Source organism: Phyllobates terribilis, unplaced genomic scaffold (assembly GCF_046119375.1).
Source record: "Phyllobates terribilis strain yellow unplaced genomic scaffold, ASM4611937v1 Scaffold_4__5_contigs__length_816908805, whole genome shotgun sequence".
Taxonomy (NCBI): domain Eukaryota; kingdom Metazoa; phylum Chordata; class Amphibia; order Anura; family Dendrobatidae; genus Phyllobates; species Phyllobates terribilis.
Window position 1 is genome coordinate 112,340,642 of NW_027362764.1, and position 288,358 is coordinate 112,628,999.

Here is a 288,358-nt window from a genome sequence, read left to right on the forward strand (position 1 = left end):
TATCCCCAAAAATACCTTTTATAAGTCTCCCACGCCATATGCTAATCAGCATGGTCCAATGGGTGTCGGTGGTTTTGAGTCTGCTCCTCCTTTATTGGCAGAATTGCCGTGCTCTTGCCTTGATTGATATGGATGACACCTCCTGCGTTATCCACGGATTCCTGTGAATCTTGCACCTGTGCAATTGAAGAGTAGACGCACTTGGTTCTGCCAAATTAAAAGCCAGCATCGGCACAGTTTAACCAGAAGCTAAGTTGGCGCATGCGGGCACAAGAGTCACAGGGATTCGTGGATGATGCAGGATGCATCATCCACATCAATCAGGGACTGTAATTCTGCCATTAATAGAGGCGCAGATCCCAGACCACACATGCCCATTGGACTGGACAGTTCTGATTGGTATACGGCGCAGGAGACGTATAGAAGGGATATTTTTTGCAATATGCAGAGGGAGTTGGCGACTTGTATACAGGTTGATGGACTGCAGTAATAAACCAGTTAAAGGTGGTGGCTCTAATTTTATATTGGGAAAACCTGGTGGCAGATTCCCTTTAATATTAAATTTTTCAATGTTATTTTAATGCACCTGAAAAGTGAAATAACCCTCTGGTATTCCTTCTGGAAATATATGACTAAATTGATAACTTGGTGCTACCATATCCTGTTGGCACTGGGACATCAAAAAACTGGAGAAAGTTCAGAGAAGAGCTACCAGGATGGTGAGCAGACTGCAAACTATGTCCTACGAAGAACGGTTAAAGGATCCGGGAATGTTTAGCTTGCAAAAAAGAAGGATAATAGAAGACTTAATAGCTGTCTACAAATATCTGAAGGGCTGTTACACTGTAGAGGGATCATCCTTATTCTCATTAGCACATAGAAACACGAGAAGCAATGGAGTGAAACTGAAAGGGAGAAGATACAGATTAGATATTAGAAAAAAAAATTGACAGTGATGATGATCAATGAGTGGAACAGGCGGCCACAAGAGGTGGTGAGTTCTCCTTCATTGGAAGTCTTCAAACAGAAGCTGGACAGATATCTGTCTGAGATGGTTTAATGAATCCTGCATTGAGCAGGGGGTTGAACACGACGACCCTGGGGGTCCCCTCCAACTCTAACATTCTATGATTCTATGTATTCCCACACACTCTCACATTAATTGATACTGACAGCATCCAACTGTCTAATAATCATATTGACAAAGTAAATGGTAAAACACAATAAATTTGTCAGTTTATTCATAGATTTCTAGGAGGATTAATAGAAAAACAACACAAAACAGTTGAAAAAATTAAGTAATGCAGCATCAGATGGAGAATATTAAGAATGACTGGATCCCGTAGAGAGGATAAAACTCTCCTTTTTATTCGTTGCAAGCCTCCGAGATTTTCTTTCAAGAAATTCACATTTAAATTACGACATGTAAACCGAGCCCAAAATCCATCATCCGCCAAATGTTTCCTAAAAGGATTTCAGCTGTGATGTGGAATAATGAGGGCAGTATTTTCTGTCCATCCACTTCATTGTCATAACACTTGCATTGCCAAAATGTACTTAGAAAATGTTTTAGCATACATTTGGTTTGACCATTCACACCTCCTTAATGAATAGAAGGCGTCCGAGATGTTTTATTACAGTTTACTTCTGCTCTTGGGAAAAAATGACTCCTTGATTATGACTTAAGGTGGAAACATGTTGATAAGTTATAACATTTTGTGTACAGTGCACCTCTGGAGTCTGTATATTACTTCTAGTTTTGCCTTCTCCCCGTGTTTATGACAGCGCTTAACACTTTGAACTATGGGATATTTTATCTGCAGTAATGGATGATAATGTACTTCCAACAACGCAACCATCCTCTCGGAATACATTACACTTCTTGCTTGCAATGAATTCTGATACTTTAGGTGACTGGGAAGGTTTAATGGATTTATTGTGGTATGAACTGAATTAGTAAGTGCGTGAATAGAGAGGAGGGTGGGTAATTACTTGTGTAGCCTGTTGACGGAAGATGATATATAGAAATGCCGGAATCACATAACTACTAAAATGGTCATAAAATACAGGTATAAAACAGACAAAACTTTTGGCTTAAAATCTTAAAATATTTGCAGTCAAGCAATTAAAAGACTACTCATTTAAAGGGGCTGTCCATGGCTTAGATATTGATGTCCTATCCATAGTTCCAGTAGTGGGAGTCCAACATCTAGCACCTGAAAGGGGGAGGCACAGGGCCAATATCAACACGTTGTGGCTGTAACGGGTCTGGGAGGCGGAACCTCTGAGCTACTATACAAGGGGGCGGTCCTTGTAAGGGAGCGGGTGGCGACCAGGCAGGCAGTCACAGCAGGTGACCGGGACAGTCTCTAGAAGAACGGGCAGGAGGTCACGGCAAGTGACCGGGGCAGTCTCTGGGTGAATGGGCAGATGGTCACGGCAAGTGACCGGGGCAGTCTCTGGGTGAACGGGCAGATGGTCACGGCAAGTGACCGGGGCAGTCTCTGGGTAAAGGGTTGGTACGACCTGTGGCGGCTGATGGTAGACGTGAGCTCCCAGGTGAGCAGGCGAGAGTCTCTGGATAAACGGGTGGTCACAGCATGTGACGGCGGAGCCTCCAGGAAGACCAACAGACAGGCGGCAGATGAGCGCTCCCAGGTGAGCGGGCAGAAGTCTCTGGACAGGCGGGTGGTCACAGCACGTGACGGCAGAGCCTCCAGGTAGGCTAGCAGACAGGCAGCAGATGAGCGCTCCCAGGTGAGCGGGCAGGAGTCACTGGACAGGTAGGTGGTCACAGCACGTGACGGCAGAGCCTCCAGGTAGGCTAGCAGGCAGGTAGCAGATGTGCGCTCCCAGGTGAGCGGGCAAGCTGGTCCATAGACAGACTGACAAGAGTTGGAAGGCAGACCGTCGGACCTCAGGCAAGCAGGCAGGTAGTTGATGTGCGCTCCCAGGTGAGCGGGCAAGCTGGTCCTTAGACAGACTGACAGGAGTAGTAAGGCAGACCGTCGGACCTCAGGCTAGCAGGCAGGTAGCAGAATATCAGGCAGGAATAAGACAGCAAGCTGGCAGGAATCTGGCAGGTATCTGGCAGGTAACTGGCAACGGGACCTGAGGGCTGAAGCAGAGTAGTGAACAGTGCAACAACATTGCTCGGGCACCTCCATTTTGGAGGAGGTGCCTTATATATGGTGAAGTCCTCCGGCCATTGGCCGGGGACTCCTTAGGACGGCGCGCGCGGCCCCTTTAAGAGGGAGGGAGCGCGCGCGCGCCCTAAGCACAGTGGCCGGGAAGGAGCGCGCGCTGCCAGCAGAGCGGGAGGAGGACGCCGGGCTCGGAGCAGAGGGGTGAGGGGAACAGCGTCCCTGCCTAGCAGAGGGCAGGGACGCCGGCGCTACAGTACCCCCCCCCCCTTTAGGCCCCCCCTTTTTTAGGCCAGAGAGAAATTTAGCTAGGATGAGAGGGGCATGGATGTTCTCCCGGGGCTCCCACGTTCTCTCTTCAGGACCAAACCCCTTCCAATCTACTAGAAAAAAGGTCTTCCCTCTTACCCTTCTGGTGGCCAGAATGTTCTCTACCTCAAATTCGTTTTCAGCGGAAACCGGAGCAGGAGGCGTACCTGTAGACTTGGAAAAAGAGTTAAGTACCACAGGTTTGAGGAGAGATACATGGAAGGAGTTAGGGATCCGCAAGTTGGCCGGGAGTTTCAATTTATAGGCCACCGGGTTGAACTGACTGATGACCTCCAGAGGACCGATGAACCGAGGCCCTAACTTATAGGAAGGAATCTTGAGCCGGACATACTTGGACGAGAGCCAGACCTTATCCCCTGGACGGAATTGAGGAGGATCCAGACGTTTTTTTGTCAGCATGTCTTTTCATACGCTCGGATGACAGAAGGAGTGCGGATCGGGTACTCTCCCATATGGAGGAAAATTTGTTAACAAGAGATTCCGCAGCCGGATTGTCCACCGAGGTGGAGACGGGAAATGGGATCCGAGGATGCTGACCGAAAACAACAAAAAACGGGGATTTGGAGGAAGATTCGCTCTCGTGATTGTTGTAAGAAAATTCGGCCCATGGCAGGAGATCCACCCAGTCTGAATGGTGGGCATTAACGAAGTGCCGGAGGTAACTGGTCAGGTTCTGATTGATCCGCTCCACTTGACCATTAGACTGTGGGTGGTAAGCGGAGGAGAAGTCCAGGGTGACGTCTAGCAGTTTACAAGTGGCTCTCCAGAAGCGTGAGGTGAACTGTACCCCACGATCCGACACGATGTGGAGGGGCAGGCCATGAAGACGGAAGATGTGGCGGATAAAGTCTTTAGCCAGCTCGGGTGCAGACGGGAGGCCTGGCAGGGGAACGAAATGAGCCATCTTGGAAAAGCGGTCAGCGACCACCCAAATGACCGTACAACCGGCAGAGACGGGGAGATCAGTTATAAAGTCCATTGCTATATGCTGCCAGGGGGCAGCAGGTACTGGGAGCGGAAGGAGGCGACCGGCTGGCAGATGTCTCGGAACCTTGTTGCGGGCGCAGGACACACAGGCAGAAACAAAGTCTATTACGTCCTTGTGCAGGGTAGGCCACCAGTAGTGCCGGGTAATAAGCTGGAGGGTCTTTTTCTGACCGGCGTGGCCAGCTAGTTTAGACGAGTGACCCCAGTGTTGGATCTTCTCCCGATCAGGTACTGATACGAACGTCTTACCGGGAGGGAGACGATTTAGACTCACGGGAGCCACCTGCATTACTCTGGCGGGATCGATGATGTGTTTCGGTTCCTCCTCGAGATCAGACACCAGAAAGGATCGGGACAAGGCGTCCGCCTTGATGTTTTTGTCAGCCGGGCGAAAATGAAGAATAAAATCAAAGCGAGCAAAAAACAAGGACCACCGAGCTTGGCGCGGGTTAAGTCTCTGGGCATGCTGGAGGTAAGCCAAGTTCTTGTGGTCAGTGTAAATTATTACCGGGTGAAGAGCCCCTTCGAGCAGGTAACGCCACTCCTCCAATGCCAGCTTGATGGCCAATAACTCTCGATCTCCTATGGAATAGTTGCGCTCAGAAGAGGAGAAGAGTTTGGAGAAGAAGCCACAAGTTACCATTCTCCCGGAAGATGATTTTTGGGTAAGTACCGCTCCGGCTCCAGAGGAGGAGGCGTCAACCTCCAGGAAGAACTGCTTGTTGCCATCTGGGCGATGCAGCACCGGGGCGGAAGAGAAGGCCTGTTTTAAGGAAAGAAAGGCCTCCTCTGCTTCGGGCGGCCACTCTCTGGGATTAGTGCCCTTACGGGTGCGCGCGGAAATTGGGGCAGTCCGGGAAGAGAAGTGCGGAATGAAGAGGCGGTAGTAGTTGCCCAGGAACCGCTGAATGGCCTTCAACCCCTCCGGTCGGGGCCATTTCTCGATGGCAGACAGTTTCTCTGGATCCATTCGAAGGCCGGTCTGAGAAATAATGTAGCCCAAAAACGGAAGCGAGGTCTGCTCAAAGAGGCACTTCTCATATTTAGCGAAGAGGTGATTCTGCCTGAGCCTGAGCAGGACCTGACGAACGTCTCTCCGGTGAGTCTGGAGATCCGGAGAGAAGACCAAGATGTCGTCCAGGTACACCACTACGCAGGAGTAGAGAAGGTCCCGGAAGATGTCATTGACCAACTCTTGAAAGACGGCAGGAGCGTTACAGAGACCAAAGGGCATTACCAGATATTCATAGTGGCCGTCCCGGGTGTTGAATGCAGTCTTCCATTCATCCCCTTGACGGATACGGACCAGGTTGTACGCCCCACGGAGGTCCAGTTTGGTGAAGATTCTAGCCCCCCTCAGACGATCAAATAATTCTGGAATGAGCGGAAGGGGGTACTTATTCTTCACCGTGATCTGGTTAAGGCCTCTATAGTCTATACAGGGACGGAGAGAGACGTCCTTTTTTACGAAAAAGAAGCCTGCTCCCGCCGGGGAGGTAGATTTCCGGATGAATCCCCTGGCCAAATTCTCCTCAATATATTCGGACATCGACCGGGTCTCAGCAGCGGACAATGGGTAAATACGCCCACGGGGAGGCGTAGTACCGGGTAACAGGTCGATAGGACAGTCGTATGGTCTATGAGGGGGTAATGTCTCTGCCTCCTTTTTATTAAAGACATCAGCAAATGACCAATAGGGAATCGGAAGTCCAGGTAGATTAGTTGGGGTAGGAGAAGGACGGGCGGGATGAACAGGAACCAAACAAGTCTTATGACAGTCCTGTCCCCAGCGAAGGACTTCTCCGGTCTGCCAGTCAAGCACGGGTGCATGTCTCTGGAGCCAAGGTAAACCTAGTAAGAGGGCGTGAGAGAGTCCAGGCAGAACATGAAAAGAGATGCTCTCAGAATGCAGCATTCCCACCTGCAGAGTTACGGATTCGGTGATGAGTTGGATGGGACGTGGTAAGAGGCCCCCATCCACAGCAGCGACAGATAATGGTATAGCCAGAGGTTTGGTGGGAATGCAGTATTTTTCTACCAGGGCCTGTGAAATAAGATTCCCGGCCGCTCCAGAGTCAAGTTGAGCCAGTTCGAAATAACGATTCTCCCCGCAGATAATTGCGACTGACAGCAGCAGAGATGGAGAGGATTTATTCTTGTCTAGGTCGACCTCTCTGAGCGAACCTAGACACAGGCGTTTCCCAACCTCTCCGGGCAGGTACGGATCCGGTGCTCCTTACTGCCACAGTAGAAGCAGCTCCCCTCGGCACGGCGTAAGTCCTGACGGGTTTTGACCATCTTGGTCTGGTCGACCTGCATAGGCTCAGGAGAGTGTACCTGGGGAGAAACGGAGGGAGTGACGGATTTCTGAAAAGTAGGAGCTAGACGTGGAAACCTCCTCTCACGGGTGACTTCTTTGGCACGCTCCTGGAACCGTAGGTCAATCCGGGTGGCAAGAGTTATTAGGTCATCGAGAGTGGTAGGAATGTCTCGACCGGCAAGTTCATCTTTAATACGGCCGGACAGACCTTCCCAGAAGACAGATACCAGAGCGTCGTTATCCCAGGCCAGCTCCGAGGCAAGGGTACGGAACCGTATGGCATATTGGCCCACGGTGAGACTTCCCTGACGGAGGCGTAGCAGAGATGACGCGGATGAGGTCTTCCGTCCAGGTTCGTCGAAGACTTTCCGGAAAGCCGTGAGAAAGGCAGGCAAGTCGGACACCAGGGGGTCTCCTCTCTCCCATAGAGGATTTAGCCAGCCAGGGCCTCCCCGGTGAGATGGGACATGATGAAGGCAATTTTGGCCCGGTCGGAGTTAAACTGGTGGGACAGGAGTTCAAAGTGCAGGGTGCACTGATTTATAAAGCCCCGAGCCTGAGCGGAGTCGCCTCCGAAGCGAGGAGGTGCGGAAAGCCGGGGTCCGGGGTAGGATACCATAGTATTGGTGGGCAGCGGAGCTGCCGGATTGCGAGTCATGGCTCTGGCGGTGGTTGCTGGTGGAGCAGTCAGAGTGTCCAGGCGAGTATTGACATTCCGCAGGTGACCCAGGATGGACTCCTGTTGGGACCTCTGACGGGACAGTTCATGACACAGGTCCGAGAGTGAGGGAGCTTGGGTGCCACCGGGTTCCATGGCCCGAGCAAACTGTAACGGGTCTGGGAGGCGGAACCTCTGAGCTACTATACAAGGGGGCGGTCCTTGTAAGGGAGCGGGTGGCGACCAGGCAGGCAGTCACAGCAGGTGACCGGGACAGTCTCTAGAAGAACGGGCAGGAGGTCACGGCAAGTGACCGGGGCAGTCTCTGGATGAACGGGCAGATGGTCACGGCAAGTGACCGGGGCAGTCTCTGGGTGAACGGGCAGATGGTCACGGCAAGTGACCGGGGCAGTCTCTGGGTAAAGGGTTGGTACGACCTGTGGCGGCTGATGGTAGACGTGAGCTCCCAGGTGAGCAGGCGAGAGTCTCTGGATAAACGGGTGGTCACAGCATGTGACGGCGGAGCCTCCAGGAAGACCAACAGACAGGCGGCAGATGAGCGCTCCCAGGTGAGCGGGCAGAAGTCTCTGGACAGGCGGGTGGTCACAGCACGTGACGGCAGAGCCTCTAGGTAGGCTAGCAGACAGGCAGCAGATGAGCGCTCCCAGGTGAGCGGGCAGGAGTCACTGGACAGGCAGGTGGTCACAGCGCGTGACGGCAGAGCCTCCAGGTAGGCTAGCAGGCAGGTAGCAGATGTGCGCTCCCAGGTGAGCGGGCAAGCTGGTCCATAGACAGACTGACAAGAGTTGGAAGGCAGACCGTCGGACCTCAGGCAAGCAGGCAGGTAGTTGATGTGCGCTCCCAGGTGAGCGGGCAAGCTGGTCCTTAGACAGACTGACAGGAGTAGTAAGGCAGACCGTCGGACCTCAGGCTAGCAGGCAGGTAGCAGAATATCAGGCAGGAATAAGACAGCAAGCTGGCAGGAATCTGGCAGGTATCTGGCAGGTAACTGGCAACGGGACCTGAGGGCTGAAGCAGAGTAGTGAACAGTGCAACAACATTGCTCGGGCACCTCCATTTTGGAGGAGGTGCCTTATATATGGTGAAGTCCTCCGGCCATTGGCCGGGGACTCCTTAGGACGGCGCGCGCGGCCCCTTTAAGAGGGAGGGAGCGCGCGCGCGCCCTAAGCACAGTGGCCGGGAAGGAGCGCGCGCGCGCCCTAAGCACAGTGGCCGGGAAGGAGCGCGCGCTGCCAGCAGAGCGGGAGGAGGACGCCGGGCTCGGAGCAGAGGGGTGAGGGGAACAGCGTCCCTGCCTAGCAGAGGGCAGGGACGCCGGCGCTACAGTGGCCCTGAACTGAGTTTTCTTCGCCCTGTGTCCCCTCTTCTATAAAGGAGTGATGGATGATTCTCTTTACTCACTGTTACATTGTCCATGGGACCAGAACCGGCTTCAAACAAGACAGGACATCTTAGATCCGGATTAACAGAATCACTTTTACTGTGCAATTCTTCTATACAGGACTGCAGCATACAGATTAAGACATAGTCCTTTGTTAGTGAAGTACCCTTGGTTATGTGTCTTTTCATTGTTCGTCCTTGTACTGTCCTAAGACCCTACATCTCCCACTTCCTCTGCGACCCAGATAAAATTCTCCCCATGAGGGATATAGAGGCCTGCTTCTCAGTACCTATTGTAGGCTGTAAGCCGGCGTCTAGATTGAGCATCAAATGTGTCCTCATTCTGTCAGAAAACTTGCGCTGATAAAACACTCTCTTCTCCACTGTATCTGCTTGCTGGAACCTGTCTCCCTGTCTGTTCAGCCTTCCTTCTCCACTCCACTCTCTCTTGTACAGTTTCTGCACCGGTCCTGTGCTGTAAGGGTCATGGACCCAGAACTCCCAGAACTGGGGTGTCCGTGTCATGGACTACACCCTGACTAACTGCCTGCAACCCGGAAATTGTTTTTTACTTATACTCAACCTCTGGTGCCGGCGCTGTTCCAGCGGCCGCTTCACTCTCCCTGTGTTTGGACAAATTGTGTACATCTGGAGGAAATGAATTCTGTTTTCTCTCTTCCTCCAGATGTGATATGTCCAAAGGCAGGGAGAGTGAAGTGGCCACTGAATGGCCACAGGGTTCGCGTGACATCACACTGTTACGCGATTGCCGGGTGAGACAGTGCTGACACCGCTGGAACAGCGCCAGAACCAGAGGTGAGTATAAGTGTTTTTATTTTAAAAGGGGAAAACAAACAGATTGAGAAGGGGATTATCTCAATAATGGACATTCCATTTTTAAGAAAACAAAGTTATTTGTTGAAAAGTCAATTCCTATCAAAAATACCCCTTCTGGTGATTGGCATTTTGAGCATATTGGAAGAAAACGATCAGCGAGTTATCCAGCAGTCAGAGGACATCATGCCAAATGCTTCCTCTGGAATAGTCTACAACTAAGCATTATAATATAATAATAATAATAATAATAATTTTATAGATAACACAAGCATTGCATTGAAAAGAAGGAATGGCAATTTACAAATGTTTCCTACCTCCCCATTTAAAAATAGATGCCAGAGAGAAGCTCAAAATATGCATTATTGTGGCAGTTTTAAAGGGAATATGTCAACAAGTTTTTGCTATTTAATCTGAGAGGTAGGAACAGAGAGCCTAATTCCAGGGATTTGTCACTTACTAGGCTATGTGCTGTAGTTTCAATACAATCAGTGTTTTATCAGCAGGAGAGTATCCCTGCCTGACTAGGTCTCACATGCTGGCCGGTCCAGCTAATCTGTGTAACCCCTCCCCCACCACTGATTAACATTTTGCTGACAATTCACAGTGTACACAGGAAGCTGCCTATCAGGGTTTAACATTATGACCATTGCTACATCTACAATAGAGAAACACCAAGGTTACTTACTGGTAGCCGGTTTTTCCGGAACCCATGACAGCACACCTGAGAGAGGGATCCGCCCACTAAGGACAGGAAACCTTCTGAAAAAAAAGGGCGATACCTCTCCCTCGCTTCAGTTGGGTTACAGAGCATGAGAGGACCTCCATAAAAAAATTATATACATAGTCGACACCAATCACACATATCACCCAATGTATAGTGCACACCCATATGGTTTACTATTTATTCTTTCCTTGGGTAGAAAACACGTCTGAAGTTCAGAATTTAGGACCAGGCCTAGGAAAGACTGTATCCTCACTGGTATTAGTCTTGACTTGAGAGTATTCACCATCCAGCCAAGATCTTCTAGGACGTCTCTCACATCTGTCAGTTGTGATGCACAGTGTTCTTCTGATCTTCCCACTATGAGCAAGTCATCAAGGTAAGGGACGATAAAGGTGTTCCGAGTGCTAAGATAAGCCGTCATCTCCGATATCACCTTGGTGAAGATCCTCGGAGCCACCGACAACCCCAATAGAAGGGCTCTGAATTGAACGTACAGGCCTACTCTCAGCTATCTTTGATGGTGTGGATGAATTGGGATGTGGTAATAAGCATTGTTTAAATCGTTGACTGACATGAAGCAGTTGTAGTATAGCAGTTTTATGGCAGTGTTCACCGATTCCATCTTGAAGGAGCGATTTTTTTATTTATCGGTTGAGTTTTTTTAGATTGATTATGGTTCGGACCATCCATTTTTTTTTATCAGAAAAAGGGGGGAATAAAATCCCCTTCCCTTTTCTTCCTCCGGGATCTTGCACAGGACCAGCGTTTTTTTTTTATCAGTCCCAAGATTTCTGCCTCTAGGGCTAGTTGTTCCTCTGATGACTTCATGTGGAGGGTTATTATGAAGGTTTGACACGGTGGCTTGTAAAATTTTATTTTTATACCTTCCCTTACTATATCCAGAACACAGTGACTGGGGGAGATGTTCTCCCATGCCTGGATAAAGAGGGAAAGCCTCCCCCCTACAGGTAGCCCCGCGTCATTGTGAGGACTTTTTGGAAGTTGAAGAGGGACCGCTGAACATAAGTCCTGCCTCCTTTCTATCTTTGAACTCCCATTTCCTTCTTTACCTCGGAGGACGACCCTATTAAATTTTTTCCTCTGAAAGGAAGTCTTCCTCGTGTCACTTGTGAACCCGGGAAAATCTTTCTTTTTGCTTTTTCCAAGATGTCATCCAATTTCTTCCCAAATAGAAATTGGCCATCACATGGTATAGTCCATAGTCTGTTCTTTGACTGCAAATCTCCCGGACAGTCCTTATACCACAGGGCTCGTCTTGCTGCATTAGATAACCCCGCAGGCCTGGCCGCTAGCCTCACTGAGTCTGTGGATGTGTCCGCCAGGAATGCTGTAGCTCCATGTAACAGGGGCATGTTGGGTAAAATTGTATCCCTTGGGATTTTGTCCTTGAGCTGGTCCTCCATTTGTTGTAGCCAGATCATAAGAGAGCGGGCGGTACAAGTTCCAGTGATCGCTGGCTTCAGCCCCCCTGCTGCTGCTTTCCAGGTGTGTTTTAGATAACCATCCGCTTTGTTGTCTAACGGATCTCTGAGCACCCCGGAATTCTCCAAGGGTAGGGCCGACCTCTTTGATGCCCCATCAATTCTAGGGACCTTGTCCCATATTTCCGAGTCCTTTTCCTCAACATGATATCTCCTTTTAGAGTATGAGGGCAAGGCACCAGTTTTTTCCACTCCTGGTTAATGAGTGCTTGGTTTAACTGTTCACCGGAAAGGTTAGTTTTTCCCTTTCCTCCAACCCGCCGAACATTACATCCTCAAGGGACCTTGATGCTTTTTCATGCTTTTGGCCCATTGTCCACCTTACGGCTTTCACCAACCTGTCTGTTTCGTTCGCCGGAAAGCATGGTCTGCCCCCCATGTCACTGTCCGAGGATGATGAGGACTCACTATGGTATTCTTCCTCTGATAGTGGGGAATCGTCAGAATCAGTGGAGACTTCCCTAGGTTTTTTTATTCCTTTTTTTTAATAGGGTTTTTAGGGAGCCTTCTACCTCAGCCCTGATAGTGGATCTAAGGGATGCAGTAAAGTCTGGGGTCTCTTCACTGATTGTTCTATAGATGCAGTCTGAGCAGAGATTTTTCTGCCAGTCCACTGCTAGTGAGGTCTTACATAGGGCACACTCTCTATTCCTCTTCTTAGCGCTAGCCTTTTTAGGCTCCTAGTAACATAAACACAGAAGAGGGGCCCTATTAAAAAAATGGTGACATTCACGAAGATCACTCACCACCCGTTGTCACTTTAAGGGTACCGGATTTGGAGGCTGTTCTGGGATCCGTTTGGAAAACCCTCTAGACACCAAGGAGTCCTGCGACCTTCCACTCCTCTGACTGGGATGGCTTCCGCTCCTGCCACTTGAACGGCTGTCCCCTTTACCATGAGCACGCTGCTGGAGAGCTGGAAGTGATTGCTGGTCCTCCATATCAGAGGTGAGCTCAGAGCATAAGCGCTGACACTGTGGATTAATCCCTTTTTAAGGGAATCCACTGCGCTACTCCCCAGTTCCGCCTCCTCCGGTCCTATAATTACTCCCTCCCCCTGCCCTAAGCCAGGACGCTCTATGCACGTGCGTCCGTCCCGGCTGGCGTTTTCGCCTAAGGCGCTGCCATCTTCTTCCGGCCGCAGCCACTCTGACATCACTCAGGCACGCCCATTCCCAGCATACCCTGCCCGTGACATCAGCGGAGTGCACCGATACCGGAAATGCAGCCCCGCCGGCCCGGCACACCGCATGTGGGGCTACAGCAGAAAATGGGGAGAATCACTAGAGGGGGAGGGCGGCGTGGCGAATCGAGACATGCAGAGCATCTCTGTCTCCTACGCTCGCACATTCATCAGAGCCCCCACTGCACCTGAGAACGGCACTACCAATACCCTGAAGGCCAGGCAACAGGCACGCAGCCTCCTCTTCTGGACACCGGGACAGGGCTGGGTAAGAAAATCACTTTTTCTCTTCACCGCCTATTCCAGCACAGGGTTCCCATCAAGGACAGGAAACCAACTGAAGCGGGGGAGAGGTGCCACCCTTTTATCTCAGTAGATTTCCTGTCCTTGGTGGGCGGATCCCTCCCTCAGGTATGCTGTCATGGGTGAAGGGAAAAACAGGGATTCTATCAAAACTGCACCAAGCAGTCCAGTGACACATCTCTGGAATCAGGCTCCCTGCCCCTACATCATGCTACTTTCAGATAACATAGCAAAATCCTGCTGACAAATTCCTTTTAAGACATAATTACTGTTTAAATGACTGCTCAATATACTCTACCAACAGGGTAGGGGATTGGCTCCTGCAGAGTTAGTGACTCTCAAACTACTAGGTTTCCTTTTCTGTCTCTAAAGACGCATTCAGATATTGACACATTTTAACATCCCTCTTATGACCACAAGATTCTGCATCCCCGTCCTAATGTATTTAGATCTAATAGAATACCATCTAAATAGTGGGTAGCCCCAGAGTGGTGATTTTTTAAATATTATGCAGTTAAAAAAAAAAATGCTCAGAAGAGTCCAAAATGTCTCCTGAAAGGGCCAACTTTTGCTAAAAACACCCATGTTGTGGGATCCTGACAATCAGAGCAGTATTCTCCAACCATGCGCAGCTGTTCTTATAGTGAAAGAACATCTGGCTCTTTGCATCAACTGAGCGCTGCTGCATTCTCTGCTACACTGTTAATGAATGATAGCCCCCAACAATGTTACCAGTTCATTGTACTGTCTAAACTCCTGGTCTTCTACTACCCCATGAAAAATATTGTGCAGTTTGTATAATAATAATGATCGAAGAAATAGGACTATACTATAGATATGAGTCCACTGTATTCATTAGTGGAGCTTTCCACTTGCCAACTAACAGTGCGTGATGTCTATTGTATATTTACGTCAGTCAACAGTCACTGGTGAAAGGAACCAGGAAAATTCCACAGATACAGTGGAATTATAACCTTTTAGCACTTTAATTAGCAAAATTGCACAATACATAGTGTAATAGTTTTAAGGTTGAAAGAAGACACATGTCCAACCTATAAATGTTGATCCAGAGAAAGGAAAACCCATGAGGCAGACTCTAATAGCCCCATATTTGGGGAAAATTTCCTTCCCGACTCCACATATGACAATCAGACCTATGGAACATCCTCCTACCACAGAATCTACTGCCCATAGCCTGTAATATTATATTTTTTCAAGAAAGGCATCCAGGAGCTTCTTGAACTTTTTAAATCAACAATTACAAGATCATGAGGAAGAGCGTTCCATAGTCTCACTGCTCTCATAGTAAAGAATTATCATCTGTGATGAAGGCTAAACCTCCAAACGATACGGGATGTCCCCCTGTGATCGTTACAGGTCTAGGTGTAAAAAGATCAATAGATAGGTCTCTGTACTGCCCCTTCATATATTTGTGCATTGTGAGAATATCTCCCCTAAACCTTTGTGTTTCCAATACGGAATAACCCCAGGTTGGACAACCTGTCTTCTTGATGTTGCAGTCAACTCTTTCCCTTAATAACCTTGGTCGCTCTTCTCTGTACAAGCTCTCGTTCATTGGAGTTCTTCTTATACACTGGAGACCAAAATTGTACACAGTATTCAGAGCGGCCTCAATAGTTGTAAAAAGGCAAAATTATGTTCTTGTCATGAACATGTTAACATCTATGCTTCCTTTAATGCATTCCATGATTTTATTTGACTTGGTAGCAGCAGCCTGGCACTGATAACTTGAGTTTGGTGTCCACTAATACACCCAAGACTAATTCAATGACAGTTTTACCATTAGTACATAATCAAAGTAATGAGCTGAAACATATGCTGATATAAGTGCAAGATAGGTTAAATTGGCCACATTCACACTGTGGCCAATTTAACAGACAAAACTTAACATAAAAACAAAATGAGCAAATACCCGTTGTAAGTAAATAAATAGTAATAGTACATGTAAATTACATAGGGTACTTAGTTGTCACTATTTTGATCAAAAAAAGTGTAAAAGCCATCCCACCGCGACAGGGTGTTCCCAATCGGGATGGACTCTAACTCTTTTTTTTCCCTACAGTGGGTACGGAAAGTATTCAGACCCCTTTAAATTTTTCACTCTTTGTTACATTGCAGCCATTTGGTAAATTCTAAAAAGTTCATTTTTTTCTCATTAAAGTACACTCTGCACCCCATCTTGACTGAAAAAAAAACAGAAATGTAGAATTTTTTGCAAATTTATTAAAAAAGAAAAACTGAAATATCACATGGTCATAAGTATTCAGACCCTTTGCTCAATATTGAGTAGAAGCACCCTTTTGAGCTAGTACAGCCATGAGTCTTCTTGGGAATGATGCAACTAATTTTTCACACCTGGATTTGGGGATCCTCTGCCATTCTTCCTTGCAGATCCTCTCCAGTTCCATCAGGCTGGATGGTGAACGTTGCTGGACAGCCATTTTCAGGTCTCTCTAGAGATGCTCAATTGGGTTTAGGTCAGGGCTCTGGCTGGGCCAGTCAGGAATGGTCACAGAGTTGTTTTGAAGCCACGCCTTTGTTATTTTAGCTTTGTGCTTTGGGTCATTGTCTTGTTGGAAGGTCTAAGATCCAGAGCACTCTGGAAGAGGTTTTCATCCAGGATATCTCTGTACTTGGCCGCATTCATGTTTCCTTCAATTGCAACCAGTCGTCCTGTATCTGCAGCTGAAAAACACCCCCATAGCACGATGCTGCCACCACCATGTTTCACTGTTGGGATTGTATTGGGCAGGTGATGAGCAGTGCCTGGTTTTCTCCACACATACCGCTTAGAATTATCACCAAAAAGTTTCATCTTCGTCTCATCAGACCAAAGAATCTTATTTCTCATAGTCTGGGTGTCCTTCATGTGTTTTTTAGCAAACTCTATGCAGGCTTTCATATGCCTTGCACTGAAGAGAGACTTCCGTTGGGCCACTCTGCATAAAGGACCGACTGGTGGAAGGCTGCAGTGATAGTTGACTTTGTGGAACTTTCTCCCATCTCCCTACTTCATCTCTGGAGCTCAGCCACAGTGATCTTGGGGTTCTTCTTTACCTCGCTCACCAAGGCTCTTCTCCCACGATTGCGCAGTTTCGCTGGACGGCCAGGTCTAGGAAGACTTCTGGTGATCCCAAACTTCTTCCATTTAAGGATTATGGAGGCCACTGTGCTCTTAGGAACTTGAGTAATGCAGAAATTCTATCGTAACCTTGGCCAGATTTGTGCCTGCCACAATTCTGTCTCTGAGCTCCTTGGGCAGTTCCTTTGAGCTCACGATTCTCATTTGGTCTGACATGCACTGTGAGCTGTGAGGTCTTATATAGACAGGTGTGTGCCTTTCCAAATCAAGTCCTATCAGTTTAATTAAACACAGCTGGACACCAATGAAGGAGTAGAACCATCTCAAGGAGGATCACAAAGAAATGGACAGCATGTGACTTAAATATGAGTGTCTGAGCAAAAGGTCTGAATATTTATGACCATGTGATATTTCAGTTTTTATTTTTTAATAAATTTTCAAAAATTTCTACGTTTCTGTTTTTTTTCAGTCAAGATGGCGTGCAGAGTGTACTTTAATGAGAAAAAAAAATTAACTTTTTAGAATTAACCAAATGGCTGCAATGAAACAAAGTGAAAAATTTTAAGGGGTCTGAATACATTCCGTACCCACTGTATGTATCACTATTATGTATTGTTTTATTTTATTCTGGATTTTGTACCATGTGACCTTATTTATTGTATATACCAATCAGCACACTCATTGTATTGTACAGTTATATGAAAAAGTTTGGGCACCCCTATTAATCTTAAGCTTAATGTTTTATAAAAATTGGTGTTTTTGCAACAGCTATTTCAGTTTGATATATGTAATAACTGTTGGACACAGTAATGTTTCTGCCTTGAAATGAGGTTGATTGTACTAACAGAAAATGTGCAATTTGCATTCAAACAAAATTTGACAGGTGCATAAGTATGGGCACCTCACCAGAAAAGGGACATTAATATTTAGTAGATCCTCCTTTTGCAAAAATAACAGCCTCTAGTCGCTTCCTGTAGCTTTTAATGAGTTCCTGGATCCTGGATGAAGGTATTTTTGACCATTCCTCTTTGCAAAACAATTCCAGTTCAGTTAAGTTTGATGGTCGCCGAGCATGGACAGCCCTCTTCAAATGATCCCACAGATGTTCAATGATATTCAGGTCTGGGGACTGGGATGGCCATTCCAGAACATTGTAATTGTTCCTCTGCATGAATGCCTGAGTAGATTTGGAGCGGTGTTTTGGATCATTGTCTTGCTGAAAGATCCATCCCCTGCGTAACTTCAACTTTATCACTGATTCTTGAACATTATTGTCAAGAATCTGCTGATACTGAGTGGAATCCATGCGTCCCTCAACCTTAACAAGATTCCCGGTGCCGGCATTGGCCACACAGCCCCAAAGCATGATGGAACCTCCACCAAATTTTACTGTGGGTAGCAAGTGTTTTTCTTGGAATGCTGTGTTTTTTTGCCACCATGCATAACGCCTTTTTGTATGACCAAACAACTCAATCTTGGTTTCATCAGTCCACAGGACCTTCTTCCAAAAAGAAATTGACTTCTCCAAATGTGCTTTTGCATACTTCAGCCGACTCTGTTTGTGGCGTGCTTGCAGAAATGGCTTCTTTTGCATCACTCTCCCATACAGCTTCTCCTTGTGCAAAGTGCGTTGTATAGTTGACCGATGCACAGTGACACCATCCGCAGCAAGTTGATGCTGCAGCTCTCTGGAGGTGGTCTGAGGATTGTCCTTGACTGATCTCATCATTCTTCTTCTCTGCCTTTCTGATGTTTTTCTTGGCCTGCCACTTCTGGCCTTAACAAGAACTGTCCCTGTGTTCTTCCATTTCCTTACTATGTTCCTCACAGTGGAAACTGACAGGTTAAATCTCTGAGACAGCTTTTTGTATCCTTCCCCTGAACAACTATGTTGAATAATCTTTGTTTTCAGATCATTTGACAGTTGTTTTGAGGAGCCCATGATGCCACTCTTCAGAGGAGATTCAAACAGGAGAACAACTTGCAAGTGGCCACTTTAAGTAGCTTTTCTCATGATTGCATACACCTGGCTATGAAGTTCAAAGCTCAATGAGGTTACAAAACCCAAAAAAGTGCTTTAGTACGTCAGTAAAAAGTAGCTAGGAGTATTTAAAACAAGAAAATAATAAGGGTGCCCATACTTATGCACCTGTCAAATTTTGTTTGAATGCAGATTGCACATTTTATGTTAGTACAATAAACCTCATTTCAAGGCAGAAACATTACTGTATCCAACAGTTATTACAAATATCAAACTGAAATAGCTGTTGCAAAAACACCAATTTTTATAAAACATTAAGCTTAAGATTAATAGGGGTGCCCAAACTTTTTCATATAACTGTATTTCCACTTTCCTCATAGCAACAACTTGAAAAAGACCCGGTACGGGTTGAAACGTCAAACACTGCCTGTCGCTTTCTGTCCCACTTCCCAGCACCAGTGTGAATTATTTTGCATCAATAAAAACCAGCATTAAAATTTCAAGTTCTTTGTGTAAGTGCGGTTGAGTCTTCACAGTTTATTGCTCTGGCTATCCAGTTGAACCTGCACCTCTATATACGCCAAGTGCACACCAAATCTCTCTACATATAGATAACATCCACGGCATTACCCAGGTCCATTCTGAAACTTACCTCGTCATAGAAGCTGATCAGATTAGTCTTACAGGACCGATCCCTAATAAACTCATGTTGATGTTGGGTTATGAGGTTATTTTTATTCATATACTCCAGGATAGCATCTCTTAGAAAACCCTGATAGATTTTGCCTACACTAGAGGTTTAATTTACTGGCCTATAAATTCAATCCTTTTTGAATATTAGCACTAGATTTGCTTTGCACTGGTCCTCTACAACAGGCCCTATTATTATTAAATCCTTGAATATCAGAAATAATAGTCTATTATGGCACATAAAAGGGTATTCCTATTTACAAGATCCTATCCCAATATGGTGTTTGTGTAATATTATTAGCAAATACCTCCAATTAGATATATAGTTCTTCTGATAAGCTATATCGCTTAACCCATGTGCAGGGCATTGCAGTAGCTTAGATAACCACGGTTACGACCACTAATAACTAACGGTCACTATAGGAGTGGTTGTAACCATGGATACCTAAGCTACTGCAATGCCTGCACATGGGGAAAGCGACATCGCTTATCAGAAGAACTATACTATATTTCTAATTGAAGGTATTTGCTAATATTATTATTATACCTACTACATATTGGGACAGGATCTTGGAGCTGGGAATACCCCTTTGATTCCTGCAGTATTCGGGAGTGTATGCCATCATGGCCTGGTGATTTGTCTATTTTAGTGTTTTTGAGTCGGCACCATACTTTCTGCTATGTTAATTTAATGGAGAATTCATGGACCTTGTCATCTGTGGTGGGATGTTCCTGTGTAAATACTGTAGAGATGAAGGCGTTTATTATATCGGCTTTTCCCTAATGCTCTGCCACCAGTTCTCTGAGATTATTTTTGAGGGGACCAACCCTATCATTTTTGAGGCTCTCAGTGTTTATATAGCTGAGGAATATTTTTTTGATTCTTCTTATAATCTTTGGTAAGAAGCCTCTCTGTCTCAATTTTCGCGACCTTGAATTTAGGTAGGGTTTTATTCCTAAAATCACAATGTAGTCTTATAATAATGTACACATATATTTACTTATTTGTGCCAATACGACTAATTGTTAAATCTGACTTATTTTATACATACAGCCTCCCCAAGAATCTAGCTTTAGCAGATAAGAATAGGACCACCTATTCAGCCACGTAAAACTGGATGCACCGAGAGGTACACAAAGGTACAAGAAACTGATAGATTGTAAAATTATGTATTTACTGTGTAATTTATCGTATTGTCTGTACATGTCCCTCTGAATTGTAAAGTGCTGCAGTATATCTTGGCGCTATCTAAAATTTATTATTAAATACATTTTATGATGGGCTTAATCTATATATTAACAATAAGCATGCATCTGCTGTGCTTTGTGAAAAATAATGCAACTGTGGGAATAACCCTTTCATGCCTCATCAATACCCTTTTGCCTTAGTCTTCTGTTTGTCATTTCTTGTGCCAATCACAGCTTTATTTAGCCATAGTGTTATTTTTTATTCTATATTGGGCACAGAATCTATTCAGGATGCTGTCACAGGTCTCCCCAATATAAACTAAAGCCACCATCTTTAATGCCTCTCTTACAGCGGCCTAGAAGGCTGTGCATAAGTTTTTAAAACACTCTGTATGTATGTATATACTGTATATATGTGTGTGTGTGTGTGTGTAATGCACACGCCCGGGCTGAGCAGCGTGTGCGTGTATATGTAGTGATTCCACCGGACCGTGCCGGAGAGTGAATGCCTGGAGGGGCGTAACTAAGTATTCACCCGATCCGACCAGGGTCGCACGACGGCATACGACGCCAGTGCACCAAGGAGGAACCGAGCAGAGGGACCAGGTGCTACTCCAGGACAGACCCCGGACACGGCTGTTGACCCACACAGGGGAATACAGGAACAGACAGGTTAGGCTGGCACACAGACTGGTGGGTATAGGCAGGCACGACTGGTATGCAGGCAGGCGGGAATGCAGGCAGGGGGGTACAGGCAAGCACGGCTAGAGTGCAGACAGGGAGGCACTAGCAGGTTGGAACTCAGGAACAGAACCACAGATGTGGCGGACAAACACAGCAGAGTGAGGCCGCCCAGAGTGGTGAGCGAGAGCAGGGCAAGACGAGGCCGCCTGGAGCGGTGAGCGAGAGTAGAGCAGGACGATGCCGCCTGGAGCGGTGAGCAAGAGTAGAGCAGGACGAGACCGCCTGCAGCGGTGAGCAAGAGTAGAGCAGGACGAGGCCGCCTGGAGCGGTGAGCAAGAGTAGAGCAGGACGAGGCCGCCGGAGCGGCGAGCAAAGGGTCAGAGCAGAGCGAGACTGCCGGAGCAGCGAGCAAAGGGTCAGAGCAGAGCGAGACTGCCGGAGCAGCGAGCAAGGGGTCAGAGCAGAGCGAGACTGCCGGAGCAGCGAGCAAAGGGTCAGAGCAGAGCGAGACTGCCGGAGCAGCGAGCAAAGGGTCAGAGCAGAGCGAGACTGCCGGAGCAGCGAGCAAAGGGTCAGAGCAGAGCGAGACTGCCGGAGCAGTGAGCAAAGGGTCAGAGCAGAGCGAGACTGCCGGAGCAGCGAGCAAAGGGTCAGAGCAGAGCGAGACTGCCGGAGCAGCGTGCAAAGGGTCAGAGCAGAGCGAGAACCGCAGGAGCGGAGAGCGAGGCAGGGCAGAGGGGACAGGGCTCTGTTCACACGGAACAGACAGGAAGGGAAAGGCAGAACCAGATACCCACAGGGTACTTGCAGTGAAGTAGCGAGTGGACCACAAACTCACAAACGGAAGTACAGTGACAACGAACAGGAGTTAGGTACGAGTTCAGACTATGCAGAAAAAGGAAAGGTACTGACATAGAGAAAAACAGGAAACAGGCTAGAAGAGTATTCAGACAAGAACAGACACAGTAGCAAGATACAGGAGCGGGTCTAGGTATGCTGCCCCTAGAAGGCGGAAGGAACAGGCTAGGAGCAGACTGGACTGGAGATCAAGTGCGCGCTCTTGCACAGTGGGAGATGGACCACTATGCAAGGACGCCGCAAGGTATGTTACAGTGTGTGTGTGTGTGTGTGTATAGATATAAATATACATACCGGTATATATAGTACAGACCAAAAGTTTGGACACACCTTCTCATTTAAAGATTTTTCTGTATTTTCATGACTATGAAAATTGTACATTCACACCGAAGGCATCAAAACTATGAATTAACACATGTGGAATTATATGCTTAACAAAAAAGTGTGAAACAACTGAAAATATGTCTTATATTCTAGGTTCTTCAAAGTAGCCACCTTTTGCTTTGATGACTGCTTTGCACACTCTTGGCATTCTCTTGAAACCAACTACAGGCGCTCGGTGCTTCATGGCGGGGCCAATCTTTTAAATACATCTTCCCAGCTGATTGGTTTCCATTAGTGATGAGTGCAAGGGTTTGTTACTCGAGTTTGCCTAGGGTGCTCGGTTATGCACCGAGTATCGCGGGAGATCGAGTGACATGTTCGAGTCCCCGCGGCCGCATGTTTCACGGCTATTCGACCCGTGCTCGTCAGGCAATCCCCGCATGTTTTGTGGCTGTCTAACAACCGCGAAACATGCGGCCGTTGGGACTTGAACATGTCACTCGAGCACCCGCGATACTCAGTGCATACCGGAGCACACTAGGCAAACTTAAGTAATGAGCACTTGCGCTCATCACTAGTTTCCATCTATCTCTTTCCTTCTCTCTCTATGAAGGTAGAGCTGTCAATCAAAAAAGAAGAGGGGAGTGGAGATTGAGGGAAAGCAAGTAGGTGGGAAGGTGTATATAAATGATTGGTCCCGCCATGAAGCACCGAGCGGCGGGACTTGGTTTGAGCAGTCATTCTGTGCTGACAGAGTCCCTTTAAATGTTGCCCTGAATAACAAATATTTATAAAAACAAACAAAAAAAAAAAAAACCCCTCCACATCCGAGGACAATTTATAGGGGTTTTGATCTACAATTATATTAATGAGCTACCAGTCACAAGCTCATTGGTCATACCTGGAAGTGGCCACTGAACGCTGTGATGATGCTGCGGTGTTCTTCTTCGTATATTGATGACATCTGGACACTGCTGGAGCTGGTAACAGTTGATCACTGCGGATCTCACATTGATAACTTATACTAAAGGTCAGACCTCAACATAATAGTAGTGGTAATTCCCTTTAAGGATTTAAGCTTGGGTTACATGATGACTTGAGACTAAGGAAGATAAAATCACTATGTCCCGTCGCCATAATCACAAGTAATGATAATAAATGGGGGTTGCAACACGTCTGCGTGACACTGCCATCTTTCCAAGTGATATCGTGGAGGAGGATAAAATTAACAAAAGGCTGACAGAGCAGATTTTGAGTCTGAAATAATATTTAATAGACGTTACCATATACTCTCCTCCATAGCTATGACAGTGGACGGTACTACATGACAAAAAAAAAATCTGATAAAAAAAAAAAATCTGTACAGTAATGAGAACGAAGCAAAGAAATTTTTGTATATTCACAACTTTATCTTAGTCATCGTGATGTACCTTGTACAGAATCACTTAAAATCCATAGTCCAACCTCTCCATAGGGGTCTTTTTAAAAGAAAGAAAAAAAAATACTAGAAACGACACTTGATGATTACCAACCAAAGGAGCAGGCAGCGAAGGAAACACAGTGGGGACAGTTCATATTCTTGTCCTGATTCTGATGCAGGTAGGATTGGCTGACCGCGCTTCTCTCCGGTGTATCGATGGCAGAGGCGTCTTTATTCTGGATGATCCGGACCGTTTTATGCCATTGTGGTTCCAGTCTGCTGGATGTATAGACGTACCACCAGCTTCTGGAGTTTTTTTTTTTAATCCAAAACAGCACTAAGCCAAGTGATCATCTTTGGTTAATTTTTGCAGACTGGTCACATTATTAAATAGTGCTTTTATTTCTGGAAAATTGTTCTCAATCAAACAGCCATTATTTTTTTTTATTTTTACTTAATGAAAGTCAATGGCAAATTCCAAATCTACTATTGATGTAATAAAGCCAGGATTCCTGAAACATCTCCATTTCATGGGGAATTATTTATTTAGGCACCAGTTTTTTAATCCTGCGTTGGAAGTTTAGGCTCAACTCAGCTGAGCTCAAAGCCAGCAGCACATTCGATAGCGTAAAGCAGTTTGCTCCTCATAAGGTTCTCATCATAAAACTCAGGAAGCTTGAGAAGGTTCATGCAGGTGCTTGCAGTGGGAAGTCGCTCCAGATCCAACCCTCCGTTATGGATGCAGAAGGCAGGATACAGCTCCTAGAAATGAGAAGAGAGGATGGTGAGCTCAACACCTACAACACTTGCAATTCCCACTACTTGGTAAATGGCGGATAAAATAGTGTCTAGTCCTAATGGTTAGCAGTCATCATATTTTGTCCCAATGACGACAAGCAACGGTACCTTCAAGATTGATCGATATGGATGAGCACGGCCAGTCTGTGCACTGCGTTTCGATCTCACTCCGATTTATACGGCCGTCTTACTGCGCCCTAAGAGTATAGGCATCACTAACAGGCTATAAGCCATCATGCACTACACTTATCTGTGTGATTGGTGCCCTATAAAAGCCTTACACGTGTGCATTTATAATATTAGGCAACCACCCCTTCTATAAATGGCGGACATGTGAGTGGTTATTTCATCAGTATTTTGTGTCTTTGTAATCGGGGCTGCTGCATCCTGCAGTGCATTAATATTATGACTTGGTGTTGGTAAGTATGTCTGCCTTTTTTTCTGTGATGATTTTTCAATTTTATGTCCTTTTCGGTGAGTCATTCATGAAAAAATACTGGTCCCAGACGATATGTCTCACATGATTAAGCCAAACGTGGACGATGTGTCTCACATGATTAAGCCGGTCGTGGCCAATGTCCCTCACATAATTAAGCCGGTCGTGGCCAATGTCCCTCACATAATTAAGCCAGTCGTGGCCAATGTCCCTCACATGACTAAGCCAGTCATGGCTGATGTGTCTCCCATGATTAAGCCGGTCGTGGCCAATGTGTCTCACATGACTAAGCCAGTCATGGCTGATGTGTCTCCCATGATTAAGCCGGTCGTGGCCAATGTGTCTCACATGACTAAGCCAGTCGTGGACGATGTGTCTCACATGACTAAGCCAGTCATGGACAATGTGTCTCACATGGTTAAGCCGGTCGTGGACGAGGTGTCTCACATGGTTAAGCCGGTCGTGGACAATGTGTCTCACATGGTTAAGCCGGTCGTGGACAATGTGTCTCACATGGTTAAGCCGGTCGTGGACAATGTGTCTCACATGGTTAAGCCAGTCGTGGACAATGTGTCTCACATGGTTAAGCCGGTCGTGGACAATGTGTCTCACATGGTTAAGCCGGTCGTGGACAATGTGTCTCACATGGTTAAGCAGGTCGTGGACAATGTGTCTCACATGGTTAAGCCGGTCGTGGACAATGTGTCTCACGAGGTTAAGCCGGTCGTGGACGATGTGTCTCACATGGTTAAACTGGTCGTGGACGATGTGTCTCACATGGTTAAGCCGGTCTTGGACAATGTGTCTCACATGATTAAGCCGGTCGTGGACGATGTGTCTCACATGGTTAAGCCGGTCGTGGACGATGTGTCTCACATGGTTAAGCCAGTCGTGGACGATGTGTCTCACATGATTAAGCTGGTCGTGGACGATGTGTCTCACATGATTAAGCTGGTCGTGGACGATGTGTCTCACAAGGTTAAGCCGGTCGTGGACGATGTGTCTCACATGGTTAAGCTGGTCGTGGACGATGTGTCTCATGGTTAAGCCGGTCGTGGACGATGTGTCTCACATGGTTAAGCTGGTCATGGACGATGTGTCTCACATGGTTAAGCCGGTCGTGGACGATGTGTCTCACATGGTTAAGCCGGTCATGGACGATGTGTCTCACATGATTAAGCTGGTCGTGGACGATGTGTCCCACATGGTGAAGCCAGTCGTGGCCGATGTGTTTCACATGATTAAGCCGGTCGTGGACAATGTGTCTCACATGATTAAGCCGGTTGTGGATAATGTGTCTCACATACTTAAGCTGGTCATGGGCGATGTGTCTCACATGATTAAGCCGGTCGTAGCCGATGTGTCTCACATGATTAACCCGGTCGTGGACGATGTATCTCACATGATTAAGCTGGTTGTGGATAATGTGTCTCACATAGTTAAGCTGGTCATGGGCGATGTGTCTCACATGATTAAGCCGGTCATGGCCGATGTGTCTCACATGATTAAGCCGGTCATGGCCGATGTGTCTCACATGGTTAAGCCGGTCGTGGATAATGTGTCTCAAATAACGGCTTTTTAAAGTATGCTTTCTCTGTAGCACGGCAGCGCTTCAGCGTAAAACATACGCGACTGCAATAACGCAACCAGGGTCTCAAACGCGTTGTCTGTAGTTGGGGCAACATGAATATACTACCAGGTTCCCTTCATACTATGAGAATGGAGGGGTGCCTTTCAAGATGGGGAGTGGATGAGAAATCGTAGGACTATGCTTCCATATCTGCCCTTCCTAGACATCAAGTATTCAGAGTTATTTATAAGTACTAGATAATTTCAATACTTTACAATGATTTTCAGTTACCGGCAGTCCAATCTCCCCGTTATAAAATGTTATTTAGTATAATATTAAACCTTTGTAACTTTGACATAAAGACAATGTTTCCATGAAGTTATTAACACAGAAGAAGGCAACCATTTTAATACATCCCACTGCCAAATTGCTGCGTTTCGGGACCATCTCTACATAGGTTATTGGCTTTTTCCACTTCCAAGGTTCAGTAATGTAACAGGATGGAGTGCTACCGTAAAACGAGTGGCTGGCCACAGTGAGAACTGCATAATGAAACGCATTACAAGCGGGAGACAACAGTTCACCAGTGGAGAGAAACCATTTATTATTTTGACCTGACTGGGAACTTCGCGATCTTACTCACTCGAATACAAATGTAGGTTTTTTCACTGTATCTACGGCAACCTAATTTATTAAAGTTATTAAGCTTTAATTAGTTTTAGAAAATGCTATCTTGTAACATTTAATCTGGCTCCAAATGGGCTCTTAATTTGTTAATGGTGTAACCTTGTGATATCCAGAGTCTACAAACATTAAATAATGTCGGAGATTTGTCAGGGATGCGGCTCGCTTTAGCCTTAAAGTAGTGACTACTGCCAGCAGAGTAATACTTAATATTCATTTACCGAAGGGTTGAACATAAGTGCCTTACTGTAAGGGGGAATTTTTTTTAACAATAACGCTCATGATTGAGAACATTTGGTGAAAATTTAAGACGTTATAATTTTAATATCTTTTAATGCCATTTACATGTTCGATCACATATACCCACCTTCCACTTTATAAGGGGTCTCAGTAGCCAGACTCTCTGCAATCAAACTGGTTTAATGGGCGTAAACCTCATTTTTAGGAGAACTGTAGTCATTTTTAGGAGAACTGTAGTCATTTTTAGGATAACTGTAGTCATTTTTAGGAGAACTGTAGTCATTTTTAGGAGAACTGTAGTCCTTTTCACTGCAGTTGTCATGAATTTTAATCAGGAATGGTTGGCGACATGATCAAATCCTCGCTGGTGATGCTCCATGGAATGGTACACTGAGCTGGTGTCTGCTGACTGGTAGCAGAGACCAGCTTGGTAGCAGACACCAGTTTGGCAGCAGACACCAGCTTGGCAGCAGGACACACAATGTAGCACTACACAGAGCATCACCAGTGAGAAGATGTCCATGCTAACAACTATTCCTATATACCAGGGGTGCATAACCTGCGGCCCGCAATGCCATTTTGTGTGGTCCCAACCTCATGGATAAAATAATGCTTGTCTGACAGGTTAAAGGGGTGGTTCAACGTCCAAAGTAATTTTTTTCTCTTCGTTTCAGGGAGGAGGCAGGAACTGTGTCAGTGACCACAGCCTTTGCCCCATTTGATGCTTCGTTTGAACATCTCTGCATGCACTGGGATTCTCAAATAAAGCATCATCAAAAAGGAAATAAAAAAAAATTAGAAAAGCTGTTAGGTAGTGTAGTTAGGGAAGAATAGGGAATTTTTAATTCAAGTATATTAGAAAATAGTTTAGATTATGGCACTAGAGATTTAGGAGGAAAATTATGCAGGACTTCGGACCACCCCTTTAACTGTTTGTGAGCAGCCACACACAAATAGAACGGACTGGTAAGTACTAGTGGTGCACTGTGGATGCCTATTACATCAGGAGGAAGTCATAAAGGAGTAAGCAATTTGGACCCTGTAGATTGGAAGTTGTGAAACATATGGCAGTGAGCACAAATCCCATGAGCTCTTGTGGAAAGCCATGTGCATAAATGCCCTCTTCCTCATTAGGGTACGTTCCCGTAGTTTCCTGAGAAGTATTTAGGAGCGGATTTTACTCTAAATCCATATTCAAAGAAGAAATTGCTTCAAATACTCTTATTGATTTGAATAGGAAATGTGCAAAATAATATGAAAAACTAAATGTGTGCACTATAGGACCTTTTTCTCATCTAAATTAATTGGGAATATTTGAAGCAGTTTTTTATGTGGATTTTGGAGCAGAATCTATTTTTAAATTTGTCTAAAAACTCTGTGAATGTGTGCTGACTGGTGGAGGTAGGAGAGCTGTAAGTAGAATATGCAGATAATAGACATTTATAGCATACAGTTTCCATATGCCATAAATATCAGGGAAGGTAATGCCCCTTTAATTTTTATTGCAGCCCTGTGATTGGTTCAGTATGACAATATGGCCTTTGGACTAAAAAAGGTTGTGCTTCCCTGCTATATACAGACTGAAGACCACGTAAGATGTTTTTTTTCTGGCAGACAACTGCGACTGCTCGTCTTATGTACAACTGCTGAAGGTGGAGCACAGTCTCACTACCTGGGGGTTTAACAATTGTATTAGAATTTTATTTGACTTTCAAGTACCACTTTTTCTCTCTTGCAGAAGTCTCCTGGTTCTAAGTGCACGTCCAATGAATTGTAACCATGTTTTCTAATGGGATTTTCTAGGAATCTATCACAGGATTTCACAAGTCAAATTGTATACATCATTAACCTTCATCAGGCTGCATAATTTTACAACGTTAACAGGCTGCAGAGGTACAATTGTACCTTCATATATACCTACACTGTGGGAAGACTTTCTCCTTTACTTGGTTTCAGAAACTAAAGTTCATTCAGCTACAAATGTTATGCTGATATCTATTGGCCAGTGTTGTTACTGCTCACTTATATTGCTGTCAATTAAGTTGATTCAAACTGGGAGTGGCTTCTACTTCTCTTCTTGCCTCCCTCCTCTCAGTAGCCATTTTGCTGTTCATCTCATTGCTGTGAGCACACACATTTCTAGGCTTGTGAAGTCTTCAATTTATTGGATACGAAGGTAGGAAAGTCTCACAGCATCTAACAGCCAGTTATACCTTCATTCGCCTTATGTGGGGACAGAACAGTCAGAAATTGTCTTTGAGCCTGGACTTGGCTTACATATATTTTGTATGAAACTTATCACTATAGGTATGATTTTTATACGAAAAATGGATAATAATTAGTATCTACATATTGTTTTACGATGTTTTACTTATATTCAGCACAAAATAAAGATGGTGGCTCTGTTACAATTTTCCTATTGGTCGAAAAAACAGTCGAAGATGGAATGAAAATTCTGAAACCGTATACGGTTTACATAATATATAAATGACATTTATAAATAATTATCACTAGAAATAATTTACTTTTTTATCTGCACTTTAGAATCGAGTTTCAATCTACTTGCCACGTGTTACTGAACTAAATTACGAAGCCAAAATTCATCTACAAAGTCATCATGAGTGATAGTGATGCTGGATCTAGTTTCCGCCATAATCCAAGAAAACGTGTTTGCAGGTTAGTATAATTTTGTGAAAAGCCAATGTAGTATTGTGTAGTATTTCGGAAAATTATTTATTTTTCATTTTTTCATATTTACGTCTGACGAAATAATGCGAATGATAGAAGAATCTGATTCTGAGCATGAGGAAGAACCATATGTTGCATCTGATGATGAAAACTATGTACCACAAGTGGATGTTACTGAAGAAGATTCAGACATTGAACAAGAAATGGTCATAGAGCAGGAAAAAGAATACGACTCAGACGAAAGTGTTGAGGATGAGTCTGTGCCTCAAAGTGCAGGCGACATTTGGACTGCCAAGGATAAAACTCAATGGTGTAGTGATCAACTGCCAAATGCACAAACAAAATCTCGTAATGTCCTACAACAAAGAGGTGGCCCTGCAGCAATCAGCAACCTGTATACAGCAAAAGAGCTATTCAAGTCAATCATGACTCCCGAGATGTGTGACATCATATTACGAGAAACTAATCGAAAGGCCAAGAGAGTTTGTGATGCTTACAACAACGAACTGGTACAACGAACTGGTACAACGTTTTCCTGATTCTTCTGAACGGCCACCACAAAAAACATTCAAGCAATTTACTGAAACTGAACTCCATGCATTTTTGGGCATACTAATTGCTGCTGGTTTGCACAGAGACAACAAAGAGAATCTGGAGGAAATGTGGAATGTTGCTGCTCTGCCTCTTATACGTGCAGCCATGTCTCGTGACCGCTTCAAGATGATACTCAGATTTATCAAATTTGACAACGAAAATACACGTGCAGAACGTGTGCAAATAGATAAAGCTGCACCAATACGGGACATCTGGACAATGCTGAACAGAAATCTGGAGAGAGCCTACAAGCCATATAATTGTATCACCGTCGACGAGCAATTATTTCCATTTAGAGGCCATACTAAATTTACCCAGTATATACCTTCAAAACCAGCTAAATATGGCATAAAGATTTTCTGGGCTTGTGACTCGTCAAACGCCTACCCATTACAAGGTCAGCTCTACACTGGGAAACCAACTGATGGTCCTCGACAAGTAAACATTGGTGAACGAACAGTATTGGACCTAGTGAGCTCGTATAAAGGCTCTGGAAGAAATGTCACCACCGATAACTTCTTTACAACCATGGAACTAGCTAAGGTATTGAACTCCTGGAACATGACACTAGTTGGTACAGTGAGAAAAAACAAAAGGTTCTTACCTAGCAACATGCAGCCTGCCAAAGAAAGGCCTGTAAACTCGACAAATTTTGCCTACAATCATGATGCAACAGTCTGTTCATATGTACCAAAGAAGAACAAATCAGTCGTGCTTCTATCATCTATGCACATGACGGGAGAAGTTGAAGAGACACTAGCAGCCAAGCCAGAGATAATAAAATACTACAACAACACAAAAGGCGGAGTTGATTTTATGGATAAAATGTTGGGAGAGTACACTGTGAAACGACAAACATTACGTTGGCCTCTGGCATTTTTCTACAATGTTATTGACGTCACTGGGTTAGCATCCTACATCATCTACAGAGAACACAATCCAAGCTTCAGGACAAAGGATCAACGAAGAAAGTTCCTGAAAGATCTCGCAAATCAGCTGTGTATGCCTGCAATTGAAGATCGTAGTACAAACCGAATGATGATGAGAAACCATTTTCTTCGAGGTGCAGTAGAAATGGTGCTTGGACGATGCATTCTGGTAGCATCGCAAGCAGCAGCTGGCCCTCAAATACCTCATGGTAGTCGTGGACCCTCCCCTGTTGTTGGTAGTTGCTATGTCTGCCGAGACCTGAGGCGAAAACAACGTAAGACTAGAAAGTCTGGTGTGGTTTGTGTGAAACCCATTTGCGATGAACACTCGGTAGCAAAGACAACATGCATTACTTGCGAAGAAAATCAATAAAAAAAAGTTTCTTACATTTTCTTTTATAATGTAAATGAACAGTTTTTTTACTTGTTTATAATAATAAAATAGCATTATCATTAAAAAAATATTATTCTTTTTTCCTTGCATTATCTTCATTCAAAATATATGAGGGTACATTTGTACCTATGCAGCTTGTTATGGATGCAAAAATATCTCGACCCCTTATCTCGGAAGGGGGTGGAGATATTTTATTGAAATTTGGCCAATATATTCTGGACCAAAACTGCAGAGATGTCACGAAATTTCAGCCCTCTACGGCTTTTCGAAAAAAAGTTATTGCAATTTTAAAACGGAATAGTTACAATTGTACCTACTCAGCCGGACGAAGGTTAAAGGGGTTTTCCCATTAACAAAATTCATTTTAATCAATAGAGCTTGGAATAATAATAACTTCCACAATTGGATGTGTTTAAATAAAATGTTCCTGTGGTGAGATAATCTTATAAATGTGCCCCTGCTGTGTACTGTGTAATGGCTGTGTCTTACCGTACAGGAACATGGTCTGATCATACCACATCTCCTGGGCAGGTGGGGGGGGGGAAATAGAGTATGCAGACATTACAGTATGGGATCTCAGCTGATTCTTTCTTTGAATTAAAACATTGCTTAAAAAGGGCAGGGAAATGTTTTACCTCACAAAAAGAATCAGCATTTGCGATCCCATGCTGTAATGTCTGTATACTCTTTTGCTTCCTCCCCTGCCCAGGAGCTGTGGTATGATCAGACCATGTTCCTGCACAGTCAGACACGGCCATTACACAGTACACAGCAGGGGCACATTTATAAGATTATCTCAGCACAGGAACATTTTATTTAAACACATCCAATTGTGGAAATTATTATTATTACATAATGTATTTATTAAAATCAACTTTAAAATTAACTTTGTTTGCGGGAAAACCCCTTTAAATAGATATCTTATATTTGATGTACTTTGAAAATCCATGTCAGAATGGCCCTACAATCCTCTATGAAAATATAAACTCAATTTCCATCCATGTAGCCTGATTGACAGCTCTTCAGTCTTCATTCTCCCGGCTGAATCTCCACCCATCTAGCCTAACTGACAGCTCTTCATTGCCCTCTTCCTCCCTGGTACTGCCTAAATCTCCCACTGCTCAGTACAAGCTGTAGCTGTCAGTCAGTCAGGCTGGGTGGGGAGCGAAGGCAAAATTACAATTGCACTCATGAGTTCTCTCACTCGTTTGCTGAACTCATTTTATGATCAGGATTATTGAGCCAATTATAGAGCCATTCAGATGTAGATTTTAAAGTATGCAGTTTGTATTGTGTAATCTGGCAACAGGCTAGATCATCAATATCAGATCGGAGAGGGCCAGACTCTTGGCACTCACACGAGTGGTTATGAATTGTAAAAGTGAATAAGAAAGAGACTTCAGTACCATTCGCAACGCACAAAGCTGTACCACCTGTGGGGACCACAAGATCTTGCATCAGTTAATTGGAGGGGGGCTGGGAGTCAAACCCCCACCTATCTAAACTGATGAACCATCATAAAAATCGGCCATGAATATTAAAGTCCTTAAAAATTTTCTTAACTATATGGATGCTGGTAAATACTTATTGTAGATTTAGCCACTACCCAAACCCCTTAGAAACAGTTGACTGGTCAACCATGTGCTGAGCTAAACTGAATCTGAAACTCAATGCAGCCCCAGCCTATATACTTCATCAGACTGATTCCCAGAAATTCTTTAAAGGCCCCGTCACACTTAGCGAGGCTACAGCGATCCCGACAACGATACGACCTGGCAGGGATCGTTGCTGCGTCGCTATGTGGTCGCTGGTGAGATGTCAAACAGTCAGATCTTCCCAACGACGCAGCAACGATACGGCGACCCGTAGCGACCTGTATAACGATGTCGGCGGTCGTTGGGACCCTGTCACATAGCAGCTACTCTGACGATTCAGACCTCGATGAGGGACGACTTCTCAGTTCTGAGTCATCAGCAAGGTCGTTCGTAAGGTGTCAAACACACCGATGCATGCTACCCAGCGGGGCCTCAAAGATCAAAAAATGGTCCACGCCATTTCGACACGACCAGCGATCTCACAGCAGGGGCCTGGTCGCTGCTACGTGTCAAACGTAGCGAGATCGCTACTGAGGTCACTGTTGCGTCACAAAACTTGTGACTCAGCAGCGATCTCGCTAGTGATCTCGCTTAGTGTGACGGGGGCTTAAAACTGACCATAAATATGAGACGGATATGAAAGGTAGATGGGAGATTGGTAGAGTTGAGCTGAAAGATTTGCAGGACCTTGGTTAAGAGGCTACGTCGGTAGTCCATGGCCACCTTACCAGAGTTCTGCGAACCTCCTCCTAATTGCGAGGAACCTTGGTGCTTCTTTTGATTAGTGTACCCATTGTGCATGTGTCACACCGGGCTTATTAATCAAAAAAGGTGCTGGGTATGCCAGGAGGTAGAAGGAGGTTTGCAGGGCTCTGGTCCGACAGCCATGGACTACCACCATGACTGTTGGACCAAGGTCCTACTATTATTTTTTTTTGCTACACTATAGAGATTAGTTACTCATGAGTACTTTTGGCTGATAGTTTTGCAAGCCTATTCAATCATAAACAGACAAAGGTCATCAGAGCCAAAAATTAACCATCCCTAAGGGTTTAATGATCAGAAAACGATCAGAACAAGGACTATCAGAACAAATCTGCAGTTTGGAAGCAAACGTTCATAATCATGTAATGTGTGTTGATTTCTGTTTCTGGAAGGACATGGTAAAAACTCATCCATCATTGCATTCCACAAGCCCAAACGTATTTCCACACCTTCAAGGAATATTTGTAAATGGCGAACAATGGATATTGAAAAATAATGACCAATGCCGACAATAGGCATTAAGAGGTCCCTTGTGTACGCTACAGTACCCATTCATGTGCTATAGATAAACTGTGTCAATCTTTGCACTTGTGCTATATATTGTGGACTATATTTGGCCTGGTTATTATTTATAGGGGCGGCGGGTTATTCACAGATAACGTTGGGACATTACTCAGAACTCATTTAAAACCGTTTAGACAAATAAAACATCCATAAAGGATTAGGGCAGAACAAACATTCTCACTTCTCTATTTATCCAGCACATAAATAGCCTGATCCTATCCACACCCCGCTCTGAAAGGGAACGTCTAATTATTCACTAATCACTGTCTAGTGGGCGCTTTCATGTTCAATTTCAATGCTTCCTACAGATCTAATGTGTTCATTCTGGCCAATACACATTTATTTATTTGGGGTTGGAGCCAAGATCTTTCCCTTTCAGTAGTGCGGCTAAGTCTGAAATTTAATTTTAATAAAGGAGGTCATGAACTATAAGGAGCATCGGTGGATAAAAGAACCTGTCATGTTGAAAATGGTGTCTGATTTGCAGGCAGGATGCTATAGAGCAGGATTAGCTGATTAGATTGATAGAAATTTTTGATGGAAAAGTTTAATTAAAACTTGCATTTTATTCATTCATTCAAATCCCTGTTGTTTGTATGAATGAGTCCAGTGGGCGGTTCTATTCAGTGATTGACAGTCTTACCTGCATGCCTGTACATGCAAAAGTAGCAGAGTAGGATCGCCCACTGGACTCATATACACACAAACCCCACGGATTTCAATGAATAAAATACAGATCATACTGAATCTTTTCCAACAAACTTATATATCATTCTGCTCAGCTCCTTGTCTATACCATGTTGTCCACAAATAAGTCTGCATGTACAATGTGACAGGTTCCCTTTAAGGTGCATATAATGCAGATAATCTTGTTACATTTGTAGGAATGTTCCTTTACTGATTATCTGGCCCTGTAAACATGCCAGTGATCACTCCACAATGGAGAAACATTTTTGCTCTTCAAGTGATCAGTTATCAGTAGCTCACCCCCCCCATGTAAAAAGTGGATGGTCTGCAGATAACATGATGGTGGTAAACAAGCGCCAAACGACTTGTGTATACTGTAGTCGATCAGCGGGATTTACATGCTACAAATATCGTTTATTTTCAGAATTAACATAATTAATATTTAAGAATTCCTAATTTTTTCACATTAGGAAGGTTTTTATAAAATAAGTCAGGTCATCAGTATTCTGGCCACGAAGAGTCCATAAAATGTGAGCTCAGCCTTGAAGGTTAGTAAATGGCCTGAGTAATATTCTGAAGTTGCAAAGCCTCAAAGCTTTAGGCTAGCCTAACTTCTGATATATTAAATGGGGTCAGTCCTATATGGACTGCAATCCCAGGACTGAAAGGGGCTCCCGACCCGAACATACAGCCTCACAAACACGTATGAAGCTAAAAGTTTTGATTTCAGCCTCATTTGCGTACTGATTGAAATGATGATTTCTTGCTAATGGAGAAGCGGACTGGTTAGCTGAAGGTATGGATGGACTGCAAGCCCATATAAACAGCTTATGGGGTGAAATCAAGCTGACAGACGCCCTTTATTTGCATGAAACATGACAGTTTCCAGTTCATGCATCCTTTAATCTACACAATTAAAGAGGAATCTACGGTTTCACAAAAGTGAACAATACTGCAACTCTTACTTTAAAACCTAGTAATGGAGGCCGAGAACAGCTTGTCACAAATTTCAGTAGTTTTCTCTTCTCTTCATCAGTAAAATTTTCCACGACTCTCCAGAAGATTTTGATCACTTGATGATCTGCAGAATATCCTCCTGAAATGGAAACACAGAATGGGACAATGAAATGAGTATAGATTGTTAATGTGGACTCTTGATTTTAGAGGCCGATTATGGGGCACGTTTCCACTTCTCTACCCACATTTCACCAGGATGCCTACATGCATGTAATCCCTTGGTTGTACTTACAGTGGTTGATTGTTACTAATGTTCCTCTTTTGTTTTTTTTATCCCTTTCCCTTCCTTTTTAGGTCCGCTAGTGCTCCATCAGGTATCATTCTTTATCTTTCCTTTTCTCTTTTCTTCTCCTTCTTTTTCTTTGCCTATTTCTTTTTTCATTTTCCTCGGTTTTCTTCTTTCCTTTTTTTCTCCTCCTTTTCTCCTCCCCTTCTTCTCTCCCCTTTTTGTTTGTTTCCTATTCTATTTCTCCACTTTCCTTTTTGCTTTTTTCCCCTTTCTCCCTGTTTTTCCTCTTTTGCCTTTAGCTCATGTATTCCCTTAGACATTCACTAGGGGGTGCACTATTCACTAAGCCTAACACATCTGCTGTTTACAAAGAAGTCACCCCATTATTCTTGTTTTCCTTTCGGCTTTCATCTGCTTTTTCCGGCCGACGATCCATTAGCGACCCTCACAATCACGGGAGATAAGCGGGGCTTTGGTGTCCTTTCGGCAGATTCTGGCTGACAGTTCACTCGTGCATGCGCACTGATTTCATTTCGGCACGGCTGCGGCGGATCACCGCTGATTACAGCATACCTCCACTATTTAAACCTAGTCAAGGCATAGTTACAGCCCACACCGCCATGAGACATCATGCTGCACCTTCCTGCATCCACTCTTTGAAGATAAAGGTAATATCTTTGCTCACAACTTTTGGTCTTTTTCTCTTATTTTCTTTTTTGAGGTTCTCTGGTATCTCATTTATTCTGTATATATACTTTTACAGCTCACTTGCAGACCAGCACACCTGACAGGTAAAATAAGTTTTTTTCCTGTCTTTCCCATATGTCTTTTCTTTACAAATTTTCTCCTCATATACTTTTATTTCTGATTCTCATATTTCTATATTTTTCTGAGTTTACCCCACGTTATTCCATTGATACCTATGGCTCGCTAGTCCAGATCTTTATGATTACATATCTTAACATATTTTTGATGCCATCATATTGATTGAAAGTTACTCTAAACTTATGTTTCCTTTTATATTATAGAATTCTTTCAGTTATCTTGCAGTGAAGACTCACTTGTATAATGAATACTGCCTTACTACACCGATTTACCCTTAACTGCTCATTTTGTCGTTTGTATTAGTTGTTTTTTGCATTCTGTCCCTTTGATGTTATGAGACATGTTGTATTTTATTTTATTACATTAGAAAATCCTTTTGTTTTATTCTATATTCCATGCAGATAAACCTTGATAAAGACCGAATGGGTTGAAACGTTGGTGAATATATATATATATCTGTCTCAGGCTAATCAAATAAACTCCATTTCAATTACTGATATATGTCCCTAAGATTTCTTAGTTATAAACTAGTGATCTGTGAAATAAATGCATCTCTTCTTAAGATCAGTCATAACCCAGTATTGATAGAAAAAAGCCCTGACACCTTATAAACAGGGTTTAAGAGACAATGCTGAGTTAAATTACAGAAAATATCCCAAATGGCATCTCCTCCCTATATACTATGCTGTGGAAAAGGGTCACCAAGTCAGTGGCATATACCATGGATCCTGTAAAAATGGAAAACATGACGCCAGTGTGAACAGAGCCTATCATCAGTTAATATTCTCCCACTGACCCGTTTTTACCCTCAAGTGTACAACTTTTTTTTCTTAAGGTCACTGATGTGTCTAACTGTATTTCACATTTTAAGGTTATGGCTACCAATCTATATATTCTAGTTCCTCCGTAAAATAAATACCTGAATAGTTTGTGAAGGATTTCAGATCATCAAGACAGATTGGAACCTGTGCCCCTGAAATCAAGACCTAGAAAAAGAAACATATCAAAAGCATATAAGCAAATAGGTTTCATCTCACAGCAGTCAGTGTGAGAAAGGTGGAGTTGAGCTGAGCTGTCACTGCAAACACTTCTGCAGCTCTCCTCTCACAGCAATATCAGCGCTGTCCCTCCCCCCCTCACTGTCTACTGTGAGATAGGAGCTAGAAGTGTTTGTAATCACACTCAGCTATGCTGTACTATACATTGTAGCTGCAGAGATCAGGGCTATCTATCATTACATGTCACAGGAAAAAGCATGTTCTTTTGACCTTCTGGGGGCGTGTCCTTTTTTCCTCTTCATGACGCCTCATGCTTCCGATTGGTCAAGTCATGAGGGGGAAAAAGTACACGCCCCTAGAGAAAAATCTCTGGTAACACCTTCTTGGACTTATAAATTGTTACCTGAATTTTACAAACTAATAACAAACTAATATCCCTGCAATATAAAGGAGAAATAAAAAATAAATACTAAAGTTTTATGCAACTCTGCAGCCACTATTCCATGATATGGCCAAGTTATTCCATGATATGGCCAATTTAACATCCCCAACCGGTGTAAGATCTTTCTTATAAAAGAAATACAGCTGCTTTGATATTGGAGCTGCAGTGGTGATCTGCCTGTATTTCTTTTATAAGAAAGATCTTACACCAGTTGGGGATGTTAAATTGGCCATATCATGGGATAGTGGCAGCAGAGCTGCATAAAACTTAGTATTTATTTTTTATTTCTCCTCTTTATTGCAGGGAGAAATTCAGGTAATAGTTTCCTCCCACACTCCAAAGACATACTGATACTGATAGATTTTAAGCCCCAATGGGGACAGTGCCCGTAATGTCAGTAAAGGGCTGTGGAATTAATGGCATTATATAAGTGAGTAAAATAAAGAAATAAATACATTTTATTCCCACAATGCTACTCTCATCCATAGTAGGTCCACAGGTAAAAACTTTGTACTTTTCAAACGCAATGAAGAAGTAATAAAACAGGGCAGTGGCAAAGAATGATGGAAAATCACAGTGTAAGACTATGAAGCTACATGATGCAAGACTGTAGCCCAAGCCTGGCTGAAAAGGCTTCTGATCTCAAGAGGACTCGTAAAAAAGGACTAGTGGTAACTTACAGTACATGAAGAAAAAAACTAGGTCTTATTAAAATACAATTAATTCCCTCAGACATTAGATAAGATTACAGAAACCAGTGTACTGGCCTAGAATTTTTATCCCCATGCTGCCATTTAGGTGGAATAGCGCATATTAGTGGCGGACTTAAGACTCAAAAACCACTCCATGGGCTGCCGAAACTTACTTTGTGGGCAAGTTTTATTAAAGTACTGTGAAGCTAAATGGTTCCAGATTGCAGTACAAAGACAGATGAAGAAAGCAGACGCATTCGATCGCCATCAGCCTTACCAAAAGCGGATCCAATCCGGATTCGGATTCTATTGCAGCCGTCTTCCATCATCTAACTTCACATTATTACAGTTCATATTTGCTTTTGCCTTAATGTTACTTTCCAATGAGATACGTAAATAACCTCACTTTTTTTTTCACAAAACTTTGACCATCATTTTCAGAAGTGTCTTGTACTTAAAATCCCAGAGGAAGATGTAAACTACATTTGAACAGCAAGGTTTTGGAAAATTTCCTCTTGACCCAATCTATAATATACTTACCTTGTAATGTCTTCACATCCTGTTCCGCCCAGATGTGTCCGGATCCCAGAATTCCAAGCGGCGGAAATTCGTCGACCGCCATATTGGGACACTCAAGTGATGGGTGTCTCAATATAGAAACCGCTGGTGGTATGCAGCCTCTTGCGCGGTACCACCAGCGGAACACCGTCGCGAACACGCCGCCGCCGGGATCAGCCGAATGATTCACTGACCGCCGCCATCTTTGTACAGGAGGAGCGCATGCGCAGTTTTAATGTGACTGCCGCTATCTGCCTGCACGAAGATGGCGGCAGTCTGATTTACTGCGCGGGGAGACAGCTCAAACAAGAGAAGGGTGGAGAGAGAGAGCAGACAAGGGGGAGAGCACATGGGGTACACAGGTCAAAGAAGAGATCACATGAGAGGAGAAGACAGCAGATGGGGGAGAGAGAGACAGAGCACAGGGGGGAGAGAGAAAGCGCATAGGCACCGGGGGGGAGAGAGACAGAGCACAGGGGGGAGAGAGACAGAGCACAGGGGGGAGAGAGACAGAGCACAGGGGGGAGAGAGACAGAACACAGGGGGGAGAGAGACAGAACACAGGGGGGAGAGAGACAGAACACAGGGGGGAGAGAGATAGAGCACAGGGGGGAGAGAGACAGAACACAGGGGGGAGAGAGATAGAGCACAGGGGGGAGAGAGACAGAACACAGGGGGGAGAGAGACAGAACACAGGGGGGAGAGAGACAGAGCACAGGGGGGAGAGAGACAGAACACAGGGGGGAGAGAGACAGAACACAGGGGGGAGAGAGACAGAGCACAGGGGGGAGAGAGACAGAACACAGGGGGGAGAGAGATAGAGCACAGGGGGGAGAGAGACAGAACACAGGGGGGAGAGAGACAGAACACAGGGGGGAGAGAGACAGAACACAGGGGGGAGAGAGACAGAGCACAGGGGGGAGAGAGACAGAACACAGGGGGGAGAGAGACAGAACACAGGGGGGAGAGAGACAGAACACAGGGGGGAGAGAGACAGAACACGGGGGGGAGAGAGACAGAACACGGGGGGGAGAGAGACAGAACACGGGGGGGAGAGAGACAGAGCACGGGGGGGAGAGAGACAGAGCACGGGGGGGAGAGAGACAGAGCACGGGGGGGAGAGAGACAGAGCACGGGGGGGAGAGAGACAGAGCACAGGGGGGAGAGAGATAGAGCACAGGGGGGAGAGAGATAGAGCACAGGGGGGAGAGAGACAGAGCACAGGGGGGTGAGAGACAGAACACAGGGGGGAGAGAGACAGAACACAGGGGGGAGAGAGACAGAGCACAGGGGGGAGAGAGACAGAGCACAGGGGGGAGAGAGACAGAGCACAGGGGGGAGAGAGACAGAGCACAGGGGGGAGAGAGACAGAACACAGGGGGGAGAGAGACAGAACACAGGGGGGAGAGAGACAGAACACAGGGGGGAGAGAGACAGAGCACGGGGGGGAGAGAGACAGAGCACGGGGGGAGAGAGACAGAGCACGGGGGGGAGAGAGACAGAGCACGGGGGGGAGAGAGACAGAGCACAGGGGGGGAGAGAGACAGAGCACAGGGGGGGAGAGAGACAGAGCACAGGGGGGAGAGAGACAGAGCACAGGGGGGAGAGAGACAGAGCACAGGGGGGAGAGAGACAGAGCACAGGGGGGAGAGAGACAGAGCATAGGGGAGGTGAGAGACAGAACACAGGGGGGAGAGAGACAGAACACAGGGGGGAGAGAGACAGAGCACAGGGGGGAGAGAGACAGAGCACAGGGGGGAGAGAGACAGAGCACAGGGGGGAGAGAGACAGAGCACAGGGGGGAGAGAGACAGAGCACAGGGGGAAGAGAGACAGAGCACAGGAGGGAGAGAGACAGAGCACAGGGGGGAGAGAGACAGAGCACAGGGGGGAGAGAGACAGAGCACAGGGGGGACACAGCTCAAACGGGACAGCACATGAGGGGAGAACACAGCACAGGAAGGAGAGAGACAGCAGACAAGGGGGATAACACATGGGGTAGACAGGTCAAAGAAGAGAGCGCAGACGGGAGAAGTGAGCACATGGGGGAAAAAGAGTGTGGATAGGTGGGTGAGCACATGAGGGGGGGGAGAGATTCTCAGCGCTGCAAAGCCTGCCCCCATCGTGACATTACCGCCCTCCATCTAGTGTGCTATAATAATCCAACACCCCTGGTCTCACTGACAAGTAACTGCAGACACTACTATATACGTTTTAATGTACCTGGATGTTTGCTTTATGCTTGGAGAAAGATTTTGTCATAAACCTACTTCCGATAATTGGGATTTACCTGTATTATATTCTTACTTCTTGCCGGGAAGTCAGGTGTGTGCTTGGCTAGACATAGTCAATTACATTGGCACCCACCATATGCAAACAGCGCAGCGCTGATACAATACCTGGATTTCCTGCTGATCAAACATCCGGAGCCATTCCAAGTTCACCACGTTGGCAAGACCTTGCCTGAATGCCAGACAATGCTGGCGGATCTGCTTGTTCAGTCTATAGTCAGCTACGAGGTGGATGTAAGCAATTCGATTGGCACTCGTTACAGGGATATCTTTGCCTCCGAGCTTGAGCTCTACCACCTGATAGGAACAAACGCGCCATATAGATCACTGTAGGTCTCTATTGCACTGCAGATATTAAATGAGAAGCTAATGGCGCTGTCATTACTCCGATATGTTATCTCTTTCTCGTCCTTCTAATTTGTGGGCGATATATGTCTTATCACAATGAGCGAGAAAAGATTCATCCTTTAGTGTTGCATGGCTTCTGTCACTAGATGGCGCACTCTGCTACCTACATTAGGCATATATAGAGATGTAACCTCGAAGACAATGCTCTAGACCTCTTTGCTTTTTTTTGTTATTTTTTAAGCTGCACCCTTATATGACCGCGGCCACTTATAGAGGACGTTGAGCGTAAGGTGTTTATGTAAAAAAAAAAAAAAAAATGGCTCCATGTTTTCAATTTCCAATAATCATCTGTAACCAACTAATCACTACATATCCATATCCGTACATTGCAACATGGTGTATGATGTTTAAAAAAAATAAGTAGAAAAGTAGTATTAAAATAATAATAAAAAAACATTTTACACATTTTATATATTACAGAGGATATCCCCATTTATTCCCGATCAGCGGGGGTTTGACCACCTTACCAGCGGAGTGGCTAAGCGCTCGCAGGAGTTGTGTGGCCCCTTCACATCCACTATCATTAGCTATGAGTAGTAGCCAGACATTGCAATCCTATTGTGATCCATAGCCCTAAGGGGGCACACAGACGGCCATATTTCTCATGCGAGGATCGCTTCGCAATCCTTGGACTGACTGTTGGCTCTCCTGACCTGAGTGTGACAGCTACATAGAAATACATGACGCTGTCATGCTCCGGTCAGGAGAGCCAATGGTCAGTTCATGCACTGCGATGTGATCCTCGCACGAGAAATATGGCCGTCTGTCTGCGCCCTAAAGGTCTATCTCTTATTGTTGACATCCTGGAGGTCAGAAGGATAGGCTGGAAAATAAAAGTCCCATTAATGCGTCTTCTATGTAACAATTCTGGTAAATCAAATTCAACAAACAAAAAAAAAGAAATATGTCAATGGGTAAAACGTTTGAAATCTCCACTTGGACCAATTATATTTGATAAGGAAAGCAGATAAGGTGGTAAATATTGGCTGCTATGGGAAGTTCAGGTACATAATCAGTGGGTAATGTTACTGTAAGACTTGGAGTTGCATTTGGATTTGGGGTTCATAATGTAAAATACTTTTGTTTTCAATGTTGGAATAGAAATATTGGGACTTTTCAAGGCTGACTTGAATTGAAAAAAATAATAATCATGAGTGATCTTAGTATGAAATTGAATAAATATAAGTGGAGGTGGTAATTTGAAAAACTCCACTTCCCATTCGGGATTTTTGGCAACTAACCGAGAAAATTTTTGAAAAGGCACATAAAGGTGTCAATTGCTGTATATAAGCAAGTTCGTAACTTTTAAGGTCCTTTTACACAGGCAGATGTCTGCTTGTAACGAGTGCTGATCAACAATATAACAAGTCTATTGATGCTCATTTAAGGACCCTTTTACAGTGCCGTTGAAAGATGTATAAGGGCGAAAGATCATACACAATTGTTCAGTTCTCGTACAGTTCCCACATTTAGTGTGTTGAAGGGCCTTTAGATCTGCTCGGTCACAGCATATGCTTCTCTCATTCTATGCTGCTTTACATTAGCAAGTCATGGTTCAGTTAGTAATATACCAAATTACAGTGGGGAAAAAAAGTATTTAGTCAGCCACCAATTGTGCAAGTTCTCTCACTTAAAAAGATGAGCGAGGCCTGTAATTGACATCATAGGTAGACCTCAACTATGAGAGACAAAATGAGAAAACAAATCCTGAAAATCACATTGTCTGATTTAGAAAGAATTTTTTTCAAATTTTGGTGGAAAGTAAGTATTTGGTCAATTACAAAAGTTCATCTCAATACTTTGTTATATATCCTTTGTTGGCAATGACAGAGGTCAAACGTTTTCTGTAAGTCTTCACAAGGTTGGCACATACTGTTGCTGCTATGTTGGCCCATTCCTCCATGCAGATCTCCTCTAGAGCAGTGATGTTTTGAGGCTGTCGCTGGGCAACACGGACTTTCAACTCCCTCCAAAGGTTTTCTATAGGGTTTAGATCCTGGCTAGGCCACTCCAGGACCTTGAAATGCTTCTTACGAAGCCACTCCTTCGTTGCCCTGGCGGTGTGCTTGGGATCATTGTCATGCTGAAAGACCCAGCCACATTTCATCTTCAATGCCCTTGCTGATGGAAGGAGGTTTGCGCTCAAAATCTCATGATACATGGCCCCATTCATTCTTTCATGTCCACGGATCAGTCATCCTGGTCCCTTGGCAGAAAAACAGCCCCAAAACATGATGTTGCCACCCCCATGCTTCATAGTAGGTATGGTGTTCTTTGGATGCAACTCAGCATTCTTTTTCCTCCAAACACAACAAGTTGTATTTCTACCAAACAGTTCTACTTTGGTTTCATCTGACCATATGATATTCTCCCAATACTCTTCTGGATCATCCAAATGCTCTCTAGCAAACTTCAGACGGGCTCGGACATGTAATGGCTTAAGCAGGGGGACATGTCTGGCACTGCAGGATCTGAGTTCCTGTCGGCGTAGTGTGTTACTGATGGTAGCCTGTGTAACGTTGGTCCCAGCTCTCTGCAGGTCATTCACTAGGTCCTCCCGTGTGGTTCTGGGATTTTTGCTCACCGTTCTTGAGATCATTTTGATCCCACGGGGTGAGATCTTGTGTGGAGCACTAGATCGAGGGAGATTATCAGTGGTCTTGTATGTCTTCCATTTTCTAATTATTGCTCATACAGTTGATTTCTTCACACCAAGCTGCTTGCCTGTTGCAGATTCAGTCTTCTCAGCCTGGTGCAGAGCTACAATTTTGTTTCTGGTGTCCTTCGACAGCTCTTTGGTCTTCACCATAGTGGAGTTTGGAGTGTGACTGTTTGAGGTTGCAGACAGGTGTCTTTTATACTCATAACAAGTTCAAACAGGTGCCAGTACCACAGGTAATGAGTGGAGGACAGAGGAGCCTCTTAAAGAAGAAGTTACAGGTCTGAAAGAGCCAGATATCTTGCTTGTTTGTAGGTGACCAAATACTTATTTTCCACCAAAATTTGAAAAAAAATTCTTTCCAAATCAGACAATGTGATTTTCAGGATTTGTTTCCTCATTTCTTCTCTCATAGCTGAGGTCTACCTATGATGTCATTTACATGCCTCTCTCATTTTTTTACGTGGGAGAACTTGCACAATTGGTGGCGGACTAAATACTTTTTTTCCCCACTGTAATTCACAGTCTAATTTGTATTGAGGCCTCCTGACAGATGATGTTGGAGAAGAGGTGGATCCGTCATGTTGGAAATCCAACGACTGCTCCTTTTGGTCAATGCGAGATAAGCCGCTGCTCATACACAACACAAGAGCGCTCGGCCGAGCTGAGCATTGCTGTGTGTTGGGGGAGGTTGCTGTCAGCCAAATGATTCTCCAGTCGACAGCTATCTAATGCGTTTGGGCCTTAAATAAATGCTACCGTGTTGCATCATATTGTCTTCCCTGCTATACCTTAATACCATACAGTAGTAATGACATTCATATAGACGTCTTAAATGCAATGATCTTCGTCTGCTTGGCTGCAACAGAGCTTGGAGTCCTTTGCTGTGACTGCGGCCATATAAAAATATGGCTGATATCATCCAAAATAGCTTTAATCTATTTTGGCTGCAGAACAATTACAAATTAACGACTTCTGCATTAGAATTTCACTCGTCATCTCAGAAAAGTTTTAAGCGCCCGTTAATGCCCTCGACATCCGGGATTATTGCTTTATTATTACCTAGCTAAATACAAATTGAATACAAAAAGGGCTACTTAATGCCAGAAGCAATTTTAGGATAATGGCTAATCTTTACGGTATCTTCTAACTGTAATTATTGTAAGCTTTAGGTCACCCAGGCAGAAAATCTGATAGTTACAAATGCTCAAGAAAGGGACACTTGAGGCAACAAAAAATAGATAAGAGTCCGGGAACATCTGGCTTTATATATGGCCTCTCCAATCAAACAATCCATCAAAATCTGCATGACGATTGTCTAACTGGTAATTACAGCTTTCTGCAGTCCAAGCTTATATAGTATGACGCATATAATAAAAGAAAAAATACCATGGCCACATGTACTCTTATCTGCATACCCAAATAATAGGCATGTGACAGTGTAATTAATCATTAGCAGCCACCCTGGGAACATACCTGCGCTTCCCCGAGATCATTGTTAACCACAGTAAAGTTTAACCCAAGTTCTTCCACATCTCCTTCGTAGCTCTTCAGAAACAGTAAGTTCTTGTACATTTCTGGATCCAGAGAAGCCAGGTGGTGGATGTCCACATCAGCACTGGTACCCAACAACTTGGATAAGAAGAAGCTGGCAAAAGGCAGCTCCACCAACATGTTCTCATACAGCGCCTGCAGAAATACGGAGACAAAGATCATTTCCATCAGACTTTATGAATATTGGATCTTTTCCACGTTTGTACTTTTCAGATTCTATTCTGTGAATATAAGATGTTGCATATATTATATGCAGTAGGGTTTAAATTAGTGCTACACTTACTGAAGATTACACATTAGATCAAGATCTAGCAATATGTAACTAATCGATGATAGGAATGAGCAAAAAGATTCAAAACTACCCTCAGCCGCAGCCAAACCGAGGCATCCTAGGCCTGGTATCCTGGACGCCTTGGCCGATTACTAGGCCCACGCGATGTAATGATGTCATGCGAGGCCTAGTGATGTCATGACATTGTCAATGCATTGTATGGGACAGAGGCATCCAATATTCTCAGCAATAGATTGCCGGAGCGCAAGTGAACACTGCCTTGGTTAAGCTGCTATAGAGGACAGATTTAGATGGTGGACCAGTGTAGGTCAAATCTTTTTGCCCAACTTGAATATTCGATCATATGAGTGATCCAACCTTCATTATTCCAGACTGATCCAGCATATTGGAGACTATGGCACCAATTCATCAAGACGATTTTCGCGCCAGTCTTGATGAGTGAGCTAGATGCTCCTGAGTCATTAAAAGGCGCACACCCCTTAATGAATCAGGTAAGTGGCATGCACCTCGCCACAAATCTTACTCCAGTCAGCGGCGTAAAGAATGCCACAGGTCGTCATGAATTAGACGAACTGTGGTGTGACCAGGGCTGTGGAGTCGGAGTCGGTATAAAATGGACCGACTCCTAAAATTGGGTACAGTAATTCAATGCAATTTGTCGGGAATATTTTCTCAGAAGAATTTGGGAAAGTTATGAAATGTCCTATAAATGTCTGTCCTATTCCTGATCTAAGGGTCTAGACTATTAGCTGAGATTAATCTGTGCTACAGTAAATGACTTATCAAATATGAGTTATGTATGAGAGAGTCGGAGTCATGGAAATGAAGGAGTCTAAGTCGGAGATTTGGCTTACCGACTCCACAACCTTGGGTGTGATGCCTCCGCCGCGCCCCCATCCCTCCGTAGCTCCCCCCATTCTGACATGAAAACTCCAAAAGTCGCAAAATTTTTGCCAACTGCACACTAAGAAAAATGTTGCCATTTTTCTAAGCGAATTATGCTGACGTAATTGCTTTCATGAATCGGAGCCATAGCATACGAAAATGTGTAAAAAAACAAAAAGTAAAATGTAATTTTGTAAAGTCTTGGCCGATCACGTCATACACACATGGTATCGGTTTTGATCCGATCTGTCAGTTGTTGACCAGTGCAAAAAAAAAAGTGAACAATAAATGGTCAAAGGCCTAACTGAATGGACAGATTAAAGTGTAATTTCCAAAAATGTTTCATATCATAGGGAATTGGGAGTCTAAGTACTTAGACCCCCAAAAGAATGCTAAAACAAAGGAGTAGGAGCATTTAGCCGGGCATTGCTCTCCTTCAACATTGTTTTCTCTTTCTATCTCTTGGTAGATGTAGAAGATAAGCTGCTGCCGGCCTAATCTTGTGCATCTGTACAGGAGCGTCAGTAAGAAGAGTTGTGATCCCCAAATTATTAAGTGTGTGGGCAACTTCAGAGGCAGCTCTGTTCTCATACATTTGACTGGTGAGGATGCCAAAGAGAGCAAACATGGTAGACATCAAACATGTCACCATTGGTGGTCAGCGATACCACATTCTGCTGTAACTGCATTTGGCAAGACAGGATTATCCCCCCTTAGCCAATTGGTATACAACATGAATGGGTCCGACAAAATGTATTGTTGGTATGTGCCATCTTGTTGTCTATTTGGGTGGTATAGATCAGAGTAATTAGTGTTGTCCATAACAGGGCTTTGCTGTGACCACAGATATAATAGCTAATACAGTAGTAATGGGCAATCCACTTACATATGACTCCCATAGCTGGGCACACATTTATCTCATCAGATAACCTTGACAAGGGAACCATTTTTCCAACTTTCACTTGCAACTGGTGTATAACTGAGACTTCAATAATATCTAAATGAGCTTAGTGGTTGTTCAGCTATCATTAACCCTGGTGAGATGTCAAGGTCTACAAACTTCAGATGACCCCAACATGTTTGCACAACTGCAGCCTTGTAGGAAACAAAGCTAATAAGGACTCATTTATGACCACTGAGTTGTTTGGCAATGAGGGGCAGTCATTATTTCAATCTATATATGATCTGCAGAACTGGACCAACTAACATTTTTTGCAAAAAAAAAATGCATGCTTGCAGAGGTCTAGTCATAGCCTATGATTGTTAAGTCCAATCATCCTGAGCACATTAGTATTACATATAAACACACATTTTCTACAAACATTACTATAATGAGTACCGTATATCATGTGAAACAATATTATCCATGGAAAAAGCGGAAAGCAGGTTGTTAGGCGAGTAGATAAAAGAAAGTAAGGCAGGGAGAAGACGAAAGCAAATTCCTATGAGCGTGTTGTAACATTGGGCCACCATATGGTAAGGGCAGGGGAGGACCCTAATAGTAGAGTATAGCCTGCGTTCTGCTCACCGATTATAAAATATTTTATTCCTATTCCAACTTTCCAAAAGGATGCAAATGTTATAAAATTATATTAGAAGGTATAGCCAACAGCCATAACCACACAGACTCTAGTGAAGACTATCCTGGAGATCTCCAGGACAAGAAGCGATGATGTCCCATTCTTCATTCCTTGCCTGTTGGAAAAAAAATGGTAACCGAAAACAACTCCCTTCATATAATTAGGGCTTTTTTTCCATATCATCCATAAATAAAGGACACACATTTTTCACAACCTGGAGATAACCTATCTCACAACCAGTATGACTTAGCATAGAAGAACTATTTTTTTTAGAAACTGAACCCAGGAAAATGAAAACGGAGAAAAGTTAAAGGGGTTTTCAAATTCGGCCAAACCAGGATAAAAGTAATAAAATCTGCTGGTATTCACCCTCCCTGAGTCCAGTGCTGCATTTCTGGTGACTGTACAGGCTGCAGTGGTAACGTCAATAGCGCTGCAGCCAATCACTTGGCTCAGCGGTTCGGGTCGTCAACTGGTAATACCAGTGACTGGCTGCAGTGCTGTTGATGTGACGCCACATTGTACACAATCACTGGAAATGCAGGATTGGACCCGGGAGGGTGAATACCAGCTGATTTTATTACTTCTATTATGGCCTTGTCGATTTTGAAAACCTTTGTAACCTTTCACCTTTTTTTTTTTTTTTTTTTTTTTTTTAAGTCAGTTAAACATATGGGAAAGACTCATAGCCACATGTCTACACGTAGCCTCTTCCCCTGGTCCACTTACTCCCCTTTTGTTGTCACAGTTAGGTACTCCTTCCTTCTGTCCTTACTAGAGGATCCTATACACCAAATAGGATATGTGGTGGCCACTGAGGACTTGGTAGGCATGCAGGTTGGGTGCCCATCTGATTTTATTACTTTTATCACAGTATCAACAAATTTCTAAACAAAAAAAAAAGTTGAAAGGGGACTTTTACAATTTTTATATGCGTCAGAGGCTGTCCCCAAACAATCACTGTATCTGGAGTGAAGCCACATCCTGTCCCACCTCCATCTAAAGAACACATGTCAAACTCCGGCCCGCGGACCAAATATGGCCCACAGGGAGATTATATTTGGCCTGCGACGCCGCCACCGCCCCCCATTATACTGTCTGGAGGACTAAGTGAAGGCCATTATTCTGTATGGAGGACTACATGGGGCCCATTATACAATATGGAGGACTATGTGAGGCCCAATATTCTGTATGGAGGACTATGTGGGGCCCATCATTCTGTATGGAGGACTATGTGGGGCCCATCATTCTGTATGGAGGACTATGTGGGGCCCATTATACGGTCTGGAGGACTCTGTGGGGTCCATTATACTGTGTGGGGATCACAGTTTGGGCATCATACTGTGTTGCGGTCATCATACTTTGCTGGGGGGCTAAAGTAGGGTCATCATATCGTGCGTGTGCGGGGTACTGTGTAGGAATTCACTGTGGGGGGTATCATACTGTGTTTGGGGGGCACTTTTGTTGGCATCATACTTTATTATCTGTATTATTTATTAATTCAAGGTTTTTTATCCCTTGTTATTACATATTTAAATTAGGCCATTAGGCGATATGCTTTTTACTGCTCTTACATAACATATTATATTATTCCAGTATGCCCCATTTGTGATTATGTGTTTATTTTTTTCCTAAGATCTATCAATTAAAATGTACTTTGTTCGTAGGACAAGTTTGTTAAGTTTGTTTCCATATGAAAAAAATTTGTTGTTATATTTGATGATAAGGAAAAACGTCCTCAATTGCAGACATTTTTTTGATAGATATCAAGGTTGGCCCACGACTATGTCCAAATTTTTTATTTGAGCCCTCTGTGTATTTCAGTTTGACATCCCTGATCTAAAGCTTTGAAAAACGGTGGTGCAGAAGGTCTAGGACTAACTGTATGGTATAAAATCTGGTAGGCCAGTTGTCCCTGGGGTTTTAGATAGAGTGGATATGCCATAAATATATGAGATGAGAATCCTCTTTTAACAGAATGTTTTAGGTGAAGTCTAGCACATTTCCAAAAAAAGAAAGCAGCAACTTTGTATGAATTATGTGGCATTGTAAAATGGATGCAGTAAAAAAAAATAGCAGGACCCCAATAAGGAATAGACAATGCAAAAAATATATATATTGTAAGATAGCTGAAATTTGACAGAAACAATATGCATCTGTGTATATACACTAATGAACCATTGCATATAGGGTAGCAGTCAGTAGTTTCAATTAACATAAGACATAGATTGAAAAAATTAAATTCTACTGTTATCCACTGAACTGAATAACATAGAATGACTGAGTTCTCTCCGGTGGTGACCGCAGGCAGCCAGAATTTCATATTTTGCATTTATATCCAGGGAATATGAAGCCATGTTGTTGATCGTGGGGGTCTGATTGCTGGGACATGCACTGATGGGCAGAACGGGGTCTTTCCTCTATTTGGAATGGCACGGCTGTGTCATGTTCAACTGCCAGTACATTCATTCCCTATGGGACTGCCAAACACTGTGCTAAGATTGCTGGCAGACCCGTGGAGAATAAATGCAATGGCATCTTGGCATCCGACTTGCTTCTAGATTTTGTAACAAGGATAAAAGTGCCCTGTTGGGAATATAAATTCCCCTTTTTTTGTCGACTGATGCTAGTCCCAGCAGTCAGACCCCACCGATCAGCAAGTCATCCTCTGGAAAGGTGAGAACTTGCTTTCATTGCACCTTTAAAAATGAATTAGTAAAAAATGATTGCACATACGCTAAGGAAACAGAGCCTGGCAAAGTAGACTCCTTCTTAGGGTATGTGCACACAATGTCTTTTTCAGACCGGCAACCCGCCGAGTTCTTCAAGAGGAAGACTTCAGGAAACCAGGGCTGTGGAGACTGTAAGACAAACCTCCGACTCCTCAATTTCCCTGACTCAGACTCCACAGCGCTGCCTCACTACTGAGCGTATACATAAAGTGCAGCACAGATTCATCTGAACTAAAAGCCGAGATCCTTAGATCAGGAACAGAACAGACATTTATAGGACATTTCATAACTTTCCCAAAATGGGCATAGGCCCAACATCAAAAATAGAATCATATGTCATAGCCTTTCAAGACACTTTTTAACTGAACACAAGATCCCGCTAATTTGAAACTAACTGTATTAGAACAGATATCTGAAAACACACCCAACAGAATACAAAGACTCATCAATAGGGAGTCCTATTGCATTTTCAAACTTTCAACGCTCAAACCAGATGGATTAAATCAATGCATAGATAACACTGGATAATGTCTTTGAAATTATTAGGAATATTATAAGGATGTGCCCCTCCCCCTCCTCCATATTTTCCTCTCAGAGGTTTTAAACATACAATGAGGTTCATTAGTCTCTCAATTTTATTTTTATTGCAGTGATTTGATTTGATTTCATCTATGTTGCTGTACATCAACATTATTGTAAAACTGTTTGTATGATATTTGCTGTTGCTCAGCGATAAGTATATTCTTGTAATGTGCATATCTATACCTTTAAGAGTTCCTGGCTCCCAGTGAGATATACATCACAGCTGATAATTAATGTGAGCACCTGATTTGTCAGAAAACACAGGTACTGTGTATATAATAGTCTGCGAGTATAGTGGTTTTATATTTTGCCTGATGAAGAGACTTGAACAGCTTCGAAACACGTAGCAAATAAACAACTTTTAAATATCATCTTTTTCGTGACATTGGTATACCTTGGCAGCGCTACTGACCACCCATCCCCACTAGACAGAACCCAGTGGGTGATGCAGCAGCCATAGAGAACACTAACCTTCCATCTTGCTCATTATTGTGCCAAAATAGTATAACCTCACCAGGTGAGTAACATCACCGCTCAGTGATTCATCCACCCTGTATGATCTGCGCTAGGGGCGCTTCCTTTTCTCTTTATTTCACAGATCAACATATCTCAGCCCCTGTACACAGAGCCCCATGCTGCAATATATCTCTCCTCTTAGCTCTCTGTATACACCCATCCTGCAGTGTATCTCTTCTTTCAGTCCCCTCTATATTCATCCCATTCTACAGTATATCTCCATTATATATATATATATATATATATATATATATATATATATATATATAGTCCCCTCTATAAATAGCCCATCTTGCAGTATATCTCTTCTTTCCGTTCCCTCTATATACAGACCTTCCTGCAGCATTTATCTCCTTTCTCTCCCTTCTATAATCAGCCCATTCTACAGTATATTTTCTTTCTTTCCCATCTGTATTCAGTCCATCTTGCAGTATAGCTCTTCTTTCTGTACTCTCTATATACAACCCATCGTGCAGCATTTCTCTAATTTATATCCCCTCTATATACAGCAAATCCTGCAGTATATCTCCCCTTTCTATCTCCTCTATATACAGTACACATCTCCTTTCTGTCCCCTATATATACAGTCCATCCTGCAGCATATTTCTCCTGTCTCCTCTACACACAGCCCATTGTGCACTGAATCTCTCCTTTCTGTCTCCTCTATATGCAGCCCATTCTGCAGTACATTTCTCCTTTCCATGTCCTCTATATACACCTCATCCTGCAGTATACATCATCTCTCCATTGTGTCTCCTCTATGTACAGCTCATTCTGCAGTATATCACTACTCTTAGTTAGCAGCACACAGCCGCATCCAAGTATGAGCTCCACACTGTAATGAAGGAGCTTCCGCCCTTACCATGACATCCCTCATGGTAGAAGCTCCCTGCTAGACACAGCACAGCTATGCTGCCAAAATGCCAGCTGAGAGCGACTGAATGGGCATTTATCGACCAGGGCACCAGGAACAACAGAACGAGTGTAAGATCAACTTGAAGGGTAAATAGAGCATGGAGGGTCATCCTTGTTGGGAAGATAAGTGTAATACGGGCAGATTTAAAAATGGGTTATATTGGCACAAATGACTAAACGTGTGTACATTATTATAAGATACCCTGATAATGTACAAAAAGTTAAATTTAACTTTTATGAGGTAGTTACTACAGACTCTACTGTCTTATAAAAACACAAAACCATTCAAAGCATAGCTCAAGACAAACACAGCTCCATGTAGGAAATCACGGTTTATCCAAGGTGTGTGTGCGAAATTCCTGTGTGTGCAAAAACAAATGGCAGTGTGACGAAAAGCCTCATTCTCCAGCCATTGCAAGGTCATTGGGTGCTATACTGAGAACAAAGCCTTCATTGTAACCAAATGTATGTGTATAGGAAAGCTACCTGGAGAAAAAAAGCTACAAAATTACCTTCATGACTCAGACTCTAAAAGTGAAAAAAATAACCCACGTTGCCCTTCCCTTTCTACCTTTAAAAAAAAAAAAAAAAAAACGGGTTTAAAGATTCAATATTGAAGCCTAAATAAATGATGGTGTTAAGCAGCATGACCGCATCAGCAAAGTGGATTATAAATGAAATTTCCATAATGTATGCAACACAAATATCAGCGTGGGCATAAATCAAGGTATTTTCTAAACACAGGTTAATTGTACAACTCCGCAAACTGTCTATTTTTTATGCAAAATAATCCACTTAACATTTGTCATATAGGGCTTAATCCGCAGACACTTGCATCAGATGCCCTTACGGGGCCATCAATAACTCAGCTGCTGTGCAGAGAGCCGCCTAGGTAGATTGCAGAAACTTGTATGTTATTTTTCAAGTGTCCGTCTCCAGCGAGTGTTTATTGCCAGGGATTGTGCCAAAATGATTTGAAATAAAACGGATTAATTATGGTAGAAGCCTTTTAATATAAGAGAGTGAGCTGCGAATGTGATTAATGCAAATTGTGTTGCTATCATGAGAATGGATGGGGACAACATCACAGGCCATCGCTGCCGGCTGCCAAATAACTTTGGTAATTTACTGCATTAAGAATCAATAAAAAAATAATGCTTTTCAAATGCATCACTATCAATCTGGAGGTAGTTACCCAGCAAACATTTATATTTCCATCTAATAACTATATAAACTCTCCAATCCTATTTCACACTGACTTTTCTGGAGATTAAGTAGGAATATAGTCACTACATTTCCACTTTCAGTCAATTTTATCGGTTTTGGGATAAAATCTAAAAGCCACACCAATTAAAAAATGGTGCTATTAAATCGGCACAGACCACAAAATGAATATACGTATAAATGAAATGAGCTTAAAGAGAACCCGACTAATCAAGGGGGCAACATCCAATAGTAAAGGGAATCTAGTGTAGAGCACCATCATTTTGTTGCACATGCCAATGTAAGAAATGTACCAGGAGCACTAACTGACTATTAAGGGCAAATAAGTCATGTTTTCCTCTTTAACAAGAGTACATATCACTATGTAACTAGCATTGTGGTTTATACAGTGTGGGAAATAAGTATTTGATACACTGACGATTTTGGAAATTCTCCCACCTACAAAGAATGATGAGATCTGTACTTTTTATCGTAGGTACACTTCAAATGTGAAAGGCCGACTTTAAAAATAAAAAGCAGAAAATCACATTGTATGATTTTTACATAATTAAATTGCATTTTTTTGCATAAAATAAATATTTGATCACCTACCAACCAGCAAGAATTCTGGCTCTCACAGACCTATTCGTTTTTCTTTAAGAAGCCCTGCTAATCTGCACTCATTACCTGGATTAATTGCACCTGTTTGAACTCGTTACTTTTATAAAAGACACCTGTCCACACACTGAATGAATCACACTCGTACCTCTCTACCATGGCCAAGACTAAAGAGCTGTCTAAGGACACCAGGGACAAAATTGTTGACCGGCACAAGGCTGGGATGGGCTACAGGACAATAGGCAAGCAGTTTGGTGAGAAGGCAACAACGGTTGACACAACTATTAGAAAATGGAAGAAACACAAGATGAATGTCAATCTTCCTCGGTCTGGGGATCCATGCAAGATCTCGCCTCGTGGGGTAAGGATGATTCTGAGAAAGCTCAGGAATCAGCCCAGAACTACATGAGAGAATCTGGTCAATGACCTGAAGAGAGCTGGAACCACAGTCTCAAACATTAATGTTAGTAGTAACAGACTACGCCGTCATGGATTAAAATCCTGCAGGGCACACAAGGTCCCCCTGCTCAACCAGCACATGTCCAGGCCGTGTGAAGTTTGCCAATGATCATCTGGATGATCCAGGGAAGCACGGGAGAAGGTCATGTGGTCAGATGAGACGAAAATATAACCTTTTGGTGTCAACTCCACTCATCGTGTTTGGAGGAAGAAGGGAGTTGAGTACAGCCTCAAGAACACCGTCCCAACCATGAAGCATGGTGGGGGAAACATCATACCTTCGGGGTGCTTTTCTGCAAAGAGGACAGGATGACTGCACCGTATTGAAGATTTTGGCCAACAACCTCCTTCCCTCAGTAAGAGTATTGAAGATGGGTCATGGTTGGGTCTTCCAGCAGGACAATGACCCGAAACACACAGCCAGGGCAATTAAGAAGTGGCTCCGTAAAAAGTAATTCAAGGTTCTGGAGTGGCATAGCCAGTATCCAGACCTGAACTCAATAGAAAATCTTTGGATGAAGCTGAAACTCAATGTTGCCCAGAAACAGCCCCGAAACTTGAATGATCTGAAGATGATCTGTAGTAGGAGGGCTTCTTAAAGAAAAACTAACAGGTCTGTGATAGAAAGAATTCTTACTGGTTGGTAGGTGACCAAATACTTATTTCATGTAATAAAATGCAATTTAATTATTTAAAAATCATACAATGTGATTTTCTGGTTTTTATTTTTAGATTCTCTCTCTCTCACAGTTGAAATGTACCTACAAAAAAAATTACAGACCTCTCCATTCTTAGTAGGTGGGAAAACTTGCAAAATTGGCAGTGTATCAAATACTTATTTTCCCTACTGTATATAAACTACAATCTTTTTCAGACCCAAAATCAATGGCAGCACTATTACTCCAAAACTTATCCAATACATGTGTGCTATGTTCAAGAGTAAAAGGAATTTGTCAGCAGAAAACGACTGTTCAAACCAAGCACAGGAGCTTGGTGCATAATTGGCTGTGTAGTCCTGTGCACCTTCCTACACCTATGTGTTCTCCATCTATCGTTCATCTTCGACTGATATCTCTGGCTTTACAGGAGCGAGAAGAGGGCGAAGAGAGGTGCAAAACAAGTAAGTGGACAGGTGCAGTGAAGTGCTGGGCCATTCCAAGGGTGCACAGAGCTCTTGTGCTTAGTATGAATAGTCCTTTTATGCTGACAGAATCGGTTTAAAAGGGTTTTCCACTACTGAGCACATCAGACTGCCGAGTGTGTGCACACGCACACGAATATTGGCTATGCCTGCCACACGCACACAGTGCCTGCGCAAGTTCTCCTCCTTGGTGATGCCGCTCATACCCCTGGAAGTGTAGAAAGTGAGAGCTAGTTAGAAGTACACACCCAGCCACTGTGTGTATGTGCGCGCGCCCAGCACAGCCAGTATCAGTACGTATGCCTAGTACAGCCAGTATCAGTGCGCATGCCCAGCACAGCGGGCATCAGTGCGCATGCCCAGCAAGCGGGCATCAGTGCGCATGCCCAGCACAGCGGGCATCAGTGCGCATGCCCAGCACAGCCGGCATCAGTGCGCATGCCCAGCACAGCCGGCATCAGTGCGCATGCCCAGCACAGCCGGCATCAGTGCGCATGCCCAGCACAGCCGGCATCAGTGCGCATGCCCAGCACAGCCGGCATCAGTGCGCATGCCCAGCACAGCCGGCATCAGTGCGCATGCCCAGCACAGCCGGCATCAGTGCGCATGCCCAGCACAGCCGGCATCAGTGCGCATGCCCAGCACAGCCGGCATCAGTGCGCATGCCCAGCACAGCCGGCATCAGTGCGCATGCCCAGCACAGCCGGCATCAGTGCGCATGCCCAGCACAGCCGGCATCAGTGCGCATGCCCAGCACAGCCGGCATCAGTGCGCATGCCCAGCACAGCCGGCATCAGTGCGCATGCCCAGCACAGCCGGCATCAGTGCGCATGCCCAGCACAACCGGCATCAGTGCGCATGCCCAGCACAACCGGCATCAGTGCGCATGCCCAGCACAACCGGCATCAGTGCGCATGCCCAGCACGGCCAGCATCAGTGCGCATGCCCAGCACGGCCGGCATTAGTGCGCATGCCCAGCACGGCCAGCATCAGTGCGCATGCCCAGCACGGCCAGCATCAGTGCGCATGCACAGCACGGCCAGCATCAGTGCGCATGCCCAGCACGGCCAGCATCAGTGCGCATGCCCAGCACGGTCAGCATCAGTGCGCATGCCCATCACGGCCGGCATCAGTGCGCATGCCCATCACGGCCGGCATCAGTGCGCATGCCCAGCACAGCCAGTATCAGTGCGCATGCGCACACATGTGAGGCAGCATTTCTTTTAGGAGCATGCGCTGTCCATCACTAGCTAAAACAGTCTCAAAATGAAGGTGCGTAATGGTGCACCTAGCTCATGGCCATGCCATGGGAGGACCAAAGCCCCTAATTTGCATACAAATTAAAAGTTATTTATTTTCACAAGCACTGTACCAGTAACAGGTACAGTGATAGTATGATTTTTATAAGTGTGAAGTCCCCTATATCACTGAATAGTTAATCTAAAAGGCATTGTGGGTGTGACAAACTATTTAAGAATAGTTCCTTCTTGCAGTTTGTGGGCACGGAGGCTGTTCGTGACCATGAGTGCCCATGAGTCTTGGTTCTGATTCATTGGATGTTAGGACAGAGAATCGGGAATGCCGCATTGATTCTGCTGACACGCGATTTTTTGGTGTTCAGCCTATAGTAACAGCACCATAAGGTGTTCCGTTTTAAATCTTGGGACCACCACCCATGGGACCACACCAAGAAGAGCTTTCCCTTGCTTTTATGTTGCACTACACATATTCTTGCACATGACAAGTCTATGGTCGTAGGCTTCGTGTGGAAATAGTTCTAAGGCTCCACCTTCCACGTTACAGAATATGTCCACCCTCAAACATACAAATCATTCCATTTTAATTGCATTGCTAATATTTGTTAACATCATTAAAACACACAAGACATCATTAATAAGGTTGAAAAGGTAATTTGTGAATCATCTCAAAAGAAATAGATCCCAAGGCTGCGTTTACAGGTCGGGGTCATTTTGCAGAATTTAGCTGCAGTAGCCCTCTTTTCACTGTCATTTTGCGGCATTTAGCTGCAGTAGCCCTCTTTTCACTGTCATTTTGCGGCATTTAGCTGCAGTAGCCCTCTTTTCACTGTCATTTAGCCGCAGTAGCCCTCTTTTCACTGTCATTTTGAGGCATTTATCAGCAGTAGCCCTCTTTTCACTATTCCTCTGTCTAATCACTTAATCCTACAGGGAATCAGCTGTTTCAGGCTTTTCAGATGATAGGGTTTATAAGATTATACTGTTTCCCTGAACAATCAGTTTAACAATTGGGCAGTACAGGGCTGATGTGGCTTAGGATCTTTGGGGTCAAAAAATAAGTCAGAGCCTGGGCCTAGCAGTGAATCCTTGAATGCTCTTACAGGCCAGTCCTACTCTGACGGGGAGAGTAAAACACAAATAAGTGGATATCGTTGTACAAGCAGCATGCTAACTTCATATAAAACTTATAATTCTATATAAATATCTGTATTCACCCATATGAATTAAGACTTGTATCAGTTCAGGAGAAAGGCCAACAGACCTCTTAACCACTTCGCGCCAGAGCCTGTTTTTGCCTTCGTGACCAGGCCAATTTTTTCAATTCTGACCACTGTCACTTTACTCTGGAACGCTTCAACAGATTCCCCTGATTCACATCTTATTTGAAGTGACTTTGAAGGGCCTTTATGATAGAAAATACGCAAAAGTGACACCATTCTAAAAACTGCACCCCTCAAGGTGCTCAAAACCACATTCAAGAAGTTTATTAACCCTTCAGGTGTTTCACAGGAATTTTTGGAATGTGGAAGAAAACAATGAACATTTAACTTTTTTTCACAAAAATGTTACTTTAGACACAATTTTTTCATTTTCACAAGGGTAACAGGAAAAAATGGACTAAACAATTTGTAGTGCGATTTCTCCTGAGCACGCTGATACCCCATATGTGAGGGAAAAACACTGTTTGGGCGCACTGCAGGGTTCGGAAGGGAAGGAGCGCCATTAGACTTTTTGAATGTAAAATTTGTTTGAATAATTAGCGGACGCCATGTTGCGTTTGGAGAGCTCCTGATATGCCTAAACAGTGGAAACCCTCCACAAGTGACACGATTTTGGTAACTAGACCCCTTAGGGAACTTATCTAGATGTGTGGTGAGCACCTTGAACCCCCAGGTGCTTCACAGAAGTTTATAATATTGAGCTGTAAAAATAAAATTTTCACATTTTTCCCACAAAAAATGTTTTTCATCCCCAAATTTTGCATTATCATAAGGGTAACAGGAGAAATTGCACCATGAAATTTGTTGTGCAATTTCTCATTACAGGGAATCTTCCGTCATGGGTTCCGTCTGAATCACGTATTTCAGAGATTTACACGGAAAGTCTGGTGTAAGTGCTCAGCGCAGAGCGCAGGATAAATGTGAGCAGAGCCTTACTGCGATCTTTGGGAGACATAATAAACAAATCAGTAGCAGGTGAAGAATTGGTTTTATTTATTTTTTACGTCGTTCCTCGTGCGGTATAAGTGATGAGATTACTTTATTCTTCGGATCGGTGCGATTACAGCGATACCAGATTTATATCGGGTTTTTATGACTGACAGCTGTCACACACTAAGAGACGCTTTTTTTTGCAAAATCTAGTTTTTGCATCGCCATATTTTAAGAGCTATAATTTTTCCATATTTCGGCCAACAGAGTCATGTGACGGCTTGTTTTTTGCGGGACGAGTTGACGTTTTTATTGGTATCATTTTTGGGTGCGTGACATTTTTTGATCGCTTTCTATTCCGTTTTTTGGGAGGTAAAATGAACAAAAAACAACAATTCAGGAATTGTTTTTTGAGGTTTTTTTTATGCCGTTCTGCGTGTGGTAAAAGTGATCAGGCAGCATTATTCTTCGGGTCAGTACGTTTACAGCAATACTACACTTACTGTATATTTTTTTATGTTTTGGCGCTTTTACACAAAACAATTTTATAGAAAAAATATTTTTTTTACATTGCTTTATTCTGAGAGCTATAACTTTTTTATTTTTTGGCTGATGGAGCTGTATGGCGGCTTTTTTTTTGCAGAACAAGATGACGTTTTCAGCGGTACCATTTTTATTTCCATTTTGCTTTTTGATCGCTTTTTATTCCACTTTTTGTTTGGCGATATGATGAAAAAGCATAGTTTTTTGATCTGTTTTTTTTTTTTTTACTGTGTGTACAGAAGGAGTTAATTAGTGCGACAGTTTTATAGATCGGGTTGTTTCGGACGCAGCGATACCAAATATGTGTACTTTTTTTGTTTTTGCATAAATATACGGCAGTCATCAAAGCAAAAGGTGGCTACTTTGAAAAACCTACAATATAAGACGTATTTTCAGTTGTTTCACACTTTTTTGTTAAGTATATAATTCCACATGTGTTAATTCATAGTTTTGATGCCTTCAGTGTGAATGTACAATTTTCATAGTCTTGAAAATACAGAAAAATCTTTAAATGAGAAGGTGTGTCCAAACTTTTGGTCTGTACTGTAGAAGATAGCAAAGGGTTAACATCATTGGGACCTGATCCAATCAGGTCCCGATGATGTCCCCTGTCAGAGCTGTTGCTCTGCACCGCACCCGCAGCGCTTGCAGGACCCTGGGGGTCCTGAGGGCTGCGGGACCACCGACCGTTTATAAACGTCGGCGCTGCACAGAGCCCAGCAAGCGCCGACGTTTATGTACAGTGGGCGGTCGGGAAGCGGTTAACCTAAGGGTCCCATGGGCCATCAGACCCTAATTTTTTAGAAATCTGGATTTAGCTCCAAGGAACCAGAATTGCGTGGGATTTAGTAGATCTGAGTATGCACATTTGAAAAGTACGATTTCCAAGAGCTCGAACTGTTGACAGAGCTGCTAGGTAATAAAATCTTTCTCTGGGGTGCATGACTGGCAAATTTCCAGTTACGAAATTATCTACAGGTTGGGTCATTTATATATGGATACACCTAAATTAAATGGGAATGGTCGGTGATATCAACTTCACCACCAAGGTCTCCCCATCTGACCCCCTTAGACTTTTACCTTTGGAGTCATCTGAAGGCAATTGTCTATGCTGTGAAGATACGAGATGTGCAGCATCTGAAACAACGGATATTGGAAGCCTGTGCTAGCATTTCTTCTGCGGTGTTGCTATCAGTGTGTCAAGAGTGGGTGAAGAGGGTTGCATTGACAATCCAACACAATGGGCAGCACTTTGAACACATTTTATAAGTGGTCATAAACTTGTAAAAAACTCATGAAAGAATAAAGTTACATTAAAACCAAGCACACCATTGTTTTTCTTATGAAATTCTCAATAAGTTTGATGTGTCAAATGACCCTCTTCCCATTGAAAAAAATAAAGTTGGATCCAAAATGTCTGACTTCAAAATGGCTGCCATGGTCACCACCCATCTGGAAAAGTTTTCCCTCTCCCATATACTAATGTGCCACAAACAGGAAGTTGATATCACCAACCATTCCCATTTAATTTAGGTGTATCCATATAAATGGCCCACCCTGTACTTTTCCCAATATTCACATACTGTCTTATTCTTCAACAACATTTGAAAGGTCAAGTACAATTTCTGTTATATACGGGTTGATGCTGCAAGAGACTGTTGATTCCCCCTTGGCATTTGTCTCGGGATGGGAGAGAGAACTTTGGAAAACAATCCTACAAGACGATTGGGATAAAACTTTTATTCTATCTCACATACTGTCAATCTCATCCAGGCAAATCGCTATAAAATTATGACTTTTGGGCCAAAAGGCTGATTTGGCTCCAGCACATTTCCCCATCCCAGTCTGACTTAAGTTGGAGGTGCCAGACAGTGAGTGGTCCTGTGAATGAGGGGTTGTCCCCTCATTCGACCATTAGGGGAGGATATAACATCCATCTCTTAACTTGTGATATGTCACAAGGGTTAAAGGGCTATTCCCATCTCCAAGATCCTATTCCAAAATGTAGTAGGTGTAATAATAATATTAGCAAATACCTCCAATTAGAAATGTAGTATAGTTTTCCTGATTCGCTATGTCTCTTTCCTCATGTACAGGCATTGCAGGACCTTAGGTATCCATGGTTACGACCACTAGCAACTAGCTGTCACTAGTGGACATAACCATGGATACCTAAGGTCCTGCAATGCCTGCACATGAAGAAAGAGACATAGAGAATCAGAAAAACTATACTACATTTTTAATTGGAGGTATTTGCTAATATTATTACACCTACTACATATTGGGATAGGATCTTGGAAATGGGAATACTCCTTTAAGCTTGCATAAGAAATTGCTTTGTGGTCTATTCTTCCTGGGCCTATTACAGTGATAAGAAAAAGAATGATTTCAAATGGATCTTTTTAGCCACCAGGACGGTTAATCCTAAAGAATGGAAATCACCTTCCCCCTCCCAGCCAGGTCAAATGGGCTTCAGTCAGAACTACATATTATGCATATGCAAGATCGGATAACAGCTAAAAAGATACCTTGTCCTGACTTCTATTCCTAGTCTGTGGTCACTCTTTAGTGTCCCCTATTGTCTCTCCTGGCTTTCTGGGGTCCCTCCCCATAAAATTACCTAGATAATCTATCACATTTTATAGTTAGCCTTGGCAACTACATCCAGTAAAAGCTAGAACTTCATTGTATCGAGCTTATTAAGAGTATAACCACCTAAGCTTACCCTATACCCTCTCCCCCACCCCTTTTACTTCTCAGTTTTTTTATTACATCAGAAGGAGATTCCCTCTCTGATGTCTTTTGGTATTATTGCTTAAGGAATGACAAAGACCCACACCACTTCCTGTAGTCAGTCTCCGGATCTCTGCTAAAAGAAGTGGATTACACGTATCAGCAGGCAGTAAAACAGTAAGTTAGAAGAAGGGAAGACACCAAGTTGCCAGGACTTTGGAGGGATATTTTTGCAATAAGACATTTTTAAAGGGAATCAGTCATTAGATTTTTGCTATGTAATCTGAGAGCAGCATGATGTAGGGGCTGAGAGACTGTGTTTTGCTGCTTCAATAAAATCTGTGTTTTATCAGAAGATTATCACTACAGGACTAGTTGTAGTCCTCCTACTCGGTGTAACCCCACCCCCAACACTGATAGCAGAAAATCAGTGGTGTGGGGGCGGGGTTATACAGAGATCAGCATTCAGAGCACTACTAGATCTGCAGCAGAGAAAACAGTGATTGTATTAAAATGACAGCAAGCAGCCCAGTAAGTGACACATCGCTGGAACCAGGGTCTCAGCCGCTACATCATGCTGCTCTCAGATTACATAGCAAAAACCTAATAACAGATTCCCTTTAAATAAAGTAATTTACAAATTGTTGATTTATCACATTATCTAGCAAATTAGATCCGAATGTCTGAAAGTTGAGGGACCATTTAAATTGTACTCACTATTTTTTATCCAGATCACAACAGGTCATTTGCAGCATGTAACTCCACTGTGTTCTTATTCTATGTAGACCTCAGATATAAGACTTCCAGGAACTCCAGGGCAGGCCGTTCCGGATTAATAGAGTATTACAGTTCATACAGTGGTAACAAGCCAAGCACAATGTATCAGCGGTGATTAACAAGCGGCATCATTGCTGTAAAATTACACAGATTTTACTCTCCTTTATAGGCGGCACAAACAACCCGGCATAATGGTCTGATAGATCTGCCCATAAATGTTTCCATAAACATAAAAAAAAACGAACAAATAAGAAATTACTATTGAATTTCAAGGAGAAAAAAAAAGAAGAAAAGAAGAAAGAACTATGTTTACTGATATTATATGTTAATATTAAATCACAGAAGTCACAGCAAAGCAAAAAGTTCAGATGGTGCAATTATGGAGGAGAATTAATTCTGATAATACTCTTAAGTTAAGTAGGGAAAGCTTTCTCCAGAAGATCACGATGTTATTACCGTATACTGTACTTTAACTGTTTATTTATTCGCTGTCCGCAGGGCCTGATTTACAGGCAATAAAATGCAATCACTTCACAAGCCTAAAGGAGGAATCATTTGCTAATGGAACTTTTAGCAGATATGGGACCACTGACATGAGGTAATTCTTCTCAGGAACGGCCCGCGTCCTACTTTATCACGGTAAACATTCGCTAACGTATACATTAAGGAAAAGTTAAATACATTATGACCTCATAAATATTCCCATCAGTCAATAGGCTACTTAATGTTAAAAGACCAGACTCTATCAGTCATTTAATACTTAGGTAATTATTATATAAATTTAGACTGCAGGACCATAGGGACAATCATAGGTGTCCGGCACAGCACTCGTTACAACTCTTTACCAAGCGGCGGTCCGCTTCACATGCCGCCTTCTCCAAGACTGCAAGCCCACCAACCCTGAAAACAGGCTGCCCATAATTGTAGGGCATAACGACAATACTATAGGCCATAATTATGCCAGTCATACAGTAGCAATGCCCTTTAAAGGGATTGACTGCTACTTGTAAAGCCATTATAATGGGCCTAGATTAAAAAAAAGAGCCAACACACGACCAGTGCCGCTTCTCAAAAAACGCTTGACAGAATGTCAACGGGATCAGACGCTTATTGAAAATGGAGGCATGGCACAGATTCGATGGCTGATTTTTTCTTTTTTTTTTTTTAACCACCCCGGGACTATAAAAAAAAAAAAGTTTACAAGTAGTGGACAAGAAGACCTTTATTGCCCATATACAGCTGTATATTGTTATACAGATCACAAAAGAAATATATACAATTTTAGATTTACTTTAGGTTAAAATCACCATTCAACACATTATGGCTGCATTGTTTCTGCATCATCAGAAGAACACCTAAAGGGAACCTGTCCGGCTGATTTTACTTCTGAAACCAACGGTATGGCTGTATGGGTCCTAGTGCAACAATAAAAAATGACATCTGGATTGTGGTGATCTGATGGGCCAGTGCTGAGAAATAAAGCTTTGTAAATTTGCCTGGAAGAGCTTTGTGGGCGTCAATGTACCTCAGAGTGCATGGACACACCCAAATGCACTTCCAAGCTAATTTGCATGATATATTACTTCCACTCTATATGGCCAAATACGTCCATTTACCTGTCCAAGGAAAAAAAGGTGTTGTTTTGTCCTCAGTCAGGATGACGTGTCTGCTCTGCGGCTACAGCTACCATTTTTTTTTCCTTTAACCCTTTGGCCAATGACTGATGTATACCTATAAAGTGCATACTTCAGTTACATGCTCGAGAATAATCCTGATGTATACTTCCAATATACAAATGTGAACAGAGTCTAAAGCTGGCCATACACATTAGGTAGCTGATGGCCGAATGATGCTTCAGGCAATGGTTCGGCTGACAACCAACTCGGCCAGCTCTCCCATACACAGCAGCGCTCCTGTGTTCTCCAGGGAGAAGAAAGCGATCGGCAAACTGAAATCGGACATGCCGATCCACCATCTCCACTGATGATCAGTTGACAAGGCCACCATACAAAGACTGTTGGCCGATCCCATAGATAACAGTGGGTTTGCCTGATATTAGGGGGGCTTAAGGGACCTGTTTACATTACAAACTTGGCACCCACATTCAGAGGTTTCACCCAGCAGAGCCATAACTGTTACGACATTGTAGAATTATGCTTTCACTTGGCTTTTAGGGTCTGTCCATACAAAGTCTTTTGTCGTGAATTTCGAAGCAGATCTGCTTCACAAAAAACATCAAAATCCGCTTCAAATATTCTTTGAATAAGCTTCATACTTAATAAGAATCCAGCTCGTATAACTAATTTTTCTGATGAGGTATTGAAAACTTCATTGCAGAAATCCAATGCAGATCCCTTGTGGAATCCACATCAAACCTGACACTGTTAAATCAAAAAGCTTAAAAAAAACCCCGCCTCATATCTGAAAACCTCATAAAAAAATACATGGTTTACAGATGTGGATTTCTTTTGAAAATTATGTCGAATTTTCCACCATGAAAAAAACTGAGTGTGAACACCCCTTAATTTACAGTCAATCACACCAAAAATGAACAGGTATGGACAATTGTGAGCTAATCTGTATGGCCTGTTTCCTATCTTGAAATCACTACATTTAATTCCTATTATATTTAAGGAAGTAGTTAAGAGATTCATTGAGAAGAGATGAAAATCGGCAAATAATCGTTTGTAAGAATGCTCAGTATTATCGGACTATGACAATATGCTAGCCATCACCCGACAAACTAGCAAAACGCTTGTAAGGTGGGGGATTAGACTGTTTTACAGGTCCAATCAGACCGGTCAATTTTGTTTAATTAATGAGCGGTGATCCACTATATACAAGTCGATCAGTGTGCGCTTAGGCGCCTGTTTACACAGGACCAAGTAGAACGACGAGGAACAGAAGAATTGCGAATGCTATTGCTCTGTCCCTATACAGTATCATATTACCAACAGCACATCCCGTTTACATGGGGCGATGTGCAGCCGACAACAATCAATTTTATGCATGATCTAATCGTCCACTAAACATGGCAAAAAATCTGGAACTAGCATTTTCACCAATTATTGGCTTGTCTAAATGGGCCTTATGTCAGCATAACGGCATCATCATGAGCAGCACATTGTCCCATATAAACAGAGTGTGTGCTGCCGCTATCATGATGCTTCATGTGGACAGGACAATCATATTAACGATTGTTCTGTTTCCATCGGTCTGTGTAAACAGGCCAGTTAACGCTAGACGATCGAGCGCTACGATCCATCAACGCTCGTTAAGGGGTCAAAATCGTCTAAAATAAGATCTTACCGGTCTAGACAACCAACACTGGAATAATGTTCCGCTTCCTTTCACAGAACTCTTCATCTTCTGTGTGTTTTGTAAGTTTGGGGTTACTGATATTGGATACAAAGGCCATGATTCATCATGTGCGTTCTTTTCTTGTCTTGTGGTATTCGTTGTTGTGGTTTTTTTTGCACCAAATGATTCAAAAATGGCAAAGGCAGTTCATGAATTTTGGCAAAGTCAAAAATGCTCTTTACTTGCATATTCAACCAAAAATGTTTGTGACTTTTTAGCGCAAAAAGTTGTGCATTTTGCAAAATGGTGCCAAAAATGGAGTACAGTTGCGCCAATGTTGCCAATAGTGAATCAGGTGAAAACATCTGGAAACCCTAAACTTAAGCGTACACATAAAAGAGGCTTAAAACAGGCACAAATGGATAGACTATCAAAAAAAAAGAAGAAGCAAAACACTAAAAACTCAAACAAAACAGGGGAAGGCTCTTATGGAGAGCTGGAGATTGCTAATATTCCTCTTGTGAGAAGGCTGCAACCTTGAAGGTCTTAAAACCTGACCAAATATAAAACTTCCAATAGTTTGGAAAAAGCACATCGAGCTGTCGTATCAATTGACTACAAATTTCTGGTGTCGTCGCTGACGGTGTCCTTCGGAGAAATATACAGCGTCTTTATCTCATTCTCTGTCAGGGTGAATTGGGAGATTAAGATGAAAGAGGGACATTATGTAGTTCATTGTGATCATTATTATGCAACAAATTCTCTTCCACTTTTGAAGAAAAAGAATTTAATTGTTGAGTTGGAAACAGAAGGAAGCAGGAAATTTATACTCCTTCATAAGAAATCTCGGCAATATATCCCAAGCTCCAGTGACGGCCATTAGCTTTGCACTATATCAAACATGACTGTATCTGGCTGCAGAGAAATTCATATTTCTGAACTCACTTTAATTATCTCGGGTTGTACTGTTTGAATCTCTTTCCCATATACATTTGGCAGAAATTTACTTAAACTCATATATAATGGCTTGTAGTCCAGATATGGATTAGATGTAGATCCTAAAATCAAATCAATTCAGACACAATTCTTTTCACTATTAAATCTTACAAAACGATGAATCATCCCAGGAACATTAAAATTATGACCTTATCTGAAAGCGTCCAGATTATTTTTTTGGTTTTCAACAGCATCTCAAGCAACGGCACGGAAAACACATAGTTATATAGGGTGAAGAAAGATCTGGTGTTTCATTTTTATCCCTTGATCAAATGCGGTTGTCAGACTGGCATCCATCAGTGCACACAAAGGGAGCATCAAAGGGGTTGTCCACTTCTTGCCCAACCCCTTCGTAAAGCGCACCTGTCAGCAGGATTGTGCTTAGTAAACCACATACACTGTCAGGTGGGCGCCGTTACACTGAGTAAAATGATACCTTTGATGATGAAATCCGTCCAGTGATTCCTTTATAATCTTTATTTTTAGTTCTGCCATAATGAGATGTATGTGCTCTGGTGCTCTCATTATGTATTCCTATCTGTGCCTTGTGACAGGTCACTGTGCTTTCAGTGACCAGCCTACTGTTTTAAATATTGAATGTGTAATTTCTGTTCAAAAGTGAAAATTTACATTTCCCAATATGGCCGTCGCAGCGCGCGCGTGCATAGTAGCATCTCGGCAACCAAAAGATGCTACTGCGCATGCGCGGGCAGCCGCAACCATATTGGGCGGAAAATGTAAGTATAATCGCGCTATTGCATGGGGCAGGTGCGGGATTCTGGGGCCACAACTGCACCTCAGATGGCACTGTGACGCCTATGGGAGGGGGGGGGTGGTACGCAAATGAAGACTGGAGGAGAGTTTTCTTCCAGGCACCACACGTCCCAGAGCCTGGAAGACCTCGTTAACACAAAGGATTAAAAGATGATTTCTCAACAACAAGACAGCAGCTAGGAGGCATATAGGGAGGGCTATTTGAACAATCCTATTACCTGACAGATTCCCTTTAAATATCTGATGGTCACAAGTTAAAAATCACCAAAAGAAGTCCAAACCTGCCTTGTTCTGTATATGATTAGTTTTCTTTAAATATCAATATTCTGTACAGTCCTATAATCACTAATGTCAATTAAAGTCAATGGACATTTTCAGGTTTTTACAGTAATTAACTTTTTCCATTCAATATCATGTGACAAGTGAGTGACATACCATGATTGCCATTTACTCAAGAAACTTCTACTTTTTAGATTGTTTCTCCTTTGTCAATATTCTGCTGTCAGTAGATTAAAGGCGTATTCCCATCTCTGCACATCATCTCCTGGCCACAGCATAAGTGACATATTGCTGATTGCAGGGGATCTGACCACTGGGCCCACAATGACCCTGAGAACAGACCTTTAAATACTCCATTCTCATGTTCTTGTTCACAATCAGGACCCCCCTTTACCTTATATACTTTACATTTTTCAACATATGTCAATTTTTAACGAACTCTACAATCACTATTTGTGGTGCTGGGCTAAGCATCTCACAGATATCCTTTATTCAAATACTTAAAGCCTTTCTGGTTTAGATCATGTTCCCAGCTGTGTTGTGGTTTCTGTTTGTGGTGTACACCACAAAGGAGTGCCAGACCCATTATATACCTGATACCACTAGCAACTGACAGACCCCACTAACTTACAATGGGGTCTTTAGAGTTCGGTCATGGTGTCCATCATTTTGATAGGAAGAATAGTAAGGAATTATGTAAAAATAGCCTTAAAGGAAATCTTTCTGCAGAATTGCACACCAGAAACTATTTATACGGTCATAGAGCTCTTTCAAAGACAAGTCCGGCAATACCTTAACATGGCCAGTTTATTCCTCCATTACTAAGAAATCAGAGTCTAAATTGATTTGTAAATGAGGCTAAAGAGCTATGGCAGATCTGAAAACTCTGTCACTCCAGCTCTATTCCCTGCCCAGTGCCACCGCCTCCTGCTTGACTGATGACTCCTTTGCCTGAAGTCACACAGCACAGAGGCTGTCAGACAAGCAGGAGGAGGCGGGGAATAGAGCTGGAGTGACAGAGGCTTCAGAACTACAAATAGCTCTTCAGCCTCATTTACATATCAATTCAAATACTGATTTCTCAGTAGTAAAGGAACGGACTGGCCAAGTGAAGATAATGCTGGACTTTTCTATGAGGTTTTACTGAGATGTTATTCCTTATAGGGCTACATGTACATTTAATTGTAATGATATTGGTTACCTTTCCCAACATCCTGCCCAAGAAGTAGTAGTGTCTGGCGAAGGAATCTCCAACGAGCATCTGTGCAGCAGGATTGGGGTACAGCAAACCCTCATTGGTGGTCTTAAAAAAACCCTGGTTAGGGTTAAAGCCAGATTTCAGCAGCTCATTTAAAAATTCCCTAAATATTCCTCCACCATCAATCCCGGCCTCATCCAGACCATGTGTGTTTAGTAAATGGACGCGGATTCGCTTCTTGAGATCGGGCTCTGCAAAGACAGATAAGGGAATTGTGATAAATATATCTAATATCTATATAAATATATAATATCTACAACATGTCTACAAAGAACACCAAAATATCTGGAGCCGGACAGTGAAATTCTTTTAATCCAGTATCTCATTAGGTTACGGTCACATCTGCGCTATGAATAGTATTTTACTGCTCTGTCATAGGAACAGGAAACAAATTCATCGCGGTAAAAAATCCATCACATGATGGAAAAAATGACCAGCAGTTTTGCTAATATCTACGACAAAGATATGAAAGAAGCCTTATCCACCATGAGTCTCCTACAAAATTGCAGAATAATGTGGAATTTGGCAAGTCAGAAGCTGACTAATTGGAAAGAAATGTATAGAAAATCTAAAACTAAAAACAATAATTGCACTAGTACTGCTACTTAATAGCAATTTTCCCCATCTGCATGTAATTGCTAAATATATATCTACACAAGATTTGTAAAACCACTACAATATATAGTCATACCTGCATAGTGGCTGCAGAGCTGAATAAAATTTGTTTTTTATTTTTTAATTTCTCCTCTGCATTGTGGAGATATTAGCTTGTAAAGTTTAGGATATAATTTATGATAAGCCCAACAGGACTTTACCAGGGATTTGTCTCCAGAAGAGTGTTGTTCTTACTCTGCTCGAGGTAGACCAATCATAAGCAAATAGCAACATACAAGGGGAAAAAAGGACACGCCCCCACAATAGCTTAGAACAGGCTTTCTCCAGTGTGAGACATGTCATGACAGACAGTCTGCTCTCCTCACTGATCTCACTGCAGAGCAATTACAAGTGCTGGGCGTAGAGCAGAGATGAGTGTGATTACATGCACCTTTCATTTCACAGCAATCAGTGTGAGGGAGTGGAAGTACAGCAGAGCTGAGCTTTGTTTCATTACAAGCACCTCTGCAGCTCTTCTCTCTCAGCATTGTTAGCTCTGCTGTATCACCTCCCCACCCTGAAGGCGGTAAGGTGAAAGTTCAAAAAGTGTCTCCTCAGCTCTACTTCAAGCACTTGTAATCACTCTGCAGTGAGAACAGTGAGGTGAGCAGACTGTCTGTCATTACATGTCTCTCACAGGAAAAAAGCCTGTTCTAAGCTATTGTGGGGGCATGTTTTTTTTTTCCCTGTACGTTGCTGCTTGCTTATGATTGGTCAACCTCATGTATGGGAAAAAGTGCACTCCACCAGTAAAAAATCTTCGGTAACGCCCAGTTGGGCTTATGAATTATAATCTTTACTTTACAAGCTAATGTCACCGCAATGGAGAGAAGAAATTAAAATATAAAAACTATGTTTTATTTAACTCTGCAATCACTATTCCATCTTGAAGATATTTAAGATGCACAAACTCTAAGTCTGTGGGGATGAACACAGCTAAGATCGCTGCTCTGGTTTGCTATAAGAAGAACCATGGCAAGAACTGAAGGTATTCTTGATGCAGAAAAATGCTGGTTTACAAAAAGCAAGTTTCAGTCCTGGCAGGCTTCCATACTAGCAGGTGACATCACAGGAGTAGTGCTAGTTGTAAACTATATAGAGATGACATCAATCAGGGAGATCACATCATTACCGCCACATTCACTGGAGTTACAAGTATCCAAAAACAAATGGACAATCAGATATACACTGTGTGCAGAATTATTAGGCAAATGAGTATTTTGATCACTTTGATACTTTTTATACATGTTGTTCTACTCCAAGCTGCATAGGCTTGAGAGCCAACTACCAATTAAGTAAATCTGGTGATGTGCATCTCTGTAATGAGGAGGGGTGTTTACTAATGACATCAACACCCTATATAAGGTGTGCTTAATTATTAGGCAACTTCCTTTTCTTTGGCAAAATGGGTCAGAAGAGAGATTTGACGGGCTCTGAAAAGTCCAAAATTGTGAGATGTCTTGCAGAGGGATGCAGCAGTCTTGAAATTTCCAAACTTTTGAAGCGTGATCACCGAATAATCAAGCGTTTCATGGCAAATAGCCAACAGGGTCGCAAGAAGCGTGATGGCCAAAAAAAGGCACAAAATAACTGCCCATGAATTAAGGAAAATCAAGTGTAAAGCTGCCAAGATGCCATTCGCCACCAGTTTTGCCATATTTCAGAGCGTCAACGTTACTGGAGTATCAAAAAGCAAAAGGTGTGCGATACTCAGGGACATGGCCAAGGTAAGGAAGGCTGAAAAACGACCACCTTTGAACAAGAACCATAAGATAAAACGTCAAGAATGGGCCAAGAAATATCTTAAGACTGATTTTTCAAAGGTTTTATGGACTGATGAAATGAGAGTGACTCTTGATGGGCCAGATGGATGGGTCAGAGGCTGGATCAGTAAAGGGCAGAGAGCTCCACTCCGACTCAGACGCCAGCAAGGTGGAGGTGGGGTACTGGTATGGGCTGCTATCATCAAAGATGAACTTGTGGGACCTTTTCGGGTTGAGGATGGAGTGAAGCTCAACTCCCAGACCTACTGCCAGTTTCTGGAAGACAACTTCTTCAAGCAGTGGTACAGGAAGAAGTCGGTATCGTTCAAGAAAAACATGATTTTCATGCAGGACAATGCTCCATCACATGCATCCAACTACTCCACAGCGTGGCTGGCCAATAAAGGTCTAAAAGAAGAAAAAATAATGACATGGCCCCCTTGGTCACCTGATCTGAACCCCATAGAGAACCTGTGGTCCATCATAAAATGTGAGATCTACAGGGAGGGAAAACAGTACACCTCTCGGAACAGTGTCTGGGAGACTGTGGTGGCTGCTGCACGCAATGTTGATCGAAAACAGATCAAGCAACTGACAGAATCTATGGATGGAAGGCTGTTGAGTGTCATCATAAAGAAAGATGACTATATTCATCACTAATTTTTTTGGTTTTTGTTTTTGCATGTCAGAAATGTTTATTTCTAAATTTTGTGCACCGATATTGGTTTACCTGGTGAAAATAAACAAGTGAGATGGGATTATATTTGGTTTTTATTAAGTTGCCTAATAATTCTGCACAGTAATAGTTACCTGCACAAACAGATATCCTCCTAAGATAGCCAAATCTAAAAAAAAAAACACTCCAACTTCCTAAAATATTAAGCTTGGATATTTATGAGTCTTTTGGGTTGATTGAGAACATAGTTGTTGATCAATAATAAAAATAATCCTCTAAAATACAACTTGTCTAATAATTCTGCACACAGTGTATACAAAAACAAGGGACGTACATGGGTTCATACTCTTGAAATAAAAATGATTATTATAAATATTACTATTATAGTAAGGTATGTATGGGTCAGATCTTTACACCTGGCCACTCGTCCACTAAAGGTACCTTGATCCAGAGTTAGCAAGAAAGCATTGATTTTTTTTTATAGATTTTTATTTAACCCTAGATATTTTTGGCTATGTAGATAAATCTATATCTAGACAAAAATATAATTTTTTTTCACAAGAGAGTCATCAAGAGTTGAAGCCCTCCAAACGGTACATAGTTAGGGCAGTACTTCCAGCAACACCAATTATCAGAGGCGTTGGAGTTACATAGACGACACTGTTCTAAAAGAATCCGTTCCTCTGCTTGCCAAAATCCTTAAAAGAACCATCGACTCTGGCAATAAAAAGGAACTTTGTCATGTTTAGTCACCCCACCTGAAAACCTATGTTTGCTTCTCGTTGTCTTCTCCACAGTGACAAACGCGTTTCAGACTTCTGCTTCAAAGATGGCAGCTGCAGTGGTATAAAGAGCAGTGCTAAATCTGCACCTCCACAGCACAGGAAAGGCAGGGATGGTGTGGTTCATACTCATCAGCACGCTCCTCATGCCATTGTGGCAGTCATCGTGAATGCAGGAGGATCAGAACGCCAGTCTTGGTGAAGGATGCAGTAAGGAAATTGTAGGGCACCAGGTAGGGTGACTGCACATATTTACATATTTAGCCACTTTTCATTCCCAGTATGGAGGGTCGCTTTAATGGCTGTAGGTTTTGCTGATGTATTGACTGCAATTACATAGACATTTGTGACAATCTTACTTGCTTTAACAAGGTTTACAAGAGCAGCAATGAGTAATGTCTTATAAATCAGAAATAACCCTAATACTGACCATTCTCAGGAGATAGTTTATCATACGCATCCTCGTATATGTAGTTCCTCCTAATGGTGACATTAATGCCATCTAAAAATGGCCCATCTCCTTGTACTTCTTGCTTGTCCGCATAGATGAGTCTTTGGAAGATCTAGAAATGATGAACAACATATGGATAATTTGTGACGTCCAGTCTTGACAGATTATAATGAGTAGAGCGAAAAACTGACATTTTCTATGAAGAGCAATAGATTCACATCTTCTATGAAGAGCCTGCATACAAACTGCTGGAAACGTATTGCTCCTTTACTACAGATATAACTTCATTCTCCTTCAATGACTGTTTTTCCTTGGAACATTACAACATTTCTTTAGCGCTATATAAGGCGTTGTTCACACAGGTGTTTTTGTCTAAGTTTCGGACTGCCAAAACATTGGAATCTGCAGAGCTAGTCCAGAACTCTTGCGTACCATCAGGACTCAATGATATGGGTCCAGCATTTCGGTTATAGCTCAGTTATAAATGGTAGCCCTCATGCTAATGTTAACTTAGCCTTAAGGTGCCCATACAAACTCAATACCTCTTAGTCACCCCACAGTTTTTCCTCCTAGCCCATTAAACATATGCACACTCCATTCATCAAAGCGTGCATGTGTTTTCACTGCAGCAAGGGTAGGAAGCGACTGGAAACACCTCTGGACATATCTTATCTTCCCAGATTACAAAGTGATTGGGTGATGACATACAACATTGCCTAAAGGTCCACTTACACTATGTGGTGCACAGCGTTAAATAACCGCCAGCACACAACGTGTTTGCAGGTCAGCGGTTGTTTAATAGCAGTCTGCACGTCTGATGTGCAGTGAACAATCCAACAATCCATAATAGAAGGTTTGGTGCGCACAGGCTTCCATTGTTGTCGGCAGCACGGGTCATGTCTACACAGGACAATGTGCTGTCGAGAACGATCATCTTTTGTGCAAACCAAAAATAGTTTCTCCCAACAAACGAGTGTTGATCGCTCCTTGCCAAACTCCTTCATGAAAGTCGTGCAGTGTAAATGCACGTTAATCCTTCTTTCCCTCCCCTGACATCATATTCTTATGTTTTGTAACAGTGGTCCCAACTGTGTTGTTTAGCCAAAATTCGACAGGTTTTTCAGACTTCTCTCCAATATATATGGACACAATTAGCACTGCAGTTCTGAAATATAGGAATAAGACAGCACATTGCACAGTGTGGACCCTAAATGGGAGAAGCATAACATGGTATTTCCCAATACCATGGTCTGTACTGTACACATATGATCATTATTTGGAACTTTCCGTGACCCAAGAAATAAGACTGGACTCCTAACAAATTATATAAAATAGGACACTTACCTTTACTCTTTCTTCAAAAGGAACTACAAAGGGAAGTTCAGTCAATATTGCTAATTGCCTCTCTTCAGAAACAGACAGGGGTGCTGGCTCCATACCCACTGCAATGGGAGAAGACAAAGATGATGTTAAGTTCAAGTGCAACGACTTCAAATAACCTGAAAGCCATTGTATCAAGGTGACAATGTGATGTGTCAGTGGAGCCAAGTTCCTGTACTTGATATGGTTCTAGAGAGAAGACACAATTGGACTATAGGCACATGCTCTGTTTTAGGCTGTATTCACACATCCATAAGTCATGGTCTGCAATTTCTGAATTGGCCATAGGTGTCTTGATCGAACTCCGCAACCTCAGGCATATATGAGGCTTCCAAGTTGGGGTCAGGGAACCCGGGGCCAGTCCATGCATCACAGCCCGTATTCCAGACCATGACACACGGATGTGTGCATCTGGTCTTCATTATGAAATAATAGAAATTTTTTTGCATTTTTTTTTAATAACTACTACTGGACCACCTACAGACTTCAAAAATCCAGGTGGCCCGTGTTCTACTCTGCAGTGACTTTCTAAAACATAACTGCATAGTAGAGGAGCAGAATGACATTGTGCAGCTGTAGGAGAGGTGAACCAGTTGTCAGACACAGCTGGACTCCCCATAGATAAGGCAGAGACAGTTTCATTACCACCTCTGCCTTCTCTATCACTGTATACACAGTACTGAACAAGCTCTGTGTATACAGAATAGGAAGAGCTGTCTGCTCTTCGTCCTCCGGGCCCAGTGATCATATGATTGCTGGGTGTAACCAGGGCCCTCAGCTACGCAGAAACGAGGCTGAATTTCCCCTGTAACTGGGGCTAATACACCAGCACTAGTTACAGCTAAAATTAGATAAAAAAATGATTTAAATGTTGAAAGGTATTCGGAAATAAATGAAAAAAAAATATATATATATATATAAAACAGGGAGAAAAGAAGTGTCAATGTAATGAGTAGGCGGCTATTTTAATATACTACAGTGATTAACTCCCAAGGCAAAACAATTGTGATTTGCTAATTAAGTGGGTTTAGGAATCTATTCATACTGACATTTTCTTCCTTCTTCCTTTATTTTTTTCTATTCCTAGAGAACCCCTTTAACAGTTTTGATTAAAGAAAATAGAGGTGCCCTATAGCGTCCCTTTTCCATCTCCGTGTATTGCCAGCAGTAACGGTGTAAGGGTTAATAAATGTATAAACACAGAACTGCGTGTACAGCAAAGGTAAGCCTCAATTAGAAAGCCGGGGCTCAATTACTCTGGTCAATTAGTCACGCTGATCTACATTTCACCATCAAGATCTCAATATGTGGAGAGAATGATGGTTAGAAGATGTCAATACACACAGCATTAGAAGGGCCGGGAATGCCACTTAGCAGAATGAGGGGTCAACGGGTAAATACGGCCAGCTGTCCTTATACTCCACTCTCCAAATCTGCTTCTGCTGGCAGCCAAACCAAGCACACAACCTTATTTGTTCCTTGGTGCTTTATAAACTAAATCAGCACAAAGTATGGAGTACTGAGCAACACACAGCAACAAAAGCACATGGACGTAAGGATCTGAAGGTCAGAAGACAAATGAGAAGTCTACATGATCTCCACAATGAGTAGAGGATATTAATCAGAGCAGAGATGTTCCTGGGGGACCACATCTCTCATCTGTAGGAGTATCCTACGTCACATACATCATGCCATCCCTTCCTTACTGATCTACATGTGCTCTCAAAAATAAATTCAAATTTAGGTTTCTTAAATCCTAGGCCAAACTGATAAGGGTGCAGGAAGCTCAGATCTATGATACTGTATGTAAGATCCTCATCTACCTGGAAAATAGCGAGATGGGGAAAATGGACTCAGAATGGGTTCTAAAAAAAGGAAGAAGCAACACATTCTTATTCTTTCAATGGTCTCTACACATATATCAAATGCCGCAAAACGCCTATTCCACCAATCACTGGCCACAGAAAGAATCTATCTCAGCCAGCGATTGGCTGAGCACCATTTCCTGGGCATTAACATGGGACCTGTGGGGGATCCAGCAAGCCTGAAAACGAGAGCAGGGAGGAGAGGAGAGCAATGCTTCTTATATTTGTCTAACCTCCTCTAAGATACCGAAACCCTGATAGATAATAGAAATGCAAGCCGAAATGTATTAAGACAATTTAATTTTATTAAATGTATAAAACTGCAAGACAAAGATAACACACATAATGATAATGGGACATCACAGATAGGTTGAAAAGAAGCAGGGACACCTAGTAGATATCTTATAAAAGACCAAAGTGGTAGCCTTACTCATAAGTACTATATGATAATTGACCATAGTATATGAAAATATGAGCTAAAGGGTGTATATAAAATGTATATACATGTGTGTATGTACCGTGTATATATATATATATAAACACACACACATATATATATATATAACGCGTGTCCCCTGGATGAAGCATTTCTTGTGAAACGCACATTCAAATGAGTCTTCCTGGGAACACTCGTTAATGATAATCTTGCGGTCTAAACAGGCTCCTGATCATGCGACAAATAAGCAAATTGCTCATTAGTCATCGTTTTGCGAGGACAACGGTAGCCTATCTGTAATTGATCGTTCAGTGTTGGCCTTGTTAAGGTGTGTTTTCACTTTGCAATGTGCAATGTTAAGCGAGCACCCATGCAAAATATATTCACCAGAAGGTGGTTGTTTTATAGCCTACACGCTTTGATACGACCACTGAACTGTTTAACACTGCACATCACAAAGTGAAACTGCACCTTAATACTGCTTCATGTCAGCAGGGGGCATCTGTAAGGTGGCACTACTGTGTATGCATTAAGTGACCTTACGATTATGGCTAACATCTGGAACAATCAACATTTTATTTTAAATAAACTGAGGTTAAAAGCAGCGCCGTTTTTGGCGATGTGGCCAACATAATAAAGGCTATGTTCCCACATATTGTGTTTTTTTCAGTCAGAAAACTGCAGTAAAACTGATCTCTGGCAGGAAACCAGCTGCGTCAAAAACGCAGGTTTTGCTGCGTTTTTTTATGCTTTTTTTCACTGTCCTCCTGTCTCTATTCATGCATGTACATAAAGTTCTGTGATAAAAAAAATATCATTCTAATTTTGGAATAGTGGCGGAGGTGAATTGTTCAGGAATAGTTTAGACCAGGGGTCTCAACCTCGGCTAGGTATATGGGCCACACATGGAAAAAATTTGAATTTGGGGGGCCGCATTCTTTGTTCAATGTGACATTTTTAGTGATACCATTTTTTTTTGTATACACCTTTTGAACACTTTTGCCGTGTTTATTTTTTTTATAGCTTGGGTCGTTACGGATGTGGCGATAAACGTGCACTTTTTTGTGTTTACTTTAGTTTACATACAAAACAGCATTTTTAGTGCCCAATATTTTTTCATGCTTTATTTTTACAATTTTGTTTCCCCCAATTGGCCACATACAGTAATATTGTCTTACAATTAGCATCATATAGTAATAATGGCAAAAATCTTGTACTAATGTGCCCCATCCAGGTCCCCATCTTGTGGCTATGTGCCCCATCCAGGTCCCCATCTTGTGGCTATGTGCCCCATCCAGGTCTCCATCTTGTGGCTATGTGCCCCATCCAGGTCTCCATCTTGTAGCTATGTGCCCCATCCAGGTCCCCATCCTGTGGCTATGTGCCCCATCCAGGTCCCCATCTTGTGGCTATGTGCCCCATCCAGGTCCCCATCGTGTGGCTATGTGCCCCATCCAGGTCCCCATCGTGTGGCTATGTGCCCCATCCAGGTCCCCATCGTGTGGCTATGTGCCCCATCCAGGTCCCCATCTTGTGGCTATGTACCCCATCTAGGTCCCCATCTTGTGGCTATGTGCTCCATCCAGGTCCCCGTCCTGTGGCAATGTTCCCGATCCAGGTCCCCATCTTGTGGCTATGTGCCCCATTCAGGTCCCCATCTTGTGGCAATGTTCCCCATCCTGGCCCCCATCTTGTACTAATGTGCCTCATCCAGGTCCCCATCTTGAGGCTATGTGCCCCATCCAGGTCCCCATCTTGTGGCTATGTGCCCCATCCAGGTCCCCATCTTGTGGCTATGTGCCCCATCCAGGTCCCCATCTTGTGGCTATGTGCCCCATCCAGGTCCCCATCTTGTGGCTATGTGCCCCATCCAGGTCCCCATCTTGTGGCTATGTGCCCCATCCAGGTCCCCATCTTCTGGCTCTGTGCTCCATCCAGGTCCCCATTTTGTGGCTATGTGCCCCATCCAGGTCCCCATCTTGTGCCTATGTGCCCCATCCAGGTCCCCATGTTGTGGCTATGTGCCCCATCCAGGTCCCCATCTTGTGGCTATGTGCCCCATCCAGGTCCCCATCCTGTTGCTATGTGCCCCCTGTGCTGTTCTTCACACACATAAAATGGAAAAAAAAAGATGATTCTCACCTGTCCTCCGTTCCCTCGGCGTCCTTCCTGCAGATGTAGCCCGCAGGCACCACAGAGTCTGACCCCCTTGACGATCCCGACCTGGTCCAGGAGGAGCAGCTGACAGCAGCGCTGCATTGCCGCACAGAGACCGTCTCCCAGCACAGCATTTCCAATGCCAGTCACTGGCCAATCAGAGGCCAGCAGCTGACATCTGCGTATGGCAATGACGTCATACTTGCTGCGCTGACACGCAGATATCAGCTGCTGGCCTCTGATTGGCCAGTGACTGGCATTGGAAATGCAGTGCTGGGAAACAGTCTCTGTGTGGCAATTCAGCGCTGCTGTCGGCGGCTCCTCCTGGACCTGGTCAGGATCATCAAGGGGTTTGTGCCTACGGGCCGCATAAAGCAGCCTCAGGGGCCACATGCGGCCCGCGTGTTTGAGAACCCTGGTTTAGACACTGGCAATACACTAAGTTTGTATGACACCATTTGCTTTCACACTATAGGGTCTGCCATTCAGTTTGCACAGGCATTGTTCAACTTCACACCTCCCTGGGCCACCGGTATTATTTAATCTGACATGTAGGTCAGCTAATGTTTACACTGTTTACATCACTAATTTATTTAAACTCTTCAAATACAAACAACCATCTCAGTGACCAAGACAAGATAGTTAAATCACAAAATAGAACCCATATTTTATCATCAAAAACGCAGAATATTTTAGCTGTGTTTTTGTCAGCGTTTTTTTCACCACCCATTAGGCTATGTTCACACTCTTTTGTCTTGTGTCTTGCCATTTTAATGGAATATTAAATGTTAAGTTTTAAATAATCCCCATTCTGCTTACATTACTATATTGTCCTTGTGGGATTAATATCCTTTTCTGATTTATTTTCCTGGCGAAAATTGAATACGCTATTTCTATACTCTTAGGCTAAGTTCACACATAGTGTTTTGCTGCGTATTTTTCAGTAGATTCTTATGCAAATTTTCAGCTGCGTCTTGCAGTACCAGCAAAGTGTATGAGAAACCAGAATTCTCTGTTCACACGTTGCTTTTGTTCGCTGCATATTTTCAGCCTTGCTTGCATTTTTGGAAAATAGAGCATGTCACTTCTTTTAGCAAAAAACGCACCAGCGTTTTTTCACCCATAGGAGATAGATACTACTGCACATGTGCGGGCACCATTTTGCTGGAGGAAAAAGAAATTTGGATGCAGCAATATGGCACTGCCTGCTGCGCTTGAACAGTAGCATCTCTCAGCAACAGAGAGATGCGACTGCGCATGCGCGGGCCGTTTTGCTGCATGTAAATTTCACTTTGGCACAGAAATTACAAAGGCAGTATTTAAAATAGTAGGCAGGTGACTAAAGGCACAATGACCGTCAGAGGCCAGAGATAGGCATACATAATGAGAGCACCAGTTACAGCCCCTCCCCAAAGGCCGCCCCGAAACACGAGCATATCATTATGTCAGAAATGAAAATAAAGATTATAAAAGAACCACAGGACGGATTTCATCATCAAAGGTATCATTTTAATCAGTGTAACAGCGCCCACCTGACAGTGTATGTGGTTTACTGTGCACAATCCTGCTGACAGGTGCACTTTAAGTTTTCATAGAGGAATGTGCGCATACACAATGCTATTTTTGATCCTTTGAAATTAACTAAAACCACGATGGCTGACCGGGTCCTCTACAGGAGGCTGTAGCTGCTGCGTGCTACAGCTGAGTCCTCCACCCTGGCTGCCATATCCTATAATGAGTCCCAAGAGGGATGAAACGCGTCGGAATGCGGTCATCTTTTGAAAGACATCGTGGTCCTAATTCATATTGAAGGATGAAAAATAGCACTGTGTATGCACATATTCCTCTATAAAAACTTAAAAGTGTATTCCCATCTCCTATCAGGAATCAGTCCATATGAACATCATCATCCAGTGTTCAAGAGCCATGCAGCTCGAAAAGCTTATGGACTGATTCCTGTTATACACGCCACCCCTCTTTATTGCTTTGTTGTCTGAGAGGCCTAATTTTTCAGCAATTTTATTTTTAAAGGATTTCCAATAAAGATTTTGTGAATTTTTAATTATTCCGGTGTGTTGAGCTGGTTCCAACTTTAATTTCCTCAATTACCTTCAGCGCTGTGCAGCAGCGGAGATACCGTGCTCCTCCCGGATTGGAACAGCATCTCAGGGGTGAGCTGAATTTTTTCTTATCATTTATCTGTGTGACTGGTACCTTATCTGGGTGCATCTATAATAGCAGGCAGCCACCCCCCATGGATGATAGATCACTGATAGGAGTGTGAATGGTTGTCTGTCAGTATTTTGCCCCTGTGCTGCCTCTGCCTTTATCACAGGGGCTGCTGCATCCTGCAGTATATAGGTATTGTGACCAGGTATGGGTAAGTATGGCTTTTACTGTGATGTTTATTGGATTAGGAAGTTGGCCATCCACCATTTTCCTTTAGACCAAGGATATAAGACATTTTTCCAGTAAGTCTGTGTAAATACCATCTAGCGTAGATTGTAGAGGTCCTATCCTTCCCATCCTCCGGTACCTCCATACGTGTCTTGCAGAAGGTACATAAAGTTGTGTTACCTAGTAAATAAAAAAAACACACAATTAAATACTAGATCAGACTCTCATCATGGTATATGCACACATTACACAAATCACAGAGCCTAAGGCTATATTCACACTAGATGCTTTTTCAGCAGCAAAACCTGATCTCTTGCCAGGAAGGTTTGTTCAGGATTTTGCTTTAGTTTTTTGCTGCTTTTTCTTTTCCCCACTGTCCTTTTGTCTCTTTATGCATGTACATAAATTCAGTGAAAAAAGATCTCATTCTATTTCAGCAGGTTTTGGCACAAAAAAAAGCTGCAAAACTTGATACTTGCGGTTTTTGCTGCATTTTTTCACCATCCATTACTTCCAATGGGTGAAAAACGCTGAAAGAAGGGACATGCTCTATCTTGCAAAAAACATGAAAAGTACAAAAGACTGATGACACAAAAAACAATGATGCACGCATGAGATTTCTAGAATCTCAGACTTTGCTGGTACTGTAAAATGCAGCTGAAAATTTGCATAAAAAAACGCCTAGTGTGAACACAGCCTAAAAGCGATAATATTAGCTATGTAGCAGGTTTTACTTCTCGATGTTCAGATGACGATTTATTACAGACATACAGTGGGTACGGAAAGTATTCAGACCCCTTTAAATTTGTTTCAAAGCAGCCATTTGGTAAATTCTAAAAAGTTCATTTTTTTTCTCATTAAAGTTCACTCTGCACCCCATCTTGACTGAAAAAAACAGAAATGTAGAAATTTTTGCAAATTTATTAAAAAAGAAAAACTGAAATATTACATGGTCATAAGTATTCAGACCCTTTGCTCAGTATTGAGTAGAAGCACCCTTTTGAGCTAGTACAGCCATGAGTCTTCTTGGGAATGATGCAACATGTTTTTCACACCTGGATTTGGGGATCCTCTGCCATTCTTCCTTGCAGATTCTCTCCAGTTCAGTCAGGTGAGATGGTGAACGTTGGTGGACAGCCATTTTCAGGTCTCTCTAGAGATGCTCAATTGGGTTTAGGTCAGGGCTCTGGCTGGGCCAGTCAAGAATGGTCACAGAGTTGTTCTGAAGCCACTCCTTTGTTATTTTAGCTTTGTACTTAGGGTCATTGTCTTGTAGGAAGGTGAACCTTCAGCCAAGTCTGAGGTACAGAGCACTCTGGAAGAGGTTTTCATCCAGGATATCTCTGTACTTGGCCGCATTCATGTTTCCTTCAATTGCAACCAGTCGTCCTGTCCCTGCAGCTCAAAAACACCCCCATAGCATGATGCTGCCACCACCATGCTTCACTGTTGGGATTGTATTGGGCAGGTGATGAGCAGTGCCTGGTTTTCTCCACATATACCGCTTATATACCATCATCAAAAAGTTCTATCTTTGTCTCATCAGACCAGAGAATCTTATTTCTCATAGTCTGGGAGTCCTTCATGTGTTTTTGAGCAAACTCTATGCGGGCTTTCATATGTCTTGCACTGAGTAGAGGCTTCCGTCAGGCCACTCTGCCATAAAGGCCCGACTGGTGGAGGGCTACAGTGATAGTTGACTTTGTGGAACTTTCTCCCATCTCCCTACTGCATCTCTGGAGCTCAGCCACAGTGATCTTGGGGTTCTTCTTTACCTTTCTCACAAGGCTCTTCTCCCACGATTGCTCAGGTTGGCTGGGAGGCCAGGTCTAGGAAGACTTCTGGTGGTCCCAAACTTCTTCCATTTAAGGATTATGGAGGCCACTGTGCTCTTAGGAACCTTGAGTAATGCAGACATTCTTTTGTAACCTTGGTCAGCTCTGTGCCTTGCCACAATTCTGTCTCTGACATAATTGGGCAGTTCCTTTGAGCTCATGATTCTTATTTGGTCTGACATGCACTGTGAGCTGTGAGGTCTTATACAGACGGGTGTGTGCCTTTCCAAATCAAGTCCTATCAGTTTAATTAAACACAGCTGGACTGAAATGAAGGAGTAGAACCATCTCAAGGAGGATCACAAAGAAATGGACAGCATGTGACTTAAATATGAGTGTCTGAGCAAAGGGTCTGAATACTTATGACCATGTAATAATTCAGTTTTTCTTTTTTAATAAATTTGCAAAAATTTCTACATTTCTGTTTTTTTTCAGTGAAGATGGGGTGCAGAGTGTACTTTAATGATAAAAAGGAGATTTTTGTGTACTCACCGTAAAATCTCTTTCTCTTAGTCCCTAATTGTGGGACACAGGACCATGGGTGTTATGCTGCTGTCCACTAGGAGGCGACACTATGCATAATCTGAAAAAGATTAACCGTGGCTCCTCCTCGGCAGTATACACCCCTGGACGGCGTCAGCCTTCTCCAGTTTTGTGCAAAAGCATTAGGAGGAACGTAACATGGATAACATAATCATGCCTATAAGGCGGCAACTATGTACGAGCTCAAACAAAGACAATATGAGAACTCAACATAACAACGGCCCAGAACGGGCAACAGGGTGGGAGCTGTGTCCCCCAATTAGAGGCTAAGAGAAAGAGATTTTACGGTGAGTAAACAAAAATCTCCTTTACTCGGTCGCCTCATTGGGGGACACAGGACCATGGGACGTCCCAAAGCAGACCCTGGGTGGGAAGCAATGGACGAATATTGTGTAGACAGGCCCCTATAATTGGGGCACCGCCGCCTGCAGAACACATCTACCCAGGCTCGCGTCTGCTGAGGACTGGGTATGAACTGTGTAGTGTTTGGTAAACGTGTGTAGGCTAGTCCAGGTGGCTGCCTTACACACTTGTTGTGCCGAAGCCTGGTGCCAAATGGCCCAGGAGGCCCCTACCGCACGTGTAGAGTGTGCCGTAATACCTGCTGGAAGAGGAGAATTTTTGAGGCGGTAGGCCTCTTGTATGGTGGATTTGATCCACCTGGCAAGGGTAGCTTTGGAAGCTGGCAGACCCTTGCGGCCGCCTTCCAGTAGAAGGAAAAGAGAATCAGACTTCCGGAAGGGCGCAGTCCTAGACACATCGATATGCAATGCCCTGACAAGGTCAAGCGTATGCAGAGCCTTCTGCACTCTATGAACCGGGACCGGACAGAGGGATGGCAGTGAAATTTCCTCATTGAGGTGGAAGTTGGACACAACCTTCAGAAGGAAGGATGGGACCGTACGGAGAACTACCTTGTCCTGGTAAAAAACCAGGAAGGGCCGCCTGCAGGAGTGTGCTGTCAGTTCAGACACCCTGCGTAGCGAGGTGATTGCCACCAGGAAAACCACTTTCTGGGATAGAAGGTGGAGTGGGACTTCACTAAGGGGTTCAAAGGTGTTTCCTGCAATGTTGTCAGCACCAGGTTGAGGTCCCACGTTTCTAGTGGTCGTCTGTAGGGGGGAACTAAATCGGGAAACCCCCTGAAGAAATGTCCTTACTTGCGGCTTGTTAGTAATGCACTTCTGAAAAATCACTGAGAGAGCTGACACCTGGCTCTTAAGGGAGGCCAGGGACAGTCTGGCCTCCAGACCCGATTGGAGAAACCCAAGTACCCTGGGGAGGGAATAAGGGAATGGGGTCTGGCCACGAGATTCGCACCAGGTAAAGAAGGCTTTCCAGGTACGGTAATAAATCTTAGCAGAGGTTGGCTTCTGTGCCCTCATCATGGTTGCAATGACGTCCGGCGAGAACCTTGACTGGGTTAGAACCCAGGTCTCAATGGCCACGCCGTCAAATTGAAGGCCCCTGAGTTCTGGTGGTAGAACGGGCCTTGTGACAGAAGATCCGGGCGGTCGGGGAGACGCCAAGGGACGTCTGCTGTGAGCTGTACGATGTCGGCGTACCATGTACGTCTGGGCCAGTCCGGTGCGATTAGGATGGTTGGAACTCCCTCTTGCTTGATCTTCCTCACCACTCTGGATATCAGGGGGAGAAGTGGAAAAATGTACAGGAGATGGAACTGGGTCCAGTCCTGAACCAGGGTGTCTGCTCCTAGTGCCCGCGGGTCATGTGTTCTGGCCGTGAAGTTGGAGACCTTGGCATTGAAGTGGGATGCCATTAGGTCCACGTCCGGAGTCCCCCAGCGATGGCAGATCTGTCGAAAAACTTCGGGATGGAGAGACCGCTCTCCCGAGTCCATTGCTTGCCGGCTGAGGAAGCCTGCTTCCCAGTTGTCCACACCCGGAATGTGGGCCGCAGAGAGAACCGAACCTGTGTCACTTCTCGCATCGCCTGGGCACTGCGGGTCCCCCCATGGTGATTCACATATGCCACAGCCGTGGCATTGTCAGACTGTACTCTGATGTGAGAGGCTGCCAGTAAGTGATGGAAGGCTGTCAACGCCAGGAGGATGGCACGAATTTCCAAGATGTTGATGGGCATGGTCGCTTCTGCTGGGGACCACTTGCCCTGTGCTCTGTGGTGTAAGTGCACCGCACCCCAACCCGTCAGGCTCACGTCGGTGGTCAGAACCTTCCATTGACCCGTGAGAAAGGATTTCCCCTTTGTTAGTGAGGCTGGCTTGAGCCACCAGTGCAGGGACCTCCTGGTTGACGACGTCAGCTGGAACTCCCTGTCGAGAGAAAAAGGGGTTCCTGTCCCATGACTTGAGGATGGCTAGTTGGAGAGGCCTGAGGTGAAGTTGGGCAAATAGGACCGCTTCTATTGCCGCCATCATCCTGTCGAGGACTCTCATGGCAAACCGGAGAGATCGAGGGGGTTTGCTGAGGAGAGTGCGAACTCCTAGACAGAGAAGCGGTGCCTTGTCTTTGGGAAGGAGCACTAGACCCCTGAAGGTGTTGAATAGCATTCCCAGGAAGGTGAGAGACTGACTCGGGGTTGGTGATGACTTTTGTAGGTTGACTAACCAGCCCAGGCGACTCAGAGTGTCGATTGTGATTGAGATGCTGATCTCGCAGTCCTTGAAAGTAGGAGCCTTGATAAGGAGATCGTCCAGGTATGGAACGACTACTATGCCTCTGGAGTGCAGGACGTCCATGGTGGCTGCCATGACTTTGGTAAACCCTCTGGGAGCCGTGGCGAGTCCGAACGGGAGAGGCACTAACTGGTAGTGGTTCTGGTCGATTGCGAACCTAAGAAATCTCTGATGGGCGGGTGCAATTGGTATATGCAGGTATGCGTCTTGTATATCTATGGAGGCGAGAAATTCTCCCTTCTCCATGGAAGCAATGATGGACCGAAGGGACTCCATGCGGACTTGACGTACCCGTACATATTTGTTGGGCTGTTTTAGGTCCAGTATGGGCCGTACGCCGCCTCCTTTCTCGGGGACTACAAATAGATTGGAGTAGAACCCTCGGAAGCGCTCGGCCGCGGGGACCGGTACTATGACTCCTGCTTGAAGAAGCAAGGAGACTGCTTGGCGGAAGGCACGAGCCTTGGCTGGCGGCTTTGGGGGAACAGAAAGAAAGAGTCTGTTTGGTGGGTTGGAAGTGAACTCTATCTTGTATCCTGAAGACACTAGCTCCCTGACCCACCTGTCTTCTGTAATAGGCAGCCAGACTTGATGAAAGAGCAAAAGTCGGCCGCCTATGGGTGGGGTGTCTTCCGGAGTCCGTGAGTCATGATGAGGAGGAAATCTGAGATTTTCCTCCTTTGGACTTTGACTGGCCTGCTTTTGACTGCCAGGTCTTGTCCGACTTTTGCGTCGACCGCGAGTTGTCCCTGTGTGGGGAGCGGTTGCTATTTTGTGCTGGAAGCGAGACGGACCAACCTGAAGAGTTCCGAAAGGATCAGAATCGAGTTTGGTTACGCTTCCTGTAAGTGCGTTTGGGTTTCAGTTGGGGGAGAGAGGTACTCATACCCCCGGTGGCGATGGATATCATCATGTCCAACTGTTTGCCAAAAAGTCGACCATTGAGGTACGGGAGGTGCGTGAGGGACTTCCTTGAGACTGCGTCTGCTTTCCATTTCCGCAGCCAGAGGATACGCCGAATCGTGATGGTGTTTGATGCTATCCCTGCTGCACCCCTTGCTGAATCCAGAGCTGCATGAAGCATGTAATCTGCTACAACTGCTATTTGAACCGCTTGGTCCGACAGCTCAGGAGCAGATGCATCGAGGCCAGCTTGTAAATTTTTGGGGCCAAGCCAGGATGGCCTTGGCAGCCCAAACTGAAGCGAACGGGGGAGCCAGGGAGGCCTCTGCGCCCTCGAAAATTGAACGAGCCATGCGTTCCACCTGTCGGTCTGCTGCATCCCTGAGGGTTGAGCTATCTGGCAGTGAAAGGAGTGACTGTGGTGCTAGCCTAGAGACTGGGGGATCCACTTTGGGTGGATCTGTCCATTCCTTGGTGACCTCCTGTGGGAAGGGGTACCGCGCCTCCAGATATTTGCGATTTAAGGATCGATTTAAACTCTGGGTGGTCAAAGATCTTAGGCGGCTTCAGAGCTCCTTCAAAGGAAATGTTCAGGAGCCTCCGGGGGCGAATCAGAAATGTCTCGATGGATGGACGAGATTACGTCCTCAACTAGCGCTGTATTGCTAGGGGGGATTGGGATCAGGGACCCTTCAGTTTCCTTGTCAGAGTCGGAATCACAGATGTCTTCCGAATCCTGTGTATCGCTAAGGCGTCTCCTGCTGGATGAACCGGGGCGGAGGCCTTCTCTGGTCGGGGATCACTGCGGAGATCTGCATTGTCTGTTCCTGGTAGGGGACGGTCTAAATGACCTGGAATTTCGGTGTCTCTCCCTAGAAGGGGATGACCGTGTGCTAAGGGATGACGCAGATGAACGTGACCTGTGGGTCTGCTTGCGTCCTGACCTAGACGTGGATGTGCCCGGGTCGTCATGTCCCTGAGTCGAGCTTTCCCTTTGCTGGGTAGCGTTCATAGCCGAGGCATGACGCTGCAGAGCCTGAAGCAATGTGGAGGTTAGGTTATCTATAGACTGCGTCATAGATTGCGACATCTGAGTGACCCATTCCTGCGTGGCATTAGACCCGAAGCATTGGCAGGGGTTTCTTGGAGCTCTGGCACAGTAGTCTGGATGCAGTCCTGGTAGTGTAGGTACGTGCTGCCACTGGGGAGAGTATTACTGCAGGCTGTACAGAGTGCATAATAGCAGTCCTGCCTGGTTCTCTTGGACCTTGAGTCCGGCATAGTGCACAGGGGTGGCTATGCAGAGGGCCCTACAGGGGTGGCTATGCAGAGGAGCTTATAAGAAATAATGGATTCACAGCGGAGGAAGAACTCCAACTGTGATCTTACCCCACCAGTGTGCCCCTAGGTCCAGCGCCAAAGATCCACAGTCCTGTGCCTCCCCGGAGACTGGCAGGCCTGGTCTGTATCTGCCGACCGGTAGCTGCAGGGTTAATTCTTTATCCTGCAGCAGATAATGGCCGCCGGAGTAAAGTTTAAGGAAGAAGGGGGGCGGATAGCTGAAAAGGACGGCAGTTGCTGTGTGAAATCGCGCCCTTTCAGTCTGGATCTGCCCCCTCTATGACACTGTAGAGTGTCATATTTGTCATCCGGGGGGCGGAGTCTGATGCCCAAAGGGGCTCCAGGCCGGCGCGGAAGTCCGGGAGGGGGCCGGATCTGAACTGGACCCCCCCCCCCCCCCCCGGATTTAAAGGCAGGATAGCGGTGGGGTATAAGCGGAAGGGGGGCCCTGAGAAGAGTCCCCCTGAGGCACCATAGAGCTGCTGCTGCCGCAGAGACAGGGCACAGGGAGGCCTGTGCCTGTGTTGTGCCATGCCTGCCTGCACTCCCCCCGACCCCAACAGGAGCCCGCAGCAGGGCTGGGGTCCCTGGATTCAGCTGCAGTGTGCTGGCTACTGGGAGCTGCAGAGTGCTGCCTGTACAGACCCTACCTGAGGCGTTTCAACCTAATGCCCCCAGAGGGGATTAGGGAGGGTGCTGCTGTCACCATCAGGGGGCTTTCGAATTCAACCAGCACCCGAGGGGCTGGGGAAGGAGCAACATGGGGAATAGCCATCTCGACTTCAACTGTGCACCCCGTAATAGGGGGCAGAGGAAGGAGCCATGCCGGGAGTCTCGCAGGAGACCCACTTTTCTTCATCTGCAATCCCGTCGGAGAAAACGGAGTAAAAGTTTTAGGTGTGCCTCCTATGCGACACTAAGCAAAAACGGGTGCAATGAAACAAAGAGTGAAAATTTTAAAGGGGTCTTTTCCATACCCACTGTATACAAAAATGCAACATTTAAACTTCAAATACAATTACTATCTATTTTATGTTAAGGTGTAATTTGAGGAATATTTTCTATTTTCTTAATTTGAAAAACACACTAGACATAACTGATATAGTAAGTTCTGCCTAGTTTATGGCCCACAGGTACGGTGCATGACCCAGATTGTTTTTTCCCTCTCTGAACCACTGTACCTCGCTTCACCCCGTCATAGCTCTGCACTGGGATAACATGGGGTGTTAGCTTTGTCCAGGTCAATGTTTTGGTTTTTTTTCAACCCAGCAAAGCAACTAATTAATTTGGGAGAAAAAATGGCAAATATGAGTTTTATTTTACTTGTCTTGTATAACCAAAAGTCTAATAACAGTGGCCTGGGAGTTTACCACTTACGACTGAGAAATACGGTCATCTTTAGATATTAGAATGGGAGTGATAGAATAAATAAACAAGTCATCAGATTCATGTTTCCAGACAGCCGGCCAGGGATTATGTGTCTAGTCTGACTACTCTGACGTGGTCCCCGAGATAGTGACAGGTCTCTCATTATGTACACTCACAGGGTGAGACCCGTATCAAGTAGAAGGGAGCGGGAGGAGCAGCCAGAGACCACATCACACAGGAGACACATAATCCCAGGTCTACTTTTCAAAGTATCTTTACCCAGAATCACCACAGAGTGTTACAGTTAAAGGAGTATTCCAATCTCCAAGATACTATCCCAACATGTAGTAGGTATAATATCAATAATATTAGCAAATATCTCCAATTAGAAATATAGTATAGTTCGCCTGATAACCTATTTCGCTTACCCCATGAGCAGGACATTGCTGTAGCTTAGGTAGCCATAGTTATGACCACTAACAACTGTCACTATATGAGTGGTGGTAACCATGGATACCTAAGCTGCTGCAATGCCCTGCACATGAGGTAAGCGACATAGGCTATCAGAAGAACTATATTATATTTCTAATTGGAGGAATTTGCTAATATTATTATTATTATACCTACTACATATTGGGATAGGATTTTGGAGATGGGAATACCAATTTTACTTTACTTTACAATACTTTCAATATTCCTGGCTGCAATTGAGCAGCCAGTGTCTGATTCAGGCAGCATGAATCCTAATGACATGATCCCTTTAAATGGCTAAAATAGCAAGTGCCTGTATTAACAAGCAACCTGCCAATCTAATTGGTATTTAACATTTTCTCTGTAATCAAGAATGGAGATATTTGTAATTTTCTTTACTCACTATCTTGGTTAGCTGCCACCCCTGCAGTCTGTCAACGGAGCTGGTCTAGGAAAGGGTTTTCCAACAGAAAGCTCCAGACAATTTCAGTGCCCCCGCGTTTCTGCTAGCAGCCTCAGATAGCGCACAACTCAGGCTGGCGAGCCACTGGATGAATTCATCAGGAGCTTACCACATCTTGGTAAGCAGGACACTGGGAGGTAGTAGAATGGGTTCACTACTGAAGCTAGATAATGAAACAACCCCTTTAAGGCTACGTTCACATGCAGAGGTTTTTTGCTGCATTTTTAAATGCATATTAAAAGCAGCTTTTTACAGTACCAGCAGAAGCTATGAGATTTTTAACACTCTTATGCACACGCTTGTTTTTTTTTTTCCTGATTGAATTTTAGAAGATCAGCGTTTTTGAAATCTGCAGCACGTCAACTCGTTTTTGTAGCATTTTTTTCCCATAGAAAGCAATGAGAAAGGAAAAAAAAACGCAGAAAAAAAACAATAAATGTTTTTTGCGGCGTTTTCAAGCTTTTTTTGGTGAATAAAACTAACTTTATTAAACATGTACTGCAGACAAAGCACACATGTATAATCCACACCCAAAAATGTTGCTAAAAATGTGTCAAAAAACGCTGCAAATTTGTAGTTTTGAACACACAGTTTTTACTGCCAAGAGAGCAAGCTTTGGCTGTAGAAAAAAACCCGCTGCGAGTGAACATAGCCTAATATGTATTTTTTTACCTGGTGTAAATGCCGCTGTTCACCTGAGGGGTTGTATATTTTTCTTCGTGCGCCTCTCTGCTCCTGATATATGGCCGCCTTCTGCCTTGTATGTCCATATAGTCTTGTTAGCCAAGCAGGAGTGATCCTCATGAACATGCTCACTGAAAAAGAGTTAAAGGCCACTCCCACTTGGCAAATAAGGCTATTTTTCTGTGCAGGGAAGTCAGGGCTGCATCTCAGGAATGGAGGGGTGCAGGAACAAAACAAAAACATTCCCACATTAAGCAAAACAACAGCAATAACAACAACTTAAGCATAGTATATAAAATCCCTGCAATGGTGTAATGTTCAAATAGAAAGTCCTTGATACCGCTCCCATCACACAGACATCACATTTGACCAACAAAAATCTGATGAGCTCAGTGATTGTCTGCAGCAGTCAAGTGCGCTGTAGCTGTGATGTCAAAGCTGCAGCCTGTCAAAAAAGACTTAAGCAGGGTGAGGATGCAGTACTGGACCTGAGGATAGGGAGTATTGGTGTGCTTATTTTTAAATGTATGAAACCCTATAATAAAATAATATATATATTCCCAGGCAACCCCTTTCACCGCAAAGACATACATAATATAGAAACTTACTTTATCAGCTTTAATATTCTCTTGCTCAGACAACCAATGGTTGAGTGGACAAAAGTTTCTTCTGGTGTCCCGAGACTTTAACATCTTTACCAAGTTGGTAATAACCTGTAGAAAAAGGAAAAAATACAAAAGTTTAGAAATTAAATCTAAAAATGTGTGACACACACCAAACAATATTTTCCTTCTCACGATGAAGATAAAAAATCTCTTACTTTAGGTCTCCTGGATATGACCCCTTTGCTAATGCACTGTCAGAGACATATGGCCATCATAGACTCGACACCTGTGCATGACCAGACACAGCTAGGCGATAAATGCTGATTGTCGTGGGTTAGAGAAGCAAGAGTTGCACTGATCAAATGATCGCTGGACCAGCTTAAAGAGAATGTCACCAAATTTTTGCTATCCCATCTGAAAACAGCATAATGTAGGGGCCGAGACCCTGATTCCAGCGATGTGTCACTTACTGAGCTGCTTGCTGTCATTTTGATAAAATCGGTGTTTTATCTGCTGCAGATCTAGCAGTTCTCTGAATGCTGAGTCCTATATATTTCCACCAACACCACTGATTGTCAGCTTGCACAGTGTACACAGAAAGTGACCAATCAGTGGTGGGGGCGAGGTTATACAGAGCTCATGAATATGGAAGACTACCTGGCAGCAAGTTTACTATTCCTCTAGTGATAACCTCCTGACACATTACTGGAATCAGGGTCTCAGCCCCTACATCATGCTGCTCTCAGATTAGGTGTGAAAAACGTAGTGACAGATTCCCTTTAAGCTTAGAAAAAGGATTGTCTTCATGTGATAACTTCTTTAAAGGTAACCTGTCATCAGGATTTTATACTTCATACTAACGACGTATCTGTAAAGGAACAGTGATGCTGAATAAATCCATACCTTTCATGTAGAAATCCTTGATGCCCTTTTAGAGAAATCCATTGTTAAAAACTTATGCAAATGAACAGCAAGTGCAGCGGGGTGGGACAATGCACTTGACTCTCTACCTATTCCCCGCTCGCTGACTGCCTCCTGTCTCTGATTGATAGGCCACTCTTCTTTCAATGACCTGCTTTACCTAGGGAGATATTGCCTGTGGCCACACATGTGCAGTAAAGTCCTAACAACGTTGTGAGAGCCGGACTATCAATCTGCACATGCGCCGCCCAAAGCAATGAAGGAAGCGGGCGGAAATTAGGGAGAGTTCCAAGTGCATTGTCACACCTCACTGCACTTGTGGTTCATTTGTGTGCAATTTTAACAAAGGATTTCTCTAAAACATCAAAAAGGATTTCTACAAGCAAGGTAAGGATTTATTCAGCATTGCAGTGCCTTTACTTACATGTCATTAATTTGGTGTATAAAATCCTGATGACAGGTCCCCTTTAAAATGAAACACTTACCACTTGGAAATGTTGCAAAACCCTAAGAAGGTAACAGATAAATAAATACATCCTCCTTTTAGCTACTATTTTACAAGCAAATCAGGGTGAAATACTGAATGATGCATAAATAAAAAATCAGGTTACTGAAAGCATGCCTAATCTGAATGGGGCCTAAAGGTATACTATAAAGGAGCAATGATAGATAAGTTCCACACTCTCCCAAATCTGCAAAAGACGACGAGACATATCTGCCAGCTTGTGCTTTTCTCCAACTAGAACATCAGCACATTTTTCGGTTCTATTTAAAACCTTTAAGTGGAACTCGAGCGTCCTGGTAGCTGGGAAACCTTCGCCTATTATGACACATTAACGCTGAATTCCTCCTTATGAAAACATTATCATTTAGGCTCAATTCCGTTAATGTTCATCAGGCCTATGCTTGTAAGTGAAAAGTGTTGTAAAATCATCCCGAATGGGCAGGACAGAGGCTATTGTAGGCTTGTAGAATGAATAAGCATTGCTTAATTAGCCCATCAGGTTAAGTGCACGCATTAATGGGTCCTTCTTAAAGTCTAGCGTGACATCTTCCTCCAAACATGGCCAAGAAGAAAGTTCCATTAGCAATATTAATACAAGCTTAGTTGATCATTTTCATTCAATTAACTTCTTTCAATTAAATAGATAGCTTGACAAAAGCAGTGATAAAAGACCTGGAGGGACAGATGATGACTCAAGCCGAACATTACTGTGCGAGAGGTCGCTGGTATTAAACGGACAGTAAATCTACCATTCAATTTGGAAAATGCATTTCTCCTGCTTCTGTGTCTTTAATGAGCGGGTGTTTTTTTTTTTTAGCTGACTTGATCTGTTTGCTTAGGACACATTGAGTGGCACTTTTCTACACCAGATCTCTTTCTGGGCTCTACTTGTAACTTGGTCTTTGTAGAGAGCGACAGAGAGAAGAGAGTGTTAAAGAAAAAAGGAAGATTTATTTTCGTGTCAGCCGATAAGGGATTTGCCCTCCATTTGGTCCATTAACATCAACATTATACAAATCCTGATGAGATACTAATTAAGCTGAATTTTAAGACATGAATGCATCTCACTCATCAAAAAGTGTAGAAAATAATCAATCAATCCGGCCGTCTTTCAGCACTCAGGACTAGTGATGAGCGCAAGTGCTCGTTATTTGAGTTTTCTAGGGTGCTCGAGTAACATGTTTGAGTCCCCGCAGCCTCATGTTTCGCGACTGTTAAGACAGCCACAAAACATGAAGGAATTGCCTGACAACCACGAGCAATCCCCGCATGTTTTGTGGCTGTCTAAGAGCCGTGAACATGTCACTCGAGCACCTGCGATACTCGGAGTATACCTGAGCACCCTACACAGACTCGAGTAATGAGCACTTGCGCTCATCACTACTCAAGACCCAAACTGTCATTGTACTCTATCACACTGAACACTTTTACATAAATCCAATGTAGAACTAGAACCCCCTGATCAAGGATTTATCCAAAACGTGCGTCGGGGTGTGCGCCACACTCAGTACCCTGGACCACCTAGGTAATATGCCTCTCAATTTTTGCCTACTTGTTCTCCTGTTTGCTTTTTTATATACTTTCTAACATGCCCCCCATGCTCATTACTATTTATAACATCTAATTAGCATTTGCTGGCCAACTGCCAAGCCTTCCTCTTCACTGCCTGTCATATAAGCACTTTTGGCTAACTACCTGTCATACATTACTTTGGCAGCCAGTGATTCGGTGTTGTGTGCACTTAGTCCCCTTGCTTTCTTGAATTACTCAGTACCTACCATTCTACTTCTATTACTAGTTACTGACTGTTTATTCAATATTGTAAAATAGGGATTTTGTGCCCATGTTTTCACCTTTTGGCTTACTTGTGTAGGGCCACTATACATATACAATTGTCTTATGCCTTAGTATTCAGGGCCATACTACTATACCTTTCTGTGTTAGGCTACGGTAGGTTCATTGATATGTCGCACTAAGCATATTGCACTACATGCTTGGCCTTATCTTACCTGTACATACTTTCTCCTTTGTGGTTCAGGATACATCTATATTTAATCATTTGTGTACTCATATAATGTTTGCATTTTATGAAGTGTGAGCACCCGCTTCTTGAGCACGACCATGTAACCCAGGGTTCCCCAACTCCAGTCCTCAAGGCCCACCAACAGGTCATGTTTTCAGGATTTCCTTAGCATTGCACAGGTGATGGAATTATTGCCTGTGCAGGTGATGCAATTATCACCTGTGTAATACTAAGGAAATCCTGAAAACATGACCTGTTGGTGGGCCTTGAGGACTGGAGTTGGGGAACCCTGATGTAACCAATTGCTTGTGAAATAAAGTTTTTTTACTTTTTCAATTTCACGTTTCTGACCTTTTATGACCTCATGTTCGGTGTTTCTGCTTCTGGGTTCTTTGAGCACCTGAACGCTTTTACATATACAATGTAGACTATGGATGTGCAGCAACCACAGACTTCACTGTACACAGTGCGATCACACAGACTGCCATGTAACACACTTGTGGGGCCACAAACACACAAAAAAAAATTCTAACATCTCAGCTCGGAAAGGAATCTTCAACATAAATATATTTAAGGCTCTGTTCACACTTCTGATTTCAGTTGTTACGTGGTCGAAATGGCTTAAATAATACAGGATAGTGGATACTCGGTTTCATTGGTAAAAATGATTCGCAACACATAAGTCTCTTTTAACCGATTTTCTGCTTCACACAATGCCTCTTTGTTAGGTATGCGGCTGATAGACCACCAGGCATTTGGTTGTAAAGTGTGGAGAAACTCTGCACCCCTGATTACTTCCTCTGCAGCGTCATTGTGCCACGCATTAAAAGATGTGGATATCTTCTACATGGAAAACTTATATTTCCATAGGTTAGTGTTTACCTTTAGATAATAAAAGTTCACTATGTTTCCTACAATCTTCATTCCTTCACCCTCACTCATTTTCAGACCCTCTGGTATACAGTTTGCAACCTGATCCGATAGTCAGATTAATATCTTGTGAGAGTGTCTCTCCCAGTAATATAGGCTGGATGTTAGGTCTGTATATATCCAGGGTGCTGCTGTCTTCAATAGCTCATGTATCAGTACAGCTCCTATGCTACACTTATTTCCTCTTCAAGTGGTTTCCACTTTTTCAACAGTCTGTTTTCTCTTCCCTCCCAGAGACTGTACAAGCCCTCTCTCCTATTCAAACTGTGAATACAGTGCATTGTGAAAGTATTTGGCCCCCTTGAACTTTTATACCTTTTGCCACATTTATGGCTTCAAACATAAAGATATAAAATTCTAATTTTGGGAAGAATCAACAACAAGTGGGACACAATCGTGAAGTGGAACGAAATTTATTGGATATTTTAAACTTTAACAAATTCGAAACTGAAAAGTGGGGTGTGCAATAATATCTATTATATATGTATATGTCCTATCACCTAGCAGAAAGAGCTGTGAGAACCTAAAGCAAGTGGTGTGAAAGACTTATAATTTTTTTGCAAAACACTATGAAAAAAGGGCTTATAGACACTCTGCAGTAGCAAAATAAAAGAACATTTTTCATTTAGACTATTTAAAATGTTACTTAACTTTACACATAGCAAGCGAATGAAAAATTATATGCAAAGGTGTACATAGCTTTGAAAGAGTTATCCAGTCTCAGAAGAAAAATCAACTTCAAGTGACAGCAGACTCTTGATTCGTGACAGTGTGCGATTCACACACTGTCACGATTCCCCTTTATTTCTCATGTCCAATGGCAGTCATTTGTCGACTAGACCTAAAACTCCCAGCATACCATAGAGATGTGCCAGCTCTTAGGGCATTTTGTGAGTTGTTGTTTTGCCACATCAATAGTGCAGCAGATTTCTGACCCTTGCCAAAAGCAGACTTGTCATGTTGGTCATTTGTCTGCCATGGATTATTAGAACTTGAAATTAGCAATACGGAGTGCGGACTCTTTCTTGTTCTTTTTATTCTAGTTGCTACCTACCTGCCTGTTGTGTCTGGCGCTGTTCATTGCCGGCACAGACCGCTCCTGCCGGTGATTCAGCAGCCAGTGCTGATATGTCGACAGAGCGGAGGCTTCTTTTCCGCTCCGCTCTGTTGACAGGGCGGGACTTCCGACGTCATTCTGATTGACAGCCAGATTCCCGCTGCCTAACTGGGAGGGCAACTGTCAATCAGAATGATGTCGGAAGTCACACCCCGACAACCGAGCAGGGCGGAAAAGAAGCTGCCGCTCTGTCGACATGACATCAGCACAGGCACCAGAATCACCGGCACAGAGCAGTCTATGACCACTCTGTGTCGGCAAAGAACGGTGGTGGGCACAACAGGCAGGTAGGTAGCAACTACCTGCCTCTTAGTGCTTGGGCACATTTTTTGTTTTTTCACAACATCCCAGATATACCCTTTAAAAGAATGTACAAAGTATGGAGCATGTCGTAAGAAATCTTAGGAAAGAATACACAAATCTTGGCTTTCAGGGATCAGTGGTGTCACAACCACAATGCTCTATAGATTAATATTAAGTCTAAAGAATACGTTCCTTAGTCAAAGTAGAATCCAATATCTGGGGTACCTTAAACAGTTGAATCCATCGTTTTTGCTCGGTTTGGATACGTTGCTGCATCTCCACATTGGTGGTGACACCAACACTTCGAAAAGCTGCCATGTATTCTTCTCGCATCTCTGGCTTTGTCTCGGGGTACGCCAGCTTGATGATTCCTAAGCAAGCGTCACGTAGGCAGCGGGACAGCACAACCAACTCTTCTAACGTGAAAGGCATCATTGAAGATTGTCTCTGGCCAACTACAGCTGCAAAAAAAATCTAAATGTCAGAGTCACATAGTACAGACAAGCAGCACAAACAATGAAGAAACATACGTAACATAGTCACAGACAGGAAAGGGGCAGAAGGTAAAGCAGCAGTTTTCATTTATTTAAAGGGGGTTTGTCTTATGAAGAGATCCTCCGTATGTTAATCTGTTAAGGCAGATGTATGAGAGAAGTCACTGGTTTGGAGGATTCATCCATGAGCCAAAACAAGGAGGTCGTCTTTAAGTGTGGCTCCCATACTAGTGATCCAGGCCAGTCTATTAATCTGAATGGCTAGCTGTAATGCTTCATACAGTATCTCTTGGAGTAGCCACTGAGGGGAAAATGTATGCCCAAATGCGTCGTTGGTCAGCAATAATATAGGAGGGTTAGGTGCAGTTGGCCAAGCGGCGGAAACTCCATTAACCGATGGCGCGCCAATGGCCCCACTATTTTATTTCACAATTCTGTGGCCATTGGCTGACACAGTTGGGCGGAGAGTCAGCCATGCGGTTTAACTCTTAAAGACCCGTGGAAATCAGCTGATCGTCATGCCCCATTAACACGGTTAAAGGGATCTGCACCTCTTAATGAATCAGGAGCGTCTGACTCCAGCATGCCCGCTCATCAAGCCGGTCTTTAAGAACCATGACCATAATCTACAGATAGATGAACACAGACCAATACTTCATCACCAAACTGGATGGTGGGCACACATGAATTAGCCAACTTGTTTGCCAAGCATCTTAAAACCCCAAAAATGGGCAGGACAAAATTGTTGCCACTCTCAACTTGGTTGCACACCCTTTGGAATAAATAACTGCAATCAATCTCTTCCTATAACCATCAACAAGCTTCGTACACCTTTCAACTGGAATTTTGGACCACTCTTCTTTTGCAAACTGCTCCCGGTTTCTCATATTTGAAGGTGCCTTCTCCCAGCAGCAATTTTAAGATTTCTCCAAAGGTGTTCAATGGGATTTAGATCCAGACTCATTGCTGGCCACTTCAGAACTCTCCAGCGCTTTGTTTCCATCCATTTCTGGGGGCTTCTTGAAGTATGTTTGGGGTCATTGTCCTGCTGGAAGACCCATGACCTAGGATGAAAACCCAGCTTTCTGACACTGGGCACCACTGCATTAAAACCCCAAATAATTTGGTAATCTTCAAATTTCATGATGCCTTGCACACAGTCAAGGCACCCAGTGCCAGAGGAAGCAAAACCCCAAAACATCTTTGAACCTCCACCATATTTGACTGTAGGTACTGTGTTCTTTTCTTTTAGGCCTCATTCCGTTTTCGGTAAACAGTAGAATGATGTGCTTTACCAAGAAGCTCTATCTTGGTCCCATTTGTGCACAAGATGCTTTCCCAGGATTTTGGCTTACTCACGTACATCTCGGCAAACTGCAGTCTAGCTTTTTTATGTCTCTTTGTCAGCAGTGGGTCCTCCTGAGTCTCCAGCCATAGTGTTTCATTTCATTTAAATGTTGACGGATAGTTTGCGCTGACATTGAGACACCCTAAAGGCCCTGTCACACTAAGCGACTCTACAGCAATCCCGACAACGATACGACCTGTCAGGGATCGTTGCTGCGTCGCTATGTGGTCGCTGGTGAGATGTCAAACAGTCAGATCTTCCCAACGACGCAGCAACGATGCGGCGACCCGTAACGATCTGTATAACGATGCACGCCTATGTGTTTCTGTGTCTGAGTCGTCAACAAGGTCGTTGGTAAGGTGTCAAACACACCGATGCATGCTACTCAGAGGGGCCTCAACGATCAAAGAAATGTCCAGACCATTCCGACACGACCAGCGATCTCACAGCAGGGGCCTGGTCGCTGCTAAGTGTCAAACGTAGCGAGATCGCTACTGGGGTCGCTGTTGCGTCACAAAACTTGTGACTCAGCAGCGATCTCGCTAGCGATCTCGCTTAGTGTGACGGGGCCTTAAGCCTGCAGGACAGCTTGAATTTCTTTGGGACTTGATTGGGGCTGCTTATCCTCCATCCGTACTATCCTGCGTTGCAACCTTTCATCAATTTTTATCTTCCGTCCACGTATAGGAAGATTAGCTATAGTGCAATGGGTTATAAACTTCTTGATTGTGTTGAACATCGAGGACAAAGGAACATCAAGATCTCTGGAGATGAACTTGTAACCTTGAGATTGTTGATATTTTTCAACAATTTTGGTTCTCAAGTACTCAGACAGTTCTCTTTGCCTCTTTCTGTTCTCCGTGCTTAGTGTGGCACACACAGACGTTTAATGCCAAGATTGAGTCGACTTCTCCCCTTTTTGTCTGGTTTCAGGTGTGATTTTCATATTGCCCACACCTGTTACTTGACAGAGGTGAGTCTGAACGTATATCACATGCTTGAAACAAAGTTGTTTACCCACTATTTTGGAAAGCTGCTAACAATTTAGTGTGACCCATTTTTGGGGTTGTGTGTGAAATTATGTCCAATTTGCCTTTTTTACCTTTGTTTTTGTGTTGTTCCATTACACTCAAAGGAAATAAACATGTGTAATTGCAATAATTTTCTGGGAGAAATACTTCATTTTCTGGAACAATTTCAAGGGTGCAAACACTTTCGAACATGACTGTATATTCTATATAGCAGTAATGCACTTAAAACGTGAAGATCAAATCTCTTACCTTCTATGGGATCACCAAAGAATTCATTATCGTGTATAGAAATAAGGGAATGACTAAAGAGGGAGCTAAAAAGATAAAACAGAGGGATGATCCGATTGGAGTCCTCTAATGACATGGGAGAGCCTCTGGATATCACCTGGAGGAGCGGCACCATTGACCTACAATAACAAACCTCACATCATCACCGACATTCGGGAAGTACAGAATTCATTATGGAATGAATAAACTCTATTACAACAGAATATAGATTGGATGCCATTTATTATTTCTGGAAAGGCAGACATTACAGCTGTTTTATATGCGCCGCCTTACCCTGTAATCATTTTTGTTGTCATCGAAGAGATTAAGTACCAAAGATGTCTTAAAAATCTTGCATTAAACGCTAAACTGTACAGGAGCCTGGAAGGAAAAACATAAGTCTGTGAATATGAGTACTTGTCAACTAAAACCCTTTATTTATCATCAATGGGGGGCGGCTGACTCCTGGGACCCCTTCCTGCCCAATCTTTGAAATGAAAGGGTCTCGGCACCTTAGGGTTATCACATTGCGTTTTTGTGGTGTGGTTTTTTTTGCAGCTTTTTTATGCAATTTAAATTTTGCTTTCTACAGTACCAGCAAAAGCTATGTGATTTCAGAAATCTCATGCACACACTTGTTTTGTTTTTTTCCAGACTACACTGGAAAACTGCAGCGTTACTGAAATCTGCAGCATGTCAATTCTTTTGCTTTTTTACCCAAAGAAAGTAATGAGAAAGTTTTATTCTCAAAAAAACATTTTTGAACTAACTGTATTAAACATATACTGTAGACAAACACAGAAGTAATCCGTGCCAAAAAATGCAGAAAAACAGGCATTTAGAACGCCCAGTGACAAAAATGCAACGTGTGAACGTGGCCTTAGCACTCTCTGTAGTGGATGATGCTTTTAGCAGATAACGTAAAGCAGGAAAAAAAATCTAAACAGGAGCAATGTGCTTTACTAGTACGGGTAACTGGTACCACTTTGTTTTAATGATGGGTGGAGGTCCTAACGTCAAACCAATGAAGCAATGCTAGATTCTTAAAAAAGGTACAAAATCCCATTTAAAGCGCATCTGTCACCAGATCTCTCAATACAAATGGTACACGTTATTAAATAGACCTTTTAGATCTGTTGAAGCTGGTGTGCTTGTCGTGAAAATCCAGGTCAGGATGGCTGTATAATCCTTAGATTAAAATGAGAATTTTAGGAGTCCAGCTAAACTCCAAAAATGTTCCTTTTTAATATTAAGCTGGGAAACTTTCATAAAGGATTGTAAAGCCATTCTTGGACAGATGTTTAAAGTAAGTACATCAGCCTCTTCTGGTCTAAGAGACCTATTTCATAATGCAGAACCACAGAATTTAACAGAATTATTCCAACAACCTTTTTTCATGGATCTGTGTGTCCGTTCTGTTAAACTCAGTGCATGTCCTATTCTGATACGCTTTGCAGATTGCATGTATGAAGCGCCATTAAATGGAAGCGATCTGCTGTTAACTCGGTTTTGTGATTTTTGGTTGACCCCTGGATCACTATTTGAGGTAACAACGTGGAAATTACTTCAAAATGGAAAGAAAAGTACTGAGATGCTCCTGAGCTGATCAGTAACAATGGAAACACGCGAACTGTCCGGGGTTTGTTTCCTTGGATCATTGATGGATGTGTCACTCGGCAGTAATAAAGTGTAAGAGGAAGTAATGTCTGATGCATCAGGAGTTATTTGAGTGAAGAATGATTTTAATTAAGCAAAATCATTTTTACTGCCGTTATCTATTGTGCCAACTTTTTTTTTTTTTTTTAACAGGCTTTTTTTTTCCCCATTTGCTCACATTTATTAGTAATAAACGAACAAGAAAATAATCTCACAAATGGCTTTGCCACATGAAGCCTTCCAAATGGTCGTAGACTCTATAGGAAAAGGCTCAGCGACCTTCTACATTTCTGCTCTCACCAAAGGTCTTTGGCAGAACGCCTGGGGGGAACCTGGTGAAGAGGAATGGATAAACATTGGGGGCAATAAAAGAGGCCGTTTCCTGTACTGCTGGACCATGGAGCATCTCATCACATCCACACAAAGAATGGCTTTTAGATATATATTGGGATTATAGTCTCGCTAGGTTTCCATTTATAAGTTGTGTCTGGTCAGTTTTATTTTTAAAGGGGTATTCCCATCTCCAAGATCCTATCTCAATATATAGTAGGTGTAATAATAATATTAGCAAATACCTCCAATTACAAATGTAGTATAGTTCTTCTGCTTCGCTATGTTTTTTACCCCTCCAAGTTCATTGCAAGAACTTAGGTATCCATGCATACGACCACTCATACAGTGATAGTGAGTTAGCTAGTTGCTAGTGGTCGTAACCATGGATACCTAAGCTACTGAAATGCCTTACACATGAGGAAAGAGACATTGCAAATCAGAAGAACTATACTACATTTCTAATTGGAGGTATTTGCTAACATTATTACTATTATTACACCTACTACATACTGGGATCGGATCTTGGAGATGGGAATACCCGTTTAATCATGAGCCAGACGCAACAAATGTGTCCAATAGGTACATTAAAAAAAACTGAGTTTGGCGTTTTCTAATTAGGCTGTAAAGCAACAGCGCCTTGCTACGCTGGATGAAGGGGAACGATCCCACAGAAAACTATGGGATCACTTCCCACATCGGAGGTTTCTGTATTATGCCAGAAGGAATCAATCCTTATGCTCCTGCTGCAGCTGATCTCCGCTGTGCACACTCTGGTGCCACTACTGCCCCCTTTCCTGCCCCACTGCCCCCAGTCATACTGCTGCCAAGTACTGCGGGAGCGCCATGGTAATCACTCAGCAGCCACACGCTGTGTGAATTATGCTCGCTGCTGCTGTTGACTCGAAGCTTTCCTTTCCCACTGCCATTATGCATGGTGGAAAGCTGTCAATCACTGGAGGGAGCCTGCAGATCATCTATACTGTGAGCTTAAGATCACTGCACCTGCCGAGCACTGTCAGAAATATACTATAGTGGGTAACAAGGTGTTAGGTTAATTACAGCATACCGAACAGTATTTCCACACAACTGTACTGACTGCAGAGCTGCACCTGCACTGCTCTTCTGTGTTCAGCAATGCACCGAATGATAGATGGGGAGAAGCAGCTTATGCTCGTCCGGCTTATAACGTTCAGTGACACACTTGATTTATTAACAATATTTTTAAAAGTGTTTGTCTCATGCTCAGAAATTATGAAAAATTGCAAAGGGTTTGTAAAAGCAAGCAACTTTGAAATTTACCTCTAATTCTTCTCTAGAATGGAGAACTTTTTAATTTTGCAGTTTACTACTTGTTACCTAAGTTACCAGCCACTCCTGCAGTCTATCCAAGGTGGTTTGTTTCCAAGGCATGGAACGAACACTTGAAAGAATCACATACTTGCTTGCAAAAATTATTGGGTCCAGCCGTATTCAGAGGCCTGCCTCTGCAGGTAGCATTGTAGAGCACACAGCTCGGGCCAGCAGCGCAGTGATGCCGCCAGACAGAGCTTCAATCATCAAGAGAGCACTGCCCCCCGGGAAAGCAGGACACTGGGAGTCAGTGGAGTGGTGCACTCCTGAAGAACTATCTTCAGACAACCTCATTAATATAAGATCTGCTTATAATGTTGGGAATAACCCTTCATAGAATATCTATAGATATACAGTACAGACCAAAAGTTTGGACACACCTTCTCATTTAAAGATTTTTCTGTATTTTCATGACTATGAAAATTGTACATTCACACTGAAGGCATCAAAACTATGAATTAACACATGTGGAATTATATACTTAACAAAAAAGTGTGAAACAACTGAAAATATGTCTTATATTCTAGATTCTTCAAAGTAGCCACCTTTTGCTTTGATGAGTGCTTTGCACACTCTTGGCATTCTCTTGATGAGCTTCAAGAGGTAGTCACCGGAAATGGTCTTCCAACAATCTTGAAGGAGTTCCCAGAGATGCTTAGCACTTGTTGGCCCTTTTGCCTTCACTCTGCGGTCCAGCTCACCCCAAACCATCTCGATTGGGTTCAGGTCTGGTGATTGTGGAGGCCAGGTCATCTGGCGTAGCACCCCATCACTCTCCTTCTTGGTCAAATAGCCCTTACACAGCCTGGAGGTGTGTTTGGGGTCATTGTCCTGTTGAAAAATAACTAAACGCAAACAGGATGGAATAGCATGCCGCTGCAAGATGCTATGGTAGCCATGATGGTTTAGTATGCCTTCAATTTTGAATAAATCCCCAACAGTCACCAGCAAAGCACCCCGACACCATCACACCTCCTCCTCCATGCTTCACGGTGGGAACCAGGCATGTAGAGTCCATCCGTTCACCTTTTCTGCGTCGCACAAAGACACGGTGGTTGGAACCAAAGATCTCAAATTTGGACTCATCAGACCAAAGCACAGATTTCCACTGGTCTAATGTCCATTCCTTGTGTTCTTTAGCCCAAACAAGTCTCTTCTGCTTGTTGCCTGTCCTTAGCAGTGGTTTCCTAGCAGCTATTTTACCATGAAGGCCTGCTGCACAAAGTCTCCTCTTAACAGTTGTTGTAGAGATGTGTCTGCTGCTAGAACTCTGTGTGGCATTGACCTGGTCTCTAATCTGAGCTGCTGTTAACCTGCGATTTCTGAGGCTGGTGACTCGGATAAACTTATCCTCAGAAGCAGAGGTGACTCTTGGTCTTCCTTTCCTGGGGCGGTCCTCATGTGAGCCAGTTTCTTTGTAGCGCTTGATGGTTTTTGCAACTGCACTTGGGGACACTTTCAAAGTTTGCCCAATTTTTCAGACTGACTGACCTTCATTTCTTAAAGTAATGATGGCCACTCGTTTTTCTTTACTTAGCTGCTTTTTTTTGCCATAATACAAATTCTAACAGTCTATTCAGTAGGACTATCAGCTGTGTATCCACCTGACTTCTGCACAACACAACTGATGGTCCCAACCCCATTTATAAGGCAAAAAATCCCACTTATTAAACCTGACAGGGCACACCTGTGAAGTGAAAACCATTTCCGGTGACTACCTCTTGAAGCTCATCAAGACAATGCCAAGAGTGTGCAAAGCAGTCATCAAAGCAAAAGGTGGCTACTTTGAAGAACCTAGAATATAAGACATATTTTCAGTTGTTTCACACTTTTTTGTTAAGTATATAATTCCACATGTGTTAATTAATAGTTTTGATGCCTTCAGTGTGAATGTACAATTTTCATAGTCATGAAAATACAGAAAAATCTTTAAATGAGAAGGTGTGTCCAAACTTTTGGTCTGTACTGTATATGTATATATATCAGTGCACACATCTCCCGTGTCACAATAGTTAAAGCTGTATCCACCACATTTATACTGATGACCCATTCTTTGGATAAATCGTCAGTAGTAGATTGTAGGTGTTCACCATCCAGCACTACCACCAATCAACAGTGTCCACAGCCAATACAGCACATTCTGGTAAGCTCAGTACCCGGCAGCGGCCTCTATACAGAGTATAAAGCTATGCTGTTCTGACTCCGTACATTGTTTACATCCTGCCACTGTTGGAGGTGATAAAAGCTGAACGGGGTGGCAGTTGTCGGACCTCCAATGATCTTTTATTGATGACCTAAATTAAAGCTAGGTCATTGATATCAAAGTAGTGAGCAACCACCTTAAAAAAAAGACCATGTACAACCATAAAGCCTAAGGTTTTGGTGTACATGTGTATAAGTATGGCTGACTAAACATAGTCTTCATATAATACAGTACTTCTTACAAATTCAGCTTAGAGACTAGCTGCTGTTAATGCACACGTTGGCCATGTTGCACAACTTTGCACACACATATACTTGTCTATTTATTATGGTATATGCACACAAGTGTTCTCTACAACCTCTGTGTAGTACTGAGCCATAATTTGGCCTTCACATATTGTACAGCTGTACTGTACCTATATACCTTATAGCAGGAGTGCAGAACCAGCTGCTCGGGGGCCACATGTGGCTCACAATACCCCACTGTGCGGCCCTGAACCATCTGCATAGTGTCTGGTCACATGTATTTTCCATGTCATGGAGAAGACCAGCGGTGCATAGCCCTGTAGGGGCGGGTAATTATGGATGGTGTGCTGTTTGGTCATTTCTTGAGTTAGCCATATTTTGAGAGAATGGGCGAGTCCTGACTCCTGTAGCTCAGAAAAGAGTAGGTAAGGTGAATAAGTGGCCATGCAGACTGATCCTTTAATCATTGTAGTCTAGGAGAGAAGGGAAACACTCGACATTTTAGATTCTGACAAATATTACAATGTAGAGAGATGAATATATGGTCTTTTCCTTTCTGGACTGTAAACCTATGAGAAGGTTCCTCTACCTTCCACATAGGTGGAAAATGGAAACAGCACCCATTAGATACTTATAGCATCTACTTTCAATATGAAGTAAATGTTTTAGAAGGTAATACTTAGGTAATAATGAGGCCCATGGGGTTGGTTCGATCTGACAATGTGGCCCTCAGACCCAAAAAGATTGTGCAACCCCTGAAGATATAAAAGAGGATTTTCCATCTGAAAAAAAAGAAGTAAATGTCATGCTCCATCAAACGCCATATTATGGAGCTTTTCTCTCCGAGGAGCACAAAAAGTTTCATGTTTGTCTAAAGCCCGGAAAGGAAGTGTGACATTCCTTCCATGCTTTGACTAAATGACTCATTAAGCTCTTACTTAGAAGAACCCCCAATAAAACTTAATTACCTGATAGCAAGATTCTCCTACTTATGCCTCTGCCATAAACATGAACTGTTTCCCATTATAATCATTGAAGATAATGAATGGAGAACAATAGGTTTAAGGGAAGGTGTCACAATATCGTCACCTCCACCAGCAGAACATGAGGTCCGATTCTACTCATGTGTCCCATCACCCTGCTTCGGTCTGAATAATTCATGCTGTTCCATCACCCATGTTGTCTCAATGAATAAGCCACAGAGATTAAAAAAAAAATTTAAAATACAATGGTGGACACACTGGAAGAAAGAAAAACAATCAAAGGGTAATTACAAGGAATACATCTTAAATGGGTTTACTCTTTCATCCTGTGAAAGGAAGGTCACCAAAGGCAGTGTTGACACATGAAAGTTGGGAATGGGACTGCCCGGACTTCACATAAAGCCCTGTGCGGTATGTCCAACATCACACCTGGGTGTCAGCATTCCCAGCTTATTTACCAGATTAGTACTGGATAAAGGCCAAGCTTTATTGGGGTTAAACATTTAGACAAAAAGCAGCAAAGTTAACACGTCATCCAAAAAAAAGTCAAGTCAGTGAAGACAGAGAAAAAAGGTTAGAAGAAAACAGAGGTGAACTCCTATGTCTGCATTCAAATTCCAACACCAAGAAGAAAAAGTTGTGGAACTATGGAAATCACAGGATCAACATCTCAGCATTACATTGATTGGTCGTGGAACTAATGCTACATCCTTTTCTACAAAGTGTCATAGGAGCCATTTTTTAACACAGCAATGCCAGGTAGCATGTTGCTCGTGAAACTGTGAGCAGCCTACCATGGCCTGCAGCGACTCCAGGCTCGTCTACTATCGAGCAGATCTTGATGCTTTGCTCAAGTACATTCAGTGTGGCAGAAAACTGCCAAGGCGCAGAAGTGAGGGGGGATTTCAGTATGTGGCGCCCCTATGCGTGTTTCACCCTAGCTTCATCAGGTGACGTGTGAAACGTGCGTTGGGGTGCCAGGGCCACACTGCAATTAGGTCTTATCACACGATGTAGGTGCTTTAGTTTCTATACTTTATTTTGTACCCTCCACTGTGATATATACTACAGGCACTGGGAAGCATACAAAACAATTTACTAGCTATATTTTATATTTGCATATGTGGTCCTCCATTGTGTTACTCTGCTTTTTATTCCCATTTTTGTAATTTATTTATTTATATTAATAATACAGGATTACATTTTTATGAGACTTCAGTAGCACCATTTTCTTGTTTTTTCCCTTGCAATACCACTGCCATACCCTTTCTTTCCTTACTACTGCATCTTCCAGCACAGAGTATACAGTGAGGTTTGCACCGTAAAAAAAGATAGGTCGGGCACACGTGGCTGAAACTGAAGAAGTTTAAACTACAAATGCTCAAAGAAAGCAGACTATATATTGACCCATCGATCCTTGACAGCTGCAATAAGGCAGAAGAAGTGTACAGGGTGGATGATGCACTTCACCAAAAACAGACACTAAGTACAACGCAGGTCACATGACTGAAGTGTCAATTTAGGGAGAGTGGCTGAGTTGGTGAAGCAAATACATTAGAAATGCTCTAAATGTTATTATGACTTTGCTCAATCAAAAATAAAATAATAGGGTACATAAGAGATCCTGATATCTCTGTATAATTTAACAAGCTGTAAAAGTGTGATGGGGATTCCAGTAAATTTTTCAGTACTTTTAACTGCAGAAAAAGATCAGTTTGCAGCGCAGAATTATAGAAACCACAATAGACCCTATAATTTGGGGACTTCGGTTACTGTCAGAAATCAAATCTGTCTAAATAGGCAAAAACCTCTCTACTTCTGCCATATTAGTATTTTGCGTAAAAATAAACTTAGATGAAAAATGTTCCTGTGCACATACTGGTAGGTTCAGGGCAAAATCATATCACTATCCAATAAATGAAAAAACTGCTACTGTGTAGCTTGCACAGACCTATGCTTTTTCCCTTTGAGTACACAGAGTCCATAGATTTCTACAAATATCTGTGTGATATGGATTTTAAATACACCACGAGCACAGGGCTAGAAAAAAAAGGAACAGTAAAAAAAATAAAAATAAAACACAGTTATTGTAAAACTTTCCCTGCGTCGCTGTCCTTAAACAATAGGGCTCAGTATATTTGCTTACTAGTGTCGTAATGTCAAATATTCACTAGGACATTTTGCCATGTTTGACCTATGTTATTACATATGTTACACACAACACTGGGCGTTATTGCTGGCAAATGGATTTTCTGTCTAATGGTTCCAGATATCATCATTGATATGGTTAAATAAGGCGTTAGGGCCAATAAGGTACGCTACTTATTACATCCATACACAGCCCTAACCTCAGCGCTCCTGGACACAGAGGTGACAGGAATTTGAGGAGGTTGGCATGAACAGTCTGCAGAAGAATGGTGGGCTTAAAGGGGTTGCACCAAGTTTTGAAGTTATCCTCTATCCATAGGATAGGAAGATAACTTCCCAATTGTTTGGGGTCCAACCGCTGGGACTCTCACCAATCCCGCAAACTGTGGCTCCCCTTGTGAATGGAGCAATGGTCAATCATGTTCACCTTTGCTCCATTCATTCTTAAAGGGGTTGTCCAGGACTTATTTATTTTCTTACTATGGTCCTAAGAACTAACAGGCAGGTGGTTGCTAACTGCCTGTTCTGCCCAGAGCAGATCTCTGTCAGCAGCACCACCTCTGCAGCTTCTGTTAACCTTTACGTTGACAGAGCAGTAGCTTCTCTTCTGCTCTGCTCTGTTGAAGGGTCGTAACTGCTGACGTCATGCTGACTGACAGTCGACTACCCTCTGCCTAACTGCAGAAAGTTGGCTGTCAATCAGCATGACGCCGGCAGTCACGCCCTATCGACAGAGCAGCCCAGAAGAAGGAGAGCTGCTGTGTTGACGTGGAACAACCAAATTGTTGGCTGGAGTGGTCAGTGACCTCTCTGAGCCAGCACCTGTTAGCTCTGAAACAAATAGTAAAAAAAAAAAATCATGGATAACACCTTCAATGCAAGTGCCAAATGCTGTGCTCTGTTATCTCCGGCGGTCCCGTAGGCAATCAATGAAGCAGCGCTGTGCATGATAGGGGGATAATTTTCAAACTTGGTACAAACCAAGTGCACATAAAAGGGTGTGGCCGCCCTCTGTCTGAGCTGAAAGGTTCATTCTGCCTCAGGTCTATGCTTATACTAGGGATTCAGTCTCTCTGTCCTTATCCATGTGTACGTCACTTGACAAATGGTAAGGTTTTTAATATTAAAGTTAGGACTGTCCCATAGGGGTGGTCTTGACGTGGCGTGATAGCTTTTACATTATTTTGATCAAAATTATGTTAACTAAATACCCTTTATTATTTATTATTATTTTTGCACTGTGCGATCTATCCATTTACTTCCAGTTATTTGGGTATTTTGCTTGTTTTTGTTTTTTCTCTGTTTAGTGGCCTTGTGTGAACATGCATTTACATTTTGCATGCACATCAATTTACATTTCAGTTCAGACTTCCAGGTTTTTTCCTTGTAGTTCAGTGTGCTTCAGTGCACATAAAAGGGTGTGGCCGCCCTCTGTCTGAGCTGAAAGGTTCATTCTGCCTCAGGTCTATGCTTATACTAGGGATTCAGTCTCTCTGCCCTTATCCATGTGTACGTCACTTGACAAATGGTAAGGTTTTTAATATTAGAGTTAGGACTGTCCCATAGGGGTTGCCTTGACATGGCGGGATAGCTTTTACATTATTTTGATCAAAATTATGTTAACTAAATACCCTTTATTATTTATTATTATTTTTGCACTGTGCGATCTATCCATTTACTTCCAGTTATTTGGGTATTTTTCTTGTTTTTGGTTTTTCTCTTTTAAATAGGTAATTTTCCTTTTGTACTCTATGGTCGTTAAATATATTTTTTTCTTCATTACCTAGGTTTGATGAAATGTTACAGAGGCTATATATATATATATATATATATATATATATATATATATATATATATATATATATATATATATATATATATATATATATATATATATATATACACACACACAGTGGTGGCCAAAAGTATTGGCACCCCTGCAATTCTGTCAGATAATACTCAGTTTCTTCCTGAAAATGATTGCAATCACAAATTCTTTGGTATTATTATCTTCATTTAATTTGTCTTCAATGAAAGAACACAAAAAGAATTGTCCTAAAGCCAAATTGGATACAATTCCACACCAAACCTAAAAAAGGGGGTGGACAAAAGCATTGGCACTGTTTGAAAAATCATGTGATGCTTCTCTAATTCGTGTAATTAACAGCACCTGTAACTTACCTGTGGCACCTAACAGGTGTTGGCAATAACTAAATCACACTTGCAGCCAGTTAACATGGATTAAAGTTGACTCAACCTCTGTCCTGTGTCCTTGTGTGTACCACATTGAGCATGGAGAAAAGAAAGAAGACCAAAGAACTGTCTGAGGACTTGAGAAACCAAATTGTGAGGAAGCATGAGCAATCTCAAGGTTACAAGTCCATCTCCAAAGACCTGAATGTTCCTGTGTCTTCCGTGCACAGTGTCATCAAGAAGTTTAAAGCCCATGGCACTGTGGCTAACCTCCCTACAGTCATGGCCAAAAGTTTTGAGAATGACACCAAAATTATATTTTCACATGATCTGCTGGCCTCTGGTTTTTATTAGTGTTTGTCTGATGTTTATATCACATACAGAAATATAATTGCAATCATATTATGAGTACCAATAGGTTATATTGACAGTTAGAATGAGTTAATGCAGCAAGTCAATATTTGCAGTGTTGCCCCTTCTTCTTCAAGACCTCTGTAATTCTCCCTGGCATGCTCTCAATCAACTTTTGGACCAAATCCTGACTGATAGCAGTCCATTCTTGCATAATCAATGCTTGCATTTTGCCAGAATTTGTTGGTTTTTGTTTGTCCACCCATCTCTTGATGATTGACCACAAGTTCTCAATGGGATTAAGATCTGGGGAGTTTCCAGGCCATGGACCCAAAATCTCTATGTTTTGTTCCATGAGCCATTTTGTTATCACCTTTGCTTTATGGCAAGGTGCTCCATCATGCTGGAAAAGGCATTTTTGGGCGCCAAACTGCTCTTGGACGGTTGGGAGAAGTTGCTCTTGGAGGACATTCTGGTACCATTCTTTATTCATGGCTGTGTTTTTAGGCAAGACTGTGAGTGAGCCGATTCCCTTGGCTGAGAAGCAACCTCACACATGAATGGTTTCAGGATGCTTTACAGTTGGCATGAGACAAGACTGGTGGTAGCGCTCACCTCTTCTTCTCCGAATAAGCTGTTTTCCAGATGTCCCAAACAATCGAAAAGGGGATTCATCAGAGAAAATGACTTTGCCCCAGTCCTCAGCAGTCCACTCCCTGTACCTTTTGCAGAATATCAGTCAGTCCCTGATGTTTTTTCTGGAGAGAAGTGGCTTCTTTGCTGCCCTCCTTGAAACCAGCCCTTGCTCAAAGAGTCTCCGCCTCACAGTGCGTGCAGAAGCACTCACACCAGCCTGCTGCCATTCCTGAGCAAGCTCGGCACTGCTGGTAGTCCGATCCCGCAGCTGAAACAGTTTTAAGATACGGTCCTGGCGCTTGCTGGTCTTTCTTGGGCGCCCTGGAGCCTTTTTGACAACAATGGAAGCTCTCTCCTTGAAGTTCTTGATGATGCGATAGATTGTTGACTGAGGTGCAATCTTTGTAGCTGCGATACTCTTCCCTGTTAGGCCATTTTTGTGCAGTGCAATGATGGCTGCACGTGTTTCTTTAGAGATAACCATGGTTAACTGAAGAGAAACAATGATACCAAGAACCAGCCTCCTTTTAAAGTGTCCAGTGATGTCATTCTTACTTAATCATGACTGATTGATCGCCAGCCCTGTCCTCATCAACACCCACACCTGTGTTAATGGATCAATCACTAAAACGATGTTAGCTGCTCCTTTTAAGGCAGGACTGCAATGATGTTGAAATGTGTTTTGGGGGTTAAAGTTCATTTTCTGGGCAAATATTGACTTTGCAAGTACAGTAATTGCTGTTAAGCTGATCACTCTTTGACATTCAGGAGTATATGCAAATTGCCATTACAAAAAATGAAGCAGTAAACTTTGGAAAAATTAATATTTTTCTCATTCTCAATACTTTTGGCCATGACTGTAGATGTGGACAGAAAAGAAAAATTGACGAGAGATTTCAACGCAAGATTGTGCGGATGGTGGATAAAGAACCTCGACTAACATCCAAACAAGTTCAAGCTGCCCTGCAGTCCGAGGGTACAACAGTGTCAACCCGTACTATCCGTCGGCGTCTGAATGAAAAGGGACTGTATGGTAGGATACCCAGGAAGACCCCACTTATTACCCCGAGACATAAAAAAGCCAGGCTGGAGTTTGCCAAAACTTACCTGAGAAAGCCTAAAACGTTTTGGAAGAATGTTCTCTGGTCAGATGAGACAAAAGTAGAGCTTTTTGGGAAAAAGCATCAACATAGAGTGTACAGGTAAAAAAAAGAGGCATTCAAAGAAAAGAACACGGTCCCTACAGTCAAACATGGCGGATGTTATGTTCTGCTACCAGAGCTAAGGAAAGAGAGGAGATCTGTCCCTACGATAGAACTCAGCTGAATCCCTACGATGTAACAGGGAACCTGATCCTGCGATCAGACCTGCTAAAGTCCTAAGCTAGTCTGTACGGAGACCTATAGATGTGGGGAAGGAATCCCTACAAGTACTAAGGACTGGGAGGAAAATGGGACACCTCCTAACAGAAATAGTAGCAGACAGACGAACAAACAAAATATAAAGAACATAGAGGTCCGTAGACCAAGCAAACTAACAGAGTTAGATACAGAGCACAGGCTAGCTAGAAAGTAGTTATACAATGAAGTCCAGCAAAGCCAGAAGGGCGGAGCAGGATTAAATAGGCCAACAAGGTCATGTGACCAGTAAAGGAAAAAACCTAAGAGCAAGGTTCTAACAGCAGAGGTTCCCTGATGTTTTGGGGTTGCTTTGCTGCCTCTGGCACTGGACTGCTTGACCGTGTGCATGGCATTATGAAGTCTGAAGACTACCAACAAATTTTGCAGCTTAATGTAGGGCCGAGTGTGAGAAAGCTGGGTCTCCCTCAGAGGTCATGGGTCTTCCAGCAGGACAATGACCCAAAACACACTTCCAAAAGCACTATAAAATGGTTTGAGAGAAAGCACTGGAGACTTCTAAGGTGGCCAGCAATGAGTCCAGACCTGAATCCCATAGAACACCTGTGGAGAGATCTCAAAATGGCAGTTTGGAGAAGGCACCCTTCAAATATCAGGGACCTGGAGCAGTTTGCCAAAGAAGAATGGTCTACAATTCCAGCAGAGCATTGTAAGAAACTCATTGATGGTTACCGGAAGCGGTTGTTCGCAGTTATTTTGGCTAAAGGTTGTGCAACCAAGCATTAGGCTGAGGGTGCCAATACTTTTGTCCGGCCCTTTTTTTGAGTTTTGTGTGAAATGATCAATGATTTGATTTTTGCTTCATTCTCTTTTGTGTTTTTTCATTGAAGACAAATTAAATGAAGATAATAATACCAAAGAATTTGTGATCGCAATCATTTTCAGGAAGAAACTGAGTATTATCTGACAGAATTGCAGGGGTGCCAATACTTTTGGCCACCACTGTATATACATAGTACAGACCAAAAGTTTGGACACGCCTTCTCATTTAAAGATTTTTCTGTATTTTCATGACTATGAAAATTGTACATTCACACTGAAGGCATCAAAACTATGAATTAACACATGTGGAATTATATACGTAAAAAAGTGTGAAACAACTGAAAATATGTCTTATATTCTAGGTTCTTCAAAGTAGCCACCTTTTGCTTTGATGACTGCTTTGCACGCTCTTGGCATTCTCTTGATGAGCTTCAAGAGGTAGTCACCGTTAATGGTTTTCACTTCATAGGTGTGCCCTGTCAGGTTTAATAAGTGGGATTTCTTGCCTTATAAATGGGGTTGGGACCATCAGTTGTGTTGTGCAGAAGTCTGGTGGATACACAGCTGATAGTTCTACTGAATAGACTGTTAGAATTTGTATTATGGCAAGAAAAAAGCAGCTAAGTAAAGAAAAACGAGTGGCCATCATTACTTTAAGAGGCTTCAATGCCCGGTTGGTGAGGTGCAGTAATTAAAGCAAGAGGTTATGCTACAAAATACTAAGTGATGGCATTGTAAACAATGAATTACTCTCTATGTTGTGATCAATAAATAATATATGCAAAAGTTTTGGCAGTCAGTTTTCTTTCATTAAATTACCATACCTATATCCAAAAGCATTTTGGTTAAAATTAAGGTCTTGCATGATGACAACTTCATGCATTTTCAATTCATCACCAGGAAAATGGCATCACAACAACCAGACAGAAGTAATCACACTTTAAAAAAAAATGCAAAACTTCTGGTCGCCACTGTGTGCGTGTGCGTGTATGCATATATTTTTTTTTTTACATTTACGTTGAAAAGTTTTTGTGTGTAAATTTTTTTCCAATAGAGCAAGACAAAACATACTACAATCCTGAGTAGTATTCAACTGCTATAAAACAGGCTCCAGTAATCCTTTATATGCCGGTCTGTGTATCACTGGTAGATGACTAAATCCGGACGACCTATTCCATGGGTGCAATAATCTCCTAACGGTATCGTTACACGGGGATAGAAATGCTAAGGCAACTCACGAGCCGCTATTTGACAGACCAATCAACGGTAAAAAGCCTCCAAATGAAAACTTGCCTCTCAATAAAGCCACAAATTAATAGAGCTGCTAAGTAGACTTAGGCTTGTAATGCACTTTAAAGATTAGTGGAATCAATAGTGCAGACCTGACATGCCCTGGGGAGCCGCAACAAATATTGGTTGTTTGTAGCTATGGAAAAACCAAGGTTAAATTGACTTCTAAATTGAATCAAACAGTAAATCTTGGTGTTACTGGTGATACAGGAGGAGTTTTTTTTTCTACATTTGTCTATGGAGCACAATTGTCAATGTGTTCAAGTTTAGGAGGCCTCAAAAAAAATATAATAAAAAAAAAAACAAGTAAAAAAAAAAAAGGTGAAAACTGTAAAGCTGTAACAATTTAGAAGGTAAAAACATTAGAACAAAGCAAATTGTAAGAAACGACTTTCGATAGCTAAAAAATCCTATTGTCACGGGGATAATTTGACAGAGAGGGGCCAGAAGATGGTGGCGTCTGGTTTCACAAACTCCTGAATTGGTTAGAAGTACTTCACAATCTTATTAAACAGTGCAGGTTTTTTCCTTGCCAACAGTGCTAGGGTTAATCTGTTCAATTGAAGCACCTGGAGCTTTCCTAGCTGGATTATCTCAGCTGTTCAGTGTTGGCCACTCCCCTCTGCTATATATGCTTGTCTCTGGCACATATGAGTTGCCAGTGTTAGTTCTTTCTGCCTGGTGTCCAGTTGGAGGTGTTGTCTGTGGTTGGAGTTGGCGTTTGGAGATTTGTTCAGGAGATTTGTTCAGGAGATTTTTGCTTGGAGTTTTGTTTGAGTGCACATCCCCTTCCTCTCCAATTTGGTTTCTCCTACCTTTAACTTCTGTGTTCCACTCTGTTTGGGGAGTGTATATTGTATGATTGTTATTTTCATTTATCCCTGTCCATCTACCCTTGTTTGTCTGATTAGGATATTCCGATACACTTCAGCTTTCCATCTCCCCTAGGGTTGGAGGGGACAGATAAGGGTTAATTTAGGAGCTTAGTAAGGCACGTGAACCCGGCGTCTCCACCTTCAGGAGTAATCCTGGGGACAGGGATAGACCAGGGCAACCCTAGTTTGAGGGACCTGGTAAGCACCCACAGTTCCAAAATACTGCGTGATACCTATTGATTGAGAAACTGTTAAACCGGTATGAGGACAGGCATGTGATACCCTTTCTTAATGCAGTCTGATCACATGACTTCTCATACTGTATTGTTAATCTCATGCTGAATTACTGGTGCGTGCATGCATGATATTTTTTTTTTTTTTTAATCGTGGAGACTCAAAATGAATCCTGAAGACTATATATAAAGTATAAAGGCAAAATACCATGTTTTGGGTTTTTTCTCGGATGCTCCAAAAAGTAACTGAATTTATTCAGTATGCTGGAATTTTACCATCCATGTGACATCTGCTTTTCCAAAACTTATGGAAGTTTTCCATGCTTATTCTACCAAGCAGTGAAAAATACACAGCACATGGGTGAAACATGGATAGCATCCATGTGCTGTCAACCCGAATGGGCGAGTTTGGTCCATAAATTGGACATATCATATTGGCTACTTCATACAGAACAGAAATATAAAAAGGGCAATAGATTATGTGTTCTTGAGCCGAATGCTCCAGACTGAAGGGAGCTTTAAAATAAAGATTAATAATGATGGTCCTCTTATGTGTCCCAACGCTCTCCTGATGGCAGGGCTGCCTGGCGGTAACTCATCCCTTCTTCCCATTGATATCTGCCTGCTGAGGGGTCTGAAGGAATCACTATCACTTATAAAAGCGAGTGGAGACGGCAGTCCAGGTCCATCCACCTCTTTATTCACAGCAATGAGAGGGACCAATTTACAAGATATGTGCAGGCTACAGAGGCGAGACCCTCATCCTGTGCATACACCGTGAATGTCCGAGATGGGAATATCCCCATACATATTAGACTAAAGTCAGCCGAACCTGCAGATATCGGCTGACAATCTGATGTGTATCGGGGCCTTCTGACTCTCCCCGACAGGTGAAGTTGGAGACGATAAGGGTCGGACAGTTGGAATTTTAATGCCCGACCCTTTTGTTATTCAGAAAAGCTGCTGCTAAATCAGTCAGGCAGCGGCTTTTTCTGCTCTCCCCTAAAAACAGAAAGTTTAACCAATCCACAGGTTTATAGGGGAGAGTATGAATCAATCATTCACCAAAGCCATCTTCAGACAAAACTTAAAGTGAATCTTGCACCACTGTACAAACTGGCATATATAAATAGAACCTGATGAGGCTGGTGTTCTTACTTTAACAATCAATGTCAGAATATCAGTATAATCCTGACACTAGAATCAGCATTTTAGATGCTGGACTCATAAAAAGCTCATTTGAACACCAGGCAGGAAAGCTTCCGAAAACGGACTATACAGCCATACTGACGTGGATTTTCAACGTGAGCACACAGCCTCATCAGGTCTAAGAGAGCTATTTAGTAATGTATGCAGGTTCTATTGTGAAATCTGATGACAAATCCTTTTTAATAACATGTCAGTGGATTACTTGAAGTAAAAAAGTTTTCCAAAATGATGTATGGCATATGCATAGGATTACAATTTATAGAAATTATAGCAACAGCCGAGAAAAGAACCAGCAATGAAAAGGATAAATGTCCATCATACTGCTTACATAGACAGAAAAAAATTATAGAATTTGTGAGCTTGATCTTGCTTTTTGTACATAAGGTCCAGCATGATCTACACAACAAATGCATTTTGATGCATTATATCAGCAGTGTAACAACTAGCTCTGCAATTCAGTTTATTGTTAATTCGTTTTTTTATATATTTTTTTTACTATACCTTTTTACATCTTTGTTTTTTACTTTTATAGACAGACTGCGAATGAGTTTAAAACCATATGAAGCTTATTTGCGGCGAGATCAATGACACTAATATCTGGCGCTGGCATCTCGGGCGCTTTGAAAGATCTTAGGATTTTATCAATATTATGACTTTTCATTAAATATAATGATCTGCATTACTGTTCATTTCCACACTGTTCCAGCTCTGACCACTAAATTCAGAGCAAAAAAAAAAAAAGACATTTTCACCAAGGATGTGTTTGAACAAGAAATAGCTGACTAGCTACAGTTTTCCCTATGACTGATAAAATGTCTATACCCTCAAAGGACACATGTGATCAGTTTCCTTTCCTTACTTTATTACCAGTCTATACAGGACACCAATGGCGTATTTATTGGGGGAACAAAGGTGGCAATTGAACCTGGACAGCACTAAATGCAAGGGACATGAAGGCAAGCTAATTCTAAAATAATGTATATATTGCTATACATTATGGCTCAGTGGTTAGCACTGATGCTTCGCAGCACTGGGGTCCTGGGATCAAATCCCACCAAGGACAACATCTGCAAGGAGTTTGTATATTCTCCAAGTATTTGTGTGGGTTTCCTCCGGTTTCCTCCCACACTCTTAAGACATACTGATAGCGAATCTAAATTGTGAGCCCCAATGGGGACAGTGATGATGTCTGTAAAGCGCTAATTAATGGCGCTATATAAGCAAAGAATAATAAATAATAATAATATACAAAGGGATTCTCATATTGTTTAGAGATCGGATATAATCCCATCCCCCAGGATGGTAATGGTGTTCTGAAATCACAGACGTTAGTGACTTATCACTAGGATATGCCACCAAAACTCCATTCTGCAAAGTTTGACTGCTGTTACCCCACCACATGCTGCAACATTTCTTCTCATCAGCTCTGCTTACTTTTTTTATGGGTGTCATGGTTGGCCATTATAGTCAAGAAAGACACCATTTGGAAGAAGCCGAGCGAAGGAGATGAGATTGAACAACACTTTTCTAGCACTGCTCCCCTTGGTTCTAGCATATTCTATGTCCCTTTTAAAGGGAACTGGCTAGGATACTCATGCTGCCCGAACTACGGACAGCATATTTTAAAAGCCAGGAATGAGGTGAACAATCATCTGGGCAGCTCCCTTCTTCCCGACTCACTCAAAGAAAGAGGGATACCTGTAAATCTAGCTGAGCCAGGTGCGGAGAAGTTGATGGGAACCCATCCAGATGATCGTTCTCCCCAGTCCTGACTGCTTTTGGAAACTCTGGAGCAATTCAAAGTAAGGCAGAGAGGCCCCCAATGATGAGCCTGTCCCTTACTCATGCAGCCCGTGGTGATTCAGCCAGGTTCTCTTTATTTAATGTTCATTTGACTATACAATCCAATATACCGTTTTAAACACTGGCCCTTATGGGCACGGATGTCTCTGCAGTGGCGGACGTCAAACCCTTTCTCTACAAGTATACATTTCGAGATCATCGATGATGTGGACAGAGCTGAAGGCCTCTTGTTATTTAACCTAAAAGGCAGCAATATATATAAGGGTGAAGGATCCTAAAACTATGATCACATCCTGTTTTAATGGCAAGTGAGAAAAGCTAATGGCTCTAATCTTAAGGATGATGGCTTCCCTGACATTTTACTTCCTGACAGCAATAAACACCAGTGGGCCGAGGCGGACCCTGATGAGGTTGTAGCAGAGCCACATGCAACTCCCGCTAACATGGATTCACATCACCGCCTTACACAAAACAGTTCAGTTTTAGGGTCTTGTAACAAACCCTGATGAACAGGGCATCACTCGTAAATCACTCAAGTCACACTGTTAACTGCAAAGGTAAAGGGATTGTGGCATCCAACACGGCAATCGGAAACAAGAATCTGGATGAATGGAGAAGCGTCTGTCGTCTCTAACATCCAGCGGTCCATGATATTCTTTCATTAGGAATCCAATAATTCAGAGAGTCTGAAAATCTTCCATTGAATGCAAGCGGGAGGAAAACTGAGGTATCAAGAATGGGAATCCCATGCAGTATAGGTTTATTAATGGGTGTCACTGGATGACTATTCATACAGCCAGTGACAAGTTGGCCTTTGCCTGGTAAATTGGAGTCTATGGATCCTTTTAACATCCAGTATGCATGGGGAGCATTATAGGTGAGTGCGATAAACGGAAAAAAAAGACATTGTGGGAAACATTTACATTTTATTGGCCTTTCTTTCTGAGAGTTTTGCAGCCTTACAACCAATGTATTTTATGACTCTCCAATAATCTATAACTAATTTAAGGAAAACCTAAAAATTCTGGTGGCTGCAGCACCAGGTGGTGGATACTTGGGGATTTGTTTGGCAAGGTCCTCCAGACCTGATGGTAGCAGATTATTTTATTTCCTAGTCTGTACTAGGCAAAAGGGGCAAAAAGGCAGCCATCCTGACCATGCACAGCCGCCCCGACCACGTACAGCCATTGTTTTATTAGTCAAGAAAAGAGATTTACCGGTGACAACTAAATCAGCAATGTGAAACAAACAAATGGGAAGATCAATGGGAACTTGCACCACATCAATACAATAGGATACTGTGCCATATACCAAAAATATAAGGCATATAGAAAAAAAGAGAAAAATTGGTGTATATACGGCACCAGATATCGAATGATACGGCACCAGATATTGAATGATATTAATACAAAATGTATTTTTCATTAATATCATTCGATATCTGGTGTCATATATATACCAATTTTTTTCTTTTTTCTAACTGCCAAACAAATGCCCTGATCTTAGCTCCCAAAAATCCCAAACTACCAAAGGCTGATTTCGGTGGAACCGGCCAACCATTTGATGTGTAGGTCCTTTTGACTCGCCCCAAAAGATCATGTTGTAGGAGAGAAAGATAGGTCATTTGGAATTTCAACAGATGATCCTATTGTCTTCAAGGGACATTCTGTCTTCAAGCCACTGGCACAGCTTTTCTCCAGCAGCGGCTTTCTTATCTCCCCCTGTTGACAACACATGACCGCATGGGCCGAGAGCGTATGTGTATGGAGGAGTCAGGAGAGATAGTGATCTGTTGAACAGATATTCGGCAGACAGCTAGCACATGTGTATGGTCAGCGTAAGTTTTAAGGTTTGAGTGGAGTTAGAATCTAAACTGGGTCTCCATCTATTAACGCCTTTTTTCTACCAATCCACTGATCTGTTGTTTTTGACCCTCCTGCCATTCACAACCAAGGCAGGAGTGCTCAGAGCTCCAATAGGAAGGAGTGCTCAGAGCTCCAATAGGAAGGAGTGCTCAGAGCTCCAATAGGAAGGAGTGCTCAGAGCTCCAATAGGAAGGAGTGCTCAGAGCTCCAACAGGCAGGAGTGCTCAGAGCTCCAATAGGAAGGAGTGCTCAGAGCTCCAACAGGCAGGAGTGCTCAGAGCTCCAACAGGAAGGAGTGCTCAGAGCTCCAACAGGAAGGAGTGCTCAGAGCTCCAACAGGCAGGAGTGCTCAGAGCTCCAACAGGCAGGAGTGCTCAGAGCTCCAACAGGAAGGAGTGCTCAGAGCTCCAATAGGCAGGAGTGCTCAGAGCTCCAACAGGCAGGAGTGCTCAGAGCTCCAATAGGAAGGAGTGCTCAGAGCTCCAACAGGCAGGAGTGCTCAGAGCTCCAACAGGAAGGAGTGCTCAGAGCTCCAACAGGAAGGAGTGCTCAGAGCTCCAACAGGCAGGAGTGCTCAGAGCTCCAACAGGCAGGAGTGCTCAGAGCTCCAACAGGAAGGAGTGCTCAGAGCTCCAATAGGCAGGAGTGCTCAGAGCTCCAATAGGAAGGAGTGCTCAGAGCTCCAATAGGAAGGAGTGCTCAGAGCTCCAACAGGCAGGAGTGCTCAGAGCTCCAACAGGAAGGAGTGCTCAGAGCTCCACAGGCAGGAGTGCACAGAGCTCCAACAGGCAGGAGTGCTCAGAGCTCCAATAGGCAGGAGTGCTCAGGGCTCCAATAGGCAGGAGTGCTCAGAGCTCCAATAGGCAGGAGTGCTCAGAGCTCCAATAGGCAGGAGTGCTCAGAGCTCCAATAGGCAGGAGAGCTCAGAGCTCCAATAGGCAGGAGTGCTCAGAGCTCCAATAGGCAGGAGTGCTCAGAGCTCCAATAGGCAGGAGTGCTCAGAGCTCCAATAGGCAGGAGTGCTCAGAGCTCCAATAGGCAGGAGTGCTCAGAGCTCCAATAGGCAGGAGTGCTCAGAGCTCCAATAGGCAGGAGTGCTCAGAGCTCCAAAAGGCAGGAGTGCTCAGAGCTCCAATAGGCAGGAGTGCTCAGAACTCCAATAGGCAGGAGTGCTCAGAGCTCCAATAGGCAGGAGTGCTCAGAGCTCCAAAAGGCAGGAGTGCTCAGAGCTCCAATAGGCAGGAGAGCTCAGAGCTCCATTAGGCAGGAGTGCTCAGAGCTCCATTTACCAGATACACTGCCCCAAATTCCTTACATACACATAGCGATAAGTCTGACTACCTGCAGCCACCACTGAAGGGAGCTATGGACCTTACTGCACACTGCTTTGTTATATTGTCCCATTTAGTATACTGTAAGCTATTAAGCGCCCTCTAGTGGTGGCTACTGAAGTTAGTCTTTTGTCGATGTGCCTACTGTGATTTAGAGATCCAAACTGAGATCCAACCTCTATTAAAATAGATTTCAAAATAAAAATGTATTAATGAGACAAGTATACTTTGGGGTATGCTCTTTTTATATCTACATAAATTGGAAATGCTGCCATGCTAAAGCTGCTCCGAAACTCGTTCTCTGCGTTTCGTCATAGACTTAGGACTGACAGTCCACAAACCACGGAGATTCGTCGTTTTCTTTTTCAAAACCCATGATAAAAAGCTTTGTCAGCAAAAAAGGCAAACTCTGAAATAAACTATTGACAGAGGTCTTCATGCAATCCCACAAGCTCCACTCCAATACTACCAAGAGTTTTGTCAAAAGTCAATTGCCTCCTCCATTGATTTACACAGTGGAGCCCCGGGGTGTTCAGCAGATTAAAGTAAAACTAAACCCGATATCTACAATTCACTGCGCAAATTACCCGTTACCAGAAATGTGCCAATTACAGTTCGCAAAATAAAAATTTGCAGGTTTCACGAAGATCAAACCAATATGATGTAATGAAAAAAATCATAAAGAGAATGTCCAATAACCACTGGAAACCACCATTATAGTGTTTATATAAATATTAAAAGTATTACAATTATATATAAAGTGAAATGTATGGAAGATGTCAAGTTTACAGTCATGGCCAAAAGTTTTGAGAATGACACCAAAATTATATTTTCACATGATCTGCTGGCCTCTGGTTTTTATTAGTGTTTGTCTGATGTTTATATCACATACAGAAATATAATTGCAATCATATTATGAGTACCAATAGGTTATATTGACAGTTAGAATGAGTTAATGCAGCAAGTCAATATTTGCAGTGTTGCCCCTTCTTCTTCAAGACCTCTGTAATTCTCCCTGGCATGCTCTCAATCAACTTTTGGACCAAATCCTGACTGAGAGCAGTCCATTCTTGCATAATCAATGCTTGCATTTTTCCAGAATTTGTTGGTTTTTGTTTGTCCACCCGTCTCTTGATGATTGACCACAAGTTCTCAATGGGATTAAGATCTGGGGAGTTTCCAGGCCATGGACCCAAAATCTCTATGTTTTGTTCCATGAGCCATTTAGTTATCACCTTTGCTTTATGGCAAGGTGCTCCATCATGCTGGAAAAGGCATTGTTGGGCGCCAAACTGCTCTTGGACGGTTGGGAGAAGTTGCTCTTGGAGGACATTCTGGTACCATTCTTTATTCATGGCTGTGTTTTTAGGCAAGACTGTGAGTGAGCCGATTCCCTTGGCTGAGAAGCAACCCCACACATGAATGGTTTCAGGATGCTTTACAGTTGGCATGAGACAAGACTGGTGGTAGCGCTCACCTCTTCTTCTCCGAATAAGCGGTTTTCCAGATGTCCCAAACAAAAAGGGGATTCATCAGAGAAAATGACTTTGCCCCAGTCCTCAGCAGTCCACTCCCTGTACCTTTTGCAGAATATCAGTCGGTCCCTGATGTTTTTTCTGGAGAGAAGTGGCTTCTTTGCTGCCCTCCTTGAAACCAGCCCTTGCTCAAAGAGTCTCCGCCTCACAGTGCGTGCAGAAGCACTCACACCAGCCTGCTGCTATTCCTGAGCAAGCTCGGCACTGCTGGTAGTCCGATCCCGCAGCTGAAACAGTTTTAAGATACGGTCCTGGCGCTTGCTGGTCTTTCTTGGGCGCCCTGGAGCCTTTTAGACAACAATGGAAGCTCTCTCCTTGAAGTTCTTGATGATGCGATAGATTGCTGATTGAGGTGCAATCTTTGTAGCTGCGATACTCTTCCCTGTTAGGCCATTTTTGTGCAGTGCAATGATGGCTGCACGTGTTTCTTTAGAGATAACCATGGTTAACTGAAGAGAAACAATGACACCAAGAACCAGCCTCCTTTTAAAGTGTCCAGTGATGTCATTCTTACTTAATCATGACTGATTGATCGCCAGCCCTGTCCTCATCAACACCCACACCTGTGTTAATGGATCAATCACTAAAACGATGTTAGCTGCTCCTTTTAAGGCAGGACTGCAATGATGTTGAAATGTGTTTTGGGGGTTAAAGTTCATTTTCTGGGCAAATATTGACTTTGCAAGTACAGTAATTGCTGTTAAGCTGATCACTCTTTGACATTCAGGAGTATATGCAAATTGCCATTACAAAAAATGAAGCAGTAAACTTTGGAAAAATTACTATTTGTCTCATTCTCAATACTTTTGGCCATGACTGTAGACACTAGATAGAAACGTCAAAAGCTTTCTTATAATGCTGCCATCAGCATATTTATAACTATATTGGTGGTTTACAATGCTCAGGGGATCAGACAGATTCCTTTAAAATTATGTTGTTTTTTTTTTCTTTTTTTTTAATTTTTACATTTATTTTTTAGCACATGGACATTAGCAGCAACAGTCTGCCTCAGTCTCAATTTATCTATAATAGAAACTTTCTGATTGGGCAAAGGTCGTTGTGAAAACTATGGGAAAAAGTGAGCGGTGACATCTCTACTGTGAATGGTGTATGCACAGGAGTTACCCTTCAATGTAAATCTGTCTGTGCTGATAATGAGACTACTGAAAAGTCATCTGTACACAACAGGAATGTGTGAGTCTAATAAAAGAACTAGAGGCCAATTTAATGATTGCAAGATTTCTTTTTTTTTTTTTTAACATAAGTAGCGATATGGAAAAACTAAAAAAAAATCTATATATATTTCACATAAAACCTGATTTAAAGGGATTTTCTGATTACACAAATCCCAGCTGAACCAAATATGCAATCCTTTATTACAAGTAACACTTTTAGATATAGGCCACCCAGGAAGGTAGGACACATTTTTGCATCTGTATGCCATTGTATGAGCCCTTTTATTGCTGTACTCTCACTAAGTACCAATTTGGACCATGAATAAATTAGCATTTATAAGGGTGGTCCAAAAGTTTAATAAACTTAAGAACAGGCAGGAAATGTTAGAACACGACAAAGCACCCACTCACACCTGTCTAATCCAGTACCCATGCTACGGTGGTCCCTCATGGCCTTGTATACTTGCAGCTCCTCAGCAGTCATATAGTACATGTGAGAATCCATTGAGGTCGGAGTCCATATGACACATCATCCCTGACAGAGACCAATGAAGAACCCGCAGGTTCTTTCATCTCAGATAATCCCCTTTCATACTTAGGATTAGAATTTTCTGCCATAAATTAATGACCCAATATATTGTGACTGTGCATAACACCTCGCAGACAGCCATTTACCATATACAGCCGAGGTCCCAGGCTTTCTCCATGTGGACACAAGCCCGGTGCTCAGCGGTGACGAGGTCCCGGGCTTTCTCCATGCGGACACAAGCCCGGTGCTTAGCGGTGATGAGGTCCCAGGCTTTCTCCATGTGGACACAAGCCCAGTGCTCAGCGGTGACGAGGTCCCGGGCTTTCTCCATGCGGACACAAGCCCGGTGCTCAGCGGTGACGAGGTCCCGGGCTTTCTCCATGCGGACACAAGCCCGGTGCTCAGCGGTGATGAGGTCCCAGGCTTTCTCCATGCGGACACAAGCCCAGTGCTCAGCGGTGACGAGGTCCCGGACTTTCTCCATGCGGACACAAGCCCAGTGCTCAGTGGTGACGAGGTATCAGGCTTTCTCCATGCGCACACAATCTCGGTGCTCAGCGGTGAGGAGGTCTCAGGCTTTCTCCATGTGGACACAAGCCTGGTGCTCAGCGGTGACGAGGTCCCAGGCTTTCTCCATGCGGACACAACCCCAATGCTCAGTGGTGACGAGGTCCCAGGCTTTCTCCATGCTGACACAAGCCCTGGTGCTCAGTGGTGATCAACATTATAAAGGAGGTTGCACTTGATCAGTGCTGGAGTCAGACTTAATAGCAACACTGAAGGAGTTTGTATTTCCTTCCTTATGTTTGAGTTACCTCCAAAATGACCTGATTTTCTATGAACCTGGCCTTAGTCTATGCATGTATTCAGTATATTGACGGTCCTTTCCTAAACCAACAAGATAATTTAAAGGGAACCTGTCACATTCAGAAGAGCCATTTTCCTGCAGACATAGAGGTAATCTACAGGTAAATAGCATTTAAATCCTGTGTAGCTAGTGTACTGGAGCAGCAGGTACATGAACAAAACTAAGTTATATTCTTCCTGCAGCCGCTGGTTTCCAGTCATCGCAGCGGTGCAGGGAGCAATTATTGCCTGACTATACAGTGAGGGCGCTATAATCACTCCCCAGTACTATGACAGCTCGCTCTACACACACACATACTGTATAAGAGTGACCAGTTCACACGCTTATGACACAGTACACACTTATTAGGAGCAACGCACAGGTAGTATTCTCAGTACTTGCCTGACTTTGGGTACCATCATGCGGTGCTGTACCATAAGTGTATGGCAGATGGAGGCCATAAGAGTGAAGACCTCCTCGCTGGCAGAATCTCTCCACACCATGTTGAGCAAGGTGTTTGTTTGCTGCTTAGTATCCAGTTTCTTTAGGCACTCTTCTGTGATATACTGGATGGACATCTTGCCATCACCCTATGAATAAAACCATATCACATGATATTTTCATTTTTTTATTACATTATCATAGCAGCAAATTAGAAACCACACCAACACACAACCCACAATACAATGAAAAATATTCACACCGGTGAACTTTTCCATATAGTTCCACATTACACTCTCAAACTTAAATGTATTTTTTGGGGATTTTATGTGCTATTACTACACTAACTACCAAGTATTTGTGACGTGTAAAGGAAATGATGCATGGTTTTCTAAAATATTCAACAAATATAAATCTGGATATTGTGCTGGACTTTTGTATTGAGCCCCCTGAATCAATACTTTGTTGGACCACCTTTTTGCTACAATTACTGCTGTAAAGTCTTTTGGGGTCTATCTCTACCAAATTTGCACATCTAGAGGCTGCAATTTTTGCCCATTCTTTTTGGAAAAATAGCTCTATAGTGAGATTGGATGGTGGCACCTTAACAGCAATTTTCACATCTTTCCACAGATTCTCAATGGGATTTAGGTCTGGACTGTGACTGGGCCATTCACACATATGAATATGCTTTGATCTGAACCATCAATTGTAGCTCTGGCAGTAAGTTTAGGGTCGTTGTCCTGCTGGAAGGTGAACCTACAACCCAATCTCAACTCTTTTGCAGCCTCTAACAGATTCTCCTCCAAGATGTCCCTGTCTTTAGCTGCATTTATTTTCCCATCAACGCTGACCAATTTCCCTGTCCCTGCGGAAGAAAAGCCATGCCACAGCATGATGCTGCCACCACCATGTTTGATGGTGACGATGCTGTTTTCAGGGTAATGTGCAGTGTTAGTTTTTCTCCACACACAGCGTTTTGCAAATAGCCCAAAAAGTTCTACTTTGGTCTCATCTGACCAGAGCACCTTCTTCCACATGCTTCTTCCAAAAAATCATTCCAAAAAGTCGACCACTAGGTGTCGCCCTTAAATCTAAGTTGATGTCCACTGCTTGTTGCAAACATAATCCATCCTTATCAGCAGAAATGACAACACAGATTACAGGAGGTGTGGACGGGTCTTTGTGTTTCTGTTCCTGCTCTCCTGTCTTTAAAACTGCATACAGGCATAAAGAGAGGCAGTTCAGAGCAGGCAAGCTATTGAAAACTGGCAAGAAGCAATGAATGCTGGAGAGTGAGGTAAAGGAAGTTCCAAAACCTATAGTGCAGACAAAATGATGAAGAAGAACAGCCAACCCCACCTGTTGTCTATTATAGCAGCAGCGCAGAGAGAACCGGGATATATATACGGTCTCCTGGATCCAACTGGCACCTTAGTCACTGAAACGCGAGATATCTTGAAGGTGTTTAGGGACTTCTATGGTGATTTATATCATTCTAAGTTAAGTAATACGGGAGATGACATAGAACAATTCTTGAGGGGAACCCAGATATCTAGACTTAGTGAGGAGGCTAGGGATAGCTTGGAGGGCCCCCTGACGGCGGAGGAGATGCAGGAAGCTCTGGCTTCAATGGCAAATAATAAAGCCCCAGGAGCGGATGGCCTACCAACAGAATTTTATAAACATTTTAGAGATATACTATTGCCAAAATTGAAGGATGTGTTTCTGGAGGCCTTGGAGGTGGGAGAATTACCGGAGTCAATGCGGGAGGCTACGGTGGTGGTTTTGCCCAAGGCGGATAAGGACCGGACACAGCCAGATTCATATAGACCCATATCTCTATTACCGGCTGATATTAAAATCTTAGCTAAACTATTGTCTAACCGACTAAGCCGTGTAGTTTCTAGTATTATACACTCAGATCAGTCAGGTTTTATGCCGGATAGATCAACGGCCATTAACTTGAGGCGATTATTTTTTAACATGCAGTTGGCCGCTGACCATGCTGGGCATAGAGTTGTGGTCTCACTGGACACACGGAAAGTCTTTGATAGTCTGGAGTGGAGCTATCTCTGGCGAGTTCTCCAATTGATGGGATTTGGTCCGGTTTTCATGGCCTGGGTAAAGTTATTGTATACGCGCCCTGTAGATATAATAAGAGTAAATGGGGAGCGGTCAGATAAATTTGATATGACAAGAGGAACCAGACAGGGCTGCCCCCTCTCCCCGTTGTTATTTGCCCTGGCCATAGAGCCGCTGGCTTCTGTAATGAGACAGTGAGACGTGGTAAAGGGATTTCGGTATGGAATGGTTGAGGAGAAGATAGCGTTGTACGCAGATGATATTTTATTATTTTTACAGGACCCTCAAGCGTCATTACATGGTGCAATAGCGGTCATCAATAGCTTTGGCCTGTTATCTGGGTTACAAATTAATTGGGATAAATCTCATATTATGGAAATAGATACCCTGGATGGCTTAGATGTTGAACAGGTGGAGCGTACACAACTTAAATTAGTACGAGAGTTTAAATATCTTGGAATTACAATAACGTTACCAGTAAAGGAGTACCTTCAGTTGAATGTATACCCGATAATTGGGAAATGAAAAGATAAAGCATCTACGTGGAGCAAAATGCGCCTCTCGGTGGTGGGACGCACCAATCTTCTTAAAATGGTGCTGATGCCCAAATTGCTATATGTTTTACATAACTCCCCTGTGTGGATCCCTCGGTCGGTGTTCCAGCGTATTAATTCAATATTTAGGGATCTGGTTTGGGGTGGAGAACAACCCAGGATTAAGCTGGAGACTCTCCAGAGGCCGAAAGAAGAGGGGGGTCTCGCCTTACCAAACCCGTGGATATACTTTTTGGCAGCACAGTCCCAGCATATTAGAGGGTGGGCACTGAAGGCGGCGAAGGGGACTATCCAGGCGGTTTTGGAAGCTCATCTTAAAAAGGGTCCATTGGTGGTGGGCCTAGAATCGGGACTTTTTGGGAAGAAAGGCAGGTCATACCCGACATGTGGCTTAGTCCATAAACTGTGGATGAGGGTGAAGAGGATTAGAGGTATAGTGGGAATGTCTATGTATACTCCTATTTGGGATAACGAAAATTTAGGTGAATTTTATAAGATAGGAGAGCTGAGGGGATGGGTGGTAAGGGGTATACAGTACATTTACCAACTGATGGATAACCAAAACATCAAAACCTTAGAGATGCTAAAAGAGGAATTTAATTTATTAGACATACACAGGTTAGGCATGCATTTATTAAGCAAAGGAAAATCAAGAACCTGTTTGTTCAAAAGGATATTGTTATTGATTATATTTGTATGGGGGGATGTACAGCAGGCGTCATATCTAAGGTGTATGCTGATCTGCTTCACACCTTTCTATTGAAATATCCTGTTTTGGCGAGGGAGAGGTGGGAAGCAGACGTTGGTACCATTGAAGATGACAGGTGGGAATCCATTTTGGAATACATTCCTAAGTTGTCTCTAAATGAACCTGCCAGAATGTCCCAGTTACTTCTTGTACATAGAGCATACAGATCACCCGATTTTTTGTTCAGGATAGGGGTACGGGAGAATTCGGATTGCCCGAGATGTGGGTCAGAAAATGCTGATATATTACATGTTATGTGGAGTTGCCCAAAGCTTGCAAACTATTGGTCTGAAGTAGCTGGCCTAATTGAAGGACGATATCACTGTATAATTCCTAGGGATCCGGTAGTTTGCTTGCTGGGATATGTGGAAGAACTTGTGGGGAATGATATCACAAAACTGGCAATTGCCAGACTTTTATATGCAGCTAGGAAAGTAATAGCAAGGTATTGGGTGCGACCGGAGCCTCCCTCTAGACAGGAGTATATAAGGCAGGTGGATTATGTGGTACGAATGGAGGAAAAAATGTATTTAAAAAGGAAAAATGCCAAACTCCGTTACAACTTCTGGGCACCATGGAAGGTGTGTTAATGATGATGCTTTTGGAGGAAAGAATCCGATGACTACATTACATTATAAAACACATTGTAATGATTATAAGACGTTGAAACATATGTTATATAACGATAAAGGTTTAATGTCGTCTGTAAAAGGGGAGGGGGGGGTTCTTTTTGATAATAAGAAAATGTGAAATTATTGTACTGAAGATGTATTTTATTATCCTATCTTTAAATGAATAAAAATGTATCTGATTTAAAAAAAAAAAGGAAGAGGAGCCAACCATTGAGAAAGAGTTGATGGTATGTTACAATTCAAGTAGTCCAAATGGCTGTGGCTCTGCTAGATTGCTGCAGCTATGTCACAGCTGTGTCAGGTGTTATAGACAGTCGCTCTGGATCTGGCTGTAGAAGGTCTCTGCGCTTGGCATTGCACACGCCTTCTTAATCCTTCTTCCTTTGGGACCCAGCGGCGACCTTCCTCCTGCTGTTAATTGACACACCCTTACATGGAAGTTAAAAACCCTTAGTTTGCTCCAGGAAATCGCCAGTGATACTTCTATGTTCTTTTGTACAGGTTTGGAGCATGTTGGCTGGCTTCTTCTCTTGTGCCCTTGGAGGACAGTTGGCGTTACTCCTCTGGTGTCGACTCAAGCTAAGTTAATCCCCTTTGTTTGTCTACCTTGTTGTTTTTAGTTTGCAGTGGGGCCTGACCAGTGCTCACCCCTCCCCCTCCCTAACTAGGGCCAAGCTCTAGGGATATACAGGGTTTAGGGTCCTACTCGATGATAGGTGTGGAATCTATATAGGGATGGTAGGATAGGAAGGGTGTTAGATCTGCCTAGGGGTCTCCATTCCCCTTTTTCCTAGTTTTTGGGCTTCCTCCCCCTCTTCCCTTCGTGTTGACTTAGTCTTTCCCACGCCTTGCGTGACAGGCTAATGTAGTATGGAGTGAAGGAGAAAAACGTAGGTAACTCTCAATTTGTAGGATACCCTATAACATAATCTTTCACTGGGTATATAGGGTTCAATCACTTACAACTGTGGTGATCATTTTGCTGATATCGTCATCCTCATCCTCAGAGTCACTGGCAAGCTCCTGATGATTTGCAATAGTGGAAACTGGTAACTGAGAGAGAAATGATTGCAATACTCTCAGGTATACGAGCATCCCCTCTTCTGATAGGGTGCCTGAAATGAAAAACCAATGTGTTATACTGTGTCATCTTGTATTTCTGTATGTACAGTTATAATACATGAAGATTACATAAGGATACACATTAGATGAGCCGCCATGCTGCACTAATGATTAGCGTTGATTTGCAGCACTGGAATCTTAGGTTTAAATCCAATCAAATACAACCTCCCCATGGAGTTTGTATGTTCTCTGCGTGTTTGTGTGGGTTTCCTTCATGTATTCCATTTTTTTCCCACACTCCAAAAGATGTACTGTACTGATAGGGAGCTGAGATGGTGAGCACCATTGAGGACAGAAATGACAATGTCTATAAAGCGCTGCAGAATACGTTACTACTATAAAAGCAAGCAAAAGAAAATAGTTGTTTGGTCCGTTCATAATCTGTAGATTTAGAAGCTTTTTAAGGTGTTTCAGGTAATTTGTTTGCAAAATCCACAATGTAATTCTGCAACAATGGACAGTACAATGTCAGACCGTGCTTCAAGTGTAACAGAAAATGTCTGCAAGACAACAAAATGATATCTGAAGTGATATATCCATGACAAACACATGCAGATTTCCTTGCAAAAAAAGCAAGGTTTGTTAAGAAAAACTAAATAAATAAAAAAAATCCACTATACTTCCTCCCCTGCTGGTCCCTCCCACGTGACAGCTTCCCCCTGCTGGTCCATACCACGTGACCGCTTCCCCCAGCTGGTCCATACCACGTGACCGCTTCCCCCAGCTGGTCCATACCACGTGACCGCTTCCCCCAGCTGGTCCATACCACGTGACCGCTTCCCCCAGCTGGTCCATACCACGTGACCGCTTCCCCCAGCTGGTCCATACCACGTGACCGCTTCCCCCAGCTGGTCCATACCACGTGACCGCTTCCCCCAGCTGGTCCATACCACGTGACCGCTTCCCCCAGCTGGTCCATACCACGTGACCGCTTCCCCCAGCTGGTCCATACCACGTGACCGCTTCCCCCAGCTGGTCCATACCACGTGACCGCTTCCCCCAGCTGGTCCATACCACGTGACCGCTTCCCCCAGCTGGTCCATACCACGTGACCGCTTCCCCCAGCTGGTCCATACCACGTGACCGCTTCCCCCAGCTGGTCCATACCACGTGACCGCTTCCCCCAGCTGGTCCATACCACGTGACCGCTTCCCCCAGCTGGTCCATACCACGTGACCGCTTCCCCCAGCTGGTCCATACCACGTGACCGCTTCCCCCAGCTGGTCCATACCACGTGACCGCTTCCCCCAGCTGGTCCATACCACGTGACCGCTTCCCCCAGCTGGTCCATACCACGTGACCGCTTCCCCCAGCTGGTCCATACCACGTGACCGCTTCCCCCAGCTGGTCCATACCACGTGACCGCTTCCCCCAGCTGGTCCATACCACGTGACCGCTTCCCCCAGCTGGTCCATACCACGTGACCGCTTCCCCCAGCTGGTCCATACCACGTGACCGCTTCCCCCAGCTGGTCCATACCACGTGACCGCTTCCCCCAGCTGGTCCATACCACGTGACCGCTTCCCCCAGCTGGTCCATACCACGTGACCGCTTCCCCCAGCTGGTCCATACCACGTGACCGCTTCCCCCAGCTGGTCCATACCACGTGACCGCTTCCCCCAGCTGGTCCATACCACGTGACCGCTTCCCCCAGCTGGTCCATACCACGTGACCGCTTCCCCCAGCTGGTCCATACCACGTGACCGCTTCCCCCAGCTGGTCCATACCACGTGACCGCTTCCCCCAGCTGGTCCATACCACGTGACCGCTTCCCCCAGCTGGTCCATACCACGTGACAGCTTCCCCCAGCTGGTCCATACCACGTGACAGCTTCCCCCAGCTGGTCCATACCACGTGACAGCTTCCCCCAGCTGGTCCATACCACGTGACAGCTTCCCCCAGCTGGTCCATACCACGTGACAGCTTCCCCCAGCTGGTCCATACCACGTGACAGCTTCCCCCAGCTGGTCCATACCACGTGACAGCTTCCCCCAGCTGGTCCATACCACGTGACAGCTTCCCCCAGCTGGTCCATACCACGTGACAGCTTCCCCCAGCTGGTCCATACCACGTGACAGCTTCCCCCAGCTGGTCCCTCCCACGTGACAGCTTCCCCCAGCTGGTCCCTCCCACGTGACAGCTTCCCCCAGCTGGTCCCTCCCACGTGACAGCTTCCCCCAGCTGGTCCCTCCCACGTGACAGCTTCCCCCAGCTGGTCCCTCCCACGTGACAGCTTCCCCCAGCTGGTCCCTCCCACGTGACAGCTTCCCCCAGCTGGTCCCTCCCACGTGACAGCTTCCCCCAGCTGGTCCCTCCCACGTGACAGCTTCCCCCAGCTGGTCCCTCCCACGTGACAGCTTCCCCCAGCTGGTCCCTCCCACGTGACAGCTTCCCCCAGCTGGTCCCTCCCACGTGACAGCTTCCCCCAGCTGGTCCCTCCCACGTGACAGCTTCCCCCAGCTGGTCCCTCCCACGTGACAGCTTCCCCCAGCTGGTCCCTCCAATGTGACCGCTTCCCCCTGCTGGTCCCTCCCACGTGACCGCTTCCCCCTGCTGGTCCCTCCCACGTGACCGCTTCCCCCTGCTGGTCCATACCACGTGACCGCTTTCCCCTGCTGGTCCCTACCTACGTGACCGCTTCCCCCTGCTGGTCCCTCCCACGTGACCGCTTCCCCCTGCTGGTCCCTCCCACGTGACCGCTTCCCCCTGCTCGTCCCTCCCACGTGACCGCTTCCCCCTGCTGGTCCCTCCCACGTGACTGCAAAAATAGTGATTTGATAAAAAAAAAAATCAATAGAGTTCATAATTTATCTTTTATGATTTGTGGATTTTGCTAAAAATCTAATGCAAAAAAGCCCTGCAAATATTTGGGTTTGTTGTGAATTTGAACTCCCACTATTAATCCAATAGAAGAACATATCTTCAGCGTATGGATGAGATTTTTTGCTGTGAAAACGCTGCGATGTAATACCCAAAATCTGCATCTCAATATAGAGGAAAATATAAATCTGATTTATTCCTTACTCAGGTATGTTTCCCCAACAGTAAGCACAAAATAGAAAAGCCAAGGGGTCTGGTCACATCTCAGGGGGCGACGAGCCTGTTCCTCTAGTAATGAGCTCAGGAACAGTTCATAGGGGAAAGCGGTGTGTGGGTCCGCCAGTGCTGGAATGATGAAGTGGAAGATCTGATCGGTGTAAGGTGCGGCCAGAAATTCTCTGGTGAAGGCAGAGAAAACCTGTTGCCTGAAACAAAAAGAATTGTGTTTAGGGAGAAAGTATAGAGTTGGACAGACAGAAATAAAAAGAGAAATCAAGCTTTAAAGCTACGTGCAAATATGAATGAACGTGCATTGAGTGTGTGGGATCCGCCCCCAATGCACTTGCAGGCTAATTTGCATGTGGTTTGAAAGCTTGATTTCTCAGTACAGGCAATGCAACATGAAGTGACCGTGGATTATAACGACCCCTAGCTATCTGACCGTCTGATAATGATACGCTGATCAAAATCCCAAATTTTAATCACCGCATCATAACTACATGCTTCGGAAATAGTTGACCGTGTCCAGGGACGGCGCTGGCAAAACTGCAAATTAAATTAAGCATAATAATTCTTTTGATGAAATTCGCATTGCCAAAAAGCTGCCGGAGCGCGGCCTTAGATACACAGAACGTATGTCTCTTAATCTTCTACCCTAAAGTAATCAGTGTAAATTGTGCAGCTTTTCAGGCGATGTAAAACACAGGGATTACTCATCATTTAGGACTCTCAAGATTAACGTTAAAGGAGGTTCGAGCTCAAGAAAATGCAAATACACAGCATGGCAGCGGCCAGAATGACTTTCTAAGTCTATGCAAAGGAGGATAAATCATAGGACTGGAACGTCTGAAAACAAGCCCCGTTCTCAAGGTCAAATCATAAAATCAATTGCTCATTTACTAATACTTTCTCATCTGCAGACTACCAAGCAGAATGAATGCACACACGTGGGATCTCTGCAAAGGGCGTTATACTCGTCTGTAAATCCAAGTGTCCTGAAGGGTACAAGCTCCACAGAGCAGGACGGTGCAGGGCCACATGTCACCTCTGCAGCTGCCACTACAGGCAGGATGGACTATTATAAGATGAACCCCATCTTCTGCTTTCACACCATTCCGCAGCATCCCGACTTCCTTCTTCCTGTGTTGGGGGCACTCCGACTTGATTGACAGTTAGATCTGCAGCATAGTCATGTTGCTCTGATGCAGTTATATGGGGCATCTATGCCTCTACTTTTTACTGCTTGTTGCAACCTTGTCCCCTTTGCAACAAGCAGTAAAAAGTAAAACATTAAAAGGGGTATTCCCATTTCCAATACCCTATCACAATATGTAGTAGGTGTAATAATAAAATTATTAGCAAATACCTCCAATTAGAAATGTAGTATATTTCTTCTGATTCGCTATGTCGCTTAAACCATGTGCAGGGCATTGCAGTAGCTTTTGTATCCATGGTTATGACCACTAGCAACTAACTGTCACTATGAGTAGTCGTAACCATGGATACCCAAGCTACTGCACTGGCCTGCATATGAGGTAAGTGACATAGAAATGTAGTATAGTTCTCCTGATAAACTAATTGGAGGTATTTTCTATAATTATTATTACATCTACTATATATTAGGAAAAGATTTGGAGATGGGAATACCCTTTTAAAGATTTGAAGAAATCGGAGATAAATTTTAATAACGAGTAAACTGCAAAAGTTGCTTCTTTTTACGATAAGCCTATAAATGTATGTACTAACTGCACTACTTTCAACCTTAAAATTAAACCAGAAAAAAGCAGTTGCACGTCAGGGAATTAAGCAAAATGTAGATCTGCAAATCAAAAGTTTCAGCAACTCCATGGAATCAATTTCAAGCCCTTCTGACCTAACAGAATATGTTTGTTTTTTTTACAGGGACTGTTCAGCTTAAACAGCCACTTTAAGGGTGCATTTAAATGGACTGAGAATCAATTTCCGATTACAAGCAAGTACCCCTCGTTCGTCGGCTGATTGGTAGTGTTGAGCGATACCTTCCGATATCAGGAAATATCGGATTGGATCGGGCCGATACCCAAAAAGTATCGGATATCGCCGATTCCGATACCGGAAACCAATGCAAGTCAATGGGACACAAATATCGGAATGAAAATAAACCCTTTCTTTCCTTGTAGGTTAATTCTACATGAAGGAAAACAACTAACAATAATGTAGAATGTATTGGGGGAGGTGGTTGCCCAAATCGATGGGAACAGTGCTCACAGTGAAACATGAAAAGCCGGCAATTCAGCAGCGGCATACACCGGTACCCGACAATTTATAACAGAAAGAATAGAGCTTCACACATAGATTAGATAGATAGAAACATGTCAGTCACATATATATGAAGTACAGTGACAGTGTTGCTTACTGTACTTGTCATTTAGTGTAAAGGATTTATTAAAAAAAATATTAGTGTTTTCATGCACCGTCTCTTTAAAAAAGCCGGCCGGCAATTCAGCATCTGTACCCGACAATTTATAACAGAAAGAATAGAGCATCACACATAGATTAGATAGATAGAAACATGTCAGTCACATATATAATAAGTACAGTGACAGTGTTGCTTACTGTACTTGTCATTTAGTGTTAAAATAAAGGATTTATTAAAAAAAAAATTGGCGTGGGGTTCCCCGTAATTTTAGTCTCTAGCGGAGGTTAAGCAGACGGCTGGGGCAGATGTTTGAAGCCTGGGAAGGGGGTAATACCCATTGAGCTTCCCAGGCTACTAATATCAGCCCCCAGCTGAATACCTAGCCTTTACTAGCTATTAAAATGGGGGACCCCAAAAAAAAATGACGTGGGGTCCCCCCTATTTTAATAGCTAGCAAAGGCTAGGCAGACAGCTGGGGGCTGATATTAATAGCCCAGGAAGGGTGCCATGAATATTGGCCCCCTCCCAGGCTAGAAACACCAGCCGTCAGCCGCCCCAGAAATGGCGCACCCATAGGATGCTCCAATTCTGGCACTTAGCCTCGCTCTTCCAACTGCCCTGTAGTGGTGGCAGTGGGGTAATAGGGCTGGGGTTGATGTCAGCTTATAATGCCAGCTGACATCAAGCCAAGGTTAGTAATGGAGAGGCGTCTATAAGACACCCCCATTACTAACCCCATAGTCAAAGTTTAAAAAAAACACAAACACCCAGAATAAAGTCCTTTAATTGAAATAAACACACAATTCTTTATTGTTCTAAATTAAACCATACTTACCATCACGCCCATTCCAGCTGAAGCCAATGTCTTCTGCAATAAAAGTAAAATAATAAACCAACCTCATCCTTACCTTTCCATGGTTCCCAGGACGGCTTCAGCTTTGCTACATTCACATGACAGGCTGGATCGCAGCCGAAAGCTGCCATCCAGCTTGCCATGCCGCAGACACTGAGAAACGCAGGCATGCTTGCGCTCCTCAGTGTCTGGCTGTGACGGCATCCAGATGAGCCGAGTTCATGTCCAATGAACTCAGCTCACCTCATGCACGTCACTGACAGCATGGGAGAATTCTCCTGCGCATGCGGTGAGCGTGAGAGACTTGGCTCATCTGGATGCCGTCACAGCCTGACACTGAGGAGTGCAAGCATGCCTGCGCTTCTCAGTGTCTGCGGGATGACAGGCTGGATGGCAGCGTTCTGCAGTGGTCCAGCCTGTCATCTCGATGTAGCAGAGCTGAAACTGTCCTGGGAACCATGGAAAGGTAAGGATGATGTTGCTTTATTATTTTTCTTTTATTGCAGGAGATCGTTGGCTTCAGCTGGAATGGGCGTGATGGTAAGTATGGTTTAATTTAGAACAATAAAGAGTTGTGTGTTTATTTCAATTAAAGGACTTTATTCTGGGTGTTTGTGTTTTTTTTTTTAAATACTTTACTAGAAATTCATGGCGGTCATGTCTAATATTGGCGTGACCCCATGAATTTCGAGCTTAAGGCCAGCTGATAATGCCAAGCTGGCCCTAACCCCTTTATTACCCAGTGAGCCACCGCACCAGGGCCCTGGATGAGTTGGATACAGCGCCAGAAGATGGCGCTTCTATGAACGCAACATTTTCCGGGGTGGCTGCGGACTGCAGTTCGCAGCAGGGGGGGCACACAAAGCTTGGGCCTCCCTGCGCTGCAGATTCCAGCCCCCAGCTGCTTAGTTGTACCTGGCTGGACACAAAAATAAGGCGAAGCCCCACGTATTTTTTTTTTTCTTACTTATTTCATGAAATTCATGAAATAATAATAAAAAAAGGGCTTCCCTATATTGTTGTGTCCGGCCAGGTACAATTAGGCAGCTGTTGGTTGGGGGCAGCCCGTTCCTGGATGCTGTACCTGGCTGGCATACAAAAATATGGCAAAGCCCACGTCAAAATTTTTGGGAAAAATTAATTAAAAAATAAATAATAATTTAGGGACTGCATCTTTATTAACTCAAGTGTCATTTAGTGTTAAAATAAAGGATTTATTAAAAAAAAAATTGGCGTGGGATCCCCCATAATTTTAGTCTCTAGCGAAGGTTATGCAGACGGCTGGGGCAGATGTTTGAAGCCTGGGAAGGGGGTAATACCCACGGAGCTTCCCAGGCTACTAATATCAGCCCCCAGCTGAATACCTAGCCTTTACTAGCTATTAAAATGGGGGACCCCAAAATAAATGACGTGGGGTCCCCCCTATTTTAATAGCTAGCAAAGGCTAGGCAGACAGCTGGGGGCTGATATTAATAGCCCAGGAAGGGTGCCATGAATATTGGCCCCCTCCCAGGCTAGAAACACCAGCCGTCAGCCGCCCCAGAAAAGCCGCATCCATAGGATGCGCCAATTATGGCACTTAGCCTCGCTCTTCCACGCTGCCCTGGTGCGGTGGCAGGGGGTAATAGGGTTGAGGTTCATGTCAGCGCCAGCTGCCATGAAGCCCAGGTTAGTAATGATGGGCGTCTATAAGACACCCCCATTACTAACCTACAAAGTGTTAAAAAGAAAACACACACTACACCCAGAAAAAAATAATTTATTTGAAATAAAACACACCATTTTATTTAATTCTTAGTTTACTAAAAAAAAATAGTTACCTGTCCACGTTCCTGCGCTGATCTCCCATGCACAGCTGTCACATCTGGAGATGGTGACAGCTGTGCATGGCTGCTGTAAGCTCACACTGCCGGGAACACGTCCGCTCCCGGCAGCGGGAGCCACTGACTGAGGTCACCGGAGTGCATTCAGGCAGCGCAGCTCCGGAGACCTCCTTTACGGCACTGCTGTACTGTGGGAATTTCTCACGATACAGCAGGGCCGTAAAGGAGCTAACCGAAGCAGCGCTGCCTGAACTCCGGCGAACCCGCTTATGCAATGACGGGGCTGCTTTATGGCCCTGTCATTATAGCGGCGGCAGCGGTTCAGAGCGGTCACATTCTATGTGGCTGTTCTAAACTGGAGATCATCGTGGGACACTCGTGGACTACTACGGAGGGGTAAGGATAAGGTTGTGGTTTATTATTTTATATTTTATTACAGGAGATCGATGGCTTCGGTGAATTAGGTGTCTAGGTGAGTATAGGTGTAGTTTTTTATTTTTTACTTTATTTTAGTTGGCGATCGGCGGGCACAGGTAATGTATAAACTAATTTATTTTAGGTAACCACTGGCCACCAATGACATGTATTTAACATTTATTGGGGACAAAAAAAAACATGTATAGGGGCAAAAATAGCACATGGGGCAGTTTAAATAGCAGGATCAGGCTGATGGGAACTACTGCTCCCATAGAGCTGATCCTGCTAGCACGAGTGGACAGGGGACAGACATAGGCCGATGGGAGTAGTAGTGTCACATCGGCCTATGTCTGCCTGCACGCACACACCCGCAGACATCGCACACACCCGCACACACTCGCAGACATCGCACACACACCCGCAGACATCGCACAGACACCCCGCACACACCCGCAGACATCGCACAGACACCGCGCACACACCCGCAGACATCGCACACATCGCACAGACACCGCGCACACACCCGCAGACATCGCACAGACACCGCGCACACCCACACACATCGCACAGACACCGCGCACACACCCGCAGACACACGCACAGACACCGCGCAGACACCCGCAGACATCGCACAGACACCCCGCACACACCCGCAGTCACCGCGCACACACCCGCAGACATCGCACACACCCGCACACACTCGCAGACATCGCACAGACACCGCGCACACACCCGCAGACATCGCACAGACACCGCGCACACCCACACACATCGCACAGACACCGCGCACACACCCGCAGACACACGCACAGACACCCCGCACACACCCGCAGACATCGCACAGACACCGCGCACACACTAATCATGACGGGCTGATGGTCTGGGAGGTGAGGCTGACCTGTGCGGCCGTGGGAAAGTTCATGTGAGTTCATGCAATGCAGTCAAGCATGAACTCACATGAACCCTCTGAGGGCACCGCGGCAACTTCAAATGAACAGCTGATCGGCATCACCTGATACCTCAGCTGTTCATTTGAAATAACAGGCGGGAAAGCGCAGCACAGAACGGGAAAGCCGGCGGTGAAGTCTTTTCACTGCCGGCTTCCCCGCCCGGGTCCTTCGCTCCCCGCTCCTTGGTGCTGTGCTCCCCGCCCGGTCCTAACTTCCGATCGGGATGTGAGGTGGCGGGGGGAGCGGAGGATCAGGGTGGGAGGCTGCGGGGAAGCAGTATGGGGCTGTGTGATTGTTTAAAAGCCGGCGGCTTTTTACCGCCTGCCTTCTTTTAAACAATCAGGAGAATTCTCTCACGCTGGGATGGCATTCTGATGACAGGCTGGATCGCAGCTGAGCGCTGCCATCCAGCTTGTCATCCTTCAGAGACACTGCAGAGCGCAGGCATTATGGGAACTTCCGATTCCGGTATTCGATATTGTAAAAGTATCGGAATTAAATATCGGAATTCCGATACTGAAATATCGGGAAACGGCCGATATTCGCGGTATCGGAATGCTCAACACTACTGATTGGATAATTTATGCCGGCATCAGAATCATCGTCATCAGCAGCACATTACTACATGTCTACAGGGGATGGGCTGCTAATGACATAATGCTGTATGGAGACAGAACAACCGTGTGAATGAGTGCTGATCAACTTGTACATAGTCGATTGCTGCTCATTAATGGCCAATATTGACTCATCCATGTAGCTAAAAAAGCCTTTGGATGAGTAAAGACTTGATATAATAAAACCACGGAAGAAAAGAAAGTTCCAACCTGCTCAATTTCCCAACCATCAAACATCCATTTCTGGAGAAGAACATGCACAGTTGAAAGTGCTTGGATATGAGAAGGCAGAACTATTCAGTACTGGCCAAATAGACGTATTTTACCAGTAGAAACATCGATCCTAAGACCAGTCATGATTTAGAAATATTTGCAAAGAGAGAGTGATAGCAAACTCTGCTTGTGTGGACTACCCTAGAAAAACAAATGAAGAGTTAAATAGGTTGTCCATGACTTTAGCACTGGTGATCTACCCTCAGGATAGGTCATCAATGTCTGATCGGTCGGGGTCCAACACCCAGCCCCCCCCCCCACTGATCAGCTGTTATCGGTGGCGGCCGCCGGCCTGTAGTGCTCACTTGTAGAGCCGCCAGCCTTCTGGTAATGGCTGCCTCAGGGTACTGCACATCCGCCTCCTATTCAAATCAATAGGAGGCGGATGTGTATTGCCCAGCCGCAGCCACCATCAGAAGACGGCCAGCTCCACAAGGGAGTACTGACGGTAGGTGGCCAACGCCATCAACAGCGCTAACAGCTCATCGTTGGTGGTGACTGGTGTCAGACCCCAATTGATCAGACATTGATTCATCAATGGTAAAGTAGTGGACAACCTCTTTAATAGGGGTTATCTGGTGCAGATCAAGTCCATATCAGATGCGAGCACTGATGAGGTAATATCTGTTGAGGCAGGCGCATGATCGGCAGGTATCATGCTTGTATCTTGTTCATTGGAAAAGGACTCGAGCACTATACCTGCCGACCGTACAAGTGTCTCGGCAAATGTGTGCAGTCGTAACATCATTGGCACAGCTCATCTACGAAGCGGAAGTATTGCCAAATAGCCCCTTTAAAAAGACCACTGAGCATTCAGTAATGATATATGCAGTTCAGGGGCCTCTCTTTTGTCTAACAAAACTTAATCCAATACCATAAAACACGGTAAAAGTGGAGGGAATTCCAAAAGTTTGACAAGTTCCTCAATCTTCTCACTTGGGGCACAATGAGCATAAACAAACATTAAATCCATATCTACGCAATGCACAACCACCACTCCAGTATAGACCGTCCAAGCAGACGACAGCAAAGCTTCTCATAATACATTTCAACAGTAAGAATAAATCGGGGATAGAGTCCTTTCTTACCTCGCACCATCAGAGCAGGAGCTGTATATAAAGTGCAATGGTTTCATAACATTCTCTAATAGTATCTTTGCTATAGTGACTCTGGAGACGTCGCTATATTCAATGCTGGATGGAAGTTTGTTGTTAATTAACAAGAAAAGTGACCTGTAGTATCCTGAGAAACAAAAGAGTAGATTTACATTAGAAAAAGCTTAAGAAATTCTGACTTACCGTTGCATCTTCTTCTACAAGATTACGTCAGGTTTGCTGCTCTAGGAAACAGACAAGTCTATCCTGCAACATTCGGATGATAAATGATTCCGGTTCTTCACACGGACATTAGCAAATAAGACTCATCAAGACCCTATTTATTTGTATGCAAGCCGTATCTGAGCATGCTCTAATCTGGGCAAAGCAGGCCTGTGGAGTCAGTAAGCCAAATCTCCATCTCCGACTTCTCAATTTCCATGACACCGACTCCGACTCCACGACTCCGACTCCCTCATACATGGCTCATGTTTAAAGAGCACCTATCACTAATTTTTTTATTATTTAAATTAAATACAGATGTAATAACATTTATCATTTGACCAAAACATTATAAACAAGGCATATACTAAGTGGGAGAAAAACTCCCTTTCTTGGCATGAGCCTCCACTCAACAGAGCCGACTTCAGCTGAAGTCGCAGCCAGGCAAGGGAATTCCCCCTTCTGAGCTGGATGTGATCAGTCCAGCGGGCAGCTGTGGGTATGTGCTGTGCTCCATAACTCACCAGGCAGTGAGCTGGAGACTGCTCTCCTGTTTCCTCCTTCACCTCCCAGTTCCCTTGCTCACACTGTCCAGCAATGAAGCCTCCAGTAGTGATTGTACCCCTCCCCCACTGTGACCACAAGCAACATTGAAAGGAGAAAGATGTTGCCAGAAACAGAAGCTAAACACTGAGGAAGATATGTGCCAGAAAAGAGGGGTGTTATTTACTTCATATGGTCAGTATATGTATAATTGTGTGAATACATGTGTGAAATGTCTGCATATATATGAAAAGTTCATGCATGAGTGTATGGTGCATGTGAGAACTGTATGTAAACCTATATGCAGTGTGTGTGTGTGTATATATATGCACCATGGGTATATGTGTGTGCAGTGCAAGTGTATATATATGTGTGTATATATGTGCAGTGTGTGTATTTTTATATATCTGTATACCTGTATGCAGTGTGTGCATATATATATATATATATATATATATATATATATATATATATATATATATATATATATATATATACCGTGTTTCCCCGAAAGTAAGGCCCCCCCGAAAGTAAGGCAGGGTGGGGGGTTTCGGGGGGTCCGCCAATGTAGGGCACCCCCCGATTGTAAGGCAGGGTAGCGGGGGGGGGGGGGGGGGGGCGGGGAATGTAAGGCTGATTGGCCGATCAGCCTGTTCGTCACAGGCTCCCTAGTCCTTGCTGGCCACCAGCTCGAGCTGTGATTGGCCAGTCAGCCGGCTCGCAGCTGATTGGCCGAATCAGCTGCGACGTCACTGCCTACAGGCTCGCTCCGATTGGTCCAGCTTCCCCGGCATCCGAATCGTCAGCCCGGCACCGCAGAGGAGATCGAAACAGAAGGAAAGTAACGGTAAGTTCCGAAACTCTCTCTGTGTGTGTGTGTGTGTACGGTATGTGTATGGGTGCCGTATGGGGCTGTATGTGTCAGTGTGTGTACGGTACCGGTACGATACCGTGTTTCCTCGAAAGTAAGACCCCCCCGAAAGTAAGGCAGGGTGGGGGGTTTCGGGGGGGGGGGGGGTCCGCCAATGTAGGGCACCCCCCGAAAGTAAGGCAGGGTGGGACTTTTGGGGGTAAAATTAATGTAAGACAGGGCCTTACTTTCGGGGAAACACGGTATATATATATATATATATATATATATATATATATATATATATATATATATATATATATATATATATATATATATATATACACAGTACAGACCAAAAGTTTGGACACACCTTCTCATTTAAAGATTTTTCTGTATTTTCATGACTATGAAAATTGTACATTCACACTGAAGGCATCAAAACTATGAATTAACACATGTGGAATTATATACTTAACAAAAAAGTGTGAAACAACTGAAAATATGTCTTATATTCTAGGTTCTTCAAAGTAGCCACCTTTTGCTTTGATGACTGCTTTGCACACTCTTGGCATTCTCTTGATGAGCTTCAAGAGGTAGTCACCGGAAATGGTTTTCACTTCACAGGTGTGCCCTGTCAGGTTTAATAAGTGGGATTTCTTGCCTTATAAATGGGGTTGGGACCATCAGTTGTGTTGTGCAGAAGTCAGGTGGATACACAGCTGATAGTCCTACTGAATAGACTGTTAGAATTTGTATTATGGCAAGAAAAAAGCAGCTAAGTAAAGAAAAATGACTGGCCATCATTACTTTAAGAAATGAAGGTCAGTCAGTGCGAAAAATTGGGCAAACTTTGAAATTGTCCCCAAGTGCAGTTGCAAAAACCATCAATCGCTACAAAGAAACTGGCTCACATGAGGACCGCCCCAGGAAAGGAAGACCAAGAGTCACCTCTGCTTCTGAGGATAAGTTTATCCGAGTCACCAGCCTCAGAAATCGCAGGTTAACAGCAGCTCAGATTAGAGACCAGGTCAATGCCACACAGAGTTCTAGCAGCAGACACATCTCTTCAACAACTGTTAAGAGGAGACTTTGTGTAGCAGGCCTTCATGGTAAAATAGCTGCTAGGAAACCACTGCTAAGGACAGGCAACAAGCAGAAGAGACTTGTTCGGGCTAAAGAACACAAAGAATGGACATTAGACCAGTGGCAATCTGTGCTTTGGTCTGATGAGTCCAAACTTGAGATCTTTGGTTCCAACCACCGTGTCTTTGTGCGACGCAGAAAAGGTGAACGGATGGACTCTACATGCCTGGTTCCCACCGTGAAGCATGGAGGAGGAGGTGTGATGGTGTGGGGGTGCTTTGCTGGTGACAGTGTTGGGGATTTATTCAAAATTGAAGGCATACTGAACCAGCATGGCTACCACAGCATCTTGCAGCGGCATGCTATTCCATCCGGTTTGCGTTTAGTTGGACCATCATTTATTTTTCAACAGGACAATGACCCCAAACACACCTCCAGGCTGTTTGACCAGGAAGGAGAGTGATGGGGTGCTACGCCAGATGACCTGGGCTCCATAGTCACCAGACCTGAACCCAATCGAGATGGTTTGGGGTGAGCTGGACTGCAGAGTGAAGGCAAAAGGGCCAACAAGTGCTAAGCATCTCTGGGAACTCCTTCAAGATTGTTGGAAGACCATTTCCGGTGACTACCTCTTGAAGCTCATGAAGAGAATGCCAAGAGCGTGCAAAGCAGTCATCAAAGCAAAAGGTGGCTACTTTGAAGAACCTAGAATATAAGACATATTTTCAGTTGTTTCACCCTTTTTTGTTAAGTATATAATTCCACATGTGTTAATTCATAGTTTTGATGCCTTCAGTGTGAATGTACAATTTTCATAGTCATGAAAATACAGAAAAATCTTTACACTGTGTTCCAAATTATTATGCAAATAATATTTTCTCAGATTTTCCCAAATTACCTATATGAATTGCAGTCATTGTAATTTTCCAGTCAAATAACTATTAGAGAACAATTGAAAGGTTTTTGTACAAACTGCCTATGATAACAGTATATTTTTAAAAAATAAAAAACTCAAACTGCACTCAAAATGCATGTTCCAAATTATTATGAACAGCAGAGTTTTCAACCTTTTCATTTTAATAAAGAACAAAAAAAATGGTCATTTTTGAAATTATAAGCATTAGCAGGTTATTACAAACTGAAATCAAACAGTTTTCAACTCAAAACTTTATTCTAGGTGATGTTACATTTGATAATGCACCGTCTCATGCTGCACATAACACATCTGCATCTCTGGCTGCTATGGGCATAAAAGGGGACAAACTTATGGTGTGACCCCCATGCTCCCCTGACCCCAACCCCATTGAGAACCTCTGGAGCATCATCAAAAGGAGAGTCTATGATGGCGGGAGGCAGTTCACATCTAAGCAACAGCTCTGGGAGGGTATTCTGTCCTCATGCAAAACAATTGAAGCAGAAACCATCCAAAACCTGACAAATTCAATGGACGAGAGAGTTCAGAAGCTCCTTTCGAACAAGGGGTCCTATGTGCAAATGTTACATCACCTAGAATAAAGTTTTGAGTTGAAAACTGTTTGATTTCAGTTTGTAATAACCTGCTAATGATTATAATTTCAAAAATGACCATTTTTTTTGTTCTTTATTAAAATGAAAAGGTTGAAAACTCTGCTGTTCATAATAATTTGGAACATGCATTTTGAGTGCAGTTTGAGTGTTTTATTTTTTAAAAAATATACTGTTATCATAGGCAGTTTGTACAAAAACCTTTCAATTGTACTCTAATAGTTATTTGAGTGGAAAATTACAATGACTGCAATTCATATAGGTAATTTGGGAAAATCTGAGAAAGTATTATTTGCATAATAATTTGGAACACAGTGTAAATGAGGTGTGTCCAAACTTTTGGTCTGCACTGTATGTATATATATATAAAATATATGCGTTTGTGTGTGTGTGTAATATATTATATATACACACACACACGCGTATATATATATATATATATATATATATATATATATATATATATATATATATATATATATATATATATATATATATATATATATATATATATATGCGCGTGTGTGTATAGATTATATACCTGCATAATGTATATACTACTATATATTACACAGGTATATTTGTGTACACATACATATTTATATATAACAAGAGAGAGTGCTACATATATAAGCATAAGTGTGTTATATAGACAGAGGAGCTCAACCATAATGTGCAGTTACATAAAGTTGCGCTATATATAAATCTATAGATATAGAGTCAAAATTGGAATAGCACCATATCTTCAAAATATCAGGTGCAAGGCCCCCAAACAGATATCCATAAGTATAGACAGTATAGCAAAAAACGGCAGGCAGCGCTCCAAAAGGTCTTTGAAAAAATATGGAGTTCATTTGCCCGGCGTGGCGACGTTTCGGTTGCGGTGCAGTGATCAAGCAGTGATGAAGGTTGTCCGCAACTGAAACGTCGCCGCACCGGGCGAATAAAATCCATATTTTTTCAAAGACCTTTTGGAGCGCTGCCTTCCGTTTTTTTTGCTATAGATATAGAGAGATATATGTAAAAATATCAGCAACCGGCCAAAAACCTTCAAATTAGGAAAAAATACAATGGAAACTGCACTTCACTGAAAATAAGTGATACAGACTTTATTCCCCATCTGATCTGGATGGATAAAGTCGGCCTTTTTCACTTATTTCCACTGGAGCGCTGCTTGACCTCTATTATTCAACTTGCTCCATTTTTAGCCAGGAGATGTAAATGTGGATTTTTATTAGCAGATATGAGTGATAAATGCTGTGGTTACTCCGTAGTCTTCTCTTTGGCTCTACACATAGTATATATAGGCAGGAGACCCCTTTATATAGATTGTCCCCCTTTCTATTACAACCATTTGATAAATGAGCTCTTAGGGTCACTACACTGCTGAGCAGAGGCGCTGCCTAGCAACCAGCCTCTGGGGGCGTGTCTCAGAACACAGCAGGCTGAGCCGCCAACCCCAAGATGGCAGCTCCTATAACTGTGATTCTCTTATTTCATAACCCAAGTAATTCTTCCAAAGGTAATTTATTTCATGTTAATTTAGATCTACAGTCTCCTTCCTGTAATATACCATAATGTGTGTGGAGGTGATAGGTCCTCATTAAGTAATGAATTTACTGCAGCACAGATTAATCTCAGCTAAAAGTCTAGACCCTTAGATCAGGAATAGGACAGACATTTATAGGACATTTCATAACTTTCCCAAATTCTTATGAAAAAATATTCCCCACAAACTGTATTGAACTACTGTACCCAATTTATTATATATTTTATACCGACTCCACCAAAATGGACACAGACGCAGACTCCACAGCCCTGGGGAAAAAGTCACAGTGAAGGGAGGAGGAGGAGGTGAACTGTAACATCGCCCATTGTGAGTACTGGATCATGTGTTATCTACAGTATTTAGCAGTGTTATCGTTCATTGACATCTGTCTGTGTTGATGAGAGTGCTCAAAATCTTCTGTAAAGAACAGGATGTGGAAGTCTAGTATAAGGCCTTGTAGCCAGGGTGAGAATTGTAAGTTTCCAGTTTGTTTGTTTTTTTATTTTGAGTGTAGCAGTGAAAAAATCTATAAAGAAAAATTGAAAATAAAAACCTGATTTAAACAATATTTCATTTTCTGATAATACTTTCCCTTCAAAGCAATTTTATAATAGATAAACTTGAGCAAAGGTGAAATACAAATGCTAAAAAATTAAGAGCAAAGCTTTAGCTTTCCATTGCTGAATTATGAAGATTCCAGATGAAAATATTTTCCAATATGTCAAGATCAGTAGTGGTCTTAGAGGATTTTTAATGTTACCTTTTGTTTTTACAAGCACTTTGCAATTTTACCCATTTACTAGCAAAGAACAACCCCTTTAATTGGGAGATTGGGTGGGCATTCAACCACTCCATTCATTGTCTATTGGATTGATGGAGCTAGCCGAACACAACACACTGTTCTTTTCATCAAACCCATAGGCCAAGTGCATTAAAATGTATTTTATTTGGCATTAACCAAAATAGATATCTTTTATCTATACCAAGCTGTGTCCTAGCCCCCAAAAAAGCAGAAATCACCTGTGAACTTTACCTACCTTTCTGAATCATGTAGTGCAAAATTTGTTCAACTAATGAGGCCACTATCATGGCGTCGTCTAGGACAGGCAAGTAAGTGTTTTCTGATGAAAAGACTTCAACCATTCTCATGGGTAGTGCAACATTGAGGCTGTCATCGTAGCAATGCTGTAATAACCTATATTGAAGAAAGTTAAAAGGGAAAGAAAGACATGATTTTATATAGATGCGCGTTTCGCAAATCAATCTTTCAGCATCTGACCGGACATTGCATCTCAGTATTGCTTCTTCTAAACTGCTGTAAAATGCAAAATGCTATGACAGATATTAGACAGATGTAGAACAACTAAGGATGATTAACCAAACAGTGCACTGACGGGTTCTCCGGCTGTCCAGTCATTTAGGCAGCTGTACAATGGCAAAAGCCTCTTCTAAGCTGCTACCATTAAAAAAAAAGTTTTGCATTAGGGAATATTCAATCCCTTTTTGAAAATGAACCTGAGGTCCATCCATGTGTCATCTGATCCTACAACCTCAGTGGTCAGGTGACTGTGTAGACAGGACAACATCACCGGAGGTTTAAGGGGTAAGTAACACGACTTTCTTTATTTTATATGGATCCCTTACCTATGGCCATTATCACAAAAAATGTTTTAAAACCCCTCTACAGTGTCAGGCTGTCCCCTGGCTGAAGTTTGCTATTAAAAAAAAAAACGCGCTATACTCACCTTTCCCAAGTCCAAAGGTGAGTCTCAGTAGCTGTTGCCGCTTGTGGCATTGGCTGCGGTGCTGACATCACCTTGACAAGTAGGGGGTGTTCCCATGTAGACGGAACGCCCAATTCTGAGCCGTTGAGCTCAGTAATTGGCATGACGTCAGCGCTGCAGCCAATGACAGATACCAGGATCAGCAGCAGAGGCTCACCTGTGGACCTGGGGAGGGTGAGACTAGATGGTTGTTTTTTTTTTTTTTTTTACTATAGCAAACTGCAGTAAGGGGACAAATCTAACTGCAAGTGAACAACACCTTTAATACAACAAACTATACATCCTATTTCCCATAACGAACATAATGAAAAGGTACTATAACAGTAGGTTGGAGGGGTGTGCACATATTTAGAGAAATCAGCAAATACATCATTGTGTCCACCTAACATATATATACATACACACACACACACACACACGTCACATAGGATATATGTGACAATGCTGCAGAAATTAGGACAGTTTGTTCACACTGAGTTATTTTCTGGCTGACGAGATTTTTAGAGGAAACTGCTTCAGATAATGCTCCTTCTTTGGGAAGTTTTTGAAGGTTTTTTTTGCCTAATGAGGTCTTTAAAGAAAATTTCAAGCATTTTTTTTTTTTTTCCCATTTTTTTTCTTGCAGCATTTGTTTGCAGCGCTTTGACTAGATAGCGCCTAGTTTGGAGTGTTTTACATCTAAAGGCACTTCAAACAAGTCACTTTCTTAAAGATTTTAAAAGACACCCAAAAGCCTGAACAGTTAAAAAGCAAATTGGTTTTGCAACAAAATGAACGGGAAGAATCTTTTGAGTGTTTTGTGAGCACTTTTTCTTGTATTCTTAGGAGCGGAGCTGCTCAAAAGCTGGCAGAAAACGGCACAGTGCGAACATACCCTTAGAGAGTCAACAAAATCACTCAGTAGCGCAGCCTCAGGCTTCAAGCTTGCAACTTCATATAAGTGTATGGAAACTATCCTTAGTACCCTCATTTTAATTCTTCTGTTTGCAAATTCTAGGCTTGTTATTGGCATTAGACCTGCTACAGATATCTATTTACATGAATACTATCTCAGCCATTTGTGGCTAAGGCGGGAATATCTCTGTCCAGGTGTTGGCTACAGTTGGTGGGCTACAAGAAAAAGCTGAGTGCGGCTGTTCCGTAAGCCAAAAAAACACAGCAAAGCATAGCTGTATCTGGAACTCATTTTAAAGTGAATCTGTTAGCAGTTTTTTTACTATGTAATCTGAGAGCAGCAATGTGTAGTGACATAAAGTCTGATTGCAGCAATGTGGCTATGAGTTGAAGTTTCAATAAATAAGTGTTTTATCAGCAGGATATTATCACTACAGGACTAGGTGTCTCGTGCCTCCTAGTCAACAGCTCTGTGTAACCCCGCCCACACCACTGATTGACAGCCTTCTATAAATATACAGTGTACACAGAACGCAGCCAATCAGTGGTGTGGACGGGGTTATACAGGGCTAAGCATTCTGAGCACTGCTAGATCTGCAGCAGAGTAAACTGTGATTATATCAAAATGACAGCAAGCAGACCAGTAAGTGACACATCGCTGGAATCAGGCTCTCAGTCTCTACATCATGCTGCTCTCGGATTATATACCAAAAACCTGCTGATAAGATTCCCTTCAAGCACTGCATGAATAAAATACCATTTGTGATCTACTTACCTACAACATAACCCCAAGAGCCTCTTGATTTGGTACAGACAGGTGAGTCTATCTGGGCCGACGAGTTGTTTTACAAACTGGGAATTATGTTTTATCAAGTTCTGACAAATCCATATCTATAAGGAAGAAGAACAAACATACTAAGTGGTCTCTAAATTACATGTCCTGATAAAGAGGAAATTAATTCAAAGATACCATCCTTGTAGCAAGAGTGCAACTTTTTTGTTCATAAACTTTTCACTAGGGATTCCAGTGTCAAAGTGTTTTCCGGTCTTAAAAACTGTGTAACTGCACTAAGATTAGACACTGACTAATGTACGGAGATGCCTGCCGTTCCCCTACTCACATACCCATGCTCCTGTAACCTTAAAGAAGTTGTCCACTATTTTATATGAACCCCCAATGTATCCCCCCGGGGCCCAGAAGTGTTTTTGTAAATACCTTGCGGTACCTTTTCTGCCTGTGAGTGGCGCTATCGCTGGCCTCTCAGAGGCATCACGTGACCCGTCACTTATGTCATGTCAAGTGAGGCGTGACATCAGTGACACGCTCCACCGCGCGTTTTCCCAGTGAATGAGGAGAGGGAGAGCGCGCGGTGGATGCTGGCTGTGACGCACGGGGTAACCTCGCCCACAACCCAGCAGCCACCGGTACAACGCAGAAGACGGACCCTCGGCTGCAGCCTGGACTTGTCGTGACATCAGCGGATGTCAGAGTCGGCTGCAGCCGGGGGTCACGCGATGCCTGTGAGCGGTCAGTGATAGCGCCGCTCACATGCATTATCTGCAACACAAGGTATTTAGAGAGACACTTATGGGCCCTGGGGGAAAACATTGGGGGATCATATAAAGTAGTGGACAACCCCTTTAAGGGCCCCATACACAAAGTCGGCTGAACCCACTGATATCAGCAGGATCATCTGAAAGGCTAATATGTATGGGGGTCTCCTGACATATGACGTCAGAGGACAGAAAAAAAAAAAAAATCACCATATTGGAATTTCCTGGGTATGGGGAATCACTGTACCTAATGTGTATGGGGGGGGAGCGTTAACGCTACACATCACTCACCTCGACTGCTATACCGAGATGGGCAAGATAACTAAAATACAAGAGAAATACCTCTCAGCTACAGAGGAATTAGTGTGAAGGCATTCAGATAGATTTAGGTACTTTTCTGTTTTTTCTTTCTATAAGATTGGAAAACCCCTTTAAGTAAACAAAATTGCAGATTGACAAACATAAAATTAAAGGGGTTTTCCAGAAATTTACACTGATGTTCTATAATATAGAAGTAAATTCCTGGACATGCTCTTGAACCTAACCATTAATTTACAATAAGCTTTCCTACTTACACTGTAAGAAAGCAGGTATGTTAGATGGAACTACATGTCGTCACTTTCTTCACCTGCACTGCCCCCTATTACAATAACCTGGTGGAAATATCTGTCTACCAGTGATAATGTGATATAACTGAAAACTGTGTACTAGCATCCACAGACATTACATGGTGTGCTGACAACAAGAAGAGGGATTCTTATTTCACAGTGAAATTAATGAGACTGACAACACTTTATCATTGATCTTACCAAACGCTTGGAATCTTCAGTCTGTTTGTAAAAAAAGAGCAGTTTCCGCACAAGAAGTGTAAGGTATTTCCCATCCAATGAAGGTATACTGGAAGTAGCTGAGCTAGCACAGAAATCAAACTCGCTTCTTTGGATGGAGTACTAAGAATGAGGGAGAAGTATTAGAAAATCAGCATCACTTCTGTCAGCCTGGCCAAATCGTACATATTAAAATGACTGATCAAACCAAGCAGAGGCGTTCGGCATAACCTTGTCGTGGTCCAACAGTTCAGTGCACATTCACACCTACTGCTTCTCCCTCTATCTCTGTCCTCCTCTGGATTCTGAAGAGGTAAAGCAATTAGGAAGGAAGGTGCACTGTGTACTGCTCCATCAACTGCGCCCTGAGCTCCTGTACTTGGTATGAACAGTCATTTTGTGCTGACAAGAGTCCCTTTAACTATAATATTAAAGGGGTATTCCCATCTCCAAGATCCTATCCCAATATTTAGTAGGTGTAATAATAATAATAATGTTAGCAAATACCTCTAATTAGAAATGTGGTATAGTTCTTCTGATTCGCTATGTTACTTACCTCATGTGTAGGGCACTGCAGTAGCTTAGGTATCCATGGTTACGATCACTAACAGCTAACTAACTGTCACTATATGAGTAACTATAGATACTTAAGCTACTGCAGTGCCCTACACATGGGGTAAGTAACATAGCGAATCAGAAGAACTATACTACATTCCTAATTGGAGGTACTTGCTAATATTATTTTATTATTATTATTACACTTACTATATATTGGAATAGGATCTTGGAGATGAGAATACCCCTTTAACTTACACAATAGATTAGAATGGAGTTGGAGCAATGAGCTCTGACCCCTATTGAGGGCAGCAATGCACTGCTCAGCACCAGTAAAAGACCCATTTTGGTTTTGTCTACCAGAGTATTAATTTCAATACAATGTCAGTTTTAATGTGCAATAAATGATTGATTTTTTTATGAATTTGGATGCAAAGTGGATGTTCTATGAGGTGTGTGGTTACATGGTTAGATGGTGTGAAATTAAAACAGATGCAAACACAGAACCATTATATGTTGTGATAAAATTAAAGGGGTAATACGCATCAGGTCTCTTCTGCATCGAGAGGCGAGCGGGGTCGGTGACGTCATGTCTACAGATGTCTGTCGGCTTCCATGTGCAAGCAGGGCTGCCGGCTCATATCTACAGATAACTCTCATGTTCTCGTGTGCACAAGCGGCAGCTATCGTACACAGGTCCTATTCTTTAGAGTAGAATAGGCTCTGTGCAATACTTGCTGCTTGCGCACGCAGATATCTGCGGAACTAAAGTCACCGATCCCGTTCATCTCCTGATGTGGAAGTGAGCAAAGCCAGATTACTCCTTTAAAAGGTATGTGCCTTCATTAGGTCGAAAGTAATAGAACCAGTAACTCAGCAGCACTAGAGTCCTCTCAATGTAATACATGCACTGGCAATTTTGGATTTTAGCATAACTCCGCACTCACACATCCATGTGTCAAGGTCCAAGTACGGATATGATGCGTGGACTGTCTGCAAGTCTCCTCACCTAAACTTGAGCGCCAACGCATATTTGAGGCTGTCAAGTTTGGATCAAGAGACCCAGGGTCAGTCCATACACGGACTGTGACATGACATGCGGATGCAGCATAACATTGTCTTCCAGGCCAATCTACAGTTTTCTCAAGGGGACAAAGCTGTCAATCAGTAGCAGGAAGGCAGGGTTAGCTACTCTTAGTGTGCACCTGTTCACAAGTGACAGTCAGTCATTGATATTTGTATATGTAGGTTCTCTGACCGACCACTCCACCCATCAGCCTATGCTGGTTTTAATCACAGCAGGATCCTACCTACTAACACAAAAAGCCCTTTTATCTATTTATTATGAAAGATAATCTTTAATAGTCATATTTGACAAATATAACATACATAAAGTGCCCGTAAAGTGCCCATAAAAAGTGACCTAGTGCAGGCAGAAATATACATTCATCATGATTAATTTTTCCTATTTTCACACCTTCTTACTGAAGACGATAATCTTTCACTACTTGATATATAATATATAGGTGTGAACTTGAACAAAAACAGCCTATACATAATAGGTCACTAATCTTAAAAACAGCAGGAGAAGGTTATTGTAGGTGGGACTTATGAATACATATCTATTATTTCCCAAACTGCATCAATATACCACATACATGTCAAGGGCTCAACCCTATATATGGAGTCCTTAATCAGATGCTTTACACATATTACAGTATGATATTCACAAGGTTAACAGTGCTAATCCCCCTCACAGTTTGAGTTTATATAATAAGCTGATACTCCATTCCAAAATACTTTTTCAAGAGCTCTCTGCAGGATGATCTTCTCCTGATGAACCACTAAACAACGGGGAAACGCGTCGAGGAGTTTGGAGGAATGATGGGGGCAACCTAAATACATATTTCAGATAAGTCCTATCTTTGATCATGTTATTGTCTTGAAAAAGTATTTTGGAATGGAGTATCAGCTTATTATATAAACTCAAATTGTGAGGGGGATTAGCACTGTTAACCTTGTGAATATCATACTGTAATATGTGTAAAGCATCTGATTAAGGACTCCATATATAGGGTTGAGCCCTTGACATGTATGTGGTATATTGATGCAGTTTGGGAAATAATAGATATGTATTCATAAGTCCCACCTACAATAACCTTCTCCTGCTGTTTTTAAGATTAGTGACCTATTATGTATAGGCTGTTTTTGTTCAAGTTCACACCTATATATTATATATCAAGTAATGAAAGATTATCGTCTTCAGTAAGAAGGTGTGAAAATAGGAAAAATTAATCATGATGAATGTATATTTCTGCCTGCACTAGGTCACTTTTTATGGGCACTTTATGCATGTTATATTTGTCAAATATGACTATTAAAGATTATCTTTCATAATAAATAGATAAAAGGGCTTTTTGTGTTAGTTGGTAAAAGATATTCCCTTTATATATGGAATCAAGACTTTGTGATCTTCAGGATCCTACCTACCCATATAAATGCAGGCTATCAGCCCAGGAGAGGAATTACATTAGGATAGGTTCCAGGAAAGAGGATCGCCTTGTCGTGGCCGCTGGGCACACACGAATTGGCCAATTTATGTGCTAAGTATCTTTGTTTTTTCCTATTTTCTAGAGTAGTAGTGCAATTCCAATTTCATATATTTCACGTTTGCAAGCTATAATGCTGAAGAGTGCAACTTTATTTGTTAGTTATGTATGGAGATGGCTACTCTTAGTATGCACATGTTCTCTGTTTGGAAGGGACAATTAGTCTTTGATATTTGCACACTCGGACTGTGACACGTGGATGTGTGGATGCAGCATACCACCATCTTCCAGGTCAATCAACAGTTTTCTCAAGAGGACAAAGCTGTCAATCAGCAGCGGGAAGGCAGGGTTAGCCAGCAACTCATGAATATCGAGGACTCGGCAGTGTTTGCGTTACATTGAGAAGACTCCAGAGCTGCAGCTTATAAAGAGTGATTTTATACAATGTAATGCACCAACGAACGTGAGCATCACTGGTACCTGGGTCTCTGTCACTACTTTATGCTGCACTCAGACAGGCAGCATAAACCTGGTGGTAAATTCCCTTTAAGACTACGAGTTGTCATCTGTGTTAAATGTTGAATATAACTGTACAGTACAATACATACTTGCTGCTTTCTGTCCTTGTAGCCTCTTATATAGGATTGGATAATTATTGCATTCTTCAGTCTTCTCCTTTCTTCCTGTAAGAAAAATCATTAAAACAGACTCCTGTGAATTCATCTGTTAAACTTATTTTCAGTTTTCTTCATAGTTTCGTAAATCACAAACATAACATGGTGAATAGACCCTAAACTAATAGTGTGAATCTCTACTAACAGTGTCCGGAAGCAGAGAACATAGTGCGGTGGCGGACCCTCCATCAAAGGGTTGCACATTGGATTCATTCAGGTAAAAAGGTAGGCACATGTGCAACAACATTTTTTTTTTTTTTTTTTTTACTTTTTAACATTACTTTCTTTGCAGCTGCCATGTTCTTTAGAGATTTTAGCTAAAAACCAATGGAGATGATAACACTATAGATTCATTAGCATTATCCTACCTCCCTCTTTCGCCTTTCTTCCTGGGTTCGATGAAGCAGAGAAGCCTTTTCTTCCTAGAAGGTAAATTTAAAGTGTTAAAATATATAATCCTCATCCAATATCACAGATGGAGGCATCATAAGTAGTCTTACAAGTCTGCTAAAATCCATATTCAATTTCAGAGAAGTTTTCTTTAGAAAAGACATTTAGTGTACTAACGGATCAACAGTATGTGAAACAGCATCCGGTCATCAAAACTTTACCCTTTTAGCCACCAGGCAGCCTTAAAACTCCCCATGCTAAAGAAAAATATGCCCCAGCAAAGACTGACTGAGCACTCCCCTGAATGATCAGGCAGAGCTCTCTGGCCAGTAATAGGGAGAACTGTGCAGCCGCTCGACAGCTGCACAGTCATACCCATCTCCCTGCTCATCTGTATGATCAGTGCAGGGAGGAAACAGGGAACTGAACGATCAGTATCCTACTACAAACTGTGGAGTCATTGGAGAGAGGGACAGGAAGAGAATGTGAATGAGACTGCGAGAAGACAAGATGGAGAGCGGCCTGCGCGAGAAAGGGGCGGGCCGAGGAGAGCGGCCTGCGCGAGAAAGGGGCGGGCCGAGGAGAGCGGCCTGCGCGAGAAAGGGGCGGGCCGAGGAGAGCGGCCTGCGCGAGAAAGGGGCGGGCCGAGGAGAGCGGCCTGCGCGAGAAAGGGGCGGGCCGAGGAGAGCAGCCTGCGCGAGAAAGGAGTGGGCTGGGGAGAGCAGCCTGCGCGAGAAAGGGGCGGGCTGAGGAGAGCGGTTCTTGAGAAAGTGATGGGAGTGTATGGACAGCAGTCTATTTGAGGGGAGGGGGTAATAGGGGGCATTCTGTGAAAATCAAGGTAACATAGGAGAGAGACATACCCTAGCTACTTTAGCTTCAGCTTTCCAGCTACAGAGATAATGCTGGAGCCTGTAGAGGAGTTACCTAGTGGAGACCACCAGGTTAGAGTACCTGCTTTTTCTGCTGTAAACCACTTAGGATACTGACATCAGCCCCCTTCACTGATCTAGACCACCAGGGATGCAGACAATTATCCATTAACTATGGTAACTATTGCAAATGATAATGCACTTTACAGCCATGTATATGTGTTGCTGTTACGGACAGCCCGATGTAGAAAGAACAGCACCAAATCCAAACTTCTCTGCTCAGTAGCGGATAAGGATGAGAGGGAACATTGATCACTGAGCCCTTGATACAAGGTATAGTCCCAGGGCTCACACAGATGCAATAGCACGGCACTCTGCCATAGAATATGTGCTAAAACCCCTATAAAGATTTATATACCTATACACAAAGGCTTTAATGGAGAATATTAGTAATTGCAGCCTGCATTACTGTTCAACAGAGGGAAGCAACACTACATCGTCTTTAAAACAGGGTTAAATGTCATTCTACGTGATCAAGTAAGTGGGAAATACCTTCAAGGCCACGGACACCTGTTAATCAGGAACTGAATAACATGTTGACTGCTATATTTGTGCCATCCTACCCGACATTTGGAATAATGCCTGCAGAGCGTCTCAGTTATAGCAGCACATGGGAGGCCGAGATAAAGCTGGACAGCACAGTTCTTGAAGAATAATAAGAAACTTATACAGGATATCTTATACACAGATACAATAGACAAAAGGCGATGTCTGGTTCAGGACCACTATGCCCGATGGACCACTGTCTCCATAGCACAACTGCCACTGCTGCCCGCTGCACACCCCTTTGGACACAGTGTATTTTTTGGGCAAATCTTATATGAAAATACAATGTGATTATTTCTTACCTTTCTACTCGCTCCTCCCAGTGATACCTTTGGCCTGGTTTTGAAATCTCCCTCAAAGCTGAACATGGCTGCAGTTTATCCCATCTAGGACATATGGTGATTTGGGAGGGTCACTAAAAAATAAAGAGACGTCAGGAAGCAATTATCCAATATAACAAAAAATCTAAACATTGAACAGAGCTCAGTTATTTTTAATAATCTTATTATGGTTTTTTTTTTTGGGGGGGGGGGGTTATTCCCCTACGGACTTTGATTAATATAATATATATATAATAATTAATATTGATTAGTGAATAAAGGGAGTCTGTCACCCCAAAACTCAAATTAAGCCATTTATACATACATATAGGCGACTTATATGTCTATAAAAAATAATTATAAATACATAAAATAATCAGAAATAAAAAAAATAATAATCATATTTGTAGTGTAGATTATTATTATTTACTATTATAGCGTCATTCATTCCATGCTTTACATGTGACTTTACGTATTGCGTTTTATATAACAATGTTTTATAAATAAGCGAGGGGGGCTTTGGTGCACCCTTGGCATGACCAAGAGCTCAGTGCACCATTCTGCCCCCTCATTTGCAATCCTCCGCACCTTTCGTTATGCTGATTGACAGCACTCGATTTGCAGCACTGCCTGAATTGAATCCTCGGCCATGAACACACTGACACTGCAGGAGCCGAGAGCACACAGTGTCGGTGTGTAGAGGGGTGTTCTCATCCCTCTCCTGTCTGCAGCGCCGTACTCCATCAGACCCAAAGACTTTGAATGGAGCGGAAGCAAGCATGCTCGACAGCAGCTTTATTCAAAGTACTGCGGTTGTGAAGTAAGGGGGGAAAAGAGGACCTAGACCCCTGTTTTGGTGATTATGGAGGAAGCCCGCAGTGAAGCCTCCAGCAATCAGGCAATTATCACCATGTTCTGTAAACAGGCAATACATGTCTATTGTAGGGCAACTCGTTTGATGAGGATATTTCAATTCGGAATTTAGCTTTGTTATTTTCAGCCATTTTTTACTGCAATCTCGATTTTCTTTTTTTTTTGGCCAAAAGAGTTGCATTTACGATGTAACCTTTTTTTGCTACCCAGCTTGGTAAAGGAAAAAGCATAAACAGGGTCTCTGTCAGTGGCATAGTCTTTAAATGGACCACAGCCGCTCCATGCACTTTCCTCCTTGAGGCTGGGAGGATCTGGGTCCCCCATGTTGCCGAACAGTGGAGATCCCATACATCGCAGCTCTACCGAGCTAGTGAACAGGTGATAAATGCCTCGGGCTGGAATACTTTGTGTAACCGTACTTTCCCAATCCTCCCTTTATTTATATAGGGGAAAATAGCCAGTAAACCATTAGCTAGGCACCATTACCATTCACAGGTAATCAGAGACACTGGCATGTCAGGTTCTCAGCCAGGTTACTCGCAGCTGTGCCATGTAGTGTGTATGGCGGCACTCGGTGTGCGCTCAGTGGCTGGATTATTAGTTATTTGTGCAGCTAGGACACAAGTAGCATGGAGGGGACGACCTTTTGCAAGTCATTGTATATACATCTAATGACAATGAAAATGGGGGTTTTTTGGTGTTTTTTTTTTTAAATGACCCAAGAGATTGAGAATGTTTTTATTATAGATGAAAATCATGAAAAAACTTCCATACAGACTCCAATGTTATAAAAAAAAAAATCGGATCTTTATTATTTAACCCCTTAAGCGGGTGGTTTGCACGTTAATGACCAGGCCAATTTTTACAATTCTGACCACTGTCAATTTATGAGGTAATTACTCTGGAACGCTTCAACGGATCCCCCTGATTCTGAGATTGTTTTTTCGTGACATATTGTACTTCATGATTGTGGAAAAATTTCTTCGATATCACTTGTGTTTATTTGTGAAAAAAACGGAAATTTGGCGAAAATTTTGAAAATTTTGCAATTTTCAAAATTTGAATTTTTAAGCCCTGAAATCAGAGCGATATGTCACACAAAAGAGTTAATAAATAACATTTCCCACATGTCTACTTTACATCAGCACAATTTTGGAACCAAAATTTTTTTTTGTTAGGGAGCTATAAGGGTTAAAAGTTGACCAGCGATTTCTCATTTTTCCAACAAAATTTACAAAACCATTTTTTTAGGGACCACATCACATTTGAAGTCACTTGGAGAGGTCTTTTTGACAGAAAATACCCAAAAGTGACACCATTCTAAAAACTGCACCCCTCAAGGTGCTCAAAACCACATTCAAGAACTTTATTAACCCTTCAGGTGCTTCACAGGAATTTTTTGAATGTGGAAGAAAAAAATGAACATTTAACTTTTTTCACAAAAATGTTACTTTAGACCCAATTTTTTTTATTTTCACAGGGGTAACAAGAAAAAATGGACCCCAAAATTTGTTGTGCAATTTCCCCTGGGCACGCAGATACCCAATACTTGGGGAAAAAACACTGTTTGGGCGCACGGCAGGGCTCGGAAGGGAAGGAGCGCCATTTGACTTTTTGATTGTAAAATTTGCTTGAATAATTAGCGGACGCCATGTTGTGTTTGGAGAGCCCCTGTGTGCCCAAACTTTGGAGCTCCCCCACAAGTGACCCCATTTTGGAAACTAGACCCCCCAAGGCACCTTTATAGATGCATAGTGAGCACTTGGAACCCCCAGGTGCTTCACAAATTGATTCGTAAAAATGAAACAGTGAAAAAAAAAACACTTTTTCATTTTTACAAATCAATTTGTGAAGCACCTAGGGGTTCCAAGTGCTCACTATGCATCTAGATAGGTGCCTTGGGGGGTCTAGTTTCCAAAATGGGGTCACTTGTGGGGGAGCTCCAATGTTTGGACACACAGGGACTCTCTAAATACAACATGGTATCCGCTAACAAATTGAATGGAAAATCGGCTCAAATTGTTAGCGGACACCACATTGCGTTTGGAGAGCCCCTCTGTGCCCAAACTTTGGAGCTCCCCCACAAGTGACCCCATTTTGGAAACTAGACCCCCCAAGGCACCTTTCTAGATGCATAGTGAGCACTTGGAACCCCCAGGTGCTTCACAAATTGATTTGTAAAAATGAAAAAGTGAAAAAAAAAACACTTTTTCATTTTTACGAATCAATTTGTGAAGCACCTAGGGGTTCCAAGTGCTCACTATGCATCTAGATAGGTGCCTTGGGGGGTATAGTTTCCAAAATGGGGTCACTTGTGGGGGAGCTCCAATGTTTGGGCACACAGGGGCTCTCCAAACGCAACATGGCGTCCGCTAACAATTTGAGCCGATTTTCCATTCAATTTGTTAGCGGACACCATGTCGCGTTTGGAGAGCCCGTGATGTGCCTAAACAGTGGAGCTCCCCCACAAGTGTCCCCATTTTGGAAACTATACCCCTCAAGGATTTTATTAAGGTGTATAGTGAACATTTTGAAACCAGAGGTACGGCACAGAATTTGTTTACATTAGGTCATCATATTGAATAAGTTGTCATTATTCTTGAGCGCAAGTGCTCGCTACTTGAGTTTGCATCGGGTACTCAGGTATGCACCATGTACAGCGTGTGCTCGAGTGACATGCTCGAGTCCCTGCTCCGCATGTTTCACGGTTATTAGACACCCAAAAAAAAAACATGCGGGGATCGCTCATGCATGGCAGGCAATCCCCGTAAAGTTTTTTGGCCGCGAAGCATATGGGGCAGAGACTCGAGCATGTCACTCAAATACCCACGATACTCAATGCATACCAGAGCACCCGATGCAAACTCAAGTAGCGAGCACTTGCTCTCAACACTAGTCGCCATATCGTCATCTTTTTTTCTTACTTTTGAAAAAAAATCCCAACCCCAGCCCTAGCCCCAGCACAACCCTAGCCCCAAACCCAGCCCAATCCTAACCCAAGAGTTTATTTTTGACGCCGTTCCTTGTGCGGTATAAGTGATTAGACGACTTTATTCTTCGGGTCGGTGTGATTACAGCAATGCCAGAATCATATGGGGTTTTTATGACTGACAGCTGTCACACACTAAAAGACGCATTTTTTGTAAAATCTAGTTTTTGCATCGCCATATTTTGAGAGCTATAATTTTTCCAGATTTTGGCAGACAGTCATGTGACGGCTCGTTTTTTGCGGGATGACTTGACGTTGTTATTGGTGCCATTTTCAGGCACGTGACATTTTTTGATCGCTTTCTATTCCGATTTTTGGGAGGCAGAATAAACAAAAACCAACAATTCAGGAATTTTTTTTTTTTTATTCTGTTCCGCGTGTGGTAAAATTGATGAGGTAGCTTTATTCTTCGGGTCAGTACGTTTACAGCGGTACCACATTTGTATCATTTTTCTATGTTTTGGCGCTTATACACAATAAAAGCTATTTTATAGAAAAAAATATTTTTTAGCATCGCTTTATTCTGAGAGCTATAACTTTTTTATTTTTCGGCTGATGGAGCTGTATGGCGGCTTGTTTTTTGCGGGACGAGATGACGTTTTCAGCGGTATCATTTTTATTTATATGCGTCTTTTTGATCGCGTGTTATTCCACTTTTTGTTTGGCGGTATGGTGATAAAGCTTTGTTTTTTGCTTCATTTTTTTTTTTTTTTTTTACCGTGTTCACTGAAGGGGTTAACTAGTGGGACAGTTTTATAGGTCAGGTTGTTCCGGACGCGGCGATACCAAATATGTGTACTTTTATTGTTTTTTTTTTATAATAATATTTATTGATGGGTACATTATATTTTTATTTTTGGTGTATTATTTTTTTTATTTTTTTATAATATTTTTGCACATTTTTTTTTTTTCCCCACTTTCACACAGTTTATACACTTTATTACTTTGTCCCACTCTGGGACTTTCACTTTTTTTTTTCTGATCGCCTGCATGGCACAGGAATGAAGCACCATCCCTATGCCATGAAGGCTGTCAGAAGTGCACAGTGTGAAGATTGCTTGGAGATGCACTGCGCATGCCCAAGCAATCTTCCTGCTCTCTGGTGACCCGGATGTTGTCATGACGACATCGGGTCGTCATGGCAACACCCGGGAAGCCTTTGCAGACTGCGCTGGAAGCCAGAAGAGGAGGTGAGTATCGCCGATCACCTCCCCTTGCCCCCGCAATCGACTTCGATCGCAGCATCGCGGGGGTTAATGTGCTGGGAGCGGTGCAGGACCGCTCCCTGCACATAGTACCGGGTGTCAGCTGTGACAATCAGCTGACACCCGGCGGCGATCGCGCCCGCACAGCCTGTGTGCGCGCACGATCGCCATGACGTACTAATACGGGTCTGGCTCTTAAGTCCCAGGGCACAGACGCGTATTAGTACGTCAGATGTTATTAAGGGGTTAAGGATGAAAAAGCACAGCAGATTGCGTTTTTGCATCCTATAATAAGAAAAAAAGATTTGACTTGCATTTTTCCAACGATTATCTACGTAAATACAAACATCCATTAAAGTACATCTTTAGGGTCTGTTTACATGTTGCAGTTTTGTTGCGCCTTTGTAGTGCTTTTTCTGCACAGTTTGGAACAAAACTTGAAGGGTTTCCTGATTCCAGTAAAGTGAATGAGAATCCTGAAGTCTCCTGCATGGATAGGTCATCAATGAAAAAGTAGTGGACAACATCTTTAACGTGTGCACATACCCTATGGGTATGTCACGTACACCACAAAAACCTGGCGTGAACAAGGTCAAAATAGCATATTTCTTACTCATCTCTAGGCTATGCCATCACATGGTTGGTAGAGGTCCAACCTCTGTGAATCACCACTGACTCAGAGAATGAAGAGGACTAAGCGCAGCAGCCTCTGCTCCTGGCCACACAGATAGCCCAAGTGAAGGCATCTTATCCGGCCATCACCTTATGACATGGGCCATTCCTTGGTTTTATCATAGTTCTTAAAGGGAACGTGTCATCAGAAAATGACTTATTGTTTCAATCAAGGGTTTTTTGAAAAATGTATTTTTTACATTTGATCGTGTTTTTTTTTAAATTTTCATATCACTACCTATATAATAAAATCAGAAACCTAGCAATTTTCACACTGCCACTAGGCCTTACACTAGACTCATACTTCCTGTTTTGTACAGATGATGGCACAGCTCACCTCCTCCACCTCCCTTCACAATGACATTTGCTCAGTTTATACTTGCAAACAAACAAATGTGGTCTTTGTCACTCTATTGCTGTTAAAATCCATATGAAGAACACAAAATAGGACAGTGTGAAATTTGAATTGTATTTTTGTTAATATAGTGTTATGAAACAAAATAAAATAAAAAAAACAAACAACACATTTAACATAAAAAGTGAGTTTTATAATCACAGGTCATTTTCTGAGACACATCACTTTAAGCATGAGGTCTAAATGGAGTAAGTAGTGCTGATCAATATCACACTTTTTGATTGGCTTCATTGATTTTTTTCAGCCTGTTGCAGAGATAGGACGTCGTCAATGAAGTCAAATGTCAAAGGACATCAATTGTTTTAGTACATAAGGACCTTAAGGACCTCAGTGTCTGTAACAGGCTGCACATCTCTCTTGCAGAGGTGCAAACTTGACCAGCCAGAAAACATCCAAGGCCAACAGTAAATGGACAGAACTACCGTTCACTAGTCGCAGTGATTGGCTGAGCTGTATTTCTATTTCCAATAGAACCCTTGCATGATGCTCACTGAGCGTCATATTGTATCCTCAGTAACAATACCACTGAGTGTGCACTAGCGTCTCTCCACATCCGAGGACTGATCAGCTCAGGAGTACGCATGGACAACCCCTTTAAGTACTGGACAATTATAGATCTACAATACAGGGTGATAATATTCAGTTTGACAAGTAGTAAAACTAATTGAAGAATTACCAGACACTAGATCATATCAGCCGGCCCTTATCTGGTCCCTATGGTATGGGTAACCTCATGGCGACAGTATTGCCGAGGCAACCATGAAAAAGCCTCAAGAAGACCCTTCTGCAAAGCCCTGCACCCTGGGGCTACTTAAAGGGAACTTTCCATCATACATATATATTAATAGTTTATTGATTGTTATGAGGCATTAATGTCACTCTGTTTAAGGCAGATTGTCATTACTGTATAGTAACTGATAGAATGTGTTAGATTGTATAAAATAGAGCAAGAGCAAGTTGGAGTTTGTACCAAAAAAATACCATTTTCTTGGAGCATAAAGAGGTATTCTGGTCGGAAAGAGGTAACTTGTTAATAGATGGAGGTCTGACAGCTGGGACCACCAGAACAGGGAACTTTTATCCCAGTCAGGGCGCAGTCAGACAGCCGTATAAATCGTAGCGAGACCAGAACGCAGTGCCCGGACTGGCCAGCGGCTCTTGTGACCTGAGCGGGGCAGTTGCATATATTTCTATGCATCGGTCATGCTTGGGTCAGGAGAGCCACCGAGCACTGTGTTCTGGTCTCGCTCTGATCTATACGGCAGTCTGAGTGCAGCAGAGATGCCTGCTCCCGCCAGTCGCTCCATTCATTGTCTATAGGACTGACGGAAAAAGACAAGTGCTAGGTGGCTTCATAGAGAATGAATGGAGCGATAAAAGTGTCCTGTTCTGGTGATCTTTGGGGGTCCCAGCAATCAGAAGCCCCCCATTATGGTTATCACATATCCAATGGCTGGCTGATAACTTCCCTGACCAGAAAACCCCTTTAATCACTAGGAGAGGCCATGTGGGAGCCTTGGCGTTGCCCGGACGGCAGACACTGGGGTCACTTATTCTATAAGGTGGGCTACTCTGAGGAACACATAGGTGGATAAGGGAAGCAGAGCTGGGGGCAAGGGGGCAATGCTGGCAGCTCTCCCCCTGCCATAAGGGGCAGCACCAGAGGCCACCATGAGCCCCATGGCTTCCTGCACAGAACAAAGCCCAGGACAGCAGTGAGGTCACGTTTATGACGTCACAGTGCCAGCTCCTATATCAGGACGACTCTGGGGTTCCCCTGTCACATATGACTCAGCAGCACGGACACATGACAAGGGAAGGAGGCTAACAATGCGCGCCGTGCTGGACTATGGCTGCCACCGGCCTGTCCGCCCCGGGGTCTCCCTCCTCTGCTCTATGACAGGTGACTCGTTACCTGGGAGCTCAGACCGGGCACCACTCAGCAACAAAAACAGCAGCAGCTCTGGACATTTCCCTTCACAACGGAAGTCCCGCCCCTAGCAACCCGGCTCAGTCTGTTCACAACATTGGTTGCTACCGGCAAGTGCCCTCTGCCTCTGGTTGGAAGAAAGAGACTGTCAATCACATGTCCTCCTATTGCGTAATGACGTCACTGGGTAATGTTACGGATTAATAAAGCTTTGTTTAAATAAAAAAAAACAGCGATTCTCTAGAGCGGCTCATTCCTGAAGAATGTTTATGTGGTTGCCGCTCGCGTGACGTCTGCACCACGTGACGGCTGTGGAGGTCGCGCTGCTGCAGGTCAGAGATTGCGGCTCGAATGCTGTAGAGACTGGAGCTGTGTCTGTCAGGAGGTGTGACAGAGGTGGACCGCCGGGCCTAGCGCAGGGGGGGGGGGGCTCTCAAAAGGGGGCTTCTGTTATCTCTGCAGCACGAGGCAGAAATTCCCCTTTTAAGCACAGTTGCGTTATTTTTTCCTACCTGCCGCTATAATTATGGTATTTATACCTTTATGACTGTGTGAAACCTTAGACCAGGACAGCTGTAGTGGTGCAGAGTGAAGATCATAGTAGGAGACTAGTACATGGGATGGTTTTCTGCTCCTAGGTGGGATAGAAATCAAGGAAAGAGTTAATTATATCTTTTAGTTCTATAGCGCCAACATATTCCGCAGTGCTGTACACTTCAGAGGGGACGTGTACAGACAATAAAGACGTTATACAGTTACAGGTACCCCAACACCGGCTAAGAGGAGGATATTGGGACTATAAAACTTTCACACCACTAATCTAATCCAATTAAGGATTCACTCTCTAAACTCAGTTTGTTTATTTAAATGTCATTTTATTATGCCATGCCTCTACTTTTTTTTTTTCTGTGAATATATTTGTGTTTCTTCATATATTTTGTTATACCATGTCTGAGGAAGAGACATAAGTTGTCTCGAAAGCTTGCCTTGTAACATCATTTATTTTATTTCTGTTAGCCATTGAAAGGTATCATAACTACAAAATTATCTTGTTTTTTCCCACTGGGAGCGTGGTGAGCACTGAATATTCATGCTCCTTAATAGCGGCACACAGTGTAGCCGCGCTGCGGCTCCTGCTGCTGCCGGAATCGCCTGTGCCCGCTGTTAAAGGGCATGAATATTCAACCTCTCTCCACGCCCATGGGCGTGGGGAGTGGTGAATATTCATGCCCTTTAATAAGCGGGCATATGAGAGAGCCCGGCAGGAGCCGCAGCGCGGCTACACTGTGTGCCGGCTATGAAGGAGAGTGAAGTCACTGCTCCCTGCGCACACAGTCCCGGCGTGGGGAGCAGTGACTTCCGGCAGCTGATCTTTCCTTGTGAGCCGCGCATGGCAGTGACATCATGCGCAGCTCACATGGAGAGATCCGTGCGGGCAGACAGGATGCAGCGCTGGAGGAGAGTTTTTTTTTTTTTTTTTTTTTTTTTTTTTTTTTTTGTGTGTGCAGCCTGATGGGGATTAGGGGGGCCATGCATACCGGGGGGGGGGGCATATATACCAGGATAGGGGATATTGTCAGAATTGGGGGATATTACTCCTATACCAGTGTCAGCAGAAGACCCCCTTCCCCATAAAAGTGCATCATGAACACATCTTTTGCTTAAATTTTTTTTATTTATTTTCCTCCTCTAAAACCTAGGTGCGTCTTATAGTTCGAAAAATACGGTACTGTAACACAACAAATAATGTAAAGACACGAGTTGATGGGTGAAGGTCGGTCACAGCTTAATTAATTTTGCTTCAGCAATCAAAAAGGTTTTTATAACTATGCTGTGAAGACCTGGGGTCTTCCGTGGGCATAACGGTACTCAGACAACACAGGGTGTGGGTAAAACAGCGTGGCAATACTTTATTGAACCACAAAGTGGACAATAAACACACAACAGTCCCAGCAAATACCCAAGATGGTACATTACACAGTTTCGACCTTCCGCTCTGGCTGCTGGGATAGAACAGCTGCAACTTTGGGACTTCCAGGGCCAACTACCTCAACCATTGCTACCCCCCCCGCCCCCCACTTGGCGGGCCCCCACAGAGAAAAGGTAGTGGCAAGCTTAGGAAGCTAGCAGTCCATCGAGGTACAAGGCCAGGAGACCCGAAGGTCCCACCCTGGCCTCCGAGAGTTTCCATGGGGCCAGATGACCGGCGGGTCCCAATCTGGCTTCTCCAAATGTCTCCATGGGTTCCAGGCGACCGGTGGGTCCCTCCTGGCAACCCCAAACAACATATCCATGGGGCCAGGTGACTTCATCGTCCCAACCTGGTCTCCCCAAATGTATCCATGGGCTCTCTGATGGTCAATGGAGCAGATCCGTATCTTTCCAGTCAGGGCTATATACCCATAGGCTGGAAACATGTAGAATCCAAGTCTGTGTCTCTTTGGGTAAAGCTGTACTTCCAAGCTGTGGGTCTGATCCTTGACTCTCCCTGTAAAGTCTCTTTCCAATTTCTGTTCCAAGTCTCTCTGCTACAGAAGCACATGTCCTTTTTAAGTACACATCCACAGGTTGGGGGGTGGGGGGGCTCATGTCTCATTGTTTGAGCATTTAATGAATTTGCTTAGTTTATCCTCCTGTCTTGTGAGTCAGAAAGCCACAGGGTCAACAAAGGTTAATCAATTGACATAGTTGGCATACAATGGGCTCTTTAAGTCAATATTATTGTTTTAGAATCAAAAAAGAGACCGCAATCAGGGTTATACAAATACTGGTCTGTTCTTACTGACCAGGCACATAAATACACAAAGATAATAGTATAAGAAAAAAAAAAAAAACAACCTTTTTTTCTTATACTATCAGCTCGCCCTTAAATTGTCCACAGCTGGTGCAGTTATCCACGAAGGTGCAGGAAATAGCATCCAAGTCACATGCAAGATTGATCTAAAAATGTCCAGCATATATTCTTAATGTTCAAAAAATATTCTTGCTTTATTTAAATCCTCATAAAAACCTCTGTAGAGATCAAGACAGACAGGGATAACCAACCCCACATGAACATGAAACTTTATGCGTTTCGACCCATGTATGGGTCTTAACCCCTTTACAGCCAATGACGTACTAATACGCGTCTGTGCCCTGGGACTTAAGAGCCTGAACCGTATTAGTACGTCATCGCGCGCGCACACAGGCTGTGCGGGCGAGATCTCCGCCGGGTGTCAGCTAATTGTTACAGCTGACACCCAGTACTATGTGCAGGGAGTGGTCCCGCACCGCTCCCGGCACATTAACCCCAGCAATGCTACGATCGAAGTCGAGCGCAGCATTGCGGTGGCTAAGGGGAGGTGATCGCAATACTCGCCTCTTCCGGCCTCCAGCGCTGTCTGCCGCGGCTTCCCGGGTGTTGTCATGACGACCCGATGTCGTCATGACGACATCCGGGTCACCAGACAGCAGGAAGATTTTTTGGTCGTGCACAGTGCATGACCAAACAATCTTCTCACTGTGCAGCGCTGACCTCCTGCATGGCACAGGGATGGTGCTCCATCCCTATGCTATGCAGGCGATCAGAATAAAAAAAGTGAAAGTCCCATAGTAAAAAGAACTCTCATAGTGAAAAAAAAAAATTGTAAAAATATTAAGATTAAAAAAAATAATCCACCAAAAATAAAAATATAATGTACCCATCAATAAATATTATTATGAAAAAAAACAAACAATAAAAGTACATATATTTGGTATCGCCGCGTCCGGAACGACCTGACCTATAAAATTGTCCCACTAGTTAACGCCTTCAGTGAACACTGTAAAAAAAAAAAAAATAAATAAATAAAAAACAAAGCAAAAAACTATGCTTTATCATCATACCGCCAAACAAGATGAAAACGTCATCTTGTCCCGCAAAAAACAAGCTGCCATACAGCTCCATCATCCGAAAAATCAGTTATGGTTCTCAGAATAAAGCGATGCAAAAAAATATTTTTTTCTATAAAATACTTTTATTGTGTAAAAGCGTTAAAACCTAGAAAAACGATATAAATGTGGTCCCACTGTAAACATACTGACCCGAAGAATAAAGCTACCTTATCAATTTTACCACACGCGGAGTAGAATAAAAAAAAAAAAAAACAATTCCTGAATTGTTGGTTTTTGTTTATTCTGCCTCCCAAAAGCTGAAATAGAAAGCGATCAAAAAATGTCACGTGCCTGAAAATGTCACCAATAAAAACGTCAACTCATCCCGCAAAAAAACAAGCCGTCACATTACTCTGTCGGCCAAAATATGGAAAAATTATAGCTCTCAAAATATGGCGATGCAAAAACTAGATTTTACAAAATGTGTCTTTTAGTGTGTGACAGCTGTCAATCATAAAAACCCAATATCATTCTGGTATCTCTGTAGTCGCACCGACCCGAAGAATAAGGTCGTCTAATCACTTATACCGCACTAGGAACGGCGTAAAAAATAAACGCTGGGGTTAGGGTTGTGCTAATGTTGGGGTCAGGGTTGAGCTAGGGTAGGGTTGGGGTTAGGGTTGTTTTTTTGTTTTTTTTTTCAAAATTAAAAAATTACAAAAAATGACAATATGGCAACTAGTGTTGAAGGCAAGTGCTCACTACTTGAGTTTGCATCGGGTGCTCGGGTATGCATTGAGTATCGCGGGTGCTCAAGGGACATGCTCGAGTCTCCGCCCCATATGCTTCGCCGCCAAAAAAACCTCGTGGGCATTGCCTGCCATGCACGAGCAATCCCTGCATGTTTTTTTGGGGGTGTCTAATAACCGTGAAACATGCGGGGCACGGACTCGAGCATTTCACTTGAGCACCTGTGATACATGGTGCATACCTGAGTACCCGATGCAAACTCAAGTAGCGAGCACTTGCGCTCAAGAATAATGACAACTTATTCAATATGATGACCTAATGTTATCAAATTCTGTGTCGTACCTCTGGGTTCAAAATGTTCACTATACCCCATGATAAAATCCTTGAGGGGGTGTAGCTTCCAAAATGGGGTCACTTGTGGGGGGGGGGTTCAACTATTTAGGCACATCAGGGGCTCTCCAAACGCGACATGGCGTCCGCTCTCGATTCCAGCCGATTTTGCGTTCAAAAAGTCACAGTGCTCCTTCCCTTCTGAACCCTGCCGTGCGCCCAAAACTGTATTTTCCCCACATATGGGGTATTGGCGTACTCAGGAGAAATTGCACAAAAGTTTTTGGGGTTCATTTTCTCCTCTTACCCTTGTAAAAATAAAAAAATTGGGACTAAAACATCATTTTTGTGGAAAAGGTTTGATTTTTTTTTATTTTCACGGCTCCATGTTATAAACTTCTGTAAAGGACTTGGGGGTTCAGGGTGTTCACCACACATCTAGATAAGTTCCCTGAGGGGTCTAGTTTCCAAAATGGTGTCACTTGTGGGGGGTTTCCACTGTTTAGGCTCATCAGGGGCTCCCGAAATGCAACATGGCGTCCGCTAATTATTCAAGCAAATTTTACATTCAAAAAGTCAAATGGCGCTCCTTCCCTTCCGAACCCTGCCGTGCGCCCAAACAGTGGTTTTTCCTCACATATGGGGTATCTGCTTACTCAGGAGAAATTGCACAACAAATTTTGGGGTCCATTTTTTTCCTGTTACCCCTGCGAAAATAAAAAAAATTGGGTCTAAAGTAATATTTTTGTGAAAAAAGTTAATGTTCATTTTTTTTTTTCTTCCACATTCCAAAAATTCCTGTGAAGCACCTGAAGGGTCAATAAAGTTCTTGAATGTGGTTTTGAGCACCTTGAGGGTGCAGTTTTTAGATTGGTGTCACTTTTGGGTATTTTCTGTCATAAAGACCTCTCAAAGTGACTTTAAATATGATGTGGTCCCAAAAAAAAAAAAAAAAAATTTTGTTGGAATAATGAGAAATCGCTGGTCAACTTTTAACCCTTATAGCTCCCCAATAAAAAAAAATTTTGGTTCCAAAATTGTGCTGATGTAAAGTAGACATGTGGGAAACATTATTTATTAACTATTTTGTGTGACATATCTCTCTGATTTAAGGGCATAAAATTTAAAATTTTGAAAATTGCGAAATTTTCGCCAAATTTCATTTTTTTTTCACAAATAAACGAAAGTGATATCGAAGAAATTTTATCACAATCATGAAGTACAATATGTCACGAAAAAACAATCTCAGAATCAGGGGGATCCATTGAAGCGTTCCAGAGTTATTACCTCATAAAGTGACCGTGGTCAGAATTGTAAAAATTGGCCTGGTCATTAACGTGCAAACCACCTTGGGTTGTAAAGGGGTTAATCATAGTGACTAAAAAACAAGACTCCTGACTTGATATCCTGCTCAGGAGAGGAAATGATATTTGTGAAACAGCTGATGAGTGATTAATGTTAGAACACATGCCGGTCAATAAGGTGCACCACACATATAAAAACTACATATTTTCAGACAAAGTTTTGATCAAAACAAAAGGATTAAAAAAAAAACAAAGAAAAAAAAACAAAAAACATATGGAGAACAGAGCTACGGAGCAACATTTTAAAGATGATTTATATATCAAAAATTAGTTTATCAGAAAAAATTAATAAAAATAACTTGCATTTGTTTTCTGGTTCAAACCTAAGGGAGCTCTTGTGTTTAAACGCAGAATTCAGCGTGATTCTTTTTTATACATTTCATGCACTATGTCCCCTCTTCGGTGTTTCATATTTATGAGTGCTAGACAAAGTAACTATGAATGGCCTACCAGGCAGATAGCTGGCCTGATGACACCTAGCAATAAAAATAAATCGCATCAACCCCTTTCTGACTTGATCCATAATAATACGTTCCTGTGCCCTGGGCTTTGATGACCAGGTACGTATTATTACGTCTCAGCGATCGCACCTGCACAGAAGATGTGCAGGCACTATCGCCGCCGGGTGTCAGCTGATTCTGACACCCGGCACTCAGTGCCAGGAGCGGTGCCTGCGACGCTTCCGGCACTTTAACCCCATAAATGCTGCGATCGCCGCATTTAGAGAGCAAAGGGACAAAAGCTCGTCTGCTCTTGAATCAGAAACCCCTCGACGTCATCGCGTGGTCCCGGATCGTTGACGTGGTGACCCGATGTCATCATGAGGACATCCGGGTCACCAGGCAGTAGCAAGATAGTATGATCATGCACAGTGCAAGCAGTGGACAATGATCGCAGAGCAAGCAGGGGACAATGATGAGAGCAGCGTTCAGCACCCGGCGCTTGGGAACAGTGCTAACTGTACCGCTGATTTCCAGGCGCCGGTACGTGTGCTCCTGATGCGGCACACTGTTGCCACACAGGTGCACACGGATATCTCCGGTACTGTTTTTTCCAGTCCCAGAAATATCTGGACGTGTGAAATGAGCCCTAAAGACGCTTTTTTTTTTTTTTTTTTTTTTCTTTCAAAAACTAGTTTTTGCATCGCCATAGTTTGCAAGCTATAATTTTTCTATATTTCTACCAACAGTCATGTGATGGCTTGTTTTTTTGCTGGACAAGTTGATGTTCTAATTTTCGGGCACATGACATTTTTTGATTGCTTTGTATTCCGATTTTTGAGAGGCATAATGAACAAAACCCAGCAATTCAGGAATTGTTTTTTTTTTTTTTTTGTTTTTTTTTTTATGCTGTTCCTCATGTAGTAAAATTGATAAAGCCGTTTTATTCTCCAGGTCAGTATGATTACAACGATACCACATTTATATCTTTTTTATTTTTTGGTGCTTTTACGTAATAAAAACTATTTTATAGAAAAAAATAATAATTTTTGCATCGTTGTATTCTGAGAGCTATAACTTTTTTATTTTTCGGCTGATAGAGCTGTATGGCGGCCTGTTTTTTGCAGGGCAAGTTGACATCAGCGGTACCATTTTCATTTACATTTGTCTGTTTGATTGCGTTTTATTCCACTTTTTGTTCATCAGTATGATGAAAAACCATCGTTCTTGCCCCCCCCCTTTTTTTTTTTTTTCCACTGTTCGCGGAAGGGGTTAACTTGTTTGACAGTTTTATGGGGCAGGTTGTCCCAGACTGCAATACACGTGTATTTTTTTTATAACTAAAATACAATCAGGACGTACTAAGTACATATAAGGTCATGAAGGGGTTAAATTCCTCAAGTAAAATTTGACATAAATTTGAATTTTTGGGACTAACGAATGGGAACTCATCCAAATAATGGGTGACGGACCTTCTGCCGGTTTCTAACCTAACTACCGAATCCAAAAAGGAACTGGATAGTTTGAAGTAGTAACATGAAATAGAACAACCCATTGGTAGGCACGTGCCCTAGTAATAATCATCGTCCGCTTGGCATCCAAGTAGGTGAAAGCAATCAAGGTCGACAGGTAATAAGCGGAAAGCGGACTTACCATCTGAGTTCGCCATGCTCCAGCTTCGGCTTCCCATACCAGCACTACCGATCTGTCATAGGACACGGAGGCATCCTACAACATAATCACGTCGTTGACGGAATCCCCTTTAGGGAAGGATAGATGATGAATAAGATGAAACATACCGGGTTCTCTATTGGAATTACCCCCGATGGGGAAACTCTAAAGTTTTGGAAAGGAGAGGTTTGAAAAGTACTGACCGTTCTACCTAATGCAACTTCTTTTTCGATTGATATTTTTCATTAAAAAAAAAAAAAAAAAAAAAATCAGGGTGTTCCCGAGCAGATTTAAAAACTTTTGCAAAATTGAGCAAATTATTAAATCTGAATGGTATGAAAAAAACGTATATAAAGCCAAAACGTACCGTATGTGTCTTTTTTAGGATATTGCTCTAGTCAAGGGCCCATCGTGGTTACCCTCATCGGGGTCCTAGCGTTTTGTATGAGAACGGGGTTTGCTTGGTAGTTTTTCTGCGGGATGAGGACACCGTGAAGTGGGCTGGGCTCCCCCGAAAGCAGAACATTTGTGCTTATATTTACACTGTCTGTAAAAACGACAGTGTCCATCATTGAACAACCAGCTGTCCCCATGTCTATGTATAACCACTGAATATTGACTTGCTGTTGTGGGTTACCAGTAGCCACTGCTGAAAAGGGGGGTGGTTTTGTGACAACATAAGCCGTAGCCAAGCATTGGTTGTTTTAACCCCCAGCCTATTTCTGGTTGTAGGGCCAGCTGCCTCTGGAATTCCTCTTATCGCCACCAGGCAGTGCCACCGTGGGCTTTATAGGAGTTATATATCATATCTTGATATACGTATAGTTCGAAACATGGCTCATAATATAACCTAAAACGGCAAATACTTGCAACCAATTGTTCATTGTTTTTGCAACCATTTGTCTCTACCTATTAAACAGTGTATCAACTGGTCTCCTTTCTTTGTCAACTGTATGTTCATCCACTAATATTAATAACCAAATGTCAATGTTTTCATTATTCCACATTTTACTTCTGGTATCTTCATCTAAATGAGACCCAAGTGGGCTAATCCGACAGAAAAATGCCTTTTTATGCACGCTAGCTAAAGGCGATATCACTTTATTAGTAGATGGTAATGAACTGATTAGCGAGGATAATTGCTCTACTAATGCCTTAAGGGCAGTAACCAATCCAGTACCATCATTTTTTTTTTCTATTCCCATTAAATTGCACTAACCCATGTCTGCAGCTGGAGGAAGGACTCCCACAGATGGAGGAACTCCGGCACCAGGATGGACAGACGTAAACGGAAGGTTTTGGCTTAAAGCCCTGGGAGATGCCATTGGCTTGGCCAGGCTGGAAGCCCTTGAGGATGCCATTGACTCGCATCTGTCACCAGGAGGACAAAGTCAGCGATCGGGGCTCGCAGACGTGCTTGACAACTCTGATTATGATGGAGAGCGCCATCTCGAGGACCGAGATCTGTGACATCTCCTTTGGGATCTTGACTTCCGGCATGAAGTGCCGTGGAGCTGTGCCGACCCGAAGGACAGTGCCCTTGGCAGTGGTAAGGTGAAGAGGATCTGTGGCATCTACGCCTGTCCAGTCTACCTCTGTGGGGAGGGGCAGAAGAGGCAGCAGGTGCACAATTATTAGGGGCAATAGCAGAGCGGGTTAATGAATTCCCTTATGCTTGAACATAACTGCATGGCAACTGCTGCTGTGAGCACAGTGTTGCTCGGCTGATTTGAATCTGCATTTGTTTCAGCAGGTCGGGGGTTTGTTGACTCCTCTGCAGAACAGGTGGTGGAGCTACTGTTCATCGGAGGGGTATGTGTAGGTGGCTGTGCTGGTGTATGATGGACAGGAGGATCTGCGCAAAGTGATGGCTGCTGAGGAAGAGGCAGAGCAGGGAGTACCCTAGGAGCCAAGTGCTGGCTCTTAAGCTATAGGGAAGGGGATGTACTAGCCATTCCGATTTACTATTGGCCCAACAGGAGACATAATATCACTACCCTGACTATAGGGGTTGGCAGGAAGGCACCAACGGTATCCCATGAGCAATAACGATTCAATAAACTCTGTCTGTAAAGATGTATTGTTATGCACCGTTAGTAAGGTCAGATTAAAAGAGTCAATGTAGTCCTCTTTTTGTGTAGATGTGACCATGGGTGAGCAACTCGCTCCAAAATCTAATGGGAATTGGATTAGATCTTTATCAATTGATTGATCTGCTGTAACAATATCTGAAGATATAGGGTTTTGATCTAAATTGGATTGAACCAATTGTATAGTGTTTAGGTTTATTCCGTTAAATAAGTCCTTACTAGTCCCAATTCTGTAAATTCATGTGCTTGCTGACATGAGAAGTACCTGCACACCAGCACATGAAGGGCTTTCAGAACCCACAATTAACCAATTAGTTTGTTAACCAATCATTGTGAAATCTTCATTATAAATGTTTTTCTTTTTGTCCATATCCTTGTACCACCTGATGAAGATAGTTTGGCTATCGAAACGCGTTGTGGAGAGGGCTTATGAACAATTTTTGGGGCTAAAAAATATATTTAACCAGTGATTAATTCAGCACTCCATAGACCGCTTTTTTTATTCTCATATTTATCCCTATTCCCTCTCTGAAGGTTGGCGGCAGGAGCAGCTGTTAACCACTCAATAATTGTCCACATAATTCCCCATCCAACTTATTTTTGGAGCTGCCTTCCCTAACTTTAAAGGACCTGAGGTGACGCGCTTCCAGTCACGTGGTCCGTGACCAGGAATGCGGAAGTAGTGGTGGCACGCAGTGAGAGCATCGGTCTGCAGTGTGCAGTGAGAGCCTCCATCTCCTTGCCTCAGCAATCACCGGGGTTTGCAGGGGTGCACAACTCCATCAGGTGAGTGGCCCTTTGGCCGTTCTCATTTTAAATCATCCATCTGGTCCTTCACACAGCGCGCATTTTTTCCTTACTCTGGCACGCAGGACCTCGATTAATGGATCTGACTTCACTCTTGTCAGGACAGCGCTGACTATCACCTCCAGGACCCGAAGAAAGGGAAGAGAAGGAGACTGGCTCAGTGTCGGCTCTTAAGCTATGTGCCCACGATGCAGAAATGCTCCAGATTTTTCCTGAGCATTTCTGCATCTCCCTGGCAGAAAAACCGCATGCGGATTGTACATGCTTTTTTCCTGCCAGGGACAAGCGGATGTGAAGCGTTCTTCACATGCATTTCCGCATGCGGGTTGACAAGCTCTTTCCAAGTGATTTTAGCATCACTTGGAAAGTGCTTGACAACTTGGTCACACTATAAATCCATGCCAGTATGACCTTTAAAGAATGTGTCAGCGATCCGTCTTGGCTTGCTGGCAGCTCGCAGTGGACTAAAAGGACCTGCCATGACAGTATTTAGTCATGTCATGGGTCACGCGACCACCGACGTCAGCGGTCACGGACCCGTCACATGACTAAATGACGTCATGGCAGACCCTTTTTAGACCATCGCGAGCTGCTGAGGACACCGGGTGCCATCAGAAGGTAAGTATAATGTATATTTTTTATTTTTTTTTTACAGGTACTATGGTACCCGGGTTTGGAGGAGAGTCTCCTCTTCTCCAAACCCGGGTACCATCCGCACATTGAACCGCATGGTATCTGCAGATGCAGTGATGCGGATGTCATGCTTTCCAATGCAAATCTATGGCGGCGAAAAAGCCACGATTCTGCAAAATAATTGGTAGTGCTGCGGATTTTTCCGCAATGATAATCCGCAGCGGAAATTTCTGCAGCATGTGCACAGCACATGCGGATTATCATTGGGGAACATGGCAGACCTTCTACCAAATGTTTTTTAAGCATTTCTGTAGCGGAATTGCCGCTGCAGAAACACTTAAAAAAAATGCATAGTGGGCACACAGCCTCAAGCTATAGGGAAGGGGATGTACTAGCCATTCCGATTTACTATTGGCCCAACAGGGGACATAATATCACCACCCTGACTATAGGGGTGAGCAGGAAGGCACCAATGGTATCCCATGAGCAATAACAGGGGATGGGCGCTGCAGTGAGAGGCACTTTCCTTATTTAGTACAGTGCCTAGCATTAGGTCTCCAATTGTTTTTTGTTATTTCTGTCTTTATGTCAACCTTTTTCCACATTTTGATTGTCTGTAAAGCATTAGTGAAATCAATGGCACTATATAAGTAAGTAAAATGAAAATGCTGCCTATATATATACACAGCTGATATCCGCTGCATTTTCACCTTTCATCACGCATAAGTCATTTTTTCCTATATGGGGTTAAAAAGTGAAATAAAGTTGCAACTGCGGTAATTAAAGGGGTAGTCAAGAATGAAAAATAATATCTTGATTAAAATTTATCAAACTTACTAATAAACGTTTATTATGGTTTCAGGCTTGGTGTGTCGGTTTCTCCGCCGTTCCCACTTCACTTCCATGTTTATTGGGACACAGAAAGAAAGCTTCCCCCACTGTCAGCATGTGACCAGTGCTGTGTATAAGGGGGATGACAGTGAGGCTCATTTCAGTAGCTACTAGGCCAGCCCCCTTCTCTGTTACAGCTAATGCAAAGACAGAAGGGGGCTGACTTAGCGATTTCATTCAGCCTAACAGCGCGTTCCCCTTTTATAAAGGTCCTTGGGTTTAAAATCAATATCTGCATGAAGTTTGCATGTTCAACCCGTGTTTGTGTGAATTTCCTCATCATATTCTGGTTTCCTCTTGTACTCCAAAAGCATACAGCCAGGCAAATTGGCTTCCTACAAAATGACCCCTAGTGCGTATGTAATAATAATAATCTATTTATATAGCGCCAACATATCCTGCAGCGCTTTACAATTCATACAATTTGCAGACATTATCATGTAAGTACCATATGTAAAATGGATTGAAATGATTAACCACTTTACTCCCGAAGGTGATTTGCACGTTAATGACCAGGCCAAGTATCGCGGGTGCTCGAGTGACATGCTCGAGTCTCCGCCCCATATGTTTCACCGTTGTTAGACACCCAAAAAAACATGCAGGGATTGCCCATGCATAGCCTGAAATTCCTGCTTGTTTTTTTGGCTGTATAACGGCCTCGAAACATATGGGGCGAAGACTCGAGCATGTCACTCGAGCACCTGCGATACTCGGTGCAAACCCGAGCACCCGATGCAAACTCAAGCGCTTGTGCTCATTACTAGTTGCCATGTCTTCATCTTTTTATTTATTTTTTTTTTACTTTTGAAAAAGCTTGTGGAAGGATATCCCAAACGTTTGACCCAAGTCATTAAGTTTAAGGGCAATGGTACTAAATACTAATGAAATGTATGTAAACATTTGACTTTGCAGTAAGTAATAAAATGCCTTAACATTCTCATTATTCTGGCATTTGTTTTCCTGTGTGCATTTGCAAACATTAATCTGTCTTTTTTATGTTTCTTTTGGAGTAATGGTTTCTTCCTGGCAGAGTGGCCTTTCAGCCCATGTTGATACAGTACTCGTGTCACTGTGGTTATTGACACAATCTTTCCAGCTTCCGCCACCATCTTCACAAGGTCTTTTGCTTTTGTCCTTGGGTTGTTATGCACATGTCAGACCAAAGCATGTTCATCTCTGGGACACAGAACCCGTCTCCTTCCTCAGCAGTATGATGGCTGGACATTCCCATCTTGTTTGTACTTGCATATAATTGTTTGTACAGATGAACAATGCACCTTCAGGTATCTTGGAATTGTACCCAAGGATGAGCCAGACTTGTGCAAGTCCACAATTCTCTTCCTGATATCTTGGCTGATTTCTTTAGACTTTCCCATGATGCTACACAAAGAAGCAACGTGTTTCAGGTGTGCATTAAAATACATCCACAGATGTGTCACTAATTAACTCAGATGTTGCCAAAGAAAACAGAAGCTTCCAAACACATGACATCATCATATGGACAGTCCAGAATTGTTTAAAGGCATAGTAATCTTGGTGTATGTAAACTTTTGACTTTGCAGTAAGTAATACAAATGCCTTATAACATTCTCTCTCTCATTGTTCTGGCATTTGGCAAATATTAAAAATTATGGTAATCCTAATTGACCTAAAACGGGAAAGATTTATTCTGATTTCTTGTCAGATATTGAGCAAAACGTGTATATATGTCTTTTTATATAGTGTATGGAAACTCCTGGTTTCAACTGTAGGTGAGGAAAATCGCATTGCACTCACATGACACTCGTCCTACTTTTCTCGATCAACATTGACTGATTTTTTTTTATACGCTAGTGTGACTCCAGTCTTATTAGGAGGGTTGTGCCACGAGGAGTGTTATAAGGAGAGGCTTGCCACTAGTAATGTTATTAGGAGGGACGTGCCATTTAATTCATTTCATACAATTTAGAACAACTTACTTTAGATGGAAGTTTAATATAAATATTAAAATGTAACTTGACTGCAATGATTTTCTATGCGGATACTAATTCCTACTGTAGCAGATATCTTGTTTATGGCTCTATTTTATACATCATAAATACAGACATTGCATTAGTAGACACATAATTGCCGCCCTTGTATTTCTATTTGCCTTCATATTGTGGCAGCCATGAATCATAAAAATTAGAACTAACATATACAACTACCTGAGTCCTGTATAAAATAAAGACAGAAGGAGATAAATCATTGATTTTAAACATATTTTATTAAATACAATATTTACCCCTACCTAAAGCCAATGATCCAGAAGAAGGCAAAAAACCTGAACACGTTCAACCAATGTGTGTCACAGGGCAAAAATTCCTTCTTGACCCCGAGAAAAGGCGATCAGTTCGAGAACCCTGGACCAAGGCCATCCTACAACTAACTAACTGATATATATAGAGCAATGATATTCAATATGGTGACTTGTTTCCAGATAGCAGATCTTTTTTGTCCTGGTAACACGCTTCACCTCTCCTTATCAGATCGGACTCGAGCTCATAGCTTGACTATGTACATCTCCCCTGGAAAAAAAAACAGAACCCTACCCCCCCACAACCAATACCCCCACAAACACTAGCCCTTGTGATACAGACATAGGGCAGTTATATCCTATCATGAGCTTATACAGTTAGGTCAGACAGTAGATACCTATACAACATGATGTCATGATGCACTGATTCCAGAATTAGATCCATATAATCAGTATATAACGACATCATAAGACAACAAATATAATCTACAAACATATTAAATGATTAACACTAAATAATCCCATGGCTCTTGTTAGATTCTTTAGTCTTCCTTCCAGGATCCAAATATTCTCCCTGGTAAGAAAAAAAATATGAGAAGGATCAGGCAAAGACCCGTAGAAAAGCAGTCATAAATATGTTATACTTTATGCCAGTTCTCCATGCCCCCTTTTCTCTGCATTTTTAAGTTTTGATGTAGACACTTACAATAAATTTATTACACCATTTTTATTTTGCGGATTATAGAAGGCGCATCGGCTTATAAGGGGCACCCCAACTTTTGGGGAGGAGAATAGGAAAAAAAAAGTTGTTTTTTTTTATAAATCTGTGCCTGTTCTAATCAGCTTACCTTGGGGGGCTGAGACGTTGGTGGAGCGGGGTCCCAGGTGGCAGGATCGAGGCAGAACAGGGTGTTCGGAGGCAGGAGTCGGGAGATCGCTGCTGCCTGGAGCTTGTGCCTTCCGGCAGAGTCGAGAGTCGGAAGATGGCTGCAAGCCCCATGCCTCTCAATTGCGCATGCGCCACCTCGCCTCCGGCGTCCATTTTCCCGGACACCGCTGCATAGGAAAGTATGGATGGTGCGGGGCTCCTGCTTTTACAAAATGTCGGCGGAGCCTCCACACCACCGAACACCTACTACAAGCAGGAGGCCCGCAGCCATCTTCCGACTCCTGCCTCTGACAGAAGGCTGAAGCTTCGAGCAGCAGAGATCTCCTGGCAGCAGCGACCCTGGGACACAGCTCCACCAACGCGGTAAGCGTGTTCGGATTATACATTTCGGATTATAAGACGCATCCCCATTTTCTCCCCAAATTTGGGGGGTGGGGGGGGTGTGTCTTATAATCTGAAAAATACGGTAATTTAAAAAAAATTGTGGCAAATGCAGATGTATACAAGTAAAATAAAGAGATAAATAAATATGTTCCCTAATGTATGTACACCAAACACTGTCCCATGTGGGGGAATAAAGGGAGATTTCTTTTGCCCCAAAAATCTGAAATTAAAGTGACAGAACCACCACTGTGCCAGCCACAGATACCACTTGATGTGTCACTGACCGAAGTAGCTGATGCAGTGTCTCCATTCCAGGTGCCATCTTGTTGCTGACCTCTGTGATAGCCCCAGGGATGTCCCCATGTTTGCTGCATAGAACTCTCAGCGTCCAACATTCCGCTGTGACCTCACAAAGAACCTTCATCACCCAAGTCTAGAGATTCTGCCAGCAAGGACTGAAGAATGCTAGTACCTTACAGCCACAATCTCTAGACTTGGACAGTTGATGTCCATGTTGGCGCTAAGTTCACTAACTTAAATTCCTGTAAAGTTTCTCATTTACCTGTTTCCTCAATCCAGGAACTTCCACTCTCCTCGTCTTCATCTCCTGAAATGAACATTTTCCCTCTGAGCACCTGTTTATATAGACCCACAGTCATTGTGACATCATTCTATGAGGTAACAATGGCCTCCTGGCTTTGATGATGTCACATATGACCATGAGTGATATCTCCATAGGCTTTAATTAATATTGATAACAAGTAGTTATAATATGGCAAATCACATTGGTTAGCATCAAGGCCGGAGGAGCAGAGCGATTAAAGAAGTTGTCCACTATTTTGACATTGATGCCCTATCCGTACCTGCTGTGCTTGGCCGTCCATCTGTAGTGGCCGCCACGGGGTACTGCACATCCGCCTCCCATTCAATTGAATGGGAGGCGGATGTGCAGTAACAAGCGCTGGCCACTTCAACTTGACGGCCAGGCACCGCAGGTAAGAACTTTAAGCCTCCGACACCGATAACTGCTAATTGGTGAGGGTGCCGCGCGCGGGACCCCGGCCGATCATATATTGATAGGGCATCAATGTCAAAGTAGTGGACAACCCCTTTAAGGAAAAGTTCCCAAAAGTAAAATGCATTTACTGTGTCTGAAAAAAAATAAATAACTTTATATTACTTCAAATGTAATTAAATTTTAGGCCCTATGACAACACTTCCCCCTCTTAAAGTATTGCACCGTTACAATAGAAACAAAGACCTCATTTGCAAAATTATTAACAAATATTTAGCAGTTGCCCAATTCCATCTTTAGTGTATTTAAGGCCTTAAAACAAGAACATTGAGTGTTTTGTTTGCTGGTGATACATGTAGTAATGCACAGATGACATGTAAGAGCAGGAATCATTGTCTATGAGACAAACCATTCCTGTTGTTTCACATTTTCACACATTTTGTAGGTGCAGCAACTATGGACATTCCAGTTTTTGTGAAACTACAACTCCCAGCATTCTCAGCGTAGAGCACAGGGTAAATATGAACAAAAGTTCAAAAATTGCTTTTTATTTTTTTTCATGACACCGTGCGGTATAAGTGACAAGATGGCTTTATTCTGTAGGTCAATATGATTACAGTGATGCCAGATTAATATACAATTTTTTTAATGTTTTCCTACTTTTGCACGCTAAAAATGTTTTTTTTTGGCTGCATAATATTTTATTGAACCCTTTTTTATTCATATATTTTGGACTCCGAATTAACAGAAATCAGCATTACAGGAATTGTTTTTGTTTGTTTATATTTATTTTTTCATGCCATTCATTGTGTGGTATAAGTGACACCACAGCTTTATTCTGCAGGTCAGTATGATTGTGCTGATACCAGATTTATTTAGGCTTTTATGTTTTTATAATTTGAAAAACGTAAAAAAAATTATTTTTTTTTTACAGAAAATGATTTTGTTTTTGCAGCTCTGTATTCTAAAGTCTATAACTTTTTATTTTTCCAACAAAACAGTATGAGGCTTGTTTTTTACGGAACACCTTGATGTTTTCCGTGATATTTTTTTCAGACCATATTTTTTTACATGCAATTTTTTTTTTTTTTTTTTTTTGTGGCAATATGATGAAAAAGCTACATTTTTTTTGGTCAGCTTATTATTTAATTTGTATGGTGAATACCATACAAAATAAAATGACAGATTCAGATCTCTCTCAGTGAGAAAAAAAGATAATCTTGTAGTTATGATTACTGTTGAGCGATACCTTCCGATATTGGGAAATATCGGATCGGATTAGATCGGACCGATACCCAAAAAATATCGGATATCGCCGATTCCGATACCTGAAGCCAATGCAAGTCAATGGGACACAAATATCGGAATGAAAATAAACCCTTTCTTTCCTTGTAGGTTAATTCTACATGAAGGAAAACAACTAAGAATTATGTAGAATGTATTGGGGGAGACAATAAAGGCATAGAGGTTTAGCCCAATCAAATGGAATAGCAGGAATTAATATTTTTTTAAGACCTTTGGAGTTACAAAGATATTGACTATGTTAAGCTTTTTTATATTTGGTCAGATATTTATGTTTCACTACTTCCATGCTCTTCACCTTCTTTTTAACTTCTCCCACACTTTCTCCTTAATCATCCTCAGCAGCAGCATCTTTTTCATCAACTTCTTCTTCACCTTATTCACCTTCTTCCTGTTATTCTTTTTTTTTACATTCTTCATATTCTTCTTATTCAACTATTCTTCTTCATATTCTACTTCTTCATCTTCTTCTTCTTGATCATATTCTTATTTGTGACAGGCTTTGCTGTAGTTGTTATAAGCCATCAAGGATTTAATTCCGGAGAGTCTGGAGAGGGGACATATCAGACCCTCAACTTTGCCCATGGGGGCAGGGTTCTTTGTGAAGAAGAAAGATGGCGGTCCACGTCCCTGTTTAGAATTACCATCCGAGATCCATACCCTCTTCCTCTGATTCCAGATTTGTTCAGCCAGGTTGTGGGAGCTAAGGTGATCTCCTAGTTAATTTAAGGGGAGCCTACAATCTGGTTAGAATCAGAGAAGGGGATGAATGGAAAACAGAGTTCAATTCCCCTGAGGGGCATCTGGAGAGCCTTGTTATGCCTTTCGGTCTGACCAATGCTTCCGTGGTGTTCCCGCATTTCATAAATGATATTTTCCATCATTTGGTGGGCAGGTTTGTGGTGGTCTATCTCTACTCCCCCTCTCCCTAGTTGTTCGGCTCCCTTGCCCCTCTTCCCTCCATTGTACACTTGTTCCTTCCCTCACCTTGCGTGACAAATTCCTACTGTAGCAGATATCTTGTGTATGACTCTATTTTATACATCATAGATATGGACATTGCATTAGTAGACACATAATTGCCGCCCTTGTATTTCTATTTGCCTTCATATTGTGGCAGCTATGGATCATAAAAATGAGAACTAACATATACAACTACCTGAGTGCTGTATAAAATAAAGACAGAAGGAGATAAATCATTGATTTTAAACCTATTTTATTAAATACAATATTTACCCCTACCTTAAGCCAATGATCCAGAAGAAGGCAAAAAACCTGAACACGTTCAACCAGTGTGTGTTACAGGGCAAAAATTCCTTCTTGACCCCGAGAAAAGGCGATCAGTTCGAGAACCCTGGACCAAGGCCATACTACAACTAACTAACTGATATATATATAGAGCAATGATATTCAATATGGTGACTCATTAAGGCCCCGTCACACTTAGCAACGCTGCAACTATCCCGACAACGATATGACCTGTCAGGGATCGTTGCTGCGTCGCTATGTGGTCGCTGGTGAGATGTCAAACAGGCAGGCTCACCAACGATCAGGGGAGCAGCGACATCGTGGAAAGAATCTTTCCACGATGTCCTGCTCCTGGTTACGAGCCTGCTGAAGCAGGAGCAGGCTGGTAACTATGGTAAACATCGGGTTACTAGGGGCACACGCGCTCCTAGTAACCCGTTGTTTATCATGGTTACCACTCTGCTACAGTGAGCGGGAGGTTACCGCTCACTTTAGCAGGCTCGTAACCATGATAAACAGTGGGTTACTAAGTGCGCGTGTGCCCCTAGTAACCCGATGTTTACCATAGTTACCAGCCTGATCGCTGCTCCCGCTGGTCACACACAGCGATGTGTGCTGACCAGCGGGAGAGCAACGACCAAAAATGGTCCAGGACACTTTGCAGCGATCAGCGACCTCACAGCAGGGGCCTGATCGTTGCAAAGTGTCACACAAAGCGACATCGCTGTGAGGTCGCTGTTGCGTCACCAAAACCGTGACACAGCAGCGATCTCGCTAGCGATCTCGCTATGTGAGACGAGGGCTTTACCGGATAGCAGATCTTCTTTGTCCTGGTAACATGCCTCACCTCTCCTTATCAGATTGGACTCTGGAGCTCATAGCTTGACTATGTACATCTCCCCTGGAAAAAACAGAACACTACCCCCCACAACCAATACCCCCACAAACACTAGCCCTTGGGATACAGACATAGGGCAGTTATATCATATCATGAGCTTATACAGTTAGGTCAGACAGTAGATACCTATACAACATGATGTCATGATGCACTGATTCCAGAATTAGATCCATATATTCAGTATATAATGACATCATAAGACAACAAATATATTCTGCAAACATATTAAATGATTAACACTAAATAATCCCGTGGCTCTTGTTAGATTCTTTAGTCTTCCTTCCAGGATCCAGATATTCTCCCTGGTAAGAAAAAAAATATGAGAAAGATCAGGCAAAGACCTGTAAAAAAGCAGTCATAAATATGTTATACTTTATGCTAGTTATCCACTCCCCCCTTTTCTCTGCATTTTTAAGTTTTGATGTAAATGCAGGTATGGAGAAACAAATGGATTAATTCTGCGCTGCCATGTAGAAAGGATGAGGGATGCCAATACGAGTGTAAGTGGTTTATTTAGTCAACGAATTTCGAAGTGTACAATCGTCTTCCTCAGGACAGATCGTGGTTGCCCTGAGGAAGAAATTTGTACACTTTGAAACACGTTGACTAAATCAACCACTTACAATCGAATTGGCATCCCTCATCCTTTCTACATGGCAGCGCAGAATTAACTCATTTGTTTCTCCATTACCTGCATTTTCATCCACTCGTGGGTCTGCAGCTGCCTAAGCGTTATTAGTGGTTGAGTGCACACAATCCAACCAGGTAAGCACTAATAAGTTATTTTCTCAATATTGTTACCCAGATAAGGCCCTATTATTGAGCTTTGTGTCTTTCCAGTTCTCTCTTTTTAAGTTTTGATGTAGACATTTAAAAATGGTGTAATAAATTTAATTTAAAAAAAATTGTGGCAAACGCAGATATATATAAGTAAAATAAATAAATAAATGTAAAGTAAATAAATATATGTTACCAAATGTATGTACACCAACCTCTTTCCCATGTGGGGGAATAAAAGGAGATTTCTTTTACCCCAAAAATCTGAAATTAAAGTGACAGAACCACCACTGTGCCAGCCACAGATACCACTTGAAGTGTCATTGACCAAAGTAGCTGATGCACTGTCTCCATCCCAGGTGCCATCTTGTTGCTGACCTCTGTGATAGCCCCAGGGATGTCCCCATGTTTGCTGCATAGAACTCTCAGCGTCCAACATTCCGCTGTGACCTCACAAAGAACCTTCATCACCCAAGTCTAGAGATTCTGCCAGCAAGGACTGAAGAAAGCTAGTACCTTACAGCCACAATCTCTAGGCTTGGACGGTTGATGTCCATGTTGGCGCTAAATTCACTAACTTTAATTCCTGTAAAGTTTCTCATTTACCTGTATCCTCGATCCTGGATCCTCCGCTCTCCTCGTCTTCATCTCCCGAAATGAGCATTTTCTCCCTGAGCACCCGTTTATATAGACCCACAGTCATTGTGACATCAGGCTGTGAGGTAACAATGGCCTCCAGGATTTGATGATGTCACATATGACCATGAGTGATATCTCCATAGGCATTAATTAATATTGATAACAAGAAGTTATAATATGGCATATCACATTGGTTAGCATCAAGGCCGGAGGAGCAGGGCGATTAAGGAAAAGTTCCCAAAAGTAAAATGCATTTACTGTGTCTGAAAAAATAAATAAATTTACATTACTTCAAATGTAATAAATTCTAGGCCCTATGACAACACTTCCTCCCTCTTACAGTATTGCACCTTTACTATAGAAACAAAGACCTAATTTACAAAACTATTAACAAAAATTTAGCAGTTCCCCATAGTAACCAGTCCAATTCCATCTTTAGTGTATTTAAGGCCTTAAAACAAGAACATTGAGTATTTTGTTTGCTGGTGATACATGTAGCAATGCACAGATGACATGTAAGAGCAGGAATCATTGTCTATGAGACAAACCATTCCCATTGTTTCACATTTTCACACATTTTGTAGGTGCAGCAACTATGGACATTCCAGTTTTTGTGAAACTACAACTCCCAGCATTCTCAGCGGAGAGCACAGGATAAATATGAACAAAAGTTCAAGAATTGCTATTTATTTTTTTCATGATATTCACAGTGTGGTATAAGTGACAAGATGGCTTTATTATGTAGCTCAGTATGATTACAGCGATACCAGATTAATATACAATTTTTTAATGGTTTCCCACTTTTGCACACGAAAAACATTTTTTTTTTTGTTGCAAAATATTTTATTGAACCCTTTTATTCATATATTTTGGACTCCGAATTAACAAAAATCAGCATTACAGGAATTGTTTTTGTTTATATTTATTTTTTCATGCCATCCACTGTGTGGTATAAGTGATTCCACAGCTTTATTTTGCAAGTCAGTATGATTGTGCTGATACCAGATTTATTTAGGCTTTTATGTTTTGCTAATTTGAAATTTATCACCTCCATAAAGGGAATCTGTCACCAGGTTTTTGCTGAGAGCAGCATGCTGTAGGGACAGAGACCACCATCAGGCTCTTTCACCCCCTCTCCCTCAAAGTAGCAGGCGTATACCGTCACCCAGGCTCACCCATCCAGTTCATTGACCATTTTTCTGTCTGGCTGCCGCACTTCACGTCCTCAGAATTACCAACCCTTATCCTGGGAGACTTCAACATCCCCATAAACAGCCCCACCTCTCCATTTGAATCCCAGCTTCTATCTCTAACCACTTCTCTTTGCCTCTCACAGCTTTCATCCTCTGAGACACACTAAGAAAGTGAACACCCTTGATCTGGTCTTTGTCCTGCTCTGTTCAATCCCCTTCCTAGATAACTCGCCTCTTCCCCTCTCTGACCACAACTTTCTCTCCACTCTCACAAATCCTTGCCCACCCCAGCACACTACTACCTATCACACATTCAGAAATCTACAAGCCATTAACCCTCATGCAATTACAGACTCCCTTCACTCATCACTGTCCCCAATCTCCTCTTTTTCCTGTCCTGATCTGGCTGTATATCACTACAACTACACACTAAGAAGCACCCTGGACAAAGTAGCTCCCCTCACCATTCAGAACCTCCAAACACAGAGTAAAAGAACCCTGGCTCACACTGCAAACTCGATTTCTCCAGCGATGCTCTAGGAGTGCCAAATGCCTATGAAGGAAAACTCGCACACCAGAAAACTTTATCCACTATAAATTTATGTTAAGAACCTATAACTCTGCCCTTCACCTTGCCACACAGACCTACTTCACCACCCTGATCTCCTCACTATCCAATAACGCCCAAAAACTTTGACACCTTTCACTCCCTCCTCAGTCATAAAGCGCAGGACCCTATCACGGATATTTGTGCTGATGATCTGGCCTCCTACTTCACAGAGAAAATAGAAAATATCTGGCAGGAAATCAGCCCCCCAGGCACCAAGTGCCAAGACTCCCATCCCTCCTCACCTCTCCTCTCGCTCACTCTCCACATTTGACCCAGTCACAGAAGAAGCCTCCAGACTCCTGTCTTCCTCTCGTTCTACCACATGCACCACTGACCCCATTCCCTCACACCTACTCCAGTCTCTCTGTCCAATCGTCACTACAAACCTAACTAAAATCTTCAATCTCTCCCTCTCTTCTGGTATCTTCCCCTCCTCCTTCAAACACTCCATTATTCCATTATTCAAAAAAAAAAACTCTATTGACCCATCCTGCACAAATAACTACAGACCAATCTCCAATGTCCTGTTCGCCTCTAAACTCTTGGAGTGTCTGGTCTACTCCCGCCTTACCCATTACCTCTCCACTCACTCTCTTCTAGATCCATCACAGTCTGGCTTCCCCCTCCTGCAGTCTACAGAAGCTGCACTCATCAAAAGGACCAATGACCTTCTGACAGCAAAACGTAACGGTGACTACTCTCTTGATATATCTATAGATCCGAACAGCATTCCAGGTGCTTCTGGCTCGTAATACAACCTAAAACTGCAAATGCTTGCAACCAGTTGTTCATTGTTTTTGCAACCTTTTGTCTATACCTATTAAACAGTGTATCAACTGGTCTCCTTTCTTTGTCAACTGTATGTTCATCCACTGATATTAATAACCAACTGTCAATGTATTCATTATTCCAAAATTTATTTCTGGTATCTTCATCTAAATGAGACCGAAGTGGGCTAATCGCCCAGAAAAAATGCATCTTTATGCATGCTAGCTAATGGGTATATCACTTTATTAGTAGTTGTTACTGAACTGATCAGCGAGTATAATTGCTCTACTAATGCCTAAAGGGCAGGTACCATCATTGTTTTCTATTCCCATTAAATCGCACTGACCCACGTCTGCAGCTGGAGGAGGGATTCCCACAGATGGAGGAACTCTGGAACCACGATGGACAGACATAAACGGAAGGTCTTGGTTTGAAGCCCTGGGAGATGCCATTGGCTCGGCCAAACTGGAAGCCCTTGAGGATGCCATTGACTTGCGTCTGTCACCAGAAGGACAAAGTCAGCGATCGGGGCTCGCAGACGTGCTTGATAACTCTGATTATGATGATGGAGAGCGCCATCTCGAGGACCGAGATCTGTGGCACCTCCTGTGGGATCTTGACTTCCGGCATGAATGGAACATTTACTGCGCCGACTTGAAGGACGGTGTCTGTGGCGGTGATAAGGTGAAGTGGAAGAGGAGGATGAGGATCTGTGGCATCTACGCCTGTCCAGTCTACCTCTGTGGGGAGGGGCAGAAGAGGCAATGGGTGCTAAATTATTAGGGGCAGTAACAGAGGGATTTAACGAATCCTCTTCTGCTTGAACATAACTGTGCATGGCAACTGCTGCTGTGAACACAGTGTTGCTGGGCTAATTTGATTCTGCATTTGTTTCAGCAGGTCGGGGGTTTGTTGGCTTCTCTGCAGAACAGGAGGTGGAGCTACTGTTCATCGGAGGGGTATGTGTAGGTGGCTGTGCTGGTGTATGATGGGCAGGAGGATCTGCGCAAAGTGATGGCTGCTGAAGAAGGGGCATAGCAGGGACTACCCTTAGAGCCAAAATTTGAAAATTGGCGCTGCTCTCCACTGTAACTGTAGTATGCGAGGGGCCGGGGATAGAGTAGGCAGGAAAACATTCCCTGCATGGTGACTGCGAGAGCTTCCGGCAGGAGAAGGGGAGCTCTCTCTTAGACTCAATGGAGGGAAGGAATGCCTAGCGGACTACCAGCCTCCAGGCTGTCCGCAGCTGATAGTGGATGGTAAGTGCCCGCGGGGGAACGGATACCAACAGTGGGGGGAAGCAGATGCCGACAGTGAGGTGGGAACGTTCACAGGGAAAGGGAGATGAGCACTGAAGCCTGCAATGAGAGCTTGCAGCTAGTGCTCACCTTCCTGTGCCACTCTGGCACTCAGGACCTCGATTAATGGATCTGACATCACTCTTGTCAGGACAGCGCTGACTATCACCTACAGGACCCGAAGAGAGGGAAGAGAAGGAGACTGGCTTAGTGCTGGCTCTTAAGCTATAGGGAAGGGGATGTACTAGCCATTCTGATTTACTATTGACACAACAGGGGACATAATATCACCACCCTGACTATAGGGGTGGGCAGGAACGCACCAACGGGATCCCATGAGCAAGAATAGGGGATGGGTGCTGCGGTGAGAGGCACTTTCCTTATTTAGTCCAGTGCCTAGCAGTATGACGTGCCCCCTGGGCCGTGGGGTACTCAGTAGCCGGGCCGGTCGAGGCTGGGGGATGTCACAGTGGTCAATTAAAGGGAAAGTAAAAGGGGAATAAAGTTTTTATAGATAATGTTCGTGACACCACCTGTGGTATGCGGCTATATGGGGCCGCCGCTGCTGTGCAGATCCTCTGGAGCTGATGATGACGCAGCAGAGTTGGTTCAGCTCTCCACAGGCAGAGCTTAGCTCCAGGGCAGGATATAGGGGTTTTATGAGGTAGATGTTGTTGGTGCTGTGTATTGCAGGGCTGGTGATGGCAACAATAATTCCAGGACACAGTGGGGTGCAGTCTTCAGGTTTTACTCACAGTTGTTCAAGAATCCAGAAGGCCAGTGTGTAACCTCCCACGTCGTCCTGTGTTCACCAGGGAAGGGATTCAGCAAACTCTCAAGTCTCTCAGGAGTACTTAAACGGGTCCCCGTTCTATGTTCCTTTCCTGGTCGTCTCACTGCACTGGCTCTCACCCTCCTGCCCCGCGCCTCACAATTAGTGTCCCAAGCCAGTAGCCTCGGGTCTTGTCGGGCAACGTGCAGTCCCCTGGACCCTATGCGGCCACCTTTTTAGCGATGTAATTGTGGCTGTTGGCTGCAGCACCTTGAAAATGCAGCAGCCTCCGGTTCTCTAGCTGAGCCTGGTTGTTCTCCACTAGTTTAGGGGCCGGTCCCCTCTCTGCGGCCTGATCCCTCCACGTCCGCGTGGATTCGGGCGCACGGGTGGCATCCGCACTCACCGTGCCCCTGGGATCCCCTCTGGTCCTCCTGGAGCCCTTCTCACTGGGCCCTGCTCCTTTCTCCACTCCTCCTGAGCAGAGCTCCTCCTGAGCTCCTGCTCCCAGCTCTCTCTCCTCTGACTGAACACTTCCAGAACCTTCCACCCTCTCTTTTATACTGCTACCCTCTGTGCTCCACTGAACTTCTTCCTTCACCCACCTCCTCTACCTAGTTCCACCCTCCAGCTAGGGACCAGGGACTGTGCTCTCCCTTAGGAGCAATCTCGCCCTTCCCTACTGAAGTGGAGTGTATTGGATGTGGGTGTGTGGGTCCCAGGTAGTACTCCCTCCTTACCTGAGAGTGGGGTATCACACCTCTGGGTGAGATGCAGTAGCTCTGTGGCGACTGAACCCGCAGGGGTGCCACATACCCTTCCCCCGTTAAACACTGCACGTCCACAGGCTGGAACAGAGTAAAAACACAGGTGTTTTAGACATACAAAATTTTTAGATGCATTCCATAGAAAAACAATAGGTAGATAACTTTTTCTTCCCTTTATGGGTGGCACATTTTCTTAAACGTTTTAGGTTTCTATTAGCATATAAAACATTATAAAAGTACTTTTAATAACATTCTTCTTCATACTCATAAAACATTTTTCCATATAAAACACATTTTCAGCAAACTACAGTGAGATCCCTAACCGGGTGTCCATCTCACTGGAGAAGATGCAAAGTGGAGGGGACAACAAACCCCCAACGTAGGCCCTGGGCGTGACTGCAGGGCATAACTGATCCAGTCTTTGGACCACGTCTTTGGCCACACCAAACGGGTTTTTGTTCGGCGGTCTTGATAAAACCAACAAGAAGCACGTGAAGAAGTGCTAACTATGTACAAATAAATTTTTTTGGGCTGCTCACCGTCCACAACCTATGAGTCTTTGTACCTTAACCAGGTACACTAAACAAATGGACAAACTTTTTAAACACACACACAATGATCATTGCAATACCCTTCTGGGTAACTATATACAGTTTTTAACTTCTTAAGTGAACAGTTTTAATAGTGGTGCCCCTTCCGGGGAAACGATTCACCACTAGATGGCCCAGCCGGGTCATCAGCTTCGGATGACGGGTACAGTTTCCTCCTCCAACACTCGATGGACGTGTAGGGCGTACCACCTCCATCCTCCACGATGACGGGTGTAGGTGACTCTGTCTCCGGGGTACTTAACTGCAGCCGGAGCAGAATCTGCTTGTGGGCGGCCAGGATCAGCAACACCAGAAGTCAGGGGCATGTCCTCTGCGCTCGCCTTCTGCACATCAAGCACATACCACCCCCTCTCTCCTGAGTAGAGTTGAGCCACCCCCGTAGTGTTCGAGTTCGGTTCGGTTCGTCGAACACCCGTATGTTCGTCGAACTGTTTGTCGAACTGGTCGTCGAACACTGTCAAACACCGTTAAAACCAATAGCAGGCAAACAAAAACACATAGAAACACATAGAAAACACTTCAAAGGTGTCCAAAAGCTGACAAACTGCTCAGAAGACACAACTAACACATCGAAAAGTGACAAGTACATATAGTCATGCGAAAAGAAAAGAGGTGGAGGAGTAAAAGGAGGGGGAGACACAGATATAGGCATGTCATGCCCTTCTAAAATCAAGAAAGGCTGGAGTAAAAATCTAAGCCTACCAACACCCAGACGTCATGACAAGAAAATTAAAAAAAGAAATATCTTTAGGTAGAATGGCGGTTCCATTCAGAACACTTTCCTTACAAGACGTAGTGGTATCCCTGTTGTGAGTTGTGCCAAAAACGGAGCCCAATACATACGGACTAATCCACCATTTGTCATATCCAAGGGGCAGGTCCGTAAACGACAACATCGACGCGGAACCAAGTACAGTAGTATATACTGTACATCCTTTGACAAGGCAATCAGGCGGATCAAGAAGTTGGGAAGGGTCACCCTAATGGCCAAAACAGACAGTGATGCGGCGTTCCGGTTACTTACTACATGTGCCTCCGAATAGTGTCCACCTATTGGGCTGCTTCTGGGAAGGAGCATACTATATAGATCGCTATTTGCCCATGGGGTGCTCCAGATCCTGCTCGCTATTTGAAGCGTTTAGTTGCTTCCTCGAATGGGTTGTAATGGACATTTCTAAGGGGGCACATATTATCCATTACCTCGACAACTTCTTATACCTGGGCCCAAAAGATTTGCCACAGTGTGAATACACACGGTAGTCCACCTGTGAAAAGGAGAGCGCTGGAGGGAGAGCGGACACCACAGAGCCGAGGGGTTAGATGGAGAACGGAAGAAGGAAAGAGGGCGAGGGAGGTAAGGGAGTACAGTGGAAGGCCGACCTGAGCTTCCCCACATTCCTGCTGGGCGGGGAACAGCCCTGGGAAGAAAATCCACTTGCGCATCCCTTTGAGGTTACGGGCGCGAGTGGGCAGAGGGACTACGCTGGAGTGCGAAGCCGACTCGGCCAGTCCGTTCCTGCCCGTGCGACCTCCGTGTCGCCGGGTTTGTGCCAGAGCCGTGGTGGACCCTGACGGCCAGCCCCCCTCTCCCAATACTGGTGCCTGTCCGCTGGTGGGTCGAGCCCCCCCGCGGTGGGGGGGGGGGAGTAACATCTGCAGAAGAAAGACCATCTTCCAGCCAAACTAAGATGTCTACTTCCTTTCGTGGACAATGTGATAAGATCCCTTTCTTACGGACACGCCCATCACTACAAATTCCAGATAAGGCACAAAAACAGCAGGTGCTTCAACGGATATCAAGTGCTCCTTCAAGTGGGCTCTCCTCCACCTCAACTTCAACATCACAAATACTCCAGTCCTCAGAGGTGTCACCCCAATCGCACTTGCTTCGTCACAGCTCCCAAGTCTCCAGCTGCTCGTCTGAGTATGGGGTAACACAGATGGTTGAGTCTGCACAGCTGTTTACTTGTACTATAGCCTGGGAAACGGAGGTCTGCTCCAGAGCTTCTGTTAATCTAGACGAGGAAATAATCTGCACTGATGCCCAGAATCTTTATGAGTCGGATCCAGGACCAGATGAAGAAGGTTCTGAGCATAATGTAGACCCTCGTTCCCAAACTGTAACTCCTATTGGTGGAGACAATGATGAAGACGATGATGAGACTCAAATGCCTGATTGGAGCAACAACTTGACTTTCCGGTCAGGGCAGGAAGAGGTTGGCTCTGAGGATGACGGGTGTGAGAACACACAGGGTGATGATGACTAGGTTGGAGATCCCACTTACTGTCAACCCACAGTCAGCCAGTCGATGAGGTCAGCAGAGGAGGTGGAGGAGGATGTGACTAGCCCAGGGGATGGGGATGACTCGGTACCGGGGCCTTTGCCTGGCCTTTTGGGATGTCGCGGTGGTCGGCTCCCGGGCCCGTACCCTGGGATCACTCTTTAAAAGGGTGGATAATTGTTAATTTTATAAGAGTTCGTGACGCCACCTGTGGTATCTGGTGAGAAGCACCAGCGCTGCAGCAGTCCACTGAGGCTGGTGATAAGGCAGCTCGATGGTATAGCTCCCCACAGGTGGAGCTAGGACTCAGAAAAGCGTATGCAGGGGGAATGCAGGACAGGCGAGACCCAGCTGGGTCAGAGCAAGAATGGGAACGGACACGGTAGTCACTTCAGTACCTTTTACTGGTGGAAATTCAGGCACATCCCGGAGCACTGTAGGGTGAAGGGTGCATATCAGGATCCTCCCCAATGAGTGGGTGTAGGGCCTCCTGTTTCTTGCCTCTGCGTAGTAAGTTTCTGACCTGCCTAGAGCTAGGCCTAACTTTGTCTCTGTCCTGCGCTGGCTGACCTTGTGGTAGGGCCTTGTCTTGGAGTTCACGCTCCCAGTATGCGGGGCCTAAGCGTCTCCTGGCTCTGTTACGTATCAGCACCTTAGCGATCCTGGGACTTGTAGTTCTCCAGGGATTCCAGTTATGCCATACTGGGTCATAGAGATCCCGGTAAGCTCGGATCCGGTGTCCGGTAAATTCTTCGGGGTGAGCTGGTTAAGCTCCTCTGCCCCCTATGTACTAACTCTCCATTCGCCTTCGGCCTACTCGGGCCCTCACTAGGCTATACACACTAATGGCAGCTTGCCGCGCTTCACCGATCTTATGGCGCCGGCCCACCTTAAACTCTAACTGGGCTCCCTGAATCTAGCTAGCAGGAGCCTCGTGCTCCACTGCTGAACTATTAACGGAGTTCTCTAGACTAGACTGAGCTCCACTGCAGACTGACTTCTCTTAGGCTTCTCTACTACAGGAACTCTTCAGAGTAACTGAACTGCCTAGCTCCACCTTCCCTATTTCTATCCCTAACGGGCTCCCTCTGCTGGTCTGAGGTGGAAGGTGGAGATGTGTGAATGTTTATGGGGGCCTCTTGTGGAGGATTCCATCAATGTACTCTTCTAGGATCTGTGATACCAAGCGCAGCTGGGCGTCACAGATGCTATTGACGAGGTTAGGTTGCACCTTCCTGGACAGACAGAGTACTGGAAGCACGTCAACAACTGCATCCTCAACCACAACTCTGCCTCTGACCACAAGTCGTGGTGGCTCTTCAGGTCGCATGGGCTCTAAGCCTTGCATAGCCTGGGCATTTTTTCAGATCGATAAGGATGATCCAACTCGTGTTATCTGTAATATTTGTCACGAAAAGCTAAGTAGAGGCCAAAAAATCCATAGTTTGAGTACTTCATGCATGAACCGTCACATGGATATCAAGCATAAGTTGCAGTGGGAAGCTCACTGTGCTACAATGTGGCCTAGCGGGCCAGGCCAACCACTGTCTTAACCCATCTTGTGCATCCGCGGCCTCTTCATCCTCTGTGACTGGGGGGACAGCAGTCACACATGTTTTTGAACGCAGACCAGTCACCTCTTTACCCGCAACAGCCAGTGTGATTGGCAGGTCATCATTTCATTTGGAAGTGGAAACACCAGCTGGTGTTGTGCGCTCTCCGACATCGAGAGCACCACCTTTGGAACAAGGCAACCTAATTTTTCCGCCTGCATCTTCCTCACAGACCGGAAGTTTGCCGGGGACACCCTACTCAACCCCGTCTAAGCTCAACTGCCAGCCCTCGGTCCCTCAGATGTGGACAAGTAAAAGACCATTTCCTCCTAGCCATGACAAAGCTAATAGGTTGAATTTCACCATCTGCAAGCTGTTGGCTACAGAAATGCTGCCTTTCCACCTTGTGGACACAGAGGATTTTCAAGACCTTATGTCCGTCGCAGTGCCCCAGTACCAGATGCCCAGTCGGCACTACTTCTCAAAGAAAGGTGTGCCTGCGCTACACCAGCATGTCGCACACAACATCACCGCTTCTTTGAGAAACTGTGTGTGACAGGGTACATTTCACCACAGACACTTGGACGAGTAGGCATGGACAGGGGCGTTACATGTCGCTGACTGGGCACTGGGTAACTATGGTGACAGCAGGACAAGGGGCTGCTGTCCAAGTCTTGCCGTCCCCATGAGTTGTGCGTCAATCCTCTTTATCTAGAAGTTCCTCCACTGCTTCTGCCTCCTCAACCTCCTCTCGGTCCTCCACCTGCACCCAAAGCCTGTCTGGTAATGCCACCCGCTTTCTAACTGCGCAGAAGGAATCCTGCACATCTCCTTACTATGCTGGCAGCAGGGCTCAACGGCATCAGGCGGTGTTTACTTTGAAATGTCTGGGAAATGTAAGTCACACAGCTGAGGAGTTGTGGTCAGCTCTGGAGACCCAGTTTCATGAATGGTTGTCTCCACTGGACCTGCAACCAGGGAAGGCCTTGTGCGACAATGCTGCAAACCTGGGTGTGGCCCTTCGCCGGGGCAATGTCACACACGTGCCTTGTATGGCTCATGTGTTGAACCTGGTTGTCCAGCAATTTTTAGCCCACTATCCCGGACTAGATGGCCTTCTGCAGAGGGCACGGTCGCTGTGTGCTCACTTCCGCCGTTCGCATCCCGCAGCTCAACGACTTACATCTCTACAGAAGTCGTTGGGCCTGCCAGTTCACCGGCTAAAATGCAATGTGCCGACACGGTGGAATTCAACTCTGCACATGTTGCAGCGACTGTGGCAGCACCGACAAGCCCTGGTGCAATACGTTCTGACGTATAGCCTGGGCCAACGAGATCCAGAGGTGGGGCAAATCAGGCTGCAGGAGTGGTCTCAGATCAGGGACCTATGAAGTTGACGCGCCCCCTGGGCCGTGGGGTACTCGGAGCCGGGCCGGTAGAAGCTGGGGGTTGTAGTCACTGTGGCGGTGACCCGGTCCGTGACCCAGGGCGGTCAATCCAAGGGTAATTTGTATATATGTGTTTTATAATGTCCGACTATGCCACCTGTGGAGTGCGGCCATAGGGGCCGCCGCTGCGGAACAGTCCTCTGAAGCTGGTGGTTTTGCAGCAATGGTATTATTACTCCCCACAGGAAGAGTGTAGCTTCCGGGCAGTGTGGGTGGATGATGGTGGTTGTAGTGCAGGGAGTCAGTAATGAACACAGAGTCCGTGTGATGCAGTCCCAAGATCTTTACTCACAGTTGTTGCAGTCCAGATTACAGGTACCAGAGCAATCTCCCCCTTCGTGCTGTGCGTACTCAGTGAGGGGCTCAGTCCACCCCCAGATAGCTCTGGAGTACTTGGCAGGACCCCCTTCTGTGTGTCCTTTCTCTGGCCTTCTCCCTGCACCTCACACCCAGTGACACTTCTATCCGGTATCCTTGGGCCTTGGCGGGCGACGTGTCTTCCGTCCCCTGGGTCCTATGTGGCTACCTTCTTAGTGAGACTGGTGTGGACTTTGGCCGGCAGTACATGAAATGCTGCAGCCTCCTGTTTCTAGTTGAGCCTTGCTGTTTCTCCGCTAGTTGAGGGACAGATTCCCCTTATCTGGCCTGACCCCTCTACCTCCTGGTAGCAGCGGGCGTACGGGTGGCCTTCTGCACGGCCCGTGCCCCTAGGGTCCCTTTGGTTCCTGGAGCCTTCCTGCTCCCACTCCTCTCTTCTCTCCTTCAGTCCTGGGCCTCCCAGGCTAGGCCTGCCTCCGGAGCAGAGCTCATGCAGAGCCTCTGCTCCTGTCACTTCTTCCCCTCTGACTGGCTTGCTCTTTCTAAGGTGGCTTCCTATTTATACTCTCCCTGTCATGTGCTCCCCTAAGCTGCTTTCTCCACCCACACCCACTCCATAGGACCCTCCCGCCAGCTAGGGATCTGGGACTGTGCTCTCCCTTAGGAGCAATCTCGCCCTACCCCCACTGCGGGTATGTGTTGGATGCAGGTGTTAGGGTCCCGAGCCATACTCCTATCTTACCTGAGGGTGAGATACCACACCTCTGGGTGAGATGCAGTACCTCTGTGGCGACTGAACCCTCAGGGGCGCCACACACCCTTCTGCACAGTTTTGAAATGGCGACGAAGATGTTTAGTGCTGACGATGCTATTATCAGCATGACTATTCCGGTGATTTACATGCTGGAGCACACGTTAAACAGAATTCAGAGTCAGGTGGTGGGACAAGAGGAGGTGGAGTAAGTAGAGGAGGAATCGTATGTGGAAGGGATAACATCTCCAAGGTCCAGACGGTCGGCAGCACCAAGGCGGCAGGCATGGGAGGGTGGGGGAGAGGGATTAACCAGGGCGCATGGTAGCAGCCAAACTGTTGAGGAAGGTGCAGGAGCCGAGGAAGAAGTGGAGGACGAACTGGCGATGGGCATGGAAGACTCATCAGATGAGGGAGACCTTGATCACATTTCTGTTGTGAGGTTGGGGGGAGAGGGCAGAGGAAGGAAGCATGATTCTTAGCTCGCTACCAACACAACAAGGACTTGGTCCTCCTGGATGCGCAAGACACATGAGTGCCTTCTTGCTGCACTACCTGCAACATGACCCTTGGATTGTCAGAATTTGAAGTAATCCTGACTACTGGGTTGCCAGTGCCACACTCTTAGATCCCCGGTACAAAAGTAAATTTGCCGAAATAATTCCTACCATAGAAAGGGATTCACGCATGCAGGAGTATCAGCAGAGGCTGTTGCAGAATCTTACATGTGCTTTTCCACAAAACACCAGTGGTGCACGTAGTGAATCTCACAGTTCTAACTTGCAAACCGTGGGACTGTCGAGTCTTCATCACTCAAACCGTAACAGTAACACAGTATCTGCTGGTAACAGCAATTTTGTGGAATCGTTTCACCACTTTTTTAGACCATCCTTTGCAAGGCCACAGGAGACAAGAAGTCTGACACATAGTCAACGCCTAGAGAGGATGGTACAGGAGTATCTCCAAGTGAACATCGAAGCCATGACTGTGTAACTGGACCCTTGCTCATTTTAGGATTCCAGTCTGGAAAAATGGCCGGAGCTCGCCACTCACGCCTTGGAGATCTTGTCATGCCCTGCAGCCAGCGTTCTCTCTGAATGTGTGTTCAGCGCTGCTGGTGGTGTGCTGACAGATAAGCGCACGAGGCTGTCCACTGAGAATGTAGACAGACTCACGTTCATAAAGATGAACAAATCATGGATCTGCAAGGACTTTTCTACCCCTGTGTCATCCTGGGGAGACTAAAAGCTTGAGGATTTGGTAAAATCACCTCACCAACCGTTTTAAGCAACTCTGGGGCAATTGATGCCACTTAAGTGGTGTCTGTGCCACAATTTTTGGAAAAAATGGAGACAATTTTTGGAGTCCCCTTGCTGTGTTTTACGTGACGTTGGCATCGTCAATTCCAGGTGGGTTGGGTCGCCCCTCCCCCCTTTTAACTGTAAGAAACTACATACACTATGGCTTGGGGTAACACAGATGGTTGAGTCTGAAGAGTTGTTTACTCAGAGGTCTGCTCTAAAGCTTCAGTGTCTGCTAGTCAGCGTAGAATTTTTAACTGCATCTAGCCTAGGCAATACTTTGGGCGTAGTAGCCCAGCTGCGAAGCAAGCTGCACCACCTGTGTATCTAATAAGAATTTTTAAATGCATCTAGCCTAGGCAGACTGTGGGGACCCCCAACGAAACCCAGACGCTCAGCCTCCCTACCGCCCCCCTTTCCTTGACAATACAATAATGTAACTCTTACAACTGGATGGGTGAGGATCGGACACGGCTTCATTAACTCTTTATACTCATTCCATTAGAAAGGCATTTTATTTCTAAAATAATTCAGCTTGTTGCAGCATGCCCTGGGTCTCCACACCGGCAAGTTGGCCAACAAGTGTAACTCTCCAACATGTCCTTTCTATTTCCAGGCCACGGAGGATCCTGCGTACTCGTATGCAGGACTCTGACCCCCATCCATCACTCTTAACGCTTTTTCCACTCTGTCCTGGAGTCCTGACAGGAATATGTCCAGTCCAATATCCATTAAGTGTACACCGTCGGGCCGTATGAGGCCTGCTTTATCTCCTTCCAGTTGTCGGTGTTGTATCACTACACCGCCTCTGTCTCTTCTAAATTTTGCCATCCGAATATTTATTACCCGCCTTGTCCGTTCGATGGCCGTGATGTCTAGCGCACCTTGCCATACCGCTATCGGCACAATCTCTGACCATACTATAGTTGGTTTTGTTAAAAATTCTCTGAAGCGCTCAGTGTCTAGTTTCATTATTGCCATTAGTTATGTGCTCTTGTGATGACCTAGGTCGTTTCCCCCGGCCTGTATAACTAAGATGACTGGACCTCTTGCCTCTCTCCCTACCTTGATTACCTCCATTAGTACCTGTGGTCATAGCAGGCCTCTAATACCGCTCCAGTTGAAATATGTGTTATGAAACTCTAATTTCCTCCCGCCTGGGCAGACTTTCGCCATTTTTTCTGCCCAATATATATACGAGTGGCCTATCACCACACTGTTGGCTTAGCGTCACCTGTAAAAGACTCAAACCACGTTAGGATAACAAGTCCGGTCTTATGTATCTCGCCAAACACATGCATCGCCATCTCCCTATCCTCTGAACTTCCGTTTCTGACAGTCCTGCTCTTGCTGCTTCCGTGGCCACGCCTATGCGGAATGAGTGTGTCCCGTAATCTTTGGGGTGGTTCCCTGCCGATGTTATGCATTTATTAAATATAACTTGGAACTGGTATCTTGATAATGGCATTCCATCAATGTGTGATAGGAAGAAATTACTTTGTGATCTGATGGTTATATATGTTTTTACTATTGTTACCCGACTCAGTGTACCGTTTGTGGGTTGTAGAAGTACCCAAGTGCCCCTGCCCGCTGGAACCGTTTTCGATTGGCGTATGCGTAGACGTATTGCATTATTGGCTATGACTACGTCCTGGTGTAATAAGCCTCCACTGGTGGTAATTTTGGATTGAGGGACTAATTCGCTTATGCATAGCGCCCCGAAGAAGGCGATCGCAAATGCAGTAGACAGTAGTGTTGCTTCAAATTGTGAGTGTCATGTTAATGGTGTTAGGGATATGATGTGAGAAATCAGTTTTAGTGACACGGGACAGGACGTCTACACTCCTGACTTGGCTGACCCCTTTTCCACCCTTTTATGGATTGTCTGATGATGAATCTCTTTGTCACATCTCCCCAATTCAGTAGTTGGAAGTGAAATGCTACTCCCGTCAGACACCGCTGCGCTGACGCCCCTGATATGCCCCTCATCATTAGCTGGTGGAGAAATTCTATGGTGACTTGTAATCTGGCTTGTTCACATTGGTCAACCCGTCTGCCTGCTACTAGTCGTGTCCACGCTTCCCATGACTTACCGTATGCTTGCCACGTCGACGGGGCAACTGACGCTCTGATTAATGGCATCAACTATTCACCACTAGATCCCATAGGGAGGGTGGGCAACTGTTGCCAGATGGGTGGGCGTTGGGGAGGAGCTCTGTGAAAATCTGCCAATTGAATTGTGATAAAGCGTTAGCAGCAGCTTTAGACCCCTCAGCATTATTTTCCGGGCTAGATGCAGCTAAAAATTATTATTAATTTCAAAGCTGGTGGAGCTTAGTATAGATGGCCTAATAGAATGAGTACCACACACTGCTACTATGCCCAAAATTATTTTCCAGACAAGATGCAGCTAAAAATTATTTGTAATTTGCAAGCTGGTGGAGCTTACTATAGATGACCTAATAGAATGAGTACCACACACTGCTACTATGCCCAAAATTATTTTCCAGACAAGATGCAGCTAAAAATTATTTGTAATTTCAAAGCTGGTGGAGCTTGGTATAGATGGCCTAATACAATGAGTACCACACACTGCTACTATGCCCAAAATTATTTTCCAGGCAAGATGCAGCTAAAAATTATTATTAATTTCAAAGCTGGTGGAGCTTGGTATAGATGGCCTAATACAATGAGTACCACACACTGCTACTATGCCCAAAATTATTTTCCAGACAAGATGCAGCTAAAAATTATTAGTAATTTGAAAGCTGGTGGAGCTTGGTATAGATGGCCTAATACAATGAGTACCACACACTGCTACTATGCCCAAAATTATTTTCCAGGCAAGATGCAGCTAAAAAATTATTAGTAATTTGAAAGCTGGTGGAGCTTAGTATAGATGGACTAAGAATAAGTCCCACACACTGCTACAAGCCCAAAATTATTTTCCGAGCTAGATGCAGATAAAAATTATTAGTAATTTGTAAGCTGGTGGTGCTTAGTATAGATGGACTAAGAATAAGTCCCACACACTGCTACAAGCCCAAAATTATTTTCCGAGCTAGATGCAGATAAAAATTATTAGTAATTTGCAAGCTGGTGGATCTTAGTATAGATGGCCTAATAGAATGATGCTATGCCCATAAGGTTTTACTTGGCTAGGTGCAGAAAAAAAAATTGTATTCTATACACAGGTGGTGTAGCTTGCAACACAGATACGCTACTCCACTGACTAACACACACTGCAAGAGGCCAAAAAGGATTTGCTTAGCTAGATTTAGCCAAATGCTGTGAAAAACACTTCCACTGCACAGGCACAGACCTGCCTGGCAAAAAGTCCTAGGAAATGCTATAACCTAGTCCTCAAAAGGACTGCAATTACAATTAGTCCCTACTCCCAACCTATCTATTTAAGAGCACAGACCTGCCTGCTAAAAGTCGTAGGAAATGCTGGAACCTAGTCCTCAAAAGGACTGCAATCACAACTATTCCCTACTCCCAAGCTATCTGTATATTTCTGAGAAAATTGGCTTGAAATTAACACTGAAACCGTAGCGCACACAGCAACAGTGGTGCCATCTAACACGCAGCTGTAGCAGTGAGAAAATGGTGGAGATGGGGAAAATGGCTGGGTCTTATAGGGCAAGGACATGTGACATACACAGCCAATGACACATGCCCTTGCTTGTGTGAAAAAAAGCACTTCGCTCCGTGTGTGCGCTGCTGATAGGTTGACAGATTGCACCTCCCTACTGTAAATGCGGGAAAGAGAAAAAAAATGGAGTTCTTCATTATTTATGCAGAGATCCATCCCCTGCCCCCCCTCCGCCCCGCTATACACTCAAACTGCGTATTAACATTGATTATCAGCATTACTGTGAAAAAATCCAGTTATGATTTTGGTGCACGAACAGTTATCGAACATAACCTCGAACAGCCGGATTTTTTTCACATCGTTCGTGTTCGCCGAACGGCACGAGCACCGCTCAGAACAGCTCGAATTTGAGATTGGCGAACAGTTCGAGTCGAACACCGCTCATCTCTACTCCTGAGTATTGTGGTAACCAGGCCGCTCCTGGGATGTATGGCATAGACAGTGGCATTGTGGCACCCTGCTACTACAGGTACCACAGGATGGACTTCTCCACAAGAGGCCCTCACTACAAACAGACACCTCCACCCTTCCACCTCAGGCCACCAGAGGGAGCCTGTTAGGGATATATATATGGAGGGTGGAGCCAGGCAGTTTAGTTTAGTCAGTGAGTTCAGAAAGAGAGCAGTCTGAGAGCAGCACGTCTGCTGCTGTGTTGAGGGCCCCGAGTGTGGCCGAGGCAAGGAGAGAGGAGTTGAGGGGGCAGAGGAGCATCTGAAGCTCACCCCCAGACACAATCCGGACACCGGGTCCGCGCCTACAGGGTTCTCTACACCCAGTAGGGACTACCGGCATACCAGGAGGCTTCCAGACCCCTGGTCATCCTGAAGCTACCCTCAAATACAGGACTAGGAACCACGAAGGCCCCGGCGTCCAGGGATAGTGGTTGCCAAAGAAAAGTCCTACTACCAAGCGGTCAGGTGAGAAAGCAGCACAACATAGAAGCTAGGCCAAGTTCCAGGCTGGCTAGAAGCTTAGAGAGAGGAAGACACGGATCAGGAGGCCTTATACCCGCTCACTGGGGAGAGTCCTGAAGTGCACCCTTCCTAGCAAGTACCCTGGACCATACCAGCCGTTACACCAGTAAAGGTACTGAAGCTAATCCCCCGGTGTGCGTGTCCGTCATTCCCCCTGAACCGACCGGGCCATCTCTCACCTGCATCCCTTCCATCAACCCTGCCCCGGGGGCCCGCTCCGCCTGTGGTGAGCAGAAACATCCCAGCTGCCATCCCATCACCCCTGGAGGTCTGCAGTAGCGCTGGTACCTATTACCAGAAACCACAGGTGGCGTCACGAGACAAACTGTTAACAAAACCCCTTTTAAAGAGTGACCCAGGGGACGGGCCCGGGAGCTGACTGCCGTGATATCCTACAGAGAAGGTAAAGGCCCGGGTACCAAGTCTCCCCATATATCCCCCTGGGCGAGACAGCATTATGAGGGCTGCGGCACCACCCGCTGTTGGAGCTTCGCCTAAGGTGGGCATCTTTCTTCCCCCCCCCTAGTTCACCCTTGCCGGGGTAGGACCCACCGCTCCGGATGCTTATGTCGTCGCTCCTTGCACAGCTGGTCACCGAGACTGCTCTGCTGGTCACTGTACAGCTGCACTCTTGCTGCACAGCTTCTCACACTTGTATTGTATTCATAGAGCTGCAGCTGCTGGGATCATAGGATGAGTGGATGGATTACACAGCACAGGGTGTAGCAGATGGATAGATGGGATCACACAGCACAGAGCTGCAGCAGATGGAGAGATGAGATCACACAGCCCTCTGCAGGGGGAGGTGACAATCTTCCCCCCTCAGTCTGATGCAAAGGGGAAGGCTGGCACCTTTCAGCATGAGTGACAGACAACTCTGCTACAGTCTATGCAAGTGGGAGGGGCCTATTTTGGTGATGTTTTCGAGGCTCAGCCCACGATGAGACACCCCACATATCATTAACTCCGTATGTGCTACAGTAATGGCTGCAGTTTATACAGTTATACACAGTCTATAGGCGCACGTGTCGCGCCCAGGGGATGGGGACGACTCGATACCCGGGCTTTTGCCTGGTTTTGGGGATGTCGCGGTGGTCTGCTCCCGGGCACGTACCCTGGGGTCACTCTTGAAAAAGGGGATTAGAACTTGGATAGAGATAAAAATAAAGTAAATAGTTTGTGACGCCACCTGTGTTACCTGGTAAGGATTACCAGCGCTGCTGCAGACCTCCGGGGGGTGATGGGATGGCAGCTGGGATGTCTCTGCTCCCCACAGGCGGAGTGGGCCCCCGGGGCAGTGTGGAGTTTGGTGGTGGGTGGTCCTGGGACTTGTAGTGCAGGCGGAATGGTTGGCGCAGCTGAAATAATTGACTGAGGCAGTACAGTGCAGTCATCCGAGTTTTACTCACAGTTCTTGTACAAGGTTCTCAGGTACACTGTACGGGTGTCTACTTCCGCGTCGCACTGTGTCTACCAGACCAGGGGTTCAGCTCTTCCTCAGATATGTCAAGAGCGCTTGACGGAACCCCGCTTTTCTTTATGTTCCTAACTAGACCGACTTCCCGCGCTGGGTCTTCTCCCTCCTGCCCTGCGCTTCCCACACACAGTCCCGATCGGGTCCTCTGAAGTCCCTCTGTGCAACCTGGAGTTCCCGGACCTGCTTGACCCTCACGATGACTAGGATGAGACTGTGGTGACTGCACCATGGAAGTGCAGAAGCCTCCGGTTTTTCCAGCCGAGACCTGGAGTAACACAGCTGGTCCAGGGGCCGGTCCCCTTCTTGCGGCCTGATCCCTCTGACACCGGGCAGATTCGGGGCGTATGGGTGCCGTCCTGCACTCGCCGTACCCCCTGGGATCCCTTCTATAGAACGGAGCCTTCCTCCTCTGCTCCCTTCCTGGGCCTCTATCACTAGGCCCCACTTGTGGAGCAGAGCTCCTAACGAGACTCTGCTCCCTCACTATCTCTACCAGCCCATACATTGTAGGTTTAAAGCCCAAGCAGAGACATATTGTCCATACAGGCTTACAGCCCAAGAGTGGCATATCCAGTGGTAGCGTAGCGTAGTTACACACCAAACGAAGGTGACCTTGTCGTGGTTGACGGGCACACATAAATTGGCCAAATTATGCGCAAAAAACCTTAATTTTTCAAAGTGACATTAGTCTAGATACAATATTTCTTATATATTCATGTATGGAGTGCCGAAGTTCTTTTTTGCAATTTAGATTACTTTTTTCTTCAGAGCACCCGAATAGACCAGTGAGCGACCCCTCTCTTTTTTCTGCTCCCTGACTGACTGTCCTTACTCACTCCTCTTACTGACCTCTCCTGCCACCCTAAGATGGCCTCCCTTTATATATCTCCTACAATGGTGCTCCCCTACTCTACATTCTCCACCCACACCCACTACTGGTTCCCCCTACCTTTGGTTCCCCCCACTCCAGCCAGGGACAGGGCTCAGCAGGAAACACAGTGCATCTTGCCCTTCCAGCCGGCCTGGAGCAGTGTAGTGTTGAATGTGGGTGTTGGGGTTCCGGGCAGCACTCCCTCCTTACCTGAGAGAAGGAGACACCCCACCTCTGGGTGAGGTGCAGTACCTCTGTGGCGACTGAACCCTCAGGAGCGCCACACACGGGACCCATGATAACGAGTCGGTTCATCCTGTCCTTGACGCCAAGTATGACGCGCCCCCTGAGTCGTGGGGTACTCGGTAGCCGGGCCGGTCGAGGCTGGGGGATGTCACTTTGGCAGTCAGCGTGGATTCAGGCGCATGGGTGGCATCCGCACTCACCGTGCCCCTGAGATTCCCTCTGTTCCTCCTGGAGCCCTTCTCACTGGGCCCTGCTCCTTTCTCCACTCCTCCTGAGCAGAGCTCCTCCTGAGCTCCTGCTCCCAGCTCTCTCTCCTCTGACTGAACACTTCCAGAACCTTCCACCCTCTCTTTTATACTGCTACCCTCTGTGCTCCACTGAACTTCTTCCTTCACCCATCTCCTCTACCTAGTTCCACCCTCCAGCTAGGGACCAGGGACTGTGCTCTCCCTTAGGAGCAATCTCGCCCTTCCCTACTGAAGTGGAGTGTATTGGATGTGGGTGTGTGGGTCCCGGGTAGTACTCCCTCCTTACCTGAGAGTGGAGTACCACACCTCTGGGTGAGATGCAGTACCTCTGTGGCGACTGAACCCGCAGGGGCGCCACAATTATGTCTCCAATGTTTTTTATTTCTGTCTTTATAGCAACATTTTTTCCACATTTGATGATGTCTGTAAAGCGCTAGTGAAATCAACAGCGCTATATAAGTAAAATGAATAAAAAAATAAACATACATTTTCCACAATTTTTTCTTGCTTTTTTATGTTTTTTTTTACATTTTTACTAGTTTTGACATTTTTTTTAATTTTTTTTCTTAGTCCCACTATGGGACCTGAACGTTTCACTTTGATCCTTGGTCTAATATACTGCAATACTACTTCAGTACTTCTGTATTGGAGATCACTGTTACACAGACACTTGGCCTGTTAGATACTGCTTATGGCATGGCCTAACAGGCCACCATTGCTGGCAGACACCGAGGTCATTACTTAGCCTTTGGTTGCCATGGCAACTTTCAGCATCCCGCAATCAAATGCCCATGGGCAGTAGCATAACTAGAGTCCAATGGGCCCCGGTGCAAGATTTGAACTAGGGCCCCCCTCCCCATCCTGATATATATATGTCCTCCATCCTGGTATATATCCCTCATCTGGGTGCCATCCTGGTATTTAAATCCCCCATTCTGGTAATATATATAAATTTATTTATTTTACTCACTTATATAGCACCATTAATTCCACAGCTCTTCACAGACAATATCGGCACTGTCTGTATTTGGGCTCACAAGCTACATTCCCTATCAGTATGTCTTTGGAGTGTGAGGGGAAACCGGAAAACCTGGAGGAAACCCACGCAAACATGTGGAGAACATACAAACTCCTTGCAGATGTTGTCCTTGGTGGGATTTGAACCCAGGACCCCAGCGCTGCAAGACTGAAGTGCTAACCACTGAGCCACTGTACTGCCCGTGTGTGTATGTATATATATATATATATATTACAGTTGTGCTCAAAAGGCAGAATTTTTCCTTTCTTGGCCTTGTTTCTGAGAATGTGAATGATAACAAAAAACTTTTCCTCCACTCATGGTTATTTGTTGGGTGAAGTCATTTATTGTCAAACTACTGTGTTTTCTCTTTTTAAATCTTAATGACAACCAAAAACATCCAAATGACCCTGATCAAAAGTTCACATACCTTGGTGATTTTGGCCTGGTAACTTGCACAGAATTTGACACAAATGGGTTTGAATGACTACTAAAGGTAACATCATCACCTGTGACCTGTTTGCTTGCAATCAGTGTGTGTATAAAAGCTGAGTGAGTTTCTGGGATCCAGATAGACTCTTGCATCTTTCATCCAGGCACTGACATTTCTGGATTATGAGTCATGGGGAAAGCAAAAGAATTGTCAACTGATCTACGGGAAAAGGAAGTTGAACTGTATAACACAGGAAAGGGATACAAAAAAATATCCAAGGAATTGATAATGCCAGTCAGCAGCGTTCAAACTGTGATTAACAGATGGAAAATCAGGGGCTCTGTAAAAACCAAACCACGGTCAGTAGACCAACAAAAATTTCAGCCATAACTGCCAGGAAAATTGTTCAGGATGCAAAGAAAAATCCACAAATAACATCAGCTGAAATTCAGGACTCTCTGAAGACTAGTGGTGTGGCTGTTTCAAGATGCACAATAAGGAGGTGTGGTGCCCTGCTGCGCATTGGTGCCACAGAACCCAGAAGGGTGCATGGATGGACTTCTCCACAAGAGGCCCTCACACATTCACACACCTCCACCTACCACCTGAGACCAGCAGAGGGAGCCCGTTAGGGATATATAAAGGGAGGGTGGAGCCAGGCAGCTCAGTCTAGTTTAGTGTTGAGTCTGTGAGAAGTTCAGTTCCAGTAGTGTTCAGAGAGGAACACAGCTCAGAGTGAGCATAGAGCGTGCCGATGCTCAGAGAGCGGTGAAGACGCAGCACGCCAGCTGCCGATTAGTGAGGGCCTCGAGTGTGGTCGACGGCGAGGAGAAAAGGAGAGTGGAGCTAAGGGGGCAGAGGAGCATAGGAAGCTCACCCCGTGATGCAAACCGGACACCAGGTCCGAGCCTACAGGGACCCTTTACACCCAGTAGGGATAACCGGAATCCCAGGAGGGCTACAAGTCCCTGGCAAACCTGAAGCTAGACACCTACAGGACCAGGAACCACGAAGGCCCCGACGTCCAGGGAAAGTGGTTACCAACCAGAGGTCCTACTTCTGAGCAACAGGTGAAGTAAAAGCAGGACACATAGTCTAGGCTCAGTTGCAGGCTGGCCAGGAACATACACAGAGACAGACACGGATCAGGAGGCCCTCTACCCGCTCACTGGGGCGAAGTCCAAAAGTGCGCCCTTCACCTGGAGTACCCTGGACCGTACCTAACAGCACCAGTAAAGGTAATGAAGCAAATCCCCTGTCTCTGTCCGTTACTTCTGCTGTGCCATCGCTCCCCTTGCACCACAACGCCCAGCCAAACCTGCATCGTTTTAACTGCCCTGAGGCCTGCTCCACCTGTGGGGAGCCGTTCCATCTCAAGCTGCCCTAACACCTGCCTCAGAGGACTGTCGCAGCGCTGGTGATCCTCACCAGACACCACAGGTGGCGTCACGACAAATCCCCTATAAATATCCCCTTTTTGCACTGACCGCCCTGGGTCACGGACCGGGCCAGCCACTGTGATCTCCCCCAAAAGCAGCCATAAGGCCCGGCTGCCGAGTACCCCACGGCCCTGGGGGCGAGTCAGACCTTGGCGTCACGAACAGGATTGCGTGCCCGTTGCCACCGGGTACTGTGCGCCTTAAGAGACTGTAACCCTCACTGCGGTGAAGTTTTCCCGCCATTCCTGAGGTTTTCCCGCCATATCCGCCATTTTTCCTGTTGCCGCGCGGGAAGAAGAGGTGCGTAACCGCTGGAAGCGCGCGAAGCCTAGGGCACGCCCCGTCCCTGACGTCATACCAGGAAACGTCAGGTCCTGGAAGGAGCCAGAGGACGCTCTGACGTCAGACACGAGCGACCCAAGGTCCTGAAAGAAGAACCTCGCCCGCGGAGCTGCGGCCTACCTGAAAAGAAAGTGAAGAAGGTAGGTTTCGGTTCACTAGGGGGGCGCAACCATGGCCGACGACCAGCAAGCCGCCGGAGCGCCGGTTAGCACTCTTGAGGCCCAACCTGCGCCTGGCGCCGCACAGGCCGGAGCGGCTGCTCCACCAGCGGGGGTCATAACTCCGTTGATACCTATGGCCCTACCGTATATCCTTGGAGCGAAGTGGTTCCCCCAGTATAATGGTAAACCGGACACACTGTCCGGATTCAAGAGGAAAATATGCGGCATACTGGATATGTATTCTATGACTGGCAAGCAGAGAGCCGCTGTAGTGTTAGGACAATTGACTGGTGCCGCTGAGCGAGAAGTTGAAACCTGGCCTGCCGTAGACCAAGAATCAGTGTCCATCATCTTTAAAAGATTGCAAACAGTGTTTGAAAACCGCACTGAGACAGATCTCCGGATGAGGTTCTACCAGTGTGTCCAGAAACCTAAGGACAGTATCCAGGACTATGCCTGGCGTTTACAGGAGGCCCTGCGGGCCCTGAAACGGGTTAGTCCAGCCAGCATCCATGAGGAAAATAAAATGCTGACGGAACAGTTCATCCGGGGGTTGAAGTCCCAGGAGGAGAGCAGAACTGTTTAGTGGTGGGCCTTAGACCATCCAGATGCCACCTTTGACACCCTTAAGGACATGGCTATAAAGGGCCTGCAGCCCCTGGAAACCACAGACACTGCTATCCAGCTTTACCAGGGTGGGGCCACCCCAGTGCCTGCAGCACCCACTTCTCCTTCACTAACGGCTGAAGCAAGGATGCAAACAGTGCCCCCTTGCGAGCTGGACAGCCTACGCTCTGAAGTGCGCCAGCTAAGTAAACCCTGGCCACTGTCATGAGCACCCTGCAGCTACAGACGGAGCCTGAGCCAGAAGGAAGGATCCTGCTAGCTGACAGCCCTGAAGATGTCCCCTGGATGAGAAGAAGAAGGAGGACAACGCCACCCCGTAGGAGGACAACGTCACCCCGTGGGAGGACCAACGACCAACGGGGCCCTCCAGAAGACTTCATCTGCTACCGCTGCCATAAAGCCTGCCATACCACGCGGACCTGCCCTTTAAACGAGGAAACCCTGGGGCCGAGGGCCGACACCCAGGAGTAGACCAACCAGGCCCATCAAACTGGTTCTGCCTGTTCGTGGGAGGAAGACCTTTCCTGTCCATTGTGCTGGACGGCATCGCGACACCTGCCCTGCTGGACACAGGATCTCAGGTAACCATCATGCCTGATGTCCTCTACAAAAGGTTCTGGTCCATAGACGAACTTCACCCATCAGATCCAAACCTTTCCGTGTATGCCTCTAATGGCCACCCCCTTAACCTAGTCGGGGTTAAGGATGTGGCAGTAAAGGTGGGAAGAGTGGAACTGAAGGACCAGGGACTAATTGTAGTAGAGACTAATCCTGATGATACAGATTTGTATATGGTACTTGGCACAAATATTGTTAGTAACTGTTTGGGAGAAGTGTTGTTCTTGCTCCAACAGATGGCTGACACCGCCAGACCAGGGCAGAGGAGGGTGCTCCAGAAAGAGATCCGAGCCCTTATGTACCAGCAACAGGTAAAGCTAACAGGTGGTGAAATTGGTAATGTACGGGTGACAGACCCGATACCCATTGTGATCCCCCCGATGAGTGAGATGCTGATTTGGTGTAGAGCAGTAATAGGTCTCAAAGGACGGAGCTACCAGGCGGTAGTAGAGCCCCTTAGCTCGGAGCATAGACCTACACTCTTGACTGCCAGAGGGGTGGTGGATGTACGCAATAGGAGGGTGCCCGTATGCCTACTAAACTATGGGGAGGACGAGATTAGATTACCATGCTACGCCACTGTTGCCAAACTGTACACAGTAGATAACAACTCCATACACACGGCGGAGTCCTTAACCTCACCAGACGAAGTGGAGGATAATGACCCAGGAACCCAGGTGGAGGATTGGTGTCAGCAGCTCCATGTTGGGACAGACACCACTCCTGCCCATCAGAAGCAGGGTGTACACCGGGTGGTTCAGGAATACGAGCAGGTATTCAGTAAACACCCACTTGACTTTGGGAGGATTAAAGGGGTACAACACCATATACCCACAGGTGACCATCCACCCATAAAAGAACGTTACAGGCCCATACCACCAGCACACTACCAGAAGGCGAAGGAGATGTTGCACGACATGAAGAAAGCAGGGGTAGGAAGGGATAGCTGTAGTCCCTGGGCAGCTCCCCTGGTCTTAGTCAGGAGAAAGGACTGAAGCATGAGAATGTGTGTAGATTACAGACAGGTAAATCGCATAACACACAAAGATGCATACCCTTTGCCCCGTATAGAGGAATCCCTGGCTGCATTAAAGTCTGCAAATTACTTCTCCTCCCTTGACCTCACTAGTGGGTACTGGCAAGTAGCTGTTGCTGAGGAGGATCGGGAGAAGACGGCCTTCACTACCCCGATGGGACTCTGCGAGTTCAACAGTATGCCGTTCGGACTCTGCAACGCCCCCGAGACGTTCCAGAGATTGATGGAGTGCTGTTTGGGACACCGTAACTTCGAGACTGTACTGCTATACCTGGATGACGTGATAGTGTACTCCAAAACATACGAGGACCATTTAAAGCACCTGGCAGAGGTATTTGAGTCGCAGTCCCGGTATGGGATGAAGCTGAAGCCCTCCAAGTGTCACCTGCTCAAGCGAAAGGTACAGTACCTGGGGCACATCGTCAGTCCAGAAGGATTATTACCGGACCCGGAGAAGGTCACTGCCATCCAGAAATGGCCGGAGCCGAAAAGCCTTAAGGAGGTACGTCAGTTCCTGGGACTAGTCGGGTACTACCGGAGGTTTGTGAAGGACTATACCAAGAAAGCGGCGCCTTTGCAAGATCTCCTGGTAGGACAGTCCGGGAGAGGCAGAAACCCCCCGTTCCAGTGGGGTAAGGAGCAAGCTGAATCCTTTGAGGTGATGAAGGAGATCCTGACTGGCGAAGAGATCCTAGCCTACCCTGGCTACAGCCAACCGTTCCTGCTGTACACTGATGCCAGCAATGAGGGATTAGCAGCTGTGTTAAGTCAGAAGCAGAATGGCCGAGAGAAGGTGATCGCCTATGCAAGCAGGAAGCTCCGCACGACCGAGAAAAACCCAGAGAACTATAGCAGCTTCAAGTTGGAGTTCCTGGCCCTGGTCCGGGCCATCACCGAGCGGTTCAAGCACTACCTAGCCTCCAGTAAGTTCACTGCCTACACTGATAATAACCCCTTGACTCATCTGGAAACAGCCAAGTTAGGAGCCAGGGAAGAACGATGGATGGCTCGGCTGTCAAACTTCCAGTTCACCATTAAGTACTGGGCAGGCCGCAATAATGCCAACGCCGATGCCCTGTCCAGGATGCCTCACCAGTCGGACACTGAGGAAGAAGTGGATGACCTGGAGGAGATTGAGCTACCTGCCTTCCACCGTAATGGAGTGGTCCACGAGCAACAAGCCTCCAGGAGGGATCGCGGTAAGACGTTAAACCCTTTGCCTCACCACAGCTGGAAGGAGATCCAGGACAGCGACCCGGTTGTCAGCAGTATCAAAGAACTGATAACCCAGGAAGGTTCCTCCCTGGAGAAAGACGCATCTCCACAAGCCAAGCAGCTGTGGAATGAGAGAAGCCGGCTGTTCATCTATAGGGAGAAGCTGTGCTGAATGTACGTCAACCCGAGGACCCATGAGATGGTATGGCAGATCGTAGTGCCCAGGACGGACATCCAGATGGTGTTGGAGGCCTACCACGATCAAGCGGGGCACTTTGGTTCGAAGAAGCTAGAAACCCTGCTGAAAGGTCAGTTTTATTGGGTTGGAATGCGCAGTTCCATAGAGAGATGGTGCCGGGATTGTGGACCCTGTAGCCTCAGAAGATAAGACTACAGCAGCCAGAAGGCACCCCTGCAACCCATCAAGACAACTCGACCCTTGGAGATCGTGGCCCTGGATCATGTCAAGCTGTCACCCAGCAGGTCAGGATATTCCTATGCCCTGACCATGGTGGATCACTATTCCCGGTTCCTGGTGGCCGCCCCCGTCAAGGATCTGACGGCAGAAACTGCGGCAAAGATGTTTCAGGCGTACTTCTGCAGGCCCCATGGATACCCGGAACAGGTGCTGACAGATCAAGACACTGCCTTCGAAGCCGAATTGTTCAAGGAGTTCTGCCATCTGTACGGGTGTAAGAAGATCCGGACTACACCGTACCACCCCCAAACCAATGGGTTATGTGAAAAGATGAATAACATCGTCATCGACCTATTGAAGACCTTACCGCTAGAAGAAAGAAACCAGTGGCCAGACAAGCTACCTGACCTGGTAGATCTGTACAACCACATACCTGTGAGTTCCACCAATTGTACTCCAGCATATCTCATGCGAGCAAGACCCGGAAAGTTGCCCATGGACCTAGGGCTTGGTGTAGTAGAGCCCAAAGCAGATATGTCCACTGAGGACTGGGACACGACGCGACAGGAACAGTACAGGAGAGTACAAGCCTGTGTCGAAGACAGTCTGAATAGGGTAAGAGACAAGCAGGAAGCACAGTACAACAAGAGTGCGCCAGCAGAGCCCTTAGCACCTGGAGAAGTTGTGCTAAAGAGAAAAAGAAGAAACCACAAACTTGATGACCAGTGGGAGAGGGAACCCTACACTGTGTTGAATTCAAGATTTGATAACCGGAAGACCTGTTTAATTACCAAGGATGGAGGAAGAACGACTGCAACGGTATCTAGAGACCATCTGAAGTTGTGTCCAGGTCTGCTAAAGCCCCAGGAAGAAGTGCCTCTCATCGTCCCGGAGGAGCCTAAAGAAGCAGTAATACATACTGAATTAGGAGATTTCCCGGCAGATTGGCCCCAACTAGGAGGAGCAGTGATAATACCTGTGAGCCACTTTTACCAACAGCCAGAAGACCCTCCACAGCAAGAAGAACCTGTAAGTGCCCCAGAAGAGCCTGCTCAGGAAGAATCCCCGGAAGAAGGATCACCAGTAGTGGCAGAGCAAGAAGGCCCAGCCAATGGTACACTTGCCAGTCCCGTAGAGAGGTTAAGGCAGTCTTGCAGCCCCTTCACACCTAGAACTGACAGAATGGGAGGTAGTACAAACACCAGTACCACACGCATCCCAGTACTACGTAGGTCAACACGGAGTACGCAAGGTCAGACCCCTGTCAGATATAGAGAATAGAAAGGAAAACTCTGATGGTATAAATAGTTGCCCCTGGGGTATGTTATTCCTGTGTAATTTTCATGTATTTAATTATTGATGTGTTTTGCCTTACAATGGACAATTTAGGTGACATGGACACTTAACATTGCATTTAGTTACCCGTAAGGGTATATATCTATAAAAGATTCTTTGGCTGAGGACTGTGAGCAGCCCAAAAACTGTTCATGTACATAGTTGCACTCCCTGGAGTGCTTTGTAAGTAACCACTGAACAAAAAACCGTTTGGCGTGGCCGAAGACGTGGTCCATCACCTGGATCACTTATGCCCTGCAGCCATGCCCAGGGCCTACGTTGAGGGTTTTCTGACGGGTCCCTCATGCTACTCATCCATTCTCGGTGAAAAGGACACCAGGTTACGGGACTTGCTGTAACCATATTGTTATTATTGTAATTGTTATTATTATTGTTTAACCTGTTTTTCATAAAATGCTTCAGTCCAGGAGTACTGAGTTTTACTAGGGGGGCAATGTGGCGCCCTGCTGCGCATTGGTGCCACAGAACCCAGAAAGGTGCATGGATGGACTTCTCCACAAGAGGCCCTCACACATTCACACACCTCCACCCTACCACCTGAGACCAGCAGAGGGAGCCCATTAGGGATATATAAAGGGAGGGTGGAGCCAGGCAGCTCAGTCTAGTTTAGTGTTGAGTCTGTGAGAAGTTCAGTTCCAGTAGTGTTTAGATAGGAACACAGCTCAGAGTGAGCATAGAGCGTGCCGATGCTCAGAGAGCGGTGAAGACGCAGCACGCCAGCTGCCGAGTAGTGGGGGCCCCGAGTGTGGTCGACGGCGAGGAGAAAAGGAGAGTGGAGCTAAGGGGGCAGAGGAGCATAGGAAGCTCACCCCGCGATACAAACCGGAGACACCGGGTCCGAGCCTACAGGGACCCTTTACACCCAGTAGGGATAACCGGAATTCCAGGAGGGCTACAAGTCCCTGGCAAACCTGAAGCTAGACACCTACAGGACCAGGAACCACAAAAGCCCCTACGTCCAGGGAAAGTGGTTACCAACCAGAGGTCCTTCTTCTGAGCAACAGGTGAAGTAAAAGCAGGACACATAGTCTAGGCTCAGTTGCAGGCTGGCCAGGAACATACACAGAGACAGACACGGATCAGGAGGCTCTATATCCACTCATTGGGGCGAAGTCCAAAAGTGCGCCTTTCACCTGGAGTACCCTGGACCGTACCTAACAACAGCACCAGTAAAGGTAATGAAGCAAATCCCCTGTCTCTGTCCGTTACTTCTGCTGTGCCATCGCTCCCCTTGCACCACAACGCCCAGCGCAACCTGCATCGTTTTCACTGCCCTGAGGCCTGCTCCACCTGTGGGGAGCCGTTCCATCTCAAGCTGCCCTAACACCTGCCTCAGAGGACTGTCGCAGCACTGGTGATCCTCACCAGACACCACAGGTGGCGTCACGACAAATCCCCTATAAATATCCCCTTTTTGGACTGACCGCCCTGGGTCACGGACCGGGCCAGCCACCGTGATCTCCCCCAAAAGCAGCCATAAGGCCCGGCTGCCGAGTACCCCACGGCCCTGGGGGCGAGTCAGAGGCACTTGAAGAAAAATGGGCTGCATGGTCGAGTCGCCAGAAGAAAGCCATTACTGCACAAATGCCACAAAGTATCTCGCCTACAATACGCCAAACAGCACAGAGACGAGCCTCAAAACTTCTGGAACAAGGTAATTTGGAGTGATGAGACCAAAATTTAACTTTTTGGCCGCAACCATAAACGTTACATTTGGAGAGAGGTCAACAAGGCCTATGATGAAAGGAACACCATTCCTACAGTAAAGCACAGAGGTGGATCGCTGATGTTTTGGGGATGTGTGAGCTTCAAAGGCACAGGAAACTTGCTAGAAGTTGAAGGAAAGATAAATACAGCATGTTATCAACAAATACTGGAGGCAAATTTGCACTCATCAGCCCCGAACCTGCGCATGGGACATACTTGGATGTTCCAACATGACAATGATCCAAAACACAAGGCCAAGTCGACCTGTCATTGGCTACAGCAGAACAAAATGAAGGTTCTGGAGTGGCCATCTCAGTCTCCTGACCTCAATATCATTGAGCCACTCTGGGGAGATCTCAAGCGCGCAGTTCATGCTAGACAGCCCAGGAATTTACAGGAACTGGAGGGTTTTTGCCAAGAAGCATGAGCAGCTTTACCATCTGAGAAAATAAAGAACCTCATCCACAACTACCACAAAAGACTTCAAGCTGTCATTGATGTTAGAAGGGGCAATGCACGGTATTAAGAACTGGGGTATGTGAACTTTTGATCAGGGTCATTTGGATGTTTTTGTTTGTCATTAAGATTTAAAAAGGGAAAACACAGTAGTTTGACAATAAATGGCTTCACCCAACCAATAACCATGAGTGGAGAAAAAGTTTTTTTGTTATCGTTCATATTCTCTGAAACAATGCCAAGAAAGGAAAAATTCTGCCGGGGTATGTAAACTTTTGAGCACAACTGTATATATACAGTTGAATATTCTATCTCTCAATGTTAAATTTAACCTACCCTTAAAATTATAGACTGTTCATGACTTTGTCAGTGGGCAAACTTACAAAAACAGCAAGGGATCAAATAATTATTTCCTTCACTGTATATATACAGTACAGACCAAAAGTTTGGACACACCTTCTCATTTAAAGATTTTTCTGTATTTTCATGACTATGAAAATTGTACATTCACACTGAAGGCATCAAAACTATGAATTAACACATGTGGAATTATATACTTAACAAAAAAATGTGAAACAACTGAAAATGTCTTATAATCTAGGTTCTTCAAAGTAGCCACCTTTTGCTTTGATGACTGTTTTGCACACTCTTGGCATTCTCTTCATGAGCTTCAAGAGGTAGTCACCGGAAATGGTCTTCCAACAATCTTGAAGGAGTTCCCAGAGATGCTTAGCACTTGTTGGCCCTTTTGCGTTCACTCTGAGGTCCAGCTCACCCCAAACCATCTCAATTGGGTTCAGGTCTGGTGACTGTGGAGGCCAGGTCATTTGGAGTAGCACCCCATCACTCTCCTTCTTGGTCAAATAGCCCTTACACAGCCTGGAGGTGTGTTTGGGGTCATTGTCCTGTTGAAAAATAAATGATGGTCCAACTAAATGCAAACCGGATGGAATAGCATGCCGCTGCAAGATGCTGTGGTAGCCATGCTGGTTCAGTATGCCTTCAATTTTGAATAAATCCCCAACAGTGTCACCAGCAAAGCACCCCCACACCATCACACCTGCTCCTCCATGCTTCACGGTGGGAACCAGGCATGTAGAGTCCATCCGTTCACCTTTTCTGCGTTGCACAAAGACACGGTGGTTGAAACCAAAGATCTCAAATTTGGACTCATCAGACCAAAGCACAGATTTCCACTGGTCTAATGTCCATTCCTTGTGTTCTTTAGCCCAAACAAGTCTCTTCTGCTTGTTGCCTGTCCTTAGCTGCTAGGAAACCACTGCTATTTTACCATGAAGGCCTGCTACACAAAGTCTCCTCTTAACAGTTGTTGAAGAGATGTTTCTGCTGCTAGAACTCTGTGTAACATTGACCTGGTCTCTAATCTGAGCTGCGCTTAACCTGCGATTTCTGAGGCTGGTGACTCGGATAATCTTATCCTCAGAAGCAGAGGTGACTCTTGGTCCTCTTTCCCTGGGGCGGTCCTCATGTGAGCCAGTTTCTTTGTAGCGATTTATGGTTTTTGCAACTGCACTTGGGGACACTTTCAAAGTTTTCCCAATTTTTCGCATTGACTGACCTTCATTTCTTAAAGTAATGATGGCCTCTCGTTTTTCTTTACTTAGCTGCTTTTTTCTTGCCATAATACAAATTCTAACAGTCTATTCAGGAGGACTATCAGCTGTGTATCCACCAGACTTCTGCACAACACAACTGATGGTCTCAACCCCATTTATAAGGCAAGAAATCCCACTATATATATATATATATATATATATATATATATATATATATATATATATATATATATATATATATATATATATATATATATACAGTACAGACCAAAAGTTTGGACACATCTTGGCGCTACAAAGAAACTGGCTTACATGAGGACCGCCCCAGGAAAGGAAGACCAAGAGTCACCTCTGCTTCTGAGGATAAGTTTATCCGAGTCACCAGCCTCAGAAATCGCAGGTTAACAGCAGCTCATATTAGAGACCAGGTCAATGCCACACAGAGTTCTAGCAGCAGACACATCTCTTCAACAACTGTTAAGAGGAGACTTTGTGCAGCAGGCCTTCATGGTAAAGTAGCTGCTAAGAAACCACTGCTAAGGACTGGCAACAAACAAAAGAGACTTGTTTGGGCTAAAGAACACAAGGAAAGGACATTAGACCAGTTAAAATCTGTGCTTTGGTCTGATGAGTCCAAATTTGAGATCTTTGGTTCCAACCACCGTGTCTTTGTGCGACGCAGAAAAGGTGAACGGATGGAGACGTGGAGGGTGCCGTAGGTGTTAGAACCCTCCTGTTAGTTTTTTCTATTTTGCTGGTCACATGACTTTTTGCCTATTTAATACAGCTCCGCCCTCCTGGCCTTGCTGGACTTCAGTGTTACATTTACTCTTAAGCTAGCCAGGTGCCTTGTACCTTACTCTGTAGTTTGCTTGGTCTTTTGACCACTAGTACTTCTGTTTGTTTGTTTGTTTGTCTTTGCTCTGCTACAATTTCTGCAAGGAGGTGTCCAACTATATCCCAGTCCTTAGTTCTTGTAGAGACCCCTCCCTTATATTTATAGGTCTGCGTTCAGACTAGCTGAGGACTTAGGCGGGTCTGTTCACAAGGAACAGGTCCCCCGCTGCATCGTAGGGAATCAGCTTAGTCCTATTGTAGGGACAGTTTTGCTATCTTTCCTTAGTGTTTGTAGCAGTTCATAACAGTAGGAGGGCAACAGCCCAGCAGCAGGACCGCTACCTTCTCCTTTGTGCAAGGAGGAACAGGAGGAGCACTGCCAGAGCCCTGCAAAACGACCTCCAGCAGGCCACAAATGTGCATGTGTCTGCACAAACGGTTAGAACCCGACTTCATGAGGGTGGTATGAGGGCCCGACATCCACAGATGGGGGTTGTGCTCACCGCGCAACACCACACAGAACGCTTGGCATTTGCCACAGAACACCAGGAATGGCAAAGTCACCACTGGAGCCCTGTGCTCTTCACAGATGAAAGCAGATTCACACTGAGCACTTGTGACTGACGTGTCAGAATCTGGAGACGCCGTGGAGAGCGATCTGCTGCCTGCAGCATCCTTCAGCATGACCGGTTTGGCAGTGGGTCAGTAATGGTGTGGGGTGGCATTTCTTTGGAGGGCCACACAGCCCTCCATGTGCTCGCCAGAGGTAGCCTGACTGCCATTAGGTACCGAGATGAGATCCTCAGACCCCTTGTAAGACCATATGCTGGTGCGGTTGGCCCTGGGTTCCTCCTAATGCAGGAGAATGCCAGACCTCATGTGACTGGAGTGTGTCAACAGTTCCTGCAAGATGAAGGCATTGAACCTATGGCCTGGCCCGCCCGTTCCCCCAACCTGAATCCGACTGAGCACATCTGGGACATCATGTCTTGCTCCATCCACCAGTGTCACGTTGCACCACAGACTGTCCAGGAGTTGGTGGATGCTTTAGTCCAGGTCTGGGAGGAGATCCCGCAGGAGACCATCCGCAACCTCATCAGGAGCATGCACAGGCATTGTAGGGAGGTCATACAGGCATGTGGAGGCCACACACAATACTGAGCCTCATTTTGACTTGTTTTAAGGACATTACATCAAAGTTGGATGAGCCTGTAGTATGTTTTTCCACTTTAATTTTGGGGGTGACTCCAAATCCAGGCCTCTATTGGTTAATAAATTTGATTTTCCATTGATGATTTTTGTGTGATTTTGTTGTCAGCACATTCAACTTTGTACAGAACAAAGTATTCAATGAGAATATTTCATTCATTCAGATCTAGGATGTGTTATTTGAGTGTTCCCTTTATTTTTTTGAGCAGTGTATATATATATATATACAGGGTGGTCCAAAAGTAGGTGGCCAGAAAATAATAACATTTATTTTGATTTATATATATAAAATTATATTTACTAACACAAGCATAACATTGACAATTAAATTTTATTCTGAACAATAATACAAAAGCCCTTAAATTTTATCAACGCAGGTGCTCAAACTATTTTCCATTACAATTTGCACAGCTTTGAAGTCTGCCTCTTACGCTTCGACAAACTTTTTTGCACAAGTCTCTTTGGGTATTAACCCCTTTAAAGCCCAAGACGTATTAATACGCGTCTGTGCCCTGGGCTTTAAGAGCCTGACCCGTATTAATATGTCATTGCGATCGCTCGCGCACACAGGCTGTGCGGGCGTGATCACCGCCAGGTGTCAGCTGATTATCACAGCTGACACCCGGTACTATGTGCAGGGAGCAGTCCCGCACCGCTCCCGTCACATTAACCCCCGCAATGCTGCGATCGAAGTTGATCGCAGCATTGCAGTGGCTAAGGGGAGGTGATTGCAATAATCACCTCCTCTTCCTGCCTCCAGCGCTGTCTGCCGCAGCTTCCCGGATGTTGCCATGACGACCTGATGTCATCATGACAACATCCAGGTCACCAGAAAGCAGGAAGATTTTTTTGGTCATGCGCAGTGCATGACCAAACTATCTTCTCCCTGTGCAGCGCTGACAGCCTGCATAGCACAGGTATGGTGCTACATTCCTGTGCTATGCAGGCGATCAGAATAAAAAAAGTGAAAGTTCCATAGTGGGACAAAGTATAAAAATAAAAAAAAACTGTCAGAAAGTGAAAAAAAAAATTAAATTTTTTTGTAAAAATATTTAAAAAAAAATAAAAAAAATAATCCACCAAAAATATATAATGTACCCATCAATAAATGTTATTATGAAAAAAAAAACAAAATAAACAATAAAAGTACACATTATTGGTATCGCCGCGTCCAGAGCGACATGACCTATAAAATTGTCCCACTAGTTAACCCCTTCAGTGAACACAGTTAAAAAAAAAAAAAAAAAGAAGCAAAAAACAATGCTTTATCATCATACCGCCAAACAAAAAATGAAATAACACGCGATCAAAAAGACGAATGTAAATAAATATGGTACCGCTGAAAACATCATCTCGTTACGCAAAAAACAAGCCACCATACAGCGTCATCAGCCGAAAAATAAAAAAATGATAGCTCTCAGAATAAAGGGATGCAAAAAATAATTTTTTCTATAAAATTGCTTATATTATGTAAAAGCGCCAAAACATAGAAAAACGATATAAATGTGGTACCGCTGTAAACGTACTGACCCGAAGAATAAAGCTACCTTATCAATTTTACCACACGAGGAGCAGAATACATTTTTTTTTAAAAAAAAACAATTCCTAAATTGTTGGTTTTTGTTTATTCTGCCTCCCAAAAATCGGAATAGAAAGCGATCAAAAAATGTCACGTGCCTGAAGATGGCACCAATAAAAACGTCAACTCATCCTGCAAAAAACAAGCCATCACATGACTCTGTCGGCCAAAATATGGAAAAATTATAGCTCTCAAAATATAGCGATGCAAAAACTAGATTTTACAAAAAAATGCGTCTTTTAGTGTGTGACAGCTGTCAATCATAAAAACCCGATATGATTCTGGTATCGCTGTTGTCGCACCGACCCGAAGAATAAAGTCGTCTAATCACCTATACCACACGAGGAGCGGCGTAAAAAATAAACTCTTGGGTTAGGGTTGTGCTAGGGTTAGGGTTGGGGTTAGGGTTGGGCTAGGGTTAGGCTAGGGTTGTGCTAGGGTTAAGGTTAGGGTTGGGGTTAGGGTTGGGCTAGGGTTAGGGTTGGGGTTGGGGTTGGGCTAGGGTTAGGGTCGGGATGTTTTCCAAAAGTAAAAAAAAAAAAAAAGGATGACGATATGGCAACTAGTGTTGAGCGCAAGTGCTCGCTACTTGAGTTTGCATCGGGTGCTCGGGTATGCATTAAGTATCGTGGGTGCTCGAGTGACATGCTTGTGTCTTCGCCCCATATGCTTCGCGGCCAAAAAACCTCTCGGGATTGCCTGCCATGCACGAGCAATCCCCGCATGTTTTTTTTTGAGTGTCTAATAACCGTGAAACATGCGGGCGGGGACTCGAGCATGTCACTCGAGCACCCTCGATACATGGTGCATACCTGAGTACCCGATGCAAACTCAAGTAGCGAGCACTTGCGCTCAAGACTAATGACAACTTATTCAATATGATGACCTAATGTTATCAAATTCTGTGTCGGTTATAGGAAGTTTCGCCCCCAGCAGTTCGCCTACAGCAATTTGCCCCCAGCAGTACTCCACCATCAGTTCGCCCCCAGGTACATTTTGCCCCCGCACATTTTGCCCCTATCAGCCAAATGCTGGGGACGAAATGTGCGGGGGCGAAATGTACCCAGGGGCGAACTGCTGGGGGCGAACTGCTGGTTGCGAAACATTCAATTCCCTTCTGTGTCGTACCTCTGGGTTCAAAATGTTCACTATACCCCTTGATAAAATCCTTGAGGGGTGTAGTTTCCAAAATGAGGTCACATGTGGGGGGATTCCACTATTTAGGGATATCAGGGGCTCTCCAAATGCGATATGGCATCCGTTCTCGATTCCAGACAATTTTGCGTTCAAAAAGTCACACAGTGCTCCTTCCCTTCTGAACTCTGCCGTGTGCCCAAACACTGTATTTTCCCCACATATGGGGTATTGACATACTCAGGAGAAATTGCACAAAAGTTTTTGGGTCCATTTTCTCCTCGTACCCTTGTGAAAATAAAAAAATTGGGGCTAAAACATAATTTTTGTGGAAAAAGTTTGATTTTTTTATTTTCACGGCTCCATGTTATAAACTTCTGTAAAGGACTTGGGGGTTCAGGGTGCTCACCACACATCTAGATAAGTTCCTTGAGGGGTCTAGTTTCCAAAATGGTGTCACTTGTGGGTGGTTTCCACTGTTTAGCCACATCAGGGACACATCCGCTAATTATTCAAGCAAATTTTACATTCAAAAAGTCAAATGGTGCTCCTTCCCTTCCGAACCCTGCCGTATGCCCAAGCAGTGGTTTTCCCTCACATATGGGGTATGTGCTTACTCAGGAGTAATTGCACAACAAATTGCATGGTGCAATTTCTCCTGTTACCCTTATGAAAATGCAAAATTGGGGGCTGAAAAACATTTTTGTGGGAAAAATGTGAAAATTGTATTTTTACTGCTCAATGTTATAAACTTCTGTGAAGCACCTAGGGTTTCAAGGTGCTCATCACACATCTAGATAAGTTCCCTGAGGGGTCTAGTTTCCAGAATGGTGTCCCTTGTGGGGGGTTTCCACTGTTTAGGCACATTAGGGGCTCTCCAAACGCAACATGGCGTCCGCTAATTATTCAAGCAAATTTTACATTCCAAAAATCAAATGGCGCTCCTTCCCTTCCGAACCCTGCCGTGCGCCCAAACAGTGTTTTTTCCCCACATATGGGGTATCTGCTTACTCAGGAGAAATTGCACAACAAACTGCGTGGTGCAATTTCTCCTGTTACCCTTATGAAAATGCAAAATTGGGGGCTGAAAAACATATTTGTGGGAAAAATGTGAAAATTTTATTTTTACTGCTCAATGTTATAAACTTCTGTGAAGCACCTGGGGGTTCAAGGTGCTCACCACACATCTAGATAAGTTCCCTGAGGGGTCTAATTTCCAGAATAGTGTCACTTGTGGGGGCTTTCCACTGTTTAGGCACATCAGAGGCTCCCCAAATGCAACATGGCGTCCGCAAATTATTCAAGCAAATTTTACATTCAAAAAGTCAAATGGCGCTCCTTCCCTTCCGAACCCTGCCGTGCGCCCAAACAGTGTTTTGTTCCCCACATATGGGGTATCTGCGTGCCCAGGGGAAATTGCACAACAAATTTTGGGGTCCATTTTTTTCCTGTTACCCCTGCAAAAATAAAAAAAATTGGGTCTAAAGTAACATTTTTGTGAAAAAAGTTAAATGTTAATTTTTTTCTTCCACATTTCAAAAATTCCTCTGAAGCACCTGAAGGGTTAATAAAGTTCTTGAATGTGGTTTTGAGCAGTTTTTAGAATGGTGTCAATTTTGGGTATTTTCTGTCATAAAGACCCCTCAAAGTGACTTCAAATATGATGTGGTCCCTAAAAAAATGGTTTTGTAAATTTTTTTGGAAAAATGAGAAATCGCTGGTCAACTTTTAACCCTTATAGCTCCCTAATAAAAAAAAAATTTGGTTCCAAAATTGTGCTGATGTAAAGTAGACATGTGGGAAATGTTATTTATTAACTATTTTGTGTGACATATCTCTCTGATTTAAGGGCATAAAAATCAAATTTTGAAAATTGCTACATTTTCAAAATTTTCACCAAATTTCCATTTTTTCACAAATAAATGCAAGTGATATCGAAGAAATTTTACCACAATCATGAAGTACAATATGTCACGAAAAAACAATCTCAGAATCAATGGGATCCGTTGAAGCGTTCCAGAGTAATTACCTCATAAAGTGACCGTGGTCAGAATTGTAAAAATTGGCCTGGTCATTAACGTGCAAACCACCTTGGGTTGTAAAGGGGTTAAGTTCTTGAAATGCATCTCTTATGTAATTTTTCAACTCACTCACACTTTTTTTGTTTTCGACTATAAACTTTGTCCTTGAGTACTCCCCAAAAGAAAAAATCCTTTGGGGTCAAGTCTGGTGAACGTGCCGACCAATCAAGTGGGCCTCTTTGGCCAATCCATTTATTAGGAAATACTTCATCAAGATACTCGAGGACTACTCTTAAATAATGTGGAGGGGCCCCATCTTGTTGGAAATAAAGGTCATTTGAATTAGGCTGTTGCTGTAACTGGGGAACAACTTGATTCATTAGAATTTCGAGATACTTATCTCCTGTGACTGTTCCATCAAAAAATATTGGTCCTAAAACACCAAAACTTGAAATACCACCCCAAACATTGACACCAGGCTCATTTAGTTATTGCTGTAATGTTAAATGCATGTTCTCATTATACCAGTAAACACAATTATGTCTGTTAATATGGCCGGATAATTTGAAAGAAGCTTCATCACTCCACATAATGTTATCTAAAATTACTGGATTTTCTTCAATTTCGTTAAGCATAATCTCACTAAATTGCAGCCGCTTTTCTGGATCATCCTCCAATAAACCATGAATTAGACGTGGACGATAAGCTTTCCACCCAATAGATTTCAGGATTCGCATGATAGAAGTTCGTGAAATTCCCAATTCCAAAGAGTGTGTGAGGAATGAAAAGTGGAATCTGATTGGTTGCTAAGGGCAACTGAGCCAGTTTCACTTTACACCATGTTTGATAAATCTCCCACTTCATAACCTTATTACACTTTCTGTCCACCTACTTTTGGACAATTATGGCAAAAATCCCAAAAACATATTGCTTGAGGGCACACAATTCGTAGGACTAGTTGTGTGCTACTGCAAGCAAAGGACTCCAGGAAACATGAAAAACATGAAGGACGGAGCGTTTCAAATTGAGTAAAAAAATATATAGACTTTATTAATAATTACATTACAACAGTGCATATAAGACAGACATGGGTAGAAGGAATTGGAAAATAGCAGCAACGGTGCAGCCAAGGCCAGGGGAAGTGTCAAATGTCTCATGACATAAAAGCTGACAAAATCAACAGGCATAAATTACATGTGGACCGAAGACATTTAACATGGCCTTTTAATTAATAAATAGTATAATAAATATGTAACGGCCATGATACAATGTAGGAGAAAAGCCTGTAGCCAGGATTGGTGTCAGCAAAAAAACCAAACAACGTTATTTGCAGAGAAAAGTCATCGCTTACCCTGTATACCTTTGGCGCCTAAGATATCTGGTATATGCCACTTCCCAACGCGCGTTTCGCGTGAAGTATGGACGGCTTTATCAAGGGAAGGTAGACAAATGTGGCAGAAGGACCTTAAAATACCCAGATGGGCGGTCACTTGATGCACTACGTGATCGGAACCCCACCAATGGCATAATGTATGTGGCGCATGCGCACGGAGCAGACCAGGTCCCGCAACAGCTGCGCGGCGGTCACATCAGGGAGCTTTCAGCTGCGCGGTCACAGATGGGAAAATGCCGGGCGCCGAAGCCAGGGACGTGACCGCGCCGAGCGCACGCACTCAGGATGTCAAAGAGGTAAGTATTCAAGTTCAATAGAGATATTAATACAAACAAAAATACCGGAAACAGAATAAATAAAATAAAACACTGGGGTATTAATCACTGAGGTTAAATAAAGGGGCGTATAATCAGGAGAGATGAGCTGTGTAATATGATAAATGGGTTGATGCATATCTCTGAAACAAGAAGGCCAACCTGGGCCAATATAAACAAAAAAGGAAAAAGAAAAACACATATTAACAATCAAAAACAACACTACACAAATATAAAATAGAATAAAATAGCTGCAAACACAACACCACTAAGTCTCAGAGAGAGACAAAAATTAATTGTAATGGAGGAAGAGAACCCACGTGGTTAGTCACAAAAATGGAGCGAAACTGAGAGTCTCATTTAATCCCTTTGGGGACAAAGTGTCCAGTGTAACAATCCACTTCCTTTCATGTTGAGCCAAGATGCGTTTAGAATTACTGCCTCTTGCCCCAAGGTGGACAACGTCAATGCCACGGATGGAGAGTGATGAAGGATTACAATCATGAAATTGACGGAAATGGCGGGGAAGAGTTTTTAACTCAGAGGGATCCACCACTAACCTGGCCGCGGCAATGTCCCTTACGTGTTCCCGAACTCTGACTCTGAGTTCCCTAGATGTGAGGCCAACATAAATAAGTGAACAATCACAAGTGGCATAGTAAATGACATTAGTGGAACTGCAGGAGATACGGTGTTTAATCTGATACCGTTTATCTCCTGCCGCAGAGTCAAAAGTTTGGGTACGCAGGACATTGGCGCAAGCCAGGCAATGGCCGCAAGGGAAACAACCCAACATAGGTTGAAATGAGGAGAGAAAAGTCTTATTAGTGGGAACATAGTGGCTCTTAACAATTAGGTCACTAAGGTTTCTAGCTCTCCTAGACGTCATGGATGGAGAATCTCTGATGGATCCCACAAGAGAGGGTTCTGTAAGGAGTATAGGCCAATGTCTCTTAAGAATTGCCCGCATATCATTCCACTTTGTGCTTTAGGTGGTGATAAAGCGTGTCTGGCCTTCCACTGGTGTAATTTTCTTGTGGCCATATAAAAGTTGAGAGCGGGGTGTTGCCTTGGCTCTGTTATACCCCCTTTTAATTGAACGTTTGCTGTAGCCACGTTGAAGAAACCTTGTCCTAAGGGACATGGCCTGGTCCTCAAAACCCTGGGGGGAGGAACAAATCCGCCTAACCCTCAGGAACTGTCCAACCGGGACGGCCCTGATGGTTGCAGGATTATGTGCAGAGGAAGCATGAATCAATGAATTCGGCTGTTGACTTCCTAAAAACATCAGTCCTGATGGACAACCCTGTATATACAGTATGGCTGATATCCGCTGCATTTTCACCTTTCATCACGCTTAAGTCATTTTTTCCTCAATGGGGTTAAAGTGAAAAAAGGTTGCAACAGCGGTCATTACAGGGGTAGTCAAGAATCAAAAATAATATCTTGATTAAAATTTATCAAACTTACTAATATACAGTGGGGAAAAAAAGTATTTAGTCAGCCACCAATTGTGCAAGTTCTCCCACTTAAAAAGATGAGAGAGGCCTGTAATTGACATCATAGGTAGACCTCAACTATGAGACAAAAAATGAGAAAAAAAATCCTGAAAATCACATTGTCTGATTTGGAAAGAATTTTTTTTCAAATTTTGGTGGAAAATAAGTGTTTGGTCAATTACAAACAAGCAAGATTTCTGTCTCTCACTGACCTGTAACTTCATCTTTAAGAGGCTCCTCTGTCCTCCACTCATTACCTGTAGTAAAGGCACCTGTTTGAACTTGTTATCAGTATAAAAGACACCTGTCCGCAACCTTAAACAGTCACACTCCAAACTCCACTATGGTGAAGACCAAAGAGCTGTTGAAGGACACCAGAAACAAAATTGTAGCTCTGCACCAGGCTGGGAAGACTGAATCTGCAATAGGCAAGCAGCTTGGTGTGAAGAAATCAACTGTGGGAGCAATAATTAGAAAATGGAAGGCATACAAGACCACTGATAATCTCCCTCGATCTAGGGCTCCACACAAGATCTCACCCCATGGAGTCAAAATGATCTCAAGAACGGTGAGCAAAAATCCCAAAACCACACGGGGGGACCTAGTGAATGACCTGCAGAGAGCTGGGACCAACATTACACAGGCTACCATCAGTAACACACTACTCTGCAAGGGACTCAGATCCTGCAGTGCCAGACGTGTCCCCCTGCTTAAGCCATTACATGTCCGGGCCCGTCTGAAGTTTGCTAGAGAGCATTTGGATGATCCAGAAGAGTATTTGGAGAATGTCATATGGTCAGATGAAACCAAAGTAGAACTGTTTGGTAGAAACACAACTCGTCGTGTTTGGAGGAGAAAGAATGCTGAGTTGCATCCAAAGAACACCATACCTACTGTGAAGCATGGGGGTAGCAACATCATGCTTTGGGGCTGTTTCTCTACCAAGGGACCAGGACGACTGATCCGTGTACATGAAAGAATGAATGGGGCCATGTATCGTGTGATTTTGATTGCAAACCTACTTCCATCAGCAAGGGCATTGAAGATGAAACGTGGCTGGGTCTTTCAGCATGACAATGATCCCAAGCACACCGCCAGGGCAACGAAGGAGTGGCTTTGTAAGAAGCATTTCAAGGTCCTGGAGTGGCCTAGCCAGTCTCCTAGTGGTATGCCTCTCCTAGCCGCGTTGCTAGGAGAGGAGAGGCCACCGAGCCCGGGAGCGGAGCGGACGTTGTGCTCCGGGCACTCCAGTGCCCCTGTGCTGTGGAGCGGATGAACCATAGAACTAAGAGGGACGTACCACTATGAGTGTTATTAATAGGGACTTAACTTTAGGAGTGTTATTAGGAGGGGCATACCAGTAGGAGTGCTATTAGGAGGGGCATACCACTAGGAGTCTTATTAGGAGAGGCATACCACTAGGAGTGTTATTAGGAGGGTCGGTGCCACTGGGAGTGTTATTAGGAGGAACGTACCTCTAGGAGTGTTATTAGGAGGGGCGGTGCCACTGGGAGTGTTATTAGGAGGGACGTACCTCTAGGAGTGTTATTAGGAGGGACTTATCTCTAGAAGTGATATTAGGAGGGACTTACCTCTAGGAGTGATATTAGGAGGGACATACCTCTAGGAGTGTTATTAGGAGGGACTTACTGTATTTTTCGGACTATAAGACACACTTTTTTTCCTCTAAAAAATTTTGGAGGAAAGTGGGGGGTGCCTCTTATAGTCTGAACATATGTTCGGCTGTGGCTGTGGGTGGTGGTGGGAGCGGCAGCAGGGGATGAACGGGGCACAGGAAGCAGCAGCCGCCTGCTGCTGCCTACACTGTCCCCACTGCTAAAGAAAATTAATATTCCCTGCTCCCCACGCCCATGGGTTGTAGTGATTATTCATGGTCTTTAATAGCGGGCACATGAGAGGGATTAGTCACTGCTCCCCATGCACACACTCCTGATGTGGGGAGCAGTGACTATTCCAGCACAGCACTTGACTGTGTGAGGGCGCATGGCAGGAATGCCATGCGCACCCTGCCATGAACGGCTCACACAGTGAGAGTGTCGGCAGCAGAGCGGGACGCAGCACTGGAGGAGAGAGGTGGTGAGTATAATTGTTTTTTTTGTGTGGGCAGCATGATGGGGCTCAGAGGGTGCAAGGCATACCAGGATGGAGGGGTGCCAAGCATACCAGGATCAAGGGGTGCCATGCATACCAGGTTGGGGGAATGAAGCGGTGCCATACATACCAGGATTGGGGGAATCAGGGGGTGCCATGCATAATGTGACACCCCAGGGGTCTGGTTGCCACAGTAACGGCAATGTTACGTCTGAGAGCAGGTGGGAGGTCTCTTGGTCAGGGATCCTATGCATGCCACACCTCCTGCCCAGTCCTGGGAGGGGAAGAACTTCCCCTATATAAACCTAGGGCTGAGGCAGGGTTAGGGAGTAGAGAAGAAGTAGAGAAGAGAAGCAGCATAGGAAGAAACAACAGGAGCTCTGTGGGAGCAGTGCTACAAGGAGTCAGGGGCTGGCAGCTGCAGAGCTCGCCCTGACTGAGAAGTTAGCACCGGACCCGGAGTCCGAGGCTGTGGGGACTAACTCCTATCCAGCAGCAGAAACCGACCGGCAGGGGATTGCAGGTCCTCTGGCCCAGAAACCCGAAGGCACGGTCACACGCGTGGGACCAGCACCGCCGTCGTGGAGCGAAAGCTACTAGAAGGCCCCGAGTCACCGGCCATACGGGTGAGCACCACACGGTACACTCAGGGACGTGGGCTACTTATACCCGCCTCTAGCAAGGTAGCCAGAAGAGTATCGTTAGTTTGGGAGGCCTACAACTCCGCCTGGCCAGGGGAGATCCCATCTGCTCAAGGACTGACCAGGCCCCAATCGCTAGCCAGTACTCCGGGAGGGTCTATCTTTGTCACCAGTAAAGACCCTGAACTACACCGTACCGTCTCCGAGTGGTTCCTGCTACCTCCATCATCCACGTCGGCTGCCCTGAGGCCATACCCCTCCCGTTGGGGGTTATACTATCACGCTGCACAATCCTACCACCGGCCTCAGCGGTCTGCCCTGCAGCAGCAAGCAGCTCCTTAGCTGTACTCAACGGGTGGCGTAGTCGTCCAACATCTACCGCTGATACAGCGCCACTTAGTCTGACTCCCTGGGCACGGACCGGATCACCGCCACGAGACTACAACCCTCAACAGATCCGGCTCCGGGTAAGCTCCCGCGTGCGCAACGCTGCGCGACACAGGCCCAGGGGCGCGTCAACTTTTGGTGTAGTCGGCAGGATCTCGTGCCCGCAACCACCGGGTACTGCGTGCCTGAAAAAGACTGTTCAAACTTACCTGTGGTGAAGATTCCCGCCATCCGGCGCCATCTTCCGCTTCCTTCCCGCCATCGGTGGAGTTTTCCCGCCATCCGGCGCCATCTTCAGCCTTCTTCCCGCCACACGTGGAGTTTTCCCGCCATTGGACGCCATCTTGAGGATGCCGCGCGGGAAGAAGAGGGGCGTGGACTCCGAAAGCGCGCGAGAACTGAAGCCCCGCCTCACGTCCGGACGTTGCGTAAGGTCCTGGAAGGATCCCAGCAGACGCCGACGTCACAGGAGCGCGACGGAAGGTCCTCAACCCTGACGATCCACTGCGGAGCCGCGGCCTATGGAAGAGGATCATCGCAAGGTAGGCCACGGTCCACTAGGGGGGAGAAGGATGTCGGATACGGAGGAGAGCTTCACCGCTTCAACCCCCGCCAGCGCCACCGCTGTTGCGGTCATGCCTTTCACCATGCCCTATATCCCGGGGGCAGCCTGGCTACCCCAGTACTCAGGGGAGTCACATACCCTGCATGACTTTAGAGAAAAGCTGGATAGCCTCTTCCAGGTGTACCCCCTCACAGAGGAGCAAAAAGTGAGCATCCTGGTGGCCCAATTAACCGGGGCAGCCCAAAGGGAGGTAAAGTCCTGGCCACCTGGGGGGAGGACTGTCGCAGGGATACTAACCCGGCTGAGGGACACCTTTGATACCCGCACCTCAGCCGAGATCAAGCTTAGATTCTACGGGTGCAAACAGCGGGCACATGAGAGTATAAGGGACTATGCCCTGAACCTACAAGAGGCCCTGAGAGCCATTAAGCAGACCGACCCTGACGGCGTGGGAGACGAGGACAGGCTGTTGACTGAACAATTTATAGAGGGTTTATATTGCAATGCCCACCGAACCCAGTTGCGGGCAATGGCCTTACAGGACCCTCATCTGGGATTTGCACAGTTCAAGGACAGAGCCATCCGGGTGCTTCGAGAACCGGCACCAGGTGGCGTTGTGACCCACAGACGCCCCACTACCACTTACCACCAGGAGGCGGCGCCCTTGTCGGCAGGGCCTGTGGGAGCTGATGCGCAGGCTTTGAACAATGACCCGGCTCCAGACCTGCACCATCAGGTCCAAGAGCTAGCTAAAAGCGTTGCTGCGCTAACCCGAACTGTGCAGTCTTTACAGGTTTCCACTCCAGGGAAGATCCAGCTGGCATCCGGACCGGAGGACATCCCGTGGCGTCGACCAAGGAGGACCCCACCGGCCAGAGGAAGACCCAGCGACCGATACAACGAGGACGGACGACCCATCTGCCGCCGCTGCAATCAACCCGGACATATGGCAAGGTACTGTCCTTTAAACTGGCACAACCTGGGGTAGAGGGCCAACCCCCAGGAAAAAGATCACCAGGCCCATCGAACTGGCGCGACAAATATGTGGGAGGACGTCCAGTCTTACCCGTGGTACTGGATGGCATTCCTATGAGTGCCCTACTGGACACCGGGTCACAGGTCACCACCATCCCGTACGTGCTCTTCAAGCAGTACTGGAATGACTCGGATATCACCCGCTACCCTGACGACGACTTGAGTATCATCGCCAGCAATGGTCAGCCCGTGCCACAGATTGGATTTAAAGAGGTGACCATTAAAATCGGTAGAGTCGAATTGGCAGCACAGGGACTGATCATTGTAGACATTGACAAACACTAGAGTCACCCAAAGATAACTCTAGGAACTAATGTAATTGAAAATTGTCTTGCAGAGGTGATTTTCCTTTTACAGCAGGTTGCCAAGAACGCCAGCTCCGGCCAGCAGCGAGTGCTCCAGAAAGAGATCCGGGCACTGATGCGACGGCAACAGCTAGAACTCTCCGGTGGTGAGATTGGTAGCGTGCGAATGTGTGACCCTTTCCCTATTGCCATGCCCCCGAAAAGTGAAATGATGATTTGGTGCCGGGCAGCTATTGGTCTGAGAGGTAGAGATTACCAGGCAATGGTAGAACCAGTTTACTCAGACAGTAGGCCCACCATTTTGACAGCACGGGGGGTGGTCAATGTACGCCATGGGAGGGTGCCCGTTCGCATAATAAATATCGGGAAGAGGGAAGTGTACCTGCCCCGGTATGCCACGCTAGCCAAATTGTATACCATCAATCAAGATTCCATACAGTCCGTAGAACCCTTGCCTCCATCTTCCCCGGAGGAAGGTAACGGCTCTAAGAAAACAATGGAGGACTGGTGTCAGCAACTACATTTGGGTACTGACTCCACTCCCTCACACCAGAAACAGGGAGTCTATCGGGTGGTTCAAGAGTACGAGAGAGTGTTTAGTAAACACCCGTTAGACTTCGGGCGAGTCAAGGGGGTAGAACACCACATCCCCACGGGAGACCATCCTCCCATAAAAGAGAGGTATCGACCCGTACCCCCTGCACACTACCAACACGCCAAGGGGATGCTTAGAGACATGAAGGAGGCTGGGGTGATCAGGGATAGCTGTAGCCCCTGGACAGCTCCACTAGTCTTAGTCAAAAAGAAAGACAACACCATGAGGATGTGTGCAGATTACCGGAAAATCAACCGTATCACACACAAGGATGCGTACCCCTTACCAAGGATAGAGGAGTCTTTGGCTGCTTTAAGATCTGCTAACTTCTTCTCTACCTTGGATCTCACTAGTGGGTACTGGCAGGTTCCTGTAGCAGAGGCGGACCGGGAGAAGACCGCATTCACCACCCCGATGGGACTTAGCGAGTTTACCTGCATGCCGTTCGGACTCTGCAACGCACCAGGAACCTTCCAACAATTAATGGAGTGCTGTCTGGGCCACAGAAACTTTGAGACGGTCTTGTTGTACCTGGACGATATCATCGTATATTCCAAGACGTATGAGGACCACCTGAAACACCTGGCGGAAGTGTTCGAAGCTCTGGCAAGCTATGGCCTAAAGGTGAAACCCTCCAAGTGTCACCTCCTGAAACCAAAGGTGCAGTACCTGGGACACGTGGTGAGCGCTGATGGAGTGGCTCCCGACCCTGATAAGATCACCGCAATTAAGGAATGGCCAAGTCCCTCCAGTGTAAAGGAAGTGCGGCAGTTCCTCGGGTTGGTAGGCTATTACCGCAGATTCATCCCCGGTTTCACCAAAAAGGCAGCTCCTATGCAGGACCTCCTGATAGGCCAGTCCCGGAAGGCCAAGAACCAGAAGCCACCCTTCAGATGGGAGAAGTTAGAAGAAGAGTCCTTCCGCCAGCTGAAGATGGCCCTCACGGGGGATGAAATCCTGGCGTACCCTGATTACAGCCAGCCCTTTATCCTCTACACCGACGCAAGTAACATCGGGCTAGGAGCCGTGCTGTCCCAGATCCAGCAGGGGAAAGAACGAGTAATCGCTTACGCCAGCCGAAAACTGCGACCCACCGAGAGAAACCCTGAGAATTACAGCTCATTTAAGCTAGAGTTCCTGGCAGTGGTGTGGGCAGTCACCGAACGCTTTAAGCACTACCTCGCTTCTTCCCGGTTCACCGTGTACACGGATAACAACCCGTTGACACACCTGGACACGGCAAGACTCGGTGCCCTAGAGCAGAGATGGATGGCCCGTCTGTCCAACTACGAGTTCACAATCAAATACCGGGCAGGACGCTCCAATACCAACGCGGACGCCCTGTCCAGGATGCCAAACCTACCGGACGTAGGAGAAGATCCAGAGGGACTGGAAGAAGTTGAACTCCCCGCGTTCCACCGTCATGGGACTATCCAGTATTCCCATCGGGTAAGGAGTAAGCAAGCCGCTACGTTTAACCCCTTGCCTCACTACAACTGGGAGGAAACGCAAGACAGTGACCCTGCCGTCCGACTGGTGAAGGAGATGCTGACTCGGCCAGAGGCTCGCCTTGACCCAGACGCTCCGGAGGAAGCCAAGCAACTGTGGGCTGAGAAGAGTCGACTGTTCCTTTACAAGGGGAAGTTGTGCCGCAGAATGGTTAACTCCCGGACGCATGAACTAATCTGGCAAGTAGTGGTGCCACGGAGAGACGCAGCCATGGTGATGGAGGCATACCACGACGGGGCTGGACACTTCGGATGGAAGAAGCTGGAGTTCCTGCTGCATGGGCGGTTCCACTGGGTAGGCATGAGGGGAACCATCGAGAGGTGGTGCAGAGACTGTGGCCCATGCAACCTAAGAAGGAAGGACCGTGCCAGCCAGAAGACTCCCCTGCAGTCCATCGTCACCCGGCAGCCGTTGGAACTGGTAGCCTTGGATCATGTAAAACTGACCCCAAGCAGAAGTGGCTACGTTTACGCACTAACCATCGTGGATCACTACTCCCGGTTCTTGGTTGTCGTCCCCGTCAAGGACTTAACAGCTCGAACAGCAGCTAGAGCCTTCCAGCAGCACTTCTGCCGTCCACACGGGTACCCGGACCAAGTGCTGACGGACCAGGGACCTGCCTTTGAAGCGGAGGTCTTCCAGGAATTCTGCAATCTGTATGGCTGCCGGAAGATAAGGACGACACCCTATCATCCGCAAACTAATGGACTTTGTGAGAAAATGAACCAGGTGGTAATGGATCTTCTGAAAACGTTGCCCCTGGAAGAATGCAGTCTGTGGCCTGAGAAGCTGCCCGATCTGGTGGACCTATACAACCACATCCCGGTAGGTTCCACCAACTGTACCCCGGCTTACCTGATGAGGGCAAGGCCTGGTAAGCTACCTGTTGACCTGGAGATGGGAGTCCTGACACCCGAGGACACTTCACCAGAAGCAGACTGGGACACAGAGAGGCAGCAGCAGTACCGGAAAGTACAGGAGAGCGTGGAGCGAAGTCTCTGTCAAGCTAGGGAAAGACAAGAGAAAACTTACAACCAGTATGCTCCCGCTGTTCCCCTGGTACCCGGAGAGCAGGTCTTGAAGAGGAAAAGGCGGCTCCACAAGTTGGACGACCAGTGGGAGAAGGACCCGTACATCGTACTGCCCTCAAGCCACGACAACCCAAAGGTCTGTACCATCAGTAAAGACGGAGGGGAAACCACAACCATTGTATCCCGGGATCACCTGAAGAAGTGTCCCAAACAGCTACGGAACCCTGAAGAGGAACAAGAAGACCCTCGACCCGTAGAGGAAAGGGAAGACATGGTTAGTACTGTGCTCGGAGACTTCCCTCGGTCTTGGACTCAAGTCAATGGCGCAGTTGTGGTACCCGTACTCACCTTCCTCCAACCAGCATCCCAAGCACCTACGGAGCAACAGGTAGAGCTGGAAGAACAGCCGGTCCAGGAGGCAGAAGACTCCACACAAGCAGAACAGGAGGATCAACCCTCTGCTTATAGTGAGCCTGCCGTACCCCTAGTGAGCCAAAGAGCCGGTAGACAGCTGCCCAGTTTACCCTTGACAGCTCCTACACCCTGTAGTTCAGGGCTAGACAGTCAGCTCCGTAGGTCCACTAGGGCCACTAGAGGCCAGTTACCCGCACGTTGGAGGATTTGAAATGTATAAATTGTTTTATTTGTGGTTACCTGTTTTTCTTGTTGCTTGTAAATAATTATGTGTTTCTAGTTATTTTTAGGAGTCCTTGGTGGATTTACCGGGAATCCTTGTACAATTAGTTGGAGCGTAACCCAGGATGGACTAAAAGACTGATAAGGACTCGGGGCAGGACAGACCCCTACCTGGTTACGTCTCCCTGTTTTGGTGAAATGGACACCTTTGTTTTCTTCAAAACTGCACCCGGTTGCGGACACGCCGTAACCATCTTTATGTGTTTTTCTTATTGTATTATTATTGTTTATACCTTGTTATGTTTTTCTAAAAATATGTTTAGTCCCGGAGTACTAAATTTCACTAGGGGGGAATGTGACACCCCAGGGGTCTGGTTGCCACAGTGATAGAGATATTACGTCTGAGAGCAGGTGGGAGGTCTCTTGGTCAGGGATCCTATGCATGCCACACCTCCTGCCCAGTCCTGGGAGGGGAAGAACTTCCCCTATATAAACCTAGGGCTGAGGCAGGGTTAGGGAGTAGAGAAGAAGTAGAGAAGAGAAGCAGCATAGGAAGAAACAACAGGAGCTCTGTGGGAGCAGTGCTACAAGGAGTCAGGGGCTGGCAGCTGCAGAGCTCGCCCTGACTGAGAAGTTATCACCGGACCCGGAGTCCGAGGCTGTGGGGACTAACTCCTATCCAGCAGCAGAAACCGACCGGCAGGGGATTGCAGGTCCTCTGGCCCAGAAACCCGAAGGCACGGTCACACGCGTGGGACCAGCACCGCCGTCGTGGAGCGAAAGCTACTAGAAGGCCCCGAGTCACCGGCCATACGGGTGAGCACCACACGGTACACTCAGGGACGTGGGCTACTTATACCCGCCTCTAGCAAGGTAGCCAGAAGAGTATCGTTAGTTTGGGAGGCCTACAACTCCGCCTGGCCAGGGTAGATCCCATCTGCTCAAGGACTGACCAGGCCCCAATCGCTAGCCAGTACTCCGGGAAGGTCTATCTTTGTCACCAGTAAAGACCCTGAACTACACCGTACCGTCTCCGAGTGGTTCCTGCTACCTCCATCATCCACGTCGGCTGCCCTGAGGCCATACCCCTCCCGTTGGGGGTTATACTATCACGCTGCACAATCCTACCACCGGCCTCAGCGGTCTGCCCTGCAGCAGCAGCTCCTTAGCTGTACTCAACGGGTGGCGTAGTCGTCCAACATCTACCGCTGATACAGCGCCACTTAGTCTGACTCCCTGGGCACGGACCGGATCACCGCCACGAGACTACAACCCTCAACAGATCCGGCTCCGGGTAAGCTCCCGCGTGCGCAACGCTGCGCGACACAGGCCCAGGGGCGCGTCACATAACAGGATCAAGGGGTGCCAGGCATACCAGGATCAAAGGGTGCCATGCATACCAGGATAGAAACAGCATATATATTATAGCTATACATGTATCAATATACCCCTAGACCAGTAGTGTACTCCTTGGTCCGTTTCTAGATTAATAATCAGATCCTATCTACCACCCATGATTATTGAGTGTCTAGAGATATAGATATAGATATAGAATAAACTGGCATTGTAGCAACCTGTGAATAGAAAAGAGTGGAAACCTGAAGATATAAAAGGGAAACCCCATGAGTTACACCTTTTCAGGCTTCCCCAGGGGTATAGGGTTTCCCTTTTGTATCTTCAGGTTTCCACTTTTTTCTATTCAGAGATTGCTACAGGTTGAGGTTGTTGTTTGTTTTTAATTGATTTTTAATCGTGTCCATATGTTTACCTAATAAACTTTGTATATACTTTTTGGCTAACTCATGGTTTTATGGCCTACATTTATTGGTACTATAGAAATATTTTATGTTCCGGTGCTTCATAATGCACTATAGTAGGTTACAGTTCAGGCATACCAGGATAGGGGATCAAGGGGTGCCATGCATACCAGGATGGGGGAATCAAGGGGTGCCATGCATACCAGGATGGGGGAATCAAGGGGTGCCATGCATACCAGGATGGGAGATCAAGGGGTGCCATGCCTACCAGGATGGGGGATCAAGGATTGCCATGCATACCAGGATGTGGGATCAAGGGGTGCCAAGCATACCAGGATCAAGGGGTGCCATGCATACCAGGATGGGGATCAGGGGGTGCCATGCATGCCAGGATGAGGGAAAAAGGGGTGCCATGCATACCAGGATGGGGGATTGGGGTGCCATGCACACCAGGATGGGGATGAGGGCCACGTATACCAGGATGGGGATGAGGGCCACGTATACCAGGATGGGGATGAGGGCCACGAATACCAGGAAGGAAGGGCCATACATACCAGGATGGAAGATATTAACAGAATTGGGGGCATTACCCCAATACCAGTATCCATGAGACCCCCTCCTCCATAACAGTGCATCATGACCACATTTTTTGCTTACATTTTTTTTTCTTTTTTCCTCCTCTAAAACCTAGGTGCATCTTATGGTCCGAAAAATACAGTACCTCTAGGAGTGATATTAGGAGGGTCATACCTCTAGGAGTGTTATTAGGAGGGACTTACCTCTAGGAGTGTTATTAGGAGGGACTTACCTCTAGGAGTGTTATTAGGAGGGGCGTGCCCATGTTGTAGAGGTTAGAGTCTGACTGATTAATTGAGTCTGTGGACAGGAGTCTTTTATACAGGTGACTATGTAAGACAGCTGTATTTAATGCAGGTAACGAGTTGATTAGGAGCGTCTAACTGGTCTGTAGGAGCCAGAATCGTTTGTAGGGGATCAAATACTTATTTCTCACTGCAAAATGCAAATAAATGTATCTAATTTATACAATGTGATTTTCTTGATTCTTTTATTGGATATTCTATCTCTCAATGTTAAAATTAATGTATCCTTAAAATTATAGACTGTTCATGTCCTTGTCAGAGGCAAACTTACAAAAACAGCAAGGGATCAAATAATTATTTCCTTCATTGTGTGTGTATATATATATATATATATATACAGTACAGACCAAAAGTTTGGACACACCTTCTCATTTAAAGATTTTTCTGTATTTTCATGACTATGAAAATTGTACATTCACACTGAAGGCATCAAAACTATGAATTAACACATGTGAAATTATATACTTAACAAAAAAGTGTGAAACAACTGAAAATATGTCTTATATTCTAGGTTCTTCAAAGTAGCCACGTTTTGCTTTGATGACTGCTTTGCACACTCTTGGCATTCTCTTGATGAGCTTCAAGAGGTAGTCACCGGAAATGGTTTTCACTTCTCAGGTGTGCCCTGTCAGGTTTAATAAGTGGGATTTCTTGCCTTATAAATGGGGTTGGGACCATCAGTTGTGTTGTGCAGAAGTCTGGTGGATACACAGCTGATAGTCCTACTGAATAGACTGTTAGAATTTGTATTATGGCAAGAAAAAAGCAGCTAAGTAAAGAAAAACGAGTGGCCATCATTACTTTAAGAAATGAAGGTCAGTCAGTGCGAAAAATTGGGAAAACTTTGAAAGTGTCCCCAAGTGCAGTTGCAAAAACCATCAAGCGCTACAAAGAAACGGGCTCACATGAGGACCGCCCCGGGAAAGGAAGACCAAGAGTCACCTCTGCATTTAAAACCACCTGCGGCATGGGGCTGGAGTGCTCAGTCAAAGCTTAAATCAAATCACCCCCATGCTGCAGGTGGTTTTAAATGCATCAGGATCTGACTTTCCCACACATAAGCAGACGGAGGTCTCTTAGAGAGGTATTCACATGGCTAGGTCCTGACATCGAGAAACGCCTTACCGCGGCTGTCAGGTACATATGAATTGGCCAATTTATGCGCTAAGATTTCTCATTTATTTTACAGCAGTAATGCTATTCATATTTCATACTTCATATTTACATGCGCTAAAAAAAAATTTCAAAATTTTTTTCATTTATTTCTATTTTCTACAGCAGTTATGCTATTCATATTTCATATTTCATATCTACATACTCAGTGTTAGAGTGTGCTACTTTATTTGTTCATTATATATGGAGGTAGCTGCTCTTAGTAAGCACCTTAGTAAGCACCTATTTCTTGTAGTGGAAGTGCCGTCATTTTCTTTGTTGTTGTTGTTGTTAAAACATTTTTCCAATCTTCCTCTGTCCAATCTCTGTGTTCTTTTGCCCATATTAATCTTTTCCTTTTATTAGCCAGTCTCAGATATGGCTTTTTCTTTTGCCACTTTGCCCTGAAGGCCAGCATCCCGGAGTCGCCTCTTTACTGTAGACGTTGACACTGGCGTTTTGCGTGTACTATTTAATGAAGCTGCCAGTTGAGGAGCTGTGAGGCGTCGATTTCTCGAACTAAAGACTCTAATGTACTTGTCTTGTTGCTCAGTTGTGCAGCGGGGCCTCCCACTTCTCTTTCTACTCTGGTTAGAGCCTGTTTGTGCTCTCCTCTGAAGGGAGTAGTACACACCGTTGTAGGAAATCTTCAGTTTCTTGGCAATCTCTCGCATGGAATAGCCTTCATTTCTAAGAACAAGAATAGACTGTCGAGTTTCACATGAAAGTTCTCTTTTTCTGGCCATTTTGAGAGTTTCATAGAACAAACAAATGTAATGCTCCAGATTCTCAAGTAGCTCAAAGGAAGGTCAATTTTATAGCTTCTCAAATCAGCCAAACCATTTTCAGCTGGGCTAACATACTTGTGCAAGGGTTTTCTAGGGTTTTCTAAACATCCATTAGCCTTCTTACACAGTTAGCAAACACAATGTACCATTAAAACACTGGAGTGGTGGTTGTTGGAAATGGGCCTCTATACACCCATGTAGATATTGCAATAAAAACAAGACATTTGCAGCTAAAATAGTCATTTACCACATTTACAATGTATAGAGTGTATTTCTGATTCATTTAATGTTAGCTTAATTGGAAAAAAATGTGCTTTCCTTTCAAAAATAATGTAATTTCTAAATGACTCTAAACTTTTGAACGGTAGTATATATATATATCTATATATAGATATAGATATATATATATATAGATAGATATATCTATGTATATATATACACAGCTGATATCCGCTGCATTTTCACCTTTCATCACGCATACGTCATTTTTTCCTATATGGGGTTAAAGTGAAAAAAAGTTGCAACTGCGGTCATTAAAGGGTAGTCAAGAATGAAAAATAATATCTTGATTAAAATTTATCAAACTTACTAATAAACATTTATTATGATTTCAGGCTTGGTGTGTTGGTTTCTCCTCCGTTCCAACTTCACTTCCATATTTATTGGGACACAGAAAGAAAGCTTCCCCCACTGTCAGCATATGACCAGTGCTGTGTATAAGGGGAATGACCGTGAGGCTCATTTCAGTAGCTACTCGGCCAGCCCCCTTCTCTGTTACAGCTAATGCAAAGATAGAAGAGGGGTGACTTAGTTATTTCATTCAGCCTAACAGCCCGTTCCCCTTTTATAAAGGTCCTTGGGTTTAAAATCAATATTATCTGCATGGAGTTTGCATGTTCTACCCGTCTTTGTGTGAATTTCCTCATCATATTCTGGTTTCCTCTTGTACTCCAAAAGCATATGGTCAGGCAGATTGGCTTCTTAGAATATGACCCTTAATGCGTATGTAAGCACTAGTGATGAGCGAGCATGCTCGCTACTGTTCATTGCTCGCCCGAGCATCTCACTTCTCGAGATGCTCGGTGCCCCTGAGTATTTCCGAGGTTGCTCGGCAAGAGCTTGGGTCCCCTCCCTGCATGTTTGGCGCTCTTTAGAGCGCCAGTCAACATGCAGGGATTGTCTGCCACATACTGTAATGCTGCAGCCATGTTGGTTGTGGCATTACAGTGATTGGCTGGCTGCACAGCGTCATCAGGTCTATATCAGACCTGGCGCCGCCGTGCTCGTCACAGTCACTCCGGAATCAGACAGTGTACGGAGAGCTGCTGCTGAGCTAGGGAGAGATTTGCTTGTTTCTAGTTAGTGTAGGTATACCAGACTATATTAGAGACACATAGCCATGTCAACTAACAGTCCTTCTGAGGACTAATACCGCTGCAGAGATATCAGTGCTAGGCAGGCAGGCAGTGTATATAGCAGACTGCAGTGCACATAGCAAGAGGGTCCATTACAGTGCTGTCTGCTGGTGCTTTTACAGATGTTTGTAGAAATAGGCCGAGGTACTAGGGGCCAGGAATATTTTTTTTTTTATCTTAATCCTGAATATTTGCTTAAAAAGCAATCCAGAGAACACTGTTTTTCTGCACCATTTGCTTGTTGGCACTGCAGAATACAGCCAGGTCCTTTCCATATTACAGCGGTAAAAATCCAGCTATTTAAAACCGTGGTTTGTCCGTCACACGGATAACATATAATTGCGCTGGAAATATTGCCATTTCTGGCCTCCATTAAAATTTTGTTGCAGTGTGTCAGTGAACTTATTGACACGAGGTCGGCGCTGTTAAAAATAGTTACCTACAGGCCAGTTTTTAAAACTGTGATTTGTCCGTCACACGGATCACATATAATTGCGCTGAAAATATTGCCATTTCTGGCCTCCATTTAAATTTTTTTGCAGTGTGTCAGTGAACTTATTGACACAAGGTCGGCGCTGTTAGAAATAGTTACCTGCAGGCCAGCTATTTAAAACTGTGGTTTGTCCGTCGCGCGGATCACATATTATTGCGCTAAAAATATTGCCATTTCTGGCCTCCATTGAAATTTTGTTGCGGTGTGTCAGTGAACTTAATGACACGAGGTCGGCACTGTTAAAAATAGTTACCTACAGACCAGCTATTTAAAACTGGTTTGTCTGCCACACAAATCACATATAATTGCGCTGAAAATTCTGCCATTTCTGGCTTCCAATAAAATTTTGTTTCAGTGTGTCAATGAAGTTATTGACACCAGTTAGCTGTTAAAAATAGTTACCTACAGGCCAGCTATTTAAAACTATGGTTTGTCCGTCACACGGATCACATATAATTGCATTGAAAATATTGCCATTTCTGGCCTCCATTGAAATTTTGTTGCAGTGTGTCAGTGAACTTATTGACATGAGGTCGGCGCTGTTAAAAATAGTTACCTACAGGGCAGCTATTTAAAACTGTGGTTTGTCCGTCACACGGATCACATATAAGTTCGCTCCAAATTCAACCATTTGTATTGAGCGTGGAAGATATTGTCCTCCATTTAAAATGGGCAAGGCACGTGGCAAAGGACGGGGAACTGGATGTGATGGTGATGGTGATGGTGCATGCAGAGGCCGAGGCCGTGGGCAAGCTATAATTGTGCCACAACAAACACCCACATCTTCTCGCTCGACTTTTCTGGACCAATTATTATAGGACCGCACAACACCACTATTGAACACAGAGCAGTGTGAAAAGGTTATTGGTTGGATAGCAGATAATGCTTCCAATCACTTAGCCACCACCACCACCACCCTGTCTTCCACACGGTCAAGTCTCAGTAGCCGTGAGTCTGGCCCGCATATTCCTCACCCTGATTCTCCTTCCTCCCATCATGCTGAGTGCCCAGAGACAACTGATCCCATACTTGGACACTCCGAAGAGCTGTTCACTATTCCATTTATAGATTCTTGCCTCTCGCCTAGTCCACTTGAAGGAGGGCAAGAGGAGATCGCATGTAGCAATGACCAAATATTTGAACAGCCACGGTCGTACGAAGGCGACGGTGGGAAAGTGTCACCAGAGTTGGACGATGATGAGACACAATTGCCAGAAAGTCAGAAGGAGGACCAGGGTGCGTAAGTGGAAGATCAGGTGGTGGATGATATAATAACTGACCCAACCTGGCAGGAGGACATGCAGAGCTAGGACAGCAGCACACAGGGGGAGGGAGGCAGAGCACCCCAACAGGCTGGAAGAAGCAGTGTGGTGGCCGCAGGCAGAAGGCGGGCAACCGTTCTCCGTAACACCAAAACGACGGAAGTTGCCAGTACAACTGTTAGGTCTTCCCGAGTCTGGTTGTTTTTTAAAGACACTGCTGCCATATGCACCACCTGCCAGGCCAGCATCAGCAGGGGTAGCAAAACTACCAGCCTGACCACCACCAGCATGATCAGGCACATGGCAGCAAAGCACCTGACTTTGTGGGCCGAACACCAGGGTCCAGAAACAGTGTCTGCGGGTGACACCACTGCTTATTCCGCTGTTGTGCGTGCAAGCCAATCCCCTGTCCATAGAGCATGCGAAGGTGCCTCCTGCCCCGCACCTGTCGTTGCACACTCTCAACTAGCACCATCAGCAAGCATGTCCTTGTCCCAGCGCAGCGTTCAGTTGTCCATACCCCAGTCCTTGGAACGCAAGGGCAAATACGCAGCCAATGCCCCACAGGCCACACTACTAATTTCCCATATTTCACGACTGCTTTCGCTCGAAATGTTGCCTTTTAGGCTCATGGAGACGTACGCTTTCCGCCACCTGATGGCGGCGGCTGTCCCTCGGTACTCTTTCCGCACCCGCCACTATTTCTCCCGGTGTGCTGTCCCCGCATTTCACAAGGACGTGTCCCACAACATTAGCCTTGCCCTCAACAATGCAGTTACAGGGAATGTCCACCTAACCACGGACACGTGGACAAGTGCTTGTGGTCAAGGACGGTACATCTCGCTGACGGCACACTGGGTTAACATAGTGGAAGCCAGGTGTCACACTGACTCTGCGTACAGGAGGTCAGGGGCCTAAGCTGACCCTAAGCTGGGGCCCTGACTAATCCCTCTACCTGGAGGTACTGTTAAAGGTACAGAGGTCCAGGCCGCCAGCGTAACCCCTACCTCCTGAGGATCCCTGCACCTCAATAATCTAGTCCTGAGAAGGACCCCGATCACAACAATAGGGGACAGGAAATAATATGCCAACACTCAGTGCTTAGACGAACGAGACAGTACAAGGGTCAAACCAAAAACCACCTTGCATACAAAAACTACACCACAACTACAGAGGGAACACCAACGGGAAAGGAGATAAATGATAAAGCGAGGAAGGGAAAAACCACACCAAATACACTTAGCTCAGAACTCCAAAATACCACGATCCGCTCTGTTTGTCTGTATGAAATGCTTTCACCGACACTTCCCTAACAGACCGGCAGGCATTTGAAGGAGTCCCACTACTGCAGCATTGATTGCAGCTGGGCTAGGCTGGACCTCGTCTAGCACAGAGAGAGAGAGTTAACTCCCTCACTGCCGAAAAACACAAAACACCAAAAACTCAGCTGCGAGAAGTCAGGCTGTGTAATCGTGACGATCTTCGTGGCAACACACCCGTGACAGTACCCCCCCTTCTACGAGGGGCCTCCGGACCCTCAGGGCCAGGTTTATCCGGGTGAGTCGTGTGGAAGGCCTGAACTAATCGGTCTGCGTTAATATCCGACGCAGGAACCCACATCCTCTCCTCAGGACCATACCCCTTCCAATGAACCAGGTACTGAAGGGACCGGCGATTAAAGCGTGAATCAATGACCTTCGATACCTGGAACTCCAAGTTACCATTGACCACCACTGGAGGGGGAGGTAAAGGTGACGGTATCACCGGCGCCACATACCTCTTAAGCAACGATCTGTGGAACACGTTGTGAATTTTAAACGTAGGGGGGAGGTCAAGATGGAATGCCACCGGATTAATTATAGAACTGATCCTGTACTCCCCGATGAACCTGGGACCCAGTTTCCAGGAGGGAACCTTAAGTTTTATATTCCTGGTAGACAACCATACCCGATCGTTCACACTTAGGAGGAGAGTGTCTGGTCCGGACCTATCAGCCATACGTTTGTATCGGTTCCCCATAGTATTCAGATTCTTCAGCACCCCTCTCCATACTGAAGCGAGTGATGAGGAAAATCGTTCCTCCTCAGGAACCCCCGAAGAGCCCCCCCTACTGAAAGTACAAAACTGGGGGTGAAAACCATATGCCCCAAAAAACGGGGACTTACCAGTGGACTTGCTCCGCCTATTATTAAGAGCAAACTCTGCCAGAGGTAAGAAAGAAGCCCAGTCCTCCTGGTTCTCTGACACAAAACACCGGAGATATGTCTCCAAGCTCTGGTTCATACGTTCCGTCTGACCATTGGTCTGAGGATGAAAAGCCGATGAGAATGATAAATGCATCCCCCGCCGTGTACAAAATGCCTTCCAGAATTTGGACACAAACTGAGACCCCCGATCTGACACCACATTGGAGGGTACCCCGTGAAGCCTCACAATCTCCCCAATGAACACCTGCGCAAGAGTTTTAGCATTAGGAAGAGCAGGAAGAGCGATAAAATGTGCCATCTTGCTGAACCTGTCCACTACAACGAGTATGACCGTTTTACCCGAAGACGGCGGGAGGTCCGTAATAAAGTCCATAGACAGATGAGTCCAAGGACGCTCCGGGATCTTCAAAGGTAAGAGGGCCCCAGACGGACGGGTATGTGAGGTCTTAGAGCGCGCACAAACCCCACAGGACGCGACAAAAGTTACCACCTCCCTATGTAAGTTAGGCCACCAAAACCGACGCGAGAGGAGATCCACCGTTGCTTTACTCCCCGAGTGTCCTGCAAAAACTGAGTTATGGTGTGCCTCGATCACCTTTTGTCGCAACTGATCTGGAACAAACAGTCTCCCTGGAGGTCCAACAGGGGCATCCCCCTGAGCCTCCAATACCTCCTCCTCAAGCTCAGAGTGACGCGCCCCCTGGGCCATATTCGTTAGTGGGAATATCCGGAGCCGGATCAGGTGGGAGTTGTAGTCTTCCGAGTGGCTGTGACCCGGTCCGTGCCCAGGGTGTCAAACTCAGTTGTATGTGGCAGTCCTACAGATGTTATAAGTTCTTTATTGTCGACTACGCCACCCGTTGTGTTGCGGTCACTATGGCCGCCGCTGCAGCAGGGTCCGCTGAGGCTGATGGTGTAGGTACAGCTTGTGATGGTATAACCCCCAACGGGTGGGGTATAGCCTCAGGGGGTCAGGTGCAGAGGATGGGGGTTGTGGTGGTGCAGCATAGGTGTTAAAGGAAGACAGAGTCGGGTTGTGCAGTTTTAGGGTATTTACTCACTGCTGATGTTCCGGTCACTCCAGCTTCAAGTGACCTCCCGAGCCGTGCTGCGTCCACCAGGTTCTGGATCCAGCCAACCCCCAAGCGAGTCCGGAGCGTGACCCTGAGCTCTCCTTCTGTCCTTTCTCTGGCCGTCCCCACTATTGATCCACCCAGGTCCAGCTCCCTCGGGCCTTCTGTTGGGTGACCCTTGGCCTTGGGTTCCCTGACCCTCCGTGTGGTATGCCTTCGTGGTGGATGTGGTGGGTGGCCGTGGCAGACGCTGCCCACGGCCTCCGGTCTCTGGCTGGGGTGTTTTTTTGCCCCCACCAGCTTGGGTTCCGGTACCCTAATGCCGGCTCTTCACCCGTTGTTTGAATTTGGGGTCTTAGAGTCCTCTCTTCTGATTCCCCCTCTGGGTCTCTCTTTCTTTCTCCTCTCTCTCTCTGGATCTGCTCTGCTCCTCTTCCTGTGACTCCTCTGCAAAGGCTGACAGACTGACCCTGTTCTCTGATGGTGCCCACCTTATATACACCCTCTATGTGTGAGCTCAGGTGACCAGCACCCAATGAGCTCCTATCTTTACCCAGGCTGCTCCCCCTATCTGCCCCTACACTACTTGGGATGTACCACCCCCCTCCCACTCCAGCCAGGAACAGACTCGGTCGTACCTGCACATTTCTAAGTGGGAGTACCGTCGGTCTGCTCCTCGGAAATGGGATGTGTGTAGTGCATGCAGCCTACCGAGCTCAGATCCACACTCCATCCTTACCCGGGAGTGGAATATCACACCTCTGGGTTGAGGTGCAATACCCCTGTAGCAGCCGAATCCTCAGGGTGCTACAAGAGCATACTGCCGAAACCACCACCCCCTCCTGAAGGATAGGAACCGGGTCGTCTGTATTCCCGGCCCCAGGGAAACTACGAGATAAGGCATCCGCCTTTACATTTTTTGACCCAGGACGATATGTAACGACAAAATTAAACCTGGTAAAAAACAATGACCACCTAGCTTGTCTGGGATTCAGACGTTTTGCGGACTCCAGATATAGCAGGTTCTTGTGATCGGTGATGACGGTGACCGGATGGACTGCCCCCTCTAAAAAATGGCGCCACTCCTCAAAAGCTAACTTAATGGCCAAGAGTTCCCTATTGCCGACATCGTAATTCCTCTCAGCGGACGACAATTTTTTAGAGAAAAAGGCGCACGGATCCCACTTACCAGGGGACGAACCTTGTGACAATACTGCTCCCACCCCTACCTCGGAAGCGTCTACCTCTACAATGAATGGCTGTGACGCATCAGGTTGAATGAGTATGGGTGCCGAGGCAAAACGTTTTTTCAAGGAGGAGAAAGCTTGACAAGCCTTGTCAGACCACCTAGAAAAATCCGTCCGCTTTTTTGTCATGTCTGTGAGAGGTTTAACCATGGACGAGAAATTACGAATGAACTTCCGGTAATAATTAGCAAACCCCAGGAAACGTTGTAGTGCCTTAAGATTCTCTGGCAGATCCCACTCAAGAACTGCCCGCACTTTCCCAGGGTCCATACGAAAACCGGACGCTGAAACCAGGAAGCCTAAAAACTGGAGTTCCTGTACGGCGAACACACACTTTTCCCATTTGGCATACAGTTTATTATCCCGCAAGATCTGTAACACCTGCCTAACGTGCTTCTGATGAGACACCAGATCCAGCGAGTAAATTAAGATATCATCCAGATATATGACAACGAACTGTCCCACCAGGTGGCGAAAAATGTCATTAACAAAGTGTTGGAACACCGCCGGGGCATTAGTCAGACCGAATGGCATGACAAGGTTCTCATAATGCCCCTCCGGAGTGTTAAACGCCGTCTTCCACTCATCCCCCTCCTTCATCCTAATCAGATTGTACGCCCCCCTGAGATCCAACTTAGAGAACCATTTGGCGCCCACGATCTGATTAAAGAGATCGGGAATAAGTGGGAGCGGATACGGATCTCGGACCGTAATCCGATTAAGTTCACGGAAATCCAGGCAAGGGCGTAGGCCTCCATCTTTCTTCTTCACAAAGAAGAACCCCGCGGCCACCGGTGGAGATGAAGGTCTAATATGCCCCTTAGCCAGACTTTCAGAAATATAATCCTTCATGGCCTGCCTCTCAGGACCAGAAAGGTTATACAACCTAGCTTTAGGTAACTTGGCCTCAGGGAGCAGTTTTACAGAACAGTCATACTCGCGATGAGGAGGTAGTTCCTGACACCCTTTCTCTGAGAATACATCCTCAAAGTCCGCCAGAAATGGAGGTAAGACCCTAGGAGTAACCGCACCGATGACCGTATTCATGCAGTTTTTATTACAGAATTTACTCCATTGGCTTATCTCTCTAGATTGCCAATTAATAACCGGGTTATGCTTAGTTAACCAAGGAAGGCCCAACACTATAGGAGTGGGAAGACCCTCCAACACGTAGCAAGACAACAGTTCTTTATGTATCGCCCCCACTTGAAGTTTTACGTTATGCACAGCTTGCAAAAAACTTCCCTGACCGAGGGGCCTGGCATCGATCGAGAATATGGGGATGGGTTTAGCCAACTCACTCAATCGCATACCTTGAACCCGGGCAAACCGAGCGTCCACCAGATTAGCCCCGGCCCCACTATCCAGAAGAACAGATATCCTCTCAGTTCTCGTACCCACCACCACCTCCGCCGGTACGAGAAACTGAGATGAACCTAGGGACGAAATACCTACTCCCAGATTGCCGTCCACCACACAACCTGGGATCAACAGTTTTCCGACGACTCTTCACTCTGCAAGGGACGGGATGGACAGCCCCCAATAAAATGTCCCTTTCTCCCGCAGAAGAAACACCTTCCTGTCTTATGGCGCACCATCGGTCCCCTCCCCTGAAATGATGTCCCTCCTAATTGCATAGACTCCTCTGGACTGACCAGGGGACCCTCCATATAAGGAACCCTTGTAGAAGGTGGAGTCATCACAGGGGGCGGAGTTGCCCCGCACCTCTCCCGAAGCCGTCTGTCAATGCGAATAGCAAGGGCCATAGCGGCTTCCAGTGACGCGGGAGGGTCTTACTGAGCCAACACATCCTTTAATTTGTCGGATAAACCTTGACAAAACTGGCTCTTAAGAGCCGGGTCATTCCACTGGGTGTCCGTGGCCCACCTACGGAACTCCGAACAGAATTCCTCCGCCGGACGATCTCCCTGCTGGATCCTACGTAACTTAGATTCAGCAAGGGAGATCCGATCTGGGTCATCATATACGAGACCCAGAGCTGCAAAAAACCTATCCACTGACTGGAGAGCCGGGGAGCCTGGGGGAAGAGAGAATGCCCAAGATTGTGGGTCCCCTTGTAGGAGCGAGATGACAATTCCCACCCTTTGTTCTTCACTCCCCGACGACCGAGGCCGCAGCCGAAAGTACAACTTGCATGCCTCCCGGAAAACAAAAAACTTGTCCCGCCCCCCAGTGAACCTGTCAGGGAGAGCTACTTTAGGTTGTGGTCCGGCTTGCTCCTGGGGATACAAAACCTTGGACCTAACGTCCGCCAGCTCCATGGACAAACTCTGCAACTGCCGAGCTAGACTGGCTACTGGATCCATGGTAGCTGGAGAGAATCTTAGCGGGTCGGTGAAAATGTCACACTGACTCTGCGTACAGGAGGTCAGGGGCCTAAGCTGACCCTAAACTGGGGCCCTGACTAATCCCTCTACCTGGAGGTACTGTTAAAGGTACAGAGGTCCAGGCCGCCAGCGTAACCCCTACCTCCTGAGGATCCCTGCACCTCAGTAATCTAGTCCTGAGAAGGACCCCGATCACAACAATAGGGGACAGGAAATAATATGCCAACACTCAGTACTTAGACGAACGAGACAGTACAAGGGTCAAACCAAAAACCACCTTGCATACAAAAACTACACCACAACTACAGAGGGAACACCAATGGGAAAGGAGATAAATGATAAAGCGAGGAAGGGAAAAACCACACCAAATACACTTAGCTCAGAACTCCAAAATACCACGATCCGCTCTGTTTGTCTGTATGAAATGCTTTCACCGACACTTCCCTAACAGACCGGCAGGCATTTGAAGGAGTCCCACTACTGCAGCATTGATTGCAGCTGGGCGAGGCTGGACCTCGTCTAGCACAGAGAGAGAGAGTTAACTCCCTCACTGCCGAAAAACACAAAACACCAAAAACTCAGCTGCGAGAAGTCAGGCTGTGTAATCGTGACGATCTTCGTGGCGACACACCCGTGACACAAGGACCCAGTCGGACCTTCGGACGGAACACGTCCTCCAGACACTAAGGATTGTGGGCCTTGAGTCAATCAGGGTTGCCCCCACATTCTACAGCTCCTGCACCTCCTCCTCCTCCTCTTCAGCATCCATCTCCGAAATGACCATATCAGTCGCAAGCTGGAAGCACTGCAGCACTGCCTCAGCCAAGCGGCAACAGGCTGTGCTGAAGCTATCATGCTTAGGTGACAAACCATACAACGCTGAAGAGCTTTGGACAGCTCTGAAAGAGCAGGCAGATCTGTGGCTGACACCGCTGAACCTACATCCAAGCATGGTCGTGTGTGACAATGGCCGGAACCTGATGGCGGCTCTGAGGCGAAGCGAGCTCATACACGTACCATGCCTGGATCATGTACTACCTGCACAACTGCCATACCATCTGTTCAGCATGGATGGCCTGAAGACAAGGAGGAGGAGGATGAGGAGAAGAGCATATTCAGTCATCCTCTTGGTGAGGACACGGAAGTCTTTCCTCTTTGCAGTCTGGCACACATGGCTGAGTTTATGTTATGCTGCCTTTCATGTGACCTTTGCATTGTCCAAATTTTGGGTGACAGTCATTAATGGTTGATGATGCTTCTAGACCCACGTTACAGGGAGAATTTTATGTCTCTTATTCCTTTGCAGGACAGGCCTAATAAGATGGGGCAGTACGAGAAGGCCCTTGTTGAGGAATTAGTCAAAAAATTCCCATCTGAAAACGCTGGCGGCAGAGGTCACAGTTCATGGGACAACCAAGGAGTACAGGTGAGAGAGACACAAATGCAATCCAGCAGAGGCAGGGGAACACTGTAAAAGTTCTGGGACAGTTTTCTCAGACTTTCCCATTGTACAGGTCCTGAGGCGGGGGGTATTCTCACAAGAAGTGCAAAGTTTCATAAGATGGTGAGGGAGTACCTTGCCGACCGTACCAATGTCCTCCGTGATTTCTCTGTGCCTTATAATTATTGGGTATCCAAGCTGGACACGTGGCATGAACTGGCTCTCTATGCCTTGGAGGTCCTGGCCTGCCTTGCTGCTATCATTTTGTCAGAGTGGGTTTTTAGTGCCGCCGATTGAATTATAACCAAAAGACGCATCTGCCTGTCAACTGAAAATGCTGACAGGTTGACTCTTATAAAAATGAACAAGGGCTGGATTGGGCCAGACTTCTCAACACATCCTAATGATAGCAGCGTAGCATAAACTCAAATACATTGTCTTTTTTTTGGGGAGGTCTAATTCTATTCCCATGCACCTCTGTCTTCACACCCAGACATGGGTATACGCTTCCTGATTTTGTCTATTTGCTGTTGTTCTCCTCCTTCTCCGCATCCTCATCCTCCACCAACATATCACCACCATATGTACCATATCAACATATCTACGTCTCTTGCAAGGGGCATTGGAGTTCCTGCAAATTTTTGGCAGCCGTTGCCTCACTGCATAGGCAAACACTATGGGAGACACACTTCCTAATAATGGGAACATTGTTTTTAGGGGGCTCTCTGACTTCTACGTCTCTTGAAAGAGTCATTGGAGTTCCTCCAAATTTTTGGCAGGCGTTGCTTCACTGCATAGACAAACACTATGGGAGACCCACTTCCTAATAATGGGAACATTGTTTTTAGGAGGCTATCTGACCTGTACGTCTCTTACAAGGGGCATTGGAGTTCCTCCAAATGTTTGGTAGGCGTTGCTTTACTGCATAGGCAAACATTATGAGAGATTAATTTCCTAATAATAATTGTTAGAACCCTCCTGTTTGTTTTTTACATCTTGTGTTTTGCGGTCACGTGACCATCTGCCTTTATATTCCAGCTCTGCCTTATTGGCTGTGCTGGACTTCAGTGTTGTTTGACTGTTTTGCTAGCCAGGTGCTTCGGTGCCTATCTCTGTCAGTTCGCTTGGTCCCTTGGGACCTCTAGTACCTTTTTGTCAGTTTATCTTTTTGTGTTCTGCAACAACTCTCTCTGTTCAGGAGGTGTCCCATTTTTGTTCCAGTCCTTAGTTCTTTTAGGGACCCCTCCCCTTTATTCTATAGGTCTTCGTTAAGACTAGTCCAGGACTAAGGCGGGTCTGTTCACAAGGAACAAGCAGCCCGCTACATCGTAGGGATTCAGCTTAGTCTTACTGTAGGGAAAGCTTTCCCCTTCTTTCCTTAGTACTTGTTGCAGATCATAACAATGGTAACATTGTTTTTAGGAGGCTCTCTGACCTCTTCGTCTCTTGCAAGGAGCATTGGAGTGCCTCCAAATTTTTGGCAGCCCTTGCAGTCACTGCATAAACATTAACAGTATAGGAGACCCACTCTTTAATAATTGGAACAACAAAGCATAGCCGGCTTATGGCTCTCTAACAATAGCAAGGGCCTACTGATGGCTTAAGAATATCAAGGGCCGCCTGATGGCCCTATAAAAATAGGCTTTGTGACTTTCAGAGTCACTACATCATAAATGAAACAGGATGTGTCTGATGATGTGTCACACACCACATGGCCAGATAAGGTTGTAAAATGTTAAAATGACATTTCCCGGTGAATGCATTTGTCTTAAAAAATAACGTAAAATAAAAAAAAAACACAGTAGGATCTTTCTTTAGTATAAAAACCAGGGTCGCCAATGTAACCTCAATGTAATCACATTGTTCAGTTCCTGCATCTCCTCCTCCAGTTCGGCCTCCATCTCTTAAATGACCATGACGTGCCCCCTGGGCCGTGGGGTACTCGGTGCCAGGCCGGTCGTTGCTAGGGGTGATGTCACAGTGGCGGTGACCCGGTCCGTGACCCAGGGCGGTCAATCCAAAGGGGATTATTTACAGGGGAATTAATAAAGTTTTATATATATTTAGTTCGTGACACCACCTGTGGTATGCGGCTATATGGAGCCGCCGCTGCGGTGCAGAACCTCTGGAGCTGATGTTGGTGCAGCAGGGTTGGTTCAGCTATCCACAGGCAGAGCTTAGCTCCAGGGCAGAGAATGTGGTAGATGTTATAGGTGATGCTGGGCGTTGTAGTGCAGGGGTGATGGCACAGATAATAATCACAGAGACAGTGGGGTGCAGTCCTCAGGGTCTTTACTCACGGTTGTTGCAGTCCAAGTTACAGGTACCAGTTTAACTTCCCTCGTCGTGCTGCGCTTACTCAGGGAGGAGTTCAGTCCACCCTCAGATATCTCCGGAGTACTTAGCTGGACCCCTTCTGTGTGTTCTCTCTCTGGCCGTTTCCCTGCATCTCATACCAATTGTCCGAATCCGGTACCCGCGGGCCTTGTCGGTCGACGTCTGTTCCGTCCCCTGGGTCCTCTATAGCTACCTTCTTGGAGAGACTGGTATGGATTGTTGGCTGCAGGACTTGAAATACTGCAGCCTCCGGTTTCTAGTTGAGACGTACAGTCTTCCGCTAGTTGAGGGACCGGTCCCCTTTGTGCGGCCTGACCCATCCACCTCCTGGTAGATTCGGGCGTACGGGTGGCCTCCAGCACTGTCCGTACCCCTGGGGTCCCTTCTTCGTTCCTGGAGCCCTGCCTGCTCCTTTCTCCTTCTCCCTCAGTCCTGGGCCTCTCCTCAGGCCCTCCGCCTGAGCAGAGCTCTTACAGAGCTCCTGCTCCCAACTCCTCTCTCAGCAGACTGTTCTGATCTCCTGCTCTCTACTACATTCTTTGAACAAGATGGCTTCTCTATTTATACTTTCCTTTCCTGTGCTCCCCTAAGCTACTTCCTCCACCCTCACCCACTACATAGCTCCTCCCAACAGCTAGGGACCCGGGACTGTGCTCTCCCTTAGGAGCAATCTCGCCCTGCCCCCACTGCTGGTATGTGTTGGATGCTAGTGTTAGGGTCCCGAGCTGTACTCCTTCTTTACCTGAGAGTGAGACACCACACCTCTGGGTGAGATGCAGTACCTCTGTGGCGACCGAACCCTCAGGGGTGCCACACACCCCCCTGGTAAAGCACAGCACGTCCGTGGGCTGCAACAGAGTAAAATACAGGGTATTTCAGACATACAACATTTTTTAGATGCATCACATATAAGATCATAAACATAACATTTCTTCCCTTTATGGGAGGCACTTTTTCTTGAACGTTACTGGTTACGTTTTTATCAAAACATTATAAGACTTTTTAAAGAATATTTTTCTTCATACATGTAAAACATTTCTCACATAAAACATTTTTCAACAGGTTACAACATGATCTGCAACCGGGTGTAGATTCTCTTTAACAAGGTGCTATTCAGTGTAACATGAGGGACCCGTCCGAAAACCCTCAACGTAGGCCCTGGGCGTGGCTGCAGAGCACAGATGATCCAGGTGTTGGACCACGTCTTCGGCCACACCAAACGGGTTTTTGTCCTGAGGTCAGCTTTTGTATATATAAAACCAATAAGGGGCACTTCAAGCAGTGCAGCTATTTACAGATGAAAGTTCTTTGGTCATTCACCGTCCATAACCGGAGAGCCTTTTCAAACGGGTAACTATTAAACCTTAAATGCACACAATTTAACTTTTTAAACTGGCAGGATTGTACCCTTCCAGGTAACTATAGACAGTTTCTTTAGCTTAAAACAGTTTAACAGGGGTGCTCCCTCCAGGGAACTCCTGGTTCCTGCAGGCTGACCCAGCCGGGTCTTCAGCCTCGCGCTGCAGGGGCATGTCTCTCCTTTTCGCCACTCGATATACCTGGAGGGCATACCAGCCACGCTCGCCCTTGCGACGGGTAAATGTGACGTAGTCACCGGGGTAAAGGTCTCGTCCGGGATGCCCCTGTTGGAGGTGGGGTTCCACATCCCGCCGGTTAACGAATACATCTCGATCGGTGTGCGGCTCCCTCACAAGGCATCATCCGGCGTCCAGATCGAACTTGACCACTATCCCCTCCCGACGGGGACTAGGGGTGGCAGCTCTCGCTTTGCGGGACCAGATTTTGTCCGCCATGTTCCGGGACTTCATCTGTTCCCACCGCACCTGCCGGTCATGACGCTCCCGCTCCAACTGCAGGAACTCCCTCCTACAGTGCTCTTCCCTCCCTCGGGAACCCCATAAGGTCCCCTGCCCGATTATCCCACCGGAACTCCTCTTCTCCTGGGCAGGTAACCGGGGGTGCCGGTGTAGGAGCTAGCGGGGGTCCTTGCTGGTCCTCATATCTGGCGGACCAGTCGTAGGTGGTGTTTCCATAGACCCACTCGGGTGCGGAGGCAGGTGGCTCCGGTAGGGGGCCCAGAAGCATGTCAGCGGAACAAGCGCCCGGGATCGGGGTTTCCGCCAGGGGGTCTAGGAGCCAGTCAGTGAAGCAGATGCTCGGTACGGGAGATTCCTCCTGGAGACCGGGGAGCAGATCGGCAGAGCAGGCGCCCGGGATTGGAGGTTCCGCCAGGGAGCCCAGGAGTAGGTCGGTGGAGCAGGTGCCTGGGATCGGAGGTTCTGCCAGGGAGCCCAGGAGCAGGCTAGCACTCTCAGCGCCCAGGACAGGGAATCTCTCCTTACCTGCTTCCGCGGCCGCGCTTGTGCCGTCCTCTGCCTCCTGGCTCAGTTCAGGTTCCTCCGAGGCTGGGACGCTGCTGGTGGAGTGCAGCGCTGGCTGCTGCCGGATCATCAGCTTCTCTATTTGCTCCTTTTTCCAGCTGGCAATGGCGTCCTGGTGGGCCTTCTCCATTCTCTGGCCCAGCTCCTTCATTTCAGGCTGGAGGAATTCGGTATCCTCCAGGGATAGCTCTGCCATGGCCTCCTCCAAGGTGAGAGGCCTTGCCGCTTGCTGCAGACCACGAATGGGAGCTGGCTCCTGACTCTCCATCTTGCCCTCCGGGTGCGGTCTGTCCGGACTCCTGGAGACTCCGTCCTGTCTCCCAGGTTTCTTCTCTCCTCTCCCCTTTCGGGGGCGGTTCCATGGCAACTTGCTGTCGGACACACCTTGGGGCGGCACCCCCAGCTTGATAGACACATCCACATACATGGTCACTGTTGCTTGGGGCGGACCTCGATTTTGGCGCCATTCTGGAACCCGGCCCATGATGGGAGGCGGTTTCTTGTTGTCTTTTGGCTCGCACATAATGGCGCCCGTTCTTCTGGGGCGGGCGCCACATTCAGAATAGAACACAGTCTCTAGGCGCACAATACCCGATGATAACGGGTGGGTTCATATCCTGTTCGTGATGCCAAAGATGACACGCCCCCTGGGCCATGGTCGTTGCTAGGGGTGATGTCACAGTAGCGGTGACCCGGTCCGTGACCCAGGGCGGTCAATCCAAAGGGGATTATTTACAGGGGAATTAATAAAATTTTATATATATTTAGTTCGTGACACCACCTGGGGTATGCGGCTATATGGAGCCGCCGCTGCTTTGCAGAACCTCTGGAGCTGATGTTGGTGCTGCAGGGTTGGTTCAGCTCTCCACAGGCTGAGCTTAGCTCCAGGGCAGGGAATGTGGTAGATGTTATAGGTGATGCTGGGCGTTGTAGTGCAGGGGTGATGGCGCAGATAATAATCACAGAGACAGTTGGGTGCAGTTCTCAGGGTCTTTACTCACGGTTGTTGCAGTCCAAGTTACAGGTACCAGTGTAACTTCCCTCGTCGTGCTGCGCTTACTCAGGGAGGGGTTCAGTCCACCCTCAGATATCTCCAGATTACTTAGCGGGACCCCGTTCTGTGTGTTCTCTCTCTGGCCGTTTCCCTGCACCTCATACCAAGTGTCCCAATCTGGTACCCACGGGCCTTGTCGGGCGACGTCTTTTCCGTCCCCTGGGTCCTCTATAGCTACCTTCTTGGAGTGACTGGTATGGACTGTTGGCTGCAGGACTTGAAATACTGCAGCCTCCGGTTTCTAGTTGAGACTTACAGTCTTCCGCTAGTTTAGGGACCGGTTCCCTTTGTGCGGCCTGACCCCTCCACCTCCTGGTAGATTCGGGAGTACGGGTGGCCTCCAGCACTGCCCGTACCCCTGGGGTCCCTTCTTCATTCCTGGAGCCCTTCCTGCTCCTCTCTCCTTCTCTCTCAGTCCTGGGCCTCTCCTCAGGCCCTCCGCCTGAGCAGAGCTCTTACAGAGCTCCTGCTCCCAACTCCTCTCTCTGCAGACTGTTCTGATCTCCTGCCCTCTACTACATTCTTTGAACATGATGGCTTCTCTATTTATACATTCCTTTCCTGTGCTCCCCTAAGCTACTTCCTCCACCCACACCCACTACATAGCTCGTCCCAACAGCTAGGGACCCGGGACTGTGCTCTCCCTTAGGAGCAATCTCGCCCTGCCCCCACTGCTGGTATGTGTTGGATGCAAGTGTTAGGGTCCCGAGCTGTACTCCTTCCTTACCTGAGAGTGAGACACCACACCTCTCGGTGAGATGCAGTACCTCTGTGGCGACTGAACCCTCAGGGGTGCCACAACCACATCAGTCACAAGCTGAAAGCACTGCAGCACTGCCTTGGCCAAGCGGCAACAGGCCGTACTGAAGATAACATGCTTAATGCTTAGGTGGCAAACCGCCCATCGCTGCAGAGTTGTTGAAAGCTGTAATACAGCAGCCTGATCTGTGGCTCTCACCGCTGAACATACAGCCAGGCATGGTCGTGTGTGACAATGGGCGGAACCTGGTGACGGAAAAAAGACAGCCGGAGTAGATACGGTTTCGCAAAAGTCAGTCCTTTCACCAAGCTAAAAAATATGGCTGTGGTGAAATACAACTCACCGACAAGCTGTGGACTGGCCCTGTACCGTCCCTGGCCACATTCACTTGTCCACGTGTTTGTGGTTAGGCGGTCCTTCCCAGTAAGTCCACTGGAGAGGGCACAGGTAATGTTATGGGACCTGTGCTTGTGGAAGGCCGAGACGAAACTGGGAGAAATAGTGGCGGCTGGGGACCGAGTATGGACACCCGGCCACTGCCGCCATGACGTTTTGGACAGCTTCCACCTCCACAAGCCTAAAAGGCCCCATTTCAAGTGCAAGCAGCTTTGGAGGACTTACTGGGAGAAATGACAGCTGGAGTAGATCCGGTTTCCCAAGTCCTTTCACCAAGCTAAAGAATATGGCTGTGGTGAAATACAACTCTCAGCAAAAAAAGCTGTGGACTGGCTCCATACCCTCCCTGGCCACATTCACTTGACCACGTGTTTCTGGTTAGGCGGTTCTTCCCAGTAAGTGCACTGGGGAGGGCACGGGTAATGTTGTGGGACCCGTGCTTGTGGAATGCGGAGACGACACCGGGAGAAATAGTAGCGGCTGGGGACCGAGAATGGACACCCGGCCGCCGCCATGAGGTTGTGGGCAGTATAATATTGAAGCCTGAGGGTGGGTGGCTGGCTGCCTGCATACTTGTGCTTGCATTCCAAGGAATGGGGTAGGGACAACTGAACGCTGCGCTGGGACAAGGAAGTTGACGGTGATTGTTGCAAGTCTGCAATGACAGGTGCATGGCGGGAGGCATCTTCGCATGCGCCAAGGATCACTTATGATGGGCACACTTCTAGGCAGTGACCTGGGAGTCAGAAATGTTTCCAGGGATCTTCCCCATGCTGTCCCCATGTCTTTTCAGCACTGTTTGCATGTGTCTGATGATGTGTCACACACCACATGGCCAGATAAGGTTGTAAAATGTTAAAATGACATTTCCCAGTGAATGCATTTGTCTTGGTTGAAAGCAATGCAAAACTGTAAAAATGCATCAAAAACGCTACGTGTGAACATATCCCAGGGTGTGGAGTAGCATTTTTGTTTTTGGTTATTTATTTTGCCTTATATACAAGTCATTACCCTGGAAAGGATGGTCTTTAACATATTTCCCAGGAAAATCCATGTTGGTTTCGTTTTTACATGTTTTATTGTGAGTCCGTAAAAGTGGCGTAACACCTCTGACAACGTTGTTGACAGCAGTGACCTGGAAGTCAGAAATGCTTCCAGGAGTCTTCCCCGTGCTGTTCCCATGTCACTTGAGCACTGTTCCCGTTTATTTGGGCAATTGTTAGGCCCTCTGCAGACCCCCAGGGTGAGCCGCCAGAAAAATGCTCGAGTTTCCTATAGACTTACATTGGGCTTGTTACTCAGACCAAGCACTCGAGCATTCCAATTTGCTCAACCTGAGCAACAAGTACCCGAGCATTTTAGTGCTCGGTCATCACTCGTGATGTTATATGGAGAGACGTGCCTTTTAATTAATTTCATGCAACTTAAAACAGCTAATTTTAGATGGAAGTTTAATATAAATATTAAAATGCAAATTGACTATGCAATGATTTTCTATGAAGATAATAATTCTGTCACGGGTGTATCAAGTGTGACAGACAGTCGTTCTGGATCCAGCTGTAGAAGGTCACTGCACTTGGCATTGCAGATGCCCTCTTAATCCTCTCATCTCTGTAGTGTAGTGATATCCTGCTTCCTTTAGGACCCAGCAGTGACCTCCACCTCCTGCTGCTAATTGACACACCCTTGCTTGGTAGTTAAAAACTCTCAACGTCTCCAGAGAGTCGCCGGTGATAGTTCTATGCTCCTCTGTCCATGCCTGGAGTTCTAGTAGTCGGCTAGTTTCTTCTTGGACTTCCCTTGGAGGACAGTTGATGTTATCTCTCTGGTGTCTTCGCAAACTAAGTGTATCCCCTTTGTTTGTTTATCTTGTTGTCTTTAGTTACAGTGGGGCCTAGCTTTAAGGACATTCAAGGATTAGGTTTCCTTCTCGGCGATAGGTGCGGAACCTATATAGGGACGATGGGGTAGTCAGGGTGATATTAGATCTCTCTAGGGCTCTCCACTCCCCACTCTCCCTAGTTGTTGGGCTCCCTTCCCCCTCTTCCCGTCGTTGTACACTTGTTCCTTCCCTCACCTTGTGTGACATTATCACCGACTGTACATAAAAAAAAAAGAACTGACACATGGTTTTTTTTATGTGTGTGTGATTTTTTGGGGGGGTATGTTATTTTTTTTTCCTTCTCCCTTGGCTCATGGATCCCGTTGCAATGCTGGCAGAGGCTGTCACTGCAGGTGACTGACCTTTGCTCTGACTCCTAATGTTGGGGACTATGCGGGTAGACCGGTCCAGCCTGAACCCAAAATTGCCCTCCTGAACAGGTTTCAGGAGGTAGGGACAAGTTTTTTGTATTCAAAGAAGCTTGCAAATTAAATTTTAAACTTCGTCCTTACTCCTCTGGAGATGAGGTGTAGCGACTGGGGATTGTGATCTCACTGTTGCAAGGAGATCCTCAATTCTGGACTTTCTCTTTGCCACAGGGTTCTGTTTTTCTCCATTCAGTAGAGGGTTTTTTTGGGGCTCCAGCCCTCATCTATGATGATTCTGACTGAATCTCCTTGGCTGAGTTCGGCTGCGTCGCTTTCAGCAGGGGAGTCGGTCAGTGGAGACTTATAGCTCTGAATTCCGTAGATGGGCAACAGATACCAAAATGGAATAAACCAGCTCTTAAAAGCCAATTTTGTCAGGGCCTAACTGAAAGGTTGAAAGATGCCTTGGCAGTGTATGAAACTCGGGAGTCTTTGGAGGCTGCCATGTCATTGGCTATAGACTCCTTCGGGATATGTGGTTGAGACCACCTTCTCCGGAGCCCTCTTTTCGGGATAATTCCCATTTGCTGGGGAGGCAATCTGGGGGTGAACCAGTACTTTTGGAGTTGGATGAGCCCATGCAGTTAGGGGGTGCCTCTGCGTCGTATGTTTCCCCTGAGATCCGCAAGAAAAATGATGTGTGTTTTTTTGTGTGGAAAAAAGGGACATTTTATTGGGGCCTGTCCCTCGATTCCTAATCAAAAAGAAATTCAATTATCCCTTGGTAGTTTGGAGTTGGATAATCATTTGGTGTGTTTGTCGTCAACCTGCAGTTCTCGGTTTGTCCTGACAGCAGAGGTGGTGTTAGAGAGCAGGACTGAAAAAATTTCTGTGTTTGTAGACAGTGGAGCTGGAGTCAGCATGGTTGATGCTGAGATTGTGAGAACTCATGGGCTTGCTTTAGCTAAACCCATTCCTATTTATACTATCGACTCAGCGCCATTTGCACAGAGAGCTCTGTCTCAGATTGTACATTATATAAGACTGAGGGTGGAGTCTTTTCATTATGAGGTAATTCCTTGTTATGTCCTAGAGGTCCTTACTACTCCGATTGTACTGGGCCTAACCCGGTTGGTGAAACATAATCCGATAGTAGATTGGCAATCCAAAAAGATTGTTGACTGGGGAGATTACTGCCATGAGAACGGCTTAAACATTTCCCTTTCTGCACTCTCTACGGAGACCTTACCTGCATTTTTGTCCGGTTTTGAGGTCGTATTTTCTGAGAAGGGGTGTCACGATTTGCCTTCTCATCGTGCATATGACTGTCCTATTAATCTGACCCATGGAGCTAAACTACCAACGTCCAGAATGTATCATCTTTCTGTCCCTGAGAGACAAGCCATGAAGGATTTCATTGAGGAGAGTCTGGAGAAGAGACATATCAGACCCTCATCTTTGTCCATAGCGGTAGGGTTCTTCTTCATGAAAAAGAAAGATGGCGGTCTACGTCCCTGTTTAGAATTACCATCCGAGATCCATACCCTCTTCCTCTGATTCCAGATTTGTTTAGCCAGGTTGTGGGAGCTAAGGTGATCTCCAAGTTAATTTAAGGAGAGCCTACAATCTGGTTAGAATCAGAGAAGGGGATGAATGGAAAACGGCATTCAATTCCCCTGAGGGGCATCTCGAGAGCCTTGTTATGCCTTTCGGTCTGACCAATGCTTCCGTGGTGTTCCAGCATTTCATAAATTAAATTTTCCATCATTTGGTGGGCAGGTTTGTGGTGGTCTATCTCCAATCCCCCTCTCCCTAGTTGTTGGGCTCCCTTCCCCCTCTTCCCTCCGTTGTACACTTGTTCCTTCCCTCACCTTGCGTGACAAATTCCTACTGTGGCAGATATCTTGTGTATGGCTCTATTTTATACATCATAAATACAGACATTGCATTAGTAGACACATAATTACCGCCCTTGTATTTCTATTTGCCTTCATATTGTGGCAGCCATGAATCATAAAAATTAGAACTAACATATACAACTACCTCAGTGCTGTATAAAATAAAGACACAAGGAGACAAATCATTAATTTTAAACCTATTTTATTAAATACAATGTTTACCCCTACCTAAAGCCAATGATCCAGGAGAAGGCAAAAAACCTGAACACATTCAACCAATGTGTGTTACAGGGCAAAAATTCCTTCTTGACCCCGAGAAAAGGCGATCAGTTCGAGAACCCTGGACCAAGGCCATACTACAACTAACTAACTGATATATATAGAGCAATGATATTCAATATGGTGACTCGTTTCCGGATAGCAGATCTTCTTTGTCCTGGTAACACGCTTCACCTCTCCTTATCAGATCGGACTCTGGAGCTCATAGCTTGACTACATACATCTTCCCTGTAAAAAAAACAGAACACTACCCCCCACAAACAATACCCCACAAACACTAGCCCTTATGATACAGACATAGGGCAGTTATATCATATCATGAGCTTATACAGTTAGGTCAGACAGAAGATACCTATACAACATGATGTCATGATGCACTGATTTCAGAATTAGATCCATATAATCAGTATATAACGACATCATATGACAACAAATATATTCTACAAACATATTAAATGATTAACACTAAATAATCCCATGGCTCTTGTTAGATTCTTTAGTCTTCCCTGCAGGATCCAGATATTCTCCCTGGTAAGAAAAAAAAATATGAGAAAGATCAGGCAAAGACCCGTAGAAAAGCAGTCATAAATATGTTGTACTTTATGCTAGTTATCAACTCATTTCGAAGTGTACAAACGTCTTCCTCAGGACAGATTGTGGTTGTCCTGAGGAAGAAGTTTGTACACTTTGAAACACGTTGGCTAAATCAACCACTTACACTCGGATTGGCATCCCTCATCCTGTCTACATGACAGCGCAGAATTAACCCATTTGTTTCTCCATTACCTGCATTTTCATCCACTCGTGGGTCTGCAGCAGCCTAAGCGTTATTAGTGGTTGAGTGCACACAATCCGACCAGGTAAGCACTAATAAGTTATTTTCTCAATATTGTTACCCAGATAAGACCTTATTTTTGCGCTTTGTGTCTTTCCAGTTCTTTCTTTTTAAGTTTTGATGTAGACATTTAAAAATGGTGTAATAAATTTAATTAAAAAAAATGTGGCAAATGCAGATATATATAAGTAAAATAAATAAATATATGTCACCAAATGTATGTACACCAAACTGTGTCCCACATGGGGGAATAAAGGTAGATTTCTTTTGCCCCAAAAATCTGAAATTAAAGTGACAGAACCACCACCAGTAATCTGTGCCATCCACAGATACCACTTGAAGTGTCACTGACCGAAGTAGCTGATGCAGTGTCTCCAGCCCAGGTGCCATCTTGTTACTGAGCTCTGTGATAGCCCCAGGGATGTCCCCATGTTTCCTGCATAGAACTGTCAGTGTCCAACATTCCGCTGTGACCTCACAAAGAACCTTCATCACCCAAGTCTAGAGATTCTGCCAGCAAGGACTGAAGAAAGCTAGTACCTTACAGCCACAATCTCTAGACTTGGGGGATAGAAGACCATGTTGGCGCTAAGTTCACTATCTTAAATTCCTGTAAAGTTTCTCATTTACCTGTATCCTCAATCCAGTAACTTCCACTCTCCTCGTCTTCATCTCCTGAAATGAGAATCTGTGTCCTCGATCCTGGATCCTCCGCTCTCCTTGTCTTCATCTCCCGAAATGAGCATTTTCTCCCTGAGCACCCGTTTATATAGACCCACAGTCATTGTGACATCATGCTGTGAGGTAACAATGGCCTCCAGGATTTGATGATGTCACATATGACCATTAGTGATATCTCCATAGGCATTAATTAATATTGATAACAAGAAGTTATAATATGGCAAATCACATTGGTTAGCATCAAGGCCGGAGGAGCAGAGCGATTAAGGAAAAGTTCCCAAAAGTCAAATGCATTTACTGTGTCTGAAAAAAAACAACTTTATATTACTTCAAATGTAATTAAATTTTAGGCCCTATGACAACACTTCCCTCTCTTACAGTATTGCACCTTTACTATAGAAACAAAGACCTCATTTACAAAACTATTAACACAACTTTAGCAGTTTCCCATAGCAACCAGTCCAATTCCATCTTTAGTGTATTTAAGGTCTGGTGATTTGCTGGTGATACATGTAGTAATGCACAGATGACATGTAAGAGCAGGAATCATTGTCTATGAGACAAACCATTCCTGTTGTTTCACATTTTCACACATTTTGTAGGTGCAGCAACTATGGACATTCCAGTTTTTGTGAAACTACAACTCCCAGCATTCTCAGCATAGAGCAAAGGATAAATATGAACAAAAGTTCTAAAATAGCTTTTTATTTTTTCCATGACATTCACCGTGCGGTATAAGTGACAAGATGGCTTTATTCTGTAGGTCAGTATGATTACAGTGATGCCAGATTAATATACAATTTTTCAATGTTTTCTTACTTTTGCACACTAAAAATGTTTTTTTTTGGGGTGCATAATATTTTATTGAACCCTTTTTATTCATATATTAACAAAAATCAGCATTACAGGGATTGTTTTTGTTTATTTATATTTATTTTTTCATGCCATTCATTGTGTGGTATAAGTGTAGTGAGCTGGCAGGCTCTGGCTGTTCTGTGATAATTGAGATTGAGCCTGTGACAGAAATGATTACGCAGGATGGTGTTGCCACCTTGTGGCCAGAGGTTGCACCTGCGCAGGGTGTGATGAAGAGAAAAAGACTGAGTCTCCTGTGTCTCGCCCTAGAGAGTCACGTGACCAGAGTGAGAAGCAGGAAAAAGCGCGCGGAGAGTCTGAGAGAGTCTGTGAAAAGAACCAGGACGGTGTGCAGGTCCTCGTGTGTGCCTTAGAGGATACTCTCAACGTGGCTGCTGTTATCTGACATCTTTTCCTCAGAGCTTTCCCCAGCTTCCACACTGCTGAAGGATTCAGCTGTTACACTCCCCGCTACTGGAGTGTGGACTACACAAGGGAATCCACAAGAGCTGCTATCCGGATCAGAGAGACTGTAAGCGGGACCTCTGGCGAGAGGCCGAAGTATCCCTTCCTTTCAGCGAAATTTGTTGTTCCTGTTTTTTTTTTCTTCAGCTGGGACACCTTCCTGCAAAGACAAACAGGCCTGCGACGGGGGACACATCCTTCTGGAGTAAAGGACTGGTAACGTGTGAGTAGGGACAGTGAGGGTCAGCTTATAAGTACACGTTATTGCTGTGAACATTTCCGGTTGTCATTTATTGTGTTCTGCTATGTTAAAAATGTATACAAGTAAAGATACGGTTATCAAGGTAGAGTCTATGTGTGGGGATCTTGCTGGGCCAGATCATAGATACCAACGTGCGGCCTTGCCCGCGGTCACTTCATCTGGCGTAGTCGGCAGGATCTGTGACCAACAAGATTCCCACCCAGGCCACGTGTACAGTCAGAAAGCCCCGCCGGTGTCTATTGTGAATCAGGTCAGGAAATTTGGCGGACGAAACTACCCTGTACCAGAGTGGGCGGAACAAGTCCGGATACTGGGGGGAAATGTATAATATTGACCCTAAGACCTTGGCAGAAATGGCGGTACTGACTCTAGAGGGGGAGGCATGGACGACAGTCAGACTGGAGACGGTCAGGGGCCAGCGTACAGTGGATGATTTGGTGCGGGTGCTGGAGAACACCTATGGGCCGACCACATACCAGAGAACACTGCGACACATGTTCTTTAGACGGACGCAGCTTGAATGGGAGGATATTCCCCAATATGCGAACGCCCTTCAGGTACTCCTTGAACAAGCCTGTGGAAAAGGGGAACAACTAGCTGGTATGGCTCCTCGTGACCTGGTACTGAGAGACCAATTTGTAATAGGACTCAGAGACCAGTATCTTAACCGCACGTTACAGGACTTAATCCGGATGATGCCGACTCTTACTTTTACACACAGAAAAAAGAACGAAAAAAGAGCCTGAAGTATTGCAAAACATATATAATATTTATTTGAATAAATAGTTAATCAGACATATATAGGAGCACAAAAAGAGGTATGAGGCAGAAAAACCACAACAACCCTCACCGCATGGCTGTCACCAAGGAAGCACTAGCAATAAAAGAGGTAACAACTAGCTATCAAAACATAATGTGTGTACACCAACATTATCAAAGTTATTCTAGTATCCCCATACCAAATATGATAGATACATCTTGATAAATAGTATATCTAATAATATTGTTATTGATGTACGTTATCACAGCCCTACTGTCTATATCATAGATATAAAATCCCCATTCATATATAGTGTATAGAAACTGATCACCACTGTATACATACCAGGAATGTGGTTAGAAACTATAGACAGAGGTAATAGGAGGGCAGAAGTCCGTCCAGGGGGCAGCACACGCGGAGCAGGGATGCCCCGACGCGCGTTTCGGTCTTCCCTTCGTCAGGGGGCATCAAACATTTACGGTTGTCATTTATTGTGTTCTGCTATGTTAAAAATGTATACAAGTAAAGATACGGTTATCAAGGTAGAGTCTGTGTGTGGGGATCTTGCTGGGCCAGATCATAGATACCAACGCGCGGCCTTGCCCGCGGTCACTTCATCTGGCATAGTCGGCAGGATTTGTGACCAACAAGATTCCCACCCAGGCCACGTGTACAGTCAGAAAGCCCCACCGGTGTCTATTGTGGATCAGGTCAGGAAATTTGGCGGACGAAACTACCCTGTACCAGAGTGGGCGGAACAAGTCCGGATACTGGGGGGAAATGTATAATATTGACCCTAAGACCTTGGCAGAAATGGCGGTACTAACGCTAGAGGGGGAGGCATGGATGTCAGTCAGACTGGAGACGGTCAGGGGCCAGCGTACAGTGGATGATTTGGTGCGGGTGCTGGAGAACACCTATGGGCCGACCACATACCAGGAAACACTGCGACACATGTTCTTTAGGCGAACGCAGCTTGAATGGGAGGATATTCCCCAATATGCGAACGCCCTTCAGGTACTACTTGAACAAGCCTGTGGAAAAGGGGAACAACTAGCTGGTATGGCTCCTCGTGACCTGGTACTGAGAGACCAATTTGTAATAGGACTCAGAGACCAGTATCTTAACCGCACGTTACAGGACTTGATCCGGATGATGCCAACTCTTACTTTTGCTGAAGTCAAACAGGAAGCCATAGACCGTTCAAGGGGACCCGTCATAGATGTGGGGATTCCAGGTGCTGCGTGCAGATCCATATCTGACATTAAAAATCCGAACAGTGACACGGAAGACCTGAAACAGATGGTAGCAGACTTACAGAAACAGATATTACAGTTAACATTAGACCGACAGGGAGACCAGCGAAGACAGCCTAGTCGTCCCGTGGGACAGTGTTGGTCATGCGGTGATCCTCGCCATAGGGCAAATCGTTGTCCTCAACACTTCCCTCCGCAAAAATCTCCGTCGCACCAACGAACAAACCCTCAGTCGCCCCAGCGAAGGGAATTTCGATCAGACCAGTGAATGGAACCCCAGCCATATCCACAAGCAGAGCTACCACGCCGGGCCTCACCACAATGGCCGCCGTTAAACTAGACACCCCTGCAGCTGAGGCTCGCGCAGCAGGGGAGGCCAAGGAGAGGGGTGTGGAAAAACAGAGCCGATGGCGGAGTGCTCTTGCCTCGAGTAGCCCGACACTTGAAGTTGTCCTGGAAGGAATTGCCGTACAGGGACTGATGGACACTGGGTCACAAGTGACTACGATCTCTGAACAGTTTTACGAAAATTACCTCAAACCAAGAACTGCTCGTGACCCAGACACCGCCATTAAGATTATTGCGGCTAATAATCTACCCATTCCAGTGACCGGAGTTGCTTGGATGGACACAAAGGCCTGCGGACAGGACTTAGGGAAACGAGGGATCGTCATCGTCAAGGAAGGTTTCAGCTCCGAGACCCCAGTGATAGTTGGAATGAACATCTTGAAAGACCTGGATCTTATGCTGTTGACAAGAAAAGGACCCAAATACTGTCAGAAAGTCACCAAACATAAGCCGACTCGTCTGGCGTTCCAGCGCGTAATCCGGACCGTTGGACTTCAACAGATGGCAGAGGAACAACTACCCCTAGCTGCCATTACGGTGCCGCGCCGTACTCTGATTACTTTGCACGCTTAAAAAGAGACAGTCATTTCCTTACCCCTTAACACCCACCGACAACTTGAGGGGGTTGAAGTGTTGATCGAACCGAGGACCCCAAGTGGGGGAAAGCTAAACCCACTAGTTGCTCGCACTCTAGCCGCCGTGAAGAACGGGAGAGTCCCTGTCAGGCTAAACAACACCGCAGCCGTAGGCCTAGCCTTTGAAGCCGGCACTCAACTTGCCCGGGTATATGCTCTACCCATGGAAGTGAATCCCATTGGACCCCTAGAATTCACCCCGTCTACAGAAGGCGACTGGACGGTAACCGTCTCAGCCATAAACGCTCAAATAGACGATGAAGACATTGGGCGAAAACTACGGGAAAAAGTACAGCTAGACACGTCTCAATACACCAAACAAGAAGTGTCTCAAGTGGAGGAACTCCTGCGGGAACACCAAGACTCCTTTGCAAAGCATGACACAGACTTTGGGTGTACCACCAGTATCCAGCACGAGATACCCACGGGCGATACCCCCCCTATCCGCGAGAGGTACCGGCAGATACCACCTCAACAATACCAGGAAGTGAAAAGCCTATTAGAATCCATGCTACACACCGGAGTGGTACGTGAAAGCTAGAGCCCGTGGGCTGCACCCGTGGTGATAGTCAAAAAGAAAGATGGTTCCCTGAGATTTTGCGTAGACTACCGTAGGCTGAACGCTTGCACTATCTGGGACTCATATCCACTTCCTCGGATCGAAGAGTCACTGACCGCCCTGAAGAAGGCCAAATATTTTTCGTCCCTAGACCTGGCCAGTGGATATTGGCAGGTTCCAATGAGTGAGAAGGACAGGGAAAAGACCGCCTTCATCCTTCCCATGGGCCTGTATGAGTTCAACCGGATGCCGTTCGGCTTGAATAACGCACCGGGAACCTTTCAGAGACTGATGGAACGCTGTCTGGGGGACTTCAACTTTGAGTTTACGCTGATATACCTTGACGACATCGTGGTATTCTCCGCCACCTTTTAGGATCATTTTCATAAGCTTGGCCAAGTGTTCTAGCGCTTCAGGGGACACGGCTTTAAGTTGAAGCCCAGCAAGTGCCATCTGTTCCAGCAGGAAATCGACTACTTGGGTCACCGGATCTCGGCCGAAGGTGTCCAGCCCTCTCTGGAGAAGATAGCAGCCGTTCAAGAGTGGCCGCAGCCAACTACCGTCAAAGAAGTCCGGGCTTTTCTGGGGCTGGCAGGCTACTACCGTCGGTTTGTCAAGGACTTTGCTCGGCTTGCTGAACCACTGCATGAGGTTCTCCGAGGGACCGCGAACAGTCCCAGAGGACGACGCATCAGTTGGGGGCCTGACCGAGAAAAATCCTTTCAGGCACTTAAGGCTGCTCTAACATCACCCCCTGTTCTGGCGTATGCAGATTACACATTACCGTTTCAGTTGCACACCGACGCCAGCCTTCAAGGTCTAGGGGCGGTCCTCTCTCAAGTTCAAGATAATAAAGAACGCGTGATAGCCTATGCCAGTAGGTCTCTCCGTGATACCGAAAAGAATCCCGTCAACTACAGCTCCTTCCGCTTGGAACTCTTGGCTCTGACTTGGGCTATGACGGAGAAATTTGCCGGCTATCTGACAGGAGCGGAGGTGCTGGTCATGGCGGACAACAATCCTCTTGCCCACCTAGAGAATGCCAAACTAGGGGCAATGGAACAGCGCTGGATGGCCAGGCTCTCTAGATTCCAGTACAAAATTAAATACAGAGCGGGAAACGAGAATCAGAATTCTGACAGCCTGTCTAGAGTGACATCATCCCCGCCAGTGGGGGACCGGGATGAAGAGTTGGAGGAAGATGAGATGCCTGACTTTGCCCGGCTCGCAAAGCAAATAGGAGATAGCCGCCAGTATGTGGTAGGAGGGATTGAAGCCGTGGTGGGATCTCCCCTGTCCCAGCAAGAATGGGCCAAGCTTCAAGATCGAGATCCCTAGCACGTCTTACTGAAACAGTATGTGAATAAACAAGAGAAACCGCCCTCCGAAGTGAGAGCCCGACTATCGACCGGAGCCTTGGCTCTGCTTGCCCAATGGGATCGGCTGATCGTGAAAGATGGAGTCCTGTATCGCAGGGCCCTTTTATCCCATATGCTGGAGGAGTGTTTGCAGATTGTCGTCCCGGTGCAGTTGGCCCATGAGATGGTGGGCGAAGCTCACAGGAGGAACGGCCACTTCGGCATAGACAAGACCCTCCGGTGGACCCAGCAGTTCATTTTTTGTCCGGGGCTCCGTAAGCTGGTTGAAAACATCTGTCAAGAATGCCATACCTGTGAATTCCACAAGTCCGCGGAGCAGCGTGCCCCCGTCCAGACTATTAAGACGTCGAGGCCCCTTGAGCTGTTGATGGTGGACTATCTGTTGATCGGAACAGCGAATAGTGGCTACCAGTACTGTCTGGTGATGGTGGACCAGTTCACGAAATTTGCCGTCGCTGTTGCTACCAGGGATCAGACTGCCGAATCAGCTGCACAGGCCATCTGTCAGCAATTCGTTCGGGTCTACAGGTGTCCGGAGCGGCTACACTCTGATCAGGGGGCTTGTTTCGAAGGGCGAGACATTGAAGAACTCCAACGGATGTATGGAATCAAGAAGTCCAGGACCACCCCTTACCATCCACAAGGGAATGGCGCGTGTGAACGCTTTAACCGGACCCTCTTACAACTGATCCGGACACTGGCTGAAGACAAAAAGCCCGACTGGCCTCGATTCCTCCCAGAACTGCTGTGGGCCTATAATAATCAAGTCCATTCCGTCACCGGATATACCCCATACACCCTTTTCTTTGGCCGTCCAGGCAAAGGCATCCATGAGTTGCAACTGTCTAGCTCCAAAGAAGATACCTGTAGTACCTATCCTTCCTGACTACGAACACACCGCCAGAGAATGGAGACTGTCTACCGGCTAGTCGGCCGACAAATTCAGGATCAAGTGCACGCTGACCCACTTCCGGTACAAGAGGACCCACTGAATGTAGGCCAACTGGTCCTAGTCCGTATAAAGAAACCGCAAGGGAAACTCCGGCCCAAGTGGGAGACCGAAGTCTATCGAGTAATTAGACAGCCGTACCCCGGTGGCCCCGTCTATCGAGTGCAGGGCGAAGACAGCGGCAGCATCCGAACTTTGCACCGTAATATGTTGCGCCCCTGCCGTTCGCAGCCTGACTCCCCTACTGTGATACCTAGAGAGATGGATATCACTAATACTGTCGGAAACACTGACCCCGGGGAAGTAGAGATTGAATGCATGCCTACCCCTGTCCGTCCGACTGACGCACTTCAACAGATTACCTCCTCTACTGACGTGTCGACTGGGAAAGAGAGCGGGGTGACTGATCGGAGAGAGGGGATCCAACCCGTTAGGCGGAGAACGAGGACCACAGCAGGGGTACCTCCAGGACAGTCCTACAGAGACCAATATGTGTGGCCCTCTTCCCAGCCGCCCCCTGTCACATCCACAGCCATCGCCACCCTGGAGCCGGTCGTTGACAGGGACTGCCAACCTTTGAGTGGGGGGGCGTGTAGTGAGCTGGCAGGCTCTGGCTGTTCTGTGATAATTGAGATAGAGCCTGTGACAGAAATAATTACGCAGGATGGTGTTGCCACCTTGTGGCCAGAGGTTGCACCTGCGCAGGGTGTGATGACAGAGAAAAAGACTGAGTCTCCTGTGTCTCGCCCTAGAGAGTCACGTGACCAGAGTGAGAAGCAGGAAAAAGCGCGCGGAGAGTCTGAGAGAGTCTGTGAAAAGAACCAGGACGGTGTGCAGGTCCTCGTGTGTGCCTTAGAGGATACTCTCAACGTGGTTGCTGTTATCTGACATCTTTTCCTCAGAGCTTTCCCCAGCTTCCACAGTGCTGAAGGATTCAGCTGTTACACTCCCCACTACTGGAGTGTGGACTACACAAGGGAATCCACAAGAGCTGCTATCCGGATCAGAGAGACTGTAAGCGGGACCTCTGGCGAGAGGCCGAAGTATTCCTTCCTTTCAGCGAAATTTGTTGTTCCTGTTTTTTTTTTCTTCGGCTGGGACACCTTCCTGCAAAGACAGGCAGGCCTGCGACGGGGGACACATCCTTCTGGAGTAAAGGACTGGTAACGTGTGAGTAGGGACAGTGAGGGTCAGCTTATAAGTACACGTTATTGCTGTGAACATTTACGGTTGTCATTTATTGTGTTCTGCTATGTTAAAAATGTATACAAGTAAAGATACGGTTATCAAGGTAGAGTCTGTGTGTAGGGATCTTGCTGGGCCAGATCATAGATACCAACACGCGGCCTTGCCCGCGGTCACTTCATCAGTGATATGACAGTTTTATTCTGCAGGTCAGTATGATTGTGCTGATACCAGATTTATTTAGGCTTTTATGTTTTGATAATTTGAAAAACTTAAAAGTTAATTTTATTTTACAAAAAAATAATTTGTTTTTGCAGCTTTGTATTCTAAAGTCTAGAACTTTTTATTTTTCCAACAAAGCAGTATGTTGGCTTTTTATTTTTTATGGTATTCACCATACAAAATAAATAATATGACAGATTCAGATCTCTCTCAGTGGGAAAAAAAGATAATCTTGTAGTTATGATACCTTTTAATGGCTAGCAAAAATAAAATAAATGATGTTTCAAGGCAAGCTTTCGAGACAACTTAGGTCTCTTCCTCAGGCATGGTATAACAAAATATATGAAAAACACAAATATATTCACAGAAAAAAAAAGTAGAGGCATGAGATAATCCATGGAAGAAATGGTGCTATAATAATAAATAATAATAATATGTACCATAAATGATTGATGATGATGTATTTTAATTTTTAAGCAGGTGACCAAGGATCTGTAAAGACTGAAATGTTGGTGTTTTCTATAGTTATGGATACTAAAAAGTTGATCTCTCAATAAACCCTCTCCCACCTCACATCTAAACCCTGCTAACCTTATTAAGATCAGTTGTACTCCTTCATCTCCCTTTTTTTAATTGTGCACTCTGGAATCCATGGTCTGTATGCAACAAGCTTCCTTTCCTGGCACAACTACTTTCTGACCAACTCTCTCAATCTGCTGGTCCTCACTGAAACCTGGATTCTGACACTGTTTTCCCTGCTGCTATTTCTCATGGCTGCTTACATTTTTCCCACTCCCCAAAACCCGTGAACAGACTTGGTGGTGGAGTCGGCTTACACCTTTCCCCACAATGCTCTTTCCAGGTCATCCCCCGAGTTCCATCACTTTCATTCTCTTCTTTTGAGGTCCACACCATCATGCTCTTCCATCCCCACTCCCTCAGAGTAGCAGGCGTTTCCGTCTCCCAGGCTCACCCACCCAGTTCCTTGACCATTCCTTATCCTGGGAGACTTCAACAGCCCCATAAACAGCCACACCTCCCTATTTGCATCCCAGCTTCTATCTCTAAGCACTTCTCTTGACCTCTCACAGCTTTCAACCACTGAGACACACAAAGATGGTAAAACCTTTGATCTGATCTTTGTCCAGCTCTGTTCAATCCCCTAACTAGATAACTCACCTCTTCCCCTCTCTGACCACAACATCCTCTCCACTCTCACAATTCCTTGCCCACCCCAGCAAACTCCTCACCACCCTAACCTGACTATAGGGGTGGGCAGGAAGACACCAACGGAATCCCATGAGCAATAATGGGGGATGGGCGCTGCAGTCAGAGGCACTTTCCTTATTTAGTACAGTGCCTAGCATTATGTTTCCAAATGTTTTTTGTTTTTTCTGTCTTTATATCAACATTTTTCCACATTTGATGATGTCTGTAAAGCGCTAGTGAAATCAATGGCGCTATATAAGTAGATAAAATGAATTTAAAAATTAAAGATACATTTTTCTCATTTTTTTCTTGCTTTTTTTTAACGTTTTTACGAGCTTTGACATTTTTTTTAACTTTTTTTCTTAGTCCCACTATGGGACCTGAACTTTTCACACTTTGATCCTTGGTCTAATATACTGCAATACTACTTCAGTACTTCTGTATTGCAGATCACTGTTACACAGACACTTGGCCTGTTAGACATGGACTAACAGGCCACCATAGCTGGCAGATACCGAAGTCATTACTTAGCCTCTGGTTGCCATGGCAACTATCAGCACTCCGCAATCAAGTGCTCATGCGCATGTAGCATAACTAGAGTCCGATGGACCCAGGTGCAAGTGTTATGATCTGCAATATGTACTAAGGAAAGATAGGGGAAAGCTGTCCCTACAGTAAGACTAAGCTGAATCCCTACGATGTAGCGGGCTGCCTGTTCCTAGTGAACAGACCCGACTTAGTCCTCGGCTAGTCTGAACGAAGACCTATAGAATTAAGGGAGGGGTCCCTAAAAGAACTAAGGACTGGAGCAAAAATGGGACACCTCCTGAACAGAAGTTGTTGCAGAACACAAAAAGACAAACTGACAAAAAGTACTAGAGGTCCCAGAGGACCAAGCGAACTTGACAGAGAAAGGCACAGAAGCACCAGGCTAGAGAGACAGTAAAACATTGAAGTCCAGAACAGTCAGAAGGGCGGAGCTGGAATATAAAGGCAGATGGTCACGTGACTGCAAACCACAAGATAGAAAAAACAAAAAGGAGGGTTCTAACAGCAAGATTTGAACCGGGGCACCCCTCCCCATCCTGATATATATATATGTCCTCCATCGTGGTATATATGTCCCTCATCTGGGCGCCATCCTGGTATATAAATCTCCATCCTGGCATATATGTCTCTTAATCCTGGGTTCCATCCTTGTATATA

At 45.0% G+C, this 288,358-nt stretch overlaps 1 protein-coding gene across 1 annotated transcript; it reads right to left on the minus strand.

Annotated features, from left to right (window-relative positions):
* Positions 1-23,602: 23,602 nt before the first annotated feature.
* On the minus strand, positions 23,603-173,624 carry UBE3C (ubiquitin protein ligase E3C). Its single transcript, XM_073677688.1, has 24 exons — positions 173,495-173,624; positions 165,408-165,520; positions 163,606-163,659; positions 163,172-163,246; positions 159,442-159,582; positions 157,854-157,969; positions 155,438-155,595; positions 148,621-148,774; positions 140,190-140,410; positions 137,007-137,158; positions 131,986-132,173; positions 104,908-104,994; positions 104,596-104,753; positions 101,699-101,934; positions 95,678-95,782; positions 84,898-84,985; positions 77,915-78,012; positions 76,550-76,682; positions 72,188-72,435; positions 47,175-47,387; positions 42,740-42,928; positions 38,571-38,637; positions 36,546-36,676; positions 23,603-24,398 (listed from the first exon to the last, which is right to left on the minus strand). Exons 2-24 carry the CDS (start codon positions 165,471-165,473, stop codon positions 24,228-24,230), a joined length of 3,249 nt encoding a protein of 1,082 aa, XP_073533789.1. The 5' UTR covers positions 165,474-165,520; positions 173,495-173,624; the 3' UTR covers positions 23,603-24,227.
* Between the last annotated feature and the right edge of the window lie 114,734 nt (positions 173,625-288,358).

What these genes read in the sequence shown, in the direction of transcription:
- UBE3C (XM_073677688.1), bottom strand. Translation starts at nt 165,473, where the DNA reads ATGTTCAGCTTTGAGGGAGATTTCAAAACCAGGCCAAAGGTATCACTG. An exon ending in GCACTACATGATTCAGAAAG is followed by an intron (nt 148,775 to 155,437) that starts GTAGGTAAAGTT and finishes TTTGTTTCTCAG; the next exon opens with GATACTACAGGTCACTTTTC. An exon ending in TAAACTATCTCCTGAGAATG is followed by an intron (nt 72,436 to 76,549) that starts GTCAGTATTAGG and finishes CTGTCTTTGCAG; the next exon opens with AGCCCGATCTCAAGAAGCGA.